General features: G+C 49.9%; 6 protein-coding genes, 2 non-coding genes and 1 pseudogene across 25 annotated transcripts; 6 read left to right on the top strand and 3 right to left on the bottom strand.

Annotated features, from left to right (window-relative positions):
* Positions 1 to 3,975: 3,975 nt before the first annotated feature.
* On the top strand, positions 3,976 to 17,552 carry Ube2t (ubiquitin conjugating enzyme E2 T). Its single transcript, XM_005330340.5, has 7 exons — positions 3,976 to 4,080; positions 13,386 to 13,555; positions 14,126 to 14,195; positions 15,755 to 15,860; positions 15,947 to 16,045; positions 16,159 to 16,242; positions 17,190 to 17,552. Exons 2-7 carry the CDS (start codon positions 13,447 to 13,449, stop codon positions 17,337 to 17,339), a joined length of 618 nt encoding a protein of 205 aa, XP_005330397.1. The 5' UTR covers positions 3,976 to 4,080; positions 13,386 to 13,446; the 3' UTR covers positions 17,340 to 17,552.
* A 5,387-nt stretch (positions 17,553 to 22,939) lies between these two features.
* Trnaa-ugc (transfer RNA alanine (anticodon UGC)) lies at positions 22,940 to 23,013 on the top strand. The gene has a single exon. It is a non-coding gene; the product is annotated as a tRNA-Ala (tRNA).
* A 1,966-nt stretch (positions 23,014 to 24,979) lies between these two features.
* On the bottom strand, positions 24,980 to 146,762 carry Lgr6 (leucine rich repeat containing G protein-coupled receptor 6). Of its 5 annotated transcripts, none has more exons than XM_005330341.5 (18): positions 146,281 to 146,760; positions 118,097 to 118,168; positions 115,094 to 115,165; positions 106,401 to 106,472; positions 69,953 to 70,168; positions 65,337 to 65,408; positions 48,312 to 48,380; positions 45,700 to 45,771; positions 45,398 to 45,469; positions 44,262 to 44,330; positions 42,991 to 43,062; positions 41,762 to 41,827; positions 40,494 to 40,565; positions 40,043 to 40,114; positions 38,308 to 38,433; positions 37,142 to 37,302; positions 33,184 to 33,264; positions 24,980 to 30,896 (listed from the first exon to the last, which is right to left on the bottom strand). In XM_005330341.5, exons 1-18 carry the CDS (start codon positions 146,490 to 146,492, stop codon positions 29,641 to 29,643), a joined length of 2,904 nt encoding a protein of 967 aa, XP_005330398.2. In that variant the 5' UTR covers positions 146,493 to 146,760; the 3' UTR covers positions 24,980 to 29,640. The 5 variants fall into 5 exon arrangements, with proteins under 5 accessions (XP_005330398.2, XP_040133111.2, XP_077878717.1 ...); XM_040277177.2 differs by lacking the exon at positions 146,281 to 146,760 and adding an exon at positions 118,586 to 118,828; XM_078022591.1 differs by lacking the exon at positions 33,184 to 33,264 and having other exon boundaries at positions 146,281 to 146,762.
* Positions 146,763 to 149,373: 2,611 nt separating this feature from the next.
* LOC101962310 (receptor-type tyrosine-protein phosphatase V) lies at positions 149,374 to 168,913 on the bottom strand. Of its 5 annotated transcripts, none has more exons than XM_040277462.2 (35): positions 168,752 to 168,913; positions 168,294 to 168,385; positions 166,671 to 166,738; positions 166,282 to 166,330; positions 165,863 to 166,126; positions 165,385 to 165,654; positions 164,938 to 165,201; positions 163,365 to 163,619; positions 163,019 to 163,264; positions 162,597 to 162,869; positions 161,373 to 161,645; positions 160,420 to 160,683; positions 159,935 to 160,201; positions 159,347 to 159,628; positions 158,884 to 159,024; positions 158,447 to 158,657; positions 157,906 to 157,973; positions 156,914 to 157,040; positions 156,681 to 156,728; positions 155,358 to 155,451; positions 155,104 to 155,194; positions 154,922 to 154,998; positions 153,622 to 153,756; positions 152,844 to 152,966; positions 152,129 to 152,289; positions 151,891 to 152,026; positions 151,515 to 151,582; positions 151,272 to 151,359; positions 151,113 to 151,191; positions 150,965 to 151,041; positions 150,688 to 150,816; positions 150,446 to 150,562; positions 150,173 to 150,336; positions 149,773 to 149,908; positions 149,374 to 149,563 (listed from the first exon to the last, which is right to left on the bottom strand). In XM_040277462.2, exons 2-35 carry the CDS (start codon positions 168,370 to 168,372, stop codon positions 149,504 to 149,506), a joined length of 5,184 nt encoding a protein of 1,727 aa, XP_040133396.1. In that variant the 5' UTR covers positions 168,373 to 168,385; positions 168,752 to 168,913; the 3' UTR covers positions 149,374 to 149,503. The 5 variants fall into 5 exon arrangements, with proteins under 5 accessions (XP_040133396.1, XP_005330458.1, XP_077878714.1 ...); XM_005330401.4 differs by having other exon boundaries at positions 168,289 to 168,385; positions 168,752 to 168,770; XM_078022588.1 differs by lacking the exon at positions 168,294 to 168,385.
* A 2,884-nt stretch (positions 168,914 to 171,797) lies between these two features.
* On the top strand, positions 171,798 to 184,022 carry Ptpn7 (protein tyrosine phosphatase non-receptor type 7). Of its 2 annotated transcripts, none has more exons than XM_040277465.2 (10): positions 171,798 to 171,886; positions 173,737 to 173,918; positions 174,369 to 174,552; positions 174,818 to 174,902; positions 176,293 to 176,369; positions 177,734 to 177,871; positions 178,227 to 178,337; positions 179,033 to 179,190; positions 181,342 to 181,455; positions 182,304 to 184,022. In XM_040277465.2, exons 2-10 carry the CDS (start codon positions 173,794 to 173,796, stop codon positions 182,395 to 182,397), a joined length of 1,086 nt encoding a protein of 361 aa, XP_040133399.1. In that variant the 5' UTR covers positions 171,798 to 171,886; positions 173,737 to 173,793; the 3' UTR covers positions 182,398 to 184,022. The 2 variants fall into 2 exon arrangements, with proteins under 2 accessions (XP_040133399.1, XP_005330399.1); XM_005330342.5 differs by lacking the exon at positions 171,798 to 171,886 and adding an exon at positions 172,169 to 172,718.
* A 1,930-nt stretch (positions 184,023 to 185,952) lies between these two features.
* Positions 185,953 to 202,536, top strand: Arl8a (ARF like GTPase 8A). 8 transcript variants are annotated; one of them, XM_078022582.1, is made up of 9 exons: positions 185,953 to 186,317; positions 190,611 to 190,631; positions 192,509 to 192,589; positions 192,876 to 192,949; positions 193,758 to 193,851; positions 194,002 to 194,069; positions 194,283 to 194,376; positions 196,068 to 196,120; positions 201,299 to 202,536. In XM_078022582.1, the coding sequence occupies exons 1-9, from the start codon at positions 186,195 to 186,197 to the stop codon at positions 201,480 to 201,482; spliced, it is 792 nt and encodes a 263-aa protein (XP_077878708.1). In that variant the 5' UTR covers positions 185,953 to 186,194; the 3' UTR covers positions 201,483 to 202,536. The 8 variants fall into 8 exon arrangements, with proteins under 8 accessions (XP_077878708.1, XP_077878711.1, XP_077878712.1 ...); XM_078022586.1 differs by having other exon boundaries at positions 185,963 to 186,317; positions 194,306 to 194,376; positions 201,299 to 201,431; XM_078022585.1 differs by lacking the exon at positions 201,299 to 202,536 and having other exon boundaries at positions 185,955 to 186,317; positions 196,068 to 196,601.
* Gpr37l1 (G protein-coupled receptor 37 like 1) lies at positions 199,230 to 205,291 on the bottom strand. Of its 2 annotated transcripts, none has more exons than XM_040278436.2 (2): positions 204,547 to 205,291; positions 199,230 to 200,726 (listed from the first exon to the last, which is right to left on the bottom strand). In XM_040278436.2, the coding sequence occupies exons 1-2, from the start codon at positions 205,174 to 205,176 to the stop codon at positions 199,869 to 199,871; spliced, it is 1,488 nt and encodes a 495-aa protein (XP_040134370.2). In that variant the 5' UTR covers positions 205,177 to 205,291; the 3' UTR covers positions 199,230 to 199,868. The 2 variants fall into 2 exon arrangements, with proteins under 2 accessions (XP_040134370.2, XP_005330401.2); XM_005330344.4 differs by having other exon boundaries at positions 199,230 to 200,681; positions 204,547 to 205,288.
* LOC101959725 (NADH dehydrogenase [ubiquinone] 1 subunit C1, mitochondrial pseudogene) lies at positions 202,824 to 204,519 on the top strand (annotated as a pseudogene).
* A 22,842-nt stretch (positions 205,292 to 228,133) lies between the features above and the next one.
* Trnav-cac (transfer RNA valine (anticodon CAC)) lies at positions 228,134 to 228,206 on the top strand. The gene has a single exon. It is a non-coding gene; the product is annotated as a tRNA-Val (tRNA).
* Positions 228,207 to 229,750: the final 1,544 nt, after the last annotated feature.

The following is a 229,750-nucleotide window of genomic DNA, read 5'->3' as shown; positions in this document are numbered from 1 at the left end:
AGCATCCATACACATAAGGCAATACATGTATCACATAAATATTTTCAACATGACACTTATTCTGAGCCTAGAAAAGATATTTAAAAGAACGCATCCAGGTGTAGTGGCAAGAGCTTAAGCTTTGAATTCAATTTGAATTCACATATTTAGACAAGTTACTAGACTTCTCTGAGCCTGTTTCCTTACGCATAAAACTGAGATAATAATACCTCAAAGGGTAGTCTTATGGATTAAATATGATAAGGTATGCAAGGATAACTATCGCTATTCTTGGAACAATCAGTTAACAATAAATATTAATTTCCTTTCATTCTCCCGCCTCTTCTCTATTCTTGTCATGGATCTTAAATATTACCAGACAGAATGGACATTTTGTCTTCCATGATTTTTTTTCCAAAGCCACAGAAAGATACTATGCAACATTCTAAGCTCCTAAGGCAACAAGTGGAATATTTTCATATTCAACATGTATTGCTTATAAAACCTTTGTGTATCTAATTGATTTAATAACTATACCCTCTAAGGCCTTAGCCCTGGACAAAATATAATTAAATGTGTTATCCATAATTAAAGACAACATATACAAATATTAGGTTCTTTCATGTTTTCTGCATATTTGAAATTGTTCTTTAAAAATGTTACAAAAACCCTACGCGTGGTGGTGCATGCCTATAATCTCAGCTACTGGCAAAGCTGAGGTAGGAGTATTGAAATTCTAGTAACATATCCAGACCCTGCCTCAAAATAAAATTTTTGGAAGGATTGGGGATGTAGCTCAATGGTGGAATGCATGCTTAGCATGCACTAGGTCCTGGGTTCAATTCCTAGTGCCACCAAAAAAAAAAAAAAGCAGCAAAATGACTAGGTATTGTAAAGGGAAACTTATTTTTATTATACTCTTATTATGAACATTTGCCTGTTCCTCAATTTTCTCTGAAATGCACTGGAAATCATACACTGAAGACGTAAATAAATCTAAAAATTGAAAGCCTCACATAAAAACTGACATATAAATACAAAATATTATGTTTAATAATAGTGTGTCTATATTCCATATGCTTTAAATTGAATATTCCTAAATATCTTATAAATACTAATTAAGCCTTAGAGCATCTTTATATGCAATGACTAAAAATGTGCATAAAAATAAATTACTAATGTATAATTTTTGGGGGGGTAGGGAGTGGGGATTGCACCCAGGGAACCACTGAGTTACATCACCAGCTCTTATTTTATTTTTTATTTTGAGACAGGATCTTGCTAAGGTGCTTAGGGCCTTGCTGAGACTGGCCTCAAACTTGAAATCCTTCTGCCTCAGCCTCCCAAATTTCTAGAATTACAGGCGTGTATCACCATGCCCGGCTCATTTCTTTTGACTATATTCTTTTTGCATTCAGAAACAAGAAATAGCTGGTCTGGTTGTATAAATAAATTAAATTGAAAAAAATAAATTAAAATTGGCCAAGTTCAGTTTAAATTCTTCTTTCCTCAAGAAAAGTTTCAATTTCAACAATAATAAAGTCTCAATACTAGGACGATTCTGGAAGCAGGAAGTACTTCCTTGCTAATTATATTTGTCTTTTTTCTTCTTCCTCATCTTCCCTTCCTCCTTTCCCCCTTACCTTTCCTCTTCTCCTTTCCTTCTACTTTTCTCATTATAGTAACCTTCTCTTAGGAGACTTTACAGAAAGGTGTAAATAGCTAAGTTCCTTGTCTAATTAATTTAAGAGCAAACCTACCCAAAAGAAGAGAAATGTGTCTTTGAACTAAGTGATTACTACAAATAATAATAATTATTTACACTATAATTTTTTTAGTTAAAATCATGTCAGTTTTTTTCTAACCAACCAGGTCTCTGAGAATAAATTACACAATAAGTTTATTAAACAAGTATGATAGTTTAAATTTAGAACGGAATGCCTTAAAGAAAATATTTTTTATATATAAGCAAGTAAATCCTGACAAATAAGCCTTCATACAAATAAAATACAATTTTTGTACTTTCAAATGCACTAAATCCTCTATGTTTTCTATAAAGGGAAGAAACTTTTATAAAATTGTAATTTTCCATATCCACAATTTAAACAATAAATTTTAAGATTAGACTACTCCATTTAAAAAGCAATATGACAGGCTGTGGTTGTGGCTGTTAGTAGAGCACTCACCTAGCACACGTGAGGCACTGGGTTTGATCCCCAGCACCACATAAAAATAAAATAAAGATATTGTGTCCACCTACAACTAAAAAGTAAATATTAAGAAAAAAAAGGCAATGACACCTGTAGACAGTTTATGAAACATTTTTATTCTGGCCTCTATTCCCACTAGGTCCTATAGCTCCCTCTGGTGGGCAAATTGAACTGTACAGTTAACACCCAGTCCTTTCTTCTCCCTGTCCATCTCCCTTCCTTCGCCAAAACTCAATTTGCTGGTTTTCTATTATCACTCCTTTCCACAAAACTCAATACAGTTAGTACTTTTTCTAAGAGACATATTAATACCTATTTCTCAAAGAATCACTCAAGGAAGTAAATAATTTCAATTGTGAGACAGAACTGTAATTGAGATACAACAGTTGAGGTAAAAAGAAAATAAGACATTGAGGGGATTAAATATCAGTAAAATATCAAAATAAAATAAGACATAACTCCAAAATTGTGGGGAAAAAACCCACTTCACTGCAATGAGTAAATGCTAACAATAAATGCAAACTCCCAACAGCTAACTGGAAACTAGACTGGACAGTAACAGAATTCCTGATGTTTCATAATCTCATATAATAATTCTCATAACTCATAAGCTATTTTATTTAGTTGGTTCAGTCATACAACTAAAGTGAGGAATTCCAGAGTAGGATCATAGAGTTCTAGTGACTGTGTGGGTCTACTGAGGAGAGAAAACATACCATGCAGTTCATGGAGAACCAGTTGCTACCTAACATCAATTTGGACTAAATCTCTACAGTTGCCAGAATTATATTGGTTTACAAGTTTAGGAAGAGACTGTTCTTTGCTCCTATGCCACCACTGTCCTAAAATGACACAATGAGCTAAGAGCAATGATAAGATGAAGGTTGGGTTTTATTTGTTTTTTGTTGTTGTTGTCCCACATACAGTATTCCCAAAGGCTAGTCAAGTTCCAGCCCTGTCCTTTGTATTCTCAGGTCCAAGCCATCCTACACCTCTCAAGGAGCATTCACCTCTGGCAGAGGCAGCTCTATCAAGGTTGGTTTAGCTATAAACAGGTACTTCCTCATTCAGGTACTTCCTTTAACAGCTTAAAAGTCTCTGTTCCAAGGCTGGGGATATGGCTTCGTGGTAGGATGTGCTAGGTCCTGAGTTAGAGCCCCAGAACAGTGGCATGCATGCATGCATGCATGCATGCATGCATAAATAAATAAATAAATAAATAAATAAATAAATAAATAAATAAATAAATAAAAATTCATCTATCCCAAACTTCCACCCAATACAAGAATCCCTTTCGCGCCATTTTAACAAATAATTACCCAACTTCCACTTGAACACTTGCAGTGATGCTCTGGAATTCACTCTCTTCACTTTTTAGAGTTCTGATAGCCAAAATGCTTTACTGAACTAAATTTCAACTTTAATTATCATCCATTCATCTTACACGTAGGTTATGAAGTAAAGTCTATCGTATGAAAAATATTTAAAAGAAACAAAGACAGCGATCTCCTATTCCCTTCTTCAGATTAAATGTTTCCGGTTCCTTTCCTTGTTCTCTTTCCAGCTTTCCGCCTGGACAAAGCCAACCTTGTGCCAGGTAGCGCAGCCGGAACAGCGCCTCCAGGAACCTCAGCAGAGGTGGGCTGGGCGTAGGGATTTGAAGGGTGGCACCAGAACGCGCGCTCCAATTTGAATGAGGCATGAGCGGAAGCGGGCCCAGAGCGCTGGCCAATAGACGGGTGTACTCGTCTCTAGGGAATTGATGCGAACCAATCACAATCCTTGCAGGGCAGGAGGCGGAGTCACGCCAACAGCCCGGGCTCAGGCAGGCGCGGATTCCCAGTTCCTACTAGATACCTGCGCTGCTGCGCTGTGAAGTGAGGTTGCACAGGTAAGCAAGTTTTCCGGCCCCACACCCGAGAGAACGTACCCAGAGGAGCTCTAGTGACTGAGGCAGGAGGATCACATGTTCGAGGCCAGTCTCAGCTTAGTCTTGGGGGAAGAAGTCTTGAGTTTTATCTTAACGTGGGCGTTTTCCTCTCCACTGAAGGGAAAAATCAGAAAAGCCAATGGTGAGCGGAAGTATTTTCGCAGTGAACTTGGGTGGAAGCTTCTCCAGGGATACTAGGGAGAAATTTGCCAGGGAGAAAAAGACGTAGGTGCCCTGTACTCGCCGCAGGGTATGAGCAGGCCGTTATTTTTACTTTCTTCAACATCTCAGGTTTTGTTCATTAATTATTAAACGTCATACAGGTTTGGATACAAGAAAAAGCTTTTTTTTAAAGACTAGGGACCTGTCCTAAGGAATCCTTCCTGATCAGAAGGAAGCTATCAGAGATGCATTTGAGTGGTGTATAGGGTTGGGATGCATTACTGTAGAGGAGGAAGAATTTGGTGTGTACTGATCAGTAGATGTGACCGAGAATGATATGGGCATTATGTCTGTGGGGCTAAAGAATAAATGCAAGGGAAGTAGTTTCTAAATATGAAGCTAAAAATATGGGTTGAAGCTAGATTGTAAAGAACCTTAACACCCAGAAAATATGCAGCAATTGATGGCTTTCGGGCCAAGAAGTGGCACATACCGATTTGTTGATATAGTGAGACTGGAGTCTAGTTCCTTTTTTTGAAAGAAATGTCTTACCTGTTCTCACTCTTATCTAATCCCCTTACCTACCTTTCCAATGTGTTCTCATTTTATGTAAAGGTATAAAAGTTATACTTCAGGATAATGGTTTCATTGTAACTGATTCCCAGTATATGCTTAACGACAAAGTTGTAAGGTTCTGTGTATCAAAGTTAAGGTTAATTATCTAGTGAAGTAATTGCTCCAAGAGATGATGTTCTTAAAGGTGTAGCCAGAAGGACTGGGAGTGTAGCTTAGTGGTAGAGCATTTACTTAGCAAGCAAAGGGCCCTTGGGTTCAATCCCTAGCATCAAAACAAAACCAGCATAGCTAAGTAAATTTGGAAATACACAATGTATATGAAAGAGGTGTGATATAATTGATTCTACTATTAATTCACCCATAGTATTAGTCTATTTAGATATTTAAATATTTCTGAAAGAATGTGTTAATTGTGGAGAAGCACCTTGCCCCTCCCCTCTTAAAAAAAAAAAAAGGAATGTGGGATGTTTTGGCACATGCCTGTAGTTCTAGTGACTGAGGCAGGAGGATCACAAGTTCAAGGCCAGCCTCAGCTTAGTGAGGGCCTGTCTCAAAAAAAAAAAAAAAAAAAAAGGGCTGGAGTTGTAGCTCAGTGGCAGAATGCCCCTGGATTAGCCCCCCATGTACACCCCACTACCCCATCAAAAAAAGAGACAACCAAAGAACTAAAATTAGTCTTTGGGACAGGATTCAGCAGTGTCTTAAGCAGACAATACACAAATTTAGTCTCCTTTGAACATGTCTCCCTATGGTTAAGATGGATGCATCAAAATTGATGATTATCATAAATTAAAACTGTCTAGTAATCCTATCAAGTGATTCTTTGATTATAATTAGAAAGTAAAAATAACTTAGGGAGAGAATTGTGGAAATAAAGTTTTTACTGGGGTTTTTACAAATTAATTGGCTTTCTGATTAGTTTAAGGCTGTGTGAGTAAGTTAGCATGAATTAGTGTATCTAGGCCCCTTTGAATATAGGTTTACTGCTCAGAATCAGATCCTAAAATGTGATGACCATCTGAGGACTAATGTGACCATTTAAGCACTTGCTTTAAAAGGAGACCAACATATTTGCATAGTTATTAAAAATAAATCCTGGGCTGTGGTGTGGCTCATTGGTGGAGCAAGTGCCTAGCATGTGCGAGGCCCTGGGTTCAATTCTCAGCATCATCTAAAAATAAATAAAATAAAGGTATTGTGTCCAACTACAACTAAAAAATAAATATTAAAAAAGTTGGAGCTGAGGTTGTGGCTCAGAGGTAGCGCTCTTGCCTGACACGTGTGACGCACTGGGTTCGATTCTCAGCACCATATACAAATAAATTAAAAAATAAAGGTCCATCAAAAACTAAAAAATATATTTTTTAAAAAAGTAAATAAATCCTACCAGCTGGGCGCAGTGGCACCCGCCTATAATCCCAGTGGCTCAGGAGGCTGAGGCCAGAGGATCATGAGTTCAAAGCCAGCCTCAGCAAAAATGAGGCGCTAAGCAACTCAGTGAGACCCTGTCTCTAAAAAAAATTAAAAATAGGGCTTGGGACATGGCTCAGTAGTCGAGTGCCCCTGAATTCAATCCTTAGCACCCCTATTTTTACTGAAGTTCATCTCAAAAAAATTTTTATTTATGAATACTCAGTTCATGGGAATACTCAATGAAATACTTTTACATGTCACTTTTTTCTGTATCTACACAAATATGTGGTCTTATTCTCAGATCTAAGCATTAGAGAAATTCAGTGTTTCGAACTTTAGTAATGCTAAACTTCTATTTTCTTGTAAATAGTTTTCCTTCTTTTTTTGAGTTTTTATTTGTTCTTTTTAGTTACACATGACAATAGAATATATTTTGATATATCATACATACGTGGAGTATAACTTTCCATTATTGTGGTTGTACATAATGTGGAGTTACACCGGTCATGTATTCATATATGGACATAGGAAAGTTCTGTCCCATTCATTCTACTGTCATGAGCCTTCCTTTGATTATATATATATGTGTGTGTGTGTGTGTGTATTTAGTTGTAGATGGACACAATACCTTTATTTTATTTATTTATGTGGTGCTGAGGATTGAACCTAATGCCTCACATGTGCTAAGCAAGTGCTTTACCATTGAGCCCCAGCCCAGCCTCATATTCTTAAACTTTGCTACATATTTCCATCACTATAACATTGATGATCAGGCTTTTATTTGTGATAACTTTTTATCATATTTATTGATAAAATAATTGACATACAATAAGCTGAATATATTGCGTGCAATATGGTAGGTTTTTGACTTAAATACACATTTGTGAAAATATTACCACAATCAAGATAATGAACATGTCTATTACTTCCAAAAATTTCTTAGTAATCCCTTTTAGCCATCCCTTCCATTACCCCTCCATTTCTAAGCAAACACTTACTTAGAATAGAACTGGAGATTATGTGCTCTTTTTGTCTATCTGCTACTTGCGCTCAGCATGATTATTTTTGACATTCATGCCTGTTGTATCAGTAGTTTGTCCTTTTAAAAAAGTGTTGCATGGGGCTGGGGATGTGGCTCAAGCGGTAGTGCGCTCGCCTGGCATGCGTGCGGCCCGGGTTTGATCCTCAGCACCACATACCAACAACGATGTTGTGTCCGCTGAGAACTAAAAAATAAATATTAAAAATTCTCTCTCTCTCTCTCAAAAAAAAAAGTGTTGCATTTTAGAGTTATCCCACTGTTCATTTTTCCATTTTTCTATTGATGGATATTGGGGTTGTTTCCATTTTTTTTAACTTTATTGAGATATTCACATACCATATAAGTCGCATTTAAATAAACATGTGATTCAGTGGGTTTTAGCGTGTTCTTATGGTTGTGCAATCATTGCTACGATCCATTTTCATCATCCCCAAAAGAAATACTGCCCATTAGCAGCTGCTCCCTATCTTCTTTTCCCCATCCCTTGATAACCACTCATCTAATTTCTATCTCTAACGTATTACCTATTCTAGACATTTCACATAAATGGAATTGTACAAGGCTATATATGATATTTTGTGACTTCTTTCACTTAACACAGTATTTCCAAGGCTGTTCTGTGGCATGTACGGGTGCTTTGTTTTTCTATTGCTGAATAATATTCCACAGTGTGGTCATATCATATTTGTTTATCCATTCTTCAAATTATGTATATTTGTATTGTTTTCATTTGTTGACTGCTACAAATAGTGCTGCTATTTGCATTAGTGTATGGATTTTATGGACATATAATTTCAGTTCTCTTGGGTATATGCCAAGGAGTGGATGCAGGGTCATAGGTAACTATGTAAACATTTTGTGGGACTGGCAGACTGTTTGCCAAAGCAACTACCTCATTTCACATTCCCTTGAGCAACACATGAGGGTTCTGATTTCTTCATATCCTCATCAACACTTAGATATAATCTGGTTTTCTTCATTATAGACATTCTAGTGGTTGTGAAGTGATATTTCACTGTGGTTTTGATTTGTATTTCCCTAATGATTAATGATGTTGGAATCTTTTCATGTGCTGTTGAAGATTTGTATATTTTTGAAGGAATGTGTGTTTAAATCCTTTGCCTATTTTTTTTAATTGGGTTGTCTTTTTTCAGTGAGTTATTTATATATTTTAGATGCAAAGAAGTCCCTTATCTGGTATATAATGATTTATTAATATGTTTTTTTTTCCTTTCTGTTGTCTTATCACTTCATGGTTTAATTTTAATGAAGTCAAATTTTATCAAATTTTCTGTGTGCATGCTCTTGGTATCTTGTGTGTAAAAAAAACTTTGCCTAACCCAAGACTACAAAGATATACTCTTATTTTCATTATTATTCCATTTATCTCTTTAATTTTTGCCAGAATCAGAATTCTAAATCTGCTTTTCTCTTTCTATACTTTAAAGATGTTGCTCCACTGTCTTCTGGCATGCATTGTTTCTGAGGCATCTGTTGCCTTTGTATTTTTGTTCCTTTGAACATAAAATGTCTTCTTTCCTCATACTGCTTTTACATTTTCTTTTTATCACTATTTTGTTCTTGTTGTTGCAATTTGGTTAGAATGTGTTTTGTTTTCTTTGTGCTTCTTAGTAATTCTTTGAGCATCTTGAATCTGCAAGTTTATACTTTCAGTCAAGTTTGTGAATTTCTTGGCTATTATTTCTTCAAATATCTATCCTCCATCCTCTTTCTGGGACTCCATTGGAATGTGAATTAGGTTATTTGATGTTGTCTTATGGTTTCCAAATACCCTGTTCAATTTTTGACAGTTCTTTTTCCTTGTTTGTTGTCTAGAAGTTTGGGTCTTTTTCTTCCATGTTTCTCCTGAGCATGCCTGCTCTATTTCTTGAAGATATGGAATATATTAATATAACTTTTTAAAAAATTTTAATTTGTAATATAACTGTTTTAAAATCCTTATTCTTATCACTATTCATCTAGGTCATGTCTTTTTTCCTCTGACTGCTCTAAGACTATTCTTTTTGCAATACATTCTCACTGTATTACTCAGGCTGGTCTCAAATGAGCCTCATGCCTCAGACTCCTTGAATAGCTGGGATTGCAGATTATTATTATAATCCCTTCTATCCATTCCTTCCAGCGAACATTTTCTTTTTTATCTTTGCTTTTTTTAACAATTTAATTATGACATGCATAGAGTGGTTTTCTTTGTATTTCTCTCTCTTGAATATCTTACTTAGAAGTTCTTCACCCAATAGTTTTCTTCAGACTTTTGACTGTCTCATTGGGTTTAAAAAAAAAAAAAAAAAAAAGAATTAAAATACAAACTAGTATGAGTGGAGAGTTCATTTATTCCAAGATCCTTGTATTGCTTGGAGAAGAGTTGGTACTAGTAAATGATATACTTTTAATTTAAAGTTGCTGAGGAGGTTACTTCTACTGGATTCAGTAATTCAGGTGTGTATGTGAGTGTGTGTGTGTTTTGTACTTGATGTACATTTTATATAAAAAAGAAACTGTTGTAGCGTACCACAAGGCAGACTTACAAACAATCTTAAGTTGCAGAAAAACAAGAAAGTAACTTTCTATGTGATCCTAATAAAGGTACTCTTTCCTTCATCCTAAGAAAATCATATATTTTTAGAAGTTAAAGCTATTAAGTTTTCAGAAGTGCAAAATACATTCAGAAAAAAAGAAATCTTTATACTTAAGGGAAAAGTTCTGTTTTTCATTTTCTCTCTTTCTGTTTTTTTTTAAGAACCAGCTATATTTTTAGTTGTAGATGGACACAATACCTTTATTTTATTTATTTATTTTTATGTGGTGCTGAGGATTGAACCCAGTGCCTCACACGTGCTAGGCAAGCACTCTACCACTGAGCCACAATTTTTTGTTCTTGGCATAAATTTTCATTCTTTGCAAGGGAACCAAACTTCCTGAACCCCTTTCCGTGTTATCCACAACTTGAACTATTTCTGGATACCAAAAATCTGTTCACAAATGGGCTATGCAATTCGATCATCCTTTTGACTTGATACTTTTCTTTGTCAAAATTAAAAGATACAGCATTAGTTTCTCTTCTATAGACATCGTCTGTAACACCAGCTTCTACATCTACGAAATATTTGCAGCCAAGCCAGAGGTGGAACTACTCTTCTGTAAAACCCAGAAGGAAGAACTATCTGAATGTCTTTTCACAAAGGCCTTCTCCGTAGTGTACTGGATAATCATAAGCACTGTGTAGATCCTGGTGCACAGCCCTCGTGGCCCCCTTGTCACATCCGGGCCTCAAGCCGCCCTTCTTGGTAGGCCGTGACTCCTTACTGGAGGAGATGGTATGTGTGTTTTTAAAGCAGGGCATTGCAGAGCAAGGATGCCAGGGAAGGAGAGAACAGGGTTTCCAGAAAGACCAAGAACAGATTGAGCCCTGCAGCAAGAAACACTCTAGGCTCTAACCTCTAGCTTTTCAACTTTAGACTTTGATAAGTTAACTGTGTATGTTCAAATCTATGTGATGATTTTTAAAAGTAGACCAAAAATTTTCAAGACAATAGAGAAAATCTAAAAGAAGAAAAAAAAACCTTATAATTTCAGATATATACAAAAGGCACATCATAAGCCTAAAGATACAGAAAAATAGAAAATGAAACAATAGGAAATGGTGTCTCAGGCAAATATCATCTAGAAGAAAGCTGAGATAGCTTTAATATGAAAGATACTTTAAGGATAAATCATTACTAGAGAAGAGAACATTCTCTAAAAATGATAAAAACTACAATTTGCTATAAATATGTAACAGTTTTAAACTTGTATGTCTCTGATAGCCTAACCTAAATATTTAAGGCAAAATTTGACAAAACTACCAGGAGAAATTACATTTACCATCTTAATGCTTTATCAGTTAAACATCAGTCTCAATAATTGATAGATCACAAGAGAAAAAAATCAGTACAGACATAAAAAACAAAAACACAGTTAAGCTTATCTAATGGCATAAATAGACGATTTCCTCAAATAACTTTGGTGTGTAGGTATTTTTAAGCATACACAGGACATTTGTGAATAGTGACTACATATTTGACAATAAAGTAAGACTCATCGAATTCAAAGGATATATATATAAACCACACATTAGAAATCAATAACATGTAACTAGGAAACCCCCACATTTGAAAATTAAACCCATTTCTAAATTAAAGAGGAAATTGTAAGGGAAAGTAGAGAATATTGAGAATGGGAGAATATTCTACAGATCAAAATTTTGGTATTCAATGACAATTAGAAGGCAATGTGTTTACATTTGAAATAAGAGAGATGAAAAATTAAGCATAACCTAAGTTGGAAAAACTAAGAAAGTAGGATAGAAATAAGCAGAGTCAAAAGCTTTGCCTTGAAGGTTAGAAATCAGGCAAGAATAACAGCTATCAGCTCTTCTATTCTAGGTTGTGCTGGAAGTTACTGTCAGAAGAGAAGACAGGAGAAGGGTAGAAGGGGAGAGAGAAACTGATTATATGTGGATGATGTGATTGGCTGTTAGAATTACCCAAACCCCGTCACTCCTAAGTGGATTTAATATTAACATTATTAAGGTTTCAGTTAAAAAATCAATTATATTTACATATACTAGCAAGAAATAGGTAGAAAATATTTTTTTTGAAAAGATAAAAAATAAAATGCTTAGGAATATATCTAACATCAAATAAGACTTTACATAAAAATTATAAAATTTTTTATAATTTGCTTTTTTTAACAGTTTATAAAGATCCATGAGTAATTAAAACATTCCTAAATAAAAAGCACAGGGTATATAAATTATAGTAAAACATCATGTTATGAACATCATGTTATACACCCTAAACATACACAAATCGTATTGGCCAATTATACCTCAATAAAGCTGGAAACAATTTAAGTAAATAATGAAAATAAGCTGTAGTAATTGAAACACTGGAATATTAGCCCAAAAATAATCTACTTAACCAATGCAACAAATTCAAGCAAGAGTCCCAAAATAGATCCACTTGTAGACAGAAATTTAATTTATGGTAATATCAGGGAGAAGAATGGGCTTTTCCAGTAGATGGTGCTAGGACAATTGGTTATATATTTATTTGGTGAATATTTTTAAATTGGACTCCTACCTCTCACAATATAAAAATACCAATTCCTAGTGAATTAAAAAAATTGAAGTGTGAAAAGTGAAATTATAACAAGATTTGAGGAATGTGTTGGAAAATATCTTTAAATTTGGTATGGAAATGATTTTAAATTGATTTAAGTGTTTTGATCAAAGGGCATCTTAAAGTGGAAAGATAAACCATAACTAGGAGATACTTGTAATACCTATCAAATTATTACCATCCTGTGACTGGTCGGTCACCAGAGGGAGAACTAGAGGAAGAGAGTGAATGGATGTGTTGTGGGATTCGTTTTAGATGAGAAAGACTTTGGACTTATTTGAATGTTAGGACTAAGAGGGAAAGATTGGCAGTACTAGGGAAAGGTGGACTAATTGATGGGGTAGGTTTCCTGAAGAACTGGGAAGATGTGGAATCCACATGGAGAGAACTTCAGGCAGCAGCTTGTGTCTGAGGATTGACATTCATTCTTGCTCTCACAGAGCTTAGATAGGCTTCCTCACGCTGCAAGTATTTGTCCAGGCCCTGCCTGGCCTCATGAGTTTATAGTTATTAGAGGAAGCGTACATTAATTTAAAACCTTTAGTAGTTTTTTCATTTGTTTGGGTGTTTTGTTTTATACGGGGGATTGAATCCAGAGGCATTTTACCACTGAGCTACACCCCCAGTCCTTTGTATTGTAAGACAAGGTCTTGCTAAGTTGCTGAAGCGGCCCTCAAACTTGTAATCCTACTTTGACCTCCTGTTTATTTTAAAAATTTATTTGCTTGAGTAGATGAAATGTTCACAAGAAGGAAGTAGAAAAAACTCACAGACTCCCTTGTCAGAATAGAGATTAAGAGGAATCCGGCCTTCACTAAACTGAAAGTATGTGCTGAAAGTTCCAGTCACCTCTGCTAACTATTTCATGGTTGCTCTTTTTCCTCCCTCAGCACATCCCAACCAGATTGTTTTGTGGAGCGGTGAGCTGTGTGGTTCCTTTTACTTGGGATCATGCAAAGAGCATCCCGACTGAAAAAAGAGCTGCACATGTTATCTACAGAGCCACCCCCAGGCATCACATGCTGGCAAGAAAAGGACCAGACGGACAACCTGCGAGCTCGTGGGTATCCCATCATGCCTATCATGAGGGTCATGGCCCCATTTGAAAATTGTGCTGAAATCAAACATTTGTGTGTTCTGAAGTAGGGAAAAGTTATAAGGTCCAAGTACCCTCCCATCTTTTTATACTCATTTGTTTATTGTCCTAAAAGTTTTGCTTGGAATTTCTGGATTCTTTGAGTTTTTATTATACCTTTTGCTGATTTAAAATCAGAATTTTGGCATCAGCTCTAAAGCAGTATTTAGACCAAAGCTGGCCATTTCAAATATTCTAGGAGGCCAGACGGGAAACATAAGTGATTAAAATATTGCTGTCCAAACAAAACAAATCTGTAGGTTGTATTTGGTCTGGTAGCCAGCATTTACAACTTCTGTTTTAGATCTTCTCTTTGTCCTTTGAGACCATCAGCTTTTGGGGTACATCAAAATTATGATGCATTGCAAAAGACTAAAGCCCTGAGAAAGAATTATTGTCCTGGACCTAGTTTTTCTGTTAGGACCATACCCTTATTAAGTCCATATGGAATGATAATTCAAATCATCTGATTCCCTTTTTACCTTTTCTTTAAAGAAATATTAGGTGGAGCCAATACACCTTATGAGAAAGGTGTTTTCAAGCTGGAAATCCTCGTTCCTGAGAGGTTAGTGCAAGTTCAGTTCTTAACCTATAAAGTAAAAGTTACTGGAAGATGAAACAATATAGTATATAGAGTATTAAACGTAGGAGTAAAGCACCTGATTTTCTTTGGGGTTTTTTGGTGTTTGTTTTCTGTCGGTGCTGGGATCAAATCCATAGCTGTGCACATGCTAGGCAAGCATTCCACCAGTAAGCTACACCCGCAACCCAAAGCACCTGGGTTTTAATTCTAGTCTTGTCATGACTTAATACAATTAAGTTTTTTTGCTTGTTTGTTTTGTTTTTATCTCTCTGGAATTCAATTTCCTTGTCTAAAAGAATGGACTAAATCACAACTGAGCCTTCCTTCATCCCACCTCTGAACCTTTAAACCATGCTGAAATATGCATAACATAAAATTGATCATTTTAACCATCTTTTTGTTGTTGTTTTGTACAAAAAAAAGTAAAGTGTCCCTGGATTAAAACCACGGGTACTTGACCACTGAGCTACATCCTCAACCCTTTTTATTTATTTGAGACAGGGTCTTGCTAAGTTGCTTAGGGCCTCACAAAATTGCAGAGGCTGGCCTAGAACTTCAGATCCTCCTACCTCAGGCTCCCAAATCACTGAGATTACAGGCATGGGCCACCACATCCAGCCATTTTAACCATTTTTTAAATATTCACATTGTTGTGCAACCATCACTAAATCTATCTATAGAACTTTTTTATCTTCCCAAACTATATAACTCCCTGTCTCCCCTGCCCCCAGTTCCTGGCAACCACTATTCAACTTTCCATCTCAATATTAAGGTCCTTCTTAGTTAAAGTCTTCTTTAAGACTCTGATCAGTTAAGTTACAGTTGTACTTTTGTGCAGAATGAGGAAGGATGAAATGAATACCTATCTATTTAAATGTAGACATTTAAAAGGTCATCCTGGCCAAATTTGATAAAGCCTGAGAGAATAGCTTAAGAATCATCATACATTAGTTCTGAAAATAGACTGGGAACTTTCCAAGATTTGTTTCTCACTAAAGAGACATAATACCAAATGCAACATATAAGTCTTAATTAGATCCCATTTTGAAAAAGCTAGCTATAAAAAAAAAAATGGGACAGTTAAGGAAATCTGAATAGGAAGAGATATTATGGAATTATTTTTCAAAAGTTTTGTAGGTGTAATGGTGTTAGAGTTCTATAGGAGAATATCCTTATTCTTAACAGATACATGCTGAAATATTGAGAAGATAAAATAGAGCTGGGAATGTAGTTCAGTGGTAGAGTGATCATATAGCATGTGCAAGGCCCCAGGTTCAATCCCTAGTGCTAAAAAAAGGTGAAGTGGCTTGATTTCAGGTGGTGCGTTTATGTTTCCGATACTATTATTTCAACTTTTGACTATTCTTAAATTTTTATAATAAAAATTTGGGAAGAGAAAAGGTTTGCCTCATTTCAAATGCTGCCTTCTTGACATTTTTCTAATATCAGCATTACCTTTTATCTATTAGTGACCAGGGAGGTACTTAAAACATAATAAAAGCCATAGTAAAATAATGATTTCCTGTTCTATACATTCAAAGGTACCCATTTGAACCTCCGCAGATCCGATTTTTGACTCCAATCTATCATCCAAACATTGATTCTGCTGGAAGGATTTGTCTAGATGTTCTCAAACTGCCACCAAAAGTGAGTGGTGTATAAAGATTAACTGAATAAAACTTGAATTACAATGTCACATTCTAATATAAAAGCAAGTGCTTATCTGTGTACAGGGTGCCTGGAGACCATCACTCAACATTGCAACTGTGTTGACCTCTATTCAGCTGCTCATGTCAGAACCCAACCCTGATGACCCACTGATGGCTGACATCGTAAGTACCCCATTTCCTCAGCAGCACATAGCCTACTCATAACTCTAGTGATGCATACTATGCCAAATCTTTTTTTTTTTCTTCTTTTTCCTCCATGAATTCTTTTGTCTCAGTCCTCAGAATTTAAATATAATAAGCCAGTCTTCCTCAAGAATGCCAGGGAGTGGACAGAGAAGCATGCAAGACCAAAACAAAAGGTATGATATTTGCTATTATTATCAGTTTGTTAAATGTATATATATATATATATATATATGTATAAAAATAATGTTTATTAGATTTGCCAAATTTATACTGTAGCTAGAATAGCTAGGTGATCTTTTTCTCCTATTGCAACCATCTAATAACTATTTAACAAAACAGCCTGGTAGCTAACCAGCAGTAGATTTTTCCTAATAGTTGTCATCTGCTGGCAACACTAGAGGGCAGGCAGCTTCTAGTTAATATATATATTATTTTTTTGTATTCTAGAGGGTAGCAGGAATAGAAAGGGAGGTGACTTGAAGGTTTTTTTTTTTTTTTTCTGAGTTATCTCTTTTAATACTGAGAAAGGGGCTGGGGATATGGCTCAAGCGGTAGCGCGCTGGCTTGGCATGCATGCGGCCCGGGTTCGATCCTCAGCACCACATACCAACAAAGATGTTGTGTCCGCCGAAGACTAACTAAGTAACTAAGTAAATAAATAAAGAAATATTTAAAAAAAAAAATACTGAGAAAGGACTATATTTATAGAAACTAGTTGCAGAAATAGGGAGGGTTTTAGGTTGAAGGGGAAATTTTTATATTTCTTATGGGACCATTCACAGAAGAAAGGAAAAGGAAAAACTTTTCTAATTTGAGTTGATAAAGTTTCCTCATTTAACAAAATACAAATTACAAGATTATAGAGATTAGCACATCCTGGTTTTGCTGAGTTACAAGATACTTGAAATTGAGTAGAGTAGCAGTTATGTGTTATTTGTTAAAGGAAATAATTAAAACATACAAAAATTTTAGGAAGATGCTTTCAGAGAAAATACCATATACACCATGCAATATATAAACCTTGTAACAAAATACCTGGAAATAATACTACAGAGCTTCACTGTTTTTCTTTGGCATTTGTGTGAACTTTGTTGTATTTCACCTTACCTCTCCTTTTTAGGCCACTGAGGAAGAGATGCTTGATAATTCAGCAGAGGGCAATGAGTCTGAAGCCCACAACTCAACACAAAAAAGGAAGGCCAGGCAGCTAGTAGGCACAGAAAAGAAATTTTGCCCTGATGTTCAGGGAGTTTGTCCTGGTCCATCTTAGTTAATGTATTCTTTGACGAGATGGTCTAATTTGCTTACCTTTCCTAAATGTTTTTCTTGGTATTTGATGACATTGTAATTTTTGTATCCTATAAAAGACCCTGTATATTTATGTGTTCTGCTCTAGAGTGATTCTCTGTTTGTTTTATTTATCTTGCACATATGTATTTTGAAACCTTTTAAACCTGAAAAATAAATAATCATCTAATGTTGAGTATGTGTTTATCCTTCATGGGTATTTGAGAGTGGACTGGCCGGGGTGCTGTATAATCAGAATGTTAAAATATCTGTCCTTTCTATTGTCAACTTACCACCATCACTAGGGACACTGAATGTTTAATATAGAGGCAAAGTAGCTGTTAGAAATAATTCAGTTACCTCTAGGCTCTCAGAAGTCCTTTTTGAGGACTTTTCAGAGTCCTCAAAACTGGGAATAAGGCAGTGTGCCCTTTTGTTAATGTTTCATCTTTTTGCAGCTTTCACTTTTTGTGATCAGTATAGCTGTTCCTGTCAGCAAATATTTAAGGTACACCTACTGTGTGCCAAGTATTATGTTTATGTTTGAGAACGTAAAGGCAAGGAGGTCAGACATGGGATTGTTCAAATAATCATACAAATTTAAACAGGGATTATTAATCCCTTTCACTCCCTAGCATCATTTCATGGCAAAGTATTACTCTGAACAATTAGGTGCTGCACTTGAATCCCCTACTTGTGATTTTATATACTTTTTTTTTTTTTCTTTTTTCTTCATGCTAGAATCAAACCCAGGGCCCTACATGTGTTCGGCAAACACTACCACTGAGCTGTATCTCTAGACCTTATAGAATTCTCCAACTCACTACTCAAAGACAGTTACTGTGTTCATTTTAAAGTCCAGGAGTTAATTTTATTCTGGGTTTGTCTTCTGTACTCATTAAGTTAAGTTTGGGGTTCCTAGATACCATTAATGTATCAGTTAGGATGCTTTCAGTAGTGAGTAAAATCTGACCTTGACTGGTAATAAAGGAAATCTATCACCTTACTGAATAGAAGGGGTAGAGCAGACATCTGGATTGGTGGGTTCAGAAATTCAGCAATATCAAGATCTTGGTTTCTGTGCATCCTCCGTCCACACTATCAGCTTTCTCTCAGGCTGCTTTTTCCTAAAGTTTCTTCCCCTCCTAGGTAACAACCTGCTAGCCTCAGTGACACTTTCTTCTTAACATCTATCAGACCAGAGGCCTCTGCTTTCTGTGGAACAAAAGTCTATTATTGGACGACCCTGGAAGCAATCACTGTAGCCAGGGAAACGCCTTGCGCTGATTGGTCTGGGTTTAACACATGTGAAATGAGAGTTGGACTTAGGGAACCCATTGTAGGAAAACATCACCTCTAATAAACCAAAAAACCTCCTACACTCTAATCTGTCACCCAGTCTGTTCAGCTCTATAAGCTACTTTTCCCCACCTCCACTTCTAATACTGATTCAAGCTCAACTCATCATCTCTCACCTGCATCTTAGCCACAGCCTTCTATCTTGTTTCCTTGCCACCACCCTTGATCCTTGAGAGTCCCTTTTTCTCATGGCAGCAGGAATAATCTCTTGACAATGGAGGTCAGATTTGGCTTCCATCCTTGAACGACCCCTCCAAGTGAGTTCCTTTTTCAATGAGAACAAAAATCTAGTATACTTCCCTACCAGTGAGACCCTTCATGATCTGGCCCTTACTTGCTTGATCTCTACTCCTACACCACACTCCAGCCACACTGGTCCACTTTCAATCTCAAACATTCGTGCTTCACTTCTCTCGCATATGCCATTTCCTCTGCCTTCTACATTCCTCAGGATAATCTCGACTGACCATTTCAAATGTAGCTGTAGCAGAAAGGCCTCATGCCATCTACAGATGCCCTAGAGCCTCAGGTACTCTCTGGCTCATAGCCCATTACCCTGATTAATTTTCCTCATAGCACTGGAACCTATCTGAAAAATGTGTGTCTACTGTCTTGACCCCAGGTGCTGAGGATATAGTGGCTACAGGGGACTATTCTCTAATCACAAGAAATACCAGAGATGAAAGTTACTAGAAGCCAGTCATCCTGCTCTCTCTGCCTTAACAAGTGCAGAGGACTTGGGTTAGAGATCAGAAGTGATGGGCCTGAGAACTAGAAAAGCCCAGATCCTACCCCCAGCCCAAGATGAGAAATGGCTAAAAGCCAGAACTTGAGTCAAGAAGACCTGGTTCCAGCCCTGGTGGTACTGCTTCCCACTTGTACTACCTTAGTGCTCTGCTCAATCTTTCTGGGTTTGGTTTTTGCCTCTGTAAAGCAGATCATGATGGTCCTTAACCCATGAGATCATTGTGAGGATCGACTGAGATGATGCGTGTAAAACACCCAGAACATGACCTGGCACAGTGCTCAACATTTGTTGGGTACTTGGCTGAGGACTGGGGAATGGAGACAGCAGTCAACCATCGGTGGGCCCCAGAAGCTGCTCTGCCCCCTGCCTATCTGCCAGTTTACTCTGTTCCTAGGACAAGCAAGCTGAGCAAAGTTTCTCAACTCGAAACCCCTAATTAAAGAGGAGAGATGACATCCATGACTGATCATATAAACACTGCAGATTCCAAGTTCCCTTCTCCTGCTGCCCCAGTCCCCCTCTTCACCTCTCCCCACAAGTTATCTAAATAAGAACAGATTTTACCACCCACCTTGTGGGCAGAGTCGAAGCTGAGGCTGGGACCAGCTATTTATCCTTCGGCTGCTGCGGGAATTCAACACATACAAATAAAGCTCCTTTTCCAGCCAAGTGTGTATTTTTCCATCAGCGTGTGGCCCCCCTGCCCAGGTTGTCTTGTTTAGGTTGGGACAGCAGGAGGGAGGGGACAGGGAGGGGTGTGGGGGCTGTGGTTTCAGAACCTGCCCCCCAGGCTGGCTGGCTGCAGGGCAGCTTGCGGTCCCTGACTGCACGGGGCTGCCAGTGAAGTCTGGGAGAGGCTGGGGCAACACTCATTGCACACGAGAAACAACACATTCCGCTCTCTCCTTGCTTCTTGGCAAGTCAGCTCCTGCCTCCTGCCATGGCCCCCAGAGTGTCCATCCCTCCCTCCAACTCGTAGTTTATATTAGGGATGACAGATTATCCAATGCCTCTCATCCTACCCTCCCTTCCACACCCCTCACCCAGCTCCAAGGTTTCTCCCTTCCATGAGCTTACCTCGCCCATCCCTTACCCCACTCCACTAGACTAGGTCCCCTTCCTTCCATTGCCTTCCTCTGTTAACCAGAACCCTGAAACTTGTGCTTTAGACAAGAGGTGTCTCCTATCAGAGGCACCCTCCTCTAGGAGGTGAATTCTTAGTCACCTGGTTTTCTCTCTTGTTCTGGCAGTAGCCAGGCACTAAGCTAAGCTCTTTAAAAGAAAAATCTTTTTAAAGCTCTCCAAAGACCTTTAGAGATTAGGCATTATTAGCCCCATTTTACTGATGATGAAACTGAGACTCAGAGAAGTTAAGTAAAACCTAGGGGCAACTGGCTATTTATGGCACATCGGGATTCAACCCAGATCTAATTCCAGAATCATATTTATCAACTGTATGATTCAGTTCTAATATTGATACATCTGTCTCTGCAGTTCTCCCCAAAGAAGCTGCAGGGTCATGGGCAAGTGTCTCGACCCTTCCATCTCCTCCTCTATAAAACTGAGCTCCCTCTGCATGCTAATATGTGACAGCTCTGGAATTCTGAAGCTACCTGACACATCCAAACAGGGCAGTGCAAGTCGATCTGCTCACTTACCTTCTCACTTCCCCTTCTAGTCCCTCATTTATGTTCTCTTGCCTTAGGTTACCTACCACACAAGCCCACTGTCTATACCTGATAGCTCATCCCATCCTGACAATCTTTTTTTTTTTTTTTTTTTTTGTACTAGGGATTGAACTCAGGACACTCAAACATTGAGTTACATCCCCAAGTGTATTTATTTTGTATTTTGAGACAGTCTCACTAAGATGCTTAGGGCCTCGCTAAATTGCTGAGGCTGGCCTCAAACTTGCAATCCTCCTACATCAACCTCCCAAGCCACTAGGGTTATAGGTGTGAGCCACTGCATCCAGCCTGGCATTCTTTTTTGTCCATAAAAATTCCCATCCAGTAGCTGCCCTCTTCCACCTTAATGGCTGATAAGAGGACAATAGGTTGCTCTTCCTCCCCTGGGTGGTGGGTGATGGCAGAGAGCTCTGGCTGCTTTTCCATACAAGTGACAGAAATCTAACACTCTCACTTGTGCAAACAAAAATACCAGTTCACAGCTTGAGAAGTCCAAACTTACTTTTTAGGCATGGCTAAGTATAAATGCTCAGATAATACCATCAGGATTCATTTTTCTCCAAGTGGCTACACAGACACCTGCAGCTCCAACGAAAGAGTACTTTCTATCAGCTCTACCAAAGTTCCTGGAGTGGTTCTCATTAAAAGGACTTGGAGCCAGGTGCAGTGGCACATGCCTGTATTTCCAGTGACTTGAGAGATCGAGGCAGGAGGATTGCAAGTTCAAGGCCTGCCTCAGCAACTTACTGAAAGCTTGTCTCAAAATACAAAATAAAAAGGGTTAGAGCTGTAGCTCAGTGGTAAAGCATCCCTGGGTTCAATTCCCCAGTACTTAAAAAAAAATCTTGGGATATGAGCCCCCTCCTTGGACAAATTATGTGCCCAGGGGACAGAAAAGGCTGATAAGACTTCCACTTATGGCACCTAGGATGGAGTTAACTCCATTCGAACAGGCAGTACAGAGTTGTGGGGAGCACTGCCTGAAGGAAAGCCAAATGGATGTTACTAGAACAGAGGAAGACAGACTAAAGTAAATAGCTATGATTAACCTAGGAACAAGTTGCCCTAATGGTTGAATTTTAACCATTATGGTACCCAAGGTAAGAGCTGATACAAAGAAGAGACAGAGAACTTGAGGACCTTTTAAATCTCACTATATAAATATCCACCCACAGCGCTTTATTATAAACAGAAAGACCTGCCCAAAGTGCATGCATAGACTGGGGAATGGAGTTCCAGAGCATCATTTCTTAGGGATACAAATAGTTTAGTTCAGATAAGAACTACCTCTTACTCTGTGTTATTTGCATCTCCTTCAAATAAAGGGGCCCAATGGCCCCTTGAGATTGGGAAAAAATCTTTAGGGATATAACTATTATGTTAATTTCTTAATTCTGTTTTCTCCCTACCCCCCTTTAACAGAAATTAATTGACATATTCTTTGTGCTAGGTCCTGTGAAAAGAATTTAGTATACAACAATGAATGAGATCAACAGGGTCCTTGCTCTTGTGGAACTATCCTGCTAGGTCAATTTCAGAAGAGCCTTGTCTACCCTTGCTCAAGCAAAAGATGTGAGCAGTCATATTTTGTCCGCCACAAACCCACAGAGACATATCCATTTACACACTATAATTTAGTGGACTAGGAGAGGTACCCAACCTAAGAGTGGTTAGCCCATTATATTTGACCATAGGCATGAATGACTTGGCCTAGTATAGAAAAAGAAGCTTGGCTAGTCCATTTCTCAATCTCCCAGGACATTGCTCCAGGAAATGCCAAAAGAGAGCTGGGGATGTAGCTCAGTTGGCAGAGTGCTTGCCTTGCAAGCACAAGGTCCTGGGTTCAATCCCCAGCATCCAAAAAAAAAAAAAAAAAAGCCAAAAGAACACAAGGCAATTATCCCAAGACCTGATGCTGATAGGATGCTTACAGAAGCCTTGAAGAATAGGTTCATAGTGAGGACCATGCAAGCCGAAGTCGTGAATCAACATAGCCTACTAGTCAAAAGAAGGTTAAAAAAAAAAAAGGTATAATTAACCCAGGAGGTGTGCATATCTAATTCTGGCTAATTAGAAGGCTGAGTAGGAGGATGCCAAGTTTAAGGCCAGTGTGGGCAACTTACAGAGACCCTATCTCAAAATAGAATAAAAGATCTAGGGATGTAGTTCAGTGGTAGAGCACTTGCTAGCATGTGTGAAGCCCTGGGTTTAATCTCCAATACTGAAGGGGAAAAAATGGTATAATTACTCAGGGTTATTCTTTTGACTCAGCAATCCCACATATATACATGTGTGTTAAAAAGGTACTTTTTGCAGTATCATTTATAAGAGCAAGCTATTAAGCAATCCAAATGTCCATCAGAAAGGGAACAGTAAGATAAAATTATATTATCTATATAATGGGATACCAACTACTATAAAAAAAATGGGCACGTTTTCTTCTGTGGAAAGATCTTTGAGCTGTATTAGTAGGTTTAAAAAAAGAAAAGGCAGAAGCACATGTGTGGTATTCTAACTTTAGGTAATAATAATAATAATAACACAGCTATGCATCTTGCTCGTCTATGCATTGAAAAACCTCTGGAAGGATATGTAAGACACTAATAATAGTGGCAAACCAGTGAGGTTTTAGGAAGTGAGCAAATAGGGACAGGAATGGGACAGAGACTATTATTTGAAAAACGTACGTTATTTGAACCATGTCAACATATTACTTATTTAAAAATTAGATTAAAGCTTTTTAAACACAAATAAGTGGAGAGAGAACAGTTAGTCATGGTTGAGGACAGACAGGAGACAAGGCCTACAAGAACAGCTGAGCCCATTTGTGGAGGACATGAGTGACTAACCACAGATTCCAACTGGCTAGAACTCAGAGCTGCTTTAAATCCAGAACAGCTCCAGATTTTAGATACAAGGGCCAGTCCCGCTGCTCTCTCTGGTCTTGAGTTTGCTTGGACTCTGCCTCTACTGTTGCTTTATATTCTCTCAAGGATTACACACTTGCTGGAGTTAATGCCTGGGTCTCTTTCCCTTCACCTAGTCTAACCAGAATAGCCTTCCTGAGAATGAGCTAGAAGGATGGAGGGGTTTGAAATGCTCTGTCTTGGAGAAGAATGAAGTTCATGTATCAGTTAAAAAAAATGAAATAAAATTTGAAACACTTTTAAATGCAAAAAAGGAAAAAGAAGAGGAGGAAGAAGAGAAAGAGGAGACAGAGGGAAAAATAGGAGAGGAAAGAGCAAAGAGAGAAGGAAGAAAAGGAAGGAGCAGGATGAGAGAGTCAGGTACTAGGCCACCAAAGTCCTGGTACAGTTCTGGGGCTAGCACCTCATTCCTTTGGCTGCAGGTTTTGTTAAACTCAGTCTTTCCCTTCCCTTGAGAAGGGCCCTGGTTGTCTCGGGGGCATTCATCCTACTCAGAAGCAAGGCTTGAGGGAGAAGCTTTCCAAAGCAGAGAGTGGATGAAGAAGTTAATCCAAGGACAAGAAAGTGAGCTGATTCTTGGGGATTCACAGGATCAGGAAACCCTAGTTCTAGGCCTGGGTCTGAATAAGAGCCCAACCTGCTTACTGCTTTCTTAAGACCACACTGTCTGTCTGACCCAGTGCCAAGTACATAAAGAGCACTTCAAAATGAGTGAGCGGATTTGATTCTGAGGTCTCCAAACTTCAATTCTGAGCCTCTCCAGCATCCCCAGATGCCCCAGTTTCAGAAGATGGGTTAGGAAGAGCCTTGACCCTCTGATCACTCCGTCCTCAAAGCAGGCCCACCAAGGCCACACCCATGACTCCACCAGGGGCAGCAGAAAGGAGCTGAGGGACACAAATGGTACTTCACTGGTGCTTTATTATACAGAAGAATCCAAATATTTACATCCTGACAATTTTCACATGGCTGGAGATGGCACAGGACTAGAACCCGGAAGGGCACATAGGAGTGGTGGATGATGGGTGAGAGAACTTGCCAAACCAGAGCAGAGGTAATTAGAGAGGACAGTTCCAGAAAGGATCAGGGTTCTAGCTACCTCCCACAATCCTCTCTTACTCAGCCCTGCTGATTGTCAGCTCTTCTTTCTTCCCCTCCTTCACCTTTTTCCCCCGCTTCGGTGAAGAATGAACACTCTATAACTGAACTACATCCCTGATCCTTTTCATTTTGAGACAGGTTCTTGCTAGATTGCTAAGGCTGGCCCAGAACTTGCAATCCTGCTGCCTTAGCCTCCTAGGTAGCTGAGATCACAGGTGTGGCACCACCACACTGTGTCCCCCCCTCTTTTTTTTTTTTTTTTTTTGTGTGTGTGTGTACCAGGGATTGAACTCAGGGACACTTAACCACTGAGCCTCATCCCTAGTCCTATTTTGTATTTTATTCAGAGACAGGGTCTCACTGAGTTTAGCTTAGTTTAGCTTAGCCCCTTACTTTTGCTGAGACTGGCTTTGAACTTGCAATCTTCCTGCCTCAGCCTCCTGAGACGCTGGATTACAGGTGTGTGCCACCACACCTGATTCCTCCCTTACTCTTTAAACCTTATTCTTCCTGGCAAAGGAAGCAAGTAGGTTGGGAAGGAGAAGGCCCAGCTATTAATTCTGCTGATCCATAGTCTTCCAATTTTAGCTCTGGATTTTTTTGGATTTTTCCTTTTGGTATGTACCTAAGTGCTTAGCAAACTATGAGCCACAATAAGAGGTTCTCCTCCACAAGTCAGTCTGCCAACGAACGCATAGCACACAGAGCCCAGGTAAGCATACACTGAGCCAGCAGCTCCCAACATTTACACCACTCTAGTTCCTTTCTTTGGGCCGATTCTTTCCCATAGGCACCATTTTGAAAGAGTTTGTCAATCAAACAAAATACACTTACGTGCATCAAAAAAATTTGGTTTTTGATTTTTGTGATGAAACAAAGACATACATGATCGTCATAAACTTCTACTGACCACAAAGGAGATAGCTAAAGTAAATGAACATACTGACTTGCTAGGAATTCAGTAAAAAATAACAGAGAAAGCACTATATAATCTTCTCCTGGGCAAATGCACAACATTGACTAGACTTTTTATTTATTTTTTTAAGAGAGAGAGAGAGAGAGAGAGAGAGAGAAGAGAAAGAGAGGATTTTTTAATATTTATTTTTTAGTTTTCGGCGGACACAACATCTTTGTTGGTATGTGGTGCTGAGGATCAAACCCAGGCCGCACGCATGCCAGGCGAGCGCGCTACCGCTTGAGCCACATCCCCAGCCCGACTAGACTTTTTAAATAGTGAAAATAGTTCACGGTGCCAGGAATCGTGGCACATGCCTATAATCCCAGCAACACAAGAGGGTGAGGGAGAAGATCACAAGTTCCAGGCCAGCCTGGGCAATTTAGTGAGACTCTGTCTTGATCAAAAATAAAAAGGGCTGGGTTTGTAGCTCAGTGGTACAGGGCTAAAGGGTCCAATCTCCATCACAGAAAAAAAGAAAGGAAGGAAGTGTTTTAGCTTTTTCACTGCTGTGACTAAAAGATGTGACCAAAACAATTTTAGAAGGAAAAGTTTACTTGGGGGCTTACGGTTTCAGAGGTCTCAATCCATAGACAGTAGGCTCCATTCTTCAGGCATCAAGGTGAGACAGGGCATCATGGCAGAAGAGTGTGGCAAATGAAAGCAGCCCACATGATGATCAGAAAGGAGAGAGAGAGAGAGAGAGAGAGAGAGAGAGAGAGAGAGAGAGAGAGAGAGAGAGAGACAGACTCCACTCTCCAGATACAAAATATATACCCCATAGCCACATCCCCAATGAACCACTTCCTCCAGCCACACTCCACCTGCCTCTAGTTACCACCCAGTTAATCCCATCAGGGACTAATTCACTGATTAGATTAGGGCTATTTCTTCTCCAAACTTTTCTGCATTGTCTCCCATGTTGAGCTTTGGGGGGACAACTCACATTTACATCACAACAGGAAGAAATGTAAAGAAAAGAAAAGAAGAAAAGAGTTTATGGGAAACAGCTCCACTCCCTTCCCACACACCTCTCTTCTGTCCAGCCTTGGCTGATGCCCAGATCTTTAGAAGCAGACAGTAAAGTTGGACAGCAGTGCCACCCTAGCCCACAGGTCAAAGCACTGACCAAAAAGCACAGGCTCCTTTACCAAAGAAGCAGTCACATGTAGGGAACAGTCCCTAAAACTCCCAAACCTCTAACACACAGCCACTCAAGACTGGCTCCCGAACTCCAAGGGAAACAGGAATCCTATGGTGAAGAGGGGAAATAGGCTGACTTTCTAGAAGTGAAGGCTCTCCAAAATCATACCCATGTTGTCTTCCATGAAGTTATCAGAAAACTCATTTCTCTTTTAAGAATTACCAATTCTCAGTACCCAAAGTAAAACAAACTCCCTCTATCAAGAAAACTCTTGATCATCCCTGGGCAATTAGGGACAGCACCATAGTTTAGTGAGTGACTACTCTAAAGTTGACCCCCTGGTAGGACCCTAAGGAATAATAAGGTCAGTTTATTCATTTGGAGCCTATAAGAAACCAGGAAACTCAACTAGTCAAATGATATTTTAAGATGTGTCAAGTTAAATATGGTCTTTGCCTCATCCCTCCAGCCCAGCCTAGACACCTTGTGAACCTATGTTGGAGTTCCCACTAGGCATTGGGAGCAGCAGGGAGACAGGACAAGCGAAGCTGCAGAAACTTGAGCTGTGAAACTCAAGAGCTTTCTCAGGGTTGTCTTAACTGTGGAGGTCCTGTGGGTAGGTCCTGCTAGGGATCACAACAGAATTCAAAGAACAGAGTTTCATTCAGTCTCAGGATTCCAGACTCTGTCCTTTGAGTTTGACTGATGTTGGAGTGCCCTGGAAAAAGTCTCACCCATTTCTGGGTCTTGGATTCTTTTTTATGTTTGCAAGAATTAGCTTTCATATTTGTAAGAATGTACCAGGTTCTTACCCTCTCACCTTGAGATTGAATGTGTATGTGGGGTGAGAGGTACTCTATAGATCTTCAGATGCACTTGGGAAACCACAGATAAGAAAGTCATGAGGGGAAAGGCAGAAAGGTCTGGCTTATTTGGGGAACCCAGGACTCCCAGGTAGTCACATGCTTCTAAAAGCATTGTAGGAACCTCCTCTCTGCTAGGTAATGGATCCTTATCCCACAGAAAGACAGAATAAGAAGGATAAGAAGGGAAGACCAGGCTTGTGACAGTTGGTGGCAGGGTGCATCTGATGGAGGACCATAGGAAGGCAACTCACAGCCAGAGAGAACCCAGACTGCTACACAGTTCCTTGTGTATACCTTGCTAGGATCTAATAATCCTCCTTCTTGCTGGAGGCAGGAGTTTCACTGGAGCTTGGATGTAGGAGGGGGTGGGGAAGCACACACAGGATCCTTTTCCTCCGTCTTGCCTGAGGGGGCTGAAGCTGTAACTATGACAGCCTGTTTCTCCCCATCCTTCTCTAGGTAAGACAAGCAGCTTGGGAGGTAGAGTACAAAGAGTCTGTCCTGGCTCATGGAATCACCAGTTGCCTCTGGGACTTCACCCCAGGTTTGGGACTTTCAAAAAGTGATGACACTTGGTGTGGTGGCACACACTTGTAATCCCAGCAACTCGGGGAGACTGAGGCAGGAAGGATCATAGATTCAAAATCAGTCTCAGCAATTTATTGAGGCCCTAACAACTTAGCAAGATCCTGTCTAAAAATAAAAAATAAATAGAACTAGGGATGTAGTGATTAGGTACCCCTGGGTTCAATCCCTAGTGCCAAAAAAAAAAAAAAAAGTGATGTGATGTGATTTTGTGGTGTCACTGGGTAGCACTAGATGGTACAGACAGTACTAAATCCTGTGAGCTAGTAACAGGTATTCCATGAAAACCAATCAATCAAAGAGAATTGTTGTCTAAGAATTGGAGAATGGGATTAAACAGAGTTCAATAGATTTTACTGCTGTAGAGGTTTTTAGGGCTTTTACTATATTAACATGTTCTCTAAGAAAGGGACACAATGTGTAATCTCTTCCAAAGCTCATTTTAGTAGGAAGTATTTTTTCATGGCAAATGTCAAGATTAATGGGCACAGAACACATTTTATATCCTATCCATAAGTCAAAGGGCAGATGCCAAATGCCCTTGGTGGTCCCCTTTTCTGTTGTGTCTCCGTATCCACTGTGCCATGATCCTGGCCCTATCGGGTCCCCACCTCCTTCCTTGTCTTTTATTTCACTCCTTACCCTTAAGCAAATTTCCAGGTCTCTGGTCCACAGCTTTGGACCTGACAGGGAAGAGGCAGCATGAAGGTGAAGATGAGGAGGGCCAAGGGGATACTGGGCCAAGAAGCCCTCACTGGTGATGGTCACAGAGAGAGGAGACCAACAGAACCAGGCCCTGCTGTGGATCACACTGGTGAGTTTAGGTTGTATTTATTTTATAAGCAGCCATCATTGAGGAAGTGGGGAGAGAAGGAAGGGAAGAGATGGAAAGAGAAGAAGGGGGAAGGACTTTATAAGTGTGAAGCAAAGACTGAGCCGGAGGGCCTGAAGCCCCCACCCGCCGACGAGCCTCCTCCTGAGGATGTGGCTCCCTCCGCCTTCAGCAGCAGTTCTCCATCCACAGAGGGTTGTGGATTCCCAAAGTGGGTTCCCTCTGGCTCTATAAAATGGCTTCCCTCCAGTCTGGGGCCCCCTGGCTGCTGACAGGAGATGAAGGTCACTGAGGGGAAGCCATAGGTCTCCAGCCCAGGGGGCCGTCCAGCCTCAGAAGCTTCCAGAATGAGATCCACATCAGAGAAGGCCACCAGAGCCTGGGTGGAATCGCAGGAGCTCTTCTCCAGCTCGTTGGCAGCCGCGAAGGCCAGGGGCCCAGGAGCTCCTGGGCCGGGCCAGAGCCGCCGAAGGTCATCCCTGAAGTGGGGGTTGAAGAGCAGGTAGAGCAGGGGGTTGAGGCAGGCAGGCAGCGGCAGCACCACAAGCAGGACAGACTTGACGGCCTCGGGGGTGACAGGGAAGAGGCCCATCATGGAGGCGAAGCTGAGGAAGGCCACGGGACAGTAGAGGAGCCCATCGGCGAAGATGAGCCAGGCCACATGCCTCACCATGGCACAGTCCCACACGGCCTCAAAGTCGCCCCGCGGCAGGTCACAGTAGAGTTTGATGTAGGCACCGGCCACCACCAGGAAGCAGAAGGAGTTCATCATGACCAGGGCCACGGCGAAGCCCAGGGCGGCCGGCTGGCCCTCGGGCGGGGCGTAGGGCAGGCAGAGCGGGGAGGCCCCGTACTCGCCCACCGAGGCAAGCGGCAGGGCCGCGGCCAGCGCTGCCAGCGACAGGCAGCCCAGGGCCCCGGCTCGGACACTGCCCAGCGAGGGCGCCTTCCCGTAGGCCCGCACGCACGACACGGAGACGCTGCACTGCACGGCGGCCAGGGTGAGCAGCAGCACCGACGCCTCGGACCCCAGGACGGCCAGGAAGCCCGTGGCCCGGCAGCCCAGCCCCGTCTCCCAGCGGGCTCCGTACTCGGCGAACTGGCCAAAGGTCAAGGCGTCCACGGAGGCCAGCAGGCCACAGGAGATGCCCGTCAAGGTGTTGGCGCCGGCGATCGCACCTACCACAAACTTGACCGGGGACAGGGGGATGGGCCCGCCGGCAAACACGGTCAGCAGCACCAGCCCGTTACAGAGCACCGAGAGCAGCACGATGGCCCACACGGCCAGGCGGATGCCCCAGCTCTCAAAGAGGTGCTCGCAGGGCTTGAAGGGGCCTGTAGGAGAGAGGGACGGACGTCACCCCTGGCTGCCACGACTGGTTCTGGGACAGAGCCTCTGCCCGAACAGAAACCCTGGCCTGAGGGAGGCTGACTTGGCCTCTGCGCTCCAAGAGCTGCAAACGGAGTGAACACTAACCCTCCTCCTGATACCCGCAGTGCAATCCCGATTACTACACTCAAGAAACGTTAAGTCCATCTTTCCAAAGGAGCAACATTTGGAAGGATGGAAGAGACAGATGGGCACCAGAACTGGGGATACTACTGCAGTAGTAGAGACACAGTCCTTTGAGGGGCTGCCCTGACAGTAACACTCTTATTGCTGAGGCTCTGCCCAGTGACCCACTAAGGACTCCATTGTGGATGAGCCCTGACTGGCTATCATACCAGTCTGGCTTTCCCTTGCTGAGAACGGTATAGGCATGTTTCATATTCATCTGTCAATCAGAATGTGGGAGGAAAACAAATAATCAAAACATAGACGACTTCTGGGGTTTTCCAACCTGACTCTGCACTAGATGGGTGAGATCCTGGTGTTTCCCACCACTCTTCTCAGAGTCTGTTCTTAAATCACTTTATGACTTTGGACATATTATTTCTTCATTTCCTTTGGCTTCAGACTCTTGTTTCTCAATGTATTGCTAGGTGGTTTGGGAATTTGAGAGGCTTTTGCGGGAGCTATTTTTAAAACATTTTTTTTTCTAATTATGAAATAATAGATGGTAATTGTAGAAATTTTGAAAATATAACATGGAAAAATTAAAACTGCTCATGACCTCACTTCTTAGAGAGAAATCATTATTTTGGCATGTTTCCTTACAGAATTTCTTCTAAAATGTACATATACATGCGGATTTTTTAACTAAGTTGGGATTTGACTGAATAGAGATTTTTATTCTCTTTAAGTTAAATTTTGTGATGTGTGCACACTTTTTCCATATCCTTATATTTTGCAAAACCATATCTCAATGGCTGTGTCATAAATACTCCACCATATGATGTACCATAATTTATTTGACCATTTTTATGAGCTATTTTAAAAGCAAGTTTAAGTTAAACCTTGTTTTTGGAAACTTCCTCTTTTACCTCATCCCTGTTGGTTACTGGTTTTCAGAGGTGATATTTCTGTGGCAGTTTGAATTTAAAAAAAAAAAAAAAAGCACATAGATTTCCAAGTGAAAAAAAAAAAAAAAAAAAAAACACCTGCTTCCTCTAGGTTGGGTCAGTGCTCTGGCTCTGAGCTGGCGCTAGGGAGCGTGCTATTATCACTAAGTGCTGAGAGCTGGTGTTAGGCAAGGTCAGGCCAGCGCTCCAGGGTTTAGAAAGGGGAAGGGAGAGGTTAAGAGATCTGAACTAAAAATTGAAGCCTGGAAAATGGAGGTGGGATGAAAGAGGAAAAGCCAGCTCTTCATCACTTTCTGTTCATTCTGAATAAAAGTTCCTGGCCTGAGCGGCAGACTGCTGCTGCCTTCTAGCATTGTTGGTTAACATTTTATACACAGGGAAGGGACTTTTTCACTCTCAACATCTTAGGCTAAATTGTACTGAGGAGAAAGAATTTTCTTTCTTTCTTTGGGGCTATGGCTCAGAGGTAGAGTGCTTGCCTCACACGTGTGAGGCTCTGGGTTTGATCCTCAGCACCGAATAAAAATAAATGAATAAAATGAATGAATGAATGAACGAATAAAGGTATTTTTAAAAAGAGATAATACATTTTTTTAAAAAATGGCTTTGGGTTGGATGACTCCAGGCGAGGCTTCCTCTGCGGTAAAGGTGAGACAGTACTGGTGTAGGAATTATCCAGGAACACTGGAGATTTTGCACCATGGAGGATTTTAGTAAAGAAACTGTGATCTTGCTGGGATGGAGCAGTGAGGACTGGAGAAGGTGACTTAGTCCCACGTGACTCTAGTATTCTGTGAGATGGTTTTTAGATTGAGCGAGTGCTCAGAAGCAGCCCCATGTCCCCTGAGCAGGGGGTTCAAGGCATTCTTTCTTGCTTCTGTCCTCCATGAGAACATAACCTCTAAATAACTGTTTTGCAGAGGTTGCTTGACTGCCTGTCACCCCTCCACCCTCATTCTGACATTCCCCATGTAATAGTAGCCACCCAAGGGACAGAACAACCTCCTTCCTCAGGAATAATGAGAAGAAGCTTTCCTTCCCCTAAGATGGGAATCAGGCAAAGACCATGCCTGACGCTTAGCTACAGATGGGCCACCTGAACCAGCCTCTCTCTAGGTGGGTGGGTGCCCCTTCTCCATTCCCAGGCCACTGATCTCACCTGGAATAGGGCTACACTGGACACTGTGGTGTGGCTTGGAGTCCTCCATCTCCAGTTGGAGCTCATCCAGGTCCAGGTCATCTGAGAGAGGAGATGAAAATGTGGCTCAGGCCTGGACCTTGATGTCACCGTTCCACCTTTCTCCTAACCTCTACCCCTTTAAGTAGATGTGTCGCTGATTAACTGTTCAGTCCTGGTCATCCAGCGGCTCTGAACATCTGCTTCTACCCTTGAGTGTAAATATTTGGTCGGCTTCCTATTATTCACATATGGATCATGTCCATTGCGGGTTCTGAACACCAAATGTTATGATTAGTCCTGTTCTTTCTGTTCTCAGCCCTCGCCTGTCCTCTCCAATCAGCTGTAGTTCACGAGTACTTAGAATTCGGGCCGTAGCTGCCCTAATAATGGGAGCTAGGGATCATACTGTTCTCCACTCTGGTCAGGAGGTCATTGTAATTCCATGTCCAGTGGCAAACAATAAACATGAAGGAGGACCTCTGTGAGCTGCAGTGTGTTCAGAGATGAGCCAGGGATAGTGGGGGAGCAGAAGTCATTTGTGTGAGAAATAAAGTAGCTGGGGGATGGTTGGCTTGGAGAAGGCAAGAGTAGGTGGGGATATAATGGCTGTCTAAGAGCTAAAAGCCTGTTGATATAAAGGGGTTACACTTCTACATGCTGTTCTGTCCCAGAGGGTAGAACCAACATCAGTCGATGGATTATATAGAAGGAGGCAAAGTATGGTTCAAATGAAGATGTTCTAGCTCTTTAGCAGGTGCACAGTGGACCCATGTGTTCTGAATATGATGCCAACTACATTTAAGAACTGGAAGTGCAGAGGAATTCAGGAATGAATAAAAGATGGTCCTGCTCACGAGGGGCTTATGGAGACAAATGAGGAGACAAACTGTCATGCTACAAGGCCCTGTGTCAACTGATGGATTTACTTTTCAACAAGGGTTAACATTCCTTGAGTTGTCCTCGTTGTCATAGATTCCTTAACCTTCACAGTAGCCACATGAGGCAGGTGTCAGATAAAGAAACTGAGGCTCACTGAAATAAAGTGGCTTCCTCTGGCTAGTGATGACAGACCAGAATACAAATCCAGGTTTGTCTGATTACAGAGCCCAGATGTTCAACAATCATGGAGAGATGGATTGTTTGGGGGGATTGGGGAGTGGGAAGGTGGGGGGAGGTTTACAGATGCATAAGCTAGACCTTATTTATCACTGGAGTTATTGAACTAGAAAGTTCCCAGTGTGAGAGGATGCACTTCTACCCTGAGTCAGAGTTTGGACTACATAATCATTAATGTTCCTTCCAATTCTAAGCCGCAGTTCTACAATTCTAGGTTAGTAGGATAAAACAGAGATGGAAAGGTAAATCCATCATTGGAGAAATTCTGTAGCATCTTTGAATGAAATGAGATTTTTCTTTTTTCTTATTTACTATTGCAGTTTGGGGGGTGTTTTTGGATCTTGGGTGGGTTTTCTGTTTTGTTTGCAGTGGTGGGGATCAAATGCAGGTCCTTGAGCCACACCCCCAGCCCTATTGCAATATTTCTTAACCAGGATCTGTGGACTCTAGGGGATCAGACATCTCAGGGTCTCAAAATTCTATAAGAACTTTGAAATAGCTCTCTGAAATAGCTTCTAACTATAAAGACACAACTTTCTTTTATAAACACAATTCATCAATGAAAGACTTTTTAAAGAATAAAATATAAGTTTCTGAAGTCACACTTGGAAAAGTACCTGAGGATCCAACTGGCAAGAAAGAGCTGCTTGTCTTTTAAAGGCACCTGTACATTCTTCAGGTTTAAAAGACAGTCCTTACGGACTCTTCATCATAAGGGAATGGATAGGTGACTCTGTTGCACTTGTGCCCATCTTTGGCTCGAAGGTCTATTTCCTGTGTGGGTTCTTCTTCCCCACTTAAAGAGTAAACACCTTCAGTTGGTAGTTTTCCCAGGAGGCTGGAAGACTTGTGGCCTTGGCCTGGGACAGCATTAGGGTGGGTAGGCTGAGGCGTGCCCACAGAGTCCTGGCATTTCCTTCCTTCTCTACCTTTCATTCCCTCCCTGCCCCTCCAGAATGGGGCTTAGCAATTCTTTGAAATCAAAATGCATGAATGAAACACAAGGGGTGAAATCAATGGACTCTGTCTGAGGCTGGGAAAGTCATGGCCAAGGTGTTAAGTAACCACTCTTCAAACAAGGAGGAAATCGAATCTGGCTGGAGCAGGGCTCCTGGCTTTCCTACTCGAGGCTCGTTTGCTCCCACAGGAAGTGGGGGGCCCTGCCCTAGCTCCCATTACAGGCGGCAGGCAGCCCACGAGCTCGACGCCCTGTGGTTCTCCAAGACTTAAGCCCCGGTGGAAAGTTTCACCTTGAGGAAGGAAAGTTTCCATTCCTCCTTCCAGCCCCCTGAGGGAGTGTATAGCAGACATCCGGGAATGTCCCCTGGGGACAGCTGTCTGCTGGCTCAGACAGCTGCTGGGACCTGTGAACCTCCTTGTCAGGTCCTTGTGCCCTCCCTAGGAGGGGCTTTGGTGGACTGGGAGTGAGGGTCTCAGAAACCCCCAGACTGCCCACTCAAGGTTCAGCCTCCATGGCTATATCCTGAGCTACACTACTAAACTGTCCCCATGCCAGAAGGAGATCCAAGTTCTCAGCAGCAGCAGTGGTAAACCCCACTTCACCTTATATGGACTCTTTCAAGCCTCCCAACAGCCTTTGAGAAATGTATTATATTTCTCCTTCATTTTTATTTTATTGGTGCTTGGGAGCCCAGGGGTGTTTTTACCACTGAGCTACATTCCCAACCCTTTTTATTTTTGTATTTGGGGACAGGGTCTCAGTCAGTTGCTGAAGGGGTCTCTAAATTGCTGAGACTGCCTTCAAACTTGAGATCCTCCTGCCTCAGCCTCCAAGTAGCTGGGATTACAGGTATGTGCCACTGGTCCCAGCTATCTTTCTCATTTAAAGACAAGAAAATGGAGTGTCAGTAAGATGAAACAACTTATCTAAGGCAACCCAACTGGTGAAAGCTATAGTTGGGTTTAGACCTAATTCTGTTTACCCCATTATGAGATGTTTTTCTTACATACTTAGATTTAATTTTTCAGTTCAACTTCTCCATTGAGAGAGTACAGAGAGGAAGCTCAAGATGGAAAAAGGAATGCAAGAAGCAGGACTTGTTTCTCTCTCTCCCAGTTCTTCTTGTGTTCAGTAACATGGCAGGGGGTGGGGGAGCACTGCTCTCTGCCCTTCAACCAAGACACCTCTTAGTGCACAGTTCCTCAGAAGCCCTGGCTGTCCACCCCAATCTTTCCCTTTCACCCCAACTCTTCCAGAAATAGATCTGGCCCAGGACAGATCTCAGGGAAACCCTCTTGTGTATAGTGACCATTGAAGTCTCGCTTTCAGACTCACAGGAGATGGGAGGTGCAGGATACCCTTGGAGAAGAATAATTTCTACAATGTTCCTTTTGGTTGTAGGACATATTGTGTCCGGATTTTTTTTTTTTTCTGGAAGCAGGTTTAATTCAATTGATTTAATTCAATCCTACTGGGTTCAGGTCTGTTTTCTCCTAGAATGCCCTGAGGCTGAAGGGCCCATGTGTCAGAGAAGGCAACCACAAAGAGATATGTGAGCTCCAAGGGCAGGATACTAACAGAGACAGCACCTGTGAGGTACTTTGTGAATCGCAAAGGAGGAACCTGTTGAGATGTTACTGTTACCAGTTACCATCATTATGTCTCCCCTAAGTACCTTTGGGGTGTTGCATTAGAGAGTCAGGTGCAAACAGAGGGAGAGTTCCTTCCAGGTCACTAGCAGCCACCCCCAGGCCTCCCTCGGCTGCCCCTCTTAGATTCCCTTCCAGGCCCCCCAAGCCTCCTCCCTAACTTCCTCTCTACAGCTCCCACCCGCCAGTCCAGGCGCCCCCCGTCACTCACAGTGATTCTCTGCTTGTCCAGTAAGGAGGCTCTGGGTCCTCCTTGGAGGCTCCTCCTCCTCCAGGTGGAAGTCCTCAGCCTGCCACTGCCCAGAGGGTTTGAAGAAGCTGGCACAGACCCCATAGGCACAGCACTGGTAGGCATAGGGCACCTCCAGAATCCTGAGGATGGGAGAGGGGCTGCCTCATTATGTTTGGAGTCTAAGACATTAATCCTGAGTTAAGAGATTCCCCAGCCCAAGAACTGGGGACTAAGTACCTGCCCTTCAACCACAAAGTGTCCTGCTCACTATGCCAGCAGCCTCGAGGATTTGATTTGTTAAGAATCTTGCACCCTGACTCTGAGGGGCTCTGGGCACATGCCAGTCTTTTCCTCATTCATCCTCAGAACTGAGATGGGGAGAGAAATGTCTGCCCTTTATTGAAGGAGGACTCTTAGCAGACTCAGAGTAGGAAGCAACTTCCCCAAGGTCACACAGCACTTGCAGTGCTCTGCTCCCCAGCCTAGGCTGCGGCTCTTCTTTCATATTGCAGGAAGCAGGGATTCTCCTAGGGATGCTCTACCCTTGCCCTCTGTGAGACCCAGACCCTCGCCTTCCCCTGTAGGCACATCAGAGCTGGATAGGGTGTCCTTGGAGGGTGAGGGCAAATGCCTTGGGCACTTCATTAGTTTATAGTAGACAAGGCTTGGGCCACACAGGCTGCACTGCTGCTGCCGCTGCACGGAGGAGGCCTGGATGTCATTAACACCAGGGACGGGCTGTGCAGTTTGTTTTCCACTCATCATGCCCTGGGCTCTGCCCTGATTCCAGGGACCCAGATGCTGCCAATGTGCTGACGGACAGCCTGGCTCTGTGGAACCAGGCACAGCGAGGAGGTCCAGGGGCCTTCAACCCCGCTTACTACCACCCTCGAATGTTCCAGTGTTCCCTAGGAGTGGTACCTGGGGTGGGGAAAATGCTAGAAAGAGATGAAGAGGAAGAGGAGGCATGTATGGGACCAGACTCCCAGGAGGCCCAGGGAGCCTTCCCATGCAGTCTCAGACACACTCCAAGCCATAGGCTCTTCTTGGGGTGAGGTCCCATGGCTTTCTCCCTGTCCCTCCCTGGCCTCCAGCAGACCCCGGGCAAACATACCCAGATGTGGGGGGAAAAGCCAGGCCCTCACCTCAGTCTTGGGAAACTGTCCTTGGAGAAGGCCTGAGACAGAGCCAGGTTCCCTTTGAGCTTCAGATGCATCAGGCCCCCAAGCCCAGCCAGAGGCAGTGTGGTCAGCTGGTTGTCTGTCAGGTCCCTAGGACAGTGGATGGCAGGGTTATTGGCAGTCAGTGGGATTGCTGAGGGGGCAGGGCTGTGCAGAGGGTGTGGCCAGTGTGCCTGGGATGGAAGCAAGAGGAGAGGAGCAAAGGACAGAAGATGAGCACAGAGAGAAGACGGCATTACACGCCGGGGAGGAGTGTGGTCAAGAGTTGCCAGAGGCACCATCCACAACGTATTCATTCATTAGGTCATTCAACAAACACCAAGTGCCAGCTATGTACCACTTAATGCCAAGCTGTCCCAATTTAGAGGTAACAGAGCCCCTCAGACACAGCTCCTGTATCCAGGTCTGATTCCCATCCAGGAATCCCTGCCCATCCCCCTAGGGGATCTGTCTGCAGTTGGCTTCCTCCTCCTTTCTTTCCTCTGCTATTCTGATGCTACAGAGGCCAGAGTTGGGGATAGGACAGAGCTGGGCATCTGGATACCGTGAGGATTGGGTCATCTATCCAGCCCTACGGTGCCTTCTGGAGCCAGAGCTGAGGACGTACATGGTCCTCCACTGGAGATGCATGAGAGGAAGCCGAAGCTCCAAAGCAAACACCACCACCACAGACGGTGCGTGGTGGAAATAGCCCTGGACTGGAAGGCAGGAAACCTGGCACTGTCACCAACTCCCTGTGTAACCAAAGGGAGTCACAAATCTGCCTGAGTTCCAATGTCCTCATCTTTCAAAGGACAAAAATATCTGCCCTACCTATCTGGCAGGAGTACAGCAAACAGGAGAGGGAAGACGGAGGTGAGAGTTTTGCAAGGTCAAAGCCCAGAGCCCAGAGAGCCACAGCCTGGGGAGAGACTGCAGCCTGGGAGTCCTGGGCTCTGTCCTCGGCTCTGAGCCTCTCCCTCTGGACCTTGGAGATGTCACCTGTGACATGAGGGCCTGGGGCTCTGCAGCCAGGGCTGGAGCTAGCCCAAAGGGGTCTCTGTGTTATTAGAAAAGAACCCCCTGGGGCCGGCCTGCCTTTGGGACACTCGACTTGGAAAACAGGGAGGTAGGAGATCAGGAGGATCCCTGGTGCAGCCAATAACCTGTACCACAGCGTGTGGCAGCCCCTGAAATGAAGGCCACGTGGCCAAACCTACAAGCTCCCTATTTACATTCTATATAAATTAGCAGACCTCTGGTCCCCGGCTGTTCTGCAGAATGGCAGCCTTTAGAGTAATGTCAAGCAGGACCCCTGAGCTCTCTGAGACCATGGGTCCACCAACAGCCACCACCCTCTTGTGTTGAAGAGTTCCAGGCCCATACACCCCCTTTACTGGTGCATGTAGAGCATCGAAAGGCTGGAGGTGGAGTGGGGGATGGGACAGGGGGACGGGGGAGGACTGAGGCTGCCAAAATGTTGCAGAACATTAGCAGATGATGTTCTGGAGCTTGCAAGAGGTGGATTCTGTTTATCAGGCCCCACAGTGTGTCAAACGGACTGTCAGAATGATTGATTAGGCTGGAGCCCATCTCCCTGGCCTGTGTGGTCAAACTTTAATGCATGTCCCTAATCAGGGGTGTTTCTCCTACCCCCACTGGACATCCCACAGTTCCAATTGGTCCCTAGCATCCTAGAGAAGAGTGAGTGGGCACTTACAGCTTGACCAGGGAGCGCAGCGTTGAGAAGGCTTCTGGGTGGATGGATCTGATGGCATTCCAGCTTAGGTCCCTGTGGACAAAGAGTGTGATAGGAGAGGATGGTGGCATGTGGAGTTCTCATTGTTCGCACCTGGGCTCTTCCTCCCATCTGACCTCCCTCCAGTTGCAGTGACCTTAGCCTTTGGGGGAAGATACCTGCTGCTGTCCAACTCCCAGCCTGGTTGTGGCATCAGAAACAGGGACATAGCAGCTTGGTTCTAGAGCCACATGGCCCCTGAGTACCATCTGTCGGGGGAAGTACTTCTTGTCCTCTGTGTGTGATGGGGGTAGGGGCGGTGGAACAGGAAGTCCGTGCATGTCACATATGTGGACACTGATCACATGTGCTATGGGTATGAGCCTGGCATTGGCTCCTCCAGGGCCCACCCCTGGGTGCTGCAGGTACTCACAAGGCTTGTAAGGAGCTCAGCTGGCTGAAGGTGTCAGCTCCGATTTCCCATATTCGGTTGTGTTGGAGGCCGCTAGGGCAGCAAGAGAGGTTGGATGAGCCTCTGGGCTTAGACTCTGGCTCTGATCCACGCCCCCTGAGCACTGGGAAGAAGAAAGAAGAGCCCCCCACTTCTCCTGGCACAGGAAGAAAGGGCCCAGCCCGCGGATGTCACCAGAATTAAAGGGAGCACAAGGGGATCCGGTTGCCTTGGGTAAGTGGGTCAGGAGACAAAGCCACAAAACCATCCCTGTGGCCCAAAAGGGAGTCAGCTTCCAATGTTCCCACCGGGCCTGGCTCCCAGCCCAGCTGAACTGCCCCTCACTCCCCCACTGCCATGGGTCCTCCAGATCCCAGCCCAGCGGCAGAGCACCGCCCAGACCTTGGACAGCCCAACAGACTGGCCTGAGCCAGGAAGCAGAGCTCACTAAACTGGTGAGATGGATCCTGGGCCTCAGCAATGTCAAAGAGCCACAGACAAACAGGACAGACCCTTACACATTTTCTAACCCGGGCTCTACAAAGGAGTGCCCTGCAAAATATAGATGCTCAGAGGCCTAGGATGCCATATTAGTTTGAGAAAACAGGAGCTGGGTGAATAGGGCTTAGAGAATTTTTTAAAGTGATGTTTTTCCTTGTGAAACTTGAATCCGGGGGGCAGAGAGGGGGATGTTGGAGAGTGTGAGAGTGTGTGTGTGTGTGTGTGTGTGTGTGTGCGTGTATGTTTATGGGCATGTGGAAATGAGTGTGTGCACACTCCAAAATGCAGGGTGCTTCCAGCTCCTCTGAACCCTTCCCACATCCAGCCCACCCAGGCCCTAATGTGGCCTTTTTCTTATCACTACTGAGTTTTACTTTCTAGCTTCTTCTTCTTTTTTTTTTTTTTAATTTTCCCCAGTGCTGGGGATTGAACCCAGGCCTCACACATGCTAGGCAAGCATTTCACTCCTGAGCCAAAGCCCTGGCCCTCATCTTCTGCTGTATTTCTGTTGCTGTTGACTCATAAGGAGCCACCTTGAGACTCCTTTAGGGTTCCAGCTCCTGGGTCTGTCATCTGCTGTGAGTCCTAGGGGCCATATCCAGTCCTCTCCCAGGCTCTCATCCCTAATGCTTTTGTTCAACAAACTCAGAGAAGGGAGAAAATTCTGAGCCTGATTCGCCCCTGGCTGATCCAGCCCTCAGACCTGTCAAGTCTGGCTTGCCTTTGTCTCCCTCAGCCCCCAAACTCACATTTCCTCCAACTTCTCACACCTGCGCAGACTGGGCAGCTCCTCAATTTGATTGTGAGACAGCTCCCTGGGGAAGAGAGAAAGGCCAGGGCTGGGGCAAAGCAGTGGCTATGTGAGGGCAGGGGAAGGAGCTCTGGCCAGGGCTGTGCTTTCTTGTCAAGTAGTCAAAGGTCATAGGGACCCTATAGGAACACTGTAGTGGAGGATACCAGCCTCCTCAGTTAGACCTCTCTTCATGTCCCCTTGCTGAGCCCTGGTCCTCACTGGGCTTATAAATACCTTCCTGGTATTTTTCTCAATAGGGCAGTATCCACCAGAAGAACCCCGGAGGCATCCTGGGGAAGTGGAGCAGGAGGGGAGAGGGCTGTGGAGAGAGGACCTGAGGAGAGAGGCTGAGTGGGAAGCAGGACACCGAGACAGCCAAAGGGAACCTGGGCACCACTGAGCAAACCTGTCTGTGCCACCTGAAGTCCATAGTACCTAAAGCCACTGTTTATAGTGTCGGTAGGGAAGATCAGAGTTGGGGCCCTAAGGGAACAGCTGGCTTAGTGCCTTCACCTACCAGATGAGGAACATGAGGCCCAGAACCTTAGAACAGAATCTGTCCAGGGACACACCACTGGAGAGTGGCAAGACTGGCTCTGGAACTCACATCTCAGGACACCCGTGTGTCAGCATACCCTTCCTGAGCTGTGGATCTATGTACCCTGGTGAAGAGTCTCAGATTTAAGTTGGAGCCAAGAAAGAGAGAGGGGAAAAAACAAACAAACAAACAAAAAACCCTTGACTTACTTTATAGGTCACTTAGGTATCTTCACACTCCCAAAAGGAATGAACTCTCTTGTATAAATTCGAGTAATGATGCCTTTTATTGAGCACCTTTGGTATGCTAGGTACTTAACACATATTTTTCAATGCTTACAACTGTACTCCTTTTACAGATAAAAGATTGCAGTTCAGAGAAATTAAAGGGTGACTCCAATTAATGCAGCCAATGAGGGGCGGAGCTGGGCCTCAAACAACCCAGGTCTGACTCCAAAAACCATCGTCTTTATACTGAACAACAGGACAACCCAGGCTCTCTGGGGCAGGTTCTCAGAAGGAACCTAAGCTGCCCCCTCTCCAGAAAGATGTGACCCAGTGGGACATAAGGAGGCAGGGGAGGCCTTTGCTGGGACATGGGGGAAGGTGCATGATGCCAAGACAGTGGAATGCTTGTGAGCTACTCACAGGACTCGGAGCCTGGGCAGTTGCTGGCACATTTCCGGTGGGAGCAGCCGGATGCCTGCGCGGGTCAGGGTCCTGCAGGGAGAACAGAGACAGAGCTGGCACCAGGCCCAGGGCCCTGCCATTCCCAGCCGTGGTTCTCCAGCTCTGGACCTGATATTGTCGTGGGAGGACAGAGCTGACAAAAGAAAGAAGTGGTGGGAGAGACAGGGCAGGGGCGGGGTTCCAGGGACAGAAAGGAGCAGGCCCTGGCATCTGAGTGCCAAACTCCTCTAGGCCTGGAGGAACTAGGGGTGGGAAGTGGAGAGAGGGAGAGAGAGACCCAGCCCAAGGGCTCTGCTTGACAGGCAGTCCCTGCAGGCTCAGCCCCACCCACCCATCCCATCTGATCCCCTTCCTGGGCATCCTAATGGTCTCCAGCAACTAAGCCTGTAGGACAGGGACTAAATCTTATGTGCTCTAGAGGCTCAAGAGAAGAAGAATGGCCATGACAGGGAATAGAGAGAAAAAAGTTCTAGTCGAACCCTGGGAATGAAGCATAGAGTTCCCTCCCTATGCCTTGCGGGAGGGAGAAGAGATGAGAAAGAGGGAAGGACCCAGGGGCCAGGGTGGAGAGGGTAGTGGAGACAGATTGGAGAATGGGCTTGGCTTGGGCACAGGGTGTCCCAGTAAAGATCCAAGGCCAAGGTCATCCTTGGGGAACTATTATTTCCCTCGTGAAAAAAATTCCCACATGCCAGCAAATCTAGGGGGAAGACAATAGAGACACAGAGAAGCATTCCAGTCTCCAAATGTCATGAATAAGCTGTGTGATGTGGGGCGGGGAGTTCACTTTCTAACAATCACCCTGGGTGTTTGCCTGATTGTTTCATTCATTCATTTAAATGGTTCAGAGGGCCTACTATGCACTGACACCCCTTCCCCACACCACAGAATGTAGTCATGGGTGATCTGAGAAAGTCTTTGTTAGAATCAAGCCTCAGAAAGACACGGGAGGTGGGTTTTCACAACTCTGCTCTGGGTCCGGAGTCCTCTGCACCCAGGGCCTGGGGTTAGAACCTCTGAAGTCAGGGAAAACCAGCCGCCTCAGCCCGGTCCTGCCACCCCTGCCTGGCCTGGAGGCAGTGCACATAGAGATGGCCATCGACCCTGGACAGCACCAGGAGCAGAGGCAGGCCAGGGACCCTGCCCCCCAGGGACAGGAGGCAGGCAAGAACTCCTGGGAGTGAAGCTGGGGAGGCAGAGCAGGAGGAGGCAAGAGAGGATCCACTCACAGGACCTCCAGGCTGCTGGTGCCTTTGAGGTCCGGGAACTCCTGGATGTCCGTGGCGCCATTCAGGGACCTGGAAACAGAGATGACAAGTGCTAAGGGGTGAGTCAGGGCGCCTCAGCTTTGGGGAATCTCAACCCTCAGTCTTCTCCCCATTCAGAGACTCTACCTTTTGGGAAAATGTCATCTTTCCCCAGCCTCCCTCAAATCAGCCTCTCTGGCCCTGACAGTGGCTGAACCATACTTAGCAGGGTCCAACTGGCCATTTTCTTGCCCCTTGCTATTTTTTTGGTCGTGCTGAGGATTGAACCCACACATACTTGACAAGTGCTCTACCACTAAGGCTACATCCCCAGATCTTTATTATTATTATTATTATTGTTATTATTATTATTACTATTGTTAGACAGGATCTTACTAAGTTGCCCAGGCTGACCTGGAACTTGCAGCTCTCCTGCCTCAGCCTCCTGAGTCGCCGGGATTACAGGTGTGAACCCAGCCAGTCATTTTTCTAAAATTGACTCAGCCCACCTCAGCCCAGATTGAGCTGATCAATTTCAGCTCTTAGGCCCCACCTTACAACAAAGCAACAGCAAAAATCCACAGGCAGTTGCCTCCGTTTAAAAGGCAACCTCTTGAGTGTTTCTGGAAACGTCTTTGACTCTTGGAGTTTGTTTCTTATAGAGCCTGAGAAAGGGTCTCCCCTGTCCTGCCATCTGCTGTGGCTTTATTTGAATCTCTTGGTTCTTAGGCTGCTTTAGACTGCTGGGTCTCCCTCTCCACTTTTTCCTGCACACAAGTGCACCAAAAAAATTCATCAAAGACCCTGAGGAGGCAGCAATGGGCCCAGGATCAGAAGTTAAGGGTTGGGGGCTCATGTCCAGTCAGTACCTGTGAGTCCCACATTCCTTCTATAAAATGGAAAGAAGCCATGGGTCATGGAAGAGAAGGGAGAACATTAAGTCTAGCTAGATCTGGAAATAGGGCGAATGACCTGGAGGCCTACAGCCCTGAGGAGCATGTCTCCCAGTAGGACTGTGCCTTGCAGATGAGAGATCTGCAGGCCAAAGGCAGGAGAGAGCAAGAAGGAGTGAGGGTGGTAGAGGCCCTGGCTGCGGCAGCCTTCGGATGCCAACTTACAGCGTGTGCAGTTTAGGCAGGTACTGGAATGCTGACCTTCCCACAAACTGGATTGGGTTATCATAAAAGTGTCTGGAAGAAAAAGACCCAAGCACCTAATTCAGTTTCTACCCCTTTCAGTTGGGACCAAGGGTGACCTCTGCTACCTTCTCCTCCCAGGAAAGGGACAAAGAAGAAGGCTAGCCCTCTCCCTTAGTCCTGCTCCTCTGCTGCTTTCTAAGAATGGCCCTCGCCCTCCCCAGCCTCTGTCCTCCCCCTGCACCAACACTCTCAGCACCTAGAGACAGAGAGGCAGTACTCACATTGTCTGCAGCAGAGGGTTGCCCATGAAGGCCTTTTCAGGGATAGCCTTGATGTTATTGTTGTGGAACCCCCTGGAAGACAGCGCCCAGGAGCAGTGAGGACTTGGGGAAAAGTATGGAGAGGGAGAAAATGGGACTCCCTGGAGCTTCCTGATGATTATACAGACTGCGAGACCAAAGAGATATCAGCCCGGAGGCCCCAGGTTCAAATCCTGCCTGTAAATTTTCTTGGTTCAACAGCACATCCATCCTTTCCCCTGATGGTGGGAGGAGAGTGAGGGGTGGAGTCCCAAGCCGCAGGCCTCTGGAAGCCCATGAGAGCATGCCAAGGCCAAGACCCTGAGTACTGTCCCAAAGGGGAGCCCTCTCCCGGATCACTTATGTCAGGAGCTCTGGTGAGTCCCCACAGAGGAAGCCAAGGGGCTGTGGAAGGAAAACAGGGATGCAGAAAGCCAGGGCAGGGGATGTCTCTCGAATGGAGGCTGACTTGGCCTCAGTGCCCTAAAATGAGGAAATATAGAAGCGCCTGTAGCAGCAGGAGGGACAAGGGACAGAGTCAGGGGTTGAATGACCAGGCGCGGCATCATGGGGAGGTGAGGAATGAGGCACCCAGCTGAGGGTCTGGGGTTCGGAAGCCAGGAACTATGGGTTTGGTGAGTTGGGAAGAACATTTCCCAAGAAGTCACATGTTATACTGAAAACCGCACAGCCATGCTGAGCAGGCCCTTGTAGTCATCCTCTCGTTCACCTGAGCCTCTCCCCTCCTGCTCTCCTACCGTAGCTTTCACCTTTGCGCTCTCGCTCAAAAGTTTACCTTGGACACCTCAGGCCAATGTCACCCACCAAGTCCTATTTGTTACTTCATTCATTCCTTCTATTCACTCATTTTTTATATATACATATATACACACACATATATACACACATAGACACTTTATACATTATACATACACACACACATATAAACATATATATATATATTTTTTTAATACCTCCTTTGTGTTTTGTACTGGACCAAGCTTTGAAGGATCAAGAAGTTTATAAGCAGTATCACTGTTCTCAAGTAGCCTTCACCAGTGGATGATAGGTAGGTAGGCAGAGATGGATAAGTGATCATAGATGGAGAGAGAGAGATGATCCAGATAGATGAGAGATAGACATGGATGGATAGAAGGAAATGGGTGTTGAATGTTTGAATGGATGGATGGATAAATAAAGATTGGTAGAGATAGATACAGATAGTTAGACAAGAGATAGATATAGATGGATGGATGGGTAGATACAGATGGATGGATGGATAGATATAGATAAATAGATCTGTATGGATAGATACAAAGATGGATAGAGATGGATGGATAGACACATACACACTCACACCCCATGTACATGTATTTTCTTGCTCCTGCTAACTTAGTGTCTGCTCTCTCTTCCCTAATGCTCAGGGACTTCCCTAGGCCTTGGCACATCCTGTTTCTTCCATGCCCCCTTGATTGATCAAGCATCATCCTTCTTTCATGTGTTAGGAAAAATGGGGAAATGATCAGCCCTCCTTTGGAAATAATTCCTTCATTGGCAATAGAGGACTTCCAATAGTGCCTCAGACGCTTTCCTCTGGCTGGTTCAGCCATTGTTTATCTGCTGCATACACTTGGCATTCACATCTTTAAATTTCTGGAAGAAATGAGGAAGGTGGCATGGGCTGGTCCTATTGGCCTTAGGTGGCTGTTTGAAATATGAAGATGCTGTTCTGCCTGAAGGTCTGGGGCTCATTTCAGGCCCTTAATCTGACTCCGGCCCAGCTGTACACTAGACCTCTCAGGTCCTGAGAGCCCCCCTTCCAGCAAGGCAGGCTTCCCTCCAGTGGTCATCCCTTTGCCAGCTCGTCTGCCTGCACTGTTCTGCTGTCTGAAATGAGGCAGCAACTTCTCTGGAACCCCACTCATCCTTTAAGACCAATCTCAGGATGGCCCAGTTCACGTGACCTTTCTGTCTCCTGTGGTCATTTTAGTGAACACTGCTCGATTTTGGGTTAGAGTCATGCTGCTTTGCCCGGTTCTGCTTCCCACGTGTTCCTTTGTGTTGTGGAAGGCTGAAGGGTCCTTGAGGAAGGCCCATGTCTACCTTGCTCTTTGTTTAGCACTAAGTGCAGCTCTGGGCCCGGTGGTGCTCAGTGAATGCTCAAATAGAATAATGAAGTGTGACTGTGGGAACCAGAGGGAATTTCTCAGTCCTCTTAGAGACAAGGTGATGAGTAGCAATCCTGTAAATGGGCCCCCCGGTGCCTCTCCTCCTTCGTCTCTGGACACATCCCAACCAAGGCAGGGACAGTGCCAGGCCCAGGCTACATAGGAGGTGGCTCATGCCATGTGTCTTCCCAGGCTGGAAGGACCCAGGGCTATTTAGGCTGATGACACACCCCCAGGAGATGCTCAAAGCCAGGTTAAGGAGGCCTGTGACCGCTTAGAGCTATGCTGGGAATCAGCAGGGCCAGTGGCCACAGATTTAACAAGGACCAGGGGAGGCGAGGAGGCAAGGGTATGAGCAAGGTCCTGGCTGGCTGCAACCCCTGCCCTTGGAAGGAGACACCGGCTGAAACCAGCAGAGGAGCTTACAGTTCCTGTAGTCTGCCCAAGGTCCGGATGGCCACGGGGAACTCCTGCAGCTCGTTATAATTCAGGTCTCTGGAACGGAAAGCAGAGCCATCATTAGCACAGAGGCTTAACAGGGCATGTCAGGGTCCCAGAGAAATGGAAACTTGGCTCTGGGGTTGACCAGAGAGATGGGTTTTCCAATCTGTTGAATAAAGCTGCCAATGTCTGGAAACATATTTTTGGAATGTTTGCACTCCGTTCCTACTCCACGAATCCTCAGGCTTGGAGCCTTCCTGGCAGCAGAACCGTTTGGAGTGGGGGACACACTTTAGGGGTGTGGATACCTGGAACCACCTTCTCAGAATAGTCTCCATAAGCTGCAGAAAGTATCTCATGACTTTGGAGATATGAGAGGAGGTGGCAGGAAAAATGGGGTGATGTGTGTGTGTGTGTGTGTGTGTGTGTGTGTGTGTGTGTTACTGGAGATTGAACCCAGTGGCGCTCCACCATTGAGGTGCACCACAAACCTTTTTCTTTTATTTATTTATTCATTCATTCATTTTGAAATGGGGGGAAGGACTTGCTAAGTTTGCCAAGGCGGATCTTGAACTTGTGATCCTCCTCAGCCTCCAGAGTAGCTGGGATTTAAAGGTATGCCCAGCGAATGAGGTGATCTTCAACACATTGCTCCTTTCTTGATTCCAGAAAGTTTCTCAGGTGACTACTTTGGCCGTAGTCTCTGTTGTTGTCTTCTACCAAAATGGACAGTGTTTTTAAATCTTTGCATAATAACAGCTATTCTTTATTTTCTCTAACCCTTTTTCATTTTTTTCTACAATGAATACATATCACATGCATAATCAGAAAACAATGACGGTAGTTCTTAAAAGGGGTGGCAACCCAAGTTGGCAAGGATGTGGGGAAATAAGCTTTCTCATAAACTGTAAGTGGGAATTTAAACGCATGCAATTTTTTTTTGTTTGTTTTTAGAAACAATTTACCAACATGTTTTTCAAATTAAAAGATGATCCAAACTCAGGATGTCAGTCTCAGAATTTGTCCCACAGAAAAATCTATAGCCCTGTATAAAGAGGCTCATGAAAGCATTCTTTAGGCAACAGGAGCCAAATATTGACCCTAACGTGATCCTGGCTTCGTTCCTTTCACTCTTTCAAGGGGCCTCTGTGTTGGTGCCCTGTGGAGTGGTGGACAGGGCAGAAAGGCAGGAGAGATGGGAGAGGCACAGGGAAATTTTTATTTTTATCAGAAAAGATTTCGAACCGCTCATGACAAACAGAAGCAGCCCCCACAGGCAGGAGCTTTGCTCAGCCCCGTGTGGAAATGTGCCTGATTTGGGATCTTGATGCCTCTGAAGTCCTGACTTGCACAGTTCCAGGCTTGGCAATGGTATACACGTGGAGGGTCAGTTCGAGTGTCCCTCTGGAGCCTCTCAGGGGGACCTGAGCCCATCTTCTCAGCCTTTTAAAGCTGCCCCTTTCCTGACAATGTTAATGGCTGACTGGTGCCAGGGCAGGGGAACCATGTGGAGGTCCTTTAATTACAGAGTGACACTTGGCAGGGTTTTGTGATAAATATCATGTTAACATAGAGATAATGGCAGGCTCCTCTGCATGACAGGGCCATTACACTAAATAGTCCACAGGTAGAGCCAGGAACCCAGCCCAAGGGCCAGAGGAGCAGTGACAAGCATCTAGCAGCCAGAGAGCTAGATAATTGTCCCCCTCCATACACACACTAATTACCCGATTACCCTCAGACTGCCCTGGTGATCCTGGGTAATTATAGCATAAAACCCCTTCTACTCTGCTCTGCTCCCTCCTTTAGCAAACCAGACACCCTTGCCTCCCATGTGTCAAATGTAGATTAGCTTCCAGAGACGCTCCCACAGGCTGTGCAAAGGCAAGACTGGGGTCCAGCTGAGGTCAGGGCATGTGCAAAGCACTTAGACTGAAACTGGAGGTACTGGGGTTGGAAGCAGGGCGTACTATTCAAACTCTGGGGTTCCTGGAGTTCTACCAGGGGCTGCAAAGGATGCCTGGTCCATCACATCAGGAGAACTGAGGATGGAGGTAGCAAAGATGAAGGAGATGGGCACTTTTTACTCTTAAATTACATAAATGATTCATTTTCACATCTCAGTGTTTTAAAATCAGGTGTCCTGTGCCGGGCATAGTGGTACCTGTAATCCCAGCAGCTTGGGAGACTGAGGCAGGAGGATCATGAGTTTAAAGCCAGCCTCAGCAATTTAGTGAGGCCCTAAGCAACTTAGTGAGACCCTGTCTCAAAATAAAAAATAAAAAGGGCTGGGGATGTGGCTCAGTGGTTAAGTGCCCTGAGTTCAATCCCTGGTACCAAAAATAAAATAAATTAAAATAAAGTGTTTTCTTTTATCTTGGCTCAGCTGCATTAGGAATTTTCCAGTCACATGAGAACTGTATTTTCCATAAGTAACATGGACATATCTCCATTTAAGAGCCTTAATATAGAGCTGGAGATATGGCTTGATGGTACAATGTTTGCCTAGCATGCATGAGGTCCTGTGTTTAACCCCCACCACCATACATGTGCACACACACAAAAAGCCTTGCTATTGAATTGTTTTCTCAATTGCAAAGAATTATATTATTCTGACTGGGTTTGGTGGTATATGCTTTTATTCCCAGTGACTCAGGAGGCTGAGGCAGGAGAATCACAAATTCAAGGCCAGCCTTAGCAATTTAGCAACATAGCAAGACCCTGTCTCAAAATAAAAAATTAAAAGGTCTGGGGATGTAGCTTAGTGGTAAAGTGTTCCTGGGTTCAATCCTCAGTACTACCCCCTGACTGAAAAAAGAATTACATTATTCTGCCCCAGAGCCTTGGCTAGTTTTTCCATCTGCCTAGAATGCTTTCCATCTAGATATTTGTATGATTTATTCCTCACTTCACTCAGGTCTATGTTGAAATTCTGCTTCATCAGAGAGGCCTTCTTTGATCATTTTATTTCAAATAACACATCTGTTACTTGCTATTCCTTTTCTTTATGCCTATTTCTATCAAAAGGTGGCATCTACCTGAAGACTGGACTGGTCTTGTGAATGGCATTCACTGAAAGAGTGAGGTGGAATTGACACGGTGTGACCTGGTCCTAAGTCACAAGAGCCTCAATCTGGAAATGCTCCCACTACCACACAGTGAAATCCAGGTTGGATTCTTGCATGGTGAGAGCCATGCGGAGAGAGAGGACCAGGCCCCAGCCAGCAGCCAGGCCCCAGACATGTGAGTGAGCTTGTCTCTGTTTTCAGCTTTTTGTCACTGTGGCCAAAATATCTGAGAAGAACAACTTAGAGGAGGAAAAGTTTACTTTGAGCTCACAGTTTCAGAGAGTTAGTTCTACAGTCTGCTGAGTCCATTTCTCTGGACCCAAGATGAGGCAGAACATCATGGTGGCAGGGTGTGATGGAAGAATATGGTCTCCATTCTTGGCATCCAAGAAGCAGAGAGAGTGAAAGAGGAAGGGGCCATGGGGAAGATGAACCCTTTCAAGGCCAGCCCCCGTGAACCCATTTCCTCCAGCCATGCCCCACGTGCCTACAATTGCCACCCAGTTAGTCCCTTCAAACTAGGAATGAACTGATGAGGTTACAGCTCTCCTGATGTCATCGTTTACCTCTGAACATTCCTGAATCAACACAGGAGCTTTTGGGGGGCACTTCATAACACTGTCTTGGATCCCCCTAGCCCTCTGTGAACCTCCAAAGGACACAGCCTTCTGCGTGAGCCCAGAGAGTGGGAGTTTCCAGCAGAAGAACCACCTGGTGGAGCCCTGCTAAGCCACCGATTCAAGAGAAATAATAAGGTGTTGTTTTAAGCCACTAGGATTTGCAGTGATTTGTTATATATCAATAGATAAGAAGACAGCCTGTTTTCTTTGCCTTCATAAAGCCTATGGCCACCTGACATTTACTTTCTTCCCACTCCATCAGAATGAAAGCACCTTGAACACATGAACTTTGTGTGTTTCATATTCTAATCACCAGAATAATACCAGGCACGGAGCAGGAACTCAACAAATATATGTTGAGTCACTAATTGAAAAGCTCTAAATAAATAGATTTGTAAAGAACACTGGTGAACTCTAAAAAGAAGGTACATCCTCAAGGGTACATGAGGATACATCCTTGCTACTGTCAAAATAGCACCAGATAGTCCTGAGTGACACTGGCAGGCTTTCCCAGAGCCACAGAGACGATCGTATGGGTTCCATGTGACTTTGCTATCATTGAGTCCTTCTACAGTTCACTGGACCCATGTCCAGGCAGCCAAATTGAGTGGTTCCAGCCCTCCTTGGCAGTTTCTGGTCAGGAATTTTGCCAGGAGTAGACTAAGGCTTGTGAACTAGAAGGCTATTTTTGTAGAGAAATGTGGGAGAAGAAAAATTGTACCAATGTCAAAGGGACATTGGTACAAACTACAGCAGTGAGGTGGCCTGAAGTTTCTCATGGGGATGTCTACATAGCTCCAGTGACCTGGGGAATTGCCAAAACCCTGCTTCATTTGCTGATTGTCCAGGGAACATGTCTTTGCAACTCTCCCTGCCCCTGATGAGTTCAACTCATTACACTTGTTGCCAAATGTCCCAAAATACACAATGAGTTCCACTGGGTAAAGTGGAAGGTAGAGATATGTGTTAAAAATGACTCCTATCTAGACAAATGCAGAAGATGATGAGGTGAGCTCTCTTGGTAGGATGTGGTGGGTCCGGGAGGAAATACAAAGCCTCAGGACCTCCAGAGACTGTGGCAATCACACACACCTGGGAAGACCAGGAGGGCTTCAGGGAGATGTTACAATTGAATCAGGTCTTGGTGGCAGGGCTGGATTTCAGGAAGGGTTGGGTCAAGCAGGCGGGCTCTCTCTCCTGGACTGCTATATGCACTCCTATCAAGTGCCTCTGCTTTCAGGCCATCCCTGGAATAACATTGGTTGATCATTGACTATGTGCTGACTGCTAAGTACTGTGGCTAGATGATCCCTCTCAATCCTCACAACTGCTGTAGAGGGAGATACTCCATTATACTCATTTACAGTTGAGGAAAGTGAGACATAGTAAACCAGTCACTCACTCACAGACAACTAATAATGGCTGTCTGCCAAAATCCTTCCCCTGTCTCCTTTTTTCCCTTTTTCTTTTTTTAACCCATACTGGACTGGGCATTGAATCCAGGGACACTCTACCATTGAGCTATGTCCCCAGCCCTTTTTATTTTATTTTTTTTTATTTTGAGACAGAATCTCACTAAGTTGCTGAGGCTGGTCTCAAACTTGTGATCCTCCTGCCTCAGCCTCCAGACTCACTGGGATTGTGTGTGTGTACCACCATCCCTGGTCTTCCTCTGTCTCCTCTATAACTGCACTGTCCAATATCATACTCACAAGCCATAGGTACCTATTTAAGTTAATTACAAGTAAATAAAATTTTAAAATCCAGTTTTCAGTTTTACTAGCCAAATAGTTCAATAGCAGTATGTGGCTCTCTGTGCTTCTATCATATTAGCAGCTTCTATCATATTAACAGATCTAGAACATTCCCACCATCGAAGAAAGTTCTTACTAGCATTATCCTGTCATACCAGGAGGAATAGCCAGGAATGTAGCTCGAACCTATTTCTCAGGCTTCCTTGCAGGAGGTGGGGCCATGTGACTAGATTCACACCAAGAGTGTGGTCTGAAATGGTGCGTGCCACCTCTAGTCTAGGGTTTATAAAATAGCCAGCGTTTCTCCTCCATGGTCTCTCTACTCTTCACCAACTAGATGCCAAGAACAATGAGGCCTGGGGATGGCAAGAACCCAAGAAGCCAGGTTCCCAAGTCACCCTGTGGAGGAGGGCCACCCGCCAAGAAGAAACTCCCCCGTTGGACTGTTAAATGATCCAGAAATAACCTTCTATTGTGTTTCAGCCATTATGCATGTTTGGGTCTATTTCTTAGCAATTTAGGCCAACTCAACTAAGTCAGTGTCACAGCCAGGATTTGAACCCTGTCAGTTGGGTGTCTGGAGCCCACACTCTTTGCTACGATGCATTTGCAAAAAAAAAAAAAAAAAAAAAAAAAAAAAATTCTTTAAAAGGCAAAGCTGACTCTGTCACTCTCCTCCACTGAAAATCTGAAAAGGCTTCCAGAATAAAGACTTAACAAAGTTCAAATTCCTTAACGGGCTCGGATGCCCTTCACCAATCTTTCAGCTCCATCTGGATTTCAGCCCTCCTTGTATCTTCACACCCTAGTGTATTTACTTGGACGGCTCCTGCCTCAGCCTGGAATGCCCTCTCCCCACATCCTCAGCTGTTGAAACCCTAGTCATCTTTTGAAGTTGGGCTCAAATATACCTTTCCCCACGAGTCCAACCTCATCCCTGCAGTTAGGACGAATTACTCACTCCTCTCTCAGCATTTTTTCTGGTGTTTTTTTGTCCTCAGCATGCACCAGCCTTACACTGGTAATGACGACGGTGGCAGTAATAACAGTAATTACTACGTAACTGTCATGGTTCTAGGTGATTTACATGTATTAGTCCGTTTAATACCTCTGAGGTAGGTGCCATTAGTACTTCCATTTTGATAGAAACTGAGGCACAAAGAGAGGTCATCCCTTGGCCACAGTCCCACAGCTCCTCATGGAAGAGCTGGGATCAAAGCCCAGGCAGTTCAAGTCCAGAGTGGCGTTATCCACGTGCACACGGTCACTCCCCATGAGGCAGGCAGCTTGCTGTGGTCAGGAAGCATATGGGTTCACTTTTGGATCTCCTGCAGCCCAGGCCCAAGGCCACATATTTGAATGTTCGCTGTTGAAGATGATCATTTGAGCCCATTGGGCAAGGTTTCAAAATGGGCTCCTCAAGCCTTTGTGGCTGGTGGCTTTGGGGCAGTGTCTTGGCCCTTTGGCATTTGACTCTAACATGCAACCTCTTGGTGACTGCAGGGAAGACCTCCCCTGCCACAGGCTTGGGCTTATTCTTCTGTGACAGGATGCCCTAAACTTCAGCTGGAAAACTCATCCATCCATTATCTTTAATAGCCCCCAGAATCAGCCAGAAGCTCGGGGACAGTTCATTGTTCTCACTGCTGCTCCTGGGAGCTAGAAGAAGATGGGGAGGGGCTGAGGCGAAAGAGAAACCCTTCCGAACTCCAGCCAGCATCAGCCCGGAAGCTGCAGCTGTCCATGGCTGAGCCTCCCCTTCATCTGCTTAGCTGTTTCCAGCCAAATCCAATCAAAACCCTTGAAATTGGTCAAAGTAGCTGAAAAGGTAACCCAAGCTCTACATTGCTCAATGGCCATAATCCTGGGCAGGAATGGCCAGCTCCTCATCTTTCTCTGGAGCCTCACTATGGATCAGCAGGCAGAGATGGCAGGATTTTACAGGCATCGTGTCCAGCCCCTTCTTTTTCTTGATAAAGAAAATAAGGCTTGGAGAAAAGAGGTGAATTGCTGAAAGTCCTCGAGTTGGAACTCAAACTCAAACCTGTTGGGTCCTGGCTTAAATCATTTTCTATACTACCCAGAGTTGGATCCTAGCTGGGCTCCAAAAAGAAGGGCTAAGAAGAAATTTTAGGGAGAATGGGAAAGAGGATAAGTGGAGGAGGTTTCTGTAGGAGTTTTTTAAGTGTTTATAAGCATGTCAAAACCAAATACTTATGACTTAGAAGCTAAACATCTTTTGATATGTTATCCATGTTATTGATTCATTTGTTCAATATGAGAATTAAACCCTGGGACCCTCTACCACTGAGATATTCCCTTCATTTTTGAGATTTCATCTTTGTGATTTCCCTAGTTCATCCTCAAACATGTGATCCTCCTGCCTCAGCCTCTGGAATAGCTGGAATTACAGGCGTATCACAGTTACTGGCTTTATTTACTATCTGTGTTAAAGTTATTAGTCTTCTGTATATAAGATTGCCTTGCTAGGCACCATGACCAATGCCTGTAATCCCAATGGCTCAGGAAGCTGAGGCAGAGGATCTCAAGTTTGAGGCCAGCCTCAGCAATTTAGTGAGACCCTAAGCAACTTAGTGAGAACTTGTCTTAAAAAAAAAAATAAACTGCCCCCTAGGTTCCATCCCCAGTAATCTCCCTGACCAAATGTTACCTTGAAAAAGTCACTTGTTTCTTCGCCTGCAGATGGATACTCACTGCAGAATGCTGCTCTGTTCACCTGGCCCAGAGATTGGCACAGAATAGCTGTCCAAATAATGCCAATCCCTTTTACCTCTTCCTTTCACTAGACATTACATACGAGAACAGTTGCCTCATTCATTAGACAACAGGAGGCACACAAGTTGGTCTATCTACTTTTTGCAGCAATTAAGAAGGATGAATATCATTAATTGGGTTTCCACTTACATTTTTATTCTCAAAGCTAATATTTGTGTTTATTACCAGATCATAGATAAGGGCGCAGGGTGGGGAGGGTGAGGAGGGGAATGTAAGTGAGTATAACCACGTAGCATGAAAAACAAAACACAGAAATTTCTGATAGATGGTAAACTCAGAACCACTTTTATCTCCCAAAGGCCTGGAACAAAGGCAAATGAGCACAATGAACAGGTTTCTTAATTGCTCTTCCCCTGCTGCAGACGGAGCCCTGTGCTTGGGGCCGTTGACTTGGAGAGCCAGGAAGCAGCAAACCCTTATGACTAATCGCATTGTTTTACCTTCTAAACAACCTACATAAAAGGCCACCCATTAATAAATGCAGCAATTAGTAAAATTGTCATCAGTTTCTATTGAGAGGCACAGACACACCCTTCCTTCCTCCACCTACACTCTCTTCCTTGCCAGAGAGAACATTCAGAATATACCCAAAGCAATAGCGTGCTGATCTTCATGAAAGTGCCCATCTCTGATATGGAGATTATGGGTTGCCCTGCCCTAATGAAGCACCTGGATTGCAGAAACCTGGAATTGGAAGAGAGATAAAGGGTAACAGTCCAACCGGCCCCCATGGCAAGAATTGACTCTGAGATTCCGGTTGGATGGGGGTCTCCTTTCTGCTTGAATTTTTGAGATGGTGGAGCACTTGCTGCCTATGCTGTCTGCCTAGCGCCCACTGCCAAATTACTCTATTGACAAATACTTCCCACCCTGAGCTGAAGCACCACCGTCATTGCCTCCCATGGCCTTGTCCTGTCGGTAGGACCTCCATAAGACATGCATCTGTCTTCCAAAGAGGAGCATGACATGCCACCCAAGACTTCGCCCAATTCTTTCTTTTTTTCTTTTGGTAATGGGGATTGAACCCAGGGGCACTTAACCCCTAAGCCACATCCCCAGCACTTTTTTTTTGAGACATGGTGTCCCTAAATTATCCAGGCTGGCCATGAACTTGAGATCCTCCTGCTTCAGCCTCTGGAGTCACTGGGGTTATAAAAGTGCATGACCATGCCTGGCTTTAATTCTCTGTTCTACTTTTGCCCCAAGGTTCTGAGTGACTGGCTTATATGAAAGTGACCCTGCCCCAAGGCAAGGCTGAGTTATTATTGCTGTGGGTTCTGTCCATGTCAGGGCATTTTCTAGATTAAAGCTTGAGGTATCTGTACCAGCTCCTGGGCTGTGAGGAGACTGCTTAAGGGCACTTAAGTCTGGAGTTTGGAGAGAGGTCTGGAGCCATCAAGAAATAGACTGTATTGGAAACCTTGAGACTGTAACAGGGCTCACTGGATACTTTGGCTGTATCCCTGTAGCTTTGAAACTTACATGTTTTCTTTTTTTTTTTTTCCTAAACCTTCTTCTCCCTGATCTTCTCCCCCCTGATCTTCTTTTCCCTAACTTTCTCCTCGCTGATCTTCTCCTTCCTGATCTCTCCTCCCTAATTTCATTTTCTCTGAATCTCCTCTAAAAAGCCCTCATTCCTGCTGATGGGCAGAATCACCTCCTTTGGGACAGGAGTCTCCTGAATTTTTCCTTTGCTAGAAAAGTAATAAACTTTCTTTTTCCCTTTTCTCAAAATAGTTCCTCATTATTGGATTGGCATTAGGGACAAGGACCCAGCTTTCTGCAACAGACCAGATGAAAACCCAAAGGGAAGGAGTGTAAATAGCAAGTGAGCCCAGGGGCATGCCGAGGTTAAGGGGTTGGAGTGATGAGGTCAGGAGTGCTGGGAAAGGTACATTCATGATAAGTTTTAAGGACCTCAACATTTCTGTTCTAGAACCCTGTGGTCTTGGTGATAGCAGGGGCTACATTTTTGTTTGTAAATGTTTACCCAGTACCTATAGTAGTGGTATGGCCCATACTAGGAGCCCAATAAACATGGAATGAATGAATCTAAAGAGGCAGCAGAAAGAGTGGCAATAACTGATTCTTACCAGTTCCATCCTACAGACATGCAAGGGCCAGACCTGATCTCCCATGGCATCCGCTAAGGATCCCATGGCCCAGCGTCCCTCCCCTTACCCTCCCTTCCCTCTCCATTCCAGACCAGCTGGCTGGGGTGCCTGTGGGAGCGAGGGTGGGGTGGAGTTCAGAATGCAAGTTTTGGCCCCATTTCTAGCAGGGGAGGAAGGGGCAGCCCTGACAGGAGCAGCGACCTTGGCTCCCCCCAACGCTAGGGCGATGGGAAAGGGAATGTTGCACTGGGAAGAACTATTAATAACTCATCACGGTCACAGAACACAAGACAAACTCATTGGGCAGCTCAATTTTCTGCCTGTTAAAAGTCATTAGTGGTTCTGTGGGGAAGCCAGAAGAAAAAAGGTTTTATATGGAACAATAAATTCCTCTATAAGCCACAAAAGCCCACAAATTTGCAACTAATAAACCCACAGAAGTAAGATGATTAAGAACTGGAGAGGAAAGAGTTCCTGGCTTCTCAGCCTCAAGAGGCGGTGTGGTCCGAGAGGTTCACTGGGCCAAGGGCAGAGAAATCTGAGTTCCAGTCCTGCCTCTTAATCAGTTGAGTGGCCATGGAAAAGTCATCCACTCTCTACCTGAGCTCCCCCATCGGTAACAGGAGGAAGCAAAATTCCTGCTTTGTCTTCCTCAATGAGTGGTTGGTTGGGGGCCAGGTGCATGCCTGTAATCCCAGTAGCTTGGGAGGCTGAGGCAGGAAGATCGTGAGTTCAAAGTCAGCCTCAGCAACTGAGAGAGGCCCTAAGCATCTCGATGAGACCTTGCCTCTAAATAAAACAAGAAAATTAAAAAAAAAATGGTTGGGTGTGGGGTGGAAATGAGAGGAGACAATCTTTGAGTACAAAAATTTCAAATTCTCCTAATGGAAGGGAACTGTTTTTAGTTCAGGATGATCTGCACTTGCCTTGAGATCAGAAAGCAAACTGGCAAGATTCACCTGGTTCTGTCTACCCTTTAGCCTGTTCCCAGAGGGTTCTGCTGGGGAGCCTGCCAGTGGGTAGCTGTATGGAGTTGACCTGTAGCCCCCCGAAAAGATAAGCCCAAGCGCTAACCCCTGTGAATGTGACCTTCCTTGGAGAGAGAATCTTTGTAGAAGGAATTCAGTGAAGGATCTCAAGATGAGGTCCACATGGATCAACAGGGCGGCTCCTAAATCCATTGATAAGTACTCTTAAAAGAAGAGGAGACACAGACAGAATGGCATTGAGAACACGGAGGCAGAGACTGGAGGGATGGGTCTCATATACACATGTATGCATGTGGTACTGGGGAATGAGCCCAGCTGCTCTACCACTGAGCTACATTCCCAGCTCTTTTCATTTATTTTGAGACAAGGTCGCACTAAGTTGTCCAGCCTGGCCTTAAACCTTCAATCCTCCTGCCTCAGCCTTCCAAGTAGCTGGGATTGCAGGCATACGCCACCACACCCAGCATGGAGGAATGAGTCTCTAAACCCAGGACTGCCATCAGCAACTAGAAGCCAGGAGAAAGGCATGGAACAGATTCTGCCTCAAACCCTGCAGAAGGAACCAGCTCTGCCAACACCTTGATTTTGGCCTTCTGACCTCTAGAACTGTGGGGGAATAAATTGCTGTTTTCTTACGCCACTAAGTTTGTGGTTGTTTGTTATGGAAGCCACAGGAAACTAATACAGCAGTCACATCTTGACTGCCTGGGAATTCCTTCCTATTCATCCTATAGAGGAAATGAGTCACCTCTGGGTAAAAACCTCCCTGCCACCTTCAGACACATCCCATGCAACATTAAATGAGAGGGCAGGAAAGAGAAAGGCAACATAGAGGAAGCACCTCTGGATTATCTCATCTAATTTGATCCTGGCAACAGACTTTTGAATTGTTAAATACCATCCTTATTTTCTATTTGTGGAAACAGAGACTCTTGATAGGTCAGGTGATTTGCACAGGTCATATATTGGTGGCAGGATCAGGATTTGAATCCAGATCTACCAAATCAAATCTAATCCTTTATCTTCCCCTGGAAGCCCTGAGCCCTAGAAGAACCTTGGTAGCAATCTGCCAGGCCAAAGGTTTACCATCAGGCCCAGAACAGAGGTACCAGATACTTTCAGGGCCCAGTCTGAGCCAGTTGAGAGTAAAACCTGTTGGTATTTGTGGTTTCAACGACAAAGATACAGGGGAATATTTTCCAGCCACAATGGCTGTTGAAATAAAAATGTTCCATGTTCCACAGAAACAGATCACTGGGACATCTGTCACTAGTAGAGGTCTGACAGGGAACATACAATTTTGTGTTAGAATGAGGAATTCTATAAATTCCTGCCTTGCTCTCCTCCCCTCCTGGACCCCTGTTTTAATCCTGGTCCTGATTTAGAGAAGGCGCTGTAGCCAGGAGGTTTCTGTTCTCACTAAGACCCAGGCTCTTCTCCAAGGGAAAATGTCCAGCCCGCCCAGGCTCCAGTAGGGCCTGATTTGTTTAACAAGGCTATAACAAGGCCCAGAGATCATTGCCCAGGCTGAAGGAATGGAGGCACGGTTGTCCCCACATGCATGCTGGGACCTGCCCCCTCTGGATTCCAGATTGGATGCAGACTTCAAGTTTCCAGATATAGAGGCCCCTCAGAATACAACTGGGATTGCTGGGCGCTTTGATTTCGTGGTGCTGCAGATCTAACCCAGGGCCTCCCGCATGCTAAGTGAGTACTTTACTTTGGAGCTACACTGCCATGTCTCTACTTCCTCCACTGAAATTTTTATTAAGTATAACAGGGAATCTGAGCCTCCTTAGCTGTCAGGCTAGGGTAGCTGCATGGGGTCTCCAAGGCTGCAATTCCAAGCATTGACCTAGAGGTCCTGACACCTGATTTCTGGTCCCTGAAACTTCCCAGTAGAAGAAACCTCCACGGTGGTTCTACATCATGATTCCTCCTCTCAACCTAAATACCTGGGAAGTCCTCTAACTGCTCTGGGCTTGAGGTAATGAGTGCCAAATAGAGCAAAGTACTGTGAGGCTGAGGTAGGTGTTCTAGTGGTTTCTATCACATAAAAACTATAGAAACTTGAGTACCTGGCCCCAAGTCTGTATATTTGGTCTGGTCTAGAAAGTGGAGAAATTGCTATTTCATAGGCTGAGGGCTAGACCATCTCTGATTCTGAGTTTCCCAACAGGTGGTGGGTTGTCTTCACTGTGGGATCTGAAAGAAGTCATGGGTGCAGGACAGAGCACCCCCCTGTCTGCCTCTGGCTGAGGTTTTTTGGCACAGTCTGGAATGGTGACAACTACACTGGGAGAAACATCCCCAGAGCCTCTTCCCATGAGGCTAGACTTCTTCAGACAGTAGCAAGGTTTGTCCTCCAGGGCCTCATGTAGCATTTGTGGGATTTATGCTGTCCATCAGTAGCCCTGTCGCCCTGCCCAAAGTACTTGGATTTGCTTAGATTTGCCTGGCTCCTTTGAAGGTAGAGAGACCCTGGTGTAGGATGCTGTTTCCCTCTTGATTTTCTTTCTTTTTGTGGTTCTGGGGATTGAACCCAGGGCCTCGTGCATGCTAAGCTAACACTCTACTCCTGAGCCACATCCAAGCCCCTCCCCCTTACTTTTGTGGGAGCTAATTGTGCAGGTGAAAAAAGTGAGACTTTCAGAGGCGAGGCCATATATTCTGGCTGACCCAGCTTGCAGAGGCAGAGTCAGGGCTGGAACCCAGGCAGCCTGGCCCGCAGAGCCGGGGGCATAGAGGGGCTGTGTTTCCGCAGGTGCGTTTGCTATGGGTATCTCTGTGCTGTGCTGAGCATGGGGTGGGGGCGTTGATGTGGAGAGAGGATTGTAAAGGGTGGGAGCCATGTGGCGTGTGCACCCGTGTGCATTGCTCAGGGTGCCTGTGTGGCCATGAGTGTGCATGCCCGCACCTGGCCCCTCCTTCCCAGGTGGTAAGACTTGGGGGACCTCTCCCTCCAAAGAGGAGTCTGCAGATGAGCCAAACCACAGCTAGAGCCAAACCACAGCTTGGGCCGTGGGGGTTTGATCTTCCCTCTGCTGCCAGAGATGAGAGAGGTCTAAGTGGCAGAGATTTACGAGGCCTGAGGGAGAAATACCCTTCCAGTGAGAAGCTCACATGAAAGCTCCCGAGTAATAGCCGAGGCTGCCGAGCGTGCCAATTATGCAACAATTAAAAGGTTTGACTATCATTTCTTTCTCCTTTCATTCTCCCAGCCACTCCTCCCCCTCCACATCTGGCTCCCCAGAAAATGCTCTGGGGAACAGAGGATAAAGAACACACTTTCCCCCTTTTTAATTGGAGATCAAAAGTTGGAAGAAGGGTTTACCCCTCATGGGTGGGGAAGAGAGGGGTGTTGCTGAGACAGAGGCCCTCGGAAGAGGGGATGGGGAAGGAGCGGGGAACACAGGGCAGGTTCTGATACAGCTGCCGGACTCTGTAACCACTTTACACGCATCATCTCATTGAATGCACATGTCAGCCCTGTAAAGTGGGTGTTACTGATGACATCGTGTTGTAGGTCAGGAAACTAAGACTCAGAAGGCAATGACTTCAGTAAGGTCATGTAGCTGGTAGAATGGCATTGCGCCCCGGGTCATCTGTTGCCAATGGCTTTGCCACTTGGCAATTCAGCCTCCACACTGTGAAGTGGGAGAACTTTCCTCATCTCTGGGTCTTGGCGTTCCCATCTGTAAAGTGGGCACAGCCGTGGGCTTTGTGTGTTGGGGCCAAACACTCCTGTAGATAGATGAAAGGTCCCGTGGGTGCTTAGCGGCAGGATTGCTCTGTGACTCAGCCAGCACCAGCTGAGCCAAGTGCCTTGTGCGGCAATCCAGTGGCTAATTGAGAAAGAATTAGGCAGTGTGCCCCAGAAGGAAAGAAGCAGCTGCTCACTGGCTTTTTAGAGATGCCAACCCACACCCAGTGTAGGTGCCCCCTCCTCACCTGACTTCCCAGCAGACTGAACATCCCCTGCCCCATCCCAAGGCCAATGGCATTGGATTCCTTCCTGCCCTACAGATGAACGGCAACTCCAAGAACGGCCCGAGCACTCTTGTGTCTCCTGGAGGAGTCTGGTTAATGGAGGTCAGGGCTACCCCAAGAAAGTGGCCATCTCCCACATTTAGGAGCCTCTCAAACCTAGAACACAGTAGGCTCACACAGTTCCCATTTGACCAGGTGGTCGAGGATGGCGGTCAGGGCACTATCCTAGGGACTTTCCTGTGTTTTCTCATTATTGCACCCAAGATTTTCTCTGTCCATAAGTTGGGGAGTTACTCTGGGCAAGTCATGCCAGCTCTCTGGGCATCGGTTTTCTCCCAAGGTGGTGGAGTGGGCTAGGCTGTTCAGCTTGAACTGTCCAGCTGTCTGTGGCAGCCAGTAGGGGCCGGGGGAGCACACAGCCCCAGTCACGCATAGTGGCAGGGGAGGAGGTTCTGATGTTCTTGACTCCAGGCTAGGGCATGTCGCCCCACACCCCACTCCTCTGCAGCGAGTTGGCTGAAGAGTGAGGCTACGGGGAGCTGGGCCCCGCTCTGCCATTCGTCCTGCTGCAGGCTGAGCCCAAGAGAGCAGCCACGCTCCTGGGAGCCCCACCACAGGAAAGAGGAGTGGAACTTCGCTCCCGGCCTCCACTCCCCTCCCTGCACAAACACACGTGCCCAGGCCTCTCGGGATAGACTTTGCCAAATGGTTTTCCACAACACGTTGCTTCCCAGCCACCGACCGTCTTCCAGCATTTTCTCTTCCACTGCTTTGGATTCTTGAAAATCCCTCACCTCAGGAGTGATGCTCTGGGGCGTGTGTTTGGGAGTGGGGAGTGTATGCAAAATGGGGAATTGATTATGGGGAAGGGGACATAGTGGGGGGGGCAGGAACTGTGACTATCCTACTGGTGCTGTGAGCCCTTCCCACCCTCAATGGCTCACTTGGTGACCTGGGGATCCTTCTCTCCCCAGCGCCCCTCTCCCAAGCCTGCACCAGGTGGCAGTGGTAGCCGGCTCTCTCCTGGGACCTGAGGAACCCAGCTGACATGGGCAGCCACACTTACAGAGGCCAGCCAATTGTTTGCTCAATTGGGGCCCACTCAGCCCGCTCTGCGGGGGCTGGCCGCACTCCAGAGGAAGTGATGGGAGGCTTTGGGTGCATTTTGACCTTAACTGAATTCCAGGATGATGATGTGTGAATAATATGGCTTTTTAAGAGTCAACAGCTCGGGTGCTTTTTATAGTCAGACTGGAGTGCTGAACGGGCCATCCCCCCATTAATCATTTAGCTAGTTAGATCAGTTGGCAAACAGTCCCGGCATTACTCCCAAACCGTCTAGTCCCCAGGCTTAATATCCTCATACTCCCTGCAGCCTTGTTTCTGTCTAAACCGAGCGGTTTTTTGGTGGTCTCTGCTGGCAGGACCCTAGATTCCCACTCCCCAGGGCCACTCTGAACTCCCCCAGGGCACCTCCCACCCACCTGAGGGAGGGAGGAATTCATTCTGAGTGCCATCCCAGAGAAAAGGCCAGGGAAGGCCACGTGGGCGAGCAAGCCTGGGGCCACAGCCCAGCATCCCAGACCTACTGGCCCTGCCCGGTGCCCACCACCCCCACTCCAGGAATGCGGTTCTCATCGCCAGGCAGGACAGGGCTTGAGCAGGACTCCCCCACTCACAGTGTCTCCAGATTGTGCAGCCCCTCGAAGCTGTGGGTCCCCAGATGCTGGATGCGGTTGTTGTGCAGATGCCTGTGCGGGGAGGAAAGACACCTCAGAATGAGCGCCACCACTCCAGGGCCAGAATGGATGAGAACACACGGTGGTGAGCGTAGCAGAGCGGAGGCAGAAGCATGGACAGAATGACCCCAGTTAGACCCCAGGTCTAATCCTTTGTCTCCAGGGACCAATGGAGGAGGCAAGACCGACTTCTGAAGCCATCATTGCCAGGGCTGCTTTGGCCACAGGTTGCATTGTTGACTTCTTATTGAAGTAAAAAGGGAGAGGAGGGCCTAGACCTGCCAAGGCTAAACCAAACTCCTGCTAAGCACTGGGAGAGGCCTGATGTCACAGGGGCTCACGTCTGAGGCTTCGTCTATGACCCTGCTCCCTAGGACCTGGCCAGCTTGACTCAGTGGCCAGACGCACTTAGGGGAGCCAAGAGCAAACCACTGCAGACAACATATAATTAAAGGCTAAGCTTTCTGTAACAGCTGGAGGGAGCCACGGACACGCTGAGAGAACGGGGAGATGGGTGAGGCCAGAGGAACCAAGAAAGGCTTCCCGAGGTGGTGATCCAGAGCAAGGCCAGGAAGATAGGTGAGCCCCAGGAGCCGAGGGAGGGGCGGTCCAGGCACAGGTAAGGGTGTGCTCAGAGGCAAGCAGGTGGGAATGAGCCTGGTCTCTCTGCACAGGGTGGTAAAGAGCTTGCCTAGAGCAGGTGTGGGTTGAGGAGAGGAAGGAGAGCATTTCAGGGGAGATTTCCAAGATAAATAGCTAACTGAAAATAAGTGACCGAATTTTCTTCTCCCAACTCCTAATGGGAAAAAAAATAGCAAAAGCCAGACCCTACCCCACTTTCCAAATATTAACAGTAGCAACAAAGCCAGGAAAGACAGGTAGCCTACTGTAAGGACCCTGCAAAAACTGATGACCAAAGAACAGTCTATAGCGGATCAGCTCCTTTTACCAGAAGCCAAATCTAAGAACTCTCCCTAAAACCCACGCCCAAGAGAATTGCCTATATGAGTGTCCTTGTTTTTCCTCTCTACCTTTGGCTTCCAAAAGGAACAAGGGAAAGGAAAAGAAAGGCTTCAGACTACTTACAGAATGCAGAAAATAGCTTAAAGCCAAAGGGGCTTTGAGGTTTCTGTTTTTTGGGGGGATTTCCCCAGCACTAAGGACTGAACCCAGGGGTGCTCTACCACTGAGCTACATCCTTGGTACTTCTTATTTTTTATTTTGAAACAGGGTCTCACTAAGTTGCTGAGGCTGGCTTTGAACTTGAGATCCTCCTGCCTCAGCCTCCTGAGTAGCTGGAATTACAGGCATGAACCACCCCGCCCAGCCTCAAGGTATTTTTGAGCAGAGGGAATGAACTCTGCCCACAACCCGGGCAGAGAAAGCAGAGTCCAAGGAATTTAACAAAGATTGGACGCTGCCTCAAAATATATCCCCACCCTTCACCATCCCACCAAAATAGGGGACAGAACCTAATTCATCCTTGGTACTCAGTGCACACAGTGAAGCTTGGAGGGGAGAACCAACGGAGCCCAAAGACGATGCTGCCAGAACAGCTGAACAGCTCCCCACACACAGTCAGAAAAAGGAAAATATCACTAATGAATGAGGAACAGGAGGCAATAGATTACATGTGCCTGTTGCGACAAAACAACCCAAACAGCATTTCAAAGACAGAATTTTTAATGAAAAGAAAATGACCATCCTAGATTAAAAAAAAACAAAACCCTGAGGACCTCAAATCATTATTAAAAGAAAAATTAGTCAATAAATTTGAAAGAAGGAGCAGCAGCATCACTGCTGAAATAAATTTAGTGTCAGAGAGAAAGCTTGAGATAAAACAGTAACTGATCAATGTGATGCAAAGGGAGTCAATCAGAGTAACTGACATTTCTGAAGGAAAGAATCCAAAAAATGAGACTGAGGATATAGTTAAAGACAAAATATGAAAAAAAAAAATCTCCAGGAAGATGAAACCTGCAACTCAAAAGTATACATTGCTCCAGGAAAATTAGATGCAGGATGTCTAATCTTCTGTGACATATTGAAGTTACATTATTAAAGTTCAAGAATTTAAAAACATTTTCAAGCTGTATGTGGTGCATGCCTGGAATCCCAGCAGCTTGGGAGGCTGAGGCAGGAGGATTGTGAGTTCAAAGCCAGCCTCAGAAACTTAGCAAGGCCCTAAGCAACCCAGCAAGACCCTGTCTCTAAATAAAATATTTTTAAAAGGACTGGGGATGTGGCTCCATGGTTGAGCACCCCTGAATTCAATACCCAGCACCACAAGACAAACAAATAAGTAAACTTTAGTCAGAAGAGGAAAAATCACTTCCAAGGGGTAAAAATCAGGCTGGCCTCTAAGATGTTGCTCAGATACCAAGACCACAGGCAAGACTCATCCCTAGATGCGGGGAAGAGGACAGGGGACAGGAGTTTTGTGAGCCTTGGGATTTAAATCTCAGTCAGTTCGAGAGCGGGCAACAGATTCCTGCCCACAGGGAGCCTCTGTTCCAGTAGAGAAAACAGCCCTTGTTTTCTGGGAATAAACGCCCCCTTCCTGAAGGGTTTTTAGTTGTCCCATTTTCTTCATATCCCTATCCCAACTGCCACTAAACTCCACCATTCTAGAGTCTAGTTCTGTTTCAGATTTGCTCCTGCACCAGTATTTTTCCCCCTTAGTCCCTTGTCCCTCCTTATGCCCAGTGGGTCCCCATGCCTCCTAACTCTCCCACAGGCCTGACTTTCATGCCAATACTCTGCCTCCCAGCCAAACTGTGAAGTCACCCATGACTCCTTTTCCTCTTGGTCTCCCACCCTCTGACCCCAGTAAACCAGACCAATTTTCCATTCAAAAAATTGCTTACAGCCTGCCTTTCCTTCTAGGCTTTCTGCCCCCTCCCTAACCTGGACTTTGATGCCTAAGAGCCTCTGAACTGATCTCCCTATAACTGATTTGCCCCTGTTCTCATCCATCCTTCACATCGACTTTCTTAAAATACTCTCTTTTAACTCTGGCCTGAAAGGCTTCAAATTCCCCTCTCTCACTGGCAGATGAAAGCCAAACTCCCTGCCCTGACATTGTGAGTCCCCAAACTCCCATCACTAACCTCTTCTCCACACTCTGCCTGAGGACTCTCTGCTTGCCATATTGGACTATTCACAGGTAGCTGCACACCCCTGACTTCAATGCTCTTATACTTTTTGCTCATCTAAATCCACCATTTTTCCAGGTCCAGGACCAGCTGCACCTCACCTGTGAAACTTCCCTCTCCCCCATTTATAATTGCATCAGCCTCTTTTCTATTCTTATGCTACCGAGAACCAACCTATACTTGCCAACTGGCTATGTTAACATCAGTTATACAACATCTCAGCTATCTGTTCCCACGTTTGTTCTGCTATTGCCCCTTGGGGGAAACAGCTATGTGTCATCATCCTGTGGCTCTTCAGTGTCCACATAGGATCTCTATAAGTACCTGCGGCTGCCCATTTGTCTGAGACCCATGATGAAGTTCTCAGTCTTCCAGTAGTCTCCCATGGAGCCTGACCTCATTCCCTCATGAAGTCACAGGGATACGAGTCTCACCAAAGCTGAGACCAATCACCCTGTTCTGTTGATCCTTCAGAAACATGTCACCAGCTCCCAGGAGTGGGGAGGATGTGATCGTCTTGAGAGAAGTTTGTGCTCCCTAAGAATATTCATCTTAGTTCTCTAATCTCCCAGAACAGAGAATTAGACAAACAAATTAGTGCCTGTCTTTTCATCTCTGAAATATAACTAAGCATCATTCATTCCCTGGCTTGGAAAATCACACCAGATTTCCAAGAGCAGGGAAAGTAATGTTGCCACTTAGCAGAGTCACCAACACACATGTTCCTGTAGCAATTAGTGTGTAACTCAAAGCAATTACACATGACCTCCAAGCCCTTAGTAATTACCCTATGAACTTACCAATCATTCATAGCAATTAGCTGGGAGCTAATTTGCACTCTAAAGTTCCCATTGGGAAGGCAGAGTTCACCCCAGTCCCCAATTCCTGCCAGGGATGCTATCTCCCAGGTAATTACCCTGATGGGGCTTTGCTGTCTAATTACAAGTGATGGCTTTTTTTGCTTCTTTAGATCTACAGAATGAGGTGAATTTATCCCATCTCTGTGCCAGAGTATACGACTGCATCATTTGATCATCAAATATGATAGAAATTAGTTAAGAAATTCTTGTTTTCTATTCCAACTAGCATGGTAGACTTGTTATATGTACATAGTGAGAAAATGATAGCTTAATTCCTGTTTTCTGGTTATAGTATTCTGGCACTATAGTGACTCTTGGAGCCCTTCAATAGGTATAACATCGTTTTACTTCATGATAATCTAATGTGGTCAATGGAGGATAGACATCCTCATCCCTCGTACAAAGGAGAAAAGGAGACTAGGATGTTCAGCAACATGCAGAGAAGAGCAAAGCTAGCCAGGCTTCCCGTCCAACTTGAGAAAACATGCAGCCTCCAGGCCCAGGAGGACGCAGCCAGGGATGGGGCCAGGACAGCACTCACAGCACCACAAGACTGGTGAGGTTCTGGAAGGCGTAGTCAGGGATGTGGCTGATGCGGTTGAGGGCCAGGGTCATGGCCTGCAGGGCAGGAAGATTGTTGAGGGCTCTGACGGGGATCTCTGTGAGTGCATTGTCATCCAGCCAGAGGTGGCGGAGGGAGGACAGCCCCTCAAAGCTCCTTTCTGGGACCAGAGAGATGAGGTTGGCATCCAGGCGCCTGGTGGGAGAGAGGAGGAAGAGGGTCAGTGAAGGGAAGGCTGCAGATCAATCTCTAGTTCAATAATGGCCTCCAAACCATCCTGGGACTAAAGTTGAAACTTGGCTACTATTAACCCTGTATCCCACTTCTTTAAGTTCCCCTGTTTGGTCTCTATGTCAAACCACTTTTTGTTCCTTTTATGCCAGACATTTCTATCTATGATCCTAATTCTTCCTCTCAAACCCAAGGTTGAACCCATAGCCTATTTGTGGATAACCAGTATTTCCCCACCACCCCTCCCCCCAGGCTTCCAAATCTATGCCATGGCTCTCCTGAAGGTGACATTGTTTTTTTTTCAACCTTGTCGACTTTTAGGCCATATAATAGAGATGTCCCCACCATCGACAGTGGGAAATCTCCCTCTGTACCCAACCAAAGAAAAGTGCTTCCCCAAAGACACAAGCCATTCTCTATCACCCACCCCTAGCACCAACTGTTCCTTGTCCCCTCAAGGACCCAGGAGTTCCGGGGGGCTTCTGCCAAAGTCCTGGAGTTTCTTGCTGGGTTGATTGAAACGCTTGGTTTGCTGATTCCCCCAGACAGATGGGAGGTGGTCTTGCCTGTGCACAACCAGAGATTCCAGGCTGACTCAAGGATTTCTGATGTGGTCTGTAGATCCTGGTAGCTCAGCAAACAAGGAGACTGCCTGTCTTCACTTTTTACATGTGTGCTTAAGTTATGATATCTTTTATCAGTGTGCTACTGTCTCTGCCTTCCAGACTGGGACTTAGGCTATCACCCCATGTAGCTGGTCTCATGGGACCCAGATAAGCTGAGCCATGACCCATGGATCTACTCCTGGACTTTATTATCCTGAAGGGGTCTTGGGCCTGAACCATGGCTGTCCCACGCAGGCACACAGGATGAAGGGTAGAGGAGGTGACTTTCTATCATCCCAACAGTACAGATCAATTTGTAGAAGGTGCAGCTTCTTTCTCTTCCCTAAGTCATTTTAGCAGTATCCTCCCTTTCAAGTCTCTTGAACCCCTGGGAGAAACCTCCCCGCCCCCCACCCAAGATCTCCAGCAAGAGAGCTCTGGGTGGACAGACTGACATGCAGACTTGGCAGCAAGTGCAAACTGACCAGGGAATCCCTTGAAAGCTGCAATTAGAGAAGACCCTCCACCCACATCAATCCTGACCTGATGGGACCAAAAACGCTTCAGGGAGCACCCTCTATTGGCAGGGCTGTCACACCAGACAGGGTCCTCTGGTGGTCATCATTCATCCTTCATGGTCTAACTGATTAGATCACCTGGGGATCATTGTGAAAATACTGACTCCCAAGCCCTCCCTGGGAGAGTTCAGAAGGACGGGGGTGGGGCCTGGGAATATGTCCCTAAAGAACGCCCCAGGTGTTTCTAGGCACAGAAAGGCGTGGGGACCACCTCCTCTCAAGAGAGGCTACCATGGGAGCTTCTAGGGGACTTGGACAGAAAACCCTAATAATTCTGTCCCAGAAGCAGTGTTTGAGAAAGGGCAGCTGCTAAGAAGAAAGCATCTGAGTCCTTCCTCCTGGAGCCCTACAGTCCAGTGGGAGCCAGACCGAGAGTCTCAATGAGGCACTATGGTACCTGCCCCATGGTGTCAGGGACTGCCTCCAGGAGAAAGCGGTGTTTACATCGAGAACTGATGGCCAAGCAGGATCAGTCAGGGAGAAGGGGCGGGGGAAGAACTCTAAGCAGAGGCAAGAGTATGTGGGAAACAGGGAGTGTAGCCTTGTAGGGGTCCTGAAAGCACACAGGTAGGGCTTCCAGAAGGAGGAATGAGGGAAAGAATGAGAGAAGTGTACAGAGAAGTTTGAAGGGTCTCATAAGCAATGCCATGTTATAGAAAATAGGAAGCTCCTTGAGAGTTTTGAGCTAAGGAAGGACATGGCTAGATTTTTGCTTTAAAAAGGTCCCCTAAGAGACCATGTAGGTATTGGTTAAGGGTAATATTGGAGGCAGAAGGTCAGCAAAGAGAGAGTTGCTTTCCATAATGATTATGTCCAGAAAGGGGCAGCCATATCCATCTCATTTGCTCTAGAAACTCAGGAAATGAACCTGACTGATGCAGTAGTGTCCAGTCCCCAAAAGCACCCTGTTCTAATGGTAAGCCCTGTTGCTCTTGATCTGGATAGCACAGTGCCTGGAGGGCACAGTTAAGTTATGCAGAGGCTCTGGGGGTCTCTTTAGCATCTCATAAAGTATTCTGCTTCTTTGTTTCCTTCCTGCACACAAGTAACCTCTCATTCCAGCCTCACCCTCAGTGTGCTTGAATTCCTACCAGTCAGAAACTACAGATGGCATATCAGTGTCATCTCACTCCTATCTCCTGCCTATTTAGAAAACCAAGCCTGGAGAATGACAACCACCCACACAGGAAACCGAGACACTGCCTGGCCTTCGTGAAAACTGCATCACCATGCAGCTCACCCAGCCATAGACGTGGTATTCTTTGAAAGAGCTCCATTCCCCTTAATGTTCACATCAGCAGATACTTAGAAGGCAGATCTACCTTGCCTGGACCTTGACCATCGTGGAACAGAGTCTCCACCACATGGCCCTGCTTGAATTTCAGTTCCTTGTGTAGTTACAGCCCCCACTGACTGAGTGTGCATTTATGTTCTAAGAAGGTTTTAAGGATCAAGTCACTTATTTTATTTTCATAATTTGCAAGCTTCACACTCTGCAAGTGAGAAACAATTAGGTATATAAAGGTTAAGTAACTTGCCCAAGGTCAAATATCTGATACATAGTAGAGATGGGATTCAATCCCAGACAATCCAGCTCCAAAGTACACATCCCTAACCATGATGCCATCATTGGCACCCTCTACAAAATTATTGCTTATGTGCCTCACTGATTGCTACACCAACATGGAACCCTCCCAGAATACCTCACCCCCACTCCATCAACAGTCTCTGGCATTTACATACCTGCCTGACCACCCCTTTGAAGAGGCCTAGGGTTATGTAACCCAATTTGGTCATGCTGGCCCCATCATCCCACTCCCACTAGGGCAACAGTGGACATATCCAATTCTTCTCTAGGCCTTTGCTTCACAGCATGTGATACAGGGATGATCCACTTAGTCATCTGTGAGCTTGTTAGAAATGCAGACTCTTAGGCCCCACTCCAGACTTACTAAATCAGAGCCTGAATTTTAATCTAATTTTCAGGTGATTCATTTATTCATAAGTGCATTCATGTTTTAGGGCCTTTTTAAAAAATTAAATTATTGAGTAGTGTTAGTATTAAGTGTGATATCTATTGCAATGTTACTGATGCAAATAAGCAATATATTCCTTAGGTAGAAGTTAATTAAATAAATGTACACAGTCTCATAATTGAACCCTAAACAGAAATTAAAAAGAATGACATGAGACCATCCATCCGATCACTGCAAGAGCTCTTATCCCTCCCCCTTTCACCTGTCACCAGCAGATGTCCACACCATCCTCCCGCCCCTGGGGAGGCCTTCTTAGTGGGGTCACCATCTTAGACAGACCCCTAAGTCCCGAGTCCTGCTTAGGACCACCACAAAGAAAATTTTGAGATGACTTTCTTAAAGAAAGGTAGGGTTTAGACCAGGAGAAGGAAGAAGCAGGATATCATGAGTGAGGGCCTCAAGGCAGGAAAATGCAGGGGAAGTGGGCCCAGATTCCATACCAATCCTTACTGGGTAAAGTGGAGAAGGCCCAGCAGCCCACTGCATGCAGGAGCCAGGGGGCTGGACTGGGGCCTGGCTGTCAGGCAGGACTAGGCCTTGCCCTCTACAACTCCCTGCTGAATGGGTAACTAGAACTTGACTCCCCAAGGAGTGTAATCACATTCCTTCTTTCCTGAAGCCCTGGGCTGGGTGCAGCTCTACAGTGTCAACCAAATAATTATTATTGTTTCTATTTGTTGAGTCTTTGTCATAGGCCAAGTACAGCACCAGGTACAAGCATGAAACTCTCAACCTCATCCTGAGGTAGTTCTTATTAACCCCATTTTACAGAGAAATTAAGCTGCCCAAGGTCACACAGCTAGTGAGCCTCGGAGCTAGAATTTGACCTCAGGCTCTCTGGAACCCCAATCCACGGGCCTCCCCACTGTCTGATACCAGTACTGAGGTGCACGGAGTGGGCAGAAGTGAGAACTTTGCTCACCTATTTGAGAAGGTCCAGGAAATCAGCCCAGAGGCTGAGCTGGCAGAGAGCCCTAGAGAGGCTCATGGGAAAGTGCTATGAGACAGACAGGAAGCTGTTCCTCCACCCGACTGCACATGTGTGAGCACATGTGTGCCTGCACACACGCACTGATGCTCACGCATGTAACCTAGGGTCCTGATCAGTCCCTCTTCTGCATTTGGGCAACCTACAGGCTGGAGAGCTTAGGGAGGGCCTCTTCTACCAGCCTGGGTCAAGCATGGCCCCTGCTCAGGGTGGGCTTCTGTGTCTCCTGTTAGGGAAGGTGAGGCTGCAGGACCTCCAGGCCTCCTTCTGCTCTAGCAGAGAGAGCCCTGGCTCCCCCATCTCCTGCAGTGGTGAGGTGGAGGAGCGGGCTGGGGAGGGGAGGGACCTGCAGCCCTGTTGCTGCTGCTTGTGGGGGTGAGAGGGAGTCCAGGTCTTTCACTCAGGCCAGGTGGACTTGGGAGTGACCCAAGAGCTGAGGAGATATTGCCAGAGATAGGGAATAAAAACACATGCTGTCCATTTAAATTTGAGTTTCAGATAAATAACAAGTAACTTTTAGCATAAATTATGTCCCTTGCAACATTTGGGACGATGCCCGGTGAAATCTGAATTTCAGATAAATGAGGAAACCTTTTTAGTATAAGTAGTTCCCATACAAGATTTGTCTGTTTGTTTGTTTATTACTAGGGTTTTAACCCAGGGGCACTCTACCACTGAGCTACATCCACGGCCTTTTTTGTTTTACTAGCTTATTTTTATTTTGAGAAAGGGTCTCACTGAGTGCTCAGGCTGGCCTTGAACTTGCGATTCTCCTGCCTCAGACTCCGAAGTAGCTGGGTTTATAGGTGTGCACCACTGTGCTTTGCTGAGATTTGTATTTCATCTAGCAACTCCGATTCAGGGAGCTCCTGGGAGTGTGGATGGAATGTGGACTTCACTTTGGACAGATCTAGCAATAGACCCCCTCCTGTGGCACTGGGTTCTTGACTGTACCCCTTTTCCTTCTCCCCTTCTAACAAGGAGACTATCCAGATGAGCCCTGGGGTCCCCAGGGCGATTCATTGATTCCTAAATGCATTCATGTTTTAGAGCCTTTTAAAAAATTAAATTATTGAATAGTGTTAGTATTAAATGTGACATCTATTGCAATAGACAATTATAGGTACTTGACAATTACAGGTCCTGGTGACTTTGTGAGGACAAAACACCCCTTTAGAGGTAGACTCCCCAGAAAACGCAGGGAGGAGCAGGGAGAAAGCAGGAGTGGGGAAAGGATCAACGCCAGCTTCTACCTTCTCCCCTCTCCCCATTCTGGGATGCTGTGATTCTCAGGGTCCCCCAGATGTCAGCACCTTGGCTACAGAGAAGTCCCTCCCCACCTCCTCCTCCTAGTCCTCCTGGTGGGATGGAGTGATCATTGAAGAAACCCTCCCAGCCCCCCTGAGCCAGGGCTCAGGCTCCACTAAGGTCCCCAGCCCTCCAGGGTAGGGGGACCCTCGGTTCTCCTGCCACCTGGAGTTGGAAAGGAGCCGGAGGAGCCTCTGAGCAGCCATCAGAATCCGCCGTTTGAGACTAAGAGAACTTTCTGAGCAGCTCCCCATCAGCAGGTGGGAGAGCTGATCCCATCTCTGGCTTGGCAGGAGGAAGAGAGCAATTATACCAATTAAGCTCTGGAATAAAATCAACAGCGCTTCTCTTTCTCCCACGTGGGCCTTGGCCCCTCGAGTGCTTTCTGATTATAATTCTTACCTGCGGTAATAGGGCAGATTAGCGGGGCCCTCGCGGGCCAGTTCAGGCTTGCCTGTGTGAGGAGAAACAGCAGGGCCAAACTGCTCCTCAGCTCCCCCAGCCTAGGGCTGCGTCTGGGGCAGGGTGGGAGGAAGCGAGAGTGGGAGCCCTTCTCTCCACTACCAAGGGGTGGGTGGTGTGAAAGTCATCTCTCTATAGGACTTTGGGGATTGCTGGGAACATGGAGACCTGGTCCCACTTGACTAAAGTAAGATGAGGACCTAACAGGGAGCAAGATATAGCAGAAGAGCTTGAGGTTAGACAGCAGGAAGTTACTTGCTCATAGTGACCCAGAAGGACAATAGTATAAACTTAGAATCCCATTATATCAGAACCTGAAGGGATCTGCCGGAGTCACCCACTTGAGGAGGCTGTTGGCCTGAGAAATCAAGACAAATGTCCCAATTGGGTGGCATGCTGGACCTCAAACTCTACTTTGCCAATCTGTCTTTCCCAAAATGATGGGGGGAGGGGACAGAAATACTGCAGGAGACACATTTCTATTTGGGAACCAGGGAGCTCTTAACCACCCACAGAGGCCTAGATCGATCTAACGAGCCCTTTCTAGATTGTTTTTCTCTAATCCATCATATCCCACCAGATATTAGTCAAACACGAGACAGAAGGGACAGATTTGGGACTCGCAGTAGACCACCAGCTGACCCATGGATATCACCAGGTATTCTTTAAAAGAAATTGTGGAGAGTTCCAGTGCTGGTACAAACACCTTCTTCCTGAGCACAGGCTGACCTTGAATCTAAAGGCCAATGGACCCCAAAGAAAACCAGGAGGACAGCAGGGGAAGCGGGCCCGGGTCCTTCTCTTTTGTTTCACTCAGGTCAGCCGTGACTTCTTCCCCTCTCCAGCTCTGAGCCTTTGGTTCAAGAAGACACAGAGGTGGGACAGAGATCCTCAGGAGAAGATGGAGGCTGAGGACCAGCACTCATGAGGAAAGGTGGGCCGGAAGGAGGCTGGGGCTCCACTGCTCCTCCAGCAAGAGGCAGATGAGGCTTCCAGAGTTCCCACCACCCCCTGATGTGACCCCTCCACCCTAAGACAATATCTTATGCCAGTCTTAAGACCTGGGGTGTTCCTTTCCCTCATCAGCCCATCGGATTTTTGCAGAGAAAGGACAGACGAGGTTCCATTTCAGATGGAAAGTTCAGAGAAGGGAGCCCCTTGCCATCTGTCCTGCATGGTTTTCTCTGCCCACTTCTTGCCCCAGTTTGTCTACCTCCTTCTCTCTACCCCCCTGAGTAGGACCGGTTTCATAATCTGCAGGACCCAACACAAAATGAGAACGTAAAACCCTGTTCAAAATCATCAAGAATTCCAAGAGGACAATAACAGTATTAACCCAGCACAGGCCCCTCTGAGGTCTGGGCCCGGGCGGGATGCAGGCTCAGCCCATGAAGTCAGTCCTGCTCCCGACCCCAAAACTCCTTCAAAGTTGTGGGCCAGGCCTTCTCCTGTGTATGTGAGGGGGAGGGAGAGGTTGGCAGGGGAGTGACCCTGAGGACCAGAACTGCTCATTTGACCTAAGGTTATTGTCTGCCCTGGGCCAAGGGCTGCATTTTCATCCCTAAACCCCGCCTCAGCACAGTATAGGCACAGAACTGACTTTCAGTAGAACATGGGGAAGGAAGAGAGGGAAGAAAGCAGGAGGGGGCTCATGTTCTGGAGCTGGAGAAAAGGATAGGGCAGAAGGGGGAGGATATTAAAAAAAAAAAAAAACCCTCAGCCACTATGGAAATGGTTATTCTGTAGGGAAAATATTTCACGTGGGAGCCGTTGATTGCCTGGAGGAACCAACAGCCCTGACCAGGAGCCTGCCAGAAAAGGTGAGGGTTCCAGCAGGGAGCAGGCTGGCACCTGCAGAGTGGTGAGGAGGGGCCCCCACTCCTGCACCAGCACCGGCCACCAGTGCTGTCAACCTTTGCTGGGAGGGTCATGGGACCCCAAGATGGGAGCACTCCCTGCCCGTGCCTTGGTTCTGCTTGGCAAGAGGGTTCTCCTTGGTTCTCTCTTGACCAACTAGAGACCAAGCAGTCTGCATCCATGACACAGCCGCGTATTCCTGTGCCTTTGCACACAATGACACCCCTGTTAAGTTCCCTTACAGAGGCTGCAATGTGCCTCCTGCAAAGGCCCTTCACGGTTTCTTGAGGGCTCTACAAAGCCCCTACCCTCCCAGCTCCCTCCCCCAGTGCCTATCAGGTCCTCTGAAATGCCCCTCACTACAGATGATGTCAATCAATAAAATAAATCCAATAAATGTTCACCGAATGCCTACTCTTATGCCAGCACTCTGCTCAGTCGGGGGTCCCAGCTTGAATAACAAGAGTCCCTCTCCACAAAAGCTCTTAGACCATTTAATTTATTACCTAATAAAACAACATTAAAGCCTTCGCTAACATTTAGTGAGAAATAGCTGGTTAGCCGGTGTGCTGGATGTTTTACACATACAATCATATTTAATCTTCCCCAGCCCCATGGACTAGGCACCCTATTATTCCCCCTTTGCATGCAGAAAAGGAGGCTCAGGGAGGTGAAGCCATCAGTCTGACTCCAGAGCCTTTGGCTTTAAACCTGTGGCTAGACTGAGACACACACTTTGAGTGTGTGGGAAACACTCTGAGAGCTGGGACACACTCTTTCAGCCTGGGGGAATCCAGGAAGGCCTCCCAGAGGAAGTGAAGCTGGAGCTGGCTCTCAAAGGTAGGAGGAGTTTTCTTAGGGAAAGAGAAAATACATGAGGCGGAAATAACAGAATGAGCAAAACCCAGAGCAGGAAGGTACTTTGTGAATAGTCAGCGTTTGGAAGTGCATGAGAAGGGGCCGGGCCAGGTAGGGGAAGGTGGAGAAGGGCAGATTACGGTAGAGCGACTGTTGAGTTGTATTTTAGGAAGACGATCAAGGCCACAGGGTTGAGGCTGGGTCAGGTGGGACAGGTTGGGGCAGAAGGTGGGAGGTGGTGGGATGCTGGTTCAAGTGCATGAGTCAGAGCTGTTTTCCTAGGAGGAGGTAAGGGTCTTGGAAGACAGGGCCCAGGAGAGTGGAGAAGGTGGAGTCAGGGAAAGTGGGAGGAACCAAGGAAAATTATGCTAGTTTCCCAAGGCTAAAACCCCATCTATGTACATAACCCATAATCCTAGGCTGCTCAGGACAAAGGGTTGGCTCTCAGGGGCCACGACTCTGGAACACCATCTGTGATGTGTGTGTGAAGTGTGTTCCCCACCCCAGGCTCCCAGGTCAAGGGGCCATGGGAGGCCGGAGAGGTCACCCTTGCCCACAGCCAGTGCACCTTATCCTTGTCCTAGGATGGTTTAGGGTGCTGGAGGGAAGAGCTGGGGAACCCTTGAACCAGGGATCTTCATCTTCAAGTGGCCACCACACAATCTGGGCTTTTGATAAGCTTTCCCTTATTAAGACTTGAGCAGCAGAGCTTGTCCTGAAAGGCCCTTCCCTCCCTACAGAGAGACATCTGTCAGCTAAGGGGAGTAGCACCCGCAGAGGCCCTTAGGGAATCAGGTTTTGGAGCTGCACCCCAATCAGGACCTAGATAGAGTAAACAAACCCAGAACCCACGTGATGGTGCTCCACCCCCAGTTCCAGGAAGTTCTTCCTCAAGCACCTTCTCTGTGCCAGGTACCAGCACCTGTGCAGTCAGGGCAGCAAAGGCCTCCCCAGGCCCACCAAGGACGAATGTAGGGTACTATATGGTTTTGGTCTCCTCAGAAACATCACTGTCCTATGGAGCTCTGTGAAGAGAGAAAGAGTACTGTCCCAAATCGTAGCCCCTAGGCACATGTGGGTATTGAGCACTTCCAATGTGGCTGACATTACTGAGAAACCAAATTTCATTCATTTTAATTGACACAGGCAGCTAGTGGCCATCATCCTGGACATCTCTAAGAAATTAGCTAAGCTCTATGCAATACCTTAGGGACAGTGAGATAACTTGAGATTTGGTTCCAGCCCTTGAGGAACTCATAGTGCATCAATGAAGATAAATAAACAACCAATTGTGATGCAGTGTGTGTGCGCTCCTGTGTCAGAGAGCAGGAGGAGTGTGTCTGGATGTGATGTGCACTGAGAACTGAAGGAATAAAATGAACCATGCAAATCATTAGGCCAGGAAGGGCAGGACAGGCTTCTGGGCAGAGGTAACATTTTTTTTTTTCCAGAAAAGGTGACATTTGAAGAATACCTGAATTTTTACCAGGTGGACAGGGGAGTGAGCATTTCTGGCAGATAGAAAAGTATGTGCAGAGATGCTGGCCAAAGCCCAACATGGGAGAGTGGGGGGGCGGGTGCAGAGGTACCGGCTAAGGTGGAGAGTGAGGAAAGAAGAGCTTGTCCATTGGGAAGAGAATGTGCTGGTCCCCAAGGGCTTGTAGCAATTGGGAGATTAAAGATTGAGAAAGACAACTCTGTTGGGGCTCTGTTACTTTAGGTGCCTCCTGTTCCTGTGTTAGTTTCTATACCTGTATGAGAACAGGTTAGCTTAAGGGTCCTTGTGGCTCTGTCCTTCTAAGACTAGAAGCCTTCTTTGGACAAATTCTTCTGTTCTGTGTCCCTGTGTCCCCAAGACAGGGAGCTTGCTGAGCAGGCCCCCTGTGATGTCATATAGGGCCCTAGCAGCCAACTCCACCCCACGTCCCATGAGCATCTCAAGATGACTAAAATTCACCATTTGGACAATATTCCTTTTTTAGAATATAGAAGTTGCTTGCTATTGTGTGGTTTTTTTTTTTTAATCTGGCAAGTATTATTCAGTAAGCTTTTAGTGGAGAACAGCTTTTTGAGAGAAGCTTCTGAAAATGAGACCCAGACTTGGAATGCAGGGAGCTCTGGACCTAAGTGCTGGGAAGGATGTCAGCAGAGGTGGAGGAAGGAGAGGCCAGCTTTGAACCTTTGAATGACTTTACCCAAATGCGCACTTTGATTTGGGGCCCGTCTTTCCCCAAAATTTGCTCATATGGGATTTTAGATCTGTATTTCTTATTGATCAATTTATGGGCGCTGAGCTCAGTGGTAGAGCACTTGCCTAGCATGCGCCAGGCCCTGGGTTCCATCCTTAGCACCACAAAAAAAAAAAAAAAAAAGAAAGAAAGAAAATTATGGGGACTGCCAGCACTATCCAGAGAAGTGCTTTCTGAGAATAGACCATAGCCACAGAAATGAAAACTGAAAGGACCCCTCTCAACCAGGGAATCCTGAAGGGCCAAGTGACTTGGCCAGGGCCAAAGTAAAGACATGGCAGAGCCAGAGAAGGTAGTGGCCTTTGAGTCTGGGGTTCTTTGAGTCTAGTGCCCCCTTCTCCCTGCTCTTGTCTCTGGGGAGGAGAAGCTGGTTTTTAACCCTTGCCCAATAGACAGTGCTACAGGGTTAACAGCAGACACCCTCCCCAGGTCTCGGGCTCAAGTCCCATGAGCCACTTCTCAGCGGCATCCAACACTTGGGTCCCTTCCTGTGGGTCCCAGCAGTGACTTTCCACATCCAGAATCCACCAGGCCCTCAGACAACACACTCAAGTTCTGAAGAATCCAAAAACCAAAACTCTTGGGAGCCAGAGCCTGGGCCCTCTTGGGGGATGGGTCCCATGGTGACAGAGAGCATGGGGAGCCGAGAGGAGCTGAGTGAGCCATCAGGAGCTTGGAGAGAGAACACAGGCTTCCCTGCACGGGTGGGCTGAGGCAGTAGACGGGGCCACCCCTTTTTGTTCCCAGCTGGGATTGAGAGGAGGGTAGCCGAGGGCTCCAGCATCCGGTTTCTCTCCCACTTCCTTCACAGGGAAGGTCCGGGTTTGCTGGAGGAAAGGGACTGTACCAATTCTGATGTACGCCACCTAATAAGATCCTTCCCCTCTCACTGTCAGCCTTCCAATAGATCAAAACAGGGATATTAAAATGAAGGCAATTCCAACTTGTTCTCCGGGCCATGCTAATGCCCAAGCCACCCTTCCCTCCATCTGTCAGGAGAATTGATGGGTGTGCAAGAGCCCCGGGAGGCAGAGAAGCCGCTTCCTTTGTACACATCAAAGGAGGATACCTGAGTCTTCCTGCAAGCCATTCCTTGTGTTCTATTCGGCAGCAATATATAAAAATAATTAGGCGCCTCCAGGAGGGAGGCAGGCGGGAGACTGTGTGTCCTTCAGGAGCTGCCCTGAAGACACAGACCTACAGATCTGGGCACAAGGCCAGCTTTGTGGGTGACAATCCCGGAATCCTGGGGCGGGGACTACAAAAAGCCATCTCATCTATCCCCCGTCCTCCAGCCATTGGATTCCAGACACCAGGCTGGTTTCTGGGGACCTTTCTGGCTGTCTGACGTGTGTTTGGGAGCTGGGTCCTGCGGTTGCCCCGGGCCTGGATGCCTGCCCTTGGCGAAGGCAGCTGTGGTTGGTGGAGAAAGAGGCAGACAGGGATTTTCCTAACTTTTCTCCCCAGACTCAGAGCAGTGATGTCAGTGGCTCAGGGAATATAAGTGACATGCCCTTATTTTGAAGACACGATTAGTAGACCCTATAGTAATGGCATCAGGAAAAACCAAGTCACATATGAACACTTCCAAAGGTACCAAGAGAGAAGGGGAGAAGAAGTCAGCAGGGAAAGCCCATATTTGCTCTGGTTTACCTCACTCAGGGTTCCCGTCCTTCCCACAGTTTATTTCTCCTCCTTCATTCCAGAGAGCTTCCGACTCTCCGTGGATCTATGTGAGAACTGGAGAAGTCAGGTCTTCGTGATAAGAATCCTCTCCTCTTCAGTCGCCCTGCCTCCATCCCTCCACCCATCCCTACATAAACTCACACAGGCTACACAGTCATCCCCCCGTCCATGTTGTCATCTTGTTTGTCTCTTGCTCAGAATCATCTATAGCTTCCAGGCAACTCCAAACTCTTGAGCTTGGCCTTCGAGATCCCTTCCCTGAAAAGATTCTCTCACTAGCCTCATTTCTGAGAAGGTCCTTCCAATCATCCATTTCATCTGCAAATATGCCTCTCTGGGTGCCTCCTTGTTTAAGAGTCCATGGTTATTCATCCCTCTATCTTTGCAGAGGCCGCTGCTCCTGTTTCTCTCTCCTCTCTTCAAAGCTCTGCTTAAAATGCCTCTTCCTAGAGTCTCTGACCTGACCCTCATGTTTCTGTTCCCTCCTGTACTCAGCCTCTCCTCCTGATTGACTGACCCCTAAGCACCCTCCACACCCCCACCCTGTGCCAAAGCATTGACACACAGGGAATCTGGACAGAGTCCCTCTCCTCCAACCTAGTAAGGAAAGGAAGGGAACAAGTTAAACACACTCAAAATGCGTGCAGCTAAAAGGGAGGGAAACCTAACAACCTTCTTACTAAACACATGTGAAGTACAAGGGGAAAGAATGAAAACTGAGACTTGGACCAAAAGTAACACTTACCCAGAATCTGACATCTCTGCTAACCCTGAGTTCAGTGGGACCAGGGAAGATAGCTGATAATGAGTGGTGTTCCTGTTTTGCCTTGTGAGACAGAGCAGCACCGTCCCCATAAGATAGAAGATGAGAAAAGACCTCCGCGTCCGTCTATTTTGAATCAGAATCCCAAAACTGAACCCAATATCAATGATACTTTTTGAGGCCAGTATACCATCCACCCTACCACCCCAGCCCAGATTTCTGTATTCACTCAGAGACTTCAACTTCTAGAAAATACTGTGGAAGGAAGGAGGGGAAGGGTCTGGAATTGGCACCTTTATCCTGGGAGGTGGTCTTACTCAAGGCAACGGCTGTGATAGCCCTGGTGGCTATATATCCTGAGGTAAAGCAGAGCTTCTCTATTTTGGCACCCCAGTCACGTCACCTAAGGAACTTTTCAAAACACTGATACCTGGGTCTAGCCCCAGAAATTCTGTCAAAGGCTCAGGGTGAAGATTAAGGTGTTCACAATTTCCTCTGGTGGTTCTAATGTTTGGCCAAGGTAGCAAATCACTGGTATGGAGAGTCTGATTCACACCCTGGTGAAGACAATCAGATAACCAATTACTGGGCGAAGGATAAGATTCCATCAGATATCAAAGTTAATCCACATGAATATCTGCTTAGACACTAAAAATTGGCCTGGGAATTGTGCATGCCAACCTGCTTTCCAGCTATAAATCTGAGAAGCCCTGGGAGGACAGAAAGCAAAGCCATGGGAAATTCACATCACCTCTCTAGTGACATTTAGTACTTCTAAATATGATTTTTTTTTTTTTTAGTACCAGGGATTGAATTCAGGGGCTCTCAACCACTGAGTCACATCTCCAGCTCAGGGCCTCACTAAGTTGCTGAGTTTGGCTTTGAACTTGCTATCCTCCTGCCTTAGTCTCCAGAGCCACTTGGATTACAGGCGTGCATCACCACGCCCAGCAAGATTTTTTTTTTCTATCCAAAGAAAGGAGAAAAAAGATATTTACACACTCCTAATCATAGTAGCATTATTCACAACAGTCAACAGGTGGGAACAACCCAGTATCCATCAATGGGTGAATTAATAGACAAAATGTGAGCTACGTGTACAAAAAAATATTTCGTATAAAGATGAGAAAAAATTAAAAAGCAATTTTTTAAATTCTGAAAAAAAACAGTATTTTTTTTAAATACAAGGAAGAGGTAATAGCATCATGCCAGAAGATCACATCTTTGAAATGGGATAGAAGTTATTTAGCATCCTCAATAAGGTATAAATAATCATGACCTCTGTGAAATTGGAACAAAAAATGCATAAAAAAGAAAAAGAAGTGGAGACAGAACTACAGTATAAAATAGAAAAAATAAAGGTGCATTTCAAAGACTACTGGAAATGCCAACAGAGCTAGGTGGGCTGTGGGCAGCTTGCAGGAAAAGGAAAGTTAAAAGAGCAAATTCAAATTCACATTGTAAGTGATAAAGAATAGAATTGGCTCCACAAAAAAAAAAAAAAAACTGAATAAGCAATGGGAAATCAAACATGAGATGCTCTCTTTGAAGTTGGAATAAAAGGACAAAGAGATGAAAGTTATAAAAATGAAGATGAGGCAAATAGGAAAGATAATTGAATTTTGAACTTAAGAACTGCAGGTATTCTCAGAGGATTAAACCAGAGCAAATGGAACAGAAACAGAAGCACACAATTGTTATAAATTTAAAAAAAAATTTTTTTGAAGCTGAAAAAATAATACCAATTTTAAATGCTCATTGTGTTACAAACAAACCAAATGAAAAAGATTTATGCTGACACATAGTCTGGCAAATTTTTCAGTTATAAAGGCAGGGGTTGTAGCTTGGTGGTAGAGCGTTTGCCTAGTACATGTGAGGCATTGGGTTCAACCCTCAGCACCACATAAAAATAAATAAATTAAATAAAGGTATTATGTGCATCTACAACTAAAAATATATATTTTAAAATTTTTTGGTTGTAAAGATAAAGAAAAAGAACTCATATGCACCTATAAAGAAGAAACATGCTGTCCTCAGAGAAATAAAATGGTAAGGCTGACCTCAGAAATTTCTGATACACTACATATTAGAGAGAAAATGATGCTGTATCTATAGAATTCTGAGAGAAAAAAATAGATCACGAGTCAAGAATTTTTTTTTATTGAGTTAGTTGGACTATTGTTTGTGAAGTCCACAAAAATATATTAAGCATGTAAGGGATTGGAAAATAGAGTAGCCCTGTATTGTTCTTGGCTCAAGGAAAAATTAAAGACATAAAAGAGGCAATCAAGGGAGATAACAGAGAACTCAAGAACGAGGAGTACTTGACTTCCATCTCTAGACGAGATGGAGCCGCAGGAACTGGCCCACCCCTCTGCCACCAGAAAACCACTGGCTTCAGGGACTGGGCAACAGGCAGCACTGGACAATGATTCCAGAGAGAAAAGAGACAAATGGTAGAGCTGTAGGACTGCCCTAGCTTGCTGCCCAGAGAATGCTTCCAGGCTTCCTCAAGAAGAGAGGGAACCCAAACAGAACCTGGGTTCACTCCGAGTTGAGTTGAGGAGATGGCGTTCAGAGTTTGGAGAATCCAAGATGGACTCAACGTGAGACAGAGGAGTCCTAAGGAGAGAGAGAAGGATGAGGAGGAGGAGGAGAAGAGAACAAATGGAAACAGCAGCTAAACATTAAGAAAGAAAGTATAAAACGTGATGGAAGGGAGACAAAACGCATCGTTTCCATTTTTCCCAGAAGAGAACCGTTTCCTCAAAAATCACTGCATTTATTAGCAGAGTGAAAAAAGATTTTAATGACATGGATGATTTTCAGGAAAATATAATGCTTCAACTAAGAAATAGAAAAACAGATGAAATCAAACACTAAAGAATAAACGAGAAACATTACCAAAGAATTTGCTTCCCAGAACCCAAAGTTTCTGGGACCAGGCAATTTATCACTAAACTGCTCCAAACTTTCAAGTAAGAAACAATTCTCATTAATAAGCTAGAGTTGTGGATCAGTGGTAGAATGCTTGTCTAGCATGTGTGAGGCCCTGGGTTCAATCCTCAGCACCACATAAATATAAAGGCATTGATTTACTCAGTTTAACTTAATAACAAAAGCTACCAAGGATAGCACAGAACACAAGATATAGCTCATTGTCATTTATGAATATTTTAATAGGATTTAATTATTTAAATATCACATTCTATTACCCAGCTTCAAGTATTTCATTATAGTAACAGAAAATGAACTAAGACAACAAACACCCTAATACTTTCCTAAATTTCCAAAAATGAGCAGGAGACAATAGTGAAACATCTCCTCCCCACCAGTGATAGCCACCAAAAACAAACAAACAAAAAAATTCATAAACAGGAAGACTCAATAAACTTCATGAGCTAAATCTAACAAGAAATATAGCAGTCCTTGCCAGGTATGCTGAAGACCTACAGACTCAGTCAACTGAGGCAGGAGAATCACAAGTTTGAGGTCAGTCTCAGCAATTTAGTGAGGTCTTGAGCAACTTATAGAGACTATCTCAAAATTAAAAGAGATGAATGGATAAGGAAAATGTGGTATATATACACAATGAAATATTACTCAGCCATAAAGAAGAATGAAATTATGGCATTTGCTGGTAAATGAATGGAATTGGAGCCTCTGAAGCTATGAGAAAGCCAGTCCCCAATGTTTTCTCTGATATGTGGATGCTAACACACAATACGGGTGGGGGAGGAGGGAAGAAGAGAAGTTCATTGGATTAGACAAAGGGGAATGAAGGCAAGGGAGAGGGCACAGGATTAGGAAAGACAGTGGAATAAATGGAACATAACTTTCCTAAGTTCATATATAAATACTTGACCAGTGAAACATCACATCATGTACAACCACAGAATGGGATCCTAATTAGCACAAGTTATACTCCATGTATGTATAATATGTCAAAATACACTGTACTGTCATGTATATATAAAAAGAACAAATAAAAAAAAATAAAAGGTCTTGGGGATGTAGCTCAGTGGCAGAACATACCTGGGTTCAACCCCCAGTACCAACAACAACAACAACAACAAAAAAAAAACAAATGAAATATATGGGTCCTTAGTGAAAAAAGCTAGAACTACAGAAAGATTACCAAGATATATAAAATATGTGGGGTTTTTGTTGTTTAGGTGCTAGGGATCAAACCTAGAGCCAAGCGGCAAGTGCTCTGTCACTAGGCTACACCCCCAGGCCCCTAAAAGATGTTCTGAATTAAAAGAAATAATAAATTTGTAAAGCCTCTACAATTCAATTTATAGGCAATGTAATTACAATTGAGATCCCTAAGGCACTTTTTTGGCAGGGGAGTTGGGGGCACTCTCAAGAAATAAAACTAAACTCATATCATAAAATAGAAAGTGAGAAAAATAGACAGGGACTTAATTAAAATCCACAGAGGAATTGTCAGAGCTAATAAACAAGTACAGAAAAGTTGTATCAATATTCAAAACTCATTAGTATTTATATACACTTGCAATGAGCAACCTGGAAAAGGAAATAAGAAAAACGATTCCATTTATAATAGCACTAACAAGGATAAAATACCTAGGAATAATTTTTTTTAAAAAAGTGCAATGCCTATACTCTAAAAGCTATAAAATATTGTTGCAAGAAATAAAAGAACACCAAAAAGTAGAACTAACCTAATTGTCCATCAACTGATATGTAGATAAAACAAAATACGATTTAGCCATGTGAAAGAATATTATTCAGCTATTAAACTATCAAAAGGAACAAGGTAAAAAATAATAACAATAAAAAATAAAAGAAATAAAGTACTGATACATGCTAATAAGACATGGATGATCTTTGAAAACATTACGTGAGGTTTTAAAAGCCATGCAGAAAAAGCTACATGTTGTGTAACTCTATTTATAAGAAATGTCCAGGATAGAACGATCCAGAGACAGACAGTCAATAAGTGGCTGTCAGGGAGTGGGGGAAGGGAGATGGGGAAGGACTGTAATTGAGCAAAGTTCGTCTTTGGAGGGTGATGAAAATGTTTGAGAGTTAGTAGGAATGGTTGTCCAACCTTATAAGTACACTAACAACTGCTGAATTGCATACTTAAAAGAGTGAATTTTCTGCTGTGTGAATTATATCACCGTTTTCAAAAACATTTAGAAGTTAAAATTCTTAAACTAGTGATAGAGTTTGAAGAGACTACACCAGACTCCAACATAAGGTACTATCATGTATCATACAGGACGCACATGTGTTCGGAAGAGTCCGTGTGTTCACAGAGAAACACACAGAAATGTTAACGAGCGTTGTGTCTGGGTGGTAGGATGGTGGATGATTTTTATTTTCTTCTTTTTATTTTTTGTATTTTCTAAATTTTCTACAATGAGTCAGAACAAAAATAAACATGTTTTTTAAAAACAAAGTGCGTCAGTGTATAATTAAGTCCCAGGCTGTTGGAGTGCTGGGACAAGGGGGGCCAGCAAGGGAGTGCTCCACAGAGCCTGCAGCCAGAGCAGAGAAGGGCACTGAGGAGGGAAAGATTTGGGAGTGTGCAGTGGGAGAAAACTCATTTGCTTCAATCCACTTTCCCTGCAGCCCATCCTTCCCTGGATCTCCTACCTAATCAGCCCCCAGGCCCTGTCATTGGAATCTCAAGGCTTTGTCCTCTCAACCTGCCCCAATGGCCATTGCTATAATCCAGGTCTTATCCTGCAGTGGTCTCCAACTAGCCTCACATATGACCCCCAGCAGAGACTCTGGGGTCCACAGTCAGGCAGGCAGCACTGTAAGCGCAGGAAGCTAGGCCTGCACCAAATCAAGCTGCTGTGCTCCAGATCCAAAGTCCTTTTCTTCCTACGCCCCCAAGTTACTGCCTTTACTCTTTGCCCGGGCTCTTCCTCTCCTAGCAAATCTGCCCTTTCATCTGCACCAGTTCAACTCCTCTTCCACCTTCAAAACCTAGCACAGCACCTGGCACATAGCTAATGGCCAACGAATGCTAGCTGCTGTCCTTCCCAGGATGCTCTGGACCTCTCATAGGCACCTGCTTTATTCTAGCACCAGCTGTTTGTGAACATGCCTTGAACCTCTCATTTGATGATAATCGCACTGAACGCAGGTGCATCTCAGTGAAGGTGCCCAACACAGATCTTCAGGATGAAAAGGCCATAGAAGGAATGATCCTAGGGCATCACTGCTGTAGTAATTGACTACCCAGAAGCCCAGTCCTGAGCTCAAGGGTTGGAGAAGCATCTGTCCTTTTCTGGACAATCTAGTTTTGCAGGAAAGTCTGGCGGGGGAAGGTCCCAAATCCTTGCCCCTGGAGTCTATCATACTCTGGGTCCTCAAGCCAGGGTTTCTAGAACTGAGCTGCCCAAATGATCTAACCTCAGTGCCCCCTCACAGTGGAAATTGATGATACCATAGAAGTCAGTTCTAGAGATTAGTCCAGCAGTAACACTTGTATCAGGAGCAGCAGTTACTGTGGTTGTATCTGGTACTGTGCTGTACCTAGTGCCCAGTCCCTCTCTACATCATCTCATGAATCTTCAAAATGACCACTTCATTATTCCCAGTGTACGGAGGACAGAACTGAGGCTCAAAATGTTTAGACAATTTGTCTGGGATGTTTCATCTAGAAAATGACCAAGCTAACATTCAAGGAAGAGCAGCAGCCATTTTCAGAGAAAGACCCTAAAATTCCATAGCATCCTTTCAGCTGGAAGGAGACAGATTCCCCAGGCTGCTGCAATCTAGAGTCTCAGGCTGAGCCAGAACCCAAGCATGCAGGTCCCCGGGTCAAGTTCTCCCAGGCTGGATATGGTGAAATGAAGGGGTGGGTGAGATGCCCAAGCTCGAGCCTGGTGCAGTGCTCAACCCCTGCAATTGCTCCCAAGGCTTACCCCTTCCCCTCCTCACTGTGAAAATTCAGAGCAACTTGGACACAGTCAGATTTGAATGCTTGTCAGGTCTTACTAGGAGGAAGGACCTGGGCTGGGCATGGAGCTCTTTCTCAGAACTCACCAGATTTCCCAAAAGCTCACTATTTAGTTTCCTATTTGGCAATTCCTAAAGGGTATTGCTCGTCTGTGCCCACGCCATTCCCCTCGCTGTCTCCCTGAGTTCTGACACGTTCTTCTCCGTGCTGTTGGCCACAGGTAGAGTTGGCAGAGTCAGGGTCCAGCCAGGTATTTGTCTCAGGTGGTGTTGGCTGAAGTCCAGAGCAATCCTCCTGCAGAGCACCCACTGGACCTTTTGGTTATCAGAGTGCTTGGGTTCATCACATGAAGCCCAGGGCCCACACCCACTTTACAGATGGAAAAGTGAAGACTAAGAGATGAGAAAAAAAGTTAGGAAGACTGAAAACCTCTGGCTCTGGTACTTAGTGTTCCTCTGTGCCCATCAGGCCTCAAGTTCAGACAGAACCATTCTAGGGGGACTTTCTAAGGAGGTGAGTACTGTATCCACGTAGGCAGTAGAGACAAGTTTGGGCAGAAAGGAAGGGGAAAGCAGCCTCGCCTGAGAAACAGCTTAAGCCAAGGCTTGGAGAAAGAAGAGGATGGGTTTGAGGCAGAGGGAGAGGGGACAGGTTTCTTTGCTGAAATAAAGGGCAGGGATATCGGAGTGAAAGCAGAAGTACCTAAAAGAAAATTCTGCCCCAGGGATATCCAGTGGTTTCTTTTCTCTCTCTCTCTCTCTCTCTCTCTCTCTCTCTCTCTCTCTCTCTCTCTCTCTCTCTCTCTTTCTTACCAGGAATTGAACTCAGGGGCACTCGACCACTGAGCCACATCCCCAGCCCTATTTTGTATTTTATTTAGAGACAGGGTCTCACTGAGTTGCTTAGGGCCTCAATGCTGCTGAGGCTTGAACCTCCTGCCTCAGCATCCTGAGCTGCTGGGATTATAGGCATGTGCCACCATGCCCGGCTGGGTGGCACTTACTGTGGTTTCTGATCATAGGAGCAGGATGACTTAAATGGTACGATCTGATGATTTGGAGGAGGCTTGGGCCCACTCTTCATGGTGCCCCCTCCATCCCTTCCACCTTGACAAAGGTCAGAACTGAGAATCCAGCCTCCCATGTCACCACTGCAGATTGCCCTTCCTTCTTCACCTTCCTTCTCTCCTTCTCTTTCCCTCTCTCTTCCAGGTGGGGTCCTCCCCGCCCCTCCACCCCCCGCACTCCAGATGTTCAGAAGGGTTTTTACTATAAGGCCATTCAGGCCCCAGGTTAACAGATGTGTAGCTGAGAGGCAGGTTAATGGGGGCCAGGGGAGCAGGTTGGAGCCGGGACTGGAGACTGACACAGCTGCATTGGCCCAGAAGGCCTTTTGGCTCCCTGAGGAGGCCTAGCAGCCTCATTCCTGTCAGCTGCAGGAATGAGCAGGAAGGAAAGGGGAATGGGCTGGGGGGAGTGTTCCCTGGGGACAAGAGCCTCCTGGCTCCCCGGCTGCGATGGATCCGGAGGCTTCCTCTGCATCCCTCCCCCTCTCTAGCCTGGAGCTCCGGAAATTATGAATGCCCCCAAGTAGTCAGCCTAGCAGTTGCTTCCCCAGCCCCTGCCTCTTCATTTCAGGAAAATGTCTGTTCTCCATGAAGGCGGTGGGCTGCAGAGTCATAGATCTTTCTCAAGTAGCAGGTAGTTCTAAATGATGTTATTCTTGGCTTTGGAAGATATTGAATGGCTTTTTCGCAAGTAACAAGTTTATTCTGTTTTATTTAGGGTGACACATATTCTAAGGTGCAGACCTTGGCGACACACTGTCGGATGGTGGAGACCTAGCCCACACACTCTCCTGCAGCGCTGTGTGCTGAGTTCTTCTCATTTCAAACCCCTTGGACAGCTTTCCTGCTCTTCGGCCCTTCTCAGAGATGTCATCAGTCCCAACTCCTCTGAAAGTGACTGTGGAGGGCAGGAGGGGCGTTGCATACCACACCTCCCTCCTCCATCCTCAAAACTCTTGGGCGTTTTGAGGAAGGATCTGGAGGGAAGGAGAAAGCAGTGGCAGATTAAGCATGTGCTCAGGATCAGACTTGTCTGAGTTAAAACTCCAGCTCAAGGTCTTACAAGTTGCATGTTCCTGGGCACTTGCTTAACCTCTCTGACCTGGGTCCTCGTTCATTAACTTATACCATTATACTGTCCCCTAGCAAAGCAGTTTCTTCCCTGAGAAAAAGCGCAAGCCTGGTCCCTGAGCTCCCTCTACTCATCTTCTGTGTCTTCTCCATCTTTTTCAAGAGGCATCCTAAGGGTGTCCTGCCCCCGTTGCCAAGTGAGCAAGGAGTACAGGATCTTTGGTAGTGATCACTGGGTGCCTAGTGTGTGCCAAGCACAGTACTGGGTACAGGGAGTCCTGAATTTTAAAAAAAGATGCACAGTCTCCATGGGACTCAGAGGATTGCGTAGAGTACAACAGCAAAATAGGGGACAATGGTAGCGTCACTGTGCTTGTGCATCTCAGAGGCACCGGAATGAATCTGGGGAATCAGCCAAGGCTCCCGCAGGATGAAAAGTGAAAGCCAAGACCTGAAGGATGGCAGGAGGTAAGAGGAATGAGCTTTTAGGTGAGAAGAGACTGGAGTGAGCATCCCAGCTAGAGCAGACAGCGAGCAGCAGGAGCAAGAGCTGCAGGCCCAAGAGAAATGCAAACTGCTGCCCAGCTGCAGTGTGGAGTGGGAGGGGAGGAGTGAGTGACAGGCAGGAGCCAAGCTGTGGTATGTCTTGTAACTTAGCCAGCAAGTTTGGGCTTTGTCTTCAGGATGACTGGGAGCCACTGAAGAAATTTCAGCAGGGGAGTGACATGATCAGATTCGTGTTTTAAGAGCCACCTGGCTCGTGGGTGGTGCATGCCTGTAATCCCAGTGGCTCAGGAGGCTTAGGCAGGAGGATTGCAAGTTCAAAGCCAGCCTCAGCAACTTAGCATGGCCCTAAGCAACTTAGTGAGACCCTGTCTCAAAATAAAAAATAAGAGAAGGGCCAGAAATGTGGCTCAATGACTAAGTACCCCTGAGTTCAATCCATGGTAATAATAATAATAATAATTTTTAAAAGACCCATTTGGCTGCAGCATGGGGAAGAGTTTGGTTATGTTTGGAATGGAGTCAGGAGGCCAGTTAGTTTGCAGTCCAGGCAAAGGGTGATGGCAATAGATAAAGATGGGTACTAAGGAAATAAGAGAAGACTTGTTCTAGAACATTCAGAATATATAGTCTCCGGAACTTGATTGATTGGATGTAGGAGAGGTGAAAGTCAAAGATGACACCTATGTTTCTGAATTAGGGAACTAAATGAGTGTGTTATTTCCTAGAACAGAGATGGAGAAGGACCATTCATGGGAAGGAAGGCAGGGGCTTACTTTGGGAAATGTTCAATTTGAGGCACTACTGGGTCATCCAAGTGGAGAGTCCATCATGCAGTGAGTTGGGTCAATCTAGAGGAGAGCCCATTGTGCAGTGTGTTGGGTCAATCTAGACTGGAGATGTAGAGGTAGGAACCATCAACAGACAGGTGGGTATGGAGTCCATGGGCATATTAAAAAAAAAATACTGCCCAAAGAGAATCTAAGAGTAGCTAGAACAAAGAGGCAGGACAGAGCCCCCAAAGAATTATGCCACTTATAGGATGGGTGGGGGAAGAGAAGCCCTGCAAAGAAGATAGCCAAGCTGGGCAGAGGGGCGCACACCTGCAATTCCAGTGATTTGGGAGGCTGAGGCAGAGTGACCTTAAGTTCAAGACCAGCTTCAGCATCTCACATAAAGGACTGGGATGTAGCTCAGTGGTAAAGCTCCTCTGGGTTCAATCCCTAGGAGGAGGAAGAAGAAGAAGGAATGTCAAGGAGAAGAAGATGGGGAGGAGAGGAGGCAGAGAAGGAAGAAGAGTGGCTAGAGGTGGAGAGAGCCAGGAGAGGGAGTTTCCACAGCAGGGGGTAGTGAGCACTTTGAGGAGAGAGGGCTCAGTGTTGCCAGGTGCTTCTCTAAGATCAAATGAGACAGGGGCCGGATAGTACCTGAGCAGAAGCATCTCCCCCTTCTGATGGGCTGGAGGGCCATGGAGGCCAGATTGGAAGATAAGAAATGGAGGCGACCCTTGTGGAACTGTGAGAGTGAGGAGGGAAAGAGCGGCATCTGGGGGGGGGGCCTGAAGCAGAGCTTGGCTCTGAAGATGGGGCTGAGGCTGAGGTCACCTCTGCTGAGGATCCCCAGAGGCCTCCAATCCTAGAAGGTGCTGCACTCCCTACTCATCAGGCAAAAAGGTAAGACACCCCAAAAACACCTCCAGAGAGAGTTCCTCTCTTCTAAGAGGCACAGGGAGCTGGAGAGAGCTTGAGGGCCACATGTGCCCTTTTCCTCAGAGAAGGTCCAGCCGCCTGGTCTCAGTTCAGATGTGCAGCAGTGTCATCAGCTGTCCACCGCTCCCTGTTCCTTAGGCCCTAAAGACCTTCTATAGAAAGCCCCATCCCTGAGAACCTTCTCCTTCCCCTGCAGTCACTTGTATTATGGGATGGAAGTGCATGACTTGGAATGGCTTGGTTGTGGAACTGTCTGGAGGCAGTGAGAGGTGCCAGGCACAGGCAACCAGCCAGGCAGAGTGGCCCGTGAGCCTGCAGCAGACCTTCCCCTGGCTGCCGCCCCCAACCCCTCAGCCGACCTGCGGAGAGAGGACAGGTCAGGGGCTGGGAAAGAGTGGTCTTTTTCAAGAGTCTATGAGTAATTTTCCACCCTTTTATGAACCGTGGGAGCCCAGGTGGCTGCCAGCCCCTGGCTGGATGTGGAGATCCACACACGACCAGAAAAAGACAGTGAGTGACAGGCTCCCCCTGGCCACCTGCCAAGGCTGTGTAGGCAGAGGCCACCCACTGGAGACCACAGGGCCTCAGAATACCAGGGCTGGAAGGCATGTGGGGTCACCCAGTCCAATGTTCTCTTACAGGTGAGAAAACCACCTGTGAGAGAGGCTGCGTGTTCCCAGTGTCACTCAGTGAATCAGTGACAGGGCTTGCAGCCAGCTGGGACCCAGGCCAGCCTGCAGACGCTTTTTCCCTCCGAAAGGGGATGATCTGTTTATGAGCCTCTGTGATCAGATGGCTCTAAGATCAGTTGTTCTGGAATGTGACCCCATCCGGGGGACTCTCGCCAAGGTGGCTTCCCTCCCCTCCCCACCCCAGCACCTGTTTTGGGACTTGAAGCCAGCTCCTTCCCCTACACTCTCTTAAGTAAAACAACCGCTCCTGAGGTCTGGACCCTTGGGTGGTGGAGAGGGAGGAGTGACAGCCCACAGTGTTTGTGGGGTGAGCTGCTGTGGGTGGCAGCCATCAAAAGGATGCAGAGCCTTGAGGGGCTCTGGCAACCCATCAAAGGGAAATCTCTGGGGGTCCCCTCACAAAGCAGTCTCTTCCCTGAGGAAAAAGGACACATGCAACCCTCAAGTTCTCACCACCCTCCCTGTGCCTCCTAGAAGAAAGGGACTCTCTCTGGAGGTGTTTTCAGGGTGTCCTGCCTTGTCACCTGGTAAGTGGGGGTGCAGCACCTTTCTGGGGCCGGAGGCCACAGGAGATCTTCATAAGAGGTGACTGAGCCCCACCCCCTCCTCAGTACTACACCACTGCTATTTGGGTCAAGACTGGTGGAAGAGGAGACAGAAGGAAGGGAAAGAGGGAGGAGCTTTCTTTCAACATCTCCCAGGTGACAAGGTACCGCACCTCTGGGCAGTGTGTCTCATATGCTCCTGGACAAAAGAAAAGTGATTCTGAAATTTAAATTGCATATTGATCACACAGAGGGTGGAGGGGTGGGCCTTGTAAAAATGCAGATTCTGAATCAGTAGGTATGGCGTGGAGCACGAGATTCCCACGTCTACCTAGCTCCCAGGGAATGCCAATGCTGCAGGTCCGTGAATAGAGGATGTGGACCTCTATCCACATTCCCAGACCTGGCTCTGCATCAGAGTCATCCGGGAGGATTTTTTTTTTTTTTTAATCCAGATTTCTGGACTCAAACTCTCAAGATTCCCATTTAGAAGGTCTAAGCAGGGACTCTACATTTTATAAATTTCTCTGTGTTGTAAGGCAGAGAGTCTGGGGAACCAGGTCTCCAGCAGCCCTCACAACCGCCCTTCTGCAGAGTGTAGAGGCCTGTTAAGAGCATGCACAGGCCAGGTGCAGTGGCGCATGCCTGTAATCCCAGCGTCTTGGGAAGCTGAGGCAGGAGCATCGCAAGTTCAAAGTCAGCCTCAGCAATTGAGCAAGAACCTAATCGACTTAGCAAGACCCTGTCTCAAAATAAAAAATAAATAAATAAAAAGGGCTGGGGATATGGCTAAGTGGTTGAGTGTCCTTGGGTTCAATCCCCAGTACAAAAGAAAAAAACCTGCATAACCCCGGAACTCAGACGAAGCCTCTACCAATTCTGTGATCAGCTCCCAAATTCTTCATTTGCTCATCTGTAAAATGGGGATCATAGCACCTCCCGTGGGGCCTTGATGCAAGGAAGAAATGAGAGGATGTCTGCTGAGCATTAACCCAGAGCCTAGTCATTGAGAGTGAGCACTCAGCAAACATTAACTACCAGCGTGATTGTTATTACACACGCTAGACTTCACCTGGTTTTCCTCACGGTACTCAACTCCCTATCATAAACCAATTCTACAAGGCGTCCACTTGCACTGCTTTTCTGTCTAGGAATGTAATGTCCACAGTATATGGGGTGGGAGGGAAGATGGGGTCCGGTGTGTAGGACATTCCCACACCAAGCTACGGGCTGCTGAAAGGCAGAGCTCTTATTATCTCAGTGTCTTCTGTGCCAGGCATCTCAAGCACTCTACAAAGCTGGAAAGAATAAATGGACAGATGGGTGGATGGATGGATGAAGAAACAGGTGGAGTCTCCTCTCCTCTCCAGTCACTCCCAGAACCCAGGAGTTTAATACTTGGGAAGTGGGGCTGGGGATGTGGCTCAAGCGGTAGCGCGCTCGCCTGGCATGCGTGCGGCCCGGGTTCGATCCTCAGCACCACATACCAACAAAGATGTTGTGTCCGCCGAGAACTAAAAAATAAATATTAAAAATTCTCTCTCTCTCTCTCTCTCTCTCTCTCTCTCTCTCCTCTCCCACTCTCTCTTTAAAAAAAAAAAAATACTTGGGAAGGAGACCTAGGAGAATTTCGCCTCTGTCCTCACCCCCATGGGGGAGGGACTGCCCCACCTCTTGGCTCTTCCTGGGGCCCACTTGCATCTAAACCAAATCTGAGTCACCATCTCCATCCTGGGTGCTCTGCCTCTCTTGTCTCTCAGGCCTCCGCCATCTGGAGCTCTGCAGAGCTCAGGAGCAGCCCAGTTAGAGAAGAATGTCTGGCCAGCAACAGCCCCTGGCACCACAGTCAGAGCCTGCAGGAGAGCTGAGAAGACCCAGAAGTCTGCCCTGGGGTGTTTCCCTCAGGGCCAGGCACCATGCAGCTCCTGGGTGGCCCAGTCTGGGCCACGTCTGTTCCAGACCAGCATTTATGGCTGAAAGAATCACCACCCGATCCCAGGCCCCAGCCCACCCTGGACACTCTCTTAGCATCTCTCAGGAGCCAAATTATCCATGTTCAGACCCTCATGGGCTGCAGGGGGCTGCCAGCCTGCCCACTCGCCCACCTCAGAGCAGCCTCTGCCCTAGACGCATGTAGTAATCAACTCCCGGAACCTTGGGAAGATCCAAATACAGCAGCATATAATCATGGAGCCTGAAATAGCCATTCCAGGGAGGCCATCTGCCACCTCGCCACCTCGCGCATCCCTCGGGACCCCTTGTCTGGGTCCCCTGGCACGCCTGGGCCCCAGGGTCCTCCCTGGCTGACTGGCAAGTTGGGGGTGCTGATAGCACTCATCAGATCACCTGCAGAGCTCGGGGTGGGGGGGGGAGCATGGAGGGCGTGCCCCTGGCAGGGTGGGCAACTTCAGAATGGGACCGTGGCTCAGAGCTCTCAGACCTCAGGACCCTGTTGCTCCCCTGGCCTGCCAGTTATTGGCCTCTCTCTGCCAGGTTCCCTCTGTGCAGGCACAGCTGGCTCAAGGGCAGCTGATCCCCTCACCCCCGTGTGCCATTCCCCCAGACGCCACCTCGGTTTTCATCCCCAAGCACTGTGCCACAGAATGCAGGCTTCCTGCCCCTCATTTCCTGTTCATCCTATTCCTTTGTAGTGAGCACCGCCCCCAAAATAAAGATATATCAGTGTCCTAACTCCCAGAACATGTTAATGGGACCTTATTTGGAACAAGGTTTTTTTCTCGAATTAAGGATCTTGAGATGAGCCCATCAGGAATACCTGGGTGGGCCCTAAACCCAACGCAAGTCCCTATAAAGGACTATAGAGAGACACAGGGGAAGGGGGAAAGGCCATGTGAAGATGGGAGGCAGGGACTGACGGGTGGCAGCCTGAGGAATGTGAAGCCATCAGAAGCTGGACGAGGCAAGGAAGGGTTTTCCCATGGAGCTTCTGGCCTCCAGGGCTGGGAGAGAATAAATTTCTGTTGTTCTAAGCCATCTCTTTTGTGGTTGCTTTTTTACCACCCTTTTTTTTTCCATGTCCGCGGTTCTTAATCTTCAACACGCCTCTGAATCACCTAGAGGGCTTCCGAAAGCACAGATTGCTGGGCCTAGCGTCAGAGACTTTGACCCAATAGTTCTGGAATTTGCATTTCTAACAGGCTCCCAAGTGCTGCTGCTCTGGGGTCCACACTTTGAGAAGCACTGTTCTGTAAGCTCTATCCTCAGTCCCTTGTCCTCAAAGGTACCCTCCTTGTCCTCCCATGATATCCTCTTTCTTCCCTCAGTGCTCAGGCAGCCCAAGAGAAGGCTTCCTGGAGGGAACCCCCTCCCCCAACCCTTGCAAAACTGGCTGCTTCTTCCAAAATCACCTGGGCCTCCCTCTGGGGCCTCTTTTTTTTTTTTTTTAAGAGAGAGTGAGAGAGAGAATTTTTTAATATTTATTTTTTAGTATTTGGCAGACACAACATCTTGTTTTTTTTTTTGTATGTGGTGCTGAGGATCGAACCCGGGCCACACGCATGCCATGCGAGCACGCTACCGCTTGAGCCACATCCCCAGCCCCCTCTGGGGCCTCTTTGAAAGTTTGCCTCCAGCAGGCTGCGAGTAAGGAGGGACGCCATGTCTGGGCTCTCCTACCCTCACACAAGAAGACCCTACTTAGTTCCACCCCTGGCTCCATCTGTAGCACTCTGGAGAGTCCTGGGCATGGCCTGTCCCTTCTCAGGCCTGTGCGTAAGCTGGAGCTGTGTATACACACATTGCTCCTGGTACTGGGTAAGATGGCTGAGCTGCTGCTGCTGGAGAACAGCTCTTAGAAGTGCCTCATGCTCTCTGAATGTAGGTCTGTAGGCACAGCCAGCCTCGTGCCCTCTCTCACAGTCTTTGGGGGTTCCCAGGGTCAATGCTGATGCCAGCATGCCCTAGCTCCCCAGGCAACCAGCACCTTCTTCCCAGCCCAGGTTCCGCTTAGCTCTAGAACTCCTCAGGTAAGGACCAAATCAGGCCAATCCAGAATCCTCTGGCCTCCTCAGGCCAAGCTCCACTCAAGGTCTGCTCTGGGGCAGGTACTCTAGAAACACTACACAGGCCCATTTCCCAGGTTCGAAGCCTCTCATTCAACCTCTCAGAGGCTCCCAGAGGCAGCCCTGCACCATAGGTGTGTGTGTGGACTATGGGCCTGGCCACCTGAATTTTGTTGTTAATCTTTTTAGATACACATGACAGTAGCGTGTATTTTGACATATTATACATCCATGGAATGTAACTTCCCATTCTTGTGGTTGTACATATGTGGAGTTAGACTGCTTATATATTCATATGTGAATATGTGAACACAGGAAAGTTCAATTCATTCTACTATCTTTCCTATTGCCATTCCCCCTCCCTTCCCTTCATTCCCATTTGTCTAATCCAGTGAATTTCTATTCCCACCTCCCATTGTGAGTTAGCATCCACATATCAGAGAGAATATTTGGCCTTTGGTTTTTGGGAATTGGCTTTTTCCACTTATCATGATAATCTCCAGTTGCATTCATTTACCCACAAATGCCACAATTTCATTTATGACTGAGTAATATTCCACTGTGTATATATGCCACATTCATCTGATGAAGGGCACCTAGGTTGGTTCCCTAACTTAGTTGTTGTGAAATGAGCTGCTATAAACATAGATGTGGCACCTGAATTTTGACCCTGGTGGTACAAAAAGCCACTTCATCCTTTATACCTCAGTTGCTCATCAATACGGTGGGGTGACAAGCTGACTAGCAGTAATTGTCCCAGAGGAGTGTGGTTAGGATTGAGGGAATAAATGAGTGACTCACGCTAGTCAAGTGCCATCCAAGTGCTGGCTCTTATTGGTCTGGCTCTGGGCATTATTCAGGAGTGTGACTTAACCCTTGGAGAAGGGTCGGAGCTATGGAAAGAGGGGCATCTGTCCAGAAGCCTCTTGCATTTGGCTTCTCTGGGAATACCTCCTATCCCTGTTCCCATGGCAACTCTGCCCTTGGGCAGAAGGACTCCATCATTCTTCCCCTGGAGGTACACAGGTCATCCCTCTCCTCAATGTGCAGCATCCTCAGAAGACTGGAAGGGTTTAAGAAGGTTACTCTCCATTGCACAGAGAGAAAGACAGAGGCCCACAGAGGACAAGCACACACTAATCATAAGCAACTCCAAAGCCAGTAATCCCAACAGAAAATCCTTGTATCTCTGTGGCATGACATGCTCTTGGGACACCTTTCTGTCAATCATCCTATGTGACCCTCCCATTTTAGCGAGGGGGAACTTTAGGTTCAGAAAGGGGAGGCGACTTTCCTTACAACTAGTTAGTGACAGAGCTAGGACTTAAACCTAAGTCTCTGAATCCTAAAACTTGTAGCTTCAGAGGGGTGACAAAGAATAGAGGTTAACAGCATGGCACTTTGGAATCAGAACCAATCTAAACTTCCAGCCCTACTCTCTCTTAGCTATGTGACCTCAAGCAAATTCCTTAACCTCTCTGGGCTTTAGTTGCCCCATCTATAAAATGGACATAATAGAAGCTACTTGATAGAATTTTCAGGATTAAATGAGACAGAGAATGCACTTCACATATTGAAGTGTGCTAAGTGGGAGCCGCTCCTCCCTGGCCCCAGCCAGGGACCTCCCTGTGCCCACAGGCACATCCACGCACACACGTCTTCCCACCCCAGCCTCTCTACCTCTTTCCCTCCAGTGACCAGCCGCTGCCTGCATGTTTTCCACCGCTGGCTTGAGCCGAAGGGGTTGTGGTAGCTCTAGCGGGTTCCAGTTGGGAGTCTGGCGCTGCTCTTGATTAATTTCCCCAGTGCCACACAACGTTTCATGTGGCTGTCCTTTGTAATTATGCGTTTCCCCCCTAGGGTGTCCAGGATGGGGCTGTTTTTCTATTTTCTCCCCTTTATTCCTGCCCCTGTGCTTTCCCCCGGCTCTGTGCCCAGCCCCTCCTGGGCTGCTGCTCTGTTTTTCCGCGCTTTCCCCCTCCCCGGCCCGGCCTCGCCCCCACCAGTTTCTATTTTCCCCCTGTCTCCGCCGGCTTCCCGCGGTTTCTCTTGGCCTGTGCTCAAGCCTGGCGTGACACGTCTGGCGTGACCGCTCTCCCCCTCCCACATCAGTTGGGGAGGAAGCAAGTGTATCCAGGGAGGGGAATTGGGGGGGCTGGGTGCTGCCAGCCCAGGTGCCAAGCCAAACAGCCTGTGCGCCACGTCTGACTCGGTACCTGGGGCCTGGAATGCTGGGCCGGCTGGCCCCAACCCTTACCCAGCCCTACCCAAGACTCCCCCAAACCTAGTTCCTACTTCCCAAAGTCTGGTTCTAGCTGGTAGAAAGCAGGACCACGGGGCTGGTCTTTCCCTGAGTCTCTGAGAATGTCTATGAGAGTATTCAGGGATCCCCCCCACAACCCGCCGCCTTCTGGAGATAAGAATGGTCACTTCCAGGGACAAGAGGTGTACCTGGCCTGCTCTGGGGAGGACATCCTACCCCTGGAAGAGCATAGGCAGAGGTTTGTCCCCTGTATGCCTCCCTCCTCTATTGGCTCTGCTGATACTCCTGGGGAAGCAGGAAGATCACTGATGGTGGCAGTTTTTGGAATACAACAACCACGGTGCAGATCTGTCTTCCCAATTCACCAGCCCTGACCTTGCAGAACCCCCACACTTGTCAGTCTCTGTTTCCTCATCTATGGCAGAGGGGGGAGTCCCTAAAGAGGATCTGTGAGGAAGAAATCAGACAGGGGTGTCAACCCTCCCCGGAGCGCTAGCTCACAGGGTGCTCCACATATGGGCCCATAACCCACTTCTCCCTCAGCCTAGCAACTGGGGCTGGTCTTGCTGTCCAAGATGGAGGGACCAGAAACAAGGGGAGCAGCACCACACTGAGGTCTGAGGAGGTCTCTCCTTGAATCCCTACAACTTCCCAAAGCTCAGGACATAACATCAATCATACAGACTCTTTGGGCTTGTGCATCCCTCATTCACTATACACATGCACACACACTGTGTCCTACAGTCACAGCGACCAACCTTCCAGCCTGTCTGGTCACCCTCTGGGCTTCACTTCTTATTCACAACTTGTCCAACACGTTCATCATGAGCTCTTATCCTGCACCAAGCTCTTGGTGACCAGGTTCTCCGTCCACCCTGAGGTCAAAGCCAGAGAATCGGTTGTTGACTTGACTTCGCTTTTCCAACCCCCACATCCATCAGTGGTACTACTAATCATAATGGTAACTGTGCTGGAGGCAAAGAAAGGTACTGTTCTAGGTCATTCATGCTTATCACCTCACCTCATGCTATCCTATGGAGGTACATAGATACCATCCTCATCTCCTTTTTGTTAATAAGGAAACAGAAGGACAGCTGTTGAGTAACCTGCCTGGGGTCTCCCGAGTGGTAAGTGAGGGAGGTGAGATTTGAACCCAGGGAGTCCGACACCAGAGTCCTGACCTGGCTCCTTGATATTCCCAGAGTTCACCAACATCTCCTCTTGCTTTGGCTGCTGTCATACTCACTTCACTCAGGAGTCTCTTTGCTGGCTCCTCACCTCCAGGTTGGCCCCCATCTGCTGCCAAAGATGGAGGGGAGACCCAAACCCTATCACATTGCTCTCCTGCTAAAAGTCTTTCGATGGCTCCCCACTCTTTTTTAGATACTGGGGATGGAACCCAGGCCCTCATGCACGCCAGGCAAGCACTTGACCACTGAGCCACACCCCAGCACAGCTCCCCGCTTGCTTAAGCATAAAGTTCAAAGCTTTAGCAAAGCCCTTGCCTACCTGTCAGGATCATCACTTGCTAGTTCCAGATCTTTCCCCATCACTGCCTTTCCCACTAGGCCCCAACACAACACACACACACACACACACACACACACACACACACATACACACACACTACACACACAGTTCAGCCAAACTCCCTCCTGCAAATTCTCTAGAGCACACTCAGGATTCCTTCTTATCTCTGTGCATGTGCTGTTCCTTCTACCTGTGGCAGTCTTCCTCTTCACCATACTGACACTTCCTAATCCTTCAGAACTCAACTCAGGTTTGCGGTCCTAGTAAGGCCTCAAAATTATTTGCAAAATGAATGAATCGATGACCATTTAGACAAACAATATTGCAATAGTATCATCACGTATCACAGCTGTGTAGAACGTTTTGCAAATCCTTCCCATGTATTGCACAGTCATCTTCATGACAACCCTGTGAGGTAGGCAGGGAAGATAGTTAGCCCCACGATAGTCAGGGTAGGTGCCAGGACCATAGGCCACGTTTTCCTCTCTGGCTGGCTTGTACTTTTCCCACAGGATTGCAAGAGGCAAATCTATTCATTTACCTTACAACTGTGGAAGTGGGGAATGGGGCCTCTGTCCCCATCCCCTGACCCACACAAGCAACAGGGAGTCATGGGGTTGGGGGAAGACACTAATTATCTAGATCTCCAAACCAACAGGGTCTGCCCACTTCCCAGAAAGTGTAGGGAAAATGGCGTGTCTAGTTCAGAAGCTCCATGCCTAGTCTGAAAGTGAGGCCTTTAGAACCCCTAAGCAAAAAATGGGATCCACGAGTTTAAAAAAATTTAAAAAGCAACTTAACCTTAACATAAGTGCAAAGAAGTCCAGTGAACTCCAAGTTTTTTCCCATGAAGGCCTCTTTGATGCTCTGGATGAAATGTCAACCCCCCCCACACACACACACACACCCCTCTTATTTTTGGCTGTCCCTGTCCTTTGCTGGTGCCCTAAGTAAATGTTTAGTCTGCCCGCCAGAGGGGGAGCAAGCGCAGGCTTTCCTAGCCTTTGATCTCCTGACCTTGGCTCCTAGGGGCAGCCGGGTTGCTGGCTCTGTCCAGTGGTGGGGCTGGCTGGAAGGAGAGGGGTGGCTGGGGCCAAAGGCCTAGACACATTGGGATGGAGGGCGAAAAGAAAATGAGGGGAGACAGACAGGTTCGGTCACTGGGGCAAATCAGGCAGCTTGGGGGAGGGCAGACACTGAGGTTCAGAAACAGAGAAGGAAGTGAGAGGATGCCCCAGGGAGTTTAGGGGATAAAGGTCCCAACCATGGTGGCCATGGCACAGCTAGCTAGGCAGGACCCCCAGGACTGGGTTTTTGTTTGTTTGTTTTGTTTTGACTGGGAATTGAACTCAGAGGTGTTTTACCATTGAGCCACATCCCCAGCCCTTTTAAATTTTGAGACAAGGTCTTGCTAAATTGCTCAGGGTCTCTCTAAGTTTCTGAGCCTGGCCTTGAACTTGCAATCCTCCTGCCTGAGCCCCCTGAGCTGCTGGGATGACAGGTCTGCAGCACTCTGCCTGGCTGGACCCATGTTTTTATGATGGAATGGGAGAAAAGCCCACCCCAAACTCCTGCCACTCAAGGGCAGTCAGGACAGTTCTGAGTTGTCTGACTTCCATGTCCATGCACTGGGCAGGGCCACAGCAGGACCTACAAGCTGTGAATAGCAGAATACCAGAGGCTTTTTTCCTTTCACTGTCAGCGCTTCTGTTTCTCCTGCTGGCAGGTGTCATGCTCCAATCTCATCCTCCAACTTTGATTTCTCTCTAAATCCCCGCTTGAGCCCCCTGCCCCAATGAATCCATTCTCCCATAGGATGATGAGATGTCACTGGAAATGCAGTGGTGTTCAACTGGCATGTGTGAGGCACCACCTACTCTGTTCCAGCTCTGTGCTGTGTGTTGTGTGGATAAACCCAGCACCTGACCCAGAGGACCACAGTGGGCTAGGTTCCATCACCCCGGAGCACCTGTTCCCACTCTCGGGCAGGCTTGATCTTGCTGCCATGATGCCCCTGCTGGTCAAGAAGGGAACTACAGGCTCCTTGGAGGAATGGATCTGTCATGGGTGGCCCATGACAGCCCATTCTCCTTCCCACCCACCTTCTCTCCTTGCGCAGAGCCCTGGGGGCAAGAGCGGGCTAGGTGGAGGAGACAGCCCCTTCCTGATGCTCTTTGGGAACATGGCAGAATGCCAGTCGCCTCGGGACTGCTGCCCTGGTGGCCCTACCTAGGGAGGTCTCCCTTCCCCTAATACACACACAAGGGAACACAGACGCACTGCTGCCGACAACAACCAAACCCCCCAAGAAACCAAAGTCGGGAGGAGCCAGCTGTCTGGAACACGGAGTGGAGAAGGGGATCTGAAGGAGAAGGAAGGGCTGAGGCCAGGGGCGCCTGGACTGCGACTCAGCTCCCAGGAAGCGGGTGACCCCCAGGACAGCCCCTCAGTGACTCACAGAGACTGCAGGCCCGGCAGCTCCCACAGCGCTTCCGCCGGGATCCCTCCCAGCTCGTTGTTCTGCAGCATCCTGGAAGGGAAAAGGGGCTTTGAGGACCCACAGGGCATGAGGCCAGGGGTGGCAGGGGGTGAGGGGGTCCCCGCTTGAGCCCCCTGCCCCAAGCCAGGCCCCTCCCTCTTGCTTGAGAGCCCCAGAGGGAATCTTGTTCCAGCCCCTCCCCTCTATTGCTAGTGGGGAGTCGGAGGCTGTTGAGGTGTGCACTGGAGGCTGGGAGGCCCAGAGTGGGGAGAGAGCATCTCAGAAGAGCTTCCAGGATGAGGCAGGAGGAAAGAGAACGGTGAAAAGGAAGGGAGATGTCCTCGAAGCAACAAGGGCCGAAGTTGGAATCCATGGAATTCTGCTGAAGTTTGGCAGGAAGCACGTGGGGAAATATGGATTTTTTTTCTCCCTGGGCCTCAGTTTCTCTAGCTATTCAACTAAGAGGCTAAAGGTTCCTCTGTGGAAGAGGAGGACACGAATGAGGGTAAGGCCAACCCTAGGGTGTCAGGGTTTCAGGAAAATGTGTTTTTAGAGTCCTTGTCTGTAGATACAGTTTGAAACCCAGCACAGTGGCACATGCCTGTAGTCCCAGTAACTCAGGAGGCTGAGGAAGGAGGATCCCAAGTTCAAGGCCAGCCTCCATGAAACCCTGCCCCCAAATTAAAAGGGTAGCTCAGTGATAGAGTATCATTGGTTTTTATCCCTAGTACTGTAAGAAAAGAAAGGAAGGAAAGGAGGGAGGAAGGGAGGGAGGAAAGGAAAGAATTGAGGCTGGCCCACCAGATCAACACACCAGCCTGTTCTGGTGGGCCAGCCTCACACAACAGAATTTAGAAAAGTAACAGACCAACTCGTGGAAATGACCCTCTGGCCAAGCTGCCTTCCTGGAATTGGGGCTGGGCCACAGGATGTCTCCCCAGACTGGGATCGTGGAGCTCCTGGGGGCATGCAGGGAAACCCCAGGGAGCATGCAGTCGGGGAGCAATGACAGAATGGGACACCTTTCCCAGAGGCACCACTAACTCCAGCCAACTCCCGGCAGCAGAGGGACCTTAGGACATTTGAGGAAGGCACCCCACACTGCAGGAAGTCCCTGAGGTAGGACCCCTGAGCAAGGGTCCTGCTTGCCTGGTTCTAAGGGAGATACTGGAGGACAAAATGGAGAGAAGCCTTTGGGTAGCCATTGCCATCAGAACATCCTTTACTTCTGAGCCCCCAGATCCAGAAATGAGAAGAGGGCACCCAGGGAGCAGGAGCTCTGGAAATAGCTGAAGAAGCAGGAAGGATATGGCTGACTGTCCCAGGCACGGTGAGGGAGCACCCCCTCCTAAGCTGTGCATGCAACCTGTCCGGGGAGGAGTCAGGTGCATTTGTGGGTCTGCCTCAGCTGCCTAGGCTCCTTGGGAATTATGGGGGGTGGGGTGCAGGAGGCTGATCTCTCAGTGAGCACTTACTATGTGCCCCAGTATGTTGCTGACCTGAGGGGTCCAGTCTTCCCTCTAAGGTGTTATTGTTAGCCCTGGTTCAGAGGGGAAGGTCAAGGCTCCAAGAGGATAAACACCTTGCCCAAGGTCACGTAGGTATCACTGGGCTTCAGGGAACGGGGCTTATTTCCTGATCTTGACTTTAGTAATAGTAAGAGCTGGCTTGCCAAGACCTGGTGTTGGGGTGTTAACAGGTATTCACCCAAACCTATCCTTATTACAACTCCACCAGATCATGTCAAGGTCACACTGCTGATAAGGGACAGACAGAGCTGGGGTTTGAATCCAGAGGTTTAGACCCACAGTCTGGATGCTTAACCAATGATACCACATAGCACCTATCTCGATGGCAGGGTAGAGCAGGGGCCAGAAAATGCTGATGAGCCTGGTAGCTATTGTTGCCTGCTGTGTGATTGTTCAGGTCAGAGTCACCTGTTACCTTCCCTGATCTCCTCTTACGGATATATGAAGACCCCAAATACAAACCAAATTTCAGCACCCTGGGACAGGATGCTCATCTACTGCAGGAATGTGGGGAGTGCAGAAAGGAGCCCCTTGTGGAGGCATAGCTGAAGATGAGAGAAAATTCAGACTCAGGCAGCCCAGGACTGGGGTCTTACCCAGCAGGAGAGAGGGAGGGAAGTGTGGGAGAAGGGCAGGCTGCCCTGAGCAGCTGGAGGACCCTGCCCCTTTCCATGCACACTCCGTGATCCCAAAGGTCTCAGCCTCCTGGTCCCTCCAGCGCAGGCTCTAAGCGGTGTCAGAGAGAGCTTTCCAATGATGGTTTCCCTTCATGAATGGAATTTAAACCCGCGCCTCTCCAGCTTCCTTAAATATGATGTCCCACGTGAGGCTCTGTCAGATGGCCCTGAGACTGCATCCCCAGCTCTGCCCCTCTCCAGGGGTATGAAAGGTGCAATTGCTTAAACTCCCAGGGCCTCTGTTTCCTCCACTATGGACTGGGGATAATGATGGTGAACTCAGGTGCTGACTGTGATCAAATAAAATAGCCCTTGAAAACCCTGTGCAACAAGAAAAAACTAAGGTGATGCTGGCGGACATCACTGACCGTTATTAATATCTGGTCTCAGTTCTACCACTTACTGGAGGACTGGAGTAAGTCACTACCCTCCTCTGGGCCTCAAGACCCTCATCTGTTAAAGGAAGAAGCTGCCAGAAGATGCACAGACTTCCCCCAGTTGTAGCAGTCAAGGATTCGGTCTCTCCTAACCACACACAAAGAAGTGACAGGTCAACCAGGGGAAGGGACCCATTCTTCAGGCTCCTCTCCTGGAACTGAGGCCTGCTTGGCCAAGGGACTCCAGGGCAGCTCCCTGGGCAAAGATGCTGGAGCTCCTGGGAACCCGCACTTCCCTGTGCAGGTAGAGGAGCTGAGGGCATGCAGGGGGGAGCTCCTCTCCTTCCAGCCACCTGACTTCTTTCATGGGAAAAGGCAAGCACTTCTCTCCCCACCTGAGTGAGCTGCCTTGATTCTCACCCCGAGGCCTCAGCATGCTTGAAGCAAAGTACAGGGAAATGATGGCTGGGAAAGGGAGCTGGGGCTGCTCAGGCCGTGCATTCCTCCAGGACTAGACCCGAACAGGTACCTTCCACCGCAAAGAGCACCTCCATGTATCTCCACCCTCCAAAAAGCCCCACCCCTTCCTCTGCCAAATCCTAAACAGGGAAATCTAGAAAGACCTTTAAGGTGTAGGAATCGTACCTCCAACACAGATTCTGCAGTATCCTCATGGGGCTCTTAAGTTATTTTCCACTGTCAGGGAACTCAGTGTCTCCCCAGAGAACTCATGCCAGGCCACACCACCTGGCCACCAGAAAGCCCCTTCTTTCCTGAATCAAAACCCAGCAAGCTGGAGTCCAGCACGGCATTTGGTTCCGGCCCCCACCTGCTTCCAGTGCTGTCCCTGGTCTCGTCACCCAGCCATCAGCTTCTTTATTGAAGCACAGTCAGGTTTTAAAGACTGGAAGGACTTTTAGAAGGGAGCAGCCTCTTTGTTTTCCAAGATGAAGAGATGGAGGATCAGAGAGGGGTGGTGACTTGCCCTGAATTGCAAAACAGATTAATGGCAGGATCCCAGGATTTCAGTCCTGTGTCCCAGGCCAGGGCTTTGTGACCTTCCCTACTTCTCTTGCTGGCCCTGGTTCTGCCTGGTGAGGCAAAGTCTGTTTAATCCTGTGCACTCAACTCTGACTGCATGTTAGAATCACCTGGAAGGTTTTTAAATTCCCAATGCCCAGCCACACAGTAACTCAGTTAAGTCTCTGGGGCAGAGTCCTTGGGGGAGAAATATGAGGCATTCACAGTTTTTCAAATTTACAGTGACATTTTTTTTTCTTCTTTCTTTCTTTTTTTTTTTTTTTTTTTTTTTGTGACTGGGGATTGGGAATTGAACCCAGCCCTTGCACATACTAAGCAACTGCTCTGCCACATAATGAACTGGGGATAATGATGTTGACCTCACGTGCTGACTGTGATCAAATAAAAGAGCCCAGTCATTTTTATTTTCTTTTGAGACAGGGTCTCACTAAGCTGCCCAGGCTGGCCTCCAACTTGCAATCCTCCTGCTTCAGCCTCCCAAATGACTGGGATCACAGGTGTCATTTCCACCCTGGGTTTCAGGTGATTGACATGTGGAGCTGAGCCTGGCAGAAGTCTAGTACTCAGCACCCTCCCTCCCTGTGTCCTGGTGTGTCAGTCAGCTTTTTCCTCTGCTGTGACTGAAGGACCCAGCCAGAACAATTGTAGAGGAGGAAAGTTTATTGAAGGACTCACAGTTTATTGAAGGTCTCAGTCTATAGAAGGCCAGCTCCACTCCTCGGGGCTCCAGGTGAGGGAGAACATCATGGTGGAAGAGTGTGGCAGAGGGAAGCAGCTCACATGGTGACCAGAGAGCAGAGAGACTTCCTTCCCCAGATACAAAATGTATACCCCATAGCCACACCACCAGTGAACCACTTCCCCCCGCCACACCCCATCTACCTCCAGTTACCACTCAGATAATCCCATCAGGGATTAACTCACTGGTTAGGTTAAGACTATAACCCAATCATTTCTCCCCCAAACTTTCTCGCATTGTCTCACATGTGAGCTCTTGGGGGGGACAGCTCATATCCAAACCATAACACCTGGGGAACATCTTTCTGGCCAGAGAGACAATTGGGGACAAGAACCATGAGTGCCACAGCCAGAGGGTACCACAGGTGACCCAGCAGTGGCTCCACAGGCCCTTCCTTTGGTTCTGCAAAGGGGCCTTGGGGTTCCTGGAGTGGGCAAGACAGCGCCTAGAGCCCCCAACCCACACTGGCAGAGCTCTCTCTCATCTGTTGAATGTTGAGACTTCTATACAAGGTCTTTTTAAATTTCTGGGATTTTTTTTTTCTCTATTTCTTTTTCTTCCTTTTTTAGGTGTGGTGCTGGGGATGGAAGCCAGAGCCCCATCCATGCTGGACCTGAGCTCTACCACTGACCAGACCCTCAGCTTTTGTTTTAAGTTTTTGTAGCTAAAAATGTTGGGAAGTTTGTTCCAACTATCCCATTTTAAATGATGAAATAATGATTTGCAGGGAGAGGGCGTCGGAACGTCTTCCCGGCACCTACTGTGGTGAGGTCCTCTGGGCTCCAGTTTTCCTGCTATACTAGAGACCCTCTTCCTGTCCACCAATCCCTTAGAGGGTCTCCCTGGGCTCTGGACAGCCTGGGCCCATGAAGCAGGCCAGTGAGACTCACCCAAAGCCAGCACTCCCCGGTGACTCACACGTCCCTCCTGGGGTCTGTTCAGTTCAGTTCAACAACACAGATGGAGCCCCAGCTCTGGGCCAGGCATGGCCACTGTCTGGCCAGGTGGAGCATAAACACAGCCCATGACAACCCCAGACAGCTCCAGGCCGCGTGGAGAGGGCTCCCTAGAGGCTGGCATAGGGAGATGTCCTCCAGGACAGGCCAGACGAATTCTTTCCCTCCGGCTCCTTGGTGCCCTCCAGCCAGGGCTTCAGAGGGATGGGCCCGCTCAGAAGAAGCCAGGAGCCCTTCTAGACCCTTATGTTCACCAAGATGGCACTGGCGAGGAATCTGCAGTCACCGACTCCCAGGGGTTCGGGGCTCAGCCCAGGAGCAAGGGTTCTGGGGAAATCTTCCCAGTCTATTGGAGGCAGGGCCGGAATGGTAAGGCCCTGACTGTCTGCCACCTGCTTCCTGGGTCTGGCTCTGGTGAGGAACAAAGGCCCCAGCAGAGTCCTTTCTTTTCTTTTTCTTTCCTTTCCTTTCTCCCCCTCCTCCTCCTCCCCCTCCTCCCCCTCCTCCTCCTCCTCCTCCTCCTCCCCCTCCTCCTCCTTCTTGTCCCCCCACCCCCCGCCCCGGCAGTATTAGGAATTGAACCTAGGGGGTACTTTTCCACTGAGCCACATCCCCAGCCTTTTTGCTACATTGCCCAGGTTGGCCTGGTATTTGTGGAGAGTGCCTCGGCCTCCTGAGTTCCTGGGATGACAGACGTGTGCCACTATGTCTGGTACCAGCAGGCATCTTGGTAGATGGGACCACAGTATCCTGATGCAGGGTGGGCACAGGCCCTGGCTGGTCCTCCGAGAAGGGGACTAAGACCTGGATTAAGGACTAAGGTCCTGCTCTCTGGCAGGAAAGCTCTGGGAGGGAAGGTGGGGCTGCAACCTTTTGAGTTAAAGACCCTGAGGCTTAACAGACACACACCCTGAGCCCAAGGGCTCTGGCCACAGCCACCCCCAGGCCCTACAGGCACTCAGGACAGGGCCCTTGGAGGTGCAGGCATTGTCCCATGTGCCTGGGGCAGCAAGAACAGTAGCTTCCCTTGGGACAGCACCACCAGCGAGCCTGGCAGTGAACCTGATGTCCACACACACAAGAGCCAACGGCTGCCGACTCCCTGTGGAGGCCAACTCTCAACGTGATCCAACCTTGAACAGAGGAGAGCCCTAGTGATATCTCCAGGGCTGGCCTGGGGGGAGGACCCGAGGGAGGGGCTCTGCCACAGTCATTCAGGGAGGATCAGAGAGGGAATCCACTTTATTTAATCCTTTGCTTCTGGGAGGGTAAAAAGGAAGCGGCTTGTCCCCCAGGCATCAGAGAAAGGAAGGTGCAGTTCAGAGAAGGGTCCTGGATAAGAGGAGGCGGGGAGCTGCTGGGGTCCCTGGTGCAGAGAGGCTCTCTTGCTGGCCTATTTTTCTTGCAGGCCTGAAAGCCAAACAATGGAAGGACCTGCAACAAGGGACGTCAGACATCGGGAAGGTCCTATGCTGGGGTGCTCTGAAGCACTGGAGTGACAGGAGGGATTCCCCAGGCGGCCTGCCTGCTCCTAAAGCAGAGGTCTGCAGGCAGAGGAACGGCATGCAGGTTTGGGGGACCTGGTGGCCTTGGAGGATGGGGCAAAGCAGAGGTCTCTGGCAGAGATGGGGGCGAATGGGCTGGCAGTCCTCCGCTCTCCTGGCCGCCCTGCTGCTGCGCCAAGGTGCCGTTGGTGGGAAGGGGGCGGCGGGCAGCCTGCGGTTTCTCCTGGGCTTTGATTTATTGCCTAATGCAGGCAGAGAAGAAAGGGGAGGCTCATCTCTAAGCCAGAGTCTTAGGAGCGGGACGTGAGTCTCCCATCTTCTGAAGGCCCAGCAAACAGAGCCCTGCTCTCTAATTCAGCTGCAGGTCTGAGCCTGCCACGGGGCACAGACATGCCACCAAGTAGGCCTCTTGCACTGCGCCTCTGGTTCAGAATCCCCCACCCCCATGGCTCTGTGCTTATGGGGAGCAAGACGGAGGGCAGAGGCAGGAAGGAGACCTGGGAGGCAGGAGCAGAGGTGCCAAGAGGGAGAGAAAGGTCTGAGACAGAAGAGGAGGCTGAGGACAGACAGGAGGCACCCACGGGCAGAGTAGAGAATGGAGGAGGGACAGCAGCCAGGACAGCCCTGAGAGTGAGATTCAGAGGCAGATGGAGAGAGACCTGGGGACCAGAGGTGCCCCAACAACACCAATTACGTGGGAAAAGAAGAAAGTGCTTAGGTTTGGATGATTGGCTGGACCATGTGGGAAGGTCCCTGCTAGTCCAAAAGCAACTTTAAGAAAAAATTTAAAAAGATATCTCAGTGTCTGAGTGGGGTGCTGTATCCAACCAGGGCACAGAACTGGATTTCAGTCCCTTATCCCCTCAGGCTCAACTACCCAAAGACCTGCAAGTCTAGTTAGGGCCAAAGGAGTAACAGAGCTGGGGGATGCTCAGCCAGCACCTTAGGGAAGCTTCCAAATGACCGTTCTTTTGCTTCAGGATCCACCCCCTAAGATCCTCATTTTCTTCCTAATCCCTGGGGTAAGGAGCCTTTCCAGGAAGCCCACCTCCAGAGTCAGTGCTTCCACCTCCTCCACCCTTCCTCGTCATAAGGACCCAAGAAGGCCTCAGGGAGGACAGTATTGTTGAGCTGAAGTGAGTCATGGGTTGGGATGAGAGGAGACCGGGCCTCAGCCTTCCCTTCTCTGAAGTGGAATCCTCAGGCCAATGGCAAGGGAAAGCAAGGTAATTAACCCAAGGTCTTTGCCAACTCACTTTCCTTTTTGCTTCAAAGGGAAGGTGAAAGGGATTGGGCAGAAGCAGCCTGAAGGCTGAAGGAGAAGATAGGAGAATGAGCTAATGCACATTTGAGCCTCAAAAAGAAAAATGAGCAAAGAAAACCCATCTGGATTCTTCCTCCGTAGAAACAGTCTTCTGCCTCTCCTGGCCTGAGGGTCTCAGGGAGGGTGCTGCAACTGAACTCTTCCCCCACCAAGCCCTGTGCCTTAGGGCATTACTCATGGCACACACACAAAAAAAACTTCACTTCTCCCTATGGTGGCCACCCTGGCAGGTGCAATTCAACATTTGTTTCCAGTCAAATGTAAACATTTGTTTACAGTCAACATTTGTTTACAGTTTATTGCAGATAAGACAAAGCAAAGCATTGGACATAATGAGTGAAAATAAAGTGAAGATAAAGTCAAAATACACTCTACTGCCGAGTGTATCTAAAAAGAACAAATTTTTAAAAAGTGAAGAGAAGAAGCGAATCAGTGGTCAACCAAGAGTCAGGCTGCAGATCTTCCATCTGACCATGAGTCTCTCTGCTGCACCTTTATGGAAACTGGGGTGCACTGATACTTACAGGATCTTCAGGCTGTAGAGACCAGAGAAGGCTTGTCCTGGAATATGTGAGAGATGATTCCCAGAGAGACGCCTGGAAATCAGAGTCAAAGGTCAGTGGTGTCAGCAGGTAACCCAAGGAGGGGGTGACTTCCGTTATTACTTCGTATCTTGGGATGTGGGAGGGGGAGGTGGTGGTGACAGCTAGCATTTATTGAGGTCTACACCTACTCCACACATGCCATCTCAATTCTCACAAAACCCTATAAGATACTTTGGTTTCAGGTAATGGGGATGGAACCCAGTTATGCTTAAAGCTATATCCCAGCCCTTTTTATTTTTTAGTTTGACACAGGGTCTTGCTGAGTTGCTTAGGGCCTCACTAAGTTGCTGAGGCTGGCCTTGAACTTGCAATCCTCCTGCCTCAGCCTCCTGAGCTGCTGGAATTACAGGCATATGCCACCATCCCTGGCTTGAAGGTAATTTCATACAATAATTTTGCTTGTTTGTTTTGGTGCTGAGGATGGAACCGCGGGCTTTGTGCATGCTAAGCACATGCTCTGCTACTTAGCTAAAACTCCAGCCCCTAAAATGGTCTTAGTGCTCCTGGGCTTTGACTGTGACCTATCACACGAGGTCAGGCACAAAATTGTCTGCTGATGGTGCCGTCAGGTCAGAGTTCAAAAAGTTATTTCAGATTTTTGGATTTAGCTATCCTTAAATTTCACAAGAGAAATTTCACACAAGGAAACTGAGGCTGAGTCAAGTGACTTCCCCTCCAGAAGCACAAGGTTCGCCCCAGATCTGACAATCTTTGGGGCTCACTTTGCACCGTGGTCTGTCCTGAGCTGAGCTGGGCCACCCACATCCTGCTTTTGACCACTGACCTGCACTGCCCATGTCACCAGTGAAGGGATGGGTACAGAGGTCTGCATCTCCCCACACCTTACACCACACAGCTCACCCCCAGTAATTGGGGAGCATTGGGAGATGGGGTTCTGGCATCCCCCTGACATTCTGGTCTAATTAAGCATTTCCCCATTTGTCAGGAGGTGATCAATTCTAAAAGGAGCAAATGTAATAAAATATGCTCACACCTGACTGGGCAGAGGTTAATTGTGGCTGGCTCAGAAGACACTTCTGAACCTCCAGAGTCCCCAGGGACGTTATCTCTCCTTCCTGTGAGCCTGCAGATGTGGAGATTGTGCTGGAATACAGCAGGAGCTTTTTTTTTTTTTTTTCAATATGTTTTATCTCAGGCTGGGATGTGGCTCAGGGTAGAATGCTTGCCTGGCCCTGGGTTAGATCCCACCTCACCCCCAAAAGAATCTAATCGAAGTCTCTTGACTTGACATTTGTCATTCAAAAATAACTGTGTGGAAAGGCATCTGGACATTTGAGGTCACCAAGCCTGGCTTCTGTGGATGGGCTCCTGCCTGGGTGGGTCCTGGAGCTTGACTCTGTCTCAGGGAGCAGGAGCTACAAAACCAGCCTTGACTCTCAGGTTGTCCCCCTCTTTGTCCCCTTTCCTGAGCACTTGGCCTTTGCTCGTAACTTTTTGTTCCCCTGACAGGCTGTCACATCCACCTGGGAAGGCCCCTCTTACCCTGTCCACTTCCTTTGAAAACTGGCTTCCTCCCTTTCTCCCTCCCCCCTTCCTCCCCCTCCCCCTCCTCTTCTTCCTCCTCCCCCTATTCCTCAGCTCCACCAACCCTGCCCCCCACACACAATGCCCCTTGGACCCACCCTACAGTGCCAGCTCGCCAGCCCTGAGCAAGCTCCCTGCGGGTGGCAGGAGGGACCTCCAGCTTGTTTCCCCTAGGTCACCTTGACTTGTCCTCACCCACTGTGCTCCTCAAGGACAGGGAGTCCATCAACCTCTGGGGCTGTGAGGGTTTGCAGCAAACCCAGCCACAGCCCTGGGGGTTGATGGACTCCCTGTCCTTGAGGAGCACAGTGGGTGAGGAGGGGACACCTGTGAGGGAGTGGTAGGTCAGGGTAGGGATGGGGCAGAAACGTCTCCAGGGCCAGGAGCCCACAGTTTGTGCAGTTTAAGCAAAGCTTTGTAGGACCCCAGGGATCTAGGGGAAGAAGAGACTTGGGACAGAGTGACCTGGTTTCCCAAAGCAATCAGGAGGGACACTCTAATGGAGCAGGTGACTTCCTCCTGAGCCTCCTTGAGTGTGAGGCCAGACAGGAGTGACACTGTGGGGAGGGATTACCCAGAAAGGACTTTGCCAGGGAAGAGGATCTTGTAGGGAAGGGTATAAGACGTTGATCCTACAGGTCGTGGGGAGCCACCAAGGGCTCTTGAGCTGGTGGGCTGCATCTTGAAGTTGTACAGAGAACATTAGAAGGGAGGCAGCAGATCTGTCACTTAGGAGGCTGGTTTCCCCCAGGGGTCAGGGATGTCTGGGGCAGTAGCCGTGGGAATAGAGAACAAAGGGTAGACGTGAGTGACATCTCAGAACCACTGGGCTCTAGAGAATGGCTGGTGGCTGGACCCAGGGCTCAGCTGCAGCTCAAAGATGACCCTGGGGAGATGTGCAACTAAGGACAATGAGAGGGAAAGTGAGCCAGGCACAGCGAGTGGCGCACACCTGTGATCTCAGCAACTCAGGAAGCTGAGGCAGGAGGATGGCAAGTTCAAGGCCAGTCTCAGGAACTTAGTGAGGCCCTGAACAACTTAGCAAGGACCTGACTCAAAATAAAAATAAAAAGGGCTGGGGATGTGGTTCAGTGGTAGAACGCCCCTGGGTTTAATCCCTAGGACTGCCAAAAAAAAAAAAGTTACAAAAAGGCCCGGGTTTCAGGGAGGAATGCAGTTAGACTCCAGACCTCCTGTACCGCCCAGGCCTAGCCCTGCCCCCCAGGACTCACACCTGGAGCAGAGGTCAGCGGGACACCGCTTGGCTTCCCAAGCTCCTTTCTCTTCCCTCAAGCCCCCTTCCTCCTGAGGTGACCTGATTCCTCAGCTGGTAGAGGCAGCCCCAGCCTGGCCTCCCATCCCCCAACTCCCACTCACAGTTCCTCCAAGAAGCGAAGGTGGCGGAAGAGGCCGGGCTGAAGCTCCGTGAGGTTGTTCATGCTGAGGTCTCTGCGTGGAGAGAAAACGGGGAGGGGGCTGTAAGCTGCCCACCTGTACCATCTGCACTGTCATGCCCCAAGCCCCCATGGGGGAGACAGAGTTTCCTACAGTTCCTTTCAGCCCCCCACTTGCACCCTGCCATGCCCTCCTAGCTCCGCAGGCAGAGCAGGGCTGGGAGCCAGGCCCCTGAGCTGCCTCTGTCCAGTCCCCCATCCACCCTCCTCCTTTCAGTCTTCCTTGGCAGGGTTCTCCTGGGACAGCTGCAATTAGGACAATGGAGGAAGCTGACTTCCCCACAAACGGAGGAGCTAGAGGAAAATTCGTAGCATTTCAGAGAGGAAGGGAGGGGTCTTTAGTGCAGATAATATTTTATGCACTCTTTTTACCAGTGGGGAAACTGAGGCCCGGGATCACTGCCCTTCTCACCTACAGAGCAGCCTCAGTGGATGTCCATGTCCATGCCTTGCTGTGCCCATCCCCAGGCCGCCACAGGGGTCATCCAGTCCCAGAGCCAGTGGAGTCTGGCTACCCTCTGGGCTCTCTGACAGTCTCCCTCCCGTTGGCCTTGCTCCCTGTCAGTCTCCTGGTACATCCTAGAAGATGCCCAGATTCCTGAATGGGGGTGTGTGAAGGCCCGGATCCCTCCATGCACTCACAGCCTAGATCATTCTAAACCTTCCAGGTTACCTAAGAGACCCTGTGAGTGGTTTTAGCGTCACTGTCCTTTAAGATGACCTGCAAACAAATTAACCACAATAACTACATTGACATTTACTGGAGGCCCACTCTGTGCCAGGCATTGGCCAACCTTTATCCAAATAATCCCACTTAATCCTCACAACCACCCCAGGCTAGCTTCCATTTTACATTTAAGAAAACAAAAGAAAAAAGCAGGGAGCTTTGGAGTCAAAAGGCCCTGAGGTCCTCTCTCTCCTCCACAGTCACCTATCAAACCTGGGGCTCTTGATCACTTGGACCAGCCATTTTCTCAGCCATAAAAATAAAATGAATAATGATGATGATAATAATAATAATATGGAACAAATAAAACCAAGCTAGCGAGGTCCTTGTAAGGATCAAGAACTCATGTTGACAGATTGACTAATAAATAGGACCTACACAATAAATATTTGCTTCTTCCTTCCACCTTTCCCTCAGTGGACTGTGGGCCAGAGTCCCAGCCCCACAGGCCTGGAGGTGGGTGGGGCGGAGTCGGGGACTTTGTTTGCAGGTCCTGGCTCTTGTTGGCATTTTCTTCTTGGAGGCTGTGCGTTTATATCCGACTCATTTGGGTTCCCTCCTATTTCAAACTCCTAAGAGCTGCTTCTCAGCTCACCTCCCTGGGTGGGCAGAGGTGAGCCCAGACCAGACTACCGTGTCCTTAGGCAGCACCCTCAGGCCTTCACCTTGCTCTGGGAATGCACGTGTGCCCTCAAACATGTGCCTCCCTTTCCCCCGCCCCAGAAATGTGTTGCTTTATGTGTGTGCTGGGAGAGGCCAGCTGGGGTGGCCAGGGACATGTGCTTGGGAGCCCAGTTCCAGTCTATAAAAAGACTGTTTAGTCTCAAATGTTTTATCTTTGATAAAGCTTGGGCTCCGGACTCCATGTCCTCTAAGGAAGGAAGATGTTCCAGGCAGGGTAGAGCTAAGGAACTGTCACGCTAAATGTGGGGCTGGTCCTTGCCTATGGTTCCCTCCCTGCACTCCTGTGGAAACAGAAGGACCACGGCCACCTGCCAGGTCTAGAAGCAGGGCTCTGTGGAGGCCCTAGTGGGGCTGATGGTCACAGTCAACAACAGGAAAAAAGTTGCACCAAGAGGGTTCGTTTGGTCCTCGGGATGTTTCTGGGCTCCATCCACCAGCCTCTGGCTACATCTGACTGGAAGCAGGGTGATGCCCACAGATGCCCAGGCTGCAGATCCTGGTCTGACTCGATTCCTTCCTCTTGTGCCCTGGGCCTGGCTCATCCTCAGTGAGGAGGGAGCTGCTAGGTGCCACGAAAATGATTACCTCTAAATATTTACCCTGTGCATTTCTGATGTGTCTCGACAGGCACCCGAGCGGGAGTTCAAGGAGCACGTGGGGCATGTGACTCAGGCCTCATCACTCAGCTGTCCCTTCAGGGGCCGCACGCAGAGCTCTGATGCTTCTCCACAGCCCCCACCCCACCCACTCCCTCCGCCTGCCACCCTGACTAGCGGCCTCATTGTTCTCCCCTGGGGAGGAGGGGGCTGAACCCCCCCAACGCCTCCACATCCTGCCCCAAGACAGCAGGCCGCTCAGCTGCAGTGCTCAGGAGAGGGGCCAGGGTGGGGCGTGGAGGGCGGTTTCCTATGGTCTGGTTCCAGGGGGCCCATTCAGGCCTGGCCCCTCACAAAAGGAAGAAGGGCGAGGCTGGTGCCAGGCAAAGGTAGGAAGAGAATTGCGCAGAGCTGGGAGAGGGAGGCCAGCGGAGATTTCAAAGCTTAGATCCTTCAGCTGATGCCGCAGGAGGGCTAAGAGCACTGGCAAGAGGCTCTGGGCCCTGTAGAGTGATAGGCACGGAATCAACGTGCAGAATCTTCTAACACAGGGTTTGCTCTACCAAGTTGGTGGTTCTGACCTAGGACTCTCCTGGGAGGCCAGCTTGTGCAACCAGAGGACACAGATCAGACAGGGAGGCCATGCCTGGACCCGGGGGAGATAAGAGTGCACCCTGATTCTTGGGTGCCTGAGTCTGGTTGTGGCCGTAGGAACCTGCGATACCTACAAGGAGGGGGCGTGTGTCGGAGTACGTGAGCTCTCAGACGTGCTCGTCTTGCTCATGTGTGAAGGCACACTTGTGCATCTGTATTTGTGCATTAGGGAGTGCTGGGCCGTTAAAAAAGCATCAGACATTCCCAAGGTTTCCACCCGTCATAAAGACAGAGGCTCACCCAATTCTTGCCCTTTAAGGTAGAAAGCCTTTTTTGGCCGTGTGACCTTAGACAAGCCTGGTTCCTTCTCTTGGCCTCTGGTCTCCCTTCCAGTCTATCTCTGACTCCCAGCGAAGGGAACAAATGGCCTAGTGATGCTGTTTTAAGGTCTAACTAACTTATGGCTGAATTGGACACTCAAGGCCTGAACTCAAACTCTGCTCTACCATCACTACCCTGTGACCACTGCCCTGCCCCCCGCCACACACACAACACACACACACACACACACACACACACACACACACACACACACTGCTCTCCAGTGCTGACTCCACGAGCAGATAACCTGTGCAGTTGCACAGGGCCTCACACTCAGAAGGGCCCAGTTTAACTCTCTGCTATTGCCATTTTGAAATACTTCCTACTTTGGGCAAGAGGCCCTCCATTTTCATTTACACTGGGCCCCGCAACAGCTATTCTGGCCTGAAAAGCAAGCGCTTCAAAGGATGGCTTGCAATCTCGTTCTGAAGTCTTCATCCAGTCCTGGCAGCCCTCAGGATACACAGGCACGTTCTGTGTCCTCTTGGCTGGACACGGCCATGATGAGGTGGGGGTCGCGGGGGAGGGTGTTGACAGAGCAAGGCTGGTGGGAGGGGAGGGCTGAGGGGGGCAGCCCTGGGCACAGGAAGCGGAAGTTTCTGGCTGCACATTAGGAAAATGTTCTCAGAGCTTCACCCTGTGAGGTAACTGGACCACCCAAGGTAGCTGGGTGAGGCGGTGTCACCGTGGAGGCAGGAAGCCGGTTTGATAAGAGGGAAGATGTTGGGAAATGGAAGGGGGCAGAGAACAGCAAAACCCATGCTCCAGAGACAGGAAAGAGGAGATGCTCCCAAGGAAGTCTGGCTGATAACCAAGGGCCCCTGGCAGGGACCGGTTCTGCTTGAATTTTTCCTGTGGAAGGAAGCAACAGTGAAGGACAAACCTTTGGGTCCTTCTGGGGTAGACCTGGAAGGACGCCCCACACTGGAGAAGAGACCTAAGACGCATGAACTCCCTTTCCACTGACTCTACTGGGGCTCAGGTTGCCCATTTCTGCAACCAGGAAAAGGTCAGCTATTTATTTTATTGTAAATATTTAAGGTGTACAACTTGATGATTGGATATACACATTAGGAAATAATCACCATCATTAAGCTCGCGAACACACCCATCACCTCACATAGCTACGGTATTTCCTTCTCATTCATTCATTCATTCATTCATTCACCTTATGGCAAAAACACGTAGGATCTACCCTCAGAAAAAGGCCTCAGGGTGTCCAGGAGCTGAGCCCTATCCCCAGCCATGGCTATGCCCTGGTGTCACCTCCTCTGTGAGGCTTCCCTTGCCTCCCCAGGCAGAGCTGGGGTGACACCCTCTGAATCCCGAGGATGTTTCGTAAATACTCGTCTTGCTCATGTGTGAAGCTATAATTCTTGAGCCAGTGTCTAGCACTGCCCCTGCCTTTATCCTTACTCTGGCACAACGCTAACTGGCTGTGCGACCCCATCCCCATGTCATTTCATATCTCTGAGCCCCCTTTGTCTCATCTATAAAATGGGAGTCATTATAGTTCTTACCTGTCAAGAGCTACTGTGAGGAGTGTGTGAGTCAATAAACATAAAGCCCAGGTCTCTATAAACCTGCCTTATCCCTACTATCAGACTCATCCAACTGAATTCCGATTATTTAGTCTGTGACGACATATCTGAGCTTATTCAAAGCAGGGAATTAATCACCTATGCACCCTCCAATCCTAGTGGGATGCCTGGCAAATAGGGTGTTCAAAAACCATCCAAATAAACGCATCACAGGGCTGGAGGTGTAGCTCAGTGGTGGGGTGCTTGCCTAGTGTGGGCCAGGCTCTGGGTTAAAAAACCAAACCAAACCAAATGAGTGTTACAAACATAGACGATTCCTCTCCCTGTTCCTGTGACTGACAGCCTTCACTCAGAGGAAGTTCTTCCCAATGTCTAGTTTGATGAGCTCCCATTGATGCTGAAAGGCACAGCCTCTGGGAGGAACTTGATTCCAAGTCAACAGCGCCGTCAATGGTGGCTCTTGCTACAGAGGTCACTGGTAATGTTCTGGTGATTTGACCTCCTCTGGAGAAAGTAAAAGTGTGGTCCTCCTCCAAACAAGCCCTCCTGACCCTACATGGGCCATGGGGTTTCTCCTGGCCCTGTTCTCTGTCTCTGGATAGGGACTGGCAGGCTGCCTAAGAACCATGAGGGCCACTGAGCTGGGCACATATCCCACCATGTTGGAAGACAACTTAGAGTTGGAAGGGCGCAGGCAGGCCAGTTAGCATGAGCCAAACCGGGGGGGTTGGGGGGCTCCCACTAAAAATCTACAGTAGACAGGCTATCTACCACAGGGACCATTTGGTGTCCAGAGAACACTTGATGAATTTCTGTCAACCAGAGAGGCAGGTAATGAGGTCAAAGAGGAAAGAAGCCTGAATTTAGAAGCAGGGATCTGGCTCAATGAAGGGAATGGCCAGGTCCCTCTGTCTTGAAGATCCCTGCTTTGCCACCGGCTGCTTTGGCACTAGGCCTTGCAGGGTACAGAGGAGTTTCCAGCGTTGCTGGGGGAGGATTGTTGACTCACAAACTAACAACAAAACCCACGTATGTACACTGCCGTGTGGTTTGCAAAACGCTCCTGTAGCCCCTCACCGGATTAAATTCTAGAGTACACACGAGTCTCAGGAGCAGAAAGAGCCTACAGAGAGGGCTTCCTGGGCAGAAATGGGGTGAGGGTGAAGGTGCATGAGACTCAAGCAACTCACAGATCAAAGTCCAGAGTGGAAGGCACCCAGGGTGCAGCCCACGCCATCATGGACCCTGCAGTTAGCTGTTCATTGGGCCTGGCTTCAGCAGTTAGCTCCTAAGTGCCCATAGCATCTCCCGGTTAGGTGACTAATGAAAACACGCCCTGCCTCTGGCTCTGTGGTAAAGCAGTGTGACCCCATCCCCATGTCATTTCATATCTCTGAGCCCCCTTTGTCTCATCTATAAAATGGGAGTCATGCTCCAGGACCTGGGTTCCATCCCCAGGAATGCATAAAAAATAAAATAAATAAACCACCCAAGGAATTTGCAAACACCTGGTCAATGGTTGGTCTTTTACACATACTCCTTTAATTTACTAGTACAAAATAGATCCAGAGAGGGCTAGAAGTACCTAAAGTCACACAGCAAATTAATGGCACAGTGGGGGTTACTACTTGGTCTCTTAAATCACATAAGGAGTGGAATGACGGTACTTACCTGTAGCTCCAGCTGCTCAGGAGGCTGAGGAAAGATGCTTGAGCCCAGGAGTTTGAACCAGACTGGGCATTATAGTAAGACCCTATCTCAAACTAACCAACCAGATGGATGCTCTTTCGATCCACTAGACAGATTATTTTCTTTTGCAGGGGAGGTACTGGAGATTGAGCCCAGGAACATTCTACCACTGAGTCATATCTCCAAATCTTTTTTTTTATTTTGTGACAGAGTCTCACTAAGTTTTCCAAGCTGGCCTCCAACTTGCAATCCTCCTGCCTCAGATTCCTGGGTAGCTGGGATTGCAGGTGTGCACCACTGTGTCTGGCTTAATCTTGAATTTTCTAACGCAGTGTCTTCTGTCCAGTTTATTCCCTGAGATGACACTTCCTATCAGAGATAATGTGCATAGCAGCTATCTTCTCTGAGATTCCAAAGACACAAGTTGACACAAAGTTCTCTTGGAATTTTGCGGTTTTCAACACTTTCCAAACAAGGGAGTGTGCTTCGATCTAGAAAAAGTCTCCCTCACCATCCACATAACAGCACAAACCGTTCTCTTAGGCTTTGCACAAAGTCCTATGTGAGAACAACGCTGTATTTTGAAATAAAAGGGCTATTGCTTTACTTTGTCATTTCTTGGCTCCCTTGTTGGTAACAAGAATGTCTCCAGCCTGCCTGGAGTGGCAGGAAGGCTGTGATGAGGGAACTGGAGGGGGGTGAGGGGGAATGAGAGGCTGGAGGGTCAGCCGGAGAGGCAGGGTCTGGATTGGGGGTACCTGTGGAGGGGAGGGAGGGTCCTGGTAGTTGCCAGGCAAAGTTGAGGCTGGGCAGGTCAGACTGCACTGGGGCAAGGCTGGAAACCCAGAGTGTCACCAGAAGGTGACCCAATTAATTCATGTGGGACTGGGAGGGATAACGGGAGGGGAATAGAGATATTCCTAAAGGTCAGAAGAGAGAAAAGAAAAACAGTATTTTCCGCAGGTGGTCAGAGAATGCCGTCACTGGCTCTTGCCTCTGTGGGTCTCCTCGAAGTCTAATGACCGACAACGGAGGCCAAGGAAGGACGGCACCTGGGAGAGGTCCCTCCACTCAAAAATGCGAGTTGTGGGAAATTGTGGTTTAGCTCCATGGGCACCAAATTCAGGCTGAGCCCTGCTTCTCAGCTTTTTCTCACAGAGAGGGGTTCATTGGACAGCGGGCTGCAGGCATGGGTGCCTGGGCAGAGCGAGGAGAAGGAGATGGGGTGTGGAGCCGGCCTTGACCTTCAGCACTATAGGGAAATCCCTTTGGGGGGAAGCCAGGCCCATGCATGGCTGAGGGGGCATCTCTGGCTCTACTGGGTAAAGCTGCTAAGGCGGATTGGACCGCAGGGCCCAAGTCCCAGTCAAAAGTGCTACAGTGGGTCAAATGCAAGGGGCTGCTCCTGCCCCCAGGCCAGAGGTCAAGGTCCTTGGAGAGCCTATGGGACCTATTCTCCCCAGCCATGCCCAGAGCCAGGCAGCAATGCTCAAGAGCAAAGCGTGGCCCAGGGATTGCACAATGCATGTGTGCTTCTCCAAGGCTCCTCCCTCCTTGCCAAGCCATGCCACCCACGGGCAGAGACGTTAAAGGGACCCAGACCTCTTGGACCCCACCAGGGGGGTCACAGTGTGACCTGAAAACAGCCCATGACATGAAGGGCAGAGTCTCTGGAGGGCCCTGAAGCCATGAGGGCTGCTCTGGACCCCCTCCCTTCTCTGCCCCCTCTCTGGAGACAGCACAGACCCACGCTGCCCAGAGAAAGGAATGGCAAGGTCACAGCCGCGGGCGACTATTTAATTTCATTAACATTAAGTTGAAGATTCAGTTCTTTGGCTGCACCAAACACACTTCAGGGCTCAATCGCCACAGGCAGCTAGAGGGTACTGCCATGGAGGATGCAGACCAGAATACATCCACCATCACAGGGTGTGCTGTGGGACAGCAAGGGTGCAGCCTCCACACCCAGAAAGACCCGTGCTTGTCCCCAGCTCTGCCACTCACTGGCCATGTGACTGTGGGGAAGTTATTTCACCTCTCGCTGGGTGCCTAGCACACGGTAAATTACCTCTCATCACCTGTGAACATCACTACTCAATGCACTAAGGCCCGGTTCTAGTGCCTCGGCCTACAGGAAGCCTCCAACCTTCCACTGTCCACTGAATCAAGCAGCCATTTGCTATTCAATGAGTATTTATTGAGCACTTACTATATAACAGGCTCTGTGCTAGATGAAGCCTCGCACATGTATGCTCCTTGTCCTCAAAGAGCCAACTCCAGTGGGGACAATGGCCAGAGAACAGACAATAATACCAGGCTGAGTGACAAGTGCTGGGACTGGGGCTTGAGTGTCATAGGGCTTCCTCTCAGACTAATCCCCCTGTGGCCTTTTGACTCTAATCTCTGAGGGTTCAGTTATAAGTCAGGTCGCACAATCCTGCCTTCAATTACAAATGTCATCTTCTGGTCTCAGATCATTCATTCATGTGGCTGCTCTGCCCAAACAGTCTAGAGCTCCTCCACAGCTCCCAATTATGGGTTTCTGTCACATACACAGACAGCATCCAGGTCGGTTTTCTAGAAGGCCATGGAAGGGAACGGAGGGGGGGGCATCCCACACACAGGCCCTGGCCAGAGGGACAGAAGAGGTCAGACAAATCTGGTGCAGGAGGGGGACAGAATAAACCCAGAGAAAGCCGGCCACAGTGGCTGTGCATTTGAAGTCTTGTTCATTGCGTCCCGCCAGGCCCCAGTCTCTGACTCACCAGTGTCTTTAACAGTCCCTCTGGTCCCTGGCTCAGCCTAGCAGGGCACCCTCTCTGTGTGTGGGAAGGAATGCAAGCTCTCCTCAGCCCAGACATCTGGGGTAGGAACTACTAGCAGCTCCCCTTCCCTCCGCACACTGGGAAATCCCGGAGCTCCCAGCCGGGGCCCCTGACAGGGCTGGGTGGAGTGGGTACAAGAGGACACTCAGGTGGGACGGAGCCAGGCAGCCTGAGCAGGAGATGCCACCCCAGCTCTGAGTGCTGTTTGCTTAGCTAGCTCCAGCCCGCTACCTTTATTCCCACAGATAAACAGGCAGGGTGTGTCTGGAGCAAGGCCCGCCATGCAGTCACCACCCCCTCCCAGACACCGCTCCCTTCTCACACCAGGACCTGCTCCTCCCCTTCTCAGACCAGCAGCTCAATGTCCTTCTGCCTCTCTACACACTGCGGAGCACCCAGACACCCCCCACCTACCCCCCCAGCCAGGGGCAACACAAGATCCCTGCCGCAGACCTCAGGCTGCAGCTGAAGGCAGGGGAAAGCAGAGGCTAGCAGTTGAGAGGTCTCGGGCTCATTTTACAGAGGAGGCTCAGCAAAATTAAGGTCCCTCAGGGCCCAAATGCCAGGTTGTCCTCAAACCCGACGCCCCTGCCTCTCCCCTGCGCCCACAAGTCTTTTGCAGTTGGTAGAGCTGGGCTCATCCCTGGTCTCATGGAATGCAATTCTTTTCCAGGGCCAGGGAGTGAAGCCTTACTTATTCCCACCTTAAATGAAGAACCGGCGACTCGGAAATATCACGTTACTTCCCCTAAGTCACACAGTTAGAAGTGGCAGCGTGAACCCCGCGGGCGGGCTCAGCTGCCCCAGCACGGACCAGCCCAGCCGCGGAGCCTCCCGCTGCGCTGCTGCCCGGGCTGCCAGCGCCCAGCCGCTGGGCGTGCGGTGGCCAGAGCTCCGGAACAAGGCAGGGGATTACCGCCCACCCGTCGCGTCGGCCTCGGGATCGCCCAGGACTCCAGGCTCCGCGCCCCTCCCCAAGCCCACCTGGGCGCACCATGTCTTACCGATCTGCCCGCATCTCCCTTCCTCCATCCAGCTCCTGAGGCCTCCAACGCAAGTTTCCGGCCAGGGCCCACTACTGACTACACCTGTCCTGCCCACCACTGATCTGCCGCTGTCCTGCCTCCAGTCCATCAGTCCCCAAATGTCTCCCCACTTTCCTCTTCCCCAACTCCCTTCCTATTGGTTCATCAGACTTGTAGGAAGACTAGATCCAACCAAGGTCTAGGTCCGCACTCCCTGCCCAGCAAGAAGTCCTAGCTGACCTCTAGCCTCACTCCCTCATGCTGCAGTTGGACTGAACAACTGTCTGCCTTGCCTTGTACTGTAGTAGTTGTGGCTCTGGTGTCAGGCTGCCAGAGTTTGTATCTTGGCCCTAACACTTGACAATGGTTTGATGTTGGGCTTTCTCTTTGTACCTCAGTTTCTACATCTAAGACTCGCCCTGTTATTAACCCTCCTAAGGGCATAGTGAGATTTAAGTGGGATGGGAGAATCCACATGTGTAGAGGGTATTAGCTTTGCCCACAGGATGGCACATGTCAGTCAGCACACACACACCCCCACACACACACACTTGCATTCACTCCCAGAGGCCCCCATCCTGGAGAAGCAGCTCTGCGCGGTTAGGAAACAGATGGGTTGGGGCTTCCGAGGGAGGGGAGGGCGTTTTGGGTCAACCCTGCCCTTAGGAGGCACCAGCTGCTGCTTCTCTCGGGTGCCTCCAAGTGATGCCACCTGCCTCGCCCCTGATCTTCTCATCCTTTGATCTTCTGATCTCTGGCCAGGGTCTCCCAGCCAAAGGCATTCCTGTGTCCCAGCCTCCTCCAAGGAAAGGCAAAGGGCTGGGCTCCTTCCCCTGGCCCAGCTCCTCCCCCACCCCTGCTGTGTGTGTGCAGCTGAGACTACCACACAGGCCCTGGGACAAGGTAACAACCTGGCCCCTTCTGGAGAAGAGCAGGGGCCACAAGGTAGGGCTGGCCAGCCGCTGCTGGAAAGGTGCCTTTGGCCCTGCTTCCTTGTTCTCCGTGAGCTTGTGTGCAAAGCGCCCTGCAGGAGATGGGTGCCCTGGGTGTAAAAGAGAAGCAGGAAGAAATATTTCCTTCCCTCGGGAAACCTCAGTCTGAGGAGAGATTCAGAACCACAGACTCTGAAGGACAGAGCCTTGGACACTAGAGCTGGAGGACTCTCAAGGACCTGAGGGTCAAGAGACAGTCAAGGAGGGCTTCCTGGAGGGAGCTTGGCCTGAACTGGCCAAGGGGGACATGATGAGCCATCAGAAAATGGCCTGACTGAAGCCAGGCAAACTTGTAATCCCAGTGGCTAGGGAGGCTGAGGCAAAAGAATTGCAAGTTCAAGGTAAGTCTCAGCAACTCAGCCAGACCCTGTCTCAAGATCAGATAAAAGGGGCTGGAGATGGAGCTGAGTGGCAGTGGTGCTTGCCTGGTACGCACAAGGCCCAGGGTTCCATCCCGGTACCACAAAGAAAGAGCTGAGTGTCAGCTTTGCAAGGTGGGGGGAGAGGGGATGAGGTGCTCAGGATGACAGCTAGGGGTAGTTTGGCAGGATGGATGGGAGCTCCTCAAAAAATACATCTAGCTCTTAATTCCTGGAACCTGACACTATGACTTGACTTGGACAAAGGTCTTTGCAGGTGTAGTCCAGTGGAAGCCTGAGATCATCGTGGATCCTCCAGGTGGGCTCTGGATCCAGAGGCAAGTGCCTTGTGAAAGACACCCATAGGTCACACACAAAGAAGATGAAGCAGAGATGGGAGTGATGTGGCCACAAGCCAAGGACACCAGAAACTCCAGGAGCTTGCAGTGGATTCTCCCCCAGAGCCACAGGGATACAGCCCTGTTCACACCTTGATTTGGAGCTCCTGGGCCCAAGAACTGTGATAGAATAAATTCATCTAGTTTTCAGTTAGCCAGCTTATGGTCCTATGTCACAGTAGCACCTGGGAATTAACACAGGTAAGCAGGAGCAGTCAGAGGGGTCTCAATGTGTTGCTGTTCCCCAAACCCCTCTTCTCCCTGTGGGCTCCTGCTGCCCCTTCCCTCTGTCCCCCTGCCACCCCTGTCCTCAGAGCAAGCCAATGACTCATCCCACACTTCTCCACCTAGGCCAGTCATGCTCACCTCTTGAGATTCTTCTGTATCTACTCTGACCCAGAAATTCCATTCCTGGGCATTTAACCAATAGAAATGCACTCATGTGCTCACCCAGCAACCGTACGGGACTGCTCACAGCCGCACTCCTTGTAACACCCCCAACTGGGAAGTGTCCAGCGCTCAACCACAGTAGAATGGACATATTGTATAGTAGTCACCCCCAGCGGACAAACTGCCAAGAAGCAACCATGTGGGTGGATCCTCAAACACAGGAAAAGAAGCCAGACACAAAATAATGTCCCCTTTACATAAAGTTCAAAATGCTGGAAAAACTTTCTATGTTATTAGAAATTATGATGGTGGTGTGGTGTATCCTGTGATCCCAGAGACTCGAGAGGCTGAGACAGGAGGATTGCAGGTTCGAGGCTAGCCTGGGCAACTTAGCAAGACCTTGTCTCAAAATAAAAAGGGCTGGAGATGTAGCTCAGAGGTAGAGCACCCCTGCATTCAATCCCCAGTACTAACAACAAACAAAACAAAAAACACATTTTAAAAAAGAAAAAACATGGTGTTTATCCTCTCGGGGGATGGATGGTTATAGGATGGAGGACTTCTGCTAAACTAATGATATTCTATTTCCTGGTCTGGGTACTGCTCATACAGGGGTATTTGCCTGTGGCAACTTATCAAGCTATCCTTTTGTGCATGTTTTCTGTTATATTGTACTTTCTTTTCTTTTTTTTTTTTTGAAACTCAGGCTGCCGTGTCCCCCTCTGGATGCCATGGTATCTTATGGACCCTTCTCAGCTGTTGCTTCATTGAGTTGAAATTAGATTTTTATTTCTCTGTATCATTTACATCTTACGCTTCCATATACCCATGTCACCTTTCACAGATCCTGGCACATAATAGATGCTTAATAAACACCTAAGATTTGCTAGCAGGGCTGGGTGAGATCGCACAAGCCTATAATCCCAATGACTCGGAAAGCTGGGGAAGGAGGATCACATGTTCAAGGCCAGCTGGGGCAAGTTAGCAAGATCCTGTCTCAAAACAAAAATATAAAAGGGCTGGGGTGCAGCTCAGTGGAGAAACACTCCTGAATTCAATCCCCAATACTGGGGAAAACAACAACAACAAAAAAAAATGTGCTGGCCTGACCAAGGACATTGGGATTCCCAGAACTTTCCTCCCAGGGCTTCCTGGCCATCAGATTCAGCTCCCTGGATCTTCCCAGGATGCCACAGTGAGACACGTTCTTCCCCACTGATGCCCTGTCCATCCTGTGTGTCCCCCAAGTGCGCCCATCAGCCTAGGCATACCTCCCACCTAGTGCTTAATGCCCAGGTGACAACTCCCTGCCCTGCCAGCCTGTGATCTGTGTGAACACAGAGCTCATCTTGGGCCTTCGGAGCCTACGCAAGTGTCAGCTACACCACAGGGATTCAAGAACCCACCTCAAGTCCCCAGAGCACTCGTCCCATCCCAGCCTGGGGCGGGCATATGCTTATGTTCATCTTAGTGTGTTTGGAACTGGATGGAAGTTTTCAAAAGACATTTTCTTTCTTTAAGAAAATAAAGAGAATGAACAAGAAAAGCAGAAGCTTCTCAGTGAAAAGGTTTCTAGAACAGATGTCTCACCCTAATGAAACCCAAGCCTGGTCAGGAGCTGGCTGCCTGGCAGCTGCAGAGGCTCCCCATTGAGGCTCAGTCCTCACTGCAGCTGGCTGGGTTGGCTCCTGAAACCAGGTTAGTGCCACTACCAGGTCTGGAAAGTGTTCCCTCCCTCCCAGCCCTCTCTCTCAGGAAAGCCCATCAACTCCAGCCTGTGTTGGTCTCTGCCCTGTCCCTCCTGGCCCCTGGCTGTTCACTGTTCATTCATCTGTTCACTCACTCATTCATCTCTTCATTCGAATATTCCACTGATATTTTTGAGTACCCACATGCAAGGGGCTTGGACCAGCACTGAGAATACCTGGGGACATGGATGGCCAGGTGGGGCTCCCAGCCTAGTCTGAGACACAGACAGGTGAACAGGAGGTAGAATGTAGGCAGATGGGCCCTGGGGCAGCACACGCTCAGAGGGGAGCCCTCTCCCAGAGTTGAGGGTCAGGGAAGGTTTTCTGGAGGAAGAGACATCTCAGGCAGCCCCTCGCATTGTGAATGAGGCTGATGCCTCCTTGGCTGCCTCCAAAAACTCCCCACCGGGCCTGGAGACTTCTTTCTTAACCACATCCTTGCTGGAAATCGACAGTGACGTCTGTGGGGCTCTTTCTTATATCCCTGGATGGAAACCAGTGATACACTACCTAGGCGCAAATTAGGTAAAGCCAGTTCTCTGTGAGGTGGAATGGGGGCAGTTTCAGCGGATGGTCTGACTTATTCCGACGTTGGAGCCCAGGTGAGTGTCTGCTACACCAGTTTGCTGGGCAACCTCAAGTGCAAGTTCTGACTGTGTCATTCTGGAGTGAAGCCTGAGTTCCTCCACTCCCAGTGTTCTCCCCAATGCTGCCGCTACAGCTACTGCTGGCTGTGAAGTATGCTGTGAGTAAAAAGGCTTTAGAAATGTCCAGAAGACTAGGGGGAATCTTTAAGCAATACTTCATAAATGTTTTTTCACTTTTTTTTTTCCTGTGCTGGGGATTGAACTTAGGAGCGCTCTACCACTGAGCTACATCCCAGCTCTTTTGATTTCATTTTGAAAAAGGGTCTTGCTAAGTTGCCCAGGCTAACCTTGAACTTGCAATCCTCCTGTCTCAGCCTCTGGAGTCACTAGGATTATAAGTATGTGCCACCATGCCTGGCTCAATTGCTAAGTATTGACCAGACTGACCCAGAGAGGTGCTACTTGTGGTCTGGCCTAGAGTGCCTGGCCAAAGTTGAAACCCTGCCCCTGTTCCACTCTCCTCTTCTGCCCATGTGGTAGGGCCTTGCAAGCAAGAGGCACTTTTCTGTAATTCTCACAAAGGCCATGCCAGGCTAACTGCAACCCAGAGCACTGCAAGGCAGGGAGACTGCAGGAGAACCTGATTCCCAGGGGGAAGTGCACGGAGCCTTCAGCCTCCTCTGCAACAGGCAGGCCCTGGAGATCCCTGGAGGCCGCATGTATGGCATCTCCAAGATGGTTTCTACAGGGCCAGCTGCCTTCCTCATAGAGAAAGTAAAACAAAACCCAGTCCAACCTACTAGTTCCTAGGGAGCTAACAAGGCAGGGCTGGCTACTGGCTCTCTCCTCTTTAACCAAAGCAAGAGGGAAAATAGGGGTCATCACAGCAAGAAGAGGAGGGATTCTAGGAAGAACTTTATAGAATAATATTCCTAAGAAGTCAAACACTAAAGCAAGTGGTGGGGTGTTGAATTACTCCATCTGCTCATCAGGGTTCCAGGCCAGGTAAGTGCAAGGGGCCAGAGCAAGACATCAGGAAGGCTCCTCTGGCCAAGCTTGTGAGCTTCCAAACTCTCCTCTCTTGCTCCACTCTGGCCCCCTGCAGGCTCCAAGGCCAAGCATCCATCAGCACTGGGCATAGTAGGGTTCCAGCGACTGGCCCAGGTAATTCCTGACCCCAAGCCCCACTCTCAGTGTGTGCCCTGAACTCCAAAGCATGGTGCCTTTGCACCATTGTGATAGCTGGGACAGAGAGGCTAATCCTTTCTGGCAGGTGGAGGCAGGGCAGGCGGGGGACCCGGGTGGCACTCTTGGCTTCTACATTCAGAGCAGGGGAGCAGGCAAGGAGGCAAGGGATGGCGTGGCGTCGGCTGGCGGGGAAGAGGGCATTCCTCTTTCCGCTGGCTGCCCATTGTTAATGGGGGGCCTTGTTCTTGCTGGGCACACAGCCCTGGAGGTGCTTGTGAGGGTGATGGCCTGTCCCAGCGCCTGGGATCTCAAGTCTCATGAAGTGAATGCTGCAGGTCTGCAGGGACCCTGGCTCCCCACTCCCATCAGACTCCCCTCCTGGCTCACTCACACCCCTCCCCTCTCTCCCTCCCTGCTTCTTTACTGGCCTCCCACCAGCTTTTGTCTCTATAATACCCTGGTTCAGGAGCTCTCATCCCACAGGAAACAGGCCCAAAGAGATCAGAGGACTTGGCCAAAGGTCCTCAGCGAGTGAATGGCAAAGATAGAATCCCAGCTCAGGGTCTCAGATTCAAATTCTACTGAATGAAGAGCAAATTGAAAGCTGCAAATGGAGGACACCAAAAGAGTTAGAGGAGGGGAACTACTGACCATCCCCATTCCTCCAGAGGACTCTCGCTTCCCCTCCCTCCACACCTGCAGGAGAATGGCAGGACAGAGAAGGGCTAGGCAGCAGGACCCTGCAGCAGGGAAGATGGTTTCCTAAGGCTGGAATGATACTAAATCTTTTTCTCCTCATTTGGGCCTGGGACTGTCCAGCAAGACCATCCAGGAACTGGCTGTTGTACCTGGCTCCCTTATTCATAAGGGCTGTTTCAAGAACCCTAGACAGCACTGAAAACCTCAGACAGCACTGCTCCCCATATATACTGTGCTTCTCCTATATGTACAAACCTATGATAAATCTTGAATTATAAATTAGACATCGTGAGATATTATCAACAAGAACAACAAAGTAAAATTCAATGACTATGGTAATATGCTGTAATAAAATTTATGTGAATGTTGTCTCTTAAAATATATCTTATGGTACTTTCACTTTAACAACTTAAAGAAAGAAAGCACTTAACAGCTTCTCGCTGGCATATCCAAATTGCCAATTTTACTACCCTTGCACTTTGGGGCCATTATTAAGTAAAACAAATGTTCAACACAAGCACTGCAGTACCAAAATAATTGCGCTGATGACTGAGAGCTACTAAATGACTAATGAGTGGGTAGCATATACAGCATGCAATTGCTAGACAGAGGGATAATTCAGATCTCTAGTGGGATGGAGAACATCACCAATTACATACCTGTAATCCCAGCTACCTGGGAGGTTGAGGCAGGAGGAATTCAAGTTCAATACTAACCTGGGCAATTTAGTGAGATCCTGTCTCAAAAATAAAACATTTTTACAAAGAGTTGGGGATGCAGAATCAGTGGTATAGAGTGCTTGTCTGAGTTAAACCCTCAGTTCAGCAAAAAAATAACATAAGGGGGCTGGGATTGTGGCTCAGTGGTAGAGTGCTCGTCTAGCATGTGCGAGGCTCTGGGTTCGATCCTCAGCACCACATAAAAATAAATAAATAAAATAAAGGTATTGTGTACAACTACTTCAAAAAATAAATATTTTTTTAAAAATCACATAAAACTTTTGGCTAGGCATGGTGACACATACCTGTAATCCCAACTACTGGAAGGCTGAAGCAGGAGGGTCTCAGTTCAAGACCAGCCTTTCAGTTGAAATAATAACAACTTAAACCCAGTGAATGGTTACTGTGTGCCATCAATTTTCATGTACTAATTTGGCTCTCACAACAACCCCATAAGTTGGGTATCGTTATTACCCCCATTTTAAAGGTAAGGAAACTAAGGCACAAAGAGTTTAAGTCTTTCTCCAAGGCCTGGTAAAAAGCAGAGCCAGGATCTGAACCCAGGTGGACCAGCTGCAGTTTGTGCACTTAACCTCTATGCTGTACTGTTAAAAACTGGGAGGGAGCCTGACACACGCTGGTGACATGTCCCCTGCCCTCCTGTTCAAGCACAGGCCTACTCACCAAAGCCTAACAACTGTCTCAACTGGGAGCACCTAGACTCAGATGTGTCCCTGTGCCTATCTCAGCACAGTGTATCCCATGGAGCCCCCTGGATCCTTGCAGGCTACATACTCAGGCCAAGGAGTACCTCAACCACATAGGCATGTCCAGGAAGGGGGCCCAGTCACTCTGCTCACTGATGCTGAAGCCAGGTAACTGTATTGGGGGGGGGGGGGCTGAGGTCCATGTGGTCTGAGAGGGGAGCTGGTTCCCAGTTCCAATTCTCTTGGATCCTAAGTTTTCTCCCAGGTAATAAAGGCAGGAGCCCAAGATCTGTCCCAATTATCGTTCTCTCTTGTTTTTGTCCTGGACAATAGTCCCCTCCCAGCCTCCTAATCTGCTCTGTCTACCACAAAGGCAAGGGATTAGTTTACGGCCCCTTCCTGCCTCAACTCTTAGAATCCCTGGACACCTGATCCAGCCTCCCCATCCTCAAACACACCCACCCCGGGGCTGCCCCAGATCTGAAGCTGAGGGGGAGGGAACAAAGACTAAATGCATATACCTGTACTGTTCATGGCCCCTGCAGAGCGCCCCCTGCAGGTAGGGACTCACACTGGAGAGCATGCGAGTGCACCTGTGCATATTTGAAGTGGGGGGGGGGTGACGTAATCCTGAAACAAAGAGGACCCCTAGCACAGATCCTATTGGCAGGAAGCTCCTGCCCTAAGAGACTTCTCCCTCCTAATGATGGAGAGAAGCATGGCTCTTGTCCTCAAGAACTCCTGAATCTGATGAGATAGAAAACCCCTGTCAAATGGACAGAGGGACATACAAACAGAGTATGTAACACCTGATATTTTAACAGGGAATAAAATCACACCTCCTATGTGCTAAGTGCTCCCCCAAACAGGATTGTGCTTCATATAACAACTCATCAGGGAGAGGACGATTACTCCATCTTGCAAATGAGTGCAATCCCAGCTCTCCTCACGCTGAGGCCTGTTTTTTTTTTTTTTTTAATGTTTTGTTTTGTTTTGTTTTTAACTTGTGCATCACAATGGCCTGACCAGGGGCTCCTGTACCAACATCAGTTAAGCAAAGCCTTCCCTCTTCTGTGCCCAGACTGCTGTGTGTGTCTGTCCCTACCTCAGGCACCTCTCACATCCCACAAAGTGTCTGCTATTTGTTTTTGTTTGAATACTGAGGATTGAACTCAGGGACACTCAACACTGAGCCACATCCCCAGCACTTTTTTGTATTTTATTTAGAGACAGGGTCTCACTGAATGCTTAGCGCCTCACTGTTGCTGAGACTGGCTTTGAACTTGTGATCCTCCTGCCTCAGCCTGTGAGCAGCTGGGATTAAAGGCGTGTGCCTTGGCTCCTGGCTAGTGTCCATTTTTTTTAATTTTAATATTTATTTTTTTAGTATTTGGTGGACACAACATCTTTGTCTGTATGTGGTGCTGAGGATCGAACCTGGGCCGCATGCATGCCAGGCGAGCGTGCCACCGCTTAAGCCACATCCCCAGCCCGAGTGTCCATTATTTATATGGCTGCCTTATCTCTTAGCTCTGAGCTCCCACAGCAGAGGAAAGTGACGGATTTTGAAGTCCCCCAAACTCAATTCACCTTTGCTCTATCCCTACATCATGTAGCCCCCTCATCTGAGAGAGGGGGTAGCCACTGTCCTGGCCTCACACGGGAAGATTCATGAGGAAATCCTTAACACAGTGCTTCACAGACAGCAAGCATCCCGTCCGTGTCTGTCAAATGAGTGAATGAGTGACTGAATAAATGTTTGTTCTGCACGAGAACCTGTGGGTTCAAGTGGCATCATCACTGGTCACAGACAAGGCAGAGGAGGGACACTGCAGCCTAAACTGGTACCAAAAAAAAAAAAAAAATCCAGATAGTGCCTAGGTCAACCGAGGAAGGCCTCCCTCCTATAGGAGGTGTTAAAAGCCTTTTAGTGGCAGCTGCTCTTGGCCTGTTTCCCAGGAGCCAGTGATAAGTCAGGTAGGGGGCAATTCAAACTGCACAGTTGGAATAAACCTTGGTGTGTTGGGTCCCATTTTCCTGGCTCCCCCACTTATTCCCCCACCAAAAAGGAAGCACTCCCTGCCCTGCAGTGACCCCAGCAATATATTGAGCCAAGGTGCTAGACGATGACAGTGATGGTGACGCCTTTGCACCATAGCTTCTCCTCGCTTCCCCTTCCATTAGCCTATGACGTTGGCCTTGGGCCTGGGGACCACATCCAAATCCCAGACATGGTGCAATGGAAGACACTCAACACCTCCCTCCCAGCCTGCCTCAGTCTGGACACCCTTGGGGATATTTTCACCTCCAGCACCGCCAAGGGCAAAGGGAAGGGACAAGCCAGGCGTGGTGATGCATGCCTGAAATCCCAGTGGCTCAGGAGGCTGAAGCAGGAGGGTTGTCAGTTCAAAGCCAGCCTCAGCAACAGCATGGTACTTAACAACTCAATGAGACCCTATCTCACTCTCAACAAAGTTCTAGAATAGGCAGTGCTGGGTAGACAAGATGAAGGGCCACTTTATGATTGCTTCAGTTTCTACTTCCAAATGTCCCTCTCAAGGGGAGACCAGAATGCATAGTAGGTCCCATGTGCTCGCTTTGTGCCAAACACTGAGCCAAACTGCAAACATCTTTTATGATTTATGCCCCTTTCAAGGCTAAGGAAGCTGAGGCTGAGTGAGGCAAAAAAAACATGCTAGTTAGTGCTGAACCTGAGACTTGAACCCATGCCTGCTTGACTGCAAAACTGCACTCTTTCCCCTACAGCAAGCCTCCAGGTGTGCCAAGACCAGGGTCTCAGCCCCTAGGGTGGCCAGGTACTGCCTGGGGTTAGCTGATGCCTTCAGCCTGAGCAGCTTTGTCAATTGATCCCAGCTGCCAAATGCCTTGGATTGTTCTGGTTTGTTTTAAGTGTGTGCCCTGAGGAGGAAAGTCCTGCTCTGGAACATCTTGCTCCCCAGGGAGTGGGACAGAAAAGACTGTCAAGATGGAGGGACAATCACAGCCCAATGTGGTTCCTCACTCTCTCCTGGGCTCATGGCTTTCTCTTCTAGAGGGTCTTCCTTGGCTACTCCCTGGGCTGCATTCTTCTGGATCTCAGGTCTCAAGCCTCTTCTCCTTGCCCCAAGCCTTGCTCCACCACCTGGTCCTCTTTCTCTTCTGAGCACCTATTGGTCAGCTGTTCACAGCTGGTCCTCTGTGGATGCTCCCACGATTACCTGGCACAGTGAGTTCACTCTTCACACATGCCTGACATGTCTCCCCTGACCTGTCTCCCCAACCTCAGCAACAAGTAAGTCCTCAGCAACAACCTTGATAGGCTCCATGCTCAGGGATTCTGCAGCCCCCTCCCCCACCAGAGTCCCCAGTTTCTGGGCTGAGCCCCAACACCTTTCCCTTTGAGCAACTGCTTAGTAGGAGGAGAACGGCGTAAACTGCTGATTCTTACCAGAAAGACTACCAGGGGCTGCTCAGCCTGGATTTAACATGCCCAGGTCCTGCCACACCCTTGGAGCTCAGAAACTGCCAGTTGTGAGTCCCTAAGAGGCAATATACTTTAGAGGTTAGGCGGGAGTTTTTTTTTTTTTGGGGGGGGGGGATTGGGTACCAAGGATTGAACTCAGGGGTACTCGACCACTGAGCCACATTCCCCAGCCCTATTTTGTATTTTATTTAGAGACAGGGTCTCACTGAGTTGCCTAGCATCTTGATTTTGCCGAGGCTGGCTTTGAACTCACAATCCTCCTACCTCAGCCTCCTAAAGCCACTGGAATTACAGGCGTGTGCCACCGCACCTGGCTAGGAGGGAGATTTTCTTGGCTAAAATCCCAGCACCAGCAATTACTGACTGATGGTCTTAGGTAAACTCCTTAACATCTAAAAGTCTCAGTTTCCTCATCTGTGAGATGGGCCTGACACTGGGACCACCTTCACAGGCAGTTTAAGTCCTTGAATGTGACACAGGGCAATCATCCCATAAATGCCAACTGGTACTGTGATTGGTGAAGCACACCCCAGGGTGATGGCAGGTTCTGAGGCAGGTTTCCCTAGGCCCATCAGGGGTTTTCTAAGTTGAATCCCATGAATGCATCTTCCAGATGACAGAGTGCCTTTCTGGAAGATGGCCATAACCCTGGGACTTCCACCAGGAAGTCATCCCCACTGCGCTCAGGAGAGACAGGAGAGGCCAAAAGCCCATTATGAGGTGTTGCCCCAGCCCCAGTTTCAGATTCGAGCCTTCCAATTAATCAGGTGGACTCTGATCCCCTAAAGCTGGGGAGAATTCAAGACAAGGGCGCAAGCCCCCACTGGAAGTCGCTGGAGGAAAAAGAAGATTGTGGCGGACTTGAAAAGGCTGGGAATGGGACACAAAGGGAACCTCCACTCCGGAGGTACCCCATCTTGGACAGCCAGCCCAGCCCCCACTGCCTGCCACCAGCCCGAGGCGGCCTGCTCTGGCATGGCTCCGGGGGGCGCCGTGCCAACCCCTGAGCTCCCCCCCTCACCATGTCCTTTTGCTGCTTCCAAAATAACTCTCCACTCGCTGCCCAAGTTTGGCCTCTGGGCTGTTTTTCTCCTCCTGGGACCTGTTCTCCCATGTCTGAAGGGCCGCGGGAGAGACCTGAATTGTTGTTAGAAACCGGGGACCACCCCTTTTTTCCAATGGATTAGTTAACACAAAGGAACTCCCACAATTCCCCAAGTCAATAAGTCCTTTTCAGTTTGGCTAAAAGAAGTTATTTGCAACCAGGGAAAGGGGTTGTAAATGTCTGCCCACCCTCAGCTCTTACACCTTCCCAGGGTGTCCGAAGCCCCAGCAGGACTCCTTATCCTTGGCCCTGCTCCCACCTGAGGGAGTTCTTAGCCAAAGGTCAGAGAGCCCATTAGGGCTGAGCTCAGAGGAGAATCCATACAGCCCCATGTGGGTATTCCCAGGGCAGAAATGAAGCACAGTCCCCAACACTCCAGCCACCATTGAAGGCCCTTGGACGGTACTGGAGAAGTCTCATTCCAAGGAACTCTGTTTCCCGGAGAAGCTGGGCACTGACCTGAAAGGCTAGCCTCTTCCTCTTTGGAGGGTCTCCCATCAGGCACTGCGCCTGGTCACATCTACTCCAGGGCTCCCCATGAGGAGGAGGCCCACTTCCTCTGTCAGCCCAGCCCAGGAACCCAGGAGCAGAGCTGGTTCCTTGAAAGGCCATTTCCACCAAGGTCAATGGGTGGGGGAAAGGGCAGGAAGAGAGGACGGCCATCTGATGGGGGATGGGGCTGGCCAAGATGGGGCTCTGGCCTCCTGTCACAAGCAGCCCTCTGTTCCCTTTGGAGGCCTGTTGCACATCTGTAGTTGAGGGCGTTGGTAAAAACAATATGAAGAATTAACATTTTTAAAAGTACTTGTAATATGAACAGTAGGGCTTTGCTTTCTGCCTCTCCTTTGCTCCTCCTCACGACCCTTCCAGGTAGGTACTGAGTGTTTCCATTTTCAAAGATTAAGAAATGGAAACTCTGGCGAGGTGGAGTGATGTTTCCAAAGATGGCGGAGCTGCTCAAGCCTGGGCACCAGACTCCAGAGCCCACGACCCTACCCATGACCCTGCAGGGCGCCCCCTCGGGTGCCCTCTCCTGGCCCCTGCTCTGCCCCTGGTGGCCCTGGGTCAGCATGGGGAGCAGGCTGCAGCGCGTGTGGGGCCATCGGGGTTGAGAGCCCAGGGACTGGGGAAGGCGGGTGGAGTGGGGCGGGCCGGGGGCCAACTCCGCTCCGAGCCAGGCTTTCTTCTCCTCCGCCAGCCGCCCCACCCGGCCGCGCCCCGTGCCCACTGCTGCCAAAGCCGAGAGGTTTCCTTTTTCTTTTGCCTAGGGCTGTTTCCTGCCTTTCCTTTGAACTGGGGTGTTGGCTCCCCCTCACATCACTCCTCCAGCGACACCCCTCCACCGTCCTCTGATGGGCTCATCCCCCCAGGCCGGCACAGGAGGTCCCAGAGGACCCCATTTCCTGGAATCCCTCCACCCCTCCTTCGCCCTCCTCTCTGCTCCGGTCTGGGTGCTGCCTGGATTCTCCCCATCCCTCCTCCCTGCCCGCACACCCGCTGCCAAACACTCTCTGTCCTACATCAGCAGCAGGGGACTCAGTGGATGTCCCCCTGCCTCTCTTACTTTCTAGTTTTCAGCCAAACGTGGGGACACTGAGGTCCAGCGAAGTTGTAGGACATGTGCAGGGTCTCCCAGCAATGGAGGGAGTGAGGCTGAGAACTCACGAACCCCAAGTTTCCAGGGGCAGCAGCGGGCTCTTAGAGTCCCTTAGAAAGGCACCTGAGGCTCAGGTGAGACAGGAGACCTGACCTCGGACCCTACACATCCTCCCCAGGACCAGCTCTCCCCACAGAGGTCACGTGTTCTAGGCTTCTTTATCTAAGAAGCCCTGTGGGGACCCATCTAGGACACACTGGAAAGCAGGCTGGGGGGTCTTCCATCAGTCACTCTCCTCCCCTCCCCTGAAGCCCTATGTCATACTAGATAGTAAAAAAAAAAAAACTATAGGCACTCTGGGTCCCCAGCACAGCTCATGCTGTCTCCTTGCCAGCCAGTCTCTCCCCATCCCCAACAGACACACACACCTGTCCCACACCTGTCATAGAACGCGCTGCTCTTCTTCCAATGCTGGCTCCAGGACTTCCTCCTCCAGAAGTCTTCCATTACTAATGCCTCCTGGCGCTGGTCCCCGAATAACAACACTGGCTAACACTTCTCATGGGCCAGACCCTATGCCAAGCCCTCTACAAACATTACCTCAGAGAATCCACACAGCAACCCTTTGAGACAGGTATTAGCTCCGTTTGCAGACCAGGAAACTGAGTCACAGAAGTGCCCATGAACTGGCCCAGGTTCACATAGCTGGGAAGCAGTGATCTGAGCCCTGTACCAATATGACCAACGCCTGTCTCCTCAGCCCTCTGCTTTCTTCCTCCAGCATCCTGTCTCTATCTCTTTGGTTACAAACATCCCCAGGCAGCGATGAGCAGGCTGCAGTTTACCCTGTCTCCATTCAGACTCACCATCTGACCTTTCACACCAATCCAGTGGTTCTCAGTGGCAGCCTTTCTTTTTCCCTCTTTCTTTCTTTCTTTCTTTCTTTCTTTCTTTCTTTCTTTCTTTCTTTCTTTTTTTTTTCCACCAGGGATTGAAACGAGGGCTACTTTGCCACTGAGCTATATCCCCAGCCCTTTATTTTATTTTGAGACAGGATCTTGCTAAGTTACTGAGGCTGGTCTTGAACTTGTGATCCTCCTGCCTTAGCCTCCTGAGTTGCTGGGTCTACCAGTGTGCACCCCCACACTCAGTTCACAGGCAGTCTTAAAGGGAGTGACTTCCAAGAAAGGAGTGAGTAGTCTATTGTGGGTTCCATGGAGCAGAGGCCCCTTCCTTAGCTCCAGTGGCTGTGTGTGAAGGAAGTGGTTGCTTGGGGGTGACTGCTGACATGGATGAGCCTCAGATCTTTTGCAGCTGGCTTCCCAAGACAACTTTTCTCCACACCACCTATTTCCCAATACTGTTCAGCTTTAGGGCAGAAAAGGGGGGACTCCACGGCATTACCTAGATTCTCCTACTCTGAGACAATTCTGTTTTATTTTCCCAACAAGTATTTGCTGTGTATTCCTTCTCTTGGTTCTGTGCATATTTGACGGGACAGAGCAAGAGGGCATCGTGCCTTCTCACTGTTGCACCCAAGCACCGTGGCTCCATCTTCCCCTAGGTGCATTCCTGAAAGAGCCAGCTAGTGTCACTGGGTCCTGCCCAGGTGACAATGTTTAGGAGGAAACTTTAAAAAGAGAGACCCCTGAAGGGCTATAAAGGAAATCTGTCCTTCCAACCTTGATCAAACAGGACTGGCATTGGGCTCCGAAATATTCATAATTTTTGGACTTGAGTATCAATGCAAAGGACATAAAGACTCACTGATGTTCCCTGAAACTGGAACAGAAGGAATGAGGAAAACTACACCATGAAAAGTAAAGCCGAGAAGGGACGCTTACGCCGGGTGGGGAAGCAGATGTCAAGTGATTCGTACTGGGACAGAATGAAGGAATGCAGAAGAGGACCCACAGGTATCTTCTGCAGCCCACAGGCATTTCTCAACATTGCTGACAAGGGAAAGGAGCCCCAGGACCCCCCAGGCCTGGCTCTTCCCAGTGCCCTCACCCTCACTCCACCTTCAGATGAGCTGGGCTGCTCTCTGGAGAGGGTAAAGAAAGAAGACTCTCTGAGTCACCTTCAGGACACCATCTATCACTCCCCACAGCCCACGGCAGCGGGCACAGTCCTCTCCACTTCCCTCCAATATTCCTGATCTGTGTGCTAATTCCTCACGTTGCCTCAGACTCCGTCTCCTCCCCTCTCCCAACTCAGAAGCTTTCTCATGTCTTAAGAGGGAGCAGTTTTCTCAGCCTCCAGGGAGACTCAGGACCAGTTCAGAAAATCCTACCCCCACGGAACCCAAAAGTAGTTCACGTGTCCAAGGGAATTGTGTCCAGATACTAGAGGGAACTTACGAGCATGGATGTGGGATGCTGAGACCCCACAAGTGGCACTCTCCCTCCTTCCCAATTCCTACCTGAAAAAGGATCTCTGACCAGTGTAGGAAGACTTGGGAAAGGAGTCTGGACAGATCAACCTTTGAAACCCATGCAAGTCTGTTCCAGAGACTGGCTCAACAGAAGTTACTTCTAAACTCGTTTTAGCTGCAGGATCCTGTCTTCAGACGAAACAATATCACATGCCCCAGTATATAAAACAGCAAGAAGTGGGGGTGCTTTGTTGTAACTGGGGTGGGGTCGGAGCCTGCCTGACTCTGCCAGCTGCTGTGGCACATTTAAAACACCACAGGACTCTGCTCACAGTTTCTGTCTTGCTTTCCTGTGTTGGTCCCTGCTGTCACCCCCTGGATATACAGGGCTCAATTTACCTTTCTGGAATATGGACATTATCTTCTCCTTTTCCTTCCCTCCCCTGGCTTATAGCCTGTGCCTTTTGGAGCAGCAGGGGATATTCCAATTGGGAACAGGGAGATTGGAGGGCAGACCCACCAAAAGTTGCAATTCAGGATCCTTCACGACCACCAGACATTGCCAACCCCGAGAGCTCTGGTCCCATTTAGCTCAACACACTCTTACGGGGCCTCTATTCTTTATCGACTAGCCAGCTCCATCTTCCTCAGAGGGCCTCTGTCCTGGAACTCCAAAGCCAGGTGGAGCCTCTCTCAGGCCAGAAAGAATTCTGGGGTCCTATCCCAGGTAGATCCCAGACTTTACCACCTGCTCCACCTTCTCTCAAGAGAGGTGGTGGCGCTGGGCTATGTGGGGGAGCAGAGATTGAGGAGATTCTCGTTCCCTAGAGCAGAGGTGGGAGGAGCCAGGTGGTCTGGAAAGTTCTCTCATCCCCTCCTTCTGCCTGTGGTGAGCAGCCAGAGCCCCTGGCCCCTCAGTTCTGAGAGAAGCTCCTCGAAGCCATCCTCAGGACAGCCGCCCCCAATAGGGTCCCCTTCACTCACCATCTCACCCCAACATAGACTCTAAAAATGGTTCTCTGGTTTTCAGCCCCAGTGCCTGCCCACAAATTAGTGTCTCCAACACAACCCTCCGGAGACTGGACTTCAGGGAGGCCCCTGGGGTGGAGGGAGGGGGCAGGGGCCTGAGCAAAGGGAGATGCCATTGGCAGGGTCCCTTTCTGAGAGATGACCGAGGGTGAGGCTCCCTCCCAGCTTTTGGGTCCCCTCACCAAGGCCACCCAGCCTCAGTGTGCCAGGCTTGCTCTCCTCCTGGAGCCAAGGATGGGGCCCCATTCTCCCCACCGGAGTGCACTCCCTCATCTTCCCCACCAATCCAGTCAGTTTTGCCCTCAGTCACCCTGCTGGCCACTGCTCTGCTGGGGAAAGCAGAAAGAGGAGGGGTCACCCCTACACTCATTATCCCTCCTGTTCAGGGTCCAGAGCCCACCTTGCCAGACCTAGACTCCCACAGAAACCCCACAACACACAGGTGCCAAGTGGGAAACCCAGCAAGGGAAGCCCAGGCACATACTCCTTTGACCCTTAGTCTCAGACTTTACTCCCCTCCCCAGCTCTGCAGCGGTGGACTTGGAAGGGCAAGAGCCCTCCCGGGATACCCATACCACCGTGACCCAACTAGGCAGGTGCCCTAGACTATTGCCACAACAGTGCAAGCAGGCAGCCGGGAGCAGGGGGAGACCTGCGGCGAGTACTCACAGGTATGCCGTCAGGGGGTCCAAGTCCACTGGCACAGTGGAGAGCCCGAGCTCAGAGCAGTCGGCTGACAGCATGATGCCATCCTCCTGGCAATGGCAGGGGACCGGACAGGCAGCACGCCCCGGGCCCAGCTGGGGGACGCCGCCTGCGCAAGGGGAGGCGCACAGCGCGGCGCAAAGCCACAGCGCCAGGAGCCGGAGCGGGCTGGGCATCTTGGTGGCTGGGCTGCGGGGCACCTGGCAGGCGCACAGGCGCAGTGACCGCCGCTGCTCGCCTCCTGGTCCGGCGGCCGCGCCGGCAGGCTGCACAGTCAGCGGGGACTGTCCCGTGGGCTCTCCTTGGCGTCGGCGGCAGCGGCGGCAGCGCAGGGACCGTGCAGTCAGAGAGGGGCAGGCATTGTTGAGTGATCTTCGTTATTCAGTTTCACAGGCTGGGCTTGGCAAGGGAGGGAGACACAGGCGGAGGAGGAGTCAAGGAAACTTTCTACGCTGCTCGCTCCCCTTCCCTCCTTCCTTCCGAGCTGGCAGGAATTTCATCCAGGAAAGGGGGGAAAAGAGAAGAAAAAAAAAAAAAAAAGAAAAGAAAAAAGAAAAAGAAGAAAGCAAAGAAATTCAGAGCTTGGAAAGTTCAGAGCTGCACTTGTTTGGAAAGAGTGCCCCAGAGCTGGGGTCAGATGGACTCCAGCCCCTCTTGCCTTTTGGGACAGCCCGGGATCATAGGGACCCGGGGGAGGCCCTTAGGAGACATCTCAGTTCCCATAGGCCCCTAGCCCCTCCACAAGGGTTTCCACCTGAGGGACCTAAGACCCAAGAGAAATGATTTGTTCAAGGTCACACAGCCCATTGGAGGGCAACTGGAACTGGAGCACGGGTCAGCCCTCCTCACCTCCTCATCAGAGACAGGAGAGGGGGAAGTGAGGGGGCTGTCCTGGAAGGGATCAGGATGGGGAGATTCCAGGGAAAGCAGGGATGAAAGGTTGTGGGCTGTGAGAAGCCTCCTCACTGAGAGGCCATGCCACCACACGGAAGAAACAGGTGTGGATTTCCACCCAGTGAGTGTACAGTGAATGGAAATGCATTCAAGTAGTCTCGGTCAAGTTAAAGGTCTGGGGATCAGGTTGATCCTGCAAGCTCCCAGGACCCAGGAAGGCTGAGGGGCTGGGGTCTGCCCAGCTGGTTGTCAGAGCCTGCCAGAAAGTCAGCATCTTGGCGCCACCTGGAGGCTCAATGCTGTATCTGCACCTGAACCACCTAGATGCTCAAACAACAGGATCCTCTCTGGCAGTCCCTGGGACCTTCCAGAGCTAGCACAATAGTGGCTAAAACTGGAGTCAAGACCCTGTTCTCTCCTTAGATGATGGTGGGTTGGTTATTCTTCCTTCATATGGCTTCTTGTTTTCTCTGCTTTCCTGGTTTCTCTCTGAGCCCCAGTGCTCCGCCCAGTTTCTCCAGGTCTTCCCTGGTCCGTCCAGAGTTTTTTCCAGAGCTGGGCAAGGTGGCGATGCCTGCAGTCCCAGTGACTATAGAGGTTGAGACAGGAGAATTTCAAGTTCAAGGCCTGCCTAGGCAACTTAGCAAGACCCTGGTTAAAAAAAAAAATAAAGACTGGGGCTGTAGCTCAGTGGTAGCGTGCTTTCCTAACTTATGCAAGACCCTGAGTTTAATCCCCAGTTCTGCAAAAACAAGACATCAGAGTGTACACCAGAAACATGGGAGCTCAGAGGCAGCTCTGATTCCTTCCACCCTGCACTTCCATGTCCCAGGACCCTGTCATTGATCCCTTTTCACTCTCTGCTAACCTCCTGGGGTTACAGCCAGCCAAGAGCCAGTGGACCCTGATCTTGGTACTCTAATTCAGATCATGGCCCAGAAAGTAGATGAGCTCTTAGGAAGGCCAGAGGATGGCACCATGTAACTCTAAAGACCACAGATAGAAGTCCTCTGCTCTGTGGCAGAAAGCCCCCTCAGGGAGGCCTGTGTTTCTGGTCTTACTCATCCACAGCCTTGGCTTCTCCCCACTCTTACTGTTCCAGTGTGAGGGGTCCAGACTGGAAAAACCATTGTTGAGCCCCGTTGCAGCCTCAGAGGCAGACCCTTGAGGTGGACTTAGGTAGCTCAGAGCTGCCTCCAGCTACCGACGGAGGACGATCATTAAGAGGCCAATTTCTTGGGCATTTACATTCATTCCTCCTGGGGAACCACAGGAGTTTAAACTCATTCTGGGAAGGTTCCTAAGGGAGCAAAATTCCCTACCTTTGTTCCTCTTTCCTAACCAGGCCTGAGGAGGATCCTCTCTGACCTCTGACCTTTGCATATTACCAGGAACTCAAGTTGGCCAGTGAGAGTACTGTACCCTCCTCCACTGCAGGGGTGTTGGGGGGTTAACTCCATTTAGGGGAGGTCTGTGCTGATTTTCAAGCTTTCTCTGTGTCCTCATAGGGCCTTCCACCTGGGGCAATCCTTGTCCAGCAGTAGACACCCCTCCATCCTGACCCAGAGGCAGGTGTGGGCTCAGAGCACTCATGTCCTGTAGTGTGCAGTCTGGGACAGTCAGCCTCATCCTGTCTCCTGGCTTTTCCCTTCTGCACTTCCTCTCATTGCTTCTTCCTCCATCTCCTTCCTATGTGGAGGGAAGGAGGAGGAGACTGCAAAGGAACAGGGAAAACTTGGCCACTGTGGCCCGAGGGTCAGCCCTGATTCCTACCTTCCTGTGGGACTGTCAAACTTCTACCCTGGAAAGGAGCTGGCAGAGACTCTAGCGGGTAAAGGCTAGGGATGGCAGGAGAAGGAAGGTCAGGAACCAGACAAATCCTACTTCATTCAGGGCAGGTGGGTGGGAAGGGGGCGCAGTGAGTCCCGGGCTGAGCACCACAGGATGCTAGTGGTGAAGAGACTGAAGAGTGAGGAGACTGGGAAACTGGGAACCTGGAGGAGTGGGGAGTAGAAGAGCTTCGGGGCAAAAGCCAACAGCTTACTGGCTATGCCTCCATGGCTCAGCCGGACCCCAGGCCTCACCTCCCATCCCTGCTCCATGTTTGCCAACAAGGCCTTGTTTTGAGCCCATGTCAGGAGATGGACGGACAGAATACTCAGCTCAGGCTTGACTACAGGCCTTTATTCAACAACTCTGTTGCTTCACAACAAGGCGCCCAGGGAAACCAGGCCTAGGTCATCTTGCGGGGACTGGTCCTCCATGGCTGGAAGGGCACAGGCTGCTTCTGGACTCAGGTCTTCCCATTCATCAGTGCGCTATTCAGACAGTTATAGAGGTAGATATACTGCTCCTGGGGATAGAGATGAACAAGGAGGCTCAAACCTGATACAGAAAGGTCAGTCCCCTGTGTCCCCTAACCCCTAGGGCTCCATCTGGGCCAGTAGAGTGGTCCATAGCGCCACCTGGTGGTGACATGCATGGTGCCGCCTAGAGGTAGCCTGTAGCTGGGACAGAACCCTCCCAGTGCCTTCCCACATCTGAGCCCGTGCTGCCTCTCACCAGCGTCGGGGTCATGAGCCCACAGGCCTGTGACTGCTGCAGGGCCACGTTAAAAACATCCACAGTGCTTTCAGTCTCTGCCTGCTGCAGTAACTGCTCCATGGCCAGGAAGATGCCCAGCTGGGTCATGCCCTTGCTGCAATTGACTTAGAGTTGGATGGGGTAGCTGGAGGGGAAGGCAGGGGAGCGGGGATCAAGGACACATGGAGAAACCAAACCGGGGTCCAGAGACTGGGAAAAGACCCTAGGTAATTGGTCAACTGGGCCGAGGCAGAGAGGGGACAAATTCCTGTCATGTCACCGAGGACAGGGCAAGGTTCCGAGTAGACCGGGACATTGGAAGACTATGTCATTGAGACCCATGATCCAAGCGGGACTCAGTAAGATGTGTCCACAGCACCTTGAGTGGCTGAGCAGTGTGCTCGGCTTCTTGCTTTTGCCCCGGGAACAGCACTGACCCACAGCGGCCAGGAAGGGCAGCAGGGTGGTGGCGGGCAGCTCATGGCCAGGCTCCCAGCATGGTAGCTGCAGCTGCTGCACCTGCCTCTCCTTCCTGCTCTCCCCCTGGGCAAAGACACGGTCAGCACTGGTGCCCAGGAGGGCAGAGGGAAGCCAGCCAGGACACTGCCCACCCCTAGCCCAGCACCCCATGCCCCTTGGCCTCCACACCTACATGTGTAACCCTGAAGAGAGTACAGGGCCAGCCAGCTGTGTTGCTCTCGGCCACCCAGTGCACTGTCACCGTGTCTGTAATGATGGGCTGCTTCTCCGATGGCCAGAACTCCTGTGGCTGGGACCAAATGAGGGCTGTTCAGGCAGCTTCCTGAAGTCTTCACACACGTTCTGGTCACACACATTCCCCGAGCTCTGCCCCAACTCCTGCAGCCACCCATCTCTGTTCCTGTGCCCCCTCACCTTCTCCTGGGTCTCAGATGAGCACAGGGAGACCAGCACAAGGGCCCCATGCTCCCACACCAGGTCCCAGAGTTCCTCTGGCCCCGCAGGGCCTGTCAGCACCACGTGGTCACAGCCAGAAGGCCCACCCTGCAGAGCACGGCCAATTAGTTCTTATGGGCTGAGGCGTCCCCTGCCCATCCCACAGTTCTAGGAGACGCCAAAGCCCCATCCCCAGGCTGGGAAGCACAAATGGTCAGAGAGGGCAAGCAATAGGCCAGCAGGACCAGCATCTCACAGGGAAGAGCCAGGCTTCCGGCATGTCGTCAGAAGGGCTTTCCTCCACCAGAGAAAACTGCACCTGAGAACGATCATCTGCAGGAAGACGGTGAGGGTGAGGTGGCCTCTGCCCTCTCTCCCCACCCAGGGCTCCCACTGAGACTCACAGGAGACAGTGCTGTCCTGCTGGTAGCCAGGAGGGGAGGTTGAAGAGCTGGCTTCATCCTTAATGGCCTGCAGGAGGAGCTGGACGGAGACAGGCACTCTGAGGCTGGGCAGGGGAATGCCGCCCTTGCCTGTCCCCCACTCCCTGGCCTGAAGTGTACCTGATACTCTTTCAAGAAGCCAGCATTGCCATTGGCCGCCCTCCGGGCAAATGCCTGGGCAAAATTCCTCACTGAGATGGGCCTGCACCTGTGGGCGGGGGGAGTGGGGAGAAGGCACTACGGGTTCCCCGGCTCTTGCTTCCACAATTCCTGGCTGCACCCATGACAGGAGCTGGAACCTGTTGGTGGGAAAGCACAGGGAACCACACCCCATCGGCCAGGGCCCAGGGGAGCTGGACTTACTCAGAGGTGTCAGAGGGTCCTTCCAGAATCCTGTCCATGATGCAACTGTGCAGGAAGACGTACTGGCTCTGGCAGAGGGAGAGAGCATCAGGCCTCTGGACGGGTATGGGCCAGCAGGGAGGCCACCCAGGCCCCAACCCCCGCACGAGGCAGGGATGTTATCAGGGTAGACAAGAGAGCCATTTTGGAACCTTCCCATGTCCCATGGTGTCAAAGCTGGCAGGAGCCTGTCTCTCCTTCCCTTTTACAAAAAGGACCCCAGAGTCCTCTATAGTTCCCTATGAGCTCCTTCTCCTGGCCTCTCCAGGCCTGTGGACCCCTCCCACCCACGCCCTTGCAGGCTGCGCTGCCTAGCCCAGCTCGCTGAGGCCCTCACCGGGGTCTGGATCATGAGGGGCCGGTGCAGCCGAAGCGCGTACACAGCATTGAACACGTCTACCATCTGCTCCTCCTCCAGCTGCTGCAGCAGCCTCGACAGGGCCACGAAGGTGCCTGTCCGGCCCACACCCGCACTGTGGAAACAGCCCCCAGGTCCTCAGCTCCCCCAAGAGTCCCAGAGCCCTGCCCCCCACTCCAGGCCAGGCAGCACCCCCCGCACTCCCACCTCCCCTCACCTGCAGTGTACCAGGATGGGCCCCGAGCCCTGGGTGACCCTTGCCTGCTCTCGAACCAGCTCCACAAAGGTGAGCAGGGAGCCGGGGGCCTCGGGGATGCTGTGGTCGGGCCAGGTGGTAAACTGCATCTGCTTGATCCTCCGCTGTTTTTGCTGGATTTCCTAAGGAGCGGGTGGGCCAGAGCAGGGACTCTACTATTGCTCCTTGTCTTCCTAACCCTAGGGCCCTGTGCTCAGCCCTGAAACCTCATTACCAGCTCCGAGGGCAGGAGTGAGGCCTCTGGCCTCAAAGCGTGGTAGTTATGTCCTCCCACCCGAGTAGATGCTTCCTGAGTGCTTGGGTCCTCCTGCAGCCTCCTCCATTATCTCTGCCTACAGAGGGTGCCCAGGCAGCAGGGTGGGTGATTCTAGTCTCTGGCTTTCTTGTCCCAGTAGGTCATAGACTTACCAAGGGTCAGAGTAAGCAGCGAGCCCTGAGCTGCGTGGGGCGTGGATCTCTTCTCACTCGGACCTCCCTTTACCTCACCATGTGACCCCTGCCTTTACCTCCTCTGCCTCTCTTCCCCTTCTTGAACCACCGATTCCCCTAGGTGGTAGCCAAGTGCTGTGATCCTTAGAAGAAAGGGGTCCATGGGGGCCCAGGAAGTGGGGTACCTTCTCAGGGAGTCTCAGCTCTGATGCCCACCCCGCCCCGCCCTGCCCCCTGGGGCCCTCACATGCTGCAGTTGGAATTCCCTCTTGGTCCACTCATGCTCGGACTCCTCAGCCAGGAGGTGGATGGTAATGTGACCATGGGTAACAGGGCTGGAGTTGGCTGGCCAGTAGTGTTCACACAGCACCTAGGGACAGAGCGTGGAGAGGGGATAAGATGGCTGTGGGCTCAGCCCGTTACTGCCACCCCCTGCTTCACTGATTCCCAACCTTCCCTATCCATCTCTTTGGTTCCTTGCCACCCTGATGAGGCCACCTCCTCTAGAAACTCCCCTCCCCCAGCTGGGCTCCAGCATCCTCACCCCTGGACCTTCATATGACCCTGAGGACTCTGAGAGCTTTTGGCTCTGTTGAGAAAGTGAACAGCTCCCGGACCTGGGAGCCTTCTGCCCTTCCTCAGTGCCCAGTGAGAGGACAAGCTCAGTAGCCTCTTTGTCTCAGGGTGCTACACTGAGCAGGGCACAGAGGCAGCACACGCTAGGCTTACAGAGGATAGGAGGCAGGCTGCCCTACGTCCCCGGTCCCCTCCTAACCCCTTCATCCTTCTCGCCCAGAGCAAGAAGCCAGTGGAAACTGAGTCAAGCTGGGAGTTTGCATACCTGGATCAGCTCTGTACCTCCCCATCCTAGGCAACCCTGAGGACCCCACCATCCGCCAGGCCTGATTGGCCTCTCTCCAGTCTATTGGACCCACCCTGATAGAGGCTAGCCCAAGAGGACCGTTTCTGCAAGGAGGATGTGTGCCACCTGGTGGCCATTCTGTGAACCTGCAGGGCATGCTCACCCTCCCGTTCTCCATGCCCACGGTCAGCATGACAATGATGTGGACATGCTGCTCCCACACTAGTCTCCAAAAGTCCTCCAGCGTTTTCTTGAGTGGTCCCTGGGTGGCGATGAATTCTTGAGGGTGGGTGTAGCCCTAAGGTGTGGGGTGAAGGGCAGGAACATGTGACATCTTGGTCCCCACCAAATAACAGCTTTCGATAGGACCGTGTGTGACCTCCAGGAATGAGGACCCTGTGTCCATGTGTAAGCACACGAACATGTTGAACTTCAGGAGCTCAAACCAGGAGGGGCTACTTTGGAGACACCACCACCCACTCACACCCTACCCCAAAGGAGAGAGAACAGCCTACGACAAAGTCACCAGACACTGAGTGCCAGAACAGTCTACCCAGCCCACCCTTCTTACAAGCCCTGGAGTGGCCTTCCCAAAGCCAAATTCTGCCTTTCTTCCATGCTCACAAGCCTTCCATGTGTCCCCATTGCCCACCAAAGAGAATCTAAAGCCCTTGGTCTAACGATCAAGATTGTCCTTAATCCTGCCCAATCTCCCTTTCCCATCTCCCTGTACCTGACACGCCCAGGCCACCCCGCCTTGCATTAGCACCACCAACACACACACACACACACACACACACACACACACACACACACACACACACACTGCCTGTGTGCTCTTGCCTGGTTGTTCCCTGAATCTTCTTCTAGCCAGAATGACCTTCCCTCTTTTTCTTCTTCTTTTTTTTATATCTTTATTTTATTTGATTGATTGTTTATTTATTTATTTATTTATTTATTTTTGTGTGTGGTGCTAAGGATCGAACCCAGGGCCTTGTAAGTGTTTGGAGAGTGCTCTACGACTGCGCCACAACCCCAGCGCGACTTTACCTCTATTTGCTCTTATCAAAATTCTATTCAACCTTCCAGAGATCAAATTCCCCCTCCGCTAAGAAGCCTTTCTTGTTTTGCTTCCTCAGGTGGACCAAATTTTTTTCTTCTTCCATGTGCCCTGAGCACTATGCTTGTTCCCCTATTCCAGCACTTCTCACACTGCGTGGTAGAGGTCACACATACACACACACAACACCTGTGCTCCTTCAAAGGCTTGAAGGTGGCTAACTCTACTGTGCCTCCGGTGAGCCCAGCATAGAGCCTGACATGCAGTAGACCCTCAAAAAAATACCTGCTGCATGTCCTTAAAGAACAAGCTAGTGATCTTCCTGGAAAACTGCTACAACTAGGGAAGGACAATAAATCCTGCAAAGCAATGCCCCCACGATGGCCCCGCAGATGATCCTTACTGGGATGAAGTTGGCATTGATATAGTCGGAATGGGGCTCTCCCTCCAGCGGGGTCAGCCTGACTCTGGAGTGGTCATCTGCAAAGAGGAAAAGCTGTTTATTCAGGGACCCGGCACATGCAGCCTCCTCCCCAGGCCAAGCCCTTGCCTCTGCCATGTCCCCAGCCTGCCCCCAGCACTCACATGGGAGCACATGCGGGTAGCGGTTCTTGGTGGTGTTGGCAGGGTGTTCAGCCTCCAGTCTGGGCTGCTCCCTGCCCACCTCCTTCAGCTCCTGCAGAGATGAGGGGCAGGCACTGGATGATGAAACCGATCATCTCCCCGCACAACAGGAGCAGGCAGGGGTGCTGAGTGGGACATCAGGAGGCAGGCCCCCCACCAGCCTCAATGCCCCAGGGTCCTCCCTCCCCTGAGGCTGAGGGCAATGCAGGTCTTACCTCAAACTCCTGAAAGAAAGCCTCGTGTGCATGGGCACTCTTGGCCTCAAAGCTCTGGCGGAAGCTGTGGATAGGGATGGGCCGGTGGGTCCGCCTGGTGGGAGAATGGAGTGAGCCCCCAGTCTTAGGCATACAGTCCTGCTTTCCCTCCCCGGGTGACAGAAATAGAACTGGCTGCACAGTCTGACTACAGGGCACAGGGGGGCCTGGTGGAATTGTAGACCCTGAGCTCTGCCCCAGGTGTAGAGCAGCCTTTCCAGAAAGTTCCTCCAATGCTCAGCCTGGGCTGCAAACTGCCAGTGTGGAAATCTGGGGAAAGGAAATGGAAGGGGAGGGGGAAGGGGACAGAAACTACACATGAGTGCACACGAGTCTTTTAGACACCCTTGCAGGCCCTGAAGAGGGATCTGTACACAGCCCAGTGCTCAACTAATGCCAATCCAACAGGGAGTCAATATTAGAAGAGATTCGACCTGACGTGATCCACATGGTCGTCAGAAAGCGGGAAGGACTGGCGTAGGTAAATGTGATGGTTAATTTGTCAACGTGGTTAGGCCACATTGCCCAGCCACTGGGTCAAAGGTAATTCTGGATATTGCTGTGAAGGTGTGTTTTTTGTTTTAAATAAATACACACATAAGTTGGCTGACTTTGAATAAAGCAGATTACTCCTCCAAATGTGGGTGACCTTATCCAACCAGCTGAAGATCCAATAGAACAAAGAATGACATCCCCTGAGTGAGAAGCCACTCTCCCAGGCGGCCCCTGCTGGCCTCCCTGCATCTGTCCTGCTGACCTACCCCGTAAGATTTTGGTTTTTGCTTTGTTTTTGTTTGTTTGTTTGTTTGTTTGTTGTTTGGTGCTGGGGATTGAACCCAGGGTTGCCTTACCACTGAGCTAGACCTTAGTCTTTTTTTTTTTATATATTTTCAGACAGGGTCTCCCTAGCTGCCCAGGTTGGACTTGAACTTGAAAATCTCTTGCCTCAACTTCCCCAGTCACTGGGATTACAGGTATGAGCTCTCACCCGTGGCCAGGTTTTAGACCTACCAAGCCTCCACAATCACATGAGCTGATTCTTTAAATAAATCTCTCTCTCTCTTAAACCACCCTCCCCAGCCCCCTCCTCCCCCCTCCCCCCCCCCCGGGGTCCTATTTTCCTGGAAAGCCCTGACTCAGTGAGTCTGGAGGAAAAGGAAAAAAAGGGCACAAATGGGAGTCTAGCAGAGACTTGGAGCCCCCGTCTGGGGTGAAACAGAGGAGCAGGCTGCCTGGGTGGCCCTGGCATGTCACCATTCTCCCATCCTTGGGAAGCGTACTCACCGTAGGCTGTAGGGCATCAGCTCATGGGAAAACCCATCCTTCTCTGCCCTGGAGGAGGGAGAGAGAGGAAGAGAGAGAGATTGAGGGATTACATCGGGAAGCTGCATGTGATATGGTGGCATGTGGGAGGCAGCCCCAGGCCCAGGCCCTGGTGGCCCTCGCTGGTCACAGAGTTCTTCCAGCCCCCTCCTTCCCTTCTGCTCACCTCAGCCCCCTCCTTCCCTTCTGCTCACCTCTGTCCCTTTGCCCGCCGCCGGCACAGCAGGCCCAACACAGCACAGATAGTGAGAGCACAGCCCGCCACCGTGCCCACCATGACTAGCAGGGGCACTTTCATTGGGGAGATGCTGGCCCGGGGCTCTGTAGAAGGAAAGACGGAACATGGCAGCCTTGTCCCACTGACACTGCAGAACTGTGTCAGTCTTTCCTGGACTTGGGACTGTCAAATGGAACATGCAGTGACAATTTTCTATAATCCTAGAAGTCCCTGATGCCAAACCAAGGCCAGAGCTGGTTGTATTAAAAAACAGGATGCCCAGCAAACCAGCCCGGGGGAAAAAAACCAAAGACCCTACTTCCCCTCCCTGCACCCTATAAAGCATCTTGCTGGACCTTCTAGAACCACACTGTCCTATGTGGCTATTGAGCCCTTGCTGTGTGGCTGCTCCAATGTAGACTGGCCCAATGTGTGGGATGTGCAGGGGAGTTTAAAGACACAGTAAGAAAAAAAGAATGTAAAATGTCTGAGTAATTTTGTTATTGATAAGTTGAAACAATATTATTTGAGATATTTTGGCTTGTAGTAAATGTTACTAAAATTAATTGTATCTTTTTTTACTTTTTTAATGTAGTTACTAGGAGATTCTAAATGATGCTGGTATCAGTGGCTCATCTTGTGTTCCTATGGGAAAATGCCATTCTAGGACGTCGGTGGCCCAGGAGCAGCCGGCTGCAGGGGGACAGTGCAGGACAGTGCTGTTGTTGTTGACAGCAGCAACCATCTCCATGCACCTGCCTCCTTCCACCTGCTCCCAGGTCACCCAGGCCACATCTGGAGCCCACTGCACTTGCTTGGCTCTGGGTCTCCAGTTCCGCTAGGCACCACGGGATCTCCCAGGAACCTAAGCTCAGTCCCTCCCCACAGATTGAGGATGAGCCTCCAGCGGGGCCCTTGCACTCCCGGTCTTCAGGGTCCTGCTGGAGCCCCAGCCAGGTGCCCACCTACCTGAGAAGGCCGAGAAGGAGATAGTTGTGTCCTGAGGGCCGAACCTGGTAAAGGCAGCAATACTGAACCTGGGACAGAGAAGCAGGACTTTTTATTGGGGAGGGGCAGGAAAATGAGGTGAAATCCCTCCCAGGAAACGAGGCCAGGAGCAGTGGATTGTTCAGTTAGGGAGAGCTTCCTCCCTCCCGCCACGCCACCTGGCGTCCTAAAGCAGGCCATCTCCCGCCACTCTTGCATCTTCCTCACCCTGTTTCAAGAGCAAAAAGCAGCTCTAGAAACAGGCACCTGGATATCCTTGGAATTGCCCTGGCAACCCAAACCCAATCCATCCCCCATTTCTTTTTGGAAAAAGACCCATATAATGGATGGGTGTTCCCTTCTTTTCCTGGCCTACCAGGAAACCCATCAAAAGAGCTGTTGATCCTCTTTGCAGAGATCTGAGTTTGAAAGACTAAGTAAACAACCCATAAATGAAACTTACACAGGCTCCCCCCCATTCCCACCCCACCCCCACGCCCACCCCCGCAGACTTAGCTCTCACCTGTACTGGGAGCTTGGTTTGAGTGGCCCATTACATATCTCCTGGGTCTGGCCACAGTCCTCTGTACCCATGGGCACTGTCCAGGAGCTCGGCACAGCCCAGGGTCCTGGGTAGAAGGGGTTGGGGAGCAAGATGGCCAGGTAGGAGTCGTATCCTCTGTAGTAGTGGTCGTACCACGTGCGGTTGATGGCTTCCTGGGGAGGGCGGGCCACTGGGGAAGGAATGTGGAAGGTGCAGAGGAAAGTGGGCAGAGGGTTGGAGCCTGGCTCCCCACCACAAGGGGACTACCCCAAATCTCCAGCTTGCTCTCCACTCACAACCCAACCTCAAACCCTATCCTGAGATAGTTCATCTTACCAGCCTCAACCCCTGGACCTTCCTACCCACTGCTAGTCAATCACCAAGGTCTCCCGACCCCTCCTAAGCATAAGACTCACGTGACATGTTGGTGGTGGCAACGACACCATACCACTGAATCTGTCCATCATCCTTGCCAAACATGCCTGGTGTGATCTTCACCCCCATTCCTGTCTCAGGCTCCAGCTTGGGGGCCACAGCCAACTCTGGGGGATGCCAGACTGAGGGTGGAGAGGAGGGAAGCGAGGCCCTGACTCGACACGTCACCACCAGTCTATAGGGTTAATGACCATGCCTCACTGTCCCCAGCACCTCCTACCTCGCCTGCCAACAAACGGCTTATGGATACAGTCAAACATGGAGTGGAAGACGGCTGGGTGCCGCTGTGTGAGGCTCAAGATCAGGGCGAGAGGAAATTATTGGGGCCTGGGGACAGGGAGAGCCCTAGGCAGCCAGGCCAGCCAAGTGACAACCCTAGCTGGGCAGTGGTAGAGGGGGACTAGGGAAGCAGAGGTGGCACCCAAGGCGGTGGAAAGTGCCTACCCTCCGCAGAAGTGGCACACACCAGGGTGACCGTCCGACTCCACAGCCCGTTCCTGCCCAGCGTGGTGAGGCTGAGGCGGTAGGAAGTGGCGGGCTCCAGGCGGGGCAGCAGCAGCGCGTCCTCGGAGGTGTGGGCCTGGAACACGAGGTGAGCGCTCCCTCCCGCAGCCAGCTGCTCCGCCACCACCAGACAGGCGTCCACGTCCCCAGCGGGCATTGTCCAGTTCAGGACCAGATGGGCGGCCTCAGTCTGGCACCTCACGTCCTCCACAGGGCCAGGCTCTGTAGGAACCAAGGGCTCTGCCTTGTGTGGGTGTCCGTGTCCCCCAAGAGGGTGGCATCTGGGTGGGGGCTGCCAAAGTCAGCAGGCACGAAGGGTCTGGACATTTAGGCTTGTGAAAGGGACCTCAGCCACGTGGAGAGACAACTTGTCTTCATCCCTGTCTCTCTGGTTATGGGGCTTAACCCAAGGCAGAGGTGGTCACAATAGCCACCAGAAGGAGCAGGTGGCTCCAAGAGATGGGCAATGGGCTGCATTGGACCTGCCGGTCAGGGCACTTCACCCTCCCCCAGCAGACAGCCACTTACCAACTGGCAGTACCACAGGGTGAGTGGAGGCCTGGAGAGGCCCGGCCTGGCACCGCACTGACAGGGAAAAGTTGCGTCCCGGGGTGAGACCCCTCAGCATGAGGCGGGCTTGGCCTAGTTCCAGGGGCTCCTTCCAGGAGAGGTGCCCAGCTTCTGAGAGTTGGGCATGGCAGGTTCCCTGCCCCAAGGGGCTGCTGACCCAGGCCAGGTTGACCACAGCACTGCCCGCCTGCATGGACACCAACAACTCACTGGGCATGAGCGGGGCTGTGGAGGGAAGGAGAGAGAGCAGGCCAATCAGGCCCCATGGCCTAGTCCTGAGAGACCCCTGAATGATGCCTGGACTCACTGACCCCATGCAAGGGCCTTCTGTGTAGAGGTGGGACTAATGGACAGCTAACGTGCCACTGAGGGAGGAGCAGGGGGTCTCAGAGGCAGCCCTGCCCTCCTCTCCTCTGTCGCTGACCTTCCCAGGCTCCACTTACAGGTCCAACCGGAGACATTGGCTGCTGCGGTGCAAAGAGGCCCAGCCCACGAGGCAATCTCCACCTCGTACTTAGTGCCCGGAGTCAGAGACGAGAGGCTTGTGCTGTTCACCTCAGCTCCCACGAAGCCAGAGGCTACACGGGTACCTCCTTGGTACACGGTCACTTGGTAGCTGTCCCAGTTTCCAGAAGCATGGACCCAGGATGCCTGGAGCTTGGTGGGGCCTTCACTGGTCACGTTGACCAGAAGAGGGGCAAGAGGAGCTGCAGGGAGCACAAGGTATAGGGTGATGGACAGGAAAGAAGAATCTAAGTCAAATATCTGGCTTCTCCTGCCCCAGAAGTTTCCTCTCTGCTTGGCTCAATTAAGGAATAACCAAGAGCCAAGATACAGGTTCAGGGCATAGGGATCATGACTCTCCTCTGAAGCAGGGTCTGCCATTGGTCCCAGGCGGCAGGGTACAAGCTCAGCTGGGCTGGACAGCTGAATTAATCAATACCCTCCCTGCAGCCACCCCCTCAGTCGGAGGCAGACTGGGCTGCGTGACAGTTGACTCACAGGCCTTTGCCTAGTCCCTGCAGAAGGGGCTTTTAAAGACTCTTACATGGATGGACAGGTGGGTGTGTAGAGGCCCAGTCAGTGCCCTTCTACCCTCAGAGCCTGAGCCCAGGATTTGGAGTCACTTGAGTCCAGCCCAGTCACTTTGTCAGTTGGGGACACTGAGGCTCGGGGAGGGCTGAGCTTACTCTCGGGGTGGAGCCCAGCTAGAACTCAGGTCTCCTGACTCCCAGGCCAGACTTCCCTCCAGGTCCTCCCAGCCTGCCTGAGGTCTCACCGTTCTTGGGAAGAATCTAAAGACAGTGATGGCGGCCCTCATGGAAGGAGGAAGACTGGGGCAGGGAGGGGACCCCCAAGGGTAGAGGCAGGGGAGGACCACACCGGGGGCACTCACGGGTCCATGCTGTGGCATTGGCACTGTTGCTCTCCTCTGGGCCACGCAGGGTGGCCACCTGCACCAGGAACTTGGAGCCTGGGGACAGCTGAGCCCAGGAGAAGTTCTGGGCCTCTGGGGCCAGGGTCTCCTCGCTTTTCAGAGCTAGGGGCCCCAGGCTGTAAAGCCGCAGCCGGAAGCCATCCCTGCCACCTGGTGGGGGACTCCAAGAAGCCCTCAGAGCCGGAGGCTGGGCAGCAAAGCCCAGGTTCAAGTTGGCAGGAGGAACAGGGACTGAGAGGACAAGAAGAAAGAGGTTTGAAATCATCAGAATCTGCCCCCTCTCTTTCCCCAAACAAGCTCCCGAGCATCCCATCCTAACACTCCAATTTCACAGGGCTCAAAGCCTGCTCTTTTTCTTCCTAGGAAAACCTCTTGCAAAGACACCTGTGCCCTCGCCACACCCTGGCTCCAGGGGAGGTGTCTGGTTCACTCTGCTTCCGCCAGCGCCCAGCTCCACACCCAGGCTCTCCCAGGCCCAGAGTCTTTGTTCTCCAGCGTATCCATGGATGCTCAGTTCCGGCAAGGTCTCAGTCTGTCTGTCTGACTGTCTGTCTGTCCGTCTCTGACCTGTGGGCCTTGGTACATGCTTAGCTTCCTGCTGAAGTCCTCCGCCCCTCCTACCCAGCCCCTCAGGGCTCTCAGCTCACTCTCCTCTGGGAACCTTGTCCTGACTCCTGAAGCCAGTGTCCCTTCTCTGAGTCCAGAAGTCAGATGGAACCACATAAAATTCCCAACAGTCGCCATTTGAGCCTATAAGAATGTAGTTTTGTACAGTTTGAGTTAATACAGCATGCATATTCCTACCAATACATTTACATTTATAATTCAGCCTATAAAACCACCTGCATTATAGACATATACGCCATCTGTCAATTGTCCTTTCTAGACTGTTTTGTTCCCAGTGCTTAGCCTCAGCACCTAAATCCATATCTAGGAAATGGGACATGTTAATCAATGTTGATTGTACGGAAGGATGGCAGGGTGGTGGGTGATAAAAGGGTGTGTGATGGGTGAGTGGCTAGCTGACCAAATGGTAGGAGGTAGGAAACATTTGCAAACAGATTCAGGGAAGGCCTGCCTTTGACTAGTGGCCCTCTAAGTCAATAATATGACATACAGAAGGCCCGGGGGCAAAGGAAACCAGGCCCCCAGCTGCCACCCAGAGGCTAAGCTGGAACTCACAGGTACAGGAGTGAATCCTTTGGACGCTGGAGCTGACGTTCCCTACCCAGGCCCACACTGACACTGTGTAGCAGAAGCCAGGGACCAGACCCTTCAGAGTCACACTGGAATTATCTGGGCCCAAATCAAGGTTTCCCAGTGACCTCTGGCTGCCCTCCTGGTGCCAAGTGACCTTGTAGCCATCCCGCTGCCCTGGTGCCAAGGCCCAGCCAATAGTCAGGTCAGATGGGCTGTTCTTGCTGATGACCTCCAGTGACTGTGGTGTCAGGGGACCTGAAAGGTGTTGGGGAGGGAGTCATATGTGTCACTGGCCCTGTGATGCCTCCTGCACAGCTCTCATGAGCCACTCCCCTACCTGACTTCCCTCACCAAGCCAAGGCCCCCTGGCCCCAGTCCCAGGGGACGCAGCAGCTGGCACTCACTTGTGCGGCCCATGAGGCTCTGGGTGATGACTCCCAGGGATGAGGCAATATCCACACGGTACTGTGCCCCAGGGACCAGGCCATAGAAGGTGACATGAGTGGCACCAGAGGGCACGGAGATGTTTCCCAGGAGGCCTGGGGCATCATTGGCATAGAGCAGTGCCCGCCGCCCAGGCTCCCTGCTGGCTTCCAACCCTTCCAGTTGCAACTTGGCTCCATGGTCCTTCCTGGGCTGGTCTGTAGAATCTGGAGAGGAGGCCGGTTGCAGAGAATGAGGATCCACCTGCCTCTTGAAGCAGGTGGCTCTGGGCAGGACCCCACCCTTATTCCCTCAATCCAGACTCACCATCAAGCCAGGCACTGGCCTGGGCCCAGGCATCATAGGGCCCAGCCAGAACCTTCAGCTCTAGAGCATAGTGTCCTGAGGGGAGGGGCCCTGGGAATGTAGCATTGCAGGCCTCAGGGCCCAGAGAGGTATTCTTCTCCACTGGCCCGCTTAACTTCAGCACATAGCCATCCCGGGCACCCAGCCCTGCCTTCCAGCTTGCCCAGAGCTGGGGGGGCACAGGAGTCAGCACCAGGTCCAGTGGGGCAGAGGGATCTGCGGAGATAGGGGCAAATACTCCTGAAGACCTAAGCAGTGGGTGAGAAAAGCCCCACTCTCTCTGTACCAGCTGCTTCTATGCACCCTGGGCCTCATCTCATCCAGATGTTGGCAGCCCCATTTGCCACAATCTGGATGAATACCAGGATCTGGCAGCCACCATCTGGCCATGGACAGCAATAACAGCAAAATAAGAGCACATCATATGATCCAATGTGTGTCTGCCAACACAGTCCTGAGGCCTGTGCACACAGAACCTCACACTCAATCCTCTTGATACCTGGAGGAGGATACTCACTACCTTTAAAAGATATAGAAACTGTGCACTCGGGGGCGGGGGGGCTGGGGTTGTGGCTCAGTGGTAGAGCGCTCACCTAGCACATGCAAGGCCCTGGGTTCAATCCTCAGCACCACATAAAAATAAATAAAATAAAGGCATTGTGTCCAACTACAACTAAAAAAATAAATATTTTTTAAAAAACAGAAAAGAAACTGCACTGGGGATATAGCTCAGTGGTAGAGCATTTGCCTAGCATGCACAGGACTCTGGGTTTAATCCCAAACATGCATAAATATATAAATACATAAATAGGTAAACAAACAGACATGAACTGGGCATGGTGGCACAGATTTGTAATCCCAGCTATTTGGGAGGCTGAGGCAGGAGGATTGCAAGTTCAAGGCCAGCTTTGACAGCTTACAGACAGCTTAGCTTGTCTCAAAATAAAAATTTTAAAAGGCTGGGGGTGGTAGAGCTACTCATTGGTAGAGCACTTGCTTCGCATACACAAGGCCCTGAGTTTGATCCCTAGGACTGTAAAATAAAATAAATAAAATAAGGTGAGGAAGTCATCCAGCAGGCAGCAGAGACAAAACTCAGAACCCAGGCAGTCTGGTTCCCCTACTCTTCACCAAGGTGCAACAGCACCTCTCAGAGTGCAAATGAGGTGTGCTGCCCAGGGTGAGGTCAGCTCTTACACACTGTGACCTTGGGTGCTTTCTCTCTCTGCAGCTTAGTTCCCTCTGTGGTAACACGGGGTAAGGAAACCTACCTATGGCTTCATGGAGGATTAAATAAAACTACACAGAGAAAGTGCCAAGCACAGAGTCCACCCCAGAAGGGCTCAACTGATGATAACTGTTACTTCCACTGCCATCATCTCAGGTGGGCACCGACCACCAGTCAACAGGACGGGTGCAGGCTCCAAGCCTCCCAGCTCCCAGCTCCCCTGCCAGCTGTACTCTGGCTACTTGACCCGAGGAGAAGAACTGAGCAGTCTCTGCTATATCCCTCCCCAATCCCCCAGGTACTCACAGGTGCACTCAGTGGCACTGGGTCCCATGGCCTGATGAGGCCCAGCAGCAGCACTAAGTGTCAATTCATAGGCTGTGCCCGGAGACAGGTGGAGGAAGGTGTGATTGGAGACGCCACGTGTGACCACGACAGTCAGATTGGAGCCACCTAGGAGGTCTTTGAGCACTAGGTGGAGCCAGGCAGCCCCCTCGGAGCTGTTCCAGGAGGCTTGCAGGGCACAGGTGTCCAGGGCATGCAGCACCAGGTGACCTGGAGGCACGGGTTCTGGAGGAAGGACAGTAGAGCAAAGCCAGGCTTGAGGAAGGATCCCAGAGCGGGATGCTGGCACCAGCTTGGGCACTAGGGGTCCCAGAGGCCCAGCCTCTGGGGCATGGCTGCCTACAAGGCACTGGACTGTTATTCCCAGACTGGCTGTCACACGGGGCCTCACCCAGGTGCCCACCTCACCTGTCCACTGGTGCATGCTGGTCTTCGCTTGGAGATTGCCAGCCCAGGTGGTAACCTCCAAAACATACTCGCTACCTGGCAAGAGGTTGCCAAAATTGTAGGACGAGGTTCCCGGGGACACAGAGACATTATGTGCCACTGTACGAGATTCCAGGTGGTAGAGGAGAAGTTGATAACCATCCTGCTCCCCCGGGGCATCTTCCCACGAGGCCTCCAGGCTGGCTGGGCTCCCAGAGCCATGGAGCTGCAGTCCATGGACAATGGATGGGGCTGCATCAGAGGTGGAAAGAAGCACCATTGGGGTCAGAGCCAAAGGTCTTCTGCTTGTAAGTGCTTCTAAATGGGTCCCTGTGCCAGACTGGGTCCTGTGAGAAGTTGTCTCTTTTGGTTTCCTGTCCCCAGCCAGCCCTCCAGGGCAGCCACCTCCTGTTTCCACCCCAGGAAAGGACCCCGCCCCCTCAGCCTGTAGGTCCCATACCCGTGCGGGCTATGAGGGTGATGGTGACATTCTTTCCACAGGGTCGCAGGGCAGTCACTTCCAGCTGGTAGAGACTCCCGGGCACCAGGTTCTGGAACTCAAAGCTGGATTCATTGGTACCGGCCTGGAGCTGCTGCCCATCCGGAGAGCTCAGGCTTGTGAGGTGGAGAACATGTCCAAGCCCACCTGGCTGGGTCGGCGCCCAGCTCAGGAGGAGGCTGGGAGGGCTGCCCTGACTGCTGATGTTCACGCTCAGGGGTGGACCTGGGGAAAGGGGTACACTCAGAGTCTCCCGGCACCCTTAGGCCCCAAGGAAGGAGGGAAGGCAGAAAGTGGGGGGCAAGGCCCCATGTGGAAAAATCATCCCTTCACCCTCCCACCTTGCCCCCAGAGCCCCCTCCTACACCACAGACACCTACCTCTACCCTCCCCATCTGGGCTCCCTTCCAAGACGTGGCATGGGTCTTCCTGTAGAAAGGAGAGGAGAGGAGATGGGCAGAGGCCTCCGGATCGATGGCCTCTGGGAAAGCTAGTGGGGGACAGAGCCGGGATCAGAGAGCAGGCTCCCCACCTGTCTGACACCCCCCTACACACTGCAGAGGGGCATCCCCTGGAGACTCGCCCAAGGTGTGGGAGGCAGCCTGGCAGCTGGAGTGATCTGTCCTCCATGCTGGCCCGAGTGGGAAGGAGTAGCCTTCCTCCTCGCCTAATGCAGACCAGCTGTGGGCTCTGCCGAGAGGTGGAGACCTGGACGTGCCCTGGACAACAGGGGCCCACTTGCTGGGTGTGCCCCCCATGCCCGCTTTACCTCAGCCAGAAAGCCCGGGAGCCAGAGGAGCAGGACCAACAGGACTGGGGGCCTCATCCCAAGGATGTCTGCAGAGGGAAGATTGGGAGGCTGCAGGAGGAGGAGCCACGCCCCCACCAAGCCCTTTCCTGCCCTGCTGGCGGGCGGGCAAGGGCAGAATTTCAAGCAGACAGCAGCAAAGAGCAAGGGGCTGTCCCCACCCCGCCCAGTTTGGGCAAGACTCTGTGAGGGGAAGGAGGCTGGTTCCAGGCCCAGAAGGTGGAAGAGATCTGTAACTCTTAGACAGTAGCCAAACCCACCGCCCTGCTGGGTGTCTCCCTCCTCCAGCCCACCTCCAGCAGCTGCTCCCAGAGAGGAGAATGTCCTGTGCTCTCAGGAAAGACCAAGAAGAGTAACAACCCTGCAGCTGGTCACACGCAGCCGAGACAGCTAACTTCCCCTCTGCCTGACCCTGCAAGAGGGGCCGTGTCCCTTGACTCCTTCATATGTGCGTGAGATTAATAGGATGTTTGTGCTTCTGTGGGGATAGAGGGGAGGTCCTGGTCACATGGTGTGGGTGTATGTTCCTGTGCTCTGTGTGGATGGGTCAGCTGAGTATGTGTCCCTTTCTGGGCACCCGGGTAGCACTATGCTGTACTGGACAGAGGCCCAGAAGCTCATCCTTTAAGCCCTGAGTCTCTGTGACAGTGGATCCAGAGCTCACCTGGCCCTTGGGATCATCATTCCACTGCCCAGATGAGGAAGCTAAAGTTCAGAAAGGGGCAGAGTCCAGCCCAGGGATCCACAGGTACGAGGAAAGAAGCTGGACTTGAACCTGGGACGTCTGACTATGTACAGCAGAGATGGCAAACCCGGTTCCTAGCTCCCCAGTCGCTCTTCTTCACTTGGAAGGACGAGAGTCCCTGGGGTCCTCCCCTGATTTTCCCTATCTCTGGCAGCCATGCCCACCCCGGCTCCCCTGCCCCTCCCGGCCCTGCAGAGTCCCGGCTGCGCCTGCCTGAGACCTGGCCTAGAAAAATCTGGCACTCATGCTCCCTTCACCCTGCCTAGAGCCAGCTGCTCACCTGGCACCGCTCACCCAGGTGCTCCCACGCCAAGTGCCAAGTCAGCTTGGGTGGGAGGGAAGGGAGCAGAGGAGAAGCGCTAGGCCCCAGGAAGAGCCCAGGACTCTGCAAGCCCAGGAGGGGGTGTGCAGAAAGCAGCGGGTACCGAGACTCCAACAGCAAGGCATCTTCTGAGCGGGGGCCAAACTCCCCTGGGCCTGCCCCAGCAGGGAGGACAGGCCTGTACCAGAGCCCAGCACCGGGGGCTGCACCCCCCCTCCACCCATCCCCAAACCTCAGAGCCGCCCACCCGGCCCTGGACAGGGGCCTGGAAATTCAGTACTGCAGACTCATCAGATTTTCCAGGCTGTGTTTGTGTGCGTGTGTGCATGTGTGCATGTGTGTGTGTGTGTGTGTGTGTGTGTGTGTGTACATATGCACACGTGTGTTCTTTCAGAAGAGGTGGGGGTGGGGGCCTAGCAACTAGGGAAGCTGACGAGAAAGGGGAAAGGTCCCTGTCCCGCTTTGGCCAAGAGGTGGGGCAACCCCTTACCCTGGTCCTTTCCCCATCTCACCTCACCTGGTGCCACCTTACTCTGTTCTTTTAGCAGAGTCCCGATCAGCAGCCACAAACAGGAGAGATGGTGGGGTGGAAACATCCTAATTCAGAATCTAAGGAGATAGAGCAGGACATGGGGGGGGGTCCCAAAGTCCCCACCAAAGAGAGGCCCGTTGGGGACAGCCCTGACTCTGAAGCTAGAGAGAACCTTGAGAAGGCACTTTACCACAGTAGGCCCAGCTTCCAGCCCCCAACCCAGCCAGGGGCAGCTTTGGGAAGGGAGGGGGGCTCCAGAGAGAGTACAGAAAGTTTCTGACAGATAAGAATCAGCACCGCCTACCCCCAAGACCAAGCCTCTCCATTCAGCAAAAAAGAACCACAGGGCTGTACCTCTTCCCCAGCAGCCACCCCCACAGACAAACCCACATCCTCTCCCTAGAGAACCCCGAGGGTCCTCCCAAGGTCTCCAGGCACCTTACCGGTTCATTCTGGAAAGCGTCAGTCAAGAGGCAGAAGAGGGCCAGTGGCAGGTCCTGCTGTCTGGGCTCCCCAATGTGAATTGGCCTTGTCTCTCCCTGCAGCTGTCCCAGGCAGCTCTTCCGGCCCCTCCTCTGCTCTCCCACAACCCGAAGCCAGGCCTTGGGCATCCCCCACGCTGGAGAAAGATAATCACCAGGCAGGAGAGGACAAGTCGCCCACTGTCCCTCCCACGTTCTGGGGAAGGTCGCCGGGGAAGGGGGAGGCCTAGGTGCAGCTGTGGAGAGACAGCAGGGGCTGGGGGCCTGGGCAGGGGTGTGCCCCAACAGTGTGTGTTCAAGTGTGCACACGTGTACCAGGAGGGAGCTCACGCCTGTCTGAATGGACACACGAGGGGGTGTTCAGAAACAACACCCAGGGGGAGGCCGACAGGAGGGCCCCTGGGAGGAAAGGGCCACGCTGCAGAGCAGATGTCCATTTCTCTGACTCTGAGCTTGGAGACAGGGAGGAACTTTCCTCTGCCCTAACGTTCTCCTGCTAGGGTCCCAGCGACAGGAGAGGAATTGGGGTCTTTCCTGGAACTCCCAGCAGGCTGGCCCTGCTTTCCTCCATGCTGAGCTGGTCCTCTCAGCCAGGACTGAAGGGTATGGAAAAGTCCCCTGTATCAGCAGGGCACTCACAAGGTAGCAAGAGGGAAACGGGGTTGGAGTGGGCGATGGCATTTGAGGTGGATGGCACAGAGGGACAGCCTGGGACATGCCCTGTGGGCCTCCCTGGAGGCTAGCCCAGGGGGCCACCCAGCACTCCTCTGCCCCACTCACCCTGTGTCTGGTGTATCCCTGCCTCCTGCTCCAAGACCTCCTTGTCTGTCTCCCCAGCGCCCCAGGACAAGCCTGGGCCCGCCGAGTCAGGGCAGAACAAGTCGGCTTCCTCAGGAAGAGCCACCTAGGATCCAAGGGCTTGTCCAGAGAGGAGCTAGTAGGGCAGCTAAGGAGAGCAGCAGGACAGGTGTGAGGCCCAGCAGTCCTGGCCCCCAGCAGCTGACCCTTCCCCAAGATGCCCCCTTGGATTTTACAGAGCAGGGGTTTCTGGGAGTTGCTGGTGTATCCCCGTCCCCCAGGGGCTCTCTCTCACACGGAGCATGGGAGTCATGGTTCACAGCCCCAGGAATCAGGAGTGACTGGAGGAGACAGACTGGAGAGCCAAGTGGTAACTGTGTGTGCAGCCAGACAGACCACAAGTCTCAGATGGGAAGAGACACGTGTCCTCGCCCTGCATCAGCCCCTCCCCAGCCTGGCCCGAGAGCCTGGCCAGTTCCTCCCTGTCCTCTCTGGCTGCTATGAGCGACTCCCTGCAGAGCCTCCCCTGAGCTGCCTTCTCCCTGGAGGATGTAAGGCTGGTGAGGGGCAAGGCGTAGCCTCCATGGCCTCCCCCACGCAGCTCTCCCCCACCCAGTGTGGCTCCCTGGCCCACTTCCCTCACCAGCTTCTCTTGCTTCTGCTGACTCCTGAGCTCTCCTGTGAACAAAAGCACTTCACAGGTCTCACTTCATCTGCCCACATGGGGTTATTATCCCTATTATCATCCCCCTGGGGAGGGAGGAAGCTGAGGAGGAGTCGGAGACACAGGGAGCCTTAGTAACTTGCCCAAGGTCACACAGCACTGGGCCATAGTTTACTCATGACATGCAGGTCTTCCAGCTCCCAGCTATTAGTATACATATTCTCCAGAGCAGAAGGTAGCTGGAAACTCAATCCCAACCCAGGAGAACAAATAAGAAGTTTCAGTGATGAAATTTGGAAAGCCACCCGGGAGAGCTCCACCCCAGGCATGGGAAGGTCTGCAGTGAAGACAGAGTCACTTCAGGAGCCTCAAGATGGGGCAAAGCTCACACTGGGGAGGGGGGTGCAGAAGGTGGACTAGGCTCCAAGGTCAGGCTGGGAGGGGCTGGGGAAGCATCTTGTCCATCAGAGGCTTGTGGTTGGGTCTCGAGCCACATGCTCCATGGATGTCCAGGTGTTTCTAAGTAAAGAGGGAGACAGGGAGTGGGTAGGAGGCCAGAAGTGATTCTGCCCTCCACCTCCCAAAGGAAACTGGGAGAGCCCGGGGGTCTTGCTCAATGTCCACAATTACACCCACCCCTAGTATCAACCCCCTTCCTCATCTCCAGGCTCCTGGCTTCCTTGAAACACTTGGACCTCTGCCGGCCCTAGCCTCTGAGGGGTCAGGGGTGTGCTCAGAGCCAACAGGGCTCAGGCATGGAAACCCGGGGGCACTGGGCAAGTGGAGGGGAGACTTGGCCCACTTCCTCCTCCCCCACCCCTGTGGTATCCTAGCTTCCTGTTCTTGATCATAATCAACAGTCGGCCCAAAGTGGGGGCCCTCTTTCCAATCCCCTCCTGCCCCCTCCTTTACTCCAGGGCCCACACCACTGTCCAGCAGAAACACTGACCCACATGGGGAGGTCAAGGCAGAGGCCAGATCATTGCCCACAGCGACCTAGGGATTCCCAGGCTCCTGCTCCTGCCACCTCACGCTGACCCTGCAGCCAAATACTTCCCAGCTCCACCTAGCCCCCTTCCTTGGGCGACCCCCCCACCTCATTCTTAGAGGAACACCAACTACAGGGAAGATGGACCCAGGATCAGTTAGCCAAGGAGAGGCTCAGGAAAGAGTCTTCACCTCCCAAGGGCAAAGGAAGGTAGCAGGAGGCCTCCTGAGCCCAGAGGGTCACTCTTGTTCTTCACCTCAAACGTTCTCCTGCGAGGGTCAGCTGAAGCCCCCTGCCGCCCCCTGTGTGCCCTCCCCTGTGCCATGGTACATCATGTCTTCTTTGCTGTCACCGTTTGACAGCTGAATCAGAGAAGTGGGAGGAAGAGAGGGAATGCGGAGGGAGCGTGCTGGGGCCAGGAAGGATGTTGGGAATGTTACAAGGTCTAAGGAGACGCAGCAGCATGAACCGCGGGGCGGCTGGGCTGCAGGCCGCCAGGGGCCGACCAGAGGAGCCAGGCAGGGGCGGAGGGCCCTGGCATCTTGGACTTGGGGGCTGCTCCCCAAGCCCCAGGCACGCAGGTGCCCCAGTCGTGAAGAGGACATGGGAGTCCCCTGGCAGGAGGGCCAGAGCCTGTCGACAATTCGTAAGTCTTCTGAGAGGATGTCAGGTTCTGGGAGGAGGCCCAGAGGGGGCAGGGGACCTGGGGGAAGCCCCAGACTCTCCGCCAGCTCAGCTCTACTGTCCACTCCCCGGGTGGCTGGCCTCTGTGCAGGCCAAGGGAGCGGAGAGCTGTGCAGGGCTCGGAGCCTGAGGAAGCCCTCTCTGGCCCGGCCAGGGGCCCTCCTTTCCCACAGGCAGCAAGGACGCCTGCCCCCTGCTTCCCACCCCAGGTCTGCACCACATCTGCTCTAGGAAGCTGCAGCCTGTTCTTGCCATGAGGTTCCAAGGCAAGAAACAGCAAGGGCTTCCAGGGAGAGGGCCCCTGGGCAGAGGCACAGGAGTGGAAATAAGTCTCTGGCATGGTCAGGTGGACCAGGAGTCCCCTGGGGTTCTTTGTGAGATGGCATGGAGCAGGGGCCAGCTGAGCTCTGCCCAGAGCGCAGACAGAAATGGGACGTGACAAGGACCCACAGGAGCAGTGTGGCAGGAGGGAAGAGGGTTTAGGAGCCAGAGGGATCTGGTGCTCAAGGAAGGCCCAGCCCCTCACCTGTTCCTGGGAACCGGACCTTGGCCCCTGGCAAAGGGGCCAAGACATCGCACGAAGCCTCTAGGGGCACAGGCAGGAGGCACCGACCCCTGGTGGCAGCTGCACAGGCGCGGGAGGGCGGCACGAGCAAGCCGGGGTGTGCGTGGGTGGAAGCGAGGAGGGGCCGAGGGAGGAAACTGGCTTCCTGAATCCTTCTCAGTCCTCAAAGACAGACCGACAGACAGATAGACAGCTGGCAAGAGGCAGCCTGGGGAACACAGCTGCTTCAGTAAGTACCTGAAGCAGGGAGCAGGAGTCCTGTGCCCCAGGGTGGGGACAGCCCGGGGAAGGGGGTGTGTGGGAGGGCGAGTGGGCCCTCGGTGCCGGCCGGGGAGTGGGTGTCCAGACACCTGATGTCCCTGAAGCCAGGAGGGCAGGGAGGCCACAGGGAGCGCAGAGAACTGAGTGAAAGGGCCCCTCCTGCTGCAGGAGAAGCCCTCTCCACCACCCGCACCTGCAAGGGCCCAGCTGTCCCCTCACCTCCATCCCCGTGGGCTTAGCAACTTAGACCCTGCTGTCTCAGCACCTGAGACCCTGGCTCTGGGAGATGGGGACGGCCCTCCAGCAGAGGTGGCTTCATCACCTCCATGCCCCCCGCTCATGCCCCTAGCTGTCGCCTCACCATGCACTGTCGCTCAAGGGCTTGGTGAGGCCATTTCCTGTGACGGTTACAGAGGCGGGAGATGGGGGAAGGGCAGGAGGAGGAAGGAAACACCCCCAGGCTAACCTCCCTGGACGGGGACCCCAGAAGCCAGAAATTATCTTGGGAGTGGACCTATCAGCGGTTTGGAGAGGACCATGTGCGGGGCCAGCAGCCCGGTGGGTCTGGGTCTCCGACGGTCTCCAACACTGCCAGAGGCGTGCGCTTTCTCACTCAGGAGCAGCCCCACTGGTTAGAGTCAGGGGTGGCTTCGGAGAGCTTTGTCCCTTCCTTCTGTGTGGTTCCCACCATTGGCCTTTCTCCCTGGCCTCCTCTCACCGGGACCCCAGCTTAGAGCCCTGTGCGCTTTGGTCTCCCTCCTTCTTCTCCCTCTGGATTCTCTCCTATCTTCATCCAGGACTCCACCCTTTATCTTTTCCTTACTCCAACCTCAGTCAGCCTGTGGCCTGTGGCCTGTGCCCTGGATCCCACCAAAGAGATCCTGTCCTCGGGGTGAAAATGAGGCCACCTCTTGAGGAACAGGGCTGGGGAGCCTCCTTCTGGCCAGACAGGCTGAGGCCAGCAGCTGCAGGGCCTTGTCTTCCAGGCAGACGTCATGGCCATGGCCGAGTGAGCCTCCCTGGGGCCAGTGCCCCACCCCAGCATGGTCCAGGCCCGTGGGGGGCGCTCCAGAGCACTGCGGCCGACCTCATCTTTAGGGGCAGCCAAGATGACCCAACCTCCACCTGCCAAAGCACCAGCCAAGAAGCATGTGCGGCTACAGGAGAGGTGAGATCTTCCCTGCAGATCTTCGTTTGCCCCTCCAGTTCTGATAGTTGAGTCCAGAGACCCTCTACTTTGGACTCCAATCTGGAAAGAAAACCCGATCGTACTAATTTGCATATCCTTTGCATGTTCTTTGTGTTTCTGGGGCACAGAGTTTCATGTCAACCCTGAGCCTGCACCCTAAATCCTGGATTTGGCTGGCTGTCCCTGGGGAGAGGTTGCGTGTAGGTGTGAGCCTGGGGGCCAGGTTGAGAAGGAGAAGAGGTAGCAGCGGGGAAGAGCAGTTGTTTCCATGTTCCCTTATCTGGCTGACAAAGGGACAAAAGCATGCAGCAGGGCCCTGAACCCTCGAATGCACTAGGCCTCTGGAGCACTGACGAGGAGCCGCCTCCTCAAATGTACCCTATACCATAATAACTGTAACGTAAGCGGTTTTTATTGGGTGCTCGTTAGGCGGGGCTCCAATGTGGCTCTGATGCTGGATGTGCGCTCCCTGGGCACCGTGGAGCCCATCTGCTCGGTGAACACACCCCGGGAGGTCACCCTACACTTTCTGCGCACAGCTGGACACCCGCTGACCTGCTGGGCCCTGCAGCACCAGCCACCCAGCCCCAAGCAACTGGAGGAGGAATTCTTGGTAAGAACTTGGGGGTCCCTTCTGCATCAGTCTGTCCTCTGCTTTAGAGGTGGTCAGCTGGCCTCAGTCCATCATGGACACCCTGGACACTCTTTGCACCCTGGGGGCTCAGGAAAGGAGGTTGCCCCCATGTCTCCTCTTTTACTTTCCACTCTAGCCTGCTAAGAAGGGATGGCCAGGGTCCAGCACTAGGAGGAAAGGGAGGAAGGGGAGAAAAGCATGCTGGGAAAGGGAGCAGCTGTTCACTCATTTCTTCCCCTGCCAGAAGATCCCTTCAAACTTCGTCAATCCTGAAGACCTGGATATCCCTGGTCATGCCTCCAAGGACCGGTACAAGACCATCTTGCCAAGTAAGAGCGGCAGTGGGGATGGAGGGAGGTGGGCACTCTGCCCAGGACTGGCAAGCTTCAGAAGGCAAGATGCACAGCCTGGGTGAAGGAAGGACAAGAGAACTTGGGACATCTTCTTTCCCTGATGAGGGAAAGAAGGGGCAATAATCACAGCAGCAGCAGCAGCGATGATGAAGTTTGCAAATGCCTACTTGCGGGCCAGGTACTGCCCTCCACCCTTTTGGTTCATTCATTTCTCCCAGCGTCCCTGTGAAGCTGGCATGATGGTATTAGTATGCCCATTTTGCAAATGAGGAAACCGAGGGACAGAGGATTGCATAGCTTGCCCAAGGTCACACAGCACCCTGTACCAAAACTTCCTCATCTTCCTCCCATGTAGGGAGGCTTCCCAGCAGCAGAGGCTTCTGGGAGGACGCCCCAAGACATAGAGGGCTTTGAGAAACACACATGGAGCAGGACAGAGAGATTGCTGGGCAGGTTGGGATGGGGGCCACTGGGCTGACAAGCCAGGGCTAGCACCTGCCGCTCTGCAGAGGCCTCGGAGCCTCTCCCCGGAGAGCAGCCCCATCAGGCTGCCCCCTGCAGTGACTCCACACTGGAGTTACCTCCTGCTGGTACTCCCTTCCTCCTCCTGCGCCTCTGCCAGCTGAGATGGGTTCAGAGGCTGGGAGTGCTCCGCCAAGTGGAGAGGGGGTAAGTTTAGTCCTTTCCTAATTCTGACCAGCCCTGCAGCCACCAGAGAGGGGACAGTCCCCTTGCCTGAGATTTCCCTGGCCTCTGGGCCTCCTCTGTTCATAGCCAGGCTAGCTCTGGAGGGGAGTATCCCCTCACCTTTCCTCACAGACCTGCTTCTTTATCCTGGTTTGGATTTGATTTGGAGAAATCCCGTCCCCTAGAGGAGAAACCACAGGATCTAGTAGCTGAATGAAATCTGAGTCCGAGTCGCACTTAACCACCAAGTCATCTTGGGCAAGTCACTCCTCTGGACCCCATATCCATCACTGGAAAGACACTCCTTCTCTTCAGCACTTCTTTTTCCAATTTTACTTGTATTTTCCTGTTCTGCACCCTCACTGATCTCCAGAGTAGATCGTTACAAGAACTTCCTGTGTGATCTTTGCAGGCTCCGTGCCCTTTCCTCTCTAGTCTATCCCACACAGTACCACTCAGTTAGCCTTCCCAAGTTATGGCTGGAAATTGATATCAATCTCCTGCTCAAAATTATTCTGTGGCTGCCTATTATCTACATATAAAATAATCCAGTGGGCATTGGGCTACTTGCTATATACAAAGGACTGTGACAGTCACAAGTCTTTTCTCTGAGTCAGTTAGAGTCTGTATTAGTTGGTCACCTTTTGACCTCTGACCACCACTGATTTTTACTTCCTAGATCCTCAGAGCCGTGTCTGTCTCGGTCGGGTGCAGAGCCAGGAGGATGGAGATTACATCAACGCCAACTACATCCGAGTGAGTAGCCAGGCTGCAGTACGGGGGCAACGGGAGTGTGATGGGATTGTGTTTGAAGATGTCAGATGGTATCTCCCAGCTGTGGCTGGTAGGTCAGGGGCGTTGATGTCCCTGCCTGCTCTGACTCATTGCTGTCGTAGCCCTGCCAGGCTGGATGGACACTAAACAGACCCAAAGTCACCAACCTAGAAAACATGCTAAAATTTTTCTGAAAAGAAGAGATGCCAAATTTCCTTAAACCACCTTATCACCCTGTGTATGTCAAGTCTCTAAACCTGCAGGAAAATGAGCATTGCTGAACCTAGCCATTAGCTTCTTAAAGGCTAATGACTCCTGAGATCTTCGTGGGAGAGACCAATACAAATAGTAACACCCCCCGCCCCCCACCACCAACGGCCCAGGCTCCCCCCAGATCTTCATGGGAAAGCCCAATGCAAATACGGAAGAACCCCCACTCCTGTGCTTTTCCCAAACATCCCTTCCTTTGTGGAAATGGTTGGATTAATGTCCAGCTAATAGGAACCTAAAAGCAAGGTGGGCTCTCTACCCCAACTTCTCACCTCTGTCCACCCTAAGAAGAAATAAAAGCAGCTCCCTCTAGTGGCCAACATGGATATGACAGCAGTTGAGGCTGCAGGCAGAATAGCTGTTGTCAGGAAAGCAGTGTGGATCCAAGGTCTTCCACTAGTCAGGCAAAACTAGCAGAACAGTGGGCTGGATTTCACCATCATCTTGAGGAACAGGAAACTGAGGATCCTGAAGGGGACAGAGACAGGCCTGGGAGAGGGTGCTGCATTTCACTGCTAAATATATAAGAGTGATATATAAAAGTGAAACATTAATTCACAATCAATGAACAATTTTGGTATTTTGTGCTAGAAGAAAGCAGCAAGGGAGGAAGGGAACAATCTTTTATATAGCACCCATTATATGCCAGACTCTCAGTATATTGTATCAACTTTAATCCACACTACGTTCCTGCAAGACAGATATCAGTATGCCCAGTTTACAGATAGGAAGCTGGGACTTACAGAAGCTAGGTAACTTGCTTATAATAGCATAACTAGGAAACATCAGAACAGGGATTTGAACTCACATGTTCCTCACTCCAGAACCCATGTCCTGGGCTGAGGATGTGGCTCAGTGGTAGAGCACTTGTCTAGCCTGTACCAGGCCCTGGGTTCAATTAAAAAACAACATCATCAACAAAAAGACCTTGTCCTTTCCACCCTGTGGCTTCTGAGAGTGTGTGTGCTTGCACACATGCGTGTGTTCACTGGCTTCAGCCTGATCCAGCACCTGCAGAGCCTGGGCTTTCCCTGGCACTCGGATCTCACTGCCTCCCTGTGCTCCCACCTCCCCAGGGCTACGATGGGCAGGAGAAGGTCTATATCGCGACCCAGGGTCCCATGCCCAACACCGTGTCAGACTTCTGGGAGATGGTGTGGCAAGAAGAAGTGTGCCTTATTGTCATGCTCACTCAGCTCCGAGAGGGCAAGGAGGTAGGCGGCAGAGCCACAGTCCTTGGTGAACCCCCAAAAGGACTACATCCTGCCCCAACACACTCACACACCCCCATGCAGGCACTTGGCACCACAGGCTCCCTGGGAGCTGAGAACACTGACAGGCAACCCTGGCTCTTGTCTGAGCCATTCTCCAGGTAGTGGGATCTTGGCCAAAATATGAGATGGGACTACTTGGCCTGCGGGGTCAAACTCAGGAGAGCCAAGTCCCAGTTGCTGACCTCCCCAGAGGAGATGGGATATGCAGGGTGATACCAGCCCCCTCAGAGCTTCCCCAATCCCTGCTGCAGCTGATAGACACCCCCCTTCTGACTCCCAGCTCCCTCCCTTCTAGAAATGTGTTCACTACTGGCCCACAAAAGAGGAAACCTATGGACCCTTCCAGATAAGCATCCAGGATACCAAAGAGTGCCCAGAATACACTGTGCGGCAGCTCACCATCCAGGTACCACCCCAGGGACCAGGGAAGTTGGACCACCCCCAGCATCTCTGGGCCTCAGGCCCAACCTTCTCTGGGAGCCAAGCTTACTCATCCAAACCTTGAGCCCACATCTGAAAGAGGCGTTTGATCCACAGAAGAGAGACTTGGGCACTGACCTCAGGGAGCCTCTAGTCTAAGAGCTCAGAGGGAACAAATCATATAGGAATGGACAGGAAGCCACTCCACCCCTGCTGAGTGGTCCAGCAAGGAGAGGAAGGATCCAGAGTGCGCTGAAGGAATGAGAGGAGGTTGGAAGAGATGTGTAACAGTCCACGTGAAAGTGCTTTAGAAAGGTTTTCTGTGATTGCATAGTGTTTTGCGTTTTTCAAAACATTTCTGTGTTGATTCATTATTTTCCAAGCAGCCCAGGAAATAAACCAATATATCACCGTTCCCACTTTCTAGGCAAAGAAAACGGGGTTATGTGCTAGTCAGAGGCAGAGTCAAAATTTGAACTTGGGTCTTTCCCTGTCCCAGGACGATGCTCCTTCACTGGAGTTTGGCGGGGCGGGATGATGAGCCGGAAGAGTTAGCTCTGTCCGCTCTGAGCTGAAGACTCCCCCACAGGGTTATTGTAGCCCCTGCCCTCCTCTAATGCCACAGAAGGTGGGCAGTGCCCCTCACCCGGCCCCCATCCTTATGCCTTGTCTCTATCCCAGCACCAGGAGGAACGCCGGTCAGTTAAACACATCCTCTTCTCAGCCTGGCCTGACCACCAGACGCCGGAATCAGCCGGGCCTCTGCTGCGCCTGGTGGCTGAGGTGGAGGACAGCCCAGAGACAGCTGCCAACACTGGGCCCATCGTGGTCCACTGCAGGTGGGGGACCGCTGCTTCCACCGTGGCCTGGATCCCATGCTCCCCTCCCTCCCACTGGGTCTGGGAAGGGGTCGGAGCAGAACAGCATCAGGCAAGCCTAGTTCTTACTTGGACAGGAATCTGTGTCACTCAGCAAGTGTTCTGCTCTTACTATCTCCTTCCCGCAGAACCCAGACATCTCTGCGTACCCAGGCACAATGCAGAGAGGCGTCAGAATATCGGGAAGCTCCTAGTTGGCTATTAAAAGGAAACATGTACAATCCCTGCTGTTAGGGGATCATTCAACATGTGTTTATCGAAAACCTCTTATTGTCAGGCACAATGTTAGACTCTAAGAAGGCAACAGTAACCGAAATATTTTATTTTGAAGCATGGTCTCCTAAGGGTCTTCCCTGACAGTTTTAGGGCCTGGTGGGAATGATGGCAGATTGAACAACTAAATTCAACATCATGCTGTGAGAGCTGTGATGGGCAGCGCAGAGTCAGGTTGCCTAACTCAGACTTTAACCAGAGGTTTTCCAAGAGGAAGGACAGCTAAGCTACTCTAGGACCTGTAAGGGAATTGATCAAGTGAGAAGGGACAGGAGAAGCATTCCAAGCAGACGGAACAACACATGCAAAGGCAGAGAGAAAAAATTTAAAACTTGGTCCATTACTGGCTGCAGGGTGGGAGGGTGAGAGGGTGGGCCATTACGTGTGGGAATAATGATGGGAGATGATTCCAGAAGGCAAGTGAAGGCCACGTGAAGAGCAGCCTTAGAGGGCTGACTAAGACACTTGGGTTTATTTTATTGTTTATTTATTTAGGTGCCAAGGTTAGAACCCAAGACCTTGGATTTGCCATTTTATTTCTTTGAGGCTTTTTGGTTCTGTTTGTTTGGGTACTGGGGATTGAATCCTAAGGCCTCCCACATGCTGGCCAGTGCTCTGCCACCAAGCTACATCACCAGGTCTTTCTATTTTATTTTGAAGCATGGTCTCCTAAGGGTCTTGCTAAGCTGCCCAGACTGGCCTCACATTTGTGATCCTCCTGCCTCAGCCTCTCAAACTTGCTGAGGTTCCAGGCATGCACCACCCCACCTGGCTCAGATTTGCTATTTTAAAAGGATGCTTTGGCTACAGAACGAAAGTAGGAGTGGGTGGGGGATGACACAGGGGACAGACAAAGCAAGGAGACCACTGGGGAGTGGACATCCGAAATAAAACAACATCCAGGTAAAAAAGTGTAAATTAGAGGGGACTCCTGGGCTCACCCACAGGTGACCCCTGGATAGAGGTGCTGGGTGTCATTAATGGTTTCTATCAGGGGTCATGCAAGAGTTGTTTAAGAAGGAAGGAGAGAGTTTTGAAATAAAGGGCAAGATAGCGCACAGCAGAGAGGAGAGGACTGTGGATGGAATGAAGGGAGGCATAGAGGGAGCAGGCCTGGGCAGCCGTGGAGGCTGAGTATAAACTGGAGGAAGTCATGGTCAGATAAGGAGGGCCTGAGGGGGCAGCCAGCCCACAGTGGGGCGCCGTCAGTTGGAAACTGTTGTAGATTGTTACTCAGAAAAGAGATCATTGCAATGTCCACAGGAACCGGAAGGTGACCTGGACTAGGCCTGGAGTGAGGCTAAGGAGCAGTGCAGGCTCAGGGCTGGGGTATGGTTCAGTGGTAGAACGCGTGCTTAGCATGCAGGAGACGCTGGGTTCACCTCCCCCAATGCAAAGAGAGGCAAACTCCTCCAGGGGTGCTGGAAGCTGAGGTACAGCGTTCCATCCTCAGAATCCTGCCCCACAAATACAGCACCTTCAGGTCACGTTTTTTTTGTTGATTTTTTTTTCTTTTTTTTTTTTTTTTTGGTACCAGGGATTGAACCTAGGGACGCTCAACGACTGAGCCACATCCCCAGCCCTTTTTAATGTTTTATTTAGAGACAGGATCGCACTGAGTTGCTTAGGGCCTTGCTAAGTTGCTGAGGCTGGCTTTGAACTTGCAATCCTCCTGCCTCAGCCTCCAGAGCCACTGGGAATATAGGCATGTGCCACCACACCCAGCAGGTCCCATTTTTGTCCACAGATTTGGGGCCCAGCTCCCACATTTCCTGTTCACCTTACTCCCTTGCTTCTTCCCTCCTGTGACCTCCCCGTCTTCTCTCTGGTTGTATCCAGTGCAGGGATTGGCCGGACAGGCTGCTTCATAGCCACCCGAATTGGCTGCCAACAGCTGAAGGCCCGAGGGGAAGTGGACATCCTGGGCATTGTGTGCCAACTGCGGCTAGACAGGTGGGTGCATGATAAACAAGACTAGTCATGCTGATGAGTGGCCGGGGCCCTTGGGCATCAGCACCACTAGACACATCACCATCAAGTACTCTTTCAAGAAAGGAAAGGATCCCTTTGGCTTAAGAGCTGTTTATTTTGCAGCTAACATCCAGGAATGAATCTCTATTTGGAATTTTAGCTTGGGGCCTGGAATTAAATATGCCACCCTATGGACTTCCCAGGACCCTTCAATTTCTCGTGCATTCCCCGGCTTCTTCCAAATGCCTATTTGGGAAAGCTTGAAAAAAAAAAAGATACAGTTGATTCTAGATATGAGGTGGCCATGGGCAAGTCCCGATGCTCACTGGATTTAGAGATTGAGGAGCAGTGTCCAAATTCCCACTTGCATCTTACTGAGCTGTCTCTAAATTTCTCTGGGCCCATTCCTTCATCCTCAGAGTTGCTATTGAAAGGAATGGGTTAATTTATATGAAAGTATTTTGGAAAGTGGGAACTACTATACAAATGTACAGAATTACTATTTTTACTTTTAGGATTATTAGAAAGGAAAACTTGTGGCTCAGGGATATTCCTGACCCAACCTGAGGAAATCAGAAGTTCGGTTTTGCTCAGGAGCTAAATGGATCAGAGAAGACCAAGTGTCAATATAGGGTACTTCCCCCTTAGTACCCAGCCTCCCTCTCTTGAGGGGAAGCTTGAGGGGCCTCAAGGAGGAATAGAAAGTAGTAAAATGAACACAGGGGAGGGAGAAGGACAGGACTTTCCCAGTAAGACCAGGGAGATGTTTGACCCCGGCCATTCACAGGCTCCTTGCCCTTCCTTCGATCATGGTCTGTTTCTTCTTGCAGAGGAGGAATGATCCAGACTGCGGAGCAATACCAGTTCCTGCACCACACTTTGGCCCTATATGCAGCCCAGCTGCCCCAGGAACCCAGCCCCTGACCCCTGCCACCCTCCACCAGCCCAGGTGCCAACCGCCCTTCAGGCCTGGGTTTGGGGAAGTGAGCTGTGGGATCTGGGGTACCCCCTGCATGAGAGTGGGAAGGGATGCCCCATTAGTGAGCACTTAGGATCCCAGGAAGCTGAATCAGCAAGAATGAGAGGCCAGGCTTCAGGTGCCCCCACTGGCCACTCCTCTGCCTCCCCAAGTGGCCCCAGATGGGTAATAGAGGAGCCTTCAAATCTCTGACCTTAAAGATAGGAGCTGGCACAGATGAGACACAAGCCCAGGTGGGTTGTTCTTCCCGAAAATGCTCTTTGTGAGCATTCAATCTTCTCATCTATGTCATGGACATAAAGTGCTCTGCTGTCATAAGGGAAGCAATCAGAGAAGTTCCCAGCTGCTGTTCCAGTGGTCTCTCCTTTTCCTGGGGCTGGCAAGAGGGTGATTCCAAGATAATCCTCCACCCAGGCCCTGCCTAAGTGCTGGCCAGATGAAGAGCTGGGAAAAGTCTGGTTCTGACCTCAGTCAGATTCTCAGCATCCTGGCAGGCTCCCTGCTCCACCCTACGCATCAGCGAGTGCGGGATGACCCCCCTCGAAGGTAAACAAAGACCCAGGTGACCCCTGTTTCCATGCATGTATCCTGAGAGGAGGCTACAGCGGTGACTAGGCATGTCAGTTGAAACCTCTGAAAGAGGCAATATGTGGGGACAAATCAGAGGTCAAGAAGATTGTCCCTGCCTACATAACTGCCCGCCACTTACCCATCTACTTTCTGTGGAGCCCCAACACTCTCTGCTTTGCTCTATGACCTCAGAAGATACCCTGGGTGCCCAGGAAGCACCAAAGAAAGAGGAGACAGGAGGAGACAAAGAACTCCATCTGATTCAAAAACCCCCACCCCCACCATATCCTCCATGCCCGGCATTTGCAGAGTACATCTGGAGAGCTTGGCTGTTTCCAGAACATTCTGAGTTTCAAGCACCCCGTACAGACAGATGGGCTCACACTGAATTGCAACCCCTCACATCTACCCCAGAGAACTAATCACCATTCATCTCAACATGATTTCCAGGGCAACCCAGATTTATCTCAGGGCTCAACTACAAAATCTCAGGAAGGTACCCAAACCCTGAGCCCTTCTTGACTCTGAGGATGATGGTAGTAAAGCACCATTCCTCTTGGCCCTCAACCCCGGAGGGTGGCTGACACCGTTCTCTGTGAAAACCCCAAGGAGCTGGTCCCAGAAAGCAGCTGGGCTCCCCTCTCATGACGTCTCTTTTAAAGGACATGCAGTGCTGCTGTTGAGGTTCATTTTCTTCATGCTTCTGCTTGGCCTTATGGAGAAGTCCCTCCATCCTTCATAGGCCTGGAGTGGGCTCACCAATACCTCCACCTTCCAGAGCCCTATGGGAGGCACCACCATCTGTGCCACCCAAGCAAGGTGGAGGGCTCTCAAGTGCCTGATCCTGCCCTGAGCTCAGACCCAGTCTGGAGGAAAGCAATGGCATAGCCCCCAAGGGCACCCTCCTGCACTGTGAGTCTAACCTTGCTCCAGAGCTCAGAGGGTACCAGCTCTGGAGAAGTAACCAAGTGGAAAAAATAAAGACTTGTTGGATGACTGACTGATTCCTTCTTTCCATCTTCTCAAGCCTCTGGGGCTCTTCATAGCAATACAGTTTAATCCACAGACCAGTTACAGGCTGCAGCAGTCTTTACCCCTGGGATGTTCATTTTTCTAGCCCTTCCAAGGATAGGGAAAAAAAGTGCAACTGTAAGTTAATTTAGGAAATGAGATCCAGGTATGCTATCTTAGGCTGCTATAGCAAAATAGCTCAAACTGGGTGGTCTATAAACAACAGAAATGGGGCTGAGGGACTGGAGTTGTGGCTCAACGGTAGAGTGCTTGCCTAGCATGTGCGAGGCACTGGGTTCGATCCTCAGCACTGCATAAAAAGAAATAAATAAAATAAAGTTATTGTGCCAACTACAATTAAAAAAAATTAAAAGAAAGAAAGAAAGAAAGAAACTGGGGCTGAAGATGTATCTCAGTGGTAGGTTGCTTGCTAGCACATACAAGGCCTTATAGTCAATCCCCAGCACCCACACAAGCACACACACAAACACAAATTGGAGAAATTTGTTTCTCACTGTTGTGAATAATAGGAAGTCCAAGATCAATGTGCTTATAGATTCAGTTTTTGGTTAGGACCCACATTCTGGCTCATAAGCAGAGCCTTCTGTTCCCTTGCCTGGTGGAAGGGGCATAGGCTCAGAGCTAGACTGCACGTGTTCATTCTCTCTCTCTCTCTCTCTCTCTCTCTCTCTCTCTCTCTCTCTCTCTCTCTCTTTCTCCTCTCCTCCCTCTCTCTCTCCTCTTTTATAAGGACACTAATCCTATCTAGTAGGGCTCCACCTCATGGCTTAATCCCCCTCCTAATACCATCATTGGAGGATTAGAATTTCGACATATTAATTTGGGGGAGACATATTCAGTCATTCAGACAAATCAAGTACATTAGGAGCTAAAGGCAGACTTATAAAGGGTACAGATTAGACAGACAGTGCTTAATAAACCAGAACATTATACTGATCTAAGGTGGGGATTCTTCCACTTTGGCAACTATTTGGTCAGTTGGGGTCATCTAACTCTTGGGTAGGTTTGATGGATATGATTGATGTTGAGAGTTTATTTGCCTTTGACTGAGAGAGTAGACTCCATAGGGGTGTTCTTGGAAATCAAATTCAAAGGAGCATCCAACAGAAGCTGGGAACTGCCCTGAAGCTGGGGACTAGTGAAGTACAGCTGGCTGGGTGAGCAGGCCCGGTGGTTAGTTCCTGCAAGAGAGGAGTGGAGGCGTCTCGGCGGTCCTACACCACCCACTATCAGTTCTGCTCTGGAAGAAAACTTTTTTACCAAAACAGCATATATTTTCCTTTGCCACAGATGTTCCTCACTGGGGATCCCCTGCCAGGGTTTTTGTCTGTTTCATTGTCGTCATGATACTAGCAATAATCAGCATCAAGTTCAAACATCTATTTCACTTTGGACCAGAGGCCCTCCTGAACAAGTAGCCTGGGTAAGTTGTGGTTAACAAAACAAGATGGAGTATTAAAAGACCCAAATGTGGCTGTTACTCTCCCCTGGGTACATTTTGGAGGAGGGGACTCAGTACTCAGGGATATTGAGAAGCAGGGATTAAGAAACAAAAAGCCTCCATTGCCTGCCTTTCCTAGAGATCTCATCTTTGTGTCCTGGAAAGTGGGCGACACCAGCACCCCTTTCTTCAAACTGGAGACGCTGTTGCTTAGCGGCCCCTCACCCGCATCAGGAACACCACCCTTGAAGAACGAAGGAGTGGCAATAAACGCGCAGTGGCCCAAGAAGAGAGAGAAAATAAAATTCGCCTCCTCTCCCGAGCGCCCGGCCTCGTCGCTGCCAGTCAACCCCTACCCTCGCAGCCCCGGCTTCCCCGCCCACCGCTCGCGGGTGTCGGCCCCTGGCTGCGGGCGAGGGAGGAGCGCGCGCTCGGGTGCGAGCAGGACGCTGCCCGGCCCGCGGGAGGGCGGCGGCGGCGGCGGCGGCGGCGGCGGAGGAGGAGGAGGAGGGCGCTGAAGCCACACCCATCGGCGAGCGGATCCGGGGGCAGCAAGTCGTCGGCCGCCGCGCTCGAGCCTCCGCCCGCACCGAGCAGCGGGACCCGGGCCGCACCGGGGAGGGGCCGCTCCGGGCCGCAGCGCGAGGGCAACGAGGGGCGGCGGGGACCCGGCACCGGGCGGGGCCGGCGGCAGCGACCATGATCGCTTTGTTCAATAAACTGCTGGACTGGTTCAAGGCCCTGTTCTGGAAGGAGGAGATGGAGCTCACGCTGGTCGGGCTGCAGTACTCGGGCAAGACCACCTTCGTCAACGTGATCGCGGTACGAGGGCGCGTGGCGCGGGGCCCGGGCGCGGGCCGAGGTCTGGCCTGTCTCCGCCTGCACTGCGCCCTGGGAAACCCAGGTCGCCGCCTGGCATGGCCGGGCACCGCCGGGTGTCGGGCGGGGGAGGAGCCGGCCCCGGGCGCTTGGGGCCTAGCACGGCCGGTGGGGGACCCGAGTGGCACGCGACCCGCTCTCCCTCCTGAGCCAGGATGGCACAGCTGGGGGCAGGGGAGGAGGCTCCAGGAGATGGGTGGCGCTCTGGGGTTGGCGGCACAGAGGGGGGTCTCCAGGCACCTGGGACCCGCTGCGGGCTGAGACAGGCCCCCTTGCAAGGGGGAATGACGGGGCGAAAGTGCCCGGGCCTTTCCGCCCCGCGCAAGGAGCGTCACGGGACAGGCGGTCTGAGCTGCTTGGGAGGCGGCCTGGGCCAACCCAGTCCCACCCTGAGGGCTCCATCCTATTTTGATAGATGATGCCCCCACCCCACCGCGTAGAGGGGAGGTAGTCCCCAGGGACAGAGGAGTCAGCTGAGGCCCTTGGCTCAGACCCAGACTCCTCCTTCCCGGAACCTCTCAGGGACTGTAGTGTCGCTGGGGGTCCAGAGAGAATGGCACCGTAAAGGGAGTTTGGAGTCTCCGCCTGGCTCAGAAGTTGCAAGAGGAGGTACTCTCTACCAGAGGATGAGTTGCAGGGGCGCTGCCCACTTGGGGACATGGCAGAGAGTGGCTCCGAGGGCATCGGGGAGTCAAAACTGAGGAGGGCGATTGCTATAGTCTTTCTGTGCCAGGGGAGTGGTGGAGAAGGAGTTAAAATCTCTCTCAAAAAAGGGAAGATGAGCTCCCTGGGTGTGTGAGCTGAGGCTGCAGTAATGGCTGCGGCCTGCATTTCCCAGCCAGGCAGGACTCGGGCTTGTGGGGCTCAGGAAACCTTGGGACAGACTCTAGGGTTGTCCAGGGAACTGGTCCTAGACCCAAAGATGGGGTTTCCAAGAACCCTGATGTGGCCAAATATTGATACAAAATGCTGAATAGATAGGTAGGCAAAGGATAGTGGCCCCAGCCTAGCACTGCCACCTGCCTAGTTGTTACCCAACCTTGCAGGACCTGAGTGTCCCTGACAGGTCTCAGCATCCCCCAGGGGAGCGTTGCAGGGTGGAGTTGTTACTACTACACTTGGTCTAAAACAGCAGGACAGTGGAAGGCTGGAGGGGCTGGTACTCACAGTCACATGATTGGGCACTGGCTTCCTACCCTATACATGCTCTGCAGGTGACCTCTGCCCCTTCCTCTACCCAGCATCTCCTGCTAAGGCAGAACGTCTAGTTTGTGGCTGAGGTTTGGGGCATGATGTTTTTCTGACATGCTTCTCGGCTCCTGTCTGCCTAAGCTCTAACTCCAGGGTCAGAGACTCCTTGGTTAGACTTGGCATTGACTTGGCTCTTGGGATCCCAGAGTAGCGGCACACCTGCACTCCTCCTTGGCTCTGCAGGCCTCAGTGGCTGGGCTTCTAGGCATTTAGTTCTGGGAGATGTCTCTGGAGTAAGACCAAGAGGAGAAACAAGTCACCTCCTGTCCCCAAGGAAATTCTCCTCATGGAGCATTATTAAAGCCATGCTCCTGGGCAGGAATCGACAAGTACTCAGGTGGGTTCAGTTTCTGGGTCTGGAGGCCCCCTCTGGATGAGCATCAATCCAGATGGGAGGCTATGACATAGGGCAGCAACAGAACCCAAGAATCCCAAATGCTGCTGCCAGGGTCAAGAGTTTCTGGGAAGTTCAGGGAAAGTTCCCTCTCTCTAGCCCAGGAAACTTTGGGACAGACTCTAGGGTTGTCCAGGGAACTGGTCCTAGACCCAAAGATGGGGTTTCCAAGAACCGTGATTTAGATATTAAGTTTATCACTTCAACTGGTACATCCTAAAAGAGCAGGACCCTGGGTCCCTTCCCTAAAAGAGGACTTCCAAGAAAAACCGCCCCTTGCAGACTGCAGTTGGAATTCCAGCATCTGGGTAACTCCAGTGTCCTCAGATCTACAACCAGCGATACCACATTAGACTTTCTGCTCACATTGTATATAATAAGTAGTGTCTTCTAGAAATGAAGGGCCAGGAATCCAGGGCTCTGTTCCCATGCCCACCACTGACTTTCTGCATCACCTCCCTGTGTTCCCCTGCCCTCTGTATCGGCATCTTCCCAGTGGGTTCTTTTCTTCACTGGATGAGGTCTGGCTTTAAGTAGGAAGTGAATTGAGTGTGTATAGCTGCTCAGCAGGTTAATAGGAATTTGAAAAGAAGTTAGGTAGAAAGTTTACAGTGCTTCTAAGAAACAAAACCTGATCTGAGTTCTGAAAAAATTGTGATGGTAGAAAAGTAGATGCTTTAGCCCAGGGAAACGGATAGTTTCCAATATTTAAAAGTGTAATAAAAGACTGTCCTATGGAAGAATGAATCTTGTAGTACTCACCAGGATTTAGGAACAAAAGGCTAGAAATTATAGGAAGATGGATTCTTGATGCATTATAAAGAACTTTCTAATAGTTAGGGTGGACCCAGGAGGGAATGGGCCAGAGGATGTCCAAGTCTGAGACAAGAGGTTGGGCTAAATAACTTAAGATTACTTCCGTCCTTACCTGAGGAACTTGGGAGGCATCAGCAGGGAAAGTAAGTCATACCCTGATCCAACTTAGCTCTGATGATGGCTGAACAGAAGAGACTCCTCGTGCTGGGGGGCCACCTGACTCCCTGAAGTTCTCCTAGCATCTTTCTTTGCCAAGGTCACATTCTACCAGGCTAGATTCTCATCTGTTTGGGAGCCTGTGGGTCTTATTGCTAAAGACCAATGATAGCTCCTGTGCCATATTACAACTTATTCTAGACAGGCGTGGTGGCGGGTGCCTGTAATCTCCATTACTCAAGAGGCTGAGGCAAGAGGATCACAAGTTCAAGGCCAGCCTGGGCAACATAATGAGATTCTGTCTCAAAATTTTTAAATGTGAGAAGGGCTGGGGAATGAAGCAAAGCTCATGCCTAGCATGTGGGGAGACTCTGGGATCTATCTACATCACCCCCACAAAAAGAAAGAAAGAAAATTCCAAGCACTTGGTTAGCCTCATTCATAACTCCTAGGAAACCAAAACCTTTCTCCCCATTTTTATAGTAGGAAACCCTGGGTCCCAGAGAGGATAAAGTATCTTGTTAAAGCTCTCCTGTGATGGTGGATGAATAAGAACTGGGCTTCCTTCCTCAGACTTATGGGGGTTTCTGTTATACTAGGGTTGGACCCAGGAGTGCTTTACCACTGAGCCGTATCCCCAGTCCTTTATATTTACTTATTTATTTTATTTTGAGACAGGGAGGGTCTCACTAAATTGCGGAGGCTGGCCTTGAAATTGTCCTCCTCCTGCCTCAGCCTCCTGAGGAGCTGGGATCATAGATGTGCACTGCCACACCCGGCTCCAAATTCTTTCTTTCTTTCTTTCTTTGGCAGTACTGGGGATTGAACCCAGAGCCTCACACATGCCAGGCAAGTACTCTACCACTGAGCTACACCCTAAACCCTTCCATGTTCTTCGTCAGCTGGGATGGGGCGGGGTGTGTCCTTTGGCCCAGCAGGTGCCCAGTCCCACAGCCCAGAGTCATGCCGGGGCTTGGGTATCAGGCCACCCTTTGTTCTCCTTACTTTGCCAGAGGCAGGCAGTCCTCCTTCAGGTACACACTTCTCCTGGTGATTCCTAACTTCTGGGGGGGCTATTGGATGCTTTGGATAACTGAGAAAAATTAGGGACCCTTTTCCCCAAGAAACATACAGTCAGTCCTCCATATCAGTGGGCTTTGAATCTCTGCATGCAACCAACCAAGGATCAGAAATATTCAGAAGAAGCCAGACATGGTGGTGCATGACTTTTGTCCCAGCTACTTGGGAGTCTAAGGCAAGGGGATAGATTCAGCCCAGGCATTCGAGGCCAACCTGGGCAACATAACAAGACCTCTTCTTATGAATACTTTTCAAGCTGGGCACCGTGGCGCACGCCTGTAATCCCAGCAGTTCGGAGGCTAAGGCAGGAGGATCATGAGTTCAGAGCCAGCCTCAGCATCTTAGTGAGGACCTAAGGAACTCAGTGAGACCCTATCTCAAAATAAAATATAAAAAAGGGCTGGGGATGTGGCTCAGTGGTTAAACACCCCTGAGTTCAATCCCTGGTACTGGGAGGAAAAAAAAGTTTTCACACACACAAAATAATTTCATCTGTATTGAACATAAATCTAATTTTTCTTTTCATTTTTCCCTAAAAGATACAGGATGATGACAATATGGTAACTATTTACATAGCATTTGCATTGTTATTAGATATAAGTAATCAAGAGATAATTTAAAATATAAGGGAGAGCTGGGGATGTGGCTCAAGCGGTAGCGCGCTTTCCTGGTATGCATGCGGCCTGGGTTCAATCCTCAACACCACATACAAAAACAAAGATGTTGTGTCGTCCGCCAAGAACTAAAAAAAATAAAATAAAAATAAAAATAAAATAATAATAAAATATAAGGGAGGCTATGTGTGGGTTATAGGCAAATACTGTGCCATTTTATCTAAGGGACTTGAGCGTCCCCAGATTTTGTACTGTGGAGGGGTTCTTGGGACCAGCCCCTGTAGATACCAAGGAGTGACTATACATATAAACGAAGTTTCACACAGAGATGGTGTGCAATTTCAGGAAATCCAGGGGACCTTTAAAGTCTCAGATGAGGAACCCCTGCTTTACCTTGTCACTGGGCGTTGTTCATGGTCACTTGATTCTCACATCACCCTGAGGCCTTGGGGAGCAGGTGTTCCTGTGGATGGAAGGGAAGGGTGCTCAAAGAGGACCTGAGGGGTCTTCATTTAGACTTGGAGGTACTGAGAAAGAACTGATCATCTCCGGCAGCTTGGCCAGTGGTCAGAACCCCTGACCTCTTTACGGGAACCGAGGCAAGTGATTCTTTCACTGGGTGGGAGAAAAGGATGTGGTAAAGGAACAGGGCTGTGCCTCTCAAGTTCAGGGTTAAGTGAGCCCCGTCTCCTGCAGCTTGCTTCTGGGTGGTGAGCAGAAGTGTCCTATGTAAGTGGAGATGACCCGGGAGGGAGTTAAGTCTGGCCTTATTGAAGTCTGTGGTTGGTTTAGAACAATCCAGAGATCTTAGAGACAGTTTAAAGGGGAGAAGTGAAAATGACTAGAATTTGAACATGGAGAATGGAATTACAATCAACTCTCAAGTGGTGAGCAAACATTCCCTAATGCTATTGCTGTAGGCATGGGCCCTCTCCCTAAGAAGCTTTGGGTCTAGGGGGAGATGCATGGAAACAAATAATAGAGTGTGGGTTATCCGCCCTATCAGATGGAGTAGAGTGCAAATAAAAACTATGGTTCTTTCTTTCTTTCTTTGGCACCAGAAATTTAACCCAGGGACACTTAACTACTGAGCCACATCCCCAGCCCTTTTTAAATTTTTATTTAAAGACGGGGCCTCATTAAATTGTTGAGGGCCTCACAAAGATGCTGAGACTGACTTTGAACTCAAGATCCTCCTGCCTCAGCCTCCTGAGCCGCTGGAATTACAAGCATAGATGCCACTGTGCCTGCCTAACCAAGGATAATTCTGAAATGGCTTGGCATTTATTACATTTTGAGAGTGGTCAATTTACACCTCACCCCACAATTTTCACTTGAATATTTACTGCTAATTTGAAAATATGTCTGTTTTCCTTGATTTATCCCTTGAGTGTTAGACCATGACCTGTTCCAGGTCCTTTTCCTGGGAAGTAATTTATTCTTCCCTTCCACTGCAGACTAAATACAATCAAGAGGCTTCACTTAACAGAGGGCCATAGGTTAGACCTTATGAAGAACTTTCTCCCAGTCTGGGTTGAGAAACTTTGAGATTGCTTGAGGGAGATGGGCCTCTTCACAGGAGATCTCCAGGTGCAGGGTGGACACCTAGTTTGGTTGTGGACCATCCTGCCTGCAAGCAAGAGGCATTCAAGAGATGGTCCCTATGACACTGACCCCCATGCCTCACTGCCTCAGGGAAGTCTAAGAGACTCTGGCTTCAGTGCTGCATTCTTCCTGCAGTCCCTTGGCCTGTGACCACCAGGGAGGGCACATCTGGGCCTGTTGGGCTTTGCACCTCTTACAGTTCTGACTCTTCCCTCCAGTCAGGACAGTTCAATGAAGACATGATCCCCACCGTGGGCTTCAACATGCGCAAAATCACCAAAGGGAACGTGACCATCAAGGTGAGGGGCAGGAGGCTAAACTACTGGCACTAGCAAGGTGGCTGTAGAGGAGCACTTGTGTTGGGGAGGGCCAGAGGGGCTCTTGGGAGGAGCAGACCAGGGAGACCAGAGGCCAGGGGTCCCATCGCTGGGAAGTTGGAAAAGGAGAGCAGAAGGTGTCAGAGGTGGCTGGAAGGGTGTGGGGACAGAAGAGGAGAAACTGAGAGGAGGGGGAACTGCTAAGGAGCCAAGATGGGTTTTGGTCACCTACTTGCTACTGAGGCCATCTCACCCTCTTCTTGCTTAGCTCTGGGACATTGGGGGACAGCCCCGTTTCCGCAGCATGTGGGAGCGCTACTGCCGGGGAGTGAGTGCCATTGTGTAAGTATGGGCCGGCGGGGCTGAAGGACTCCTCCGCTTACCTGGTCCTCCTCCATCCCACCCCACTCCCCGCCACACACACTACCTGCAGGGACCTCAGAGGCACAGAATCGAATCAGACCTAGTCCTGGGTTCAGGGCCAACTTCCTGTGCACAACCTGTCTGTTTTGCACCCTGCTTGTTTCTTATTAGGTAAATGCTCTGGATGGCTGCCCAGTCTAAGAACCAGGGCCCCAGCAAACCAGCTGGACTGTCGGGGGGCTCCTCATTGTCTCCTTGCTCACCACTGTCTTGAATTGGGGGTGTTTCATTGCCTTACTTTTTAGAAATAATTTTACTTGACATATATATGCCTAGACAGTGGTTGTTTAGTTTTCCTGATAGAACAGACAATAGATGGGTTTTTAACCTGATTTTTTTTTTTTTTTAAGCATCTTGCTGCAAGAAAATATCCTGGGATTTCCTTTGCTTTTTCCACTCTTGACTTACATAGGCTTTTCATGAGAACCTAAATGGGTCACTTTGGGCTGGACTTACAGCTGATCCTACAGGGCCCAAGCCTGTGCCACATGAGTGACAGCTGCCACAGATGCCAGGATAGAGGTGGCCCCAGAGTCACCAGTATTTTACCTGCATAGATTGAGAAAGCATTCATTGAGCTAGAGCCTTGAGCCCGGCCAGGGTCGCCCGCAGCTCCAGAAGGGACCACCCCTCAGCAAGTAGTTTCCTGCTCCCAGCACCAGTTCCCTCTTCCTTCCTGCCCACCGTGCATGGTGTCCACGCGCTGTCCTGCCTTGCCTTTCCCCAGGTATATGGTGGATGCTGCAGACCAGGAGAAGATCGAGGCCTCCAAAAATGAACTCCACAACCTACTGGACAAACCTCAGTTGCAGGGCATCCCGGTCAGCAAGGGAATTGAGTGAAAGGAGCAAGGGAGCTTGGCTGGGAGGTCACTGGGGGTGGGAGAAAAGCCTGCGTCCCAAGGGTGGGGAGAGGAGGTGGGGAAGGGCGGGGCTGCTCTATATTTAATCCTCATCCTTCCTCCACTGTAGGTCTTAGTCCTGGGTAACAAGCGAGATCTCCCAGGGGCACTGGATGAGAAGGAACTGATAGAAAAAATGTGAGTTTGATAATTCTTTGTACTTCAGCTCCCCAAATTCCCCAGCCACCTGACCTGGAGGCTGGGCTTGTTGCAGTTCTCAGAATTCACCACATGGTGGCAGCAGAATGCACTTTTCCAAGAGCCTCACCCTCCTCATTGTAGCAGGTTTAGGCAGAAAAAGACCCTGTCTTTCCCTAGTCCCAGGTCCCCAAGCAGTCCCAACCTCAGCAGACTCTACTGTGGTCTCCCCCCAGGAATCTGTCTGCCATCCAGGACCGAGAGATTTGCTGCTACTCCATCTCCTGCAAAGAGAAGGACAACATTGGTGCGTGAGTTTGGGGAGCTACTGACCTCCGGGAGTGGCAGTGGGGAAGGGAGAGGAGACCTTTCCTGGATGTCTTAGCATTGGGCTCTCAGAGGTTCCCAGTCCACAGCTGTAGCACAAAGCTTTGTGGTCCTCCGGTGCAATGGGCAGCCGGGAGGCCCCACTCTGAGTGTACCAGCTCTTCCTCAGTGGTGTTTGACCTTGGGCCACTAGCCCCCTTCTGCACCTTTGAGTTCTGGGTTGAACCGGACAACTCCAGGCCACTCTACATGCGGGGCTCTGTCTCCTTCCATTTGGGACTATTTGGAGCTTTGTCAACCTGGGCTTTGGGTGCCCTTCGACGTGCTCCCTGGCTGTGGTTTGGGGAACCCTGGGCTCACTGTCACTCCCCAGCCAGCTTCAGCAAAGCCTTATACACTTCTCTCATCTCCTGCCCAGACATCACCCTACAGTGGCTTATTCAACACTCAAAGTCACGGAGAAGCTGAGACCGCGGCCCTTCTCCCTCTGACCAGGGACGGCAGTGATCTAAACCTGAAGCCGAGCTCCCCGCCCACCCCATCCCCCCAAACCCACTCCTCCTCACTCAGTGTGGGGACGGCCCTCTGGGGCTCCCAGAGACCCATTCTGCTGAGGTTTGAACTCCTGTTTTTATTGTAAAATAAATTGCCCCCCAACTGGGCCCCTAACCTCTCCCCCTTCTCTCCCTTCATCCCTTCACCCAACCCTGCTTCCCTCCCACGGCCTGGCCCCACAGCCCCAGCTCCCTCCAGCCCACGCCTCGACTTCCCTTTTCAACACTCTCTGTTGTTGTCCTGTGTGTACAGTATATATATGTATATATATTTTAATTTTTTAATTTAAGCAAAGACTAAAATCAACCATTTGATGCTGCAGGGGCCATTTAGGATCTGGGAGGGGCCATCTGGAGAGAAGGAGAGAGATGCAGGGTGGGCTTGGGGCAAGTTCAGACCAGAAAGGCAGAGCCTGGCACCTGGGTCAGGTATCAGCCCAGGTTACTGGTGGCCACCCCCCACGCATCCCGGTCCTGTGTGTATCTGCCTCCCAATCTGGCTTGTCCCCACAGGGCTGCAATGCCACAGGCAGGTGGGAACCTCTCTGCCCCCAGCCTTGGTAGGACCACCAGGCCTAAGGGGCAGGAAAACGGTGTCCGTGCTGCCCCAGCACCCTCTCCACCTGTTCCTGGTCCCTGGCTCCTGCCCCACCCAGGGCTCCCACCTCCACGGCCCACCTCATTTTCTGTTCTCATTTTGCAGAGTTGCACAAGGAGAGAACTCAGCATGGGGGGTTGGTTCTTTGGGTTTGGTTTTTTTGTTTGTTTATTTGTTTAATTTAATGATTTGTAAAGTGATGTTCCTCTTCCTTTTTTACACTTTTCAACTCATATTTAACCTCTGTTTGGAATATGATTCTTGTAACTGTACATTTTTTTTTGCCTCCTAATAATAACAACAATAAATTACCAATTTTGTGTTGGGGGGTGCGTGGTGCCAGTTATTTTTCTGCTGGTGGCAGACCCACGGGGATACCAGCCCACCCCGCACACTGGGCGTAAACAGCCGCGCCCACGGTGGGCACGTGCTCCTGCCGGGAACAATGGTCCCTCACAGGACAGCCGCCCACACGTGTGTCTAGGATCCAGCGTTGCCTCCTTCCCGTTCTCTTTTCAGACCTTCATGTGGTCCCAGCCTTGGACTGTCAGCTGCCAAGCGAAGCTGAGGAGGTCTGTCGAAGGAGCTGCCCAGGGCCTGGTCAGGGTGGCCGGAGGACAGGGCTGGAGGCTGGACTGTGCTCCAACTGAGCTGTGTCCATACAGCCAGCGCAGCCCTTAGCCCTTCTCTTTTCCAGGCCCCTGACCTCATCCACAGTGAGGGTTGGATCAGAACCAGTACTCTGCCCCACCCCCCAGCCCCACTCTGCAGCTGGGACCAGTTAAGTGTCTTCTCTGAGTAGCCCAGGCCTGCATTCAGGCCCCAGAGCCTGGTGGCTCTGCTCCTTTCCACCTCTCGGTTGGTGTCGATGCTCCTGGTTTCCTGGGAGAGGCCCTACCTTCACTCCTCTGCCGATCTGAGTCCTCCTCCCACCCCTCCTGTCTAGCCAGACCTCTCTGTGGTACCCGCAGCTGCTACCCCAGAGCCTGGTAGGCTCTGCTCACTCAAATCCGAAGCCATCTTGACCCAGTTTTCAATAAGCCCTGCCTCCCGGCTCCGCCTCCCCCTGCCTCTCCTTCACCCTGGGAAATGGAGCAGGCCTCTGCAGAACATCCTGTCCCTTCCTACTACTGCAGGAAGAAGCAGCCACAGTCACTCTTAGTTCTGCAAACGGGTCCCCGGGGCCCTGTGCTCTTGGTCTCCCCAGTCCTGAGCTCTCCCAGCCCCTTCCTCTGTGCCCAGGGACGCTTCCTGAAGGCACTGCTCACCCCAGAGCCATCGGATGCCTTTCCTGCCTACAGCGGCAAGCCCCCATTGCCAGGAGAATTTGAGGAAGGACTGTACATGGGATTTGAGAACTAGAGCTAAGTGATTCTCGGGTGACCTCCAACCCCTAAGGAGATGTGCCCATCCGGTTAAGGAGGTTGAGGGTGGGCTCGGGTTCTGGCCCTATCCTCAAGACTACGAAGGTTTGCCTGCGGCCCAGAGCCTGGGGATGGAGCAACAGCTTCATTCATCTAGGGATTTCGGGGCTGAGCTGCCTCAGATCCTGTCCTCCTTCAACCAGGGTTAAAGTTGGAGATAGGAGAAACTGGTTACCAGTAAGTCAGCAGGCGTCACCCCAGCCCAGTGCCTGCATGGAGCAGGTGCCCAACAAGACTTAAGAACTTGTTTAAGTTGAACAGGGAACAGACTAGGGATGTGGTATATGTAAATTATCATATTTGGGACTTTGATGCCAAAAGCAGATGAATTTAAACACACCGTGATTAGGAATCGTTTAAGAAGACCCCAACCTTCTAGAAAGAAAGAGAAGGCAGCAGGCACGAGGCCAGATGCTTGACATATCTTGTCTCATTTAATGACCACAGTCCTCTGTGAAGGAGGGATTGCTTCTGTCTCCCAGTTAAGGAAGCAGAGACAGGCTAAGTGGCTGCATTCAGGCCCCAGGGTAAATGCTGCAGCTGAGATGGAATGAGGGGGTCCCTGGACAGAGGGGAGGCTCAGAGGATTCCCCCTGACTGCAGGGCTTGAGGGCTGCCCTTGGACATAAGTGTCACACCTCCTCTGAGGACCCCAGCTCAAGTCTTCCGCCCACCCCAGTGCCTTCCCCCACTGCAAGCCTGGGACCCCTAAGCAACAAACCCCACATTGTTCCCTAGCTGGCCCAGGCTGGAGGGACAGTGGCCCTTTCCCAAGGCAGGCCAGCCTGCTGACTAATTCTGCAAGCCATTCATGTTGGCAGGCCGCGGAGGCAGCGGCAGTGGCAGGGGCTTCCAGCCACCACCTCACCCCCTGCATCTCTGAGCAGGCCAGCCAGCAGGAGGGAGGGGCCAAGGGGACCCTTTGTGGAAAAGTGCCCCCAAACAGGATGTTGAGGTGCCCCCCACCCCGAGCCTTCTAGCCTCAGCCCTGCCCCTGTCCCGGAGTTCACCTCAGTTCACCCGCCCCCGCCCCTGCCTCCCTTAGGAAGCTATTGGTGTTAGGAGTGGGGGGCTGGGGTGGAGAAGGGATTGTGGGGGAACGGGGAGGAAGCACCCCTGGCAGCTTCCAGCACCCCCCGCCTTTGGCCCCCAGTCCGGCCTGCCCACCCCCTATCTAAAGTTTCTACGAAGCTGGGGGTTCCCGTCACTGTGGCAACAGGTCTGCTGAAAACTGGGTGGGTGTCATCCCCAGCACAAAGGGTGTGCGCATGGCAGTGCCATCGCCTAGCAACAGCCTCGCTCTCCTGGCGGCATCAGCAGCCCCAGGGGTGGGTGCCAGGGAGTAAGAACAAGGCAGTTAAGATCTCTAGAGGTGGGGGGAGGCTCGGGCCCTGGGCAGGCTGAGGCCAAGGGGTGTGGGTGGCTGGAGAGAGGAGAATGGGCCGGGGCCACCAGAAGCCCCTGGCCTCTAACATCCTGGGCCCCTGGGGACACTTCCATTCAGATGGGGGTTCCAGGTGGCCTGGCAGACGGGACTGTCTGGTGGGACCCAGAGCTGAGCTTTAGGCAGGGGAGGAGGAAGCTGAGCCTCTCTGGCAGAGAGCGTTGGTGGCCGAGGCGGAGCATGACTTCTGGTTGATGGCCTGCCAGCTCCTCAGGAGCAGCAAGGCTCAGGACCCTCCGGAAGGGCCAGAGGCCGAGCTGCGGGAAGCTAACCTCAGGGACGGGGACCAACAGGAGGAGCTGCAGGGTCTGTTGGGGACATAGCATGCAGCCCTGGCAGGAAGGGTGCAGTGGGGGTGGGGTGGGGGCAGGCAGGGGACAGGCAGCTGGGCCGTCTACGGGCAAAACAGTCCGTTCTAAGAAATCGAACAAGAGCCGCTCTCAGAGCCAGAGAGGCTGGGAAGCCCCGCAACGAAGAGAGAGGAGGCCATGGATTCCCTCGAATGGGGGCTTTGTGAAGAGAGGGAAACGGGGGGGGGGGGCTCCAGAGGAGATAAGTTGGCAGCCTTTTGACTTCCCAGGGACTCTGGGTCCAGGCCAGGATGAAGGCTCAGTTCTCCTCCTCTCCAAGACCTCCATCCTTGTTTCTCAAAAGTCAGATGCTCTCAGAGCCCCAGGACCAGGCAGCAGCCATAGGCCAGGGCAAAAGGCGGTCAGGAGGAACGCCCCCAGGACACTGCCCAGGCCTGGGGAAGGGCCAGATGCACTGGGACACTGCCAGGACGTGGCACAAAAAGTTCAGGGGGCACAGGGGTGAGTTCTACCTGGTTTATTGTCAAGAAGGGCCTTCTATAGGACAGCACCTAAGGAGAGAGGGTCGAGGAGGGCCACCCGGGGAACCTCAGAGAAAGGACGAGGGAGGAGAGAGAAATCTTCTGAAAGAAGGGAGGAGGTGTCCAGGGCAGGGACCGATTCAGTCCAGAGAAAAGGGTCCTGAGGCTGGTCAGGCGGAGCCCCCCATTCCAGGACGGGTCCCTGGGTTGGGGGATGAGGAGATGATGCTTGGGGAGGACTCAACTACCATAGAGTCAGGTTCCAAGGCAGAGAAAGGAAACAGGCTGCAACCAAGGTAGGGAAGGCCAAGTCCAGGCTCCCAGGTGGTGGGACAACGATTGGGGGCAGCTCTAAGGACCTAGGAGCATCACCGCCCACCCGTGGAAGGGACAGGGCTAGGAGGCCCCTCAGAGCCACACGGAAGGCCCTGCTTGGGGAAAAGAGGTTTGACACCCCCAGCCTTGTCAAGAGGAGCCAGGTCCATGTCTAGACAGCAAGATGGGCAGAGAAGCAAGACCTACGGGGAAAGAAACAGCAGGCTCGGCTCCGGCTGGGCTGGTGCCCCTCCCTGCCTGCTCCACCCCTCCTCCTGTGCCCCCATCCCCACCGGGGCCTGGCCTCAGCAAGGCGTGCCCAGGGGCAGGAGTGGGGGGGACTCCTTGGGCTTGTGGAAGTAGATGGAGGAGGACACCTCGGTCTTGAGCTTGCTGTCCGAGCCCCCCGCGGTCGAGGCCTCCGAGGCCCCGCACTCCTCGCAGCAGCAGCAGCAGCAACAGTCCAGGAAGGCCTGGCCCAGCGGCCGGCAGATGCACAGGAGGAGCACCGGGGTGATGGCGCCTTTGAAGAAGGTGGAGAACTGGTTGATGAGGCCCAGAAGGTCCAGGGTCTGGCGGGTGAGCTCGGTGGACAGATAGGCCACCACGATGTTGCAGACGTTCTCCGGGAGGGTGCAGAAGGCGTAGACCACGGTCAGGCCCACCACGGTGCTGTTGAGCTGGCTCTCACACTGCTCGTGTTTACCAGCCCGGCACTCCGGCTTCCTACCCGGTGGGCCCCGCACCCGCCACGTCACCAACTGGCAGGTGACCGTGAAGAGGATGGGCAGACAGAAGTAGCAGCCAAAGTACCACCACATGCGGGCATTCTGATAGGTCATCACTAGGGAGTAAAGGGACTCGGGCAGGCTGGCTGAGGGTTTCATGATGCACGAGTCCACAGTGCCCGTGGTGGGGGCTGGCTCTTGTACCAGCTGCCACAGCAGGAGCTCGGGCACTGCCAGAGTCATGGAGCCTACCCAGATGACAGCCAGCTTGGCCAGGATTGACTGGCACCGCTCAATGGGCCTCACCTTGGGCAGGGTGCTGGTGGCCACATGGAAGCGGTCAATGCCCAGGGCACAGAGGCTAAAGGTCGTGACTCCCAGAGAGGAAACCTGTGGGCCAGGGTGTGGAGGGAGACAGAGGCACATGATCAGAACCTGTGGGACAGGAAAGAAACTCTGGTTTCTGGCCAAACAGAGCATGAATTACTTCCTATATGGTATGGAAATAATAGTAATGATGACAGCTACCATTTGGTGAGAATTGTCTAACCATCAGTCCTCTTCCATACATTGTCAAACCCTCCATCAACCATCTCACAGAAGAAGAAACTGAGGGTCAGGCAGAAAAAAATCTTAAATGACAGAGCTGAAGTTTACCCCACACCTGCCATCTGGTCTACCCATCCTGCTAGGGTAGGAGATAAAGAAATGGAAAAGGAGGTGCCCAAAGACTCTCCTTGAGCTAGGGGATGTTCATCCTGTCTCCTCCAGACCCCAGTGCTTGAGAATCATTTGAGAACCATCACTAAGGAAGACCCAGGACGAAGACATGGAAGTTCTGGCTCTTTGAAGCTCTTTCCACTTCCTGTACCAGCTTCCGTGCATTCATTGGGAGCAGTTCTTGGGAAACATGGCTTATACACTCATTCATGCTCGCTTGCTCTCTGTCTCTGTCTCTCTCTCTCTCTCCCTCCCTCCCTCCCTTCCTCTCCACTTGTCCTGAAAAGCCCAGGGCCTCACTGTGTGGGGACCAGCCCCTGTCAAGCAGCCTGGGCCCACCACCCCTGCGTGCTATTCATCGAACACACAGGAAGATCACCCTGTGAGCCAAGAGGAAGAAGCCCCAGCCGCCGGGAAGACAGTGCCAAAGAGCATAAAAGAAGAAGAGAACCCTCCCGAGCTATCCAGTGATGTTCCACCACACTCTGGGCTCTGACCACCCGCCCCCTACACCCAAATTCTTCCCTCTCTGGCTGGGGGAGCACAATCCCAGGCTTATTCACACTGCTGAGTGGCCTCTGTAAGAACCCCAGCCCCCTCTCTTGGCAGGGAAGCCCAGGACTGCAGAGGAGCTGCCTTCCGCCTCCAGCCTCTGGCAACAACACCAAGCTCTCTCCTTCTTTCCCCATGTCTCAAAAAATATCCCAAGCTGCCTTCCCCAGCTCCCTGCAAGGGACCATCCTGACATCCTCCCAACTAGAGAGTTCTGGGCAAGTTTGTTTTGTGCCCCCAAGCCCATCCCATCTCCCAGCCTAGGCTCCATCAGCTCATGGACCATCTCTTTCCTGGGGTCAGAGTCTACATGTTAGGCATTGTGGACCACAGTCAGGCAAGGCCGGGTATCCATTTACCTCCAACCATAAGCAAGAAAGTTCATAAAGTCAGCCTTTGCCCTTTTTCCCCTTATATCATCCCCCAATAAAAGCCACCATATATGTTGATTGATTTTAATTCTAAGCACTTTGTGCATATTACCCATTTAAACCTCCAAAAAGAGGGGCTGAGTCGTGTGGCTCAGTGGTTGAGTGCTTCCCGGGCCAACAGTAGAAGGGAAAAAAGACCAATAATTCAAATAGTTATTGCTGTTACTATGGTTCCCAACTTACAGATGAGGAAACTGAGATTTAGGCAGGTGAGTAACTTACCAGGCTCAATCAGCTAGCAATTGGCAAAAGCCCAGTTTTTTATCTAGACTGTCCAGTTCTGAAGTCCTGTGTCTGACTACTCACAGCTCACCCTGGCCGTGAACACCAGATGAGGACGAAGTTATCCTGTGTTGTAGGGTCTCCTATCAGGTTGGGTACCTTTGGGCCAGCATTGGTTGGACTCCTGGCTTTAGGAGGAGAGGAAAGGACAGTTCTAACTGCTGATCGTAGAGAGTCTGTGCAGGGGCACTAGCTCTGGACCCCCTCCTCTCCGGAGGAGTCTCTCCATGCTATCCTTTAATAAAACTTTTTGCTCTTGCCTCAATGTTTCTTGGGTGTTTGATCTTCAATACTAGGGGAACAGGGACCCAATCCTGATTTTTAAGACCAGCTTCAGAGAGTCCGTCCAACCATGAAATCATCCAACACAGCCAACTGGGTAGAGAGCTGGGACCAGGACCTGCGTCTAATGCTGATCCTGACCAGGCACAGTGGTGCACATCTGTAATCTCAGCTACTATCAGGAGACTGAGGAAGGAGGCCAAGTTCAAGGGCAAATAGGCAACATAGTGAGTCCCTAACTCAAAATAAAATCAAGTATGACGACATGGCACCATCTGTGCTGCTACACCCTTCCTGTGGCTGCTGGCACCCACCAGCCTCCTGAGGGGGGGCCCCTCAGCACGGTCGGAATTCTACTTGGGGAACTCACCATGTGACAAAGCCGACTGGCTGGAAAGTTGGGTCGACCTTGAGCACCACTGGCTTCCTGTGGTTCTAGCTCATCCAACCACATAATTAAGATGTTTTAGAGTATAAAAGAAGAAATGGTTTGGGATTAATTTTGGAAAAAACTAATAGAGTATGCTTCATATGATGGTGACAGAAGTTCCTCTGGATTCACCAATCTACTGAGTTTTGAATGTCAGAGAAAAAGTTACATATGAATATATACGAAGTCAGAATTTGTGTTTTGCATTATTCAGTGAAAGAAATCAAACTACTTCTGTATTCTTCAAGTAAAAAAATAAAGTTAGATAAAATTTTAAAAGGCTGAGGATGTAGCTCAGGGGTAGAGCGCTTGCCTCGCATGCACAAGACCTGGGGTTCAACCCCTGTACTGAAAGAGAGAGAGAGAGAAATGATATTTGATTCCTTCACAACCAGACAGGAAGGTCACCTGGGTCACAGAGCATCATCCATGGAGTAAAATCAGCCTTCACGGGGAGGTCACAGCCACTAGAGTCTTCATTATTACATCACATGTAACCAAAATTTAAAAGGTCACTTTAAAATTTAAAAGGCTGGGGAGGTGACTCAGTGATTGAGCACTCACCTAGCATGTATGAGGCCCTGGCTCAATCCCCAGTAACACACACACACACACACACACACATACACACACGCGCGCGTGCGTGCCACTTGCTTATTCTGGTTCTCTTATAGACAGCAGCCTTCCTGATCCACATATGTGGGTACACTTAGGCAGTGATTAAATTGTCTCTGGGTGAGCCAAGCAACCTTTAAAATCATGTGTTTATCTTAACAAAAAAGTTTCCAGAAGTGAGGGCATAGTGACTTACTTTAGACTTGTAGAACAAGCCAGCTAGAAGGGCCATCTGGTCTACCCATCCTACTAGGGTGGGAGATAAGGAAATGAAAAGGAGGTGTGAGCTGCCCAGAGACACCCAGTATGTCAGGGGCAGAGTGGAGACCAGAGCCCCTGTTGGCTCCAGGGCCCAGAAGTGGGTCTTCTCTTTCAGAGAGGATTTAGAGGGTGACTGATGGAGATGGTAGCAATGACACCAATAACCACGGTCCGGAGGGGAATGGAAGTCTGTCCTCCCAGCATTTGCACTTGCAGGGAGCAGGAATGCCCAAGAGGCAGGATAGCGAGGAGTTAAGATGGGAAGCCGTGGGTGCAGGGCAGCGCCATGGGTACATAGGGAAAGAAGGAGACACAACAAAGGACAGAAGGATTTCTTGGATAGAACAATGGGGGAGGGTAGAGACAGAGGAGGCAGCAGCTCTGATCCAGAGAACCAGGGAGAGACCTGCCCTGAGTTTGCTCCAAGGCGGGAGGCCAGGCTGGGGATGGAACCCAGGGTCCTGCACACCGCCACATCCCCTGGCCCACCTTGCTCTCCTGACAGCTACCGGACACCAACACCAAGGTCACCTCCTTCCCCAGCACCGGGGAGAAGGGAGTGAAGGCAGAGCCGCAGGGATCTGGGGTTCTATGCACCCACTTCCCAGGGTCTAAAGGAGACTTTGAGCTGCTTCAAGGAATTGCAGCCCCGTAGCCGAGCTCTGGAAGCGAACACACTCACCTCCATGAAAGGCACAGCCCGGCAAGAAACGTCACCCAGCAGTCTCTGCTTGGTGATCTCGTTGAAGATGACAACCGGGAGGCAGAAAAAGAGAACCAGGAAATCCCAGAGGGCCAGGCTGGCAAGGATGGAGTTCCAGGCACTCTTCAGGTAGTAGCTGTGCCACACGATGCACATGACGGACAGGTTGCCCACTATGCCCACAGCAAACACGACCAGTGCCAGGAGCATGATGGCATAGGCGCTGTAGGAGCTCTCGGTCACCGGATACAGGGGGTTCTGGATCTGCAGCCTCTGACCCGGCACCCCCGTCAGATTGCCCCTCAGCTCCTGCCCGCTGCTCAGGATGCCCCCATCCTTGTCCAGGCTGGGGCTGGTGGCCTCCAACAATTTGGTGGGCTGCAGGCCAGCAGGGTGGATAGGCCTGGGGTACTCAGCCCACTCCTCAGGCACATAATGCTGCACCTCTTTGGCCTCCTCATCCTCAGCGCCTCTCTTGGATCGGCTCTGCTGCTCTTGGGCCTCAGCTTTGTGCCTGCCCAAGGGTGAGGGGGCACCCCCAGAGACCCTGTTTAGCCCTGCAGCCAGCACCACAGCAAGAGACACAGCCAGGGGACACAGCCACCGCATGGCCGGACAAGCAGGACACAGCTGCCCTGGGGAGAGCAGGTGAGGGCAGGAGACCCAAGTGCCGGGCAGAATCAAGAGAGGCAGCTGGCCGGCTGGGTCCGCCCCCAGTCAGGCGTCTGGCATGGCCAGCCCTCCCTCCCACCCTGCTGGCCAGAGGCTGGCCAGGGCCCTCTGCTGGACACAGAGGAGTCCTTGCTGCCCTCAGCATATCATCCTCCAGGACACACCGTCTCAGGCCCCTGGACCATAGCAGATCAGACTCTAGGGCCCTCAGGGGGCAGGAGAATAACTGGAGTGAATTCTAAGGCAGCTCCTAATTTCAAACTGAGCAATAGGCCTGGGGATATAGCTCAGTGGGAAAGGGCTCGCCTAGCAAGCAGGAGGCCCCAAATTCCATCCTGACGCCCAGCACTATCCAAAACAAACACACAATGAACGACAAGACTGCGATTATTGAACATTTACTAAGTCCTAGCATACAGCTAAGGTTTTTGTTCTATTTTGTTCTTGCAGTGCTAGGGATTGAACCCAGGGCCTCGCATATGCTAGGCAAGCTCTCTACCACTGAGCTACTTTCTCAGCCCTTTTATTTTATTTTGAGACAGGATCTCACTAAGTTGCCCAAGCTGGCCTCAAACTTGCAATCCTCCTGCCTCAGCCTCCAGAGTAGCTGGGATTACAGTCATTCGACAACATGCCCAGGTTCAGCTAATTTCTTGCTGAACCTTCGATATCTTCTATGTGTGGTCCATGCTCAGAGCTGTGCTTCCCTAAACCTGCTGGAGAATTGATCTAAATGCTATTGTAACCCATATTTTTAGGTTTGAAATATGAGATTTATAGAGGTCAGTCACTTTTCACAAAGCTGATACGAGCCAGACACAGATCCTGGATCTAACTCCAGAGCCTTGAACTTGATGCTATTCTCAACAGGCAAGAGCCCATCTGCTTGCCTCCTAACCACACAAACTCCCGGAGGAAAGCAGCAACTAGCAAGATTTCAAAACAGCACATTCTTGGCTGGAGATGTAGTTCAGTAGTAGAGCACTTTCGTCTGGCATATGTGAGGCCCTGGGTTTGGTGCCCAGCACTGCAAACACACACACACTTGCACGCGCACATGCACATACACACACACACACACACACACACACACACACATCTTGAGCTAACACAAGGTGGAAGGATATATGCAATAGCACATCTTTTCTGAGTACCTGCCATGCTCTAGAAACTCCAGTGCACAAAAATGCAAGACTTCTGCCACCAAGGAGCTTTTAGTCCACAGGGGGAAATAAATATGCAAATCAATAATTAGAATTCAGTGGATAGATGCTTGATAGACAAGTGTCACAATGCCAAGAGATTCCAGAGAAGCTTGGAGGAATCTGGAAGGGGTCCAAAGTGAGGCAATATTTGAATGGATCCTAAAAAATGCCAGGGCAGACCCTGGAAAAGAAGGGTTCTAGGGACAGAAGACATGGCATCTGCTAAGGCTTGGCGATGTGAAAGTGCATGGAGTTCCTGAAAAATGTCATGGAGCTGTGACGCATGACGGGGAGTTTGGGGAGAGGGCATTAGCACTTGGGGCAAGAGAGGAAGAACCAGGATGGACTTTGTACACTAAGCCAAGGAGCTGAGACATGATCTCGAAGGCAACAGAGGGTCCTACAGGTTGGATATAGAGAAGCAATGGACTTGGCCAGGTTATTTTCAAGGGTCTCTGGATGGGGAGCTGGGCAGCCAGAACAGGAGATGCACAGATTCCAGGAAGGCCATCAGCACCAAGCACTTCTGCCTGTGCATGGGGGTGGGAGAAAGGTCAAGGCTGATCCAGGACTGGGTCCACCACTCATGCAGGACAGGGGAGGAGCCCCTGGCACGTCAGGGATGGGATCTCAGCAAATCAGCAGAGAATCCAATTGTCCTATTTGCTGTCATTGCTACCCAGGTCCCCACAGTGGAGAGGAAAGCTGCTCCACATCCTTCCTCAGAAAGGTTGGAGAAAGGATGGTAGGAGATACATGGGGGAACCAAGACCCTGCCCTGAGCCTCCCACGCAGGTTCCTGCTCAGAGCTGAGCTCCCCTAAGCCTGCTGGAGAGTGACTCAGATCTCTCTCCTACCAACTCCCATGGCACCAGACTGTTGTCAACGAGACCCACCGCCTGCTGCCTGGGCACAGGTTTAGGGTAAATAGCATCCTGTTATCTGTAGCATTTATTGATCATTCACCAGCTGCTATGCTCTTTCTTTCCCTTTTTCTTTTTGGTGCTAAGAATTGAACTCAAGAGCACTCTACCTCTGAGTTACATCTATAGCCCTTTTTAAATATATTTTTGAGACAGGGTCTCACTAACTTGTCATGGCTGGCTTCAAATTTGTGATCCTCTTGCCTCAGCCTCCAGAGTTGCTGAGATTATACCAGGATACCACCATGCCCAGCTCTTGTTAATGAACGTTGCACTTTTTTTTTCTTTTTACTTTTTTTCCCGAAGGGTGCTTTACCACTGAACTACTTTCCCAGCCCTCTACCACCAATTTTTTTTTTTTTTAATTTTGAAGAAAGTTCTTGCTAAATTGCTGAGGCTGGCCTTGAAACTGCAATTCTCCTGCCTCGGCCTCCTAAATGGCTGGGATTACAGGCATGCATCACCACACCTAGCCAGGTTCTGTCTTAAACACTTGATATGATTATCACTTAACTTTTTGTGACTGCCCAGGTTCAGAGAGGTGAAGTAGCCTGGTCAGGGAAACACTGATCCTGTTATTATTCAGATGAATCAAATACCAAGGCCAGGCACTTCGCAGACCTGTCTCTGGCAGGAGATCCTTGGTGCCCCTCTGGGGCTGGCACATGGAACCAGAGAATGTTAGTTCTCTGCTCATTCCTTCTATCTGTGAATATGCCCCACCCCACCTCACGGTGTGCCTTGGACAAAGCAGGTATGGAATCCCTACAAAAGCACCCTTCTGCCAGTCTCTGATAAGACAGTTGGAATGCATGAGGCCACTAGGTGGAACCAAATGTCTAATGATAGGAGTTAAGGGCTGGGCTGCAGGCCAGCACCCCCTCCCATTCTAGTCCCGCCTGCTCCCCTCAAGCCCAGCCCATACTCTCTAGGCCATCAGAAAAGAGATTTGGGAGGTGATAGCACTTATCCACTGTTTCACCCCTCCTGAGAGTACTCAGCATGGATCCCCAAAATGCTTTTCGCCTACTACCCCTTCTTCAACTTCTGGAAGATTCCTCTGTCAGTAGCAGGTTGGAAATCTCATTCAGAAGCACACCAGGTGAAGTGGAAGACGTCCCTAGCCCTTGGGAATGAATGGCTCTTCATGATCCCAGGAATTCCCCATTCTTCTCCCTGGGAATTTCCCCAAATAGCGGTTCCAGGAAAGATAATTAGGTGGGACAAGGTGGCAGAGAGGCTGGAGATGTCCCCTAGCATTAAATGAAGTGAAGGTTTAGGGCCCCTACCACCCATGGCAAGAGCTATCGTTTTATTAGATGCTCCGTACCAGGTGTTCTCCAGCTGAGAGCACTTGCTGTACCCAGACTGCCTGAATGTCACTGCAGATACTACTAGCCATGCATGTGACTTTGGTCAAGTGCTTAACCTGTACCTCGGCTTCCATGGAAAGAGCATGCTCCAGGCTGGCTAAGAAGATTGAAGGAGTTCATCTGTGCAGATCCCCAGAACAAGGCCGGGCACACGGCAAGCGGTGCCTGAATGGAGCTGTTGGCTAGCGTGGGTTCATTCAATTCTCACAGCAGCCTTTGGAGGACACTCATTACTATCTTCACGTCACAGACTTCAAAACTGAAGCACTGAGAGGCAGGAGGCAAAGAGGCGGGGAGGACATATGCTGGGAGAAGCTCTTCTGCCAGGGACATCTCTCTCTGCCTGCCGCTGGCACAGGTGAGGGCTCGGAGAGCTTCAGACAGTCTGAGCCCACTGGATCCTGCTATGTTGAGTCTCCTTCAGGTTCTGGGCTTCCAGAACCCAGGGGCACTTGGTCCAGAAGGCCACTAGCAGGAAAGTGTGCTTCCCAAAGTCAGGGACTGTGGCCTGATGCCAACTCTGCTGCTCACTAGCCCCACGATGTCAGCCATCACTGAGTCACTCATTTTACAAATATTTGTTGAGTACCTACTGTGTGCTGGGTGTTCTAGATACTCACAAACAGAGTAAAGGACATGACGTGACCTCGGTCCTCATGAAATTCACTGAGGCAGCCACTGGGGGAAAAAATAGGCCCAAATAACAGAACTGTAAATTATAATGAAGGACATGGAGGTCATAGAACCACTCTTTCAGCTTACTCCTTAATAAATAGCAGTGAGCATGGTTCCAAGTCTGAGGTCCCATAAGGATTTTATTTATTAAATGTGGTCATTGTGAGGGCATGTTTTTTGGGGAAGAGGGTACCAGAGATTGAACCCGGGGGACTTAACCACTGGGCCACATCCCCAGCCCTTTTTTTTTTTATATTTATTTTTTAGTTGTAGTTGGACACAATACCTTTATTTTATTTATTTTTATGTGGTGTTGAAGATCAAACCCAGGGCCTCCCACATGCTAGGCAAGCACTCTACCGCTGAGCCACAACCCCAACACCCCAGCCCTTTTTATATTTTATTTAGAGACAGGGCCTCAGTGAGTGGCTTAGGGCCTTACTAAATTGTTGAAACTGGCTTTGAACTTGTGATCCTCCTGCCTCAGCCTCCCAAGTCCCAGAGAATACAAGCATGTGCGACCACGCCCTGTGGTGCAGGTGTTTTTTTAAAGGTAAGATTTCTAGTACAACTTAAGTCAGTGGTTCTCCAAGTGTGGTCCTAGGATCAGCAGGAACAGCAATACCTGGGAATCTATATTCAATGCCTACTTTCAGGCCCTACCCTGGATCTGCTAAATCAGAAACTCTGGGGGTGGGACCAGCAATCCGTGTTTTAGCAAGTCCTCCAAGGAATTTTTTTTTTCTATTTGTGATGCTGGAAATTGAATTTGGGGTCTTGGGCATGCTAGGCAAGCACTCTACCGCTGAGCTACATCCCTAGCCCCACATGGGATTCTAATGCAGACTACAGTTTGAGAACTACGACCTAAGGTATTCCCATTGCAGTCAAATGGCGACTGGTGGGGAGTGGGGGTCCCCTTAGCAAATCCTTGGGCAGGTGCTTGTAGGAGGGTGCAGAGGGAAGAACACACCCTGGAACACTGCAGACCATGGACTCACTGAACTTCTTGGTGAACAAGGCCGAGATCTTTCTATCTGCATTCTCAGTGCCTAGTATTCAGTAGATGCTTAAAATGTGCATTTAAGGGAGAAGGGAGAAAGGTCTAATATGGTGGTACAGGCTTGTAATCCCAGTGACTCATGAGGCTGAGGCAAGAAGATCACAAGTTCAAGGCCAGCCTGGGCAACTTAGTGAGACCCAAAATTAAAAAAAATAAAAAGGGTTGGGGGGATGTGACTCAGTGGTAAAGCAGCCCTGGGTTCAAACCCCAGTACCAAAAAAAAAAAAAAAACAAGCAGAGACAGAAAAGTGCTCACCCAATCCTACCTGTTCCATGATACCAAATTTCTAGTTTTCTCAGCAAAAATAAACTCACAAGATAGGCAGTGGTAAGACTTCCGACCATCCCCTACTCTTGCTCCAAGACGCTGTTTGCCTTGTGGGCTCTCTGCCCCCTTCCCCAGCCATGGCAGCTGGCTCCCCTGTCACACCATGCTCCACACACACCCCACCACCTTTCCTCACTGTCCCACAGCATGGCTAAGGCAAGACCAGAAGGTCCAACTGCAAAGGAAGGGACACCAGCGGAGCCACAGCAAAGAGCTAAATGGTCTGGCGCCAGGGGTCATCATGTCTTTCAGGTCCCCGAGCCCCTCCACCATGGCTCCTAGCTGCCCCGCTGCCACCACCACCACCAGGAACTCACTGACAGGCCTCCTACTCTCACCCAAGTCCAACAGAGAGAGGGCTGGGAGAGGTCCTCCTATGTGCCTAAGGACTGTCATCCAGCTTAGGGCTTCCCGCTAAGGAACCTTCCAAACCAGAGTAACCACAGGGACTAACACTTCAAGACCAACTGCTGAATGAATGAACCCCAGCTGGGCGCCACTGCGCATGCCTGTAATCCCAGTGACTCCCGAAGCTGAAGCAGGAGGATCACAAGTTCAAAGCAATTTAGCTTGTTCCCAAGCAATTAAGTGAGACCCTGTTTCAAAATGAAAAAAAACAGAATGGGCTGGGGATGTGGCTCAGGGGTTGAGCACCCTGGGTTGATTCCCTGGTATCAAAAAAAAAAAAAAAAAAAAAGCCTTGAATTTGTTTGTTTGTGGAACTGGGGACTGAACCCAGGGGCACTCTACCACTGAGCTACAGCTCTTTTTAAATTTTATTTTGAGGCGAGTTTTCACTAAGTTGCCCAGGCTGGCCTGAAACTTCCAATTATCCTTCCTCAGCCTCCCAGGTAGTTGGGATTGTGGGCATGTGCTACCCCACTGGGCTCAACACCCCAAGTTTTAATGAGTAACATACATACTATAGAAAGGGAGTAAATCAAGTATGTGTTTAACAGATGATTACTGAATGCATACTGTGTGCCAGACACATAAGTGATGCTCAAAAGCCCGTTTTCTTAACCCCTCCATTGGCAAAGAAGCAAAGAGATCACTACCTCTCAAGGCACCCTTTTGCTATTTTGTTCCTCCTCCGTACTGGGGGAATGAACCCAGGGGTGCCCTAAACACTGAGCTACCTCCCCAGACCTTTTAATTTTTTATTTTGAAACAGAATCTCACTAAATTGTTGAGGCTGGCCTTGAACTTGCGATCCTCCTGCCTCAGCTTCCCGAGTTGCTGGATTACAGGCATATACCACCATGCCTGGCTCCCCAGCAGCCCATTCTGATTCTAGATGGCTATACTAATGTAGAAGTTGCTCCCTGATTGGAAATGTGGCTCAAGAAAAACCCTCCCATTGGTTCTGGTCTGTCCCTGGGAGAGACAGAACCTACGCGTGAACAGAGGACCCTCAGGTGTGTACAGTTCACAGACGTAAAATCAGATACACACAGAGCAGGGCCATGGCCATAAGTGGAGGTGTGTGAGGGTGGAAGGAGGAGTGGGCAACCAGATGGGCCGGGGTGAGCTAAAGCAGCCTTCCTAGAAAGAAGATTCAGAGGGGATTTGTCCAGGGACAGAGTCTGGGTAGAAGTGGGGCAGCCAGTTCTGCAGAAGGGAAAGGAGACAAACTCCAGGCAGGAAGGTAGCGGTGGGGAGGACAGTCTGGCTCCTGGAACAGCCAGCCTGCTGGGTGGAGTCCGTTGTCACCCAGCCCTGACGCTCTGAGCTCTGAGCCGGGCAGTTGAGCCAAGGCAGGGGTGGGGTGGGGCCATATCTCCCCTCCCGCCATGAATTCAGGGACATTGGACTGATTCCTACCAACACCTGCACTGGATTTTCACCCTCAAGCAGCTGGAGGAACCCTCTGGAGTCTGGGTCCTGTTCTGAGCCCTGGGGTATTGAAGAGGGTTGGGATACAAATCTTAGGGGAGAAGGGAGCCCAGACTGTGGCTGCCCAGGTCTGTTTAAGTGGTGACTGGGTGGGGAAGCAAGCTCCAGACCAAGGAGTCCCAGGGCCCTGCTGCCCAGCGACCGGCCCCCCACCCTGAGCTCCTTGCCCTCGGGTCCCACCACTTGGCCATCTTCCCCTCTTCACCCTGCTCCATGCAGCCACAAGGCCGCTGGACTTGGACAAGCAGATTATTCATTGCCAGGTGCCCTGGCCATGTCCTTTCTGCTTTCTTGCCCCGATGTTCCAGCCTTGAGCTGCAAGTACCACAGCTGAGCGCAAAAGAATGTAGCACAGAGCTGGAGAGGAGGGGCGGACACTGCCCAGGGAGCCTCTGCCTGGCCAGCTTTCGGAGGGCAGGCTGGGTGGGAACTGAGACCAAAGATGGCTGAATGAACTTCTACTCCCAAGTCCTCAGGGGCAGAAGAGCAGCCCCTTCCTCCACTTCTTTGAAGTTGGCGGGTTGTCCTGGACACTGCATGAAAGTGGAGTCACATAGATGTATATTCCCTCACTTCTTAGCAGGGCAGCCTTGAGTAAGTCACTTAACCTGTCTGAACCTTTTTTTTTTTTTTTAATGCAAATAAGGACAATAATATGCACCTCCAACATGGCCCTAAACATTAAATGACACAAATAACATATTCCTGACACAAAGTATTCTTAATAAGTATCAACTCCCTCCCTCCAGTCCCTCTCTCTACTGTCTATCTGCCTCATTCCCCTGCTCCCACTAAGAACACTGCTCAAATACGCTCCCAGGGTGCAAGCCCCCTGAAATCTCCATGCTAGGGGGTCTCTGAGCTCACTGTCAGCCAGTCTGGCCATGCCACTCTGGCTTAGATTGCTGAGGGACATCTGGCCATCTTGCCAACATCCCAGACATCAGGGTAAGTCAGGAATGGGTCTGAGGGTTTCCTCTTCCCCTCCTAGAGTGAAGAGTTTCCTCTCTGCCACCATTAGCCATTGCCCCAGATGGGGACCGAGAAGAGGCAGAGAGTGCTTCAGAGGACGGGAGAGGGCAAAGGTCTCTCCCTACACCTCCTTGTAGAAAAGATGGAGGAAATTCCCTACATGCAAAGGAGGCTAAAAATAGACACAGAGACCCCACCCCCAGCTTGGCTGCGTTCTGCCCAGCCCTGAAATAACAGCAGACTCCATTCCCTGAAATAGGCAGGGCCAAGCTAGTTGCCTGGGATTGGGAGAGCCTAGTACTGTCACCTATAATCCCAGTGATTTGGGAGGCTGAGGCAGGAGGATGGCAAGTTCAAAGCCAGCCTCAGTAACTTAGCAAGATCCTGTCTCAAATAAAAATTAAGAATAAAAAAGGACTGAGGATGTAGCTCAGTGACAAAAATTCCCCTGGATTCAATCCTCAATACCAAAAAAAAAAAAAAAAAAAAAAATCTTGGTAGAGACTTGACCTATAGATGAATAGAAAAATGTCCAGTCACAGGCAAAATTCCTCCACTTCTAGCTTTCTTTGACTGTGTGGTCAAGTCTCTCCCTTTCTCTCTCCTGGCTTCTCCCACCCACCACCCCCTTGTTGCTGGGGATGGAACCCAGGGCCCCATGCATGAAAGGAAGTATTCTACCATCGAGTTGCACTCCCAGCCCTTGCCCTCATTCTGAATTTTCCTGGATTCATTCCTTTTCTCTCCTGTCTAAACCAGCATAAACGTCCTATGGGTCTGCAGGCCTCACCTACAGACTCGTATTATCTTGCCTGGGTTTGGGTCTTTTGATGTCAGAGGCCAAGAGAGAGTCCTTTGCGGAAGCTCCCGCACAGCCCCTCTGAGAACAGACTACAAAGGCCAAGGTACATTGTTTACCCCTGTATCCCCAATGTCCAGCTCAGTGTCTGGCACAACTGGCACAAAGCGTGCACTTTGTACACATTAGTTGTTTTTGTTCTTAGCAAAATTCTACCTGAAGGTGTGGCAGGCTTCTGTCAAGGCCATGTCCAGGGCTCAGGACTGCATGCCTGAGCTCCCTGCATCTGGAGGTCTTCAGAGCCGTGTGGATTTCCCCTGATCCCTCCAGGGTTACCATGAAACAGACTTACAGGGTCCCCATGTCCTTCTATCAAGGTCCTCCAGCACACCGCACTCCAGTGCTTATGAACCAACATTTCCCCTCGGTTCTGCCAGCACTTGGCAGGACCTAGGCAGGAAAGTCAGAAGGCTATATAAGCACCCCCATTTTTCCTCTGGGCATGCTCTGTCTACCATAGCCAGCTGGAAACATCCACCCAAGAAGTCCCCCAGGGCAGATCCATGGGCCAACACCTGTCTGAGCTCCTGGAACTTTGGCAAGAGGTCCTTGCCAACAACAATGAGTTCTGAGCCATCCTCCGGATGGGCCCTGGGATCCATCTATAAATGGGGCTTTGCTGGGGGAGTTCCTGGTTCCTATGAAACCCAGCATTCCCAGAGGAACCTCTATGGAATGGTTGATGTCCCATCGATATTGTTTGTTTATTGATTGATTGATTAATTGCAAAGAATAAAGTGAAATTAGAAATCTTCTAGACCACTACTGGCCTAATAATTCATAGGAAGCCATCACTGGGCATTGGAGAGACACACTCAGGTCTATTGCAATATCCTGGACAGCTTCCCTTTTGCCAATTTCTGATCCAGGAGATGAAGGAGAATGGACATGGTGGTGATCTTGGCAGAGGCAGGAAGAAACAGGGCTAAGGGTGGTTAGGTTTTCAACCATCTCAGGTGCATATTTATGCATTTGTACTTGTCTCTGTGCTCAGTATGCATCCGTGAGCATCTCCCTCCATGTTAGGATTACAGAGCTCTCCACATGCAGCTATATAAAGAGATTTCTATTTCTTTCTGGAATGGCTGGGGCAGGGGTGTGGTCCAACAGATGGCTAGCAGGTTATAGGTGTGTCTGGCTGAAAAAGGTACTTGGCCCAGGCCTCCTGATTGGCTGTCAGTGAGTCATGGCAGTTGGGTTCCTGGAGCAGAGCTAATTGGCTGTCATGGAGTCGGGTTCATGCCCTGCCTTATCTTTAGGGCCTTCTCCTGCTGGCCCAGACGGACAATGTTCCTGGGATTGGCAATGACGCTTGCAGGCTGCTGACTCCGGGTCAGTGGGACGTGCCCTTTGGGTCTCTTTCCCAGCAGTGTGTGGGTTCACCTTGACCTCTCCACGCCCTGGCTCCTCAGCCCTCCAGCAGTACCTGATGGATGACACCCCCCAGGGGAGTGATTGGAGGGGGTGGCTGGCTGTGACCTGGCAAAGAACGACCTGCATAAACTGACTGGCAACATCAAAGAGAGTGTTTGGGGGTAAACATTCTAGAAACTAACTGTAGACCCTGGGAAGGGCCTCCAGGGAGATGGGCAGGGGATGTTACCATCGCAACTCAGAGAGCAGGAAAAAGACAGGTGGAAAGGGTCCCCACCATGGCTTTTCAGACCCCATGGGTTTCTGAGCATGCAGACCATGGGAAATGTCCTGCCTCCCAGTCACATGTACCTCAAGTCACATGTACCCACAGAGTTTTTCACTTTTCCTAGGCCTGCACAGGTGTGACTTCATGCCTTCCAGATGGGCAGGGCCCAGAAGGCTATCTCTGTCTTTGTGATGGGCAAAGCAAAGCCTTCTTGAGGGCGGGTACCTGCTGCCCAAGGTCACAAGGCAGAGACTATCAGGCAGAAGGAGTCCAGTGGACCTGGGGACATGCGCCGCTGCTGCACTTGGCAAAGCTCTCTGCCTGTGTCCCCTGGAAGAGCTGAAGCCCTCAGCCCCCCTTAGTGTTCCAGGAACCGCCCAGCCCGGGGCTTGGAAGTAGCTGCCACAATAATCTTGGCTCAGGCCTGCACTTCTGAGAAGCTCCCAGACTTCAGTACACAAACAACCTCGCACTTCCCATCCTCCTCCTGTGTGTCTGGTCCACCTGAGCAGGCACAATTTCTGAGACTGGGCAGTGGGTGGGGGGCAGTTAGGCTGTGGAGGCCTTGGCAGGCGTTTTGCCAGCTCCCTGCGGCTTCCAGGCCGTTGGCACCCTGAACTCCCAGCTCTTGCCTGTCCAGGTTGGCACAGTCGCCATCCAGGGTGCCTTGGCAGAATGCCAGAGGGAATTTTCCACCTGCCTGGCTTTGTTGTCTGCTCTGTGCTCTGGAACCTGGGCTGCAAGGGGCAGGTCCCCCTGGGTATCTGGAAGGGAGCTCCTGGTTGTTTGGGGCCACCTCAGACAGGAGCTGCCAGCCCTCCCCTTCTTCCAGGGGCCTACAGGATCTCTTTTCCTCCCTGAGGGAGATACAGGAGCTGGTGGGAAATGTGGGAAAGGTGGACTCTGGGCTGGTGAACCCAGGTGACCAGAGTGCCAGGGTGAGAAGGAGCCTAGATTCATCTAGTTGAGCCCCTTCCTCGTACAAATGGGTAGACTGAGGCACCCAGAGGAGCCAATGGACAAAGGAGGTAGTAGTTAAGCCAGGACTCAAAGCCAGGTTTCTAGAATCAGAGAGTCCAGTGTCTTCACTGTGCCTTTTAGTCTTCTTCCCCAGAGCTCTCCTCTCCCCTGACCTCTCTCCTCCACCCCAGGTTGCATTTGGTGTAGGGGCAAAAGGTGTGACACCTCTCTTTACCTATCATACGGGTCACAGCCACAGGCCTGCAACAAAAGACAGGTTAACAAGAGCAAAGCATAACAAATGCGCTTAATCGAAGTTTTACATGTTAGGAGCTTTCAGAGAGGGAGACCCAGAGACCCAGGGAAAACTGTCTTCAAGCTTAGTTTCGATGGAGAATGGACAGCTGTGTGGAAATGTGTTTGGACAAAGGGCAAGATCTTCATCTAAGGGACTGAGGGGCACCCAGCAAGGCCTGTCTGTTCAGATTCCTCCGGGCCTCTCTGCGAGCCTTCTTCCCTCCTGGGCATAGGGCAGGGTCTCTGGGAATGAGGGTTTTCAAGGGAGAAAGGAGAAGAGTTCCAGGTTTTATGGCTTGGTTTGTTGTTGCAATTCTGGCAATTAAATCCAGGACCTTGCGCATGCTCGGGAAGCACTCACCACCCAGCTGTATCCCCCACCCTTTTTTAAAATTTTATTTTGTGGCAGGGACCTCTCTAAGTTGCCCAGCTGTCCTCAAACTTGAGATCCTTCTGCCTCAGCCTTCCAAGTCTCTGGGACTACAGGTGTGTGTGTGTCACAGCCCAGCGGGAATTCTGGTCTCTCTGACTCACTTTGGGGAGAAGGGGGGGGGACTCAACAGAAGGACAGGAGAAGGTCTTGCTTCGGAAACCCTCTAGTCTCCAGTTTGGAGGACTCAGCTCACCCCATGCTTTGGGGTATCATTGCTAAGCCCTAATGCAGGGCTGCTGGCTTCCAGCCCCGGTCCCTTTTACACACCTCATCTCTTGGTACCAGGTGTGTGGGGGCTTGGCCTGCCCTCCACCACTCCTTAGTGTAAGCAGCAGCCTGGTAGCGCCTGCCTCCTTCAGTGAACTGCTCTCCTGGCTAGGCTCTATGGGGTGGCCCTGGGGCGAGGGACAAGGCTGCTCTAAAAGTGAATGAAGAGTGAACCCAGAGGTGACCCAGGGAGGCAGGAGGGAGGCCGGGAAGACAATAGAGCACATGGCTGAGGACTTGGGTGGACGGAATGGCCAGAGCCTACTTAGAGAGGCTTCTTCATGCCCCCAGCAGCATTTCACCTCGCTGGGGACCTCCAAAACCTCCTCTGGCCCTGAGCCACCGTCAGGGTTGGGGCCAGCAGTGCCCCATCATCCCAGGCCCAGAGCCTCTCTCTCTCTCTCCCCCCTGTGGTGAGGTGGCTCAGTTACACCTGCTCCCCTCCAGAGTAAACAGCAAATGGGAGGCCCAGGGCGGGTGCAGCAAGGCTGAAACTGGGCGCTGGAGCTGGCTGAGTCACCACCGTGCTCTGCAACCAGGGACCAGACAAAGAGTGCAGGTTGGGGGAGGACAGATCATCGCCACAACAGGACAGACTCAGGCCTTGTACTCCCCTCCCGAAAGGGAAAAGGGAATCCTGAAAGGGTCATTTGGAAATTTCTCTGTTTTGTTACATTAGAAAGCTATGCCTAAGAGATGGCCCAGAGAGGACAAGTGACTTGTCTAGAGACACAGAGAAAGTTGGTGGTTTCAGGTCTCCTGAACTAGCCATGGGTTCAAATCCCAGATTCAGAAATAGAACTCCCAGCAGGCTTCCTGCCTCCCTGGATCCACCAGCTCCTGGGAAAAGGATTCCAGAGATCTGTAATTGTAATCATTGCTAAAATGCACTCGATCCCCCACCCCCACCCCACTCCACCCCACCCCCTTCCTCAAGGAGAAGGAGGCCTCCTGCAGCCCCTCCGCTGAGGTCAGCGGGGTGTCAGCGATCCCCGGAAGCTCTGCCCAGCGATTTGACGTCACGGGGCAGGACCTGCTCCGCAGCGAGGAGCCCCGCCCAGGAGAGGCGGGTGGAGGGAGCGGGTCTGGGCTGCGCTGCTGAGCCTCACGACCCAGCCGAGCTGAGCCGGCCGCGGCCTTGACCGAAACTCCCCGGGCGGCTCTGCTGCCCACCTCCCACTCAGAAACCCGGGGTGCCTGGAGCTCCTGCCCTGGGCGACTGAGTCAGCGGGCCTCGGGGCCAGGTAGAGAATAACAGCAGCCAGGCCTTCCCCAGACACGTAGGGCTGCGGTCAGCAGGGTGGAATTCGGAGAATTCACAGTATCGGTCACCTAACCAAGCTCTGCGGGCTCCTCACCGGTCAGCTGCGAGACCAGGGCAGCTCCCTGACCTCAGTGAGCCTCTTCTGTAATCAAGGTGAAAATACCTATCACACTGGATGGCTGTCACGATTCAATGAAATGACCTGGATGTCCCTCGGGCACAATGCCTGACAAGCAGAAATATGGGCTCAAGTTGGTTGTGTGTGTGTGTGTGTGTGTGTGTGTGTGTGTGTGTATGGCTAAGGTTCAGACTCAGGACTGTCCCCTGCTAGGCATGTGCTCTACCACTGAGCTACATCCTCAGTGCTTGGCCTCCATTTTGCTAGCTAAAATAAAACTATTTTTTTTTTTTACATTTGAATCAGTTGGGATATAATTTCTCATTTTTCTGAGTGTACAGGTTGCAGAATCATATTGGTCATGCAGTCACATATATACACACAGTAATAATAATGTCTATTTCATTCTACTGTCCTTCCTTCCCCCCCCCCATCCCTTCCCCTTAAAATAAAACTATTGCTGAGTTATAGCTCAGTAGTTCTGTGCTTGCCTAGCGTTTGCAAGATCCTGGGTTCAATTCCTGGCACTGCCAAATTAATAAAATAAAATAATATATATAACACATTCATATATAAATCTCTAGTATTAATAATAATAAACCAAAGTTCTAAACCTTGCATTTACATCATGGAAAAATAATGTAGAATTTTTTTTTAGGAAGGTCATTTATTCAACAAGCTGGGTGTGTATGTGGGGGGCGGGATGCTGGGTATTGAACCCAGGGGCATTCTACCGCTTAACTGTGTACCCATCCATTTTTAGTTTGAGACAGGGTCTCACCAAACTGCTAACCCTGGCCTCAAAATTGCTATCCTCCAAGCAAGGCACACTTGTAATCCCAGCAGCTCAGGAGGCTGAAACAGGAAGATCACAAGTTCAAAACCAGTCTTACCAACAGCAAGGCTCTAAGCCTCAGTGAGACTCTATCTCTAAATAAAATACAAAATAGGGCTGGGGATGTGGCTCAGTGGTTGAATGCCCCTCAGTTCAATCCCTGGTACCCCCTCCCCCACAAATAAAACAAACAATTTGCCATCCTCTTGCCTCAGTCTCCTAGTAGCTGGGATTACAGGTGTGCCACTGTCTTTGGCCTAAACCTCTTCTTTACCAGGTCCAACCCAGGCTTCATCTTCCCTGAGGGTGACCCAGACCAGCTCCCCTCTCATGTGCTCCTGTAGGACCCTGCCTCTTTCTTCTTGCAGTTTATCACAATATCTATCCTTGGTTTCTGCACATTCCTTTTTTGGAGGGAAATAGGGAACTGGGGATTGAAGCCGGGGGTACTTTACCACTGAGCCACATCCCCAGCCCTTTGTATTTTTCATTTTGAGACAGGTCTCTCTAAATTACTTATGGTCTTGCTAAATTGCTGTGGTTGGCTTTGAACATGTGATCCTCCTGCTTTAGCCTCTCAGTCACTGGGATTACAGGCAGGAAGCACTCAAACCAGCCAGCATAGTTTTTCTGTGATGGATGTCTCCTCCCTTAGACTGTAAGGTTGGCTAGGTCAGGGACCCAGCAGAATCCCAGCAGAGGTGGGAGTAACAGTGGTGGAATGAACACACAGAAGGAACAGGCTCTCCGGAGGCAGATGTCTCTGGGGGTCCTGTGCCCAGGAAAGGGCCTGGTTGATTGTACATCCCAAGGTGCCTGGTACAGCAGTGGTTTACACTGTGTCCTTTCATGACTTTTTTTTTTTTTTTTTTTTTTTTGGTACCAGGGATTGAACCCAAGGGCACTTCATCACGGAACCACATCCTCAGCCCTTTGTTAAATATTTTATTTAGAGACAGGATCTCGCTTAAGGCCTCACTAAATTGCTGAGTTGAACTCAAGATCCTCCTGCCTCAGCCTCCCGAGCCCCTGGGATTACAGGCCTGTGCCATTAAGCTGGGCTCATGATTGTTCACAGTGTTCTCTCTCACTCTCCAGGTGTCCAGGTTTTTGTTGCTGTTTATTTGCTGCCTTGCTCTGCCCCAGCACTGAACTCAGGGGCACTCTGCCACTGAGCTTCATTCCTTTTATTTTATATTTTGAGAAAGGGCTGACCTGGAACTTGTGATCCTCTTGCCTCAGACCCCCAAGAGGCTGCAGTGACAGGCGTGCATCCCAGCCCCCACTTTGAATGATAAATACTATAGTCACCCTCTGCTGAAGAGCACAGCCAGGAAGCCTGGTCTTGATAACGGAAGGTTTTAGGTTTCTTTGGGGTCTTCTTGGTTATTTCCTGTGTTCTCCACTTGTTCCTTCCCTCAGCTGTGCGATGGGAGTTTTTGTTTTGTATGTTTTTGTTTGGGGTACTGGGGATTGAACCTCTGGGCTCTTTGCCACTGAGCCACCTCCCCAGCAATTTGTGTGTTTTATTTAGAGACAGGGTCTCCCTGAGTTGCTTAGGACCTCACTAAGTTGCTGAAGCTGGCCTCGAACTCTCCATCCCTCTCGATCCCTCCTGCCTCAACCTCCTGAGCTGCTGGGATTACAGGGGTGCACCATCACACCCGGCTGCCAGCCCCTTTTATTTCTTGAAACACACCTGGAGTGCCGTGGGAGAGTGATGGAGTACTCTGTTATAAGGCTGGGCTCTACGGGGGGTGGACAGGTCATGATACCATATTGAGGCAGCCAGGTCTGGCAGCACAGTCTGACACGAGAAATGCCCCTCCCAAGAGACTTGGGGACTTCTGGGACTGTTGAACTGAAGGAGCCCAAAGGAGAAGGCACTAAAGATACAAGAATTCAGTCTGCAGGGGCAGAAATAAAGAGGAAATTCCTGCACAATCAAGTTCTTTAGGTTTGTGGACTCCCAAGGCCTCAGCAGGGCCCACCCAAGGCTGAAGTGCATGACCCACAGTACCCAGGGTAAAGGGGTGCAGACCCGAGAGTCCTCCCAATACACACAAATGTGATCACTTAGCCACCAGGGCCTCCCAGAGCCATGCACTAGCTCACAGAGTCCCCCATGGAGACCCAGATCTCCCAGCTGTGCTTCTCTGTAGTGATGGGGGGATGGTAACACGGGGAGAAAGAAGGAGAGAAATCTGACAGTCAAACCACAGAAGCTCATCAAGAAGTCTGGCAGAGACCTTGAGGGGGCCTCTAGCCAGTGCTTGACTCAATTTATTCAGCAAACATTCATTAAGACTTGCAGGGCGTGGGGCACTGGGCTAGGCCCTGGAGATACAGGGCCTGCTGGAAGCCAGAGGCTCCAGGAGGAGGCCGAGAAGCCGTCTGAGCTGGTGGTGCCTGGCTGGGATGCTGGGATGGAGGGAGGCCAGCAGCACTGCAGGAGCCAAGGAGGTGCCCAAACCCAGACAAGGTGGGGGCGCAGAGGCATGACCTCTGACCTCAGGCCTGGAGAGGAGCAGAGTCAACCAGGCCAAGAGGAGGAGGCAGACAGGTGTGGGGAGGAGGAACAGCGTTTGAGGCACAGCGGGGAAGCGTGTATGCTAGGGAGGACAGGAGAGCGGCTGTTTATAGAACCCTGTGTATTTTGGTAGGCCTTGAGGAGAATTATCCAGGGGCTGGGGCATAGCTCAGTAGTACAGCACTTGCCTACCATGTGCAAAGCCCTGGGCTCTATCCCCAGCAGGAGAGGTCAACAAAGGACTCTTATCTTTCAGAATCATCCTAGAGTATTAACTAGCTGAGCTTCCCAAGTGGCTCCACTAACTTTATATATGGTCTCTTGTACCCTTTGTTGAAACTTTACACCTATTAATGTATTAAATAAAGCTTTGGCTGGAAGGGGAGGAGTGGTAAGCAGTGGTAGAGCGCTTGCCCAGGATGTGTGAGGCCCTGGGTTCCTTCTCCAGCAAAAAAAAAAAAAAATAATAATAATAATAAATAAACAAACAAATAAGTCTTTACTATATATACTTACTATTTATATATTACTATTTAACTTTGTTGAATTATACTTTGGTAGAATGCATATGAAGCTATGGTGGAAAAGGCAGACTTAGTAGATATGTTAGAGGGAAATCTATATGTTTGACTTTATTAGACACCAACTAAGTATATTATAGTGTTTTGGGGGGATGCTGGGGTTTGAACCCAGAGCTTTGCCTATGCCAGGCCAACTCTCTACCAATTGAGCTACATCCCCAGTTCCATCTTCTGTAGTTGCTTATAAATACACCCTTACATACAGTCTAGCAATGCCATTCCTAGCAACTGCCCAAGAGAAATAAAAGCAGATACACACAAAAAAACTTGTATAGGAATTCATTGCAGTCTTCTTCAAACTCGCCTAGTTTGGAATCAATCCCAATGTTGTCCATCAATCATTGAATGCATGAGTGTGTTATCACACAGCGGAATACTCCTAAGCAATAATAAGAAATATTATTGGTTTATAGAGCTTATCGGGGGGTCTGGGAGTATAGCTTAGTGGTAGGGACGGGCCCTGGGTTCCATCCCCAACATTGCAAACAAACAACAACAACAACAACAACAACAAAATCCATAATGGGTAGATTTTAGAAATCTACTGGGTGAAAGCAACTAGTCAAAAATGAGTCCCGATTGTATAATCCCATTTGCAGTCTAGAAAAAGCTACCAAATATTGACAGAAAGAAGACCCAAGGTTGTCTGGGGCTGGAAGTAGAAAAAGATTGATTTCAAAGGGGCCAGAGAGAAATTGGGGGGTTAACAGAAGTGCTCCTGATTTGATTATGGTGTGGAGTTCGGGTTGCACCCATGTGCCGGAGCCCACTGAAACACACTCTTAAGAGTGAATTTTATTGCAGGGAAATGATGTCTCCGTGAAGTTGCTTCAAAAGGTGGGCGTGGAGAAGGGATGGAAAGGTGTCTGAGTTGGGAGCCCGCAGGTGGGAGGGATGGCTGGGAGGCGGGTGGAGCCCATAGGTGTCTGCAGGTGAGAGAGGCTCTGTCTAGACAGGCAGGTCGGCTCTGCAGGGAGGACGGAGGGCGCTCTGCCTGGGGTTGCTGGCTTCCATCTCCTGTCTCCTGTTTCAAAAAGAGGACCAGAAGGGCCTCCGAAGCCTGGTTTCTTATCTCTACTCTGTCATTTGCCACTCATGGGCAACTCTCACAAGCATGGCTATTAACCCCTTCCCTGCCCACCCTCCCAAGGTGGAAGGCAACTGTGAAAATGAAATCAGGAAATGTATCTGAATGCACCTGACGGCAGGCATCCTACATGGGTAAGATGCAAGGTGACCCAAGCACGGTGCGGCTTCTTGTTATGAACCCCTTGAGGACGGGGGTTCATATAAATACACCCTTCCCATACAATCTAGCAATGCCATTCCTAGCATCTGCCCAAGAGAGATAAAAGCAGATACGCACACAAAGACTTGTATAGGAATTCATTGCAGTCTTCTTCAAACTCACCAAAGTTTGGAAATCAATGCCAATGTCCATCAATCACTGAATGCATGAGTGTGTTATCACACAGCGGAACACACAGTAGACACACATCTGTGTCTACCTCTATTACTTCTGTATTCCAAAAGCCCCTTAGAATGTGGAGTATCCCTTGCCATTGCTTAGGGATCTTGGTCTCTCCCAGTCTAGGCAAGCGCTCTACTCCGGAGCTACACCCCTAGCTTCCTAGGTTCTTTTTGTTTGTTGGTTGATTGGTTTGTTTGTTTTTGTTTTGTTTGTTTGTTTGTTTTTTGGTGGCAGGAGATACCAGGGATTGAACTCAGGGGCATTCCACCACTGAGCCACACCCCCAGCCCTATTTTGTATTCTATTTAGAGACAGGGTCTCACTGAGTTGCTTAGCACCTCACTTTTGCTGAGGCTGGATTTAAACTTGTGATCCTCCTGCCTCAGCCTCCCAAGCCTCTGGGATTACAGGCATGTGCCACCACACCCGGCTTCCAGGGCTCTTTTTGTTGATATTTTCTTTGCTCAGGACCATCAGCATGCTGCTGCTGCTGCCACCAATGATGATAATGCTAGCTAAGATTTATACCTATGTATTTATGCCCGTTTATGCTAGCCCATAAATGCCCATTTATTGGGCATTTACTATGTGCCAGGCTCTCTTCTCTCTGTTTCCTATATGGCAACTCATTTAATCCTTGCCAACCTCTCATGATACCATTACACCCACCCTGTTTCACATATGGGGTAATTAGGGATCAGAGATTACAAATGTGTCCAAAGTCCTATAAACTATAAGGAGCAAAACTCAGATTCAAACACCTAAGGGCTAAGAATCTACTCTCCTTCCTTCTTTCCACTTTGTGTTGTTGGGGATAAAACTTAGGACTTCATATTAGCTAGGCAAGTGCTCTACGTTGAGCCACACCCCAGCCTGGGCCTATCATCTTAATCACTGGTCTATTTATCAATGGTTCTGCAACTCTTTTAATCTAAGGCCACCTTATACTCATAAAAAATTATTTATTATTATTATTATTATATTTGCAAGCATTATCATTATTAGTAGTAATAGTAGTATTAGAGATTGAACTGAGGGTTCTTAACCACAGAACTATACCCCCAGCCCTTTTTATTTTTTATTTTGAGACAGAGTCTTGTTAACTTGCTTAAGGCCTCACTAAATTGCTGAGACTAACCTCAAACTTTTGATCTTCCTGCCTCAGCCTCCTGAGTCTCTGGAATTATAGGCATGCACTACAACACCAGACATGTTCATAAAAATTATTGAAGACTCCAAAGATTTTTAGATTATAGAGGTTTTATCCATTGCCGTTTATCAAATGAGAAAACTGAAAATTTTTTGAAATTTCTCTCTCTCTCTCTCTCTGTGTATGTGTGTGTGTGGTGTGTGTGTGTGTGTGTGTGAGAGAGAGAGAGAGAGAGAGAGAGAGAGAGAGAGAGAGAGAGAGAGAGAGAAAGAAAGAGAGAGAGAGAGAGAGAGAGAGAGAGAGAGACTAGGAATTGAACCCAGAGGCACTTTACCATTGAGCTACATCCCCAGTCCTTTTTAAATTTTAAAACAGGGACTTACTAAGATGCTTAGGGCATTGCTAAATTGCTGAGGCTGGTCTCAAACTTGAAATCTTCCTGCCTCAGCCTTCCAAATCCCTGGGATTACAGACATGCACCACCATGTGCAATAAAATATCTATTTAAAAATAATGATAGAAGCTGGTGCTTGTGATGGCAGAAGTCTGTAACCCCAGCTACTCTGGAAGCTGAGACAGGAGAATCACAAGATTAAGGCCAGCACTTTAGTGAGATGCTGTCTCAAAGTAAAAAAAAAAAAAAAAAAAAAAAAGGGCTGGGGTGTAGCTTAGTGCTAGAGTAATTATACAACATGTACAAAGCCCTGGGTTCAATCCAGTACTGTAAAAAATAAACCAGCCAGGTGCGGTGGAGGCTGAGGCAGGAGGATTATGAGTTCAAAGCCAGCCTTAGGAACTTAGCGAAGTGCTAAGCAACTCAGTGAGACTCCATCTCTATAAAAAATATAAAATAGGGGTGGGGGTGTGGCTCAGTGGTGGAGTGCCCCTGGATTTAATCCCCAGTCCAAAATAAAATAAATAAATTTAAAAACAAGTGACAGGGGGTTTCTTAGGGAAAATAAAATGCAAGAAGTATTCGTAGAATGAATGGATGCAGTATAGTGGCAGCAAGATCTTGGGAGTTTAATTCAAAGAGCAAAAAATAGTTTACTCCTGGACATTGAAGTTGTTGGGGCTCAGAAAATAATACCCCCAAGTAGGTGCCTTGGTACTCTGAGTACTTTGAACTAAGGATCGGAAGATCTCAGAAGCAGCCTTAAAATCAAATTCTTCCTTTGACCTTCTCCTTCCCTCCTGTCTCTCACCCACTTTGCCCCCCAAAGTGAATCAGATAAAACAGAATTCCTCTTCCCCAAGGCAAGTCACAGCACCTAGAACCCCATGCCCCAAAGCAAGTCATAAAACTGAGACCTGTCACTCTCTCCCTTGAAGACCCTTCCCAGGGACCCTGCCCCATGCCCAGGGGGGGAAGAAGGCTACACAGAGAGGCCAGAGGAATCTGAACAGACAGGCCTTGCAGGGATGGACAGGCCTCAGTCCCTTAGATTTAGATCATGCCCTCTGTCCACCCAGCTGTCCCATCCCCATTGAAACCAAGCCCAAAGACGGTTTTCCCTGGGCCTTTGGGTCTTCCATTAAACTTCGATTAAACCCATCTGTTAGGCTGTGCTCTAGTTACAGGGGAGTAGACACTGACACATATCATACCCTTCCGTGCCTACAAAGTCACTCCGACTTCTGGCAGGATGAGAAGATGGACTCCAAAGCAGGTCTCCACATCCACTAGGAATCAGGGTAAACAGCCAGCAAGGCTTGAGGGATCAAGTGATATGAATGAGCAAGGGCCCCACCCCTGGGCTGAGGGAAAAGGGCAGCGCCCCCGGAGGTGCTTCTGGGAAGCGAGGTTCTCAGGGGAACCAGGGGCCTTGCAGAAGCCGGAGGGTGCAAAAGTCCATGAGGGATGAGGCAAGCGCGTGGAGAGTTCTCAGATGTCAGGATTTTATTTATTCCAGCCGGGCATGGCGGCGCACACCTGCAATCTCAGCTACTCCTGAGGCTGAGGCAGGAGGATCTCAAGTTTGAGGCCAGCCTGGGCACCTAAGGAGACAGACGCATCTTAAAAAGTAAATAAATAAAAATAAAAAAAGGGCTGGGGATCTAGCTCAGTTGGTAGAGTGTTTGCCTCACAAGCACAAAGCCCTGGGTTCAATCCCCAGCACCACCACCAAAAAAAAAAAAAAAAAAAAAAAAGCAGGCTTGGGGCGCTCAGGATGTAACTCAGTGTAGAGTACTCGCCCAGCATGTGCAAGACCCTAGGTTTGATCCCTAGAACTCCCCCCACATACACAATATTTTTTCTTTCTTTCTTTCTTTTCTTTTCCTTTTTTGGGGGGCTGAGAATACTCCTGGGCTCAAGTGATCTACTTGTGTCATTTTCCGTAGTAGCCAGGACTACAGGTGAAAGCCACTGTGCATGGCTCTTGGATAGAGATTTTTTGATGGCAAAAATGAAAAGTTTTGGAAGAGAGGGAAGCCCTGGACTGTTCGGTCTGTTGAGAGGATGCTCAGAACAGCAAAGGGAGGAGTATGTGCAGAACTGGTATTTTAGGTGGCAATTGGCTTTACTGAAGAAGATGCAGGGGGCTGGGGATGTGGCTCAAGCGGTAGCGCGTAACCCTGGCATGCGTGCGGCCCGGGTTCGATCCTCAGCACCACATACCAACAAAGATGTTGTGTCCGCTGAGAACTAAAAAATAAATATTAAAAAAAAAAGAAGAAGATGCAGGGCTTGATGGCTCTGTGGCCTCCCCAGAGAGGTCAGAATCCATACAATGGTAGCAGTAGGGCTAATCGACTACTGGGGAAGAAGTTGGCCCCATCAGGACTGATGGTCTTTATTATTGTTTTTATTACTTATTTATGGTATTGGGGATTGAACCCAGGGCTGCTCTACCATTGAGCTACATAATCAGCCCTTTTTATTTTTAAATGATTTGAGACAGGGTGTCGCCAAATTGCTAAGACTGGTCATGAACTTGCAATCCTCTGCCTCAGGCTCAAGTTCAAGCATGGGCCACAGCACCTGGCAGGACTGACAATCTTTAAAGGAATCCTAAACCAAATAAGAAAGTTGCTTGACCTCTCTGGGATTCAGTTTCCTTATTTATAAACAGAGCACACGATTACTTAACTTATTGGGAGGCTGAAATAGGAGGATCACAAGTTCAAGGCCAGCCTATGCAATTTAGCAAGAACTTGTCTCAAAATGAACTGGAAAAAAGAACTGGGAATAGGTTATACCGTGGTGCATGCCTATCAATTCCAGTGGCTCAGAGGCTGAGGCAGGAAATCTGAGCGTTCAAAACCAGCTCCAGCAACTTAGAGAGGCCCTAAACAATTCAGTGAGAACTTGTATCTCTAAATAAAATATAAGAAATGGATGGGGATGTGGGTCACTGGTTGAGTACCCTTGGGTTTAATCCATAGTACCCCCCCCCCCCGCAAAAAAAAAATCAAAGGGCACTTTCCTCTCATGTGAGAGGCCTAAGAAGCAGGGGTGCTACCTAACTTGCCAGGTTGTTGCAAATGTTAGAAAAAGAACAAAATAAGACACTTAACAGGAGTGTCTGGCCCAAAGTGAGTTTTCAGTAAATAATAGCTGCTATTATTTTTCTTGTTATTATAATGAAGTCCCTTTGGGGAGGCTGAGGCTGGATGAGAGATGGATAAAGTCAGGACCTGGGCTTGAGTGACTTCAGTGTCCAGCCA

This window comes from Ictidomys tridecemlineatus, chromosome 10 (genome assembly GCF_052094955.1).
Source record: "Ictidomys tridecemlineatus isolate mIctTri1 chromosome 10, mIctTri1.hap1, whole genome shotgun sequence".
NCBI lineage: Eukaryota > Metazoa > Chordata > Mammalia > Rodentia > Sciuridae > Ictidomys > Ictidomys tridecemlineatus.
This window is presented reverse-complemented; position numbering and strand designations above follow the sequence as displayed.

What these genes read in the sequence shown, in the direction of transcription:
- LOC101962310 (XM_040277462.2), bottom strand. Translation starts at nt 168,372, where the DNA reads ATGTTTCCACCCCACCATCTCTCCTGTTTGTGGCTGCTGATCGGGACT. An exon ending in CTCCTTCTCGGCCTTCTCAG is followed by an intron (nt 157,041 to 157,905) that starts GTAGGTGGGCAC and finishes TTCCTTCTACAG; the next exon opens with AGCCCCGGGCCAGCATCTCC. An exon ending in GGGAATTCCAACTGCAGCAT is followed by an intron (nt 152,290 to 152,843) that starts GTGAGGGCCCCA and finishes CCCGCTCCTTAG; the next exon opens with GAAATCCAGCAAAAACAGCG.
- Lgr6 (XM_005330341.5), bottom strand. Translation starts at nt 146,492, where the DNA reads ATGCCCAGCCCGCTCCGGCTCCTGGCGCTGTGGCTTTGCGCCGCGCTG. An exon ending in CTGCACAATCTGGAGACACT is followed by an intron (nt 48,381 to 65,336) that starts GTGAGTGGGGGA and finishes TTTCCGTTCCAG; the next exon opens with AGACCTGAATTATAACGAGC. An exon ending in CTGCCTAAACTGCACACGCT is followed by an intron (nt 44,331 to 45,397) that starts GTAAGTTGGCAT and finishes CTCTGTTTCCAG; the next exon opens with GTCCCTGAATGGCGCCACGG.
- Ptpn7 (XM_040277465.2), top strand. Translation starts at nt 173,794, where the DNA reads ATGGTCCAGGCCCGTGGGGGGCGCTCCAGAGCACTGCGGCCGACCTCA. An exon ending in GTACAAGACCATCTTGCCAA is followed by an intron (nt 174,903 to 176,292) that starts GTAAGAGCGGCA and finishes TTTACTTCCTAG; the next exon opens with ATCCTCAGAGCCGTGTCTGT. An exon ending in TGCCAACTGCGGCTAGACAG is followed by an intron (nt 181,456 to 182,303) that starts GTGGGTGCATGA and finishes TTCTTCTTGCAG; the next exon opens with AGGAGGAATGATCCAGACTG.
- Gpr37l1 (XM_040278436.2), bottom strand. Translation starts at nt 205,176, where the DNA reads ATGCGGTGGCTGTGTCCCCTGGCTGTGTCTCTTGCTGTGGTGCTGGCT. An exon ending in GGGCTGTGCCTTTCATGGAG is followed by an intron (nt 200,727 to 204,546) that starts GTGAGTGTGTTC and finishes CCTGTCCCACAG; the next exon opens with GTTCTGATCATGTGCCTCTG.
- Ube2t (XM_005330340.5), top strand. Translation starts at nt 13,447, where the DNA reads ATGCAAAGAGCATCCCGACTGAAAAAAGAGCTGCACATGTTATCTACA. An exon ending in GACGGACAACCTGCGAGCTC is followed by an intron (nt 13,556 to 14,125) that starts GTGGGTATCCCA and finishes TTTTCTTTAAAG; the next exon opens with AAATATTAGGTGGAGCCAAT. An exon ending in TTCTCAAACTGCCACCAAAA is followed by an intron (nt 15,861 to 15,946) that starts GTGAGTGGTGTA and finishes ATCTGTGTACAG; the next exon opens with GGTGCCTGGAGACCATCACT.
- Arl8a (XM_078022582.1), top strand. Translation starts at nt 186,195, where the DNA reads ATGATCGCTTTGTTCAATAAACTGCTGGACTGGTTCAAGGCCCTGTTC. An exon ending in AAGGAACTGATAGAAAAAAT is followed by an intron (nt 194,070 to 194,282) that starts GTGAGTTTGATA and finishes CAACCTCAGCAG; the next exon opens with ACTCTACTGTGGTCTCCCCC. An exon ending in TGCCAAGCGAAGCTGAGGAG is followed by an intron (nt 196,121 to 201,298) that starts GTCTGTCGAAGG and finishes TGTCCTGAAAAG; the next exon opens with CCCAGGGCCTCACTGTGTGG.